This window comes from Aulonocara stuartgranti (genome assembly GCF_965226115.1).
Source record: "Aulonocara stuartgranti genome assembly, chromosome: 7".
Classification (NCBI taxonomy): Eukaryota; Metazoa; Chordata; class Actinopteri; order Cichliformes; family Cichlidae; genus Aulonocara; species Aulonocara stuartgranti.
The window spans coordinates 33,394,074-33,638,533 of record NC_138945.1 but is presented as its reverse complement, the minus strand read 5'-3'; the positions used below and the strand labels follow the sequence as shown (position 1 = coordinate 33,638,533).

The following is a 244,460-nucleotide window of genomic DNA, read 5'->3' as shown; positions in this document are numbered from 1 at the left end:
CATAAAGCTTCACTTATGTTGCCTCTAAGGCATCTTTTGTATTCTGAAAGGGATGCGCTTTCTGCTGCCAGGCTGGTCTTCAAAACAAACAAACAGAACAATAGAGCAACAGATCTCTCTTCTCAGTTCAGACGTCATATTTCTGTTGTGGTGATCTCTGTCTGCCTCACTTTCACTGTTAAAACAAAATGAAAAGAACCATCGGAAATACACCAAGACAGGTACAACACTGCCTTTTCCTTGCATGTGTTTTTCCCTTTCCTCCTTTCCGGGAAGTTCTCTGCGAGTTAAATCATTTATATTGGACACACACTGCTCTTTCTTTGGTTTGTTGCTCTGTATTTATTTCATTGTCAGTATCTCAGATTGCTTCCCACAGCCCTGCGCAGCTGTGGTGTTTTGCACTCGGTATACGCCAATATCCAAACAGACTGATGTGTCCATCCAGACACACCAGCACGTGGCTGACTCTGATGTGCGCCGTGTCTGCCTGCATGTCGACGTGTCAACTCTAATTCAAGCTTCTCTGTTTTCCCTCTCATCTGTCTGCTCCAGATGTTGCGCTGGGTGTCAAAACGGATCTCTGCTCTGGAAAAAAAAAAAGGTGGAAAGCAACATATTTCTCTGTTTGTAGAAACTGAGAGATAGACTTTGAAATTCATTTCAGGCTTGCAGGAGGAGATGAGCCCAATTCAGCAAGAGTACGCCTTGATGCCACTGCTTGTTATCTGCCCTGAGACTTCTGACGTGATTGCCAGGAGAAAAAAAAACATACAATGCTTAATGGTTAATTCACTTCTTTCATTGTCTTCCCTGTATTTGAAAATAGCACATTAATTATCCTTTTCTGTACCATGTAATTGGCCCTTCTTTGTAGTCCCCAACAGACAGCTAATGCCTTCTTTATATTTTGTAGGCTGTGCAAATACCCTGCCACCAGGAGGCGCTGAAAAGAGCGAGACCCCTGTGTGTTGATTTATTTATCTGTGTCTGGATTAAAGCCTGTATACCTGATAAAGGGGATGTCAGAGGAGCTTTGACAGCCACAGAGGCAGCAGAGTGTGTGCGATTTGGTCGCTGCGTCGGCAGAAACAAGGAGTGTCGATGGCATCTTTGAAGTCTTGACAGACGAGAGCCTCTGAACATCCCCTTAATCTTGCCTTCCCCTCAGAAAGGCGTGCGAGCAGGCAGGTTCTGAGCACACTCGGCTCCCTGTTTGCCTTATTCTCTTAATGACACAAACCATTCAGCCACCACGCATGATAGCATTTCATCTGGCATAATGTGTGGTGGCTGCTTACTTCAAACGCTTCAGCGCCTCTCCGCATTAAGCTGGCTGGAGACGGCAAGAGCCAGGACATGAACACACAAGGCTTTTCCTCGTGGCTTGATGGGATGCCTGTGTATAGTGTATGCTGTTTGATTGTGGTGATTGTTTTTCGTGAGCCCACCGAAAGCAAATACAAGGAATCTGCCGTGTATGATTGTCTGGAAATCTGATCAATGGAAAGAGATATGTTTCGCACCTGAACACTCTGTGTGTCTAGAGTAATTCACGGAGCTTATGATGACCCTTGAACCTTGAACTGTTCCCATTACTGTTTCTTCGCACAGTACTTTGCGGTGTTGCTTCGTCACGTAAAGACAGATCACTGCAAAGACAATGTCAGAGAAGGGTGGCTTTGCATTACTCTTTGCTCAGTTTGCAGCTTATTCGCCATCAGTGCCAGTTTGATGTTTTTCCATCAATTCCCATCTTCCACTATATCCCATTCAGAACAATGACAGACCAGGAATGCAACTGGAGTGGAATATGAGGGGAGTGTACGTGGTGGAGGACTGGAGCTTCTGGGCAGAAGAGGGCGGCAGGGTTAATTACTCCATTACTGGGTGGCTCAGCCAGGAGCTGTTTAAACAGGCCCCAGTCAGCAGGGGATTAGGCCTCATTACTCCAGCTAAAGTTACGCCCACGACCCTTCCCCACTGCCGATTACTGTGGGTTTGTCTGGTATTCTAGGGAATATTCATATAGAGGGAGGATGGGGAAATATAGAAAGGGAAAAGAGTCTAAGACCAAGCGAATGGAGAAGGATAGGTGAGGGGAAGAAGAGCAAACTGCCAAGTACAACATGGCAACTCCAGTACATCACTAGCATCATCACCTGAGCTCAGCCAAGGCTACAATTATCCCCCAAAATGCTCAAGCGTAGCAAGATTAGCATCTGAGGCTTAGGTTACCCTCCCTCCCACCAAGCCGAACTCTTCTGCCATTCTCACCCACTGCCTCTGCATCGTCCTCCTCCAGGTGTCTGATGGCACTTGGTGATAATGACGGTACTCTCATTTGCAGGAAGGACATGTCTCCTGAAATTAGGTTGATGTTTGTACTCCATGAGTGGAGCACGATGGGTCGGTTTACCAGGTCTATAGGGCATGAAATACTTTGGGTTACAGTGACAGTCAAGCCACTCAGCGATGAAAGGAGTCTTTATGAAATTGATGATGAGGTGTTACAGCAATGAAATGCATTGCACTGGAACACTATAATGTGGCTAGAAGAATAGATGATTTATTGACTTTGATGATTTTTCCTTATCATGAGCAGAATTACCTGCAGGGTTTTACCAAACATGCAAACATGCCTTACTGCTATGCCAGTGGCACCATGGGGCTGTATGTAGGCCCACTGGTGAATCAACCTATTGAGTTTATGCTTACACAGAACACATGCCCATGCTAAGCAGGTGCAGTATTAACCTGAACTCAAGTATTTGCTCATTAGCATAAATTGTTAGTCACTAAAACAAAAATCCAGAGATGTGTTGTGATCCAAGTTTAAAGATAGACCTGACCAGAGCAGAGCTGCTTGGAGCTATTCATCCTGAGGTTCAGTTCAATTCAGTTTTATTTATATAGCACCAAATCACAACAGTTGGCTCAAGGCGCTCTATATTAAGGAAAATTAAGGTAAAGAACCAGATGATCCTCTATGAGCAAGCACTTTATATGTTACTGTTTTTCCTTGTTCTGCTTTCGATTATACTAAAATACACTCCAAAGATTTGGCAATGTTCATGCTTTTCCAAGGTAGACCAAATCAATGCCACACTAATCTGGTCATTTCAGCATATTTTGACCACAAGAATTCCTTTAACTGATTTTAGTTGAACTGGAATATAAATCACCTTCCCCTATCGGTAGATCCTTGTATGTATTAACATGATTCTTGGACGGGACTGACCTTTACAAAGGTGTTTGAGTTTAATAGTCTTTGTCTGTGAAACAGCAGTAAGTGTCTTGTTCTGTTTTCACTCACTCCTGCATTCTCCTGTCAATATTGACATGCCTGGGAGGATAGAGAATTTACGGATGTATGCCAGCAAAGTTGCCGATGGATCAAATGGCTAAAAAAGTGGATGTCTTCCAATTAGAAGAGTCAGCTGTGTACTGGGAGAACTAATCCAGGGGCTTTTCAAAACAGATTTCTGAGAGCTTGAGTTGTGGCCTGCTGAACTGCACACTCAAAGTTTTGTGTCAGTGCCTCCTTGTCTTTAGTTCAATCACCTGGAACACTTAAAAAAAGCAGACATACACTTTTGTGCCGCACATTCACACTGTAGCCACGCAAATGCCTCCAGAGGGGCTGCCAAATGCAGTCAATAAAATTCCCATTTCATATGAGTGAAAATGCCTTTTTTTATGAAAGAGAGACACACTCGCTCACCAAACTATGTGATTTAAGTTTAAATCCAGAACAGAGCTTCTATTATATAATTGAGGACAAAAAAAAAAGAAAGAATAAAATCAATAGAAGCAGCTGGATGTGGCCACGGCAGGCGCGGATCACATCCATATTGAGAGTGTACCCTCTTCGATCTGTGTCTGGGCCGGGCTCAGCTTCACTAACCTAATCACATACGGAGCAGGTCGATTGGAGGACTTAGCCAGTGGCGCTCTCTGATAGCATATGTTAACACGATGCTCCCTCTTGTTCACCGTTAAGAAAAAAAAGCTGCACCTGAGATCCTTGGTCATTCAGAGCTCAAAAACCAAGGATTATTTTAAACATAGCCTGAGGTGAGAGCGAGATTCTCCGCTCCAGTAACCAGAGCAAGCTGGAGGTGGGCAGCTAAGGACAAGAGGGGCAAACAGGATATTTATCCTATTGATTTTCTAAAGTTGAAACAAGAAGATTTAGGGGGGCTTGACTCTTAAAATTCCCAAGGAGCCGCTCACTGCTCAGCCCCATGGCCATAAACACACACGCACACACACACAAACACACACACACACGCAAACACAAAACATCTTGCTAGTGAGAGGTGTGAGGGAGGTTTAGGGGCCTTGAGCTGCAAAGCTGTGCTGTGCTGTGGAATGATGTGCCCCAATGTGTGTCAGAGGAATCATTATAGCTAGTGCTAGAGTTGAAGCCCGCCTATGGTGTTAGTGTGTGTGTGTGTGTGTGTGTGTGTGTGTGTGTGTGTGTGTGTGTGTGTGTGTGTGTGTGTGTGTGTGTGTTTGAGAGAGAGAGTCATGTAGCAAAGTGGAGGTGTGAGCAGACAACAGATGGGAAGGGCCTCGGTATTGCAGAGATGTGGCTTTTGTCTCTCCCGCTGAAGAGAGAAAAAACCTGCAAATCAATAACAAACCTGCTGTGAAAGAAAATGTGTGGGAATGTGACTGAGCTCACAGAAAGTGTCCTGGAAATTTACACATTTTGGTGGCAGGTTCGCAGTCTGAGGGATAAGAAAGTTTGGCTGTTGTTTGCTGTATTCATAATCTTGTACTTAATCTTAATTTTTTTTTAAAAAATATTTGATAAATTAAGTCTCATGGCACCTTAAAATGGTGAATTGCAGTCATTTTAAGGGTACAAAATTCTGGAGGTAAAGGCTGTTACACATGGGCGTTGAGTGACTGACAGCTGAAACACCAGTACTTAACGAGGAAAAGAAACCCTCCTCCTCTGTTGCTTAAGTGCAGAAAATGAGCAAATATCTGACTTTTTGCCCAAAAAACATACATAAAATTAGGCTTGAAATTCAGATACATGTGCTGACAACAACAGATGAAACATTTATTGGGTCCAATCCTTTTGATCAGGGTTGTCAAGCTTATTTCACATCATGGGCCACGTACAGCCCACTTTGCCCTTAAGTGGACTCTTTCAGAGGAAAGAAGGTTAACTACACTATTATTATTTTCTAAATAATGGAACAATTGTGGTCTATTGAATGAAATAAATCTGTCAGTATGACTCTTTGTGCTTAAATCGTGGCTCAAGAGTTGGGAGTTCGCCTTGTAATCGGAAGGTTGCCGGTTCGAGCCCCGGCTTGGACAGTCTTGGTCGTTGTGTCCTTGGGCAAGACACTTCACCCGTTGCCTACTGGTGGTGGTCAGAGGGCCCGGTGGCGCCAGTGTCCGGCAGCCTCGCCTCTGTCAGTGCGCCCCAGGGTGGCTGTGGCTACATTGTAGCTTGCCATCACCAGTGTGTGAATGTGTGTGTGAATGGGTGGATGACAGGTTGTGTAAAGCGCTTTGGGGTCCTTAGGGACTAGAAAAGCGCTATACAAATACAGGCCATTTACCATTTACCATTTAAACTATAAGGAATAAATGTGTAAAATTACAGAAAGACAATTCTGCTGGCTAGGTTTTTGTTAACTCACAGAAAAAAAAAACTTTTCACTGTGGACCCACTATAAATGAAATTTCTATATATTTCTATAGAATTTCTATAGTAAATTATGAAAACCAGTGAATGTTTATCCATTATTTAGTTACTTTAGTGCACTATGAATGACAGGAAAAGCTGGAAAAAGGCAATGAAAATGGAAATGGAGTTAGAAGTTCAGAATGAATGCCTCTGAGCCTTAAGTTTGAACCCCTGCTATAAATCCATCCACTTCACCAAGATTACTGATTTTTAATCAGGTGGGCAAAATTGAGTCTCCACCTAAACAAAAATTGGTTGGCATCCCATTCCAGCTGCTCCATTTCCATCTAGACATTTCTGTCTGATGTCAAGCAAAGCAGAACGTCAGTGCTGTATTTTATAGAAAATAAAGAAACAATCTGCAGCTGTTGGATTCTTGGTCAATTGTGCATAAATTCAATAGGGCGTAGTTTTGTTGCTTGCTGAATTGAAGAGGAAACGATAAACAATGAGGAAAAAACAGGGACCGTTCCAAAGCAGAAAAGATTTATGAATATATTTATTTGTGAATTAATTGAAGTCTGAAGAAAACTTGAATTCCACCAGTCAAAAATTAATCAAATAGCGCTGCAGGGCTGTCTCCAAACTTTTTTCACCTTCAACAACTCGAACGGTAACTTTTATTGTCAATCTCCCACCTGAAATGTATTCAGATGCTCAATTTTGGTGCAAAGTTTTGAAGGAGTTTGACAATGTTTCCAGAACAACAACCAAAGTGAGTAGTACAAATAATAGTCCCTGCATTCTTTGCCATGTCACCGCTATCCTGAAAAACAGACCCCCTCCTCCCTCTCTGACCTTCACCACAACTACGATTTTCTGCCAGCACCAGCCTCCTGTCTCCACCCCCCTCCAGAACCAGTGTCAAAGCACTACCACCTCTACCCCATCACCCCTATTCAAAACCCCTTGCATTTTACATCCAGCCCCTCAGTAATCTCTTTACAATTTGCAGACTTTGAGGTCAAAATGTAACTAGACGTAATTAAACATTAGCCAAATTTATTTTAAAAGACAGCAATTAATTTACTACACAATTTAGACATCTAAAACATATTTCAAACAATTGTTGTTCAGTTTTAACCCAAACATTTTCAACCCTAGTCCCAAAAAAAGTTGGGATATTGTATAAAATGTAAATAAAAACAGAATGCAATGATCTCGAATCTCATAAAGCCCAGTTTTATTCACAGTAGAAGATAGAATACCTATTTAGTGTTTCAACTGGGAAAATGTAACATTTTGGGAAAATTATCAGCTCATTCTGAAGCAACATGTTTCAGAACAGAGCATGTTTACCTTTTTTTTTTTCCGTTTCACAGCAGTTTGGAAATGAAAACTTTGGAGACCAGTTGCTGGACATTTGGAAAAGAAATACCCACTTTGCCTTAGTTTACAATGAGCTTTGGCCCATGAATCACGTGGCTTCTTCTTTGTATGATAGAGTTTAAACCAGCATGGTGAACTGTGTTCACAGTGATTTTTGGAAGTGTTCCTGAACACATGCAGTGATTTCCATGACAGAATCATGCCTGTTTTTAATGCATTGCCACCTGAGGACCCAACGATCACAGGCACAGCCTCAGTTTCTACCTGTATCTATTCTTAAAGTGTAATTGCTTTGGCCACAATATTTTCCTCTTTAGTGCTCTTTGTCCTGGAGTTTAACTTTGTTGCCAGTTAAGCGTTAACCCTTAAACACTCAAAGAAAAAACTTCATGTCTTCCTTCTTAGGTTGATATTGTTAAACTGGTAAATGGCGTTAAAGTAATGTAACAACTTGTATAACAAGATATTTTCTTCGGGGACTAATAAGCATAATAATATCTCATGTTTTGCTTTTGTTTTTGTAATAATAGTAACAATTCCAACACTGATGTTTACTGATAATATATGACAAATGCCAACATGTCTGACTTGGCATTGTGACATCATCTTGTAGTAACTACAGCATCATTCGCTCACTTGTTCATGTTTATATGTCCCCTTATTAAACCACGTGGGATCCTTGATGTAGTCCATTCTTTGGCACTTGCTTGCTGATGCGTTTAGAAAAGCAGTGCTTCATTCAAGAAATAAATGAGCATATATATGAGTTGCAACACTTAAATGAATTACTAGCTACAGCACTGATTCTTATTCCTTTACATTGTTTCTAAACAGACTCAGTGGGAAAATGAAAAGATAGCACTTTGACATTTTAACACATTAACTTATGACTCTTGAATTGAGCGATATTTCACACAGCCAGGTTTAGTTAATCCTCATCACGAGATATTAACTATTTAGACTTTTTAAACGCCTAGCTAAAGATGTGCTATAAATAAATTGTGCTATTAAAAGACTGAAGGGTGTAGAATGACAATTAGACTTTTTTTTTTATTCAGACACAGCACTGAAGCACGATGAAGAGACATGATCCTCTACCAATGCAGTAGAGACTCAAATCCCAAAAGTACTTTTATAAGGTCAATACCTTAATTTAAAAAGAGGCAACAGAGTGGCAGTGAGATCAGAGAGTGTCATAAGCCACAGAAACACAATGTGGTTGAAAATTGACTTAGTTCTAACTAGTTCTTGTTAGTTTAACCATATTCTGACTAGCCACACCCCCCACTTCTCTCCCCTGCAGACAGATGAGCTCAATTACTGATACGTCTTTGTTTAGACACACATGCACACACGGTATGACACAGATTTTATTAGACAGCAAAAAAAACCTAAGCATAAAAGTTTGTTTTTAGTTTCAATCATTTACTGTTATAAAAACAAATATATCTCTGTGTGATTTCAGCACTTTATGCTAATTACAGCTCATCAGTCACAGGCCTGCAGTGCTGGCTGCAACTCTCATTTCTGCATTCTCCACCTGCTCCTGTTGGACCTCCTGGGTCAGTCTGCAGCCACGACTCCACGCTCGGCGGTCACAACTCGTGACTCCTCAGTCATGCTCGCAGATTATTGCTAATCTCATAGGTGGTGAAGAGGTGCTACGTTAATTGTTCTTTGGAGTGCCCCAATTATGCCATTAACGGCCCCTCAGTGATGAGGCTAATGGCGAGAGACCTCGTTTGCATAGCATTATCTTAATTGAGCCCGAGGCCTGGCATGAAAACAACCTCGAGATTATGTTACTGATGGATGGTGGCAATGGTCCGGCGGCAACCATTTACCCGACAGCTATATTAATTAACAGCTATCCAGTTACATGGGCTTTAACAGGGATGAATAAGTTAACATGGTGACTGTGATGGTGGTGGTGACAGCACTCCTGTGCCTATGTGTGGGCTTTTAATCGACGAGACACACTAATACAGGGTGTGTGTGTGTGTGTGTGTGTGTGTGTGTGTGTGTGTGTGTGTGTGTGTGTGTGTGTGTAGAGGGATGCAAAAAGAAGGCCTGGCATCGGCTCTTATTACCCATTTCCTAAAGGAGGAAACGGAGCCAGCATTAGTACCAGCCTTTAAATAAATCACCACACAAAGCCTGCACTAATACTTTTAATCGTGAATTAATTACACGCTCATTGCAGGGAGAAGACCCATAAATGTTCCAATATGCTCAAGCCTGAAATCGTTGTTGCACAATATCTCAGGAAAAGAACAACTCCAGAGTGTTTCGCCTTATGTAACGTAAAGCCAGGACTTATTGTGGATCACCCTTGGACCAGAACTTGGACTCACGCATGCAGACACGCAGAGCATCTCTGGACCAGGGTGGAGTTTTCAGTGAACTGGGCCAGCCAGGTAACTCTTTTGTTATGTAAAGATCTGCTATGTGATCCGTTAGGATAAAAGAGGAGAGAAAAAGAAGCCGTTCAGATAAGCTTCCCCTCATCAGATAATTAAGGATGCCTTTGCTCCAGTTTCCCCTTCTTAGCATAAGTGTCTGATCAACTTTCAATAAGCTCATCAGTCAGAGTTGGTCCTCGAAGCGCCGCTGCAGGGGTTGCTGCAGGTTCCTCCAGGATGCAAGTCAAGTGCATTACCAGGAGTCTTGGCCTCTGGCGTGCCCAGTAGGGTGCAAATAAATTTAAAATTGTAAAAAAAAATCAACAAATTACTCTGCTAGATGCAACCAACAGTGAACAGACAGCTCAAGGATCAGTCATAGCTGTTGTTTTGCAGTATATTTACAGCCTGTTGTTTTAATATTTCCATGTGGATTAGATATCATTAATCCAGCCTGCCGAGACTTTAACATTTGAGCTGTGCCTTTTCTTCATTTTTCCTTCACTAATCGTTTAATCAACTAATCAATTTGTTCAACCACCATATTTGTAAATTTGTTTTTTTGATTTTAGCCTCCAGTCTCCAGCTGCCTGTGCAATCTGATGTTTTGGGGGGGGGTTGGTCCCATGTTCTCTCTTTAGATGTCACTGCTTTGACAAACTGTGCAAATGAGCCACAATTTGAAATAATTTTTTAATAACATGCAGAGGAAGTCAACAAGTCGCGCTTGCCTTCGGGCTACAATAAGTGAAATTACTTACTGTTTGTGCTGCCGTCTAATTGCAGCCTCTCAACAAACGGTTTAGACTTTTTTTCCCCCCCTGTTAGATTTTCCCACCTCAACAGCCCTTTGCTTCTTGTCAAAACTCTTCCTCCACCTGTCACAGTGTGCGAGTTTTGTGCACGGTCGCGCACCCCCCCCCACTTCTTTTCCATCGCCCCCCTGTCTCTGCCTCCCCTGCTGCCAGTTTTTAACTACACTCCACTCTGGCCTCTGCTCTACTTGTTACAGCCCCAACACGAGTGCAAACAATCAAAGTCTTTGGGAACGCTAAAATATGCATGGCTATCCGTGACAGACAGATAAAGCAGGGCAATTAGCCACGTAATCCTAGAGCATCGTACGGAATAGTCCGCCTCAGCTGTCCTCCCTCCCCTCCTTCCCTTTACTCTCTTGGTCTCCATTAGTTAAATGTACTCTGTGTGTCGGCTCCCCATCAAATCAAGTAACACTTCCCCTAATTGGCTTATAAATAATACAGCAGGGCCTACATTATAATTTCATCAGTGGTAAACATTGCGGGGGCAGTTGGTAAAGAACCTATCCCTCATTAATTTCGTAATTTGGGTAGATGGAACGAAGGGGAAGTGAGGGAATGAAAGGTGGAGAAGGAGAGGGAGCTGCGGGGATCGGATGAACGGAGGGACTCGTATCACCTCAGGTAGAGGGAAGGAGAAAGAGGGAGAGATAGACGAGGGGGAAAAAAGAAAAAACAAGAGGGAAGATGCTGCTGCCGCTTGTGTTAAGAGATGTCAGATATTCAATCCGGGGGTTTTGTCAGTACTCCTGTGCAATAGGTGATGAGGGCCCTGCTGCCCCCATTTTACACACAAATACACACAAGTTAATACAATCTCCCTCCCCATTCTCACTTGCTGTTCTTTTTTGGTATCAACTTAATGAATATTTCATAACAAGCTGCATAAATATTCATTCTAATGGTTTTGCACATAGTTATTACCGGTATTTTCTTAAAAAAAAAAAACACACACAAAAAACAAAAATACTTACTTAAAATTCAGTATAACCAGGCGCTGAAATCATTTCCCACTCCCATGCAGGCACACAGAAATTATCTAGATCAACTAGTCAAATAGTATTTCAACTGCAAGTCACTGGAGCTATTACAAAAATCCTCCCCAAAAGCTTGTTGAAAACACATATTTGTCTTTGGGAAAGGCATAAAGTTCATGTCTAATTTGTGTCATCAGCTGCAATCGCAAGACAAACCAGAGAAATTCCCAAAAGATTGGCTGTGTGATGAAATTCTTTTTGTAAAAGGCAATAGGTCTGTAACTAGCCTTCCTCCCCTCGGCAGCTAAATGTCACCCAAACCTGCTATTATATTGCATAATGCACTTTTAAGGGAATTTTACATAGCCTGTGATAGATGCTAGGAAATATGAGGTGTACGAATATGACACCCTCTGATCTCTGAAAGACAGATATTAAAGCAAACTCTCAAATGAGCCATCCCCCCCCCCACCCCCTCACATTCTTTTCCCGCTGAAATCTGAGAAAGGAAAGGCGCCGAGAGCCCTTCAGCCATCAAAAGGAAAGTTAAGTGCTTCACATTCTTGGTGAGATTTTGAAAATGAAGCCACCTGAAGGCAATCTGTATCTGCTGGAACCTGACTTGTCACCGTTACAGAGAGCTGTCACTTCACGGTGCCAGCGCTGATGGAGACAGACACCCGTCATCCGTTGCAGTGATGAACACTACGTGATGTCTTGCAGGCCTGCTGAACAGGATGTTTCACTTATGATCTGCAGAAACATGCTCGTGCGGAGCCAGGAGAGCTTTTTGTTCACTTATCGCTGTGATCTGAAACTAAGTAAGAAAATACAGCATTTTAAGGCAAGAAAGGAAGAAAGAAAAAGAAGCAACTACCCATCAATCACACCAAAAGCCATATCACATGGATCTCATTAAACTGGAATGTACTCAGATCCTTTGTGTAAATATAGCAATCAGTTCTGAATTAGAATTGTATAGCATGTATAATTTATAGCTGAAAAATCCATTCAAGTATCAAAGGAACCCAGTCTTCAGCGCTGCAAATTACTGGTAGATGATAAGACATCCATAGTCAAAATCTATAAAACAAAGAAACCAGTCATTCCTGAAAGAAACGGTGTCTTCTGGCCCCTCACAACTGGCTGCAGGTGCCTACTGGTTGAGATATTTTAAAATCTTTTCTTTCCTTTTATTTTATTTTAGCAAATTTTAAAGAGGTTAATTATTCATACATTCACAAGAAGCACAAAAAGCTAAAAAAAACAAAAACAAACCCCAAAACAAAACACTGAAAAAGGCAAAATAAATAAATAAATTAACTATTTTTTATATAACAGCAAAACCAGCATTAACTGGCATCACAAACTTGTATTAGTATACATAATATTAGACATAATAGCTGAAATCTTATGTCCTCAGCTTTGTATAGCTTTGTATAGCTTATTGATGTAGCGTATGCAAAACCCAGAGTTGTGTGTGAATTGACACTCCCTAAATTATTACTGAGTGAAGCCACACCAAGGTTTGGATTACAAACTGCACAGGCAAAGCAGAATACATGGGCCAGACTCCCGAGACCACCAAAGACCACCAAAGACTTTTTTTTTTACTGTTCAGCAATCAGTTTTTAGGGATATCATCTTGTAGCTGGGCTCTAAATTTAAGTCTAAATTTTAGGAGAACAGTATTTCATCATCTGGTACAATTTAAAACCCAAGCTAAGAAATTCCATTTCATTACGACATAGTCATTTAATGTTTATAGTAATTATGATGGGTGGGTAGGCAAAATACTGGACTATTTTGCTTACATGGGAACGTATTAAGAAATTCGAGGTTTTTATACCAGTCAAAGAATAGCAAAATAAATACAAAAGTGTCCTTTAAATGATAATTTAATTTATTAAGGGAAAACAGCTAGCTCAGGGGTGGGCAGTCTCAGTCCACGAGGGCCGGTGTCCCTGCAGGTTTTAGATCTCACCTTGGGTCAACACACCTGAATCACATGATTAGTTCGTTACCAGGCCTCTGGAGAACTTCAGGACATGTGGAAGAGCTAATTTAGCCATTTAAATCAGCTGTGTTGGTTCGAGGACACATCTAAAACCTGCAGGGACACTGGCCCTCGTGGACTGAGATTGCCCACCCCTGAGCTAGCCAAACCTAACTGGCCCTATGTATGTTTCACTAGCCACACCCAGGCCTGATTACTGCCAGACCTGCTGAATCAAGAAATCACTTAAAGAGAATCTGTCTGAAAAAGTAAAGTAGGCACAAGAAAAGCAATGTGTTAAGTCACAATCTGAAGAAACTCAAGAACAACTGAGAAAAATGGTAAATGGCCTGCATTTGTATAGCGCTTTTCTAGTCCCTAAGGACCCCAAAGCGCTTCACACTACATTCAGTCATTCACCCATTCACACACACATTCACACACTGGCGATGGCAAGCTACATTGTAGCCACAGCTGCCCTGGGGCGCACTGACAGAGGCGAGGCTGCCGGACACTGGCGCCACCGGGCCCTCTGCCCACCACCAGTAGGCAAACACGGGGTTAGTATCTTGCCCAAGGATATTTGGCATGCAGCCAGGAGGCAGCCTGGGATCGAACCACCGACCTTCTGATTAGTGGCTGACCTGCTCTGCCACCTAAGCTACAGCCACCCCAAAGTCATTGACATGTATCACTCTGGAAAGGGTTACAAAGCCATTTCTAAGAGTTACTTCAGTGAAAGTCATTTTCCACAAATAGAGAAGACTTGGTAAACCTTCCCAGGAGTGCCCAGTCTACCATGAAAGACAAAGACTCATCCAGGAGGTCACAAAACCCCAGATCAAACCCGAACTGCAGCCCTCTCTTGCCTCGGCTAAAGTCAGTGTTCATGATTTAACAATAAGGAAGAGACTGGTCAAAAATGGCTTCCATGGGAGAGTTCATAGGTGAAAACCACTGCTGACCAAAAAGATTAAAAGGCTCCTCTCATGTTTACCAAGAAACGTCTTGATGATTCCTGAAAGTTTAGGGAAAATATTCTGCGGACCTACGAGAGCAAAGCTGAATTTTTTGGAAGATCGTGTTAAGTGTTTGACAAATTACATAAGTTATTGTTCAGACTCGCCAAAACCCCTCGGAGTGCGACTGTTCTCCTATCTATGCTAAGCAAGCAAAACCCGATTTACAAAATCAAGTCATGGGCAAATTCAGAGACAATATTAATATATCACTTAGTTCTGAACATGAAATAGTCAAGGTAAAAAAAAAAAAAAAGCACAGCTCTTTAGATCAAATGTAATGTTCCAGTCACTTCTGACCTCTGAAGGCGGGAGATGTTGCGCTAACCGTCAGAAAAGGTTAAACCAACCACACACTCAATGCAGCCCCTCCACTTAATTACCGCAGAACAAGAGGAGATGGGGAACATGTTGAGAATGAGCTTAATTAATGTAGCAGTAAAAAGTGGCCCTCCCTCTCCGTGTCCGTTCTGCTGTTCAGTATTAGTTCCACTTCGGTGCTCTCAAAGCCTCGAACAAATAGTGACTCTAATGATGGACATGCAACCTCCCCCCTCTATCCTCCTCACACAGCCTCACGGCTGGTCTCGGGTCACTGCCCTCCCTGCTTGCGTTCTCCCCCCCTCCAGCTTCCCCAGGGAGTGCGTGGGGGGTAGTTAGACAGCCGTGTTCACTCCATCAGCTCGGAGAAAGCAGAAGACAACCTTGCATACTGACTTCATTAGCACTGACAAGTTTGGGGGGGATGCGGCTCAGTTTATAAGACTTTAGAAACAGAAGAGAGGAGAGCCTCATGGGGGTGTAAGGGAGTCAGATGCAGCTCTGGATTGTTGCTGTGCCAAAGTGTTTATTGTGATGTATTTCTGGGCCCAAACTCTATAGACAGCCATGTTTATTTCACAGCTCAGGGACTATCTGCTTCCTGTCTGAATGATATGTAAATAAAGTAAATATAGAAGAAAAGAGAAGGAAGATTTGTCAGATGGGGCTGGCCAATCAAAGGAGTGAATTCAATTATGAATATTTGAAGTTTGATTCACTGTCATACATGGAGAAAGAGGGATTATGAGAATAGGACCTACACAAACCCTAGGCATACTTGGCATGCAGTAGTGTTGGGTAATCTGTTCCATAGTTCAATTGTCCTGTTGTCTCCCTCTGTGATCACCAATAAAATCAGCACTGGGATGGGGCTGGGGGAGTAATTAAAATGCATCCATTAAGGTAGCGTTATCCATGCGACATAATGCACAACGTGTGGCTCAAAACAGCTTTCTCACTAGAGCTGGTGACAGTGGAGCACACAAATGGACACCAAGAGAAAGAACACACCTGCAGGAAAGCTTTGTTCACCTAGAATGATGCATAATTTAGCCTACCATAATTAATGAATGTAAGCGGGTAGATATCAGCTGAACAGATCAAACAGTATTAAGTCACACTTGCCTTCCTTTTTATTTTTTAGCTTTATAGTTTTGCTTGTTGTTCAGCTTGTTTTTATGTATAAAGTGGCTTAATTGTCTTTACTTCACTCTTCATAGTGCCCTTCTATAAGCTGGCAGGAGAAGTGGTAGAGGAAGTACATTTGGTTTGCAGTGATTACCAGGCAAACACAGCAGCTCATGCTGGATTTGAATAAAAAACAAAAACACACACAGAGAAAAACTATACCAAAAAAAAATGTAACAAACTGTTCAAAAGAACATAAAGAGACTTAGTCAAATGAAAAAAAAATGTTTCTAGGCCTGTGGCATTTGGGCAGTTGGCTCCCTCAAAAATATATTTTAGAGGTTTTGCAGACATGTTACCACTAATATTAACTTGTTTGACAATTCAGGGTTAATAATCACAGAGGCATAGAAATCCATCCATGACTATCTGGCTTCCATCAGTCAATAAGGAAAAAGACACTGCCAGTACTTAGAAAGTGTTTGTAGACAAGTCGGTGTCTTCCATGCAAACTACAGGTCATGGGCTACAATTGTTATATCACTGCATTAATGTATTACTGGGAAGATTTTGCCCCGGAAGTTGTCCCCAGTCACTCTGATCATCATCGATCTCGATTAGTACAACCCTGCTAGGGAGCTCACCAACCAAAGAGCCAACAGTACACTGCCTGATGCTGTTAATACGATGTGTGGAATCAAGAACAAGAACTACAATGTACAGACAATGGCTACAGGGAACAGTTTTCATTGTTTTTAACACTTGTTTTTTCTTCACAAGAAATAGGTTTTCTGTCTTCCATTTGAAGTGGGAAGTTGGAAATCCCAAGTTCTAAGATGGAATTTTCAGATGAAATACTTTCCTCCAGAGTTGTTCTTTCCATTCAGAATGTTACACCAACCACCATCCCTGACTTCTTAATCCAAGATGGCAGCAGTGAGCGTAAATTGTAGTAAAACTTCCAAGTCTTCCTGCAGTGTCTGTGAACACTGACCAGGCTCCATCAGTGAATGTGGTGCAGAGGTGTTTTAAAGAGCAAAAAAACCCAAGATAAATAGCTCTGCCTTCTTAGTCAGCAAAACAAAACCTGTTTTTGTTACTTGTACTACTGGAATGCGGTCAAGTGGGACATCACTTACTGGTCCGACATTTGAGGTAAGCATAAGCTAACAGGCCAAAATAAATAAAACAATAAGAGTAACCAACATTATAACTTGTTCCACATTTTTGGCCCTGGCCCCAGTGCAGTACACAGCTACAACAAAGCTCTACATATCACCGAAGAACCACCAAAGCATGCTGATGCGGACTAAACCAAAATAGACAAAATCAATGTTACAATGTACTTGCAATATACAGCAAATGAAGAAAGATGTTGTTTTTTTTCTTGCACTATTCTGATGTTGGACATCAAGGTGCTTCCTCGCATTACAATAATGCAGTCTTGGATTAATACTACAGAAAAATCGACACTTTAATACTACCCAACCCTATCATCAACTCCTCCTGAAAAAATGTTAAAAAAATCATCAACAGACACAGTGTTGTGATCCCAACAGGCGATGCAATCACATGTCTAAGGCAGTAAAGTAGCTGCCATGTTCTGCGGTTTAAATTGGAGAATTCTGAAGCAACAAAACAAATCGATACTCTCTCGAGAATACACTGGGACTCATGTTGGAAATCTATTCTAAACAAAACAAAAGGAATATCACATGAAATTAAGGTGTGAAAAGGTGCCATGAATGTTTTATGCCTTCCAGCCACTGACATAAAGGATATAAATATTGTATGCAAAGAGAAAAATCCCCTGTTTGAAGTCTTGAGAGCAAAGACACTGGGAGAGAAAGGGAGGGGAAGCAGGTAATTACTAGTGGAGATGCTCTTTGACGGATTATTATATTAAAGCAGGAGGAGGATCAACCAAACACAGCTAACCTCTAACAGCGCTGGTCTCCACCTATCAGTGACAGGAACATTACAACCTGAGGAGCCACTTGCACTTGACAAACACGACAACGAGCAACAAATCCCCAGGCTGATAAAAAGAAACCTGACTGCCAAGAAGGCACCCCATACTGCAAACCTACCACAGTCGGATCTAATGAAAAGCTAAATACGAGGCTTTGAGTTACTTTAACTTAGGCTACAGTCACACCAGGGGAAAACACTACAGACTGCAGTACAACCAAAATCATTGCAAGTTTGCAATCAGCTTGAAAATTCTTACCTCTAAAATCATCACTTTAACAACAGGAAACAGGTCTGCAACCTCTTGCAGTCAATTGCGGTCTTTAAACCAACTTGATGCGTCAATATAGCGATAAGACAGAGTCAGTCTGCTAACTGTTTTTGATAAACCTAATATCTATTAACGTAAACCTTAACAACGCATGTTTCTTTTTTTCTTTATTTGATGGAGACAGCAAAAAAAAAAAAAAAAAAAAAGTAATGCAATCACTATCCAACCACTGTTTTTCCTGGTCAGTTGGAGGTTGCCATCCTATTCTTACTGCAGTGTGAAAAGAGACACTAGAAAGGACAGCAGCTGCGCAAATATAGCAGCAAATTTTTGTCCTCTGCTCCAAATTTTTACACCAGCTTTGGATTATACAAAATTCAAAAGTACCTTTGAATACACCTTACATTGAGCCTTGGCACAGCCCCTCAGTTGATCAACTATGAAAACCACAGCTTATATAGAAGACTATAAAACTAGCCACTGTGACGCCACCTAATGGTAAATGAAGCCTCCTGAAACCTTGAGCTGAATGTTCTCACGGCACCATCTTTGCTGTTTCAAACCAGACTGTGAATCCAAGCATGCTGCAAGCTCACTGGCTAACTTAATTAAAGAGTCATTAGCCTGTGATCGCACCCTGGATAACCATATTCCTAAGAGGTGGGTGGGGCTTAAGTGTTGTATCTGAAATATCTGAATATTCCCTCTCACTGACATCACAGTGGGGCAAGAGGAGAAAGATCAGCTTGAAACTGAGCATACAGAGCAGTCTGAAGTCTGGGCTTTTGGCTCATAATTCCTTGACTCTTCAGAAAATGTTTAATATAACAACAAATGTGGAAAAGCACAAAGCTCCACTTGGAATGAATAATATAACTTTTTCTTTCACGTGTTTTTTTTTTACATGTTGCTTAAAAGTTGGAAAGTGCGCTCATCAGTTCCACCGGGGAATGCCGTATCACGCTGAGTGGTGCAACCCGCATCATACCTTACATCAAAAAAAGTGTAAAAACACGCAAACGGTGTGTCTTTTATGTGTGTCTGACATTTAAAAAACAAACAAATCACAAAGGACATCACAGGGAAATAAACAATGGTTTGAAACAAACTGATGAAGAAGAGAAGATGTAGATAAAAGGGCCAGAAAAAGACTAATAAATGGACTTGTTTAAAATCAGTCAAAACTGAGCAATCCTTATTGAGAGTTTTGTCATTTTTGGTTATAAAATAAATAAAAATGATCTGCATCCACATGGTCTGCAGGATTTCTTTCAAATTTCAGAAGAAAACTTCACAGTGTCATTACATTTATATATTTTCTCAGTAGTCATTTGTGCACGTTTTGCACTCTGTTGTAGTCTGCAGACACGTTCGTTTAATCAATTTAGAAACTTTTAAGACTGTTCTTATAATTTTTTGGGACAGAGCAGAGGCGAGGGAAGGAAATCTGTGGGTAAAAGCACGGGAATAACATTTAACCCTTTGTGGACCTCAGGAGGAGTACTGTAGAAGCCACATCAGAAGTTAAAGAGAGTTCTAGTTGTGTTCTTTATTAGCCTTGGCACTGTTCATTTAAAAAAAGGACTGCCTTATGCAGCTTAAAAGCAAACTAATCATACAATAGTCCAGGGCATCTCCTGCAGCACTGCACAGGATAATGTGATAAGCGATTCAATTTCAAGCAAAACGGGAGACACTCCTTTTTTCTACCGATGCGCTGAGTCTTCTGAGTCTTGGGCCAATAAATGCCACCACTGAACTGAGAAATGTGGGCTTAGGAAAATAAAGTAAAAAGCTTCCCTTTCATGAGCTCCCGAGAGTTTGGAGCAGAGCTGCCTCCTCTCTCCTTGCCCGGGGGCAGGCTATCATCTCTGGTGACACCAGAGGAAGGGCAGCCCCAACCCCGCCCCTGTCGGACCTGGAGATGTAAGGCCGCAGTGGAGAAGAGGCTCTGCTGCCGGCCTGGTCTCTCAGCTCCGGCTTCCTCTTTGATCACCAGCAGCCGACCTCCATGTCTCCACAACAAGGAGGAGGGCCAGATAACACGCTGCTGAGCCTGTAACCCCACCCTGCAGCCCTTGTTCTCTCCAAATATGAAAAAAGGGTTAATTGTATTTAACAATATGCTCTCTATCCTAACACCCCCCGTCTCCATCACCTCCACCCTCCCGTCCTTGATTAGAATTAGAATCACATCTGGCGCCATGTTCTGTCCCTCATTACTGCTGAATCTCATTACAACGGGCTCCCGTGGGAGGGACACGCTGGGTTTTTAAGCACACTTTTTGCTTTCTTTCTGCCTCTTGCTCATCTCATCTGCCTCGCCGCTTCTTCTCTTCTACGTTTACATTAGCGGAAGTCCTCATCTGAGAGAATGACTGAGCACCACCACCCTCCATCTCCTCCTCCCAGAGCTTGGAAATTGTTTTACAGTGCCAATTAAAGTAGGTATGTTGAGTTTCTTCCAGAGTATGTATTATTCAGAGTGTATTATTTGTTGCACTCAAAAAAAAAAAAAAAAAAAAGAGGAGAAGAAGAAAAAACCCACTAAAATAGGACTTGCAGAGTAAGTTCCACTTACTTGCAATAAAAACTACACCAAAGGTTTGGAAATAGAGTCAACATGAGGAAAATGAGGGAGCTTATTTATGGCGCCCTGAAGTCCTACTGAATAATAAAAACCTCCACATATAACCACATTTTAAACTTTGTTTCTGAGCATCTCTGTCCAAAAACTGCTCTGAGTGGGAATTCGCTTTAGATGAGGGGTGGAAAATAAAGAAATGTGTAAAGTTTGACTCCAAAATGTTTTACCTCCGTAAAATATTAATTTAAAAGTTTAGAGGCAGGAAGCACGCACTGCACACTTTGTAACTGGAGTGAAATAAGAGTTTCAACAAATATTCAAAGCGTTTTATTTGCTCTTTTAACATACCAATATAAAGTAATAAAAACATGAACAAAACATATAAAATTAAGAAAGAAAAAAGCAGTGATGTCTGACAAGATTGGACCCGGTGTCAGAGCGGCGAGCTCTGAAGGTCGCGGGGAAGCCCTGAGGTTTTAATGATCGTTTAGCTCTAGATCATCGGCGAGTCGCAGAGCGTGCAGGGTGCCTGCAGTATCTTCTTTATCCACTCTGGATCTGTGGGGAAACAAAACAACTTCTGTTTGTGCTCAAGATTACGAACAACAAATTCATTTAATGTGGTTATGTATATATTAATATCAGAGACTTTGAAGGGTGACAGGAGTACAATTTAAGACCCCCCCCCAAAAAAAAATGGCCTCATTAAGCACTACGAGTATACAATTGAGCACAAAATAAGGGCATGTGCAAACTTACCACTGGATTCATTAAGTGTGCACACTGGCCAATTTGTTCTCACTGCCATGCATATGTTACATCCTCGTTCTACAAACACAGTCGTACTCTCGTTATTTGCAATCTGCGTAGTGCCACACCCCTTTTCTCTATATAAGAAACACAAAAATCGATAATGTTCTTGTCCACTAAAGCAATAAAAGTGGGACAATCAATAGTGCACACCATTCCTAAGAAAAGGATGTGGCTAAATAATAAACATTTTTAGTAAGTAAGTATACAAGTGAAGTTTGAGCTGGAACAGCCGAGGTAATGTGTTGTGCCCTCGAGACACGAACTGTAGTTCAGACAAAGAAAGAAAGGGTTTGATATCAAAAGATGGGGAGAAGTAGGTGATGAGATACAATAAAAATGGACTGCAATGGAACGCAAACATATTTAATAATTGTGTAATAACCATTTTTATATGCTGAGCATTCAAAACTGGGGTATGATCACTATTGTTTGTGAACTCTACATTTTTATTTGTGTTTTGTTGAGTCTTCATTAGTGGTACTGGGAGGCCGGCCTATTCTAATACGTTATATAAAAGTACGCATACATTAAGCTGAAGCTTTATCCTGCACATTCACAGTTGTTATTCAGTGTCATTTACATTAATTAAAATACATTACAATTCATTGTTAGTGTGCATGCATAGTCTAATACTAAAGCACCAAAAAGAAAAATTCAGGTGAGAAAATATGGATGAAAAATTAACAAACTTAGCCCTAAACTTTTCACGACACACCACAATTAAGTGAGCCGCCCCTTGCACACACTGGTCTGACAAACTAAGCGCTTCCTGTAATGAGAGCATGCTTCTCTCCTGCTGCTTTCTACACGCAAGACAGGACAAGTGTAAGCGATGGTCAGTCTGCATTGTCTTCCAACATTTGTTAGAAGTAATGCGAAGGAAACGGCTTACTTTTCTAAAACATCTATAACATTTGTCAGAGTTTCTGACCACTGGTTAAACAAAAACATCTATGCTTGAGTAAATTAACCCGCAATGAATAAAACGGGTTAAAAATTGTATTTATCCCACTGTACAATACTGAAAAAACTAATTTTAACCTCATGTTTGCTATTGACGTAGAAGTATAGAACAGGGCTTTCTAATGAAGTATGTGAGAGATAAGAAATGACTAAATTAGGAAGTTTACTGTGAAAGTGCATTATCTCACACTCATCAGTGAGGCAGGACTTAGGGGAAAAGAAAATTCTTCTTTGTGATCCCAAAACACCCACGACTAAAGTTAGATCTCACAGACATGATGTGCAGTGGCTCAGCGGGGGAAACGGCCTCCTGTCTGCTGCACAGACTGTAGTGTCTCGGGCATATTCAAGATGGCAACATGGCTGGTTTGTTTATCTCTAATTATTTAATGCCATATATTTAATATTAATGTAGGTTTTTTTGTCTTTTGCTGTCAGACATAGAGCTTCTAAATTGTTTTTAAGAATTTCATGTATAAAAGGGTTTTTATTCCAAACAGAAACTGCTGTGATAATAATAAAAATAGTGAAATAGGAACTATAAAGAAGGCAAACATCCTAAAGATGTTTTTAGACAAGTGGGGGGTGATGCTGATTTTGACAGATGCCACAACTGCACAGACCTGTCACTCATTAGCTCAGATAGGCTGGGATGACCAGCAGAGCTGCCCCTCAGGCAGGTTTGATAAAGACCTGAGATCATTTTTCCCCCTGCAGGACCACAGAGCCTGCTCTTTTCCCACTTCTGTGTTTATGTAGAATAATATATTTTTCTCTCATTTGTATCATTATTGAGCTTACCTCCACCCATTTATAGGCTATTATGATGATGTGTACATTACATGTCATAGAGACATGTACTGTAAAACCAATGCAGAGCAAAGATCTCTAACTTACAAATATATCCGAACATAAATATGTAAGAGGGTTTCCTACATTTAATGTGAAGCAAATCATACTTTCCCCAAATCCAATTAAAGAAACTGAAATACTGGATACAATGACCACAGACAGAAATCTTCTTAATCAGTTTGAGTAAATAGTAAACGTCTGATAATCAGATTACTTAGATGCAATAAACGTTCCACAGACTCACCGAGGCTTTCTGCGTTTCAGGCTTTTTAAGACCATTAAAAGAATGCAAATTATTACTGTAATGGTCAAAATATAAAGAAGGCATGAGGAACGTATGGTATGAGGAAAACAATTATAAAGATAACAATTATTTGTTAGCATACAGTACAATTCCCCTATGTTTAAGCAGTATATTTAAATCCTAAATTCTAATGTTACAATTGTGTACTGTAATGACTCCTTATCAGAATCGATGTAGAGCTCGTACCTAATGAGTGAGCAGCAGTCAGCAATGTCACTGTGGTCGGGACACCCCCAGACTGATACAGAAACCTTTGCTGGCTTGCCTGCACAGTCGACTGCGGGCTCGAGACAATACTTAAGGCTTTTGTAAACTTAATTCTTTCCTTTAGGACTTTTATGAGGAAACAGAATGCAATCATTATTTCAGATATAAAGGCAATCAGAAAACATGTTTACATGCATTATATAGTAATGATGTATGTAATGCATTCATCTCCTCTTTCATCCCGCAGCTCTGCTGTCACACCTGTGTTTCTGTTTACAGTCTGTTGTGAACAGGCTGATTAGAAATCCATCTAACTGTACACATGGCAGTGGAAATCAGCTTTCCACTGCCAACAAGTTTTTCTAATCCAGGTTATCGTTTACTTAAGAAATCAGGACTAACGTGTCTCCTCCTCACTGGAACCTCGGATAGTTTTGTTTTTTTCTCCCCTGAGTATCAAAGTATTAACCCCTTCAGTAATTCACAAGCACAAGCAAAAAGAAAAAAAGTAGTCACCCGTTCTGTTAATTGCATTGTTGCACGTGCATGTCAGTGCACATTTCTACCCTCCTACTGAGCTGACCGACCTTAAAGAAGTCATGCAAAGATCACTTACTCCCGCTCCAGCATTCAGAATTCCCCAGCTACACATTTCAAGTCCTAGCCGAGAAAGTGACAAGACTGAGCTTTGTGACCAGTAACTCAACTCTTGCCTTATAAGAAAATACAAAAGCACACTGGCTAGAAAGAAAGAAAAGACGCTGTGCTAATTTCTGCAATCAGTCACAGTTAATAAGTATTATGTTTGTGTGGCTCAGTCATCCAACATGTCGAGCATTGATCCGAGCGGCAGAGGCTGAGGTTGAAGGTGACAGGAGGAGACGGCTGATCGAGAGCGCGACTGTGAAATGGAGGTGGAGGGAGATGGAAAGTGGCGCTTACCCTCAGGCTCTGGCAGTCTGGCGATGCTATCCAGCAGGAGGCACCGTCTGAACGTCAGCGTCTGGCAGGCCTGGTATGACAACGCACACCTGGAGGAGACCGAAAGAAATACATTAGAGAGCTGGCTGCCAGGGACAGTCACACACACACACACACACACACACACACACACACACACACACACACACACACACACACACGCATTATAAAAGTAGAGCAGAAACAGTGCTGAGGTGCAGCTGACGGGCACAGATTTCCCCTCAGTGCCCACCAGAGGCACCACGTTCAAGCTAGAGAGTAGGCAGGAGAAATGTTTGACAGACGATATTTATGAGACGATGAGAGTGCTGCATGGGTAAATATCAGAAGGAAGGAGCCTTGATTACTGCTCCGAGAAGATAAATAAACCGTCAAAGAAGGCGTTCGGCATTGAGATTCAATTCATGTCCCAACGCTCAGGCTCAGCTGTGGCATCTGAACCAACGGTGCACCTACTCATCCTGTCAGGCTAAAGCTAAGAAAAACAACCATCCTTAGACGTTTTAAGTTTCTAAAGTTGTTCAAGAATTTTGTGCGTACCTGAGCCACATGTGTCCATTTTTACACATGGTTTGTTTGTGGTCTGTGAAGGGCAGCACATCCTGACACAGGCTGCAGCGCTCCGAGAACGTCTGCTTGTTCATCTTATTCTTGATGTGGCCAATCAGGACCTGAAGGACAAAGCATGCAGGACCAAAGGGTCTGAATTAAAGCAACCAATGCAAGCATTCCCAACTTGTATAGCGGAGGCAAAGAAGTCAAAGAAGTTTCTTCCACTGCAGCCTTACATCTAACAAGTATCCCCCTCCTACATATTTGCCAGACTTGCATGTTTCAGATAAACAAAACCTGAGTAAATACAAAAGTTAGAAAATTTCCAAACCCTCTTGGAAAAAGTAGCCCCCTAAACTTACCTGGTTGCGCCACCCTTGCAACCATTGTAACTGCAATCAAACATTTGCAATAACTGGTAATGGGCTGGTTTCAGTCATTATGCAAATGTACAGTTTATAAAATTGAGGAAACCTGCAGTCAGCTGAGGCTACATCCACACTAGCCCGGATAGATTTGAAAACGGCGTTTTTGTCTGAAAACGCTCCGCGTCCACACTAGCGTTTTCAGTCGTTTTCACAGAGTTGCGCGTCCACATTGAAACGGCCGAAAACGCTTACGTTCCAGTACTGCGCATGCGTGAAACACAAGACGATTCGGCCTGCCTCATTTCTGTCTGCCGTTTATTTACTTTCCGGCTCTTTCAAACGTCGCGGCAAAACGTCGAGGAAACGCACAGAGTTTTTTTAAATGGACTAACAATGAGGTGGAGTTGTTGCTGCATCAATCTTTGGAAATTTACTTACCTGGATGATTGAGAATGCATCACGACGAAAACTGGTAATGAGTTTAGTGAATTCTTAGCCAACTATTCTTTGTAATCAACCCGCACTGAAGGGTTTTCAAGCTAGGGTGGCCTGTTTATGGGCGTGCCAAAGCACCTCAATTGGATTTAGGTGCTTGGATTGGATTTTCTGGGTCATGAAGCAACAACAGAAGTAATTGGGGTCTGCAGTTCTTTAGATGCTGTTCTAGGTTCTTTTGTGACTTCCTGGATGAGTCTTTGATGAAATGTTTTAGTAGGCCGGCCACTCCTGGGAAGGTTTACTACTGTTCCAAATTTTCCTCATTTGTGGATCATTGCTCTCACCGTGGTTCACTGGAGTCCCCAAAGCCTAAGAAATGGTTTTGTAACACTGTCCAGAGTGATAGATGTCATTGAATTTGTTTCTATAATCTACAGGTTCTTTTTAAATGATCACGTAAAAACTCTGTCCTTTGACTACTACTAACATTTTTTAAATGATCTGAAACATTTAAGCTTTTCAAATACTTTTTACAGCGCTGTATTCAGGAAAACCAAACCAAAAGAACGTGCAGTGGTGTCTTAAGTAGAAAAAAATAACACGCGAGTCATTACCTCTGATGCTCTGTCGTTGGTGTCTTTAGAGAGATACTCCACCAGGCCACAGGTGGGTATGCTAATGTTCTCTGCTAGCCAGGTATTGAGGTACACCACCCCTAACACCTTCTTCATGTTTTCTCTCATCAAGTGAGTCTCTACGGTGTTCATCCAAGCCTGTACCTCTGCCCTTTGCTCCTCCTGATTTTCCTCCTTCTCCAGTTTTTCTCCTCCGGGCTCACCTTCCTCTTTCACAGCACCTTCTTTGTCTTCTCCATCCTCCTCTTCCGCATCTCTTATGAACACCTTGCTTCCCTCTTTTGCAGGTTTCCAGTTGTTTTCTGTGTTAGGTGACTGCAGTGACTGGTGAAGTATTCGCACCAAAAAGAGCTTGAACCGCCACAAGTAAGGAGAGTCCGCTTCCCGGATCTTTTGATCGAGCTCGTCCTGCAGTGATGCAGGGATGGACTTGTTTTTCAAAATCTGCCACCTCACCAGGTCGAGCAGGTCGGCCATTTTATACAAGTTCTGCGTAGGAGACCTGAGCAACAACGCTGCTGCGGCTTCTGGAGTTTTTAAGGTCACAAAGTGAACCTGGTAAGTCCTGTTAACTGGATGATAGCCATCAACCATACCTTGCGTGCTGACAAGTGCAATATATGCTCCGTTGCGGCTCACTGCAATCCCGTGTATCCTCCTCCCCGTGAGGTTCTCTGGTCGCATCATTTCCTCCTGCTTAAATATTAAAGTGCTCTCTGTAAAAGTTGGCGTCAGCTTTTTAATCCACCCGTCTGTGGAACAAGTGTACACCGCGACACCTTGTTGACTGACCGCCAGGGAGACTACAGGAAGGGAGTGCAGCCCAGCCACGTGAGAGTTGTGTACATTTAGTCCAGCTGGGGAAATCACAAGTAAACACCAAAAGACGTAGCAGCCACGTGATGCGACGATGAGGCTGCAGCTGGATTTATGTATCGGGTGGATCATCGGGACACATTTGAGGTTTTCAACAGCGATTTCATCGCACTCCTTCCACAGGATGACGGGGTGTCGGAGGGTGAAGTACCCCTTTACTCCCGACAGGCTGACTGGCATGATCTTGACGGGTCCCACCTCACTGCCGACGATCAGGCCGCTCATGCGACGATCTGCGTTTTCATACTCCCACCACGCTAAGTCACTTGGTCTGGTCACGCCTGATTCGATGGTGTCATAAAACGTGACATCTGCCCCGTCTGTAAAAGGCAACACAAACTTCCACAAGACGAGGTCACCGTTTTCCATCAAGACAGCGAGGAGGACCATCTCTAAGTCTACGCCCGTGTTGTCCGGCTGAACCTGTTTAATCGTGTAAATACTCGACCACTCCATTCTCAGTGGCGTCTGCATACGGAAACGCCGCTGCAGCTCGTCAAAGTCCTGTAAGTTAGTCTGCGGCAGCTTGTCATCCTTTCTGGCATAATTCCGCTCTTTTAGCCTCTCGCTGTACTTTTTAGTAAGATCAACTAGCGTGTTCCACTCAAGACGCTTGTGGCTGTTATGAATGGTAAGTCTGTGGTCAAGCGTTAGGCAAGCGAGCAAGCAGCGTCCACTCGAGTCACAACCCAACGGAGACCAGCTGGCGTACTTTATTCCTTTGTGCACGCCTACTGATGGGTTGATCACGCTGTCAGCCAAAAATGCTTGCCTTACTGTGGGATCTGGATGTGTAGCGAACTTCACCATTGCTTCAGACAGCTCTACTGATGGCCCCACCTTAAAAGGCAAAAACAACATATATTTAAGGATTATAAAGTCAAGTTTGTTCTTAATTTCATGTGCAGAAATGTTTTATTTGATAAACCACCAACACTTCATCTGAAAAGCTGTGTGTTTACACTACTGCCATTTTTGGTGCTTTGACCAAATGTGAGGACTGAGGGTGGATCAGCAGAGTGGACATCCAATGAGCATACCCTGGATAATCCCGCTGACTCCAAAAATGTCGATAATTGCCTAAATTAATTTGATGTTTTAATCCCCATGACTTGACCCATGAAATCAAACAGCAAAGTATTAACTTGGGTCAGAAAAGTAAGGCACAAGAGGGCTGATTTCCCCATAGATTCCCATACAAATATTATACACACGTGTTGCCCCTGCTGGCCATTGAAAATAAGGCCGGTTTAAAGCACTTTTGTATTGGCTTTACTATGATATTTTATATCATCAAGCCAACATGCCCCAGCCCTTCCTGTTTTGTTTTCTTACAGGTTGTCTCAGCTTGGGGGGGCCACTGTAACAACACCCTGCTACAGGCAGAAAACTGGTTCTTTATGCCAGACTTGCTCAGGCTACAAGGAACGTGCCATATCATAGCATCTGCTATAACGCAGATATAAAATTTTCACGTGATATAAAAGCATTATATCTTGGTGTCAGTGACATAGGGATGGCACATGTTTACATTCCTATGCACCTACAACAACAGCACAAGAGCCACATCATCAGCCTCTGATGATGATAAGATAAGATAAGATAAGATAAGATAAGATAAGATAAGATAACCTTTATTAGTCCCACACGTGGGAAATTTGTTTTGTCACAGCAGGAAGTGGACAGTGCAAAAGTTATGAGGCAAAAATTAGAATACAGATTAAATACAGAAAAAAAGGAGCAACTTCAACAACATCCAAAAGAGCTGAATACTTTGCAAAATATGCAAGAAAACTATGCAAAGTGAGAGCAGAACAGAAGTAACGTCATCAGCTACAACTCAAGACCTACCACAAAGTCCTTAGAAATGTTGCAATATTGCAAAGATTTACAGAGAAGCACCATATAAACAGTATTTTTGAAAACTATTCAAAAAGTGTGCATTTATCTCACATATAAATGCACTTATATATATATCATTTTTCTATGTGCACATCTGAATGTCAGTATGCACTGCTAGATGTTAAAAAAGCATTAGAAGCACTACATATAATTAGCTGTAATGATCTCTTTTTAGCAATCATTTATTTCTTCTGTTAAGCAACAAAATCATCATCAGGTTTTAGCTTAATAAGTGGTATTTCCACAGAAAAGGCTAAAACTGTTACCAAAGCACTGATGATCCATTTTCTGTGAATCATCTAATGAAATAACCACCTAATTATTGCTGCTCTACAGCGAGTAGAGCTGGGCAATATGAGATTTTTTCATATCACGATTAGGGCTGCCACAAACGATTATTTTGATAGTCGACTAGTCACCGATTATTTATGCGATTAGTCGACTAATCAGATCATCATCCACTGGACGTAAAACTACAGCTTATTGCACCAGCAGCATCTGCTCTTATATAACTATCATTAGCTTACAGCTTTAAGCTTTTAAGGTGCTAACTAAAAATAAAGACAAGATGATAGTTTATTTAATTTTAATGAAATTTGCAGATTGTTTTGGTAAAGTTTAATAAACTCCTTGCTATCTAAAATATAACAGGACACCGGAGTATATTCTCCAGCATCTCACACTTCTGATAATCAGCTGTCTGCTTGACGTTTATTCAGCTGTGTAAAAACTATAACTTTAATCTCAGCCAAACCGATTTACTCAGGAACAAATAAAATACTAAAAAAAAAAAAAAAAAAAAAAAGCCAAACAACAACATTTTTAATTTATCTAAGTGACTCATATATATTTAACCTGAGTCGCGAAAGACGGCGGTGGGTTTGAAAACAATTTGCCGGGAGTCCGGTGTTCTCACGGCGCTAGTGACCTAGCCCCCGGCTAGCTATCGAGCTAGTGGGTAACAGACGTCTCCGAAAACGTCAGAGCGCTTTTGAAAATATGTGGTGTCCTGATAAACTGAGCCGATATTTGAGGTTTACACAGCTACATTCTCGCCTGAAAATATGTTAAACGTTTATTTTGTGACCCAGAAAGAATAATAAGAGTAATATTAAAACTAACTAGCTACCGCCATTGTTGGAAACTAAGCTGGGCCGCGCTATGAATTCTGGGACACAGCTGCTTCTTCTTCTTCGGGGTTTAACGGCAGCTGGCATCCTTGTACATGCAGTGCTGCCATCTTCTGTTTCAGTCCGTTATTACACTCTTAAATCCTGCTATTATTCCTGCGTCTTTTGCGATCTTACAAAGCTTCAAACGACACGTCGACTATTAAATCAGTCGTCGACGATTTTGATAGTCGACGTAATCGTGACTAGTCGACAAATCGTGGCAGCCCTAATCACGATATGTTTTTTTCATTTCAGGCGATAACGATATCTATCACGATATAAGTCAAATAACTATATTTGTAAGATTTAAATGTGCCGTTGCTCACAAGTAAAATGTGAAATAATCAGCAGCTTGTTTTAATTTAAATATTTATTTCCCATAATAAGTTCAACAGGGTAGATGTACTTAAGGAACATGAGACTTTTTCAGATAAATAAAGGCAAATATTGCAAACTACACAAAAGGCAGCCGCTAAAGCGTTTAAGTTTCAAAATAGAACAAACGAAACAGACTAAATTGTCAATTCCACTTAGAAACAAAATATTAATTCTAAAAATAAATCTCAGTTTGTTTTACAGAAGAACAGACAAAACTGACTAACTTTTGTCAATATCAAATAAACTGAGAACTAAAAGGAAATTCTCAATCTCTCCTTGTTGTATAGCTTAGCTTTTCAAACAGTTTTAACAGTTACTTTAGTCTGACAAAAACCGAATGACGAATTAGCGCTTCCAGTCAGAGACTGAGGCTACGTCCACACGTACACGGGTATTTTTGAAAACGGAGATTTTCCGTTTTCGTTTTAAAAATAATCCCGTCCACACATAAAGGGAGAAATGAAAGAAAACGCTGCTATGAACATGCCAAAGCAGCAGGTGGCGCTAGATTCCTAACCGTGCAGAAATGTTGCCCAATCAGAAGTCTAGAAGCCTCGGTGGGAAAAAGTAAACAAAGCTGGGGCATAGAAGCAGAACCGAGTCGTATGTGTGGACGGACAGTAACTGTGTGTATATGTAAGCATTTAAACACTGCAGAGAGTAGAATTAACAGTAACAGTATTGTAGAAATTCATTTCACCGAAACAATAACGTGGCGCACAGTGTGACGCATGCACCAGTTTATTGTATTTCCAGACTTGCTTTCGGCACAATTTACAGTGCACGCTACTCTGTTTTTTTGTCAGACTTGAAATAGCCGAAATACCTTCACACTACGGAACTTCTATGGCTCTTCTGTTCGACAATCTCTCCGGCATTGGAACCATCATCTGTTTTCTCTTCGGTCACGCTCGGTAGATTTTTCTAGTCGGCACACTCATTTCCTCCATTACGCGCTGGCTCCATTACCCGCTGGCTGCTTCCCAAACAAACACATGTGCGGCTTGGCACTTGTGCTGTATGTAACAAGTCACACGACGTGACGCTGTGGCTGTGATTGGTTCGGCTCTGCGCTACTTAATTTGGATTGGCTGACCTTTTTTTTTTTTCTTTTTTCTTTTTTTTAAGAGGACAAGAGCGGCGAGGTCTATCGCGATAGTTTAATTTCTCTATCGAGTAAAAGTTATATCGCGATACATATCGTTATCGTTCTATCGCCCAGCTCTAACAGCGAGTAAAACCTAGAAAAAGTTTTATGTCAACAAACTGGACAAACAGGATAGACGCAGTATAACCAAACAGACTGCAATGAATAAATTAGAGATATCTAAGTTTTGTTATCTCATTTTTTAATGCAGGATCATTTTAGGTAAATGGTGAACATCATGGCCCAGCTTCACCACAGAAAACAGCCTCCTGGGTGGCTGTACTATTATACAGACAATATCATGGCCTCTAAAAAAAACCAAGCCATGCTTTGTGAGCCACAGTCTACAGCTCCCAGCTCAGTACCTCCCATTAAAAAGCAGTTATTCATATCAGCCATTGACAGCTGGAAACTTTGCCTGTCTGCCACCGTGCCTAGTGGATTATAAAATTCAGCTAGGTCCAACAATGTATCTGCCAAGTGGATTTTTGGACTGGAGACGAAACCTAAAAGCACTCATGTTTATACACAAGAGCAGCTGCGAAGAGACAAATTTACCACAACAAAATTGTTTCTCTCGTTTTTTTGTTTGTTTAAAATCAGCATTTGTATTCTATTACTTTGATTATCTTCCCTGCGCTTTAGTAAATAATGAAAATACAGAAACATTCACCACTGCCAAACTAATAGCACAAAAGTGATTGGCTCCCTTTCTGAGACATGTGTACACAATTTGTTTAATGAGAAAACAAACATCAACACCGTTACAGGAGTAACACATATCAGTTTGTGATCACCTATTTATATGTTATTTATTTACTGAAGCAATGACTTTAATAATTTGTGAGCAGTGATCATGCTCTGAAAGGTCTTGCACAAAGCTAATGGGTCAATAAGTTGAACACACAATGCAAACAATTGGGAATGTGTTACAAGCCATTTTTGTGCTTCAGGCCTGTAATGTGACGAAAGTGCATACTTCATACACCATCATTTAAAGGGGTTTCACAAAAATACTGCATCAACTGTTTAGAGTACAGCCATTTTTAAGCACTGTTGCCCAAATCGCAGTTTCATGTCACTGGCAAGCAGTTTCATGGCCAGGGGAGACCTGTTCCTTTGTTATTTCATAACAAATTAAGCAAATCGAGGATATGGAGTTCTGCTGTTCAGAGGTGCCCATGCAAGTTAAAGAAAGCATTACTAGGTTGAAAAACAAAACAAACGTAGCAGAGACACACACACAAAAAAAAAAACTTCAGCAGTGGCCAAATCCAAATCAGTAACCTGGTGCATTCTTAAAAAGAAAAAATGCACTGCCCAACTCAGAAACAAAAAGACCAAAGATGACATCATGAAGTTCAAGACGACAAAATTAATTCCAAGGTCTAGAAAAACCAGCACTTAGCTGAGTCAAGAACATTCGCTTGCCATTGTGAAAGTCTAAAATCAAGAGACGCCTTCATGAATGCAAACACAAAGGGTTTAATACAGGGTGCAAACCACAAAAACCTATGGGCCCAACTGTATGTAAAGCTCTGATCACAAGAGGAGACATGAGGGAGACTGAGGGAAGAACCTAAGAGTTTATTTATTTCCCACATTCATTTATGAATATGAAGCAATGTTTGAAAATCTCGTTTAGAAACAACATTAAACAGCTGATTTAGTCTACCTTGATTAGTAGACATAAGTGGACAGATGTGAGCTAGTTAGCTGTACCCTACATGACAGGAAGAGTACCGTAGTTACATGGTGGAAAAGCAGGGCCTTAAACAGCTGGTTAAAAGGCTCAACCGAAGATAAAACATCCCAGCAAGAAAACATTTTTTTTCTGTTTTATGATGTGACAATATTGCAAAACTCCTGAAGAGTTTCAAGGCTAGTTGCTCTTAAGGTCAACTGTTTAGCAGTTATACTCTTTCTTTTGTTCCTCGGTTAATGAATGACTGTCTTGCAGTGTATTTAGTATAGCTATAAGAGTAGCTATTAACCTTGGTTAACATGGTTTGAGGCAGTTATAGTTAACTCTTCCTGTTTTCCTTTATATCCATATATACAGTGGCTTGCAAAAGTATTCGGCCCCCTTGAACTTTCCCACATTTTGTCACATTACAGCCACAAACATGAATCAATTTTATTGGAATTCCACGTGAAAGACCAACACAAAGTGGTGTACACGTGAGAAATGGAACGAAATTCATGCATGATTCCAAACATGTTTTACAAATAAATAACTGCAAAGTGGGGTGTGCGTAATTATTCAGCCCCTTTGGTCTGAGTGCAGTCAGTTGCCCATAGACATTGCCTGATGAGTGCTAATGACTAAATAGAGTGCACCTGTGTGTAATCTAGTGTCAGTACAAATACAGCTGCTCTGTGACGGCCTCAGAGGTTGTCCAAGAGAATATTGGGAGCAGCAACACCATGAAGTCCAAAGAACACACCAGACAGGTCAGGGATAAAATTATTGAGAAATTTAAAGCAGGCTTAGGCTACAAAAAGATTTCCCAAGCCTTGAACATCCCACGGAGGACTGTTCAAGCCATCATTCAGAAATGGAAGGAGTATGGCACAACTGTAAACCTACCAAGACAAGGCCGTCCACCTAAACTCACAGGCCGAACAAGGAGAGCGCTGATCAGAAATGCAGCCAAGAGGCCCATGGTGACTCGGGACGAGCTGCAGAGATCTACAGCTCAGGTGGGGGAATCTGTCCATAGGACAACTACTAGTCGTGCACTGCATAAAGTTGGCCTTTATGGAAGAGTGGCAAGAAGAAAGCCATTGTTAACAGAAAACCATGAGAAGTCCCGTTTGCAGTTTGCAACAAGCCATGTGGGGGACACAGCAAACATGTGGAAGAAGGTGCTCTGGTCAGATGAGACCAAAATGGAACTTTTTGGCCAAAATGCAAAACGCTATGTGTGGCGGAAAACTAACACTGCACATCACTCTGAACACACCATCCCCACTGTCAAATATGGTGGTGGCAGCATCATGCTCTGGGGGTGCTTCTCTTCAGCAGGGACAGGGAAGCTGGTCAGAGTTTATGGGAAGATGGATGGAGCCAAATACAGGGCAATCTTGGAAGAAAACCTCTTGGAGTCTGCAAAAGATTTGAGAGGTTCAGCTTCCAGCAGGACAACGACCCTAAACATAAAGCCAGGGCAACAATGGAATGGTTTACAAAAAAAAAAAAAAAAAGTCTGGAATCATGTATGAATTTCGTTCCACTTCTCACGTGTACACCACTTTGTATCGGTCTTTCACGTGGAATTCCAATAAAATTGATTCATGTTTGTGGTTGTAATGTGACAAAATGTGGAAAAGTTCAAGGGGGCCGAATACTTTTGCAAGCCACTGTATCTATCCCCTGCACATGCCTAAACCTTTCAGTATGACTTTGCTAAGCTACGAACCGCACAGTTTGATGGATTGTCGGAGCATTACGGCTAACGTAGGCAGGAGCCTCGCGGAGTGATCTGTACTGCGCTTCGATATAATATTACCGTGTTGTGCGTGTATGACGTCTTTTTAAGTTTTGTGGATATAAGGTTATGCTGAGGATATGTCGGCCAATTTCCACTAGGTTTGGTTAAACTGTCAGCAAGGAATTTGCATTTCCACTGTTAATTTTTATATAAATTTAATGCACATAAAAAAAAAAAACCAGCTGCTTGTTTAAGTGAAAATACATTGATGGGTTTTGTTTTTTTGCACTAATAAAGTTGTGGAGTTGTAAAGTATTTTGTCTAGTGTCAATTATATCGTCAATTATATTGTTATCGCAAATTTTCAAATGTATATCGTGATAAATATTTTTGGTCATATTGCCCTGCTCTACACCAGTCTCCCTCTCACTCACACATGTATTATGTCTTTCCTCTTTGCTCCACAGTATACCTCCACCTCTCCAGGCTCTCTTCCACCTGCTCTTTACTCTCGCAATGTCATTGCAAACATCACAGTCCACGGAGATTCCTGACTGACATTATCAATCTGTCCATCACCGCTGCAAACAAGAAGGGGCTCTGAGCAGATCCCTCGTGCATGTCCTGCACCACCCCCACATACTTCTCTGCTACTCCGGACTTCCTCATGCAGCACCACAGTTCCCCACTCTGTACTCCTACGTTTTCAAACAAAAACTAAACTAGCCCAAACTAAACTGAAATTTAAAAAATAAATAAGTAAAATAAAGGTGAGCTTCCCGCAGAAGAAGTTATTGTTTCCCAATCAAAACAGTGGAGCACGTGACTTGTAAACACCACATCAGCTCAGTAAGCTAAAGCTACAGAGCTGCATGGGTTCTGATATTTCCCTCTTATAACGTGTTGGTGTTAGCAGGTAACAGGCGACTGTATGCGGTCGCTTACCCGCAGTTTGTATTCCTCGGCTGGGACGGGGATTGAAGTCCTGTGCAGCGTTAGGTCCTGTTTGTTGTTGTGGACGTCGCACACCAGCTCCATCACCGCCAGGGAACTGGAGGTGCACACAGCCAGACGGTGGTCCTGCGACCACGAGAGAGGCTGGAGTCCGCTGACCGGGGCAATGAGAGGAACGACGGGCTCCCGCTTGACCGACACATCCTCCGCTTCTGGTTCAGTCTTAATGACTACGTTTTTGGGCAGGGTGTGCACCGAATCACAGGTACTGGCAGCCGCCATGTTTTCTGGGCGGCGGAAGTGACGTCAGACAAGCGCGGGAGGAGAAAAGTGAGGAGCTTCCTCCGCCGATTATAAAATTGACTTTTATCAAGTCATTTAGCACACATAATAATAATGAAATAAATAATAAAATAATAAGAATAAAAAAATATTAAAAATAAAAATTCAGCAACATTAACATCAAGTGACAAAATAACCGAAACACTACATTTCACTGTAAAGAAAAGGTATGGATTGTCTAAGAAACATACCTTTCCATAATGCTTTAAAACACTGCTAATAAATTAAAGCATCAAAAATGCTTTTATATGATTTTTATATGCATGCTTTTTATTATTTGCAATTCACAAGAAAATGTTCATTAATCCCTTTCATATTTTGCCACATTGTGCTTAATTATAAATAAAAGTCAACTGTCTGGCTTGTACAGTTAGTAATATTTTTTTAAGCTCAAGTGAAAATGTAATTGCTTAAAAAGGGAGTAAAAGGGACTCTTGCTGCAAAGTAAAGACATGTTATTGGGTGCAAGCTGTGACCTATCATGTTATACCAGATCAATACATGTTATTAAACTTACACAGGGAGCTTTCTTTGACCATGATACACTTAATCTCTGCTAAGGCTGTAAGAATCTTTGACTTGAAGGCATTAAGAGGGCTCAAGAATTGCAAAATTGTCTCTTACTTGTCCAATACACATTCACTGGCCACTTTCTTAGGTATATCTGTTCAACTGCTTGTGAACACAAAAATCAGTACATTTAAGCACGTAGACACGGTCAAGATGACCTGGAAGTTCAAACTGACATCAAAATTTTTAAAAAGTTCATTTACTTTGAGTGAGGCATGGTTGTTGGTGCCTGAAAAGCTAGTCTGAGTATTTCAGAAACTGCTGATCTGTTGGGATTTTTCTATACAAACATTTTGGAGAATGCTCAAAATAAAAAGAGAGACTATCCAGTGAGCTGAAGTTCTCTGGGTGAAAATGTATTATTGATGTCAGAGGTCAGAAAGGACAGACAGCTTTGAGCTGACAGGAAACAGTAAAGCAACTCAAAACCCATCTAAATATCTTCAGTCATATTTAGACAATACACAGACTTACATTAAGATGATGTATGCTAAACAGGCTGAGCTTCTTATTACAGTATCAAGCAACAAAAAATAAATAAAAATGTTGCCTCAGAGCAGATACAGCTTCATCTAAAACAGATGTGAAACCGCAGCAAAACTATATGTAAAAGATTGCAAATTTTGATTTTTAACCTTGTCAAAACTAAATAAATAAATAATAGCAGTGTAGTGATAGCTGGCATGCTGTCACCACATCTTCAGTACCACTGTAACAACGCTTTATAAGGAATATTTAAATTTCTAATCTGGATATATTTTTGTCTGTTCTGTGTAGATTCGCTGTTGCCTCGCAGCCTTGGGCAGTTTGTCAGGACTTGAACTAATTCGATTAGATTAGATGAAACTTTAATGATCTCCATGGGGAAATTTTGTCATGTGTGTGACACATTCATTCAAAAAGGGTATGTTGAAATAGCGCTGGCACTCCACAGTGACATATTCATTCAGCTAGCCCGAGCACTGACAGGCACGGCATTAGTCACTTCATTTGTCTGCGTGTGGTGATTTGTCACCAGGAGAGATCATTAATGGCCATTAATTAATAAAAATATGAAACCTGTCCCTTTCTTGGTTGATGGCTCAGGTATGTATCAGCACGCCGTGTGTGATGAGTCCCTGGCCACTCCTGGACCAGTCAAAGGTCAAGCTGCTGCAATCGGATGCAGAGCTGGATAGTCCCAGACAGACAGACAGTAATTTGTTACAGCCCCTCACATGAAAGCTTCTCTCGCAGTAGCTGCCTGACTCTCAGCAAGATGACAGCAGGATTTCAACAGACAGAGTTATTTGTCACAAAACAAATCGTTACAAATCTGTGAGACAAATACAGAATAGCGCGCCCACCATGTTTTAATCTCTCATTTTTCTGTCTTTTGTTTCGATAATCGAAATGAATAAATGAACGGGGACCATGATATGTTTCATTCTTAATGAAGTGTGTAGTGAATGAATATTTTACACACCTGCTGTGTGTCTTTGGTGGGTTTTGACTGGGGACCCAGTCCCAGCCCTCGATGTATGAATGTTGGATTAAACATTCATCAAATGCTGTCACAAAAACTTTATCCGCTCCTGTCAACCACATATAAGGATGGAAACATTGCCAAGCACAGGCCAAAGAAGCCCAGCCATGATTTGAACCTAAGCCTCTGCTTCACTCGTTGTGTGGTGGTGGAATTATTTAGGCTGCTCTGGACCCATGTCTTAAGGTATATAGGTTAGGTAGTGTGGGTTTAAGGATATGGATGGGTCAGCTCAGGTCAATCCTCTGCATCTCTAATATCCACCTGCTGTCTTGTTATTGCCTGCAGGTTTCTCCCCGGCCTTTCAACCCTCAGTAGATCACATCCTCTGCTGTTTGCTGGATCAGAGTGTCAGTGGAGCTGCTTACATGTATCTTGCGAAGAGGCCCGCAGGGACATTTTGATGCATGGTTCATCATACATGTTTTAATCATTCAGTCTTTCAGACACCTCCCTGGAGGAGGCTGCTGCAGCACGTTACCAAGCACACACAATTAGTGATATAATCATGATGATGATAATGAAATGTATTTAGAGCATGTCAGCGTGGTTCATTCTGTTCGGGGAGACATTAGCAGGATTGTAGCCCCAGAAAAGCCTCAACGCTGGGGCTCCTGGCGCTCTCTCTCTCTCTCTCTCTCTCGAGACTGGCAGAGCCCGGCAGGTTGCCACGTCACAGATTAGCAGTCATAGCGGTCGACCTGGCACTCTTTCTGCGCTGTCAACTGCGAAAGCCTCACCTGACAGGTGTTGTTCCCAATCAGTGCTCCTCTGCTGCCCTCCTTACTGTCCTTGGGGCAAGAAGGGATGAGGAAGTCTCTTTTCGACACTTTATGCACCCTGACAGCCTCTTTTTAGCAATGTGGGCCTTCATATACCAAAAAAAGCAAGAGCAAATCCCCCCCTTACTGAAAAACCATTGATATCATATCAGTGGCATCAGTAGAAAACACAGTGGTGCCCTTTTATTTAGCTCCCCTCAGGGATGCTCAGTCTTTTGTTAAAGGTCAAGGCGATAGGATTTCAGCATCAGAGGTTTCAGTGCATGAGCAATTGTACAGGCTGTGAACTGTTTTAACCAACCCCGAACAAAACAGTGATGATAGTAATAATAATACCAGATGGCCAAATTCTTTCTTCTTTAAAGTAAAGAAATGATATGTAGGTCTCTGGCAAACCAAACATATAAAGGTTGTGAATGCATGAAATAAGAATTTGGTGTCTTTTGAATCTCTTACTTAGTCCAGTTTAAAATGATGCCTGTAGGGGTGTAATTCAAGTGGTTTTTTTTACTTAAAAGTATTCTTAATTAATTTCATTATTTTTAAGATTATCATTTTCAAAGCAGAGATACGTAAAGGAGCTTATGATAAGTATCACTGTTTAGCTTGCAGTGTAACTGTAGAAGAGGCCCTAACTGCTGATGCAGAAAAGACACCCCAAACCACGACTCTGCCTCCTCCAAATGGACTTCTCATACTTTGGACACATTTCTCTAATTTTCTTAACATATATAATATAATAAAAATCAAATTAACACAAGGCGGCTGCATGCATGACACTGGATGCTAGGTGGCTCCTGGCTAAATATTGAGAGGACTGTAATTTTAAAATTTGAATCGTTTAAGAACTGGAAAAACTACACTCTCTTACAATTGCTTCAAGGGTCATTCTGTCAGTCTTTACCTTTAAAACAACCACGAGCTCGCCATCTTTCAAAGTGATTGATATTAGTTTTAGGGCAAAAAGGAAATTACGACCAAGTGCAAGGCTTCCATCTGTGAAGTGTCCCAAAGAGTTCATTTAAAAGCTTCTAATTTGAGGGTTAAAAAAATAATTGTGATGTGCAATATTTGCAGTTTTGATATTCCCCTCAGCTTGACCCCCCAGTTGATGTTAGGATAATTTTAAATTATCCTAACATCAAATTAAGATCAAATTCAGGATAATGTAAGTTGTTGTCTAATTTTGAGTAATTTTGAATTGTAGTTTTCACTAGTTTTTAATCTATTAACTGATATTAGAGAGAAACCCAAGCTATTTAAAAGAAAAAACGTTGCAGTTATACTTTGAACTAACATTTTATTTGCTGGTGAACATATAAAATGCTGCACACATATGTATATAAAGTACTGCAGGTTTTGTAGTATGCCTTCTGTGCATTGCTGCACGCTGTGTAAATGATGCATGGCTCAGACTTTCCTGACTAAATTATGAGAGGACGTATTGATCCAAGCACTACCTTAAAGCAGTACCTAGCAAGAGTTGCCATCATTTCAGTAAGAAGAAATGAGATGTGGGCCAAATTTGCAGGTTAGATTTGAGAATCATCGGTTAATGTCTTGTGATAGCCTCTGACATTGCTAAGCCATTTGTTCTGAAAAAACCTCCCTGAGAAGTCCTCATATAAGAATTATTAGGTTATATAGGGGGAGGTTTGGTCTGAAGTCACTTTTGTCAGTTAAACCACATTTTAATATTTATTTGGTTCTAAAGTTTTTCTTTTCTTTGACTTCATACTTGATTGGATTGGATTGAAATGTACTTATTTACTTATTATGTAGCATTCCCACAATAAGTAAAATGCTTTGGACAGTCAGTAGACGATGCACTTTTTCGACTGGCTGAAAGCATTTAGAAAAAATAATGCATATGCAGGTTTTTGTTACCTAGGTATTCTACATGCTGTCTTCTAGCCAAAGGTTTGAAGAAGAAGGGGTAAAGCTAAAGGCTATGGCTCAACTCGGTGGGTAAGTAGCTACCTAGCTAGCTTAATTGCTGCCTATGCTAAGCATCTGATCAGACTTGCTTTTTCTTGAACTTTTTTTTTCTGAAGAAAAATTACACGTGTCAATATTACAAACTCCATGATAGCTGATTTAATTCTGAGGCTTTGGCCTTAGGCTTTCATCTTATTATACTGTGAAGACTCTATTGAACACATGCAGAACAATGCCTTCTGTGTTTTCTATTAAACCCAAACAATGTTTTATTGGCTTTATATTGTCCACAGATATATCTTTATTGGCATGTTTTGACTTTGTGCAGAGGAGGAAAGCAAGGAGTAATTTAGAAATGATCACTTACAGTAATGTGAAAAACATTGAAACAGTCCTGTAAAAAACATCTAAACACAACCCATGATTCAACAGCTTGTAGAACCAACTTTAACAGAAATAACACGGACCGACTGTTTTCTTTATGACTTCTCTCACATCATCACAGAGGAATTTTAGCTCACTTTACTTTACAACATTGCCTCAGTTCTTTGAGATCTGTGGGTATTCATTTATGCACAGCTCATTTAAGGTCCCAACACATGATTTCTGGACTTGCCAGACTGAGCCATTGCAACACCTAGACTCTTTTAGTTTTTTTAGTCAGTCTGATGTAGATTTGATTAAGACAGACAGGCTCACATTCGACTTTCAAATGACTTGGTATACAGAGGAGTTCATGTTTGACTCAAAGTGACAAGGTCCTGTGGCTGTAAAACAAGCCTAGTCTCTGTGGACTGTGATGTTTGCAGATGGCATTGTGATCTGTAGTGAGACTAGGTGGAGTGGAAGAGACCCTGAAGAGGTGGAGGTATGCTATAGAGAGAAGAGGAATGAAAGTCAGCAGAAGAAAGACAGACTACGTGTGTGTGTGTGTGTGTGTGTGTGTGTGTGTGTGTGTGTGTGTGTGTGTGTGTGTGTGTGTGAGAGAGAGAGAGAGAGAGAGGTGTAACAGTGAAGCTGCAAGGAGCAGAGGTGGTGGATAACTTTAATTAAATAGGGTTAACCATCCAGAGCAACAGCAGTGCACAAGAGATATGAAGAAGAGAGTGCAGACAGGGTGGAGTGGGTGGAGATGATTTTCAGGGGTGATTTGCAAGAGAAAGATAGCAGCAAGAGTGAAAGGGAAGGTCTATAAGATGGTAGTGAGACCTGCTTTGATATATAGTTTGGAGATGGTGGCACTAACAAAAAGATAGGATACGGAGCTGAAGATGCTAAGTTTTTCATTGTGGCCAGAACTGACAAGATTAGAAATGAGTATATCATACTGACTGCTCCAGTTTGTAAAAAAGATAGACAGCTGCAAGGCTGAGATGGTTTTGGCATGTTCAGAGGAGCGATAGTGGACAGAAGATGGAGCTGCCATACAAGAGGAAAAGAAGAAGGCCTCAGAGGAGGTGCATGGATGTAGTGAAGGAGGACATGCAGAGGCTTCATGTGACAAAAGAGGAAGCTAGCAATAGGCTGAGATGGAGGCAGATAATCCCCTGTTGCAACCCCTGAAGGGAGCAGCTGAAGAAGGAAGAAGAAGAAGAAAATAATGCTTGACTGTGAGTGTTGTTAGTTTTGTAAGCTCACTGTGATTGTATTTTCAGTAACTGCAGAAAAATACAGCCTTTATATTTTAACACCACCGCACATGGAAAATGAACTTCATTTCCCATTTTGCATCAACAGGAAACACTGACCACACACAGTGATGAGCATTGATTCCTTTCCAATGCAATGTTCTTGTGGGAACCACTGTGCCCTGCAGTTTGCTGACACACACCACCCATCTAAAAGCCACTGTAGGCCTTGTAGACACCCCCCAGGGCAAAGCACCCTGCTACTGGAACTGCCTGTGCCAGCAGTGAAAGCGCACACCACCACACAACAAAATCTGTTCAGAACAATGTGAGGATTACGATAATAAGCCTAAGGCATTGGATAGGACCTCTAAAATTCCCAGATCTCAATCCAGTCAAATAGGGCAAGGGTTGTAAACGACGACACTCAATCCAAGATGGGGCAACCTCTGGAGAGGCCTGAGCTGTTTAGAGGGTTTTAATGTTAGCTGATCATGTGCATCTTTTCATAGGACGAGACCTAGAGCTAGCAGGACATCGCATGCTTTGTTTTGTAGGCGGGACGTAATATAGCACTTAAAACTAAAATCCTATCAAAGTGTGTTTCCACTGACCAGTTTCACATTATTTGCATTGTAGTGTAGAAGTAAATTACCTTTTATCGACAAGACTGCAATGTCTAAGAACACACTTTCTTAAACTGCTGAATATCACGACGTATTTCAGTCTCTATTAGTTATAGGGTGTATTAACCTGGGACCAAGCCCTAACTATAGGCTATTAAGGAAAAGATGATAACAGAATGGATGGAACTCAAGAGGAAAACCAGCCTTACTATTTATTCCCAGTGATAATGGCTAAATTATTCATCCTGTATGATGATTAATTAAAAAAAGGCCCCGGGTCCTGTGGCAGGTACAGGCTGCTGAGGCACACACTGACATTCCCATGTGATGCACTGGATGTCGCACCCTCCATCTGCCCTCCTTCCTGCTTTCCTTCGCACGTCTACACAGAAGAACCTCTCATGCCTCTTACGTCTGTGCACCCAACATTTTAACCAATTTCACAAATACATGAGGTGAAAGTGCCTGGTAATCATGTAAAAGTACAGAGAGGGTCAAGTAACCATTTTCATGGCTTTCATTACAGTTCATTAGATTTCAAATTTGTAACTTGTGCAGATGAAGTAAAATACACTGATTGTAAATTTCTCAGCCAATGTGACACCAGTGTTTGGAATTGCAATTTGACCATTAGCTGATTCTAAATTTATTTTGTTTTTGTTATTTATCCCCAGGCCCCACAGTGTGGAGGACAGGCTTTGATGACCTTTGCTCCACATTGATGCATCGTGTGACTCGGCCAGCAGCTGGCTTCTGCCAGACTCAGGTAGGCAGTGGCTGTTGCATTCTCTGACCTATTGTGGGCAGCTGGCAGTGGGATGACATGCCCTGTGGCAGTGCCAGGGGAAGGCCAGTAAGGCTGGGGTCCAGGCCTGCTCTTGCCTCTGCTTGGGCCCCGCTAATGGAACAAGGCTGGGGCGCCCATATGGCACTTGTGAGGAGAACTGGGGGCTCTGGAGGTTGGCACGCGTAGTCACCAGGCAGTCTGCCGTTAGATATTAAACAGGACAGGGCCAGACCTGTGTGATCAGTGCACAACCATCAAGGATTATGGATGTGTTAGCTGATGGGGATGGAGTCACAACTGCTTCAGAGGGCTGAGGCATTCATTTGAAAAAAAGAATACTTGCAAGGGAAGAGCACATACATGTGGGCACAGGCTTATATTTATACAGCTTTCAGCCAGACTTTCTGCTTTCTAACTACTTTGAGAAGTCCTCATGATTTTGCTGAAGAGATGATCAACAAAACATTTCCAGTTAACAAGCCAGACTCTTGGAGAATGTCCTCTAGTTGGAGGTCAAGGAAAAATTGGTTTGCCAGGATATGCACAGTGCTAGCTCTGCGATCAGGAGCTGGCCAGATAGGGCTGTGTGTAGGCAATGAGGTAGACAGGGGGAGAGCAATGTAGTCCACCAGCCCTCTCTGGCACTGGACTGACCTGGCTCCTCTCTGAACTGCATGGGACCAGGGGAAGGAGAGCCACGTGGGATGGGAGGTTGGAGGAAAGTGAGTCGGACTGGACTGCAGTGCTGCACTTTCTACAAAAGTGTTCACAACAAGATGTTCTGAGATAATGCTTACCCTCTGGAACAGCTCTGTGCTCCTTGCTGACTGTACCTCACAAACTGATGCAAACTGAACTAAAATTACCTCTTCAGGGTGACACTGGCAATTTGTACTGCAGACCTAAAAAGAGAGAAATAGCTGGGGTAATTACAGTCAGCAGAAAAATGCAGCTTGACGTTGCCCTGGCCTGGTTTTCCTGCTAATACTCCATTAAAAAGTAAGGCCTGACTTTTAAAACGGGTCAGTTTTGCTAACACTCCCTCCCAACTCCATTTTCTTCCCCTCCTACACCCCTTCTTCATCCTCCTTCTTCTCCTTCCACCTCCCACCTCTCTGGATCTGGAACAAAAGCCACCTCCGCTGCCGCCGCCTCCCCTCCCCTCCCCATCTCCTCCTTTTCCATTTTATTGGTGACAGCTGCTGCGAAACAGACTCTCGGAGCGAGAGAAATGATGTGTCAGTGGAAGGTCCTTTAGCCCGCGCTGCTAATCTGTCACACGGCGTTTGTTGTTTACTGTTTCTTCCTGCTCGCCGACTGGCCGGCTGCGTGCACCACGCAGTAATGGCGACAGATGCTGACCCACAGAAGTGTGAATCTTGGCGATTTCTCCCTGCTGTCAACCTGTAAATTACAGCTATCGGGAGTAATTAGACCCGATAAAACCCTTCCAAGCCTCAACCCCCCCTTGACACACACACACACACACACACACACACACACACACACACACACACACACACACACACACAGCACTGGCCTGTCAGTGACCTAAGTGTGTCATCTGAAGATATAAAGGTTCAGGTCTTAACTGCTGTGTTATTGTTTTGCTTTTGTAACTTCTAAAGTTTTATCGTCACTATTATTCTTTTAAAATTCTATTATGGCCCTAAATTCTTCACCACTCTTTCCTGGTTTAAGGGTGTTATCTCTCTTTTGGGTCAAAGTCTGACATCCTTCCCCCAGTATACTTCATGACTTTGAGGACTCTAAGATCGATGTTGGCAGCAACCCTGAAGTTGCAGAGGTGAGCCCGTCGACAGTGAACTATCTTGGATGGATCTGCAGGCATTGCCATTCGTCCTCTACTTATCCTCGCTGAGGTGTTTCAGGGACAGCAGGGTCTTGGGCACAACCAGAGAAGTCAGCATCAGGGCCACCTCTTCTTGCCCTGGCATCCGTGTTCGGCCCGCAACCACCACGGCGGCCACCACTGCCAAGCATGCTCTTAAAAGCAGGGCCTCTGCCCCTTTAGATAACTCGTGCGATACGAAAGGTCGCGCAGCCAGGTCTTGTCATCCTCTTCCTTAACGCTCTGCACTCCTTCTACACCTCCTTCTCTAGTCCTCGGTGCCCACTTCCTGACCATCAGAGCCAATCACTTTCCACCCCACTCCTTTTTCGCCACCGATGCCGAGCGGCAATCTGTCACCCGGGCACTAGGAGATGCCACCCTGCCGTCCACCTTCCGTACACTGCGGTAATGGCTTCTGGCAGCTCCAGAAAGATAAGTAACGGGCAAAATGGCAGGAGATAGGGGTGAGGCGGGGCAGGGTCTAGGACCCTTCCTCATATTCAAGCTGCCCTCATCTTGCCACTGTTCGACCCTCCTCTCCCCCTTTCGCCTCACCCTGCTTTGGCCCGGTCGCTTTGCACGATACTTCAGTGAATAAATGAGTCGTTTTAATCCGACTGACAAGCTGGCATTGCCCAGCCCTGCCCTCCATCTGTACTGGCGGCCAGCGCAGCAGCAGGCCCCAGGCAGCCCAATGTGCCAATCCAACACACAGCTTATCCTGGCTGTAGCTTCAGGGACAGAAGGGTTAGAGCTCTATGCGGCAGCTACCCTCTCCACCAAAAGAGCTATTTATATAAGAAAGGGATTAGCTGGTAGAGGCTTTGATGAAGTGAAAAAAAGGATGAATTTGCTCCCATATTGCTGTAGTACGTGTTTGAAGTCTTTTTTTTTTTTTTAGATGAACGCTACAGCGTGCGTTTTGCTTTTGCACGTGATAAAATAAACCATTCTCAAAGAGGCTATTTCTGTTTTAGGGTGGCCATTGGTTGTTTGCAGAAGCAATCACAAGATCAAATCCACGCATCCCTGCAACACATTCAATTTAAGAAGACTGCAAAACTGAATGTAAAACTCTCTGAATTTCTATCCTGTCCCCACCACTGAGGGGTTAATTTTGCTCTGTCATCTTTGGCACAGCGAGAGGCCAAATGCACTATCAGTCCCGCAGTCCGCCATCCTGAGCAAAAAACCCAAAGGGAGAGAAAAAATACTTGGCGGCGGGAGGTGCTAAACCCTCTGCTCCATTTCCTCTCTCCACAAGCTCCGCTCCACTCCTACTCTTGGCCATGTGTCACCTCCAAGTCGTTTGGGAAGGGACCTGATAACATTTGAGTGCCCAATTAAGCGCAGGGGCTCAGTCCGCACCCCCCTCCGGGTTCCGTTCAGGCACGTCACCGATGAGCACGCTGCCATATTCCCTGTGAACCCCACACACACTCGCATATAAACACACTCCTCCCACCCTCTCGTTCTTTTTCATGCTCACTTCCCCCGTCTGTTCTGCCTCTTTTTCACACAAACACACTCTCCTCTCTGGTTAAAGATCCCCCACAGATCTGATTGCAGCTTATCTTTGGAACAGGAGGTTATGACTGTTTGATCCATGGCCGCCGAACCCGTTGCCAGTTATACACCGGGGCCTGGATGCTGCTTATTAACCGGAGGGGTCCTCCCGCTGCGGCGCTGAAGCCCAGTGTTTTGCTGCTTTTGGTGAAAGATTAAGCACTGTTTTCTTAAATTAGCCTGGAAAACATGAAGCATAGAGATAAAAGAAGATATTCTTTATCCACAAGGTCAAATAGGCGCTCATTATCACCCAGATTGAATAATTACTGAACTTAAGAAGTGCAGAAAAAAATAAAACAACAACTCAGAGTTAGCACAGTCAGGCCTTTTGAAGTGTTAAAGGACTGCTTATTCCCTTAACTGGAGTGAAAGAGCATCACTGTATAATTTAGGTTACAGGCTCGGCGGTGACAGCTGGGCAGCATTGAAAGCCAACCAAATCGACATAAATCACTGACTTTTTTTTAATAAGTAGGTTAATATCTCAGAATGGTGTTTAATGTTTTATTCAGCGCTGAGGCAGAGACAGTGTAAAGGGAAGGCAAGTGTTTTTGAATGCAGATGGGAGGTGGAAGGCTGGGCAGGGTTTGGCAACTCTCCGCGGTCGCCTCAGAGCATGCCGGCCCTGTAAAAGAAGCGCAGGAGCTATCCTCGCCCCTCTCGGGCCCTCTCCATACTAAACAAGTGCTTTGTAAGTGTGCCGTCATTACTATTCATCGGAAATAAATACTTAAGCAGTGACAGCTTAGCACCCTGCTGCTTTACAGTTATCCATTATTTCTGTCACCTGGTTGTCCTTCTTCTGTCTCCTCCTCTCTTTGCCTCTCATTCCCTTTTGTGACTGGATGTTCCGGTGCCCTTCAACTCTGTAGTGTGCTGGGAGGGAGCTGGTGGCTAGTGCCCATGTGCCAAGCCTCCCTGCTTGGTGTCCCATATTCTCTGCCCTCACCTGAGGCCTTGCCCCAACAGGACAGCAGGGCCAGAGGCTGTATTGTATGCTGCACTTCCCAAGATGATGCCTTTGTCTGTTTACAGCACTTTTCCCCTCCATGCTCTATTTCTTGTGTTGCTGCATAAACACAACAGCACACCCACACAAACACATCTCAAGTTCAAACACTGCACCAAGTCCACTCCAGTTTCAGACACGGGGGCAAAAGTCCACTGCACCCCGTCCTCTACGGTGGGTTTTTGGAAGGTGATCCGATCCTTTTTCCTCTGCCATGGTGCTTAGTGGGCTGGCTGGCTCTGATGCAACGCGGCGTGTGCTGGCGTGGAGGCTTCGGGCTGGGCCAGTGTGCTCAGAAACTGATGAATTGCAGGCGAGATGCGGAGCGGCAGCCGAAGAGGAGCTCCGGCAAGCGGCCGTCACGCGCTATCACCGTCTGCTTATGTGATGGGGGAAATCAGAGAGACAGCGCTGACAACTTAATTTAACACCAGATCTGGAGGAAGCCAGAGTGCCACTGCGCTCTGGATAATTGATAACTCTGCCACCCCTCCACACCTTGCTTCACCTCGCAGGTCGTCAATGATCCAAATCACTAGTGGACAGATTACTATAGAGCTTAAAAGCTTCTTCTGTTTTGATAAAGACACGCACTTATATTACAAAAGCATGGTCGCAAACTGAAAAATGTGTCTGCAATGCAACCTTATTTCCGAGCTTCGTTTGGGACTGAGTATAATTAGAAATAGCAATATAGAGCAAAAACACAAATTCTGTCCTGACTTTTTTAACCTTAGCATAATAATCTGAATGTTTTTGCTTTTTTTAAAAATATGCCTTTTCTTTTTAACAAAAGAACACAGTAACATCAACACAGAAGAAGCAACGTTTTGATTTCCAGATCAAAGAAAATATTGCTATTCAACTATTACAGTTTTCAATAACTGGCGCTATAGTAAACAGACCACAGTAAGCACTGAGGTTAAAAACCCGGCTTCAGCTTGAAGGCTGTTTAGGCTTCGTGCTACATTCTTCCGTCTGCAGTCAGACTTAAGAGCGACTACACTGTTAAAATTTCTCCTTGGGCCATGAAGCCGTGGCGCTGCAGGGGGATTGCGCTGCCTGGATCTTCTTCACAGGCTGCCGAGCAGGAGCCCGGTTGACTGGTAATGCCTATTAATTACTAATACAAACTGCTAATTAGCAGACCAAACACTGGCATCTGTACAGTTTGTTTTTCCCTGCAGCGGTGATATTGAGTTCTAACACAAAGAGGCAGTAAACCTGAGCTGCCGGATGCACATCAGAATCAAAGGGGGACTTTCTGCTAAGCATACTTAATGCCAGGATCAGGCACCAGAGTGGTCAAATAAAGGACAAAGCCAAATTTCATAACAGTGAGATGATTCATGACTTGTAAGATCAGCTAAGTTCATAGTTGCGAGGTAACAAAATATTTAAATAGAGTGAACGACTGAATGCAATTTTCTCACACTATGTTTTCTGTTTGGTTTCTCTGTAATACTGTTACCTCACTGTTCAAAGTGCCCTTTTTATTTGATTATTAATAAATAGGGGTAAGATTTTTTTTATAGCTTTTACTTAATTTCCCATGCCAGTAGTTAGGCTTTAGCTGCTTTCTATAACATATTTGTTATATTTAAATCCCGGGACAGTTTTGATGATGTCTGGGAGGATTCTGAAATAAAAAGATGCTCCTAAAATGATCAATAACTCTTTTGCTGTTAATTGTTTAACTCAAGTAACATTTTTATTAACAGTGCTTTGCTGGAGCTACTTTCACTTAACTGATGATTGGAGTCACAGTAACAGAAATGCATTTCCCTTAACACTCAATCTATTATCAATTCTTTTTAGATTTTTTAAAAATATTTTTCACGTATTCTTTGAAGACATGGCATCAGCCTTTTCATTGTTTTTCTTCTGTAACTGATGCTTATTGTTTTGTTTTGTTAGGCAGTGAAAATTTGATTCCAAAACTCTGGGATATTTTTGGGAATAGTATAGAAAATCTGAAAATGCCCAACTGCTCTACCCTGATAAAGGATGCTGAAGTCAGTGCATTTGTAAATTATAACACTTGGCTAGCAGCGTTACCTTTGAGTATCCCATCCCCAGGCCCCACCCAGCTCTTCCCAGCCAAGTCAAGACTCAACCCCACCCCGCGCTTCTCACACACAAAAAATAAATGAGTAATCGGCCACAAAGTGTCAGCCAGCCCTAATCCCCTTTTAATTTCCTTGTGGGGCCTGCGCCAGGGCTCTGGCTGCAGAGCGAAGCTGGCCGCCGATGTCAGGATGGCCGCAGTGACAGGCAGGCAGCGCAGGCCTGGGGGTCTTTACTGGGATCCAAGCAAAGAAAATACAATAACCACGCACTGCCACCACTGTTTGCCTTTCACTTGAGCAGGATTTAGGCTTCCCCAGCACACTGCCGAGAGTGTGTGCGAGCACACGCGCCCGAACACTCAATCGTCATGCAACCAGATTGCTCTATGGACATATGCATGCTCTTTTTCTCTTTGCTTTCCTCATGTTGTTGCAGACGCACACAAACACACACCTACATGCATATATTAAGCATGTGCTTGAACACTCAAGCACACCCATGGTAATACTGCACTAGATGAGGCTATTTATATCCTAATTTATACAGGATGGTCTCAGCATAGGGGTGCCTGCCACACAGCTGCCCATTCCTCTGCAATCCCACAATGCCAAGAGTTTTATCTCCTTTTGAACAGCAATTTATTCTCTTCACTGTTATTTAAAAGTAAAGGTCCCGTCATTAAAATGTATGCTTTCTCAGTGCACTGGCACCAGAAAAGGGCAGCCGGTGAACAGTATTCACCTCCCCGTTCACATAATGAAAGGCGTAACGGAAGAACGAGCTGCAGGCAACGGAGACGCCTCGCATCTTTGTAACACATTTGCCTGTGAGGTGGGTTCAGTGGAACAAAATGATGAAGGTTATTCTGGCAGATGAAGGAATTTTTCATGACATTTACACATAGCAGGGATTTTCTCCGTGGGTGCACCCTCATAACACTCTGTACGCAGCATATGAGCTGTGGCATATGCATTAAGTGTACAAAATATTAAAAGTGCCTCCGTGTTCCAGACGGAGCCCGTTTTCAGATGAAACTATAAACACTTTTTAATGTGCTACTTTGTGCCAATTATACTGTAGAGATGTTTGTAGGAAATAGTTAACATATTCAGACTTGCATACAAGTTGGCAATCAGTAAAGGCGCTCAGATAGCACACCCCAGCCAAGGCCAGTGCTCTATTTTGCAACATAATGAAAGAGATTCAGATGTGCACCAAATTTAATAATTTCTGCCTTTTTCCATGCACCACCTCTCTGCCGAGGTTAGAGAAATTTGGTTAGGCAAATTTGCAACTTTGTAGTTTGGAAACGGTGGTGCCATTACAACGCCTGACCCTCAGAGAGGAGGGACAGGTTTATTTTTCAACTGATAAGTGCACAAAATGTACACAAAAATATCCACATGGATATTTTCTACATCATTGGCTAATGATGTTGCAAACAATCATGCTTAAGCATGGTTTTGATTACCTTGGAGTCATGTCTGAATGTTATTTGGGGTGCCAGTAAAGCAAGTAAAGACAGAAACTAATATAATTGTGGGGCGGTTTTCCCTTCCTAGATTCACATGCTTTGATTGTTTGCTTTTTTTCAGCGGTAAATGTATGTGTCCTTCAACTTCTTCCATGATATGCCTTCACTAACATCGATTCTGGTAGCTTCAACAATTTCTATGTGACTCCTCATGTGGAAGCTATGATTATTATTCTTTATTTTGAGGCAATGATTGTTATTCTCCCTCTGATATGTTCAAAAACATTGGTGATAGAGTTACTGGAAATGCATAAGAGGAATCAGTAATACTAAATGAGCCAATAAGCGGTGCTGATGTCATGTGCAGTTACATTTCCAGACAGGTGCATGTTGGATCATGGTGTAGGGTTTTAGAGGAGTAGATTTAACATAGAAGTCTAAATCACCTGTCAGTTCTGGAGATAATAACTAGCAATATCTGCTTCTTTTGCTTAAAACCAAATGCTCTTTTGCTTTGTTTGTTCACAATGTCCCCCCAAAAAATATGTTTAAAAAAAGCTTTTCATGCATTTGGACCCAAAATATCCACAAACCTCTAGTGATATGAATTGTTTTACTTCTGCTAAATAGCTGTGCAAAAGAAAGCAGCTGCACACTTTCTTTGAGGCTTGTGCTCATGCTAGCATAACAGGATGTAAAGATTAATGGCCTCATTCCTGGGCTGAGCTAGTAATGTTGGCTAGCTACACAACTTCTTTTGACGGGTGGTTAGACAGTAGAAAGAAAACATGAAACTGCAAAGTTTTTTCTTGTTGCAAAACAAGATGAGAGCCATCAATTTCCATAATATTTAGCAAACTGCAAACATCTCTACAGCTGATATCTCCAAAACTGGGCGATCCTTACCGAAAATGTACTTTTTCCTGCACTATTCATTACGTATGTCACAATAAGTAAATATTTAGGATTCATTTTAATTATGCAACATGAGGCAGATGTAGTTGCCAATGCAGATCTATCCATCTTCTATGCTATTAACCAAAATATAGATGAAAATAAAATGTTTCAATAATTTAGTCATAGAAAACTATTAGCTGTGAATGTTAGGAAATAAATGTGTTAGTCTCATAGCCCGAGGAACAAAACTGTCCTAGGAAGCTTTGATTACCCGCTACAGAGCTGTTTTGGTGTTTGTGATGTTTCCAGTTAGGATGTGTTCCATCGCTCTAGTGCACAATAAGGATTCTTTATCATTGTTTATATTTAACAATAAACAGCTGATGTACCAGCCTGTTTCAGTTCCCAGGGTGTTGAATACTGCCGTTTTGTCAAAGCTGCTGTCGTCTCACAGATTCGCAAAAGTTGTCCTTTGGTGTCCCGCTCCCTACTCAGCACATATGGAGGCTTAAAGGACGTCTTGGAAGCTCACTTAAGCTCAGAGATAAGTGTAATTTTTATAGAATGCAGGGTTAACTTTGTGAAGAAGTGGATTTTAGCACAAACCACAATTTTATTCTAAAGCCAAACAGGTAGCCATAACCAGCGAGTGAGACAAAGCAATAGCTCCCAAATTTGTGACAGAAATATAATGAACATAACTTTCACTGACAAATGAAAACATGGTTACGTCCCCGTATAGAGAAAATGCAAAACATTTACTTGTTTTTAAGATGCCAGCTTGGCCTTCGGGAGTTTGCTACGCATTTTTAGAAGGTTACAAACATTTACTCGGTTGATTAGAAAAATGATGATGAACTTTATTTGGATTTTTCATTGTTAGTTTAGCTGAAAGGAAGGGAAAAGAAAGAATGACACCACCTTGGGTTCTGAAAAGTTGTGATGGCAAATTTTCACCATTTTCTGACGTTTTATAAATTAAATGATTTATCAGTTTCTACTCTACCCGCCACTTAAATTTATATTTCAGCATCTGCTGTGTTTGATTATAAATAAAGCCCAGTAAGTGGAAAAGAGAATTTTCAATCATCATCTACTTTCCGTCTATAAAGGTTTTTCTAAGCGCCGGTTTTCACAGCAAAGGTCTTTATGGCAACATAAGGGGTTAGCCTAGATTTCCAGTCCAGTCTCATTTAAGGCTAATTCCTGTGTGGGTCTGGATGTTTGATCCCATTGCCCATCTGAAGTAATTAAAGGGTTATTAGTAAACAGATATTCACGCTCGCTCACTCTTGCCAACTGTTTCATGCCATCTGCTGCCGGCGCACGTGCTTTGACATTGGAAATATGCTGCTGAACTGACACGGATGTTACAACGCATAGGGAATGAACCGAGCTTTCATCAAGTCTAAACACAGTCAAACAGTGTCATTTTTGCTGTGTGTGTGTGTGTGTGTGTGTGTGTGTGTGTGTGTGTGTGTGTGTGTGTGTGTGTGTGTGTGTGTGTGTGTGTGTGTGTGTGAGGGCGTGTCAGAGAATAATAGAGAATATAGCCCTCTTGTTAATTTCAATCCCTTTTAACGGGCTCTACTTTGGATAGCAGACGACCACTATTCATATCATCTGTTCCTCCTCTTCTTCTTCTTCTTCGTCTCTCACCGCCTCTCTCGCTCTTCTCTCTCTCTCTCTCTCCTCCGGCACCAGCTCTGCCCTCCTGTCTGTTTTTATCCTTTTTTTATTTTCAGTAATATAGAAGGGATTAACCCTGCTGCCCCCTTGGTGGTTACTGTTTCATTTTATTCTTATTAAAATCTTAAGAACCTGCTTTATTATTCCTGTTTGATACTACCTCAATAATCCTCTGCCTGTCTGTGCGTGCGTGTGTGCGTGCGTGTGTGTGTGGGAGTGTGTGTGGGTGAGTGTGGCATGCAGCCACAGACCCATAGGTGTGCTGCGTGATGGATGTGTGTGCTTGTGTTTGGGCTGGCAGGAAGTCCAGGACACAAATTTGAATCATGGATTCGCAACATATAGATGGAAATACACAATTTTATACAAGGACTTACATCCAGGATCCCCCCCCCCCCCCCCCCCCCCCACACACACACACATACACTCACACTAGGACACAGACACACACACATTTAAGACCTTAATAATGGAGAGAAGCCTTGTAATATGACATGTTGTACATCTCAACTCATTGTCTCGTGTGTTTTCTGTAATTCACCGCTTCTGACAGATGTATTTTTTCTCTCCGTTACGTGTCGAGATGGCTATTACCGCTGATGGGTCTCTAGTGTTTGCTGTGATCTTTCTTACAGTGCGCTGCATTGATTTTGTGAAACCTCTGATAAATCTCAGACAGAAACTAGACAGGAGTTGTTGTCACAGCAAAGCTTCCCTGGATCATCCAGTGATTTCTCCTGCAGTTCCACTGACCCAGGAAGGTTTATTTAGAGAATCGGTGCAGAGTGGCACTGTAAGGTGCTATCTGGTAGTGTTTTATTGAATCCGCTGCTAAATATTTTAAATCTGCTGAACATAAATGGTAAGATGGTAGGGGGTATCGATTGATCTCATTTCTTTCGCTGAATCTTCATGCGTGTTTTGCAACAGTTAAGGTAAATGGCAGCCATGCAGTTGCTCTTGATTTTTATGAGCAGTCACACGGGAGGGGGATAAATTAAGATTTGCTTTCATCCTGGGTGAGGAATAGCTGATGTGACGTTAACCTATCATTTAGTATGCTTTTGGAGAGCATCTGTCTGAGTCCAGATGTAAGCTTTTCAACCCGGAGGCTGATCAGCTCTTCATTAAAAAGTGTGATACTGTTCAAGCGTCTCCGCAGGCAGCACAGAAAGCACAGAGGATTACTCTATTGATTTAGCAAAAGGTCAACGCTATTTGATTTTCTTAAAGGTTACTATTTATACCCATTTATCGACTGCCATCTTCCTGTAACATGTTTGAGCGCTACGCGAGAACGTCACGCATAACTCGTTTCCCTCTCTTTTGTCCTCTTGTTTGAGAGTCGTCAGCAAAAGTGTGTGCATCCTAACTTCTCATTTACGATGTATTAAATTCAGATGAGGGGAGGATTGGTGGGGACAAAGCTGATCGTGCTGCGTGAGATGAATCAGGAACTGAACCAAAGTGTTTCATTAAGAGCTGCTGGCTGGCTGCTAGGACAACATGGGAGGGCACATCCTTCCTTCCCTCTATCCTTCTTTTCTTTTCCACCTTTTCTTCCCGCTCTCCATCCTTTTTCATCACTCTCTCTCACGTCCTCTGCAGGAACTCATTTTGTCATTTCAACCCTTGCTTCGTAAAAAAAACACCGCAACCCTCTTGTACTTTCCTTCCTCACCGCGTGCTCCTCTTTCCATTTCCCCTACCTCCTTTTCCTCTGTTTCATCAAGACCTGTGAGAGCACCTCCTCCTTGCAAACAGAGACATAACCAAATTCTTCTCTCCACCCATCCCGCCGACACCCCCTACCGCCCCACCTCCTCCCCCATTCGCCTGTGCACCGGGGTCACACCGTCAAAATGACTCTTTTTATTACAGTTCATAAACAGCGGCTCCCCGGTGGCCCCGGGAAATTTCACATAAACTTTGATCAAACAGACGTTAGCCTCCCTGGTCCTCAACCACCTCTCTCCACGCGTGAAAATAGCTTCGCTCAATCACAGGCAGAGAAAACACACCGAAAACAGTGCAAATAGCAAGGTAGTCACTGATATATCAAGTCATTATTGACCAGAACACCAGGGGAATAGATCTCATATAAAAACAATAAGTTACTCTTTGCCTTTTCTTTTTTCCTTTCCTCTACCCTCTCCTCTTTTAGCGGAGGCAGAAATGTGAGGCCAGGCACTGGCAGTAAACTTTGTGGCTTAGAATTAATAGCTTTGAGGGGAGCTCAGGTGAGCAATCCAAAGTGATAAAAGCATCCAAAATAAAAGCCAGCAGTTGATTTAACTGTGTGTACGCAGACACTAGGACCCGCACAGTTCGTGGCTTTCCCTCTTCTTGTCATCCCTTCCATCTCATTTAGTAGAGCTGTCAAAACGTTTTTTCTCAGCGTCGAGGGCTCGCAGCGCTCCCCTGTTAGTAATTGTGGTTGAGGCCCGCTGTAATGGAGATGAGCAGCAGCAAAGCAACACACAGTTTTGTTGTTTAGCCTGGTTTTTAAGACGCCATTTCACAGCATTTCACCCCGTAGCTCCAGATCTAAAGTAACATCAGTTCTTTGTCTTTTTTCTCGGGTCATGCTTCAATAGCCTCCAGCACTGGTTTTCGCTGTAAATGTTCAAAGGGACAGTTGACACCAATGTCAAAACACACATTGGCTTTAGTTTGAGTTGCCCAGTTTTGGAGATATCGGCTCAAGAGTCCACAGTAAGCAATCAGAATGCCAAAAAATCTGTTGGAAAAATTCACCCCTATCCAGAAATCATGACCTCGTGTTTATTAAGTGTATTGAAAACTCCAAGTAGTTTGGTATCATTACATCCAAGAGAAATGTCATATCTTCAAAACTAGGGAATCATATTTGCCTGCTCCAGCAAATGTGATGCAAATCAAAACTTATATATGCATATTATAATTTAACTGATTCGTTTTTAACTTCATCAGAAGACTCACTAAACACTCAATTAATTTTTTTAAATTAGAATTTTCTGGCAATTACTTCATGGTTCAGGCTTTAAAGGGCTCAAATTCTCTCATATACATATATATTTTTCAAATTGATAAAAATTCAAGACTGCAGATTCAGAGCTGAAATCAAGATCATTAATAAACAAAGAAATCAAGATTTCTGTATCCTTGGATACTGTGCATCTGGAAAATATTTAAGGCCTGGATTGCAAATCCAGATCAGATTTCTGTTTGGTTTTCTTTGATAGTTTTTGTTAACCAAAGAGCTTAGAAGTGCCAGAATCACTCTCTTTTCACAAGGTCACTTCTTAAGAAAATTCCTAATTTTTGAGAACAGGTGCATCTAACATGCATCTCACTTTCCCATAGGAGCCTCAGCAGGTTGGTGTAGGTAAGCTATAGTTACTCCTCTGTGGTGTTTGTGTATCGGCCTCCTTGCCACACTGTGCTGGCTTTGCCTGGGTCTTCATATCAGCGGGTCTATCTTTCCCACCCCCTGCTGACTCCTCGCCTTTCCTTCGCCGCATCTTATAACTCAACCTCCCCTTTCTTTAATACTCCGTTAGCTGCGCCAATTACTCTATCTGCGCGAGCCATCTCCCCACTCCTTGCCTCCCCTGGCTGCTAATCCTCTCTCCGTCCTAACTGAAGGGGACAGCAGTTCTTTGAGGTCACACGCCAATGTGGTGTTAAAACAGAGAGCCTGGTTACAGAGTGACACATCTCTTCATCACGATCAGCTTCTCCTATGTATATATATATATATGTGTGTGTGTGTGTGTGTATATACGCTCTGTTGCTATTATTGTCTGAGCCTCTTCCCCGTTTCTGCCTCGTCTCCTCTTTCTGCTCCTGGGGGTCAGGAAGCAACCTGGAGCCAGAAGCAGTCTACAAATTGTCAGAGAAGCCCAGAAGAAGAAATGGAGGCTCGATGCCCCTAGTTCATTATGACTCAGGATGTGAGTTAGGCAGCAGTATGTGTTGACATTGTCATAGTTATCACTGGAACATCTGTGTACGGCCTGTCAGAGGTGTGTGTGCGTGTGTGGTGGCATGCATACACATATTGCAGACATGTGTGCTCTCTGTGCATTTTTTCCTGGTTTTTTTTTTTTTGTGAGTCCATGTGGAGAATGATAGCTCCAGGTTTGGATGGCGGCGTCTTGGCACCCTCGGGTCTGCTGAAACCTGCCTCTGCGCAGGATCAAGGGGTGCAGGGGCTGCTGCCGCACCCAGCCAGCCTGACTGCACGCCAGCTGCAATCCCCAACGCCTCCGCCACATCCTTGGCAGGCTGCTCCCCTGCCCTTTTTCCTCCCCGCTCTGGCAACCTCCGAGCTTCTTGTGAATTTATTTTATTCCTGCTTCCTCGTCTTCACACCTCAGGATAGGTGACATACATTGAGGCTATTAGATGAGGGGGCTTGATCAGCGGGCAGTTGATAATTGCTCAACCTTTAAATGTGCTTAAATCACATATTTCTGAGTAGTTTCACTGTAAATAGTCCCATCATCTATTAAAAAAATCTCCAACAAGCACGATGGAGCACGGGTATAAATTATGCTGCAGAGCTGTGGAGAAAAATGTTTGATGTGATGGATTTTTATGGGGAGCCTGTTTATCTTTGTACTCATGTCAGTGTTTACAAATATGTTGGAATTATTTTGTATGGCTCACAGTATTTGTCCTTTACTGCGTGTAAGAGGATGCTGATATTCTTAGGTTAAAAAAAAAGTGTTATGAGAGCTGTCAGGAAAAGTTGATTCCCATAAACAGGCTAACTTGAGACATCTGTTGTGAGAAGCACTTGAATCACTATTTACTGTTTTGCAAATTTCCGCTGCACATCATAACTTGTTGGGGTGTTTTTTATATTGTTTATTCTCAGCCAAGTGGGAGAATTTGTTGTGTTTTCTTGGGATGTTATTATGGTTGAGTTCGGGGACTGTCAAAGGGACACGGCGCTGCGCAGTTAAACTGGGACTCTCAGTACCCATCAGGCCCCTGTGAGTCTTTCTGAAGACGACACCACAGAAGGCGCCTTCCAGTGAAAGCGTCACATCCAGTTAGCAGACACCCAGCTTGCTAAAGAGGTTAAACTGCTGCGCCTGGCACAGCCAATTGTATTGATAACCGTTTGAAGCTAGTTTTCTCTCCTACCTGGCATCACGCTTCACATGCTTTATTCAGCTTGCCACTCCAGACAAACTTCAAAATAGGAGAGTGTGTTTTCCCCCCACTCAGGTGTATACAGGTGTGGGTGTCTGTGGGTGTCTGTGTTTATGAGTGTGTGTGCAGAGCTAGGGGCCTTTGCTGTTGTTTGTTTGTGCTGCCTCCGTGCTCTAAACCGGGCCTCTGATCTCCCAGGCAAGATGCCTCCAAATTCCTCTGCTGTTCCTTCTCCATGTAAATATATCGGTGTCAGTTTGTCTGATGATGAAATGCGCATTACGATCGTGAGCAAGGCAGGGAAACCACGGCGCTTCTTTTGCGATTAAAGCCATCCTCTCGGCAGTGTGAGATCTCCGGCTTCTGCGTGATTCAGAGAATAAAGTTTCTGCAGCAGAAAAGTGTCTCCTCTTGACTTCTCGGCCTATTCCTACTTTTGCTTTACTCCTCTCGGCTGTCTTTCTCGACTCTCTATCTCTCACTCCACCACTCTTGCCTTATTGGCTTGTTAGCCCGAGGTCCTCGCTGTGGCCTGGAGTTATGGCTCTGTCGGGCAGGTGCTTGGCCAGCCCTAGGGGTCCTCAGAGGCAAATGGCATGTCAAGAAGTGGTCACTGAGGTAGATTGTCTTCCCCGTCATCAACATCAGCGCCACCGGTCTCACTTGTCCAATTAGGGGCTTTTTGGCTCCCCTTTAAGTCCCTGACCCGTCCACTCTTGACTGATTCTCCAACATCAGTGACCCCAAGACGGACACACCTGACACCCTCCATGAGTGTGTGAGATACACATAAATTCTGTGTGTGTGCAGACAAGTGGAAACAAACACAGTAAAATATTGACCTCTTGTTTTTATGTGTGTGTGGGTACATATACACACGAATATGTTGTTTATGGACAGCTGACATTACGCATACATAAATACTACTAAATTAACCCAAGAAAAATAGCATGTGGGTTTCAAATCCTCACTGATTCCAACTACTTAGAAAGTCATTTTATGTCATTGCTGCGTAAAAACAGAATGCAGTGATTTGCAAATCTCATAAACCCAGAATTTTTCACAATAGAAGACAGAAAACACATCAAATGTTTAAACTGACACATATTAGTATTTCATGGATAATATTAGCTTGTATTCAATTTATTGGCAGAAGCACGCTGCTGGGACGGGAGGAACAAAAGGCTGGAAAAGTAAGTACTACAATGAAACAATTAGACAAAGATTTAGCAACTAATTAAGTTCATTGGCAACAGATCAATAACATGATTGGCTATAAAAAGAGCATTTTAGGCATTTGTGGTACAGTTTAAAATTGCGAAAACTTTAATATCTCATAATCGACACTACATAATAGCATCAAAGAGTCCAAGAATCTGAAGAAATCTCTGTGCGCAAAGAACAAGGATCCCTGTGACCCAAGGGCCTTTAGTCAGCACTGCATTGTTCCTGTGACATCCACAAATGCAGGTTGAAGCTCGATCATACAAAGACGAAGACATATGTGAATATGATCAAGAAAGGCTACCGTGTTCTCTGTGCCAAAGCTCATTTAAAACAGACAATCAAGAAAACTGTTCTGTGGTCAGACAAATCAAAATGTGAATATCTTTTTGGAAAACATGAGCACTGGATTCTCTGGACTAAAAAATGAGAGAGACAATCCAGGTTGATCAGCGCTTATTCAAAAAACCTGCATCTCTGATGGCATGCGGGTACAGTAGTGCCTATGAAACTGGCACCTTGCACATCTGGAAAGGCACAAACATTGCTGAAAGGTGCATAGAGGCTATTTTATCCAGCTGGAGTCTTTTACAGGGAAGGATTTGCATATTTCAGCAAGACAATGCTAGACTGCATCTATTACCATGTATACAATGTTAAACACGGATGGTCCCAACTTTACTGCCATCAAATTCAATATTATTTTTCTTAAAATGATACATTTGGTATGTTTTCTGTGTTCTTTTGTTCAGTGTTCTTTTTAAACAGCATCCGGGTATTTTCAAGTTTATTGAACTCTGATATAAAATGGATGTTAATTTGTTTACTCTCAGTTGAATAGAGCTGAACACTAATGGGACAGTGCTGGTAGTCTTGTATTAGTAGCCTAACAGCTGCCTGCCTTTTGATAATGACAATAAATCAGTGGGATCTTTTTACATGCAAATCAAACTAAGGCTGTGCTAGTAGCCTTGCCTGCCATCGCTGATCGAATCGATTGTTGTGTGCTCGCTCGCTCGCTCACTCCCCTGTAGGCTGCAAGCGACATCAATTACTTCCATTCCTGACTGAAACCACGCCGTTGCTCCCTTGACGCATCTGCAACTTTCCCATAATTTATCCACAGCCACGACTCGAGTCAATCTGACTAAATCCTAAGAAGAAAAATCAGCTGATCTATACCAGCCTGTAAACCGTCATGCTTGGCATATTTAGTTCTCTTAGATGTAGATTTCATTTTGTTGCTTTTCTCTGTTTTAGCTTTAGGCGCACATCATCATTATATATATTTGGATGGTCGAACAGTATCAGATCAGTGATTTTTATAATGCATCTTTAAAGACTTAATGACAGAAACCCTGTAGGTGAGACACTTGATCATGATGACTGAATTTCTCCTATTTACCCTGTTTCCAAACTCTCTCATTTCACTAATGAAGCAATCAGCCCGCTGGCAAAGGTGGGTACCTGTTATCCAGCGACATACTACTTTTTGGAGGGGCTTTTTTTTGCCTCCACCCTTCACTTACCCACTTCTTTGTCCTCACCTCGACACGCAGACAGGGAGTGAGAAAGGCCTAATTCAAAAAAAAAAAAAAATGCGTGGTCTTGCTCTGCTCTCTGCCCTCCACCAGGAGACAGAATGTGAGAGAACTGCCAGACATCACACAGAAGCAGCACTGAAAAATACATGTATACCACTCCTCATCTCTTATTGATGGCCTCTCCTCCCTTTATGTTTATGAGGTGAGAGGCCTCCCTGTGGCCCTGACAGTGACCCAGAGGATCCACTGGGGTGTGCAAGAAACTGCCTGTTCCCTCTGATTGAGCCCTCTTTCAAATCAAACCACAGTGTGCACATTCTTCCACATGTATAAGTACATTTATGCTGTGCTGAAGAGGGGAAAAAAAGGCTGCTTTTCCAGAATTTGAAGGACCAGCTTTATTATGAGATTGCTGACCTTGGTTGTTAGATAGAGGAAAAAAATATATTTTTAAAGGTCTGACCTGTTGTGATTAAATTTTTGCCACCTAATCAGGACCGTGAAACTTCCCAGTTTACAAATATGAAAATGGCAAATGTCTCCTGTTGTCTGGCAAGTGAATTTCTTATTTGTCTGCATCCGTTTTCTTTAATTTTGCGTTTTCCTGCTGACGTGTAACATGTCAAGGCTGAAAAATAGAAAGACCACCAATAATTTGTTTTGATTTATTTTTGATTTATTTATTTATTTCCCATTTTCTCAAATGTCTTTGTCTAGACTGAACAGTGTAAGATTTACTCACTGTTGGTCCCAGAGGCATTTGTAGCACTTGCTGACCGTTGGGGGTCAGGGCCTCGGGCTGTTTTTTTTTTCTCCTTTTGCCATGTTGTTTGACCGGAGTGGTTGCAGAGAGGGCAGTGTGGCAGGTGAAAAAGCCTGACATAACAAGGTATTGATTGGATAATCGGCGTCATCTGATAGTAGTGTGGCTTACACCAACCCCTGCTGAGAACAACACGGCTTTAAACACTGTATGGGAAAAGTGGAAATATATTCTAAAACTTGACTGGCCCTGGTTTCAGGACAGTTTGTTAAACATTAAAAAATAAAATAAAACAAAAAACTGTCATTTAAGAAATGTCTCACACTGATAGAATACAAAAACCCTGCTTTTTTTTGGGGGGGGGGGGGGGGGGGGTGTAATCTACATCATATTAAACTGAAACATAATTGGCATCAGGAGTTTACAAACATTTTCCCGCATTTATCAGAATAAATAAATAAATAAATAATAATAACAGCTAGCTCTATAAAGTTAATGCTAGCTATTATTATTATTGGGGTGTGTCATGAACTAATGAATCTGTCTTTTAAGAGGACAACAGGCTTAACATATTTCGAAACTAGTTTGCATTGATTATTTGTGTACAATTAAAAACAAAAGATTCAGATTCAGGTGTCGACTCAGACAAAGCTCTGTATGGTGAAAACTGTTCAGAGTTGAAGATATGGGAGAAATTTCCTGTAATATTTTCAATTGGCAGACGTTGACAAGAAGAAATAAATAGAACGCAACATTACCGTTAATTCATTTAATCCTGCTTATTTAAAAGCTGCTAGAAAGAGTTGACTCCATGCCCGGGCTTGCCTTTGTCCCGCTAGCCTTTGTTACCCAGTGAGCTCTGATTTAGCGCTTCTTTCATTGGTCTTTGTGAATGAAACAGTCGCATTATTGTGGGTGTTTCCATAATCTAAAAAAGAAAAGACGACTTTTCAAAAACTATTTGAAAGCTTTTACGAGTTACATAAACTTTAGCTAAAATTACTTTGTGAACACAAAAAAACTACAGCGTCCATCAAACTGCCACCATGCCATTGTTAATTTGTCTTGTGTACATTTTTTTCTTGTTTCTTGTTGAGTCAGGATGTTTAACACAAGAACATCCAGAGGTTGTGGGAAGTTGTCCTGAAAAGGCTAAAGAACATTTTTTTTGGTTCTTTTTCGAAAAAAGCTCTTTAGTTATGAGCTTACCGTAGTTGAAAATATCAGGATTGTGATTTTTTTTTGTACATCACACGAAACCATTTTTTGTGTGTTAGCGACCTTTTTGTTTTGTTTTTGTTTGTTTTGCTGACTAACCAGTGAAGGATATGTAACACTATCAAATAATGGTAATTTAGCTATTATAATAATGCTGGAAACAAGGCAATTTATTGATCTCTTACCAGCAGTACTTTAGTAAAACATTAGCTTGCGTTTTGATTACCATACTTTAGGACTAATAGCTGGCTAGCAAGCTAGGTAGCCTTCACCAGACTAATTAATAAGAAACTTTTGCTGACCTAACTCAAATAACACGATCCAAAATGTTTGCATTACTGTTGCTTTAACGACTGAAATCTTTGGCTGATACCAATGACGATGTTTAAAATGACAATTTAGCTGATACCTAATGTGGATACAGCTTTGTTGCTATTTATCTCTTTTTTTTTTGACAACGAAACAAGGACGTCTAAAAAGTCTCTCCCCCTTTTTTCATACTAGATTTGGAAGACAAGATTTGGAGTTCCTGGTGTATAGTGATTGCGAAATTGATGCTTCGCAACATTAAACATCATCCTGTATGCTAACTGGCTGATATTAGCCTATTGCTGGATCAATAAATTTCTGTATCTTTAACTTATTTTCTAAGCTTCATCCAATTTTAGTGAAAAAAAAATAGAGAAGGAAGGTTTTTTAAATACACTTTCAGTCAGTTTTTATCAGTGGTACTGAAGTTCTTGGTGGTTTTAACAATGCCAGAATGTATCGTCCTAAAACTACAACATATGCCAGTTTCAGTCAACATATTGGCATGTGTGAGATATTCTTTCTCCTCTGCAGTCCAGTGGAAGAAAATACAGAAATTAGATGTTTCAACTGTAGACTGTGTGTGCGTCTTCACTGAGTCGATCCCCCAGTTCTCCTCTCCTGTCTTCCTCCCTAACCCTCCTTGTGATCCGAGAGGAAAGCTTTCATTATTTGCTGAGATTGAGATGTCAATCCCCGCGCCCCTGACCCAAGTTTGTAGTTCTCCGCAGTCATATTGGGGAAATGATTAGTGGGGTTATCTCCCCTCCACTCCACGAGGCTTTCATTCCTCCTCACGGCCCTCTGTACGTCCAGGCAAGGAGCGGATCTCTAACTGGGAGGCTGCTGCTCTCCTTTTACTCTTTCTCACTCCCTCTTTACACTTACTGATACTTCATCATGTTCTTCATCTTTTTAAGCGTCTCTGTTCATTGCTGTGTCAGATTATTTTAAAGATAACCTCTCCTTTCTCTTCAGCTATTGGGCCAAAGGAAATTTTAGTGGAGTGAATGAAGTCGTGGGTGACTCTGCATGGAAGCGAGGACTAGCTCAGGCTAAAGTGTGCCTCGTTTTGCTTGCTTTTTATACTGAAGCAACACACATAAAAGATCCCTGCCTCAAGCTTTGGTTCATTTATATTTTTGCTGTGAAGACTAAAGCATTATGAGTCTTTTATATTTTTATATAATAGACTAGTTTGCCATGTTTTTGGAGAGATACAAATATATATTTTTAGATTTCTAATTTCTCTTTTATGTTCCAAAGAACAGGTTTAAAACACCACCCTTTGTGGAAAAACTGGCAGAAAAATCTTTAACATTCTTTGTTTTTAACAACCAAAGTCAAACACTGTGTTTGGATTATTACACACATGAGGATCTGTGTGTAATAAAGCGATTTTGCTTTGTTTTGAAACACTTGTGTGCTATGATGGCTTCAAACGTTATTCCAAAATGACCCAAATGCACATAGCATGTGGGATGGAGACTTTAGGGATGTGGGGATAAATTGATATAATTTCTTATCTGACTGAGCGCAGATATAATGGCCCAAATGAAAGCACATTTCGCTTGTGCGCACGAAACTGTAAAATTAGAGCTTTTCTTTTATGGCTATTGTTCGAGGGGGGAAACACGGCAAATTAGGCCATGCGTTTCTTGAACATTTTAATTGATCTATTTTTCATCTTCCCTCGCGGATTTTTTTTTCTTTTTTAAAAAAACAAAACGCTGGCAGTGCATCGCAACAGTCTTACTGCAAGCTGCACATGTGCCTCATTGGTCCACTGAAAGAAATAAAAGGAAATATAAAAGCTTTCACATTACGAGCATAATGCAAATTACGCTTTGATTGTCTCTTAATTTCATCAAAAGGTTGATGGTTTCTTTTGTTTACTTTTTTTTCTTTTGAATTAATATTATTAGTGGGGTCCGTGGGATTAGGCAGAGTCACTGATCTTTTGGGTTTAAGCCTTTTTTTTTTTTTTTTTTTTTTTTTAATGTCAGTCGGGAGCTCAACGAGACTCCATCCGCACTTCATTAACCCTGAGCCCGGGACAATCCACGGTAAGAGCCGGGGGATTTACCACCAGCCTTTCACATGCAAAGAATAGAACAAAAAATCTCCGAGTCATCCAACAAGACACACGGGGGCTTTTGCTTATATAATCAGCTGTGCACTTTGCAAGTATACCCCCCCCCCCCCCCCCCCCCACCTTTTTTTCCCTCCCCCCCAAAAATGTCTCGTTGTTAACTGAATCGGTCACGGATCCTTGTGATGGGACTATAATGATCTTTTGGCAAGTTGGGAGGTGATTTTTTTCTCCTTCTCTTCACTGTCCTAGTCGTCAAAACCCGCCGGGCCGGCTAACTGTATTTTTAATGCAATTTTACGCATCATGAAAGCGCACGTTATCGGGCCGTCAGTCTGATATTTCACGGCATGGTCAGCCACTAAGTGGAGCCCCCAGATAACAGGTGCCTTGCGTGGAGGACAGCAGGGGGAGCTGGCTATCAAACCCATTATCGACTTTCAATTAAAACCTATTAAAGTCTTTTGTCTAATCGTTAACATCCTACATGCCAAGTCGTGTCCGTCAGCCTGAACTCCTTTAACCCCCAAAGCGCCATGGCCGAATAACTTGGGTCCACACAGACTTGGAGGATGAGAGTGGGGTTGGTGCATGGGTGGCTGATTGAAATTTGTAAGGATGAAGGGAGGGGTTGTGGTGGTAGTTGTGGTGGAGCCGCTGACCAGCTGTCCCCACGCTGATCCCCGGTCTGCAGTCAGCTCCAGCCCGGTCACCAGCTGTTGGAGCCGTTTGGCAGAGGAGCGCGCATCCAGCACCCTCAAGGAAAAAAGAAGGATGGAAACAATCAATTTCCAAATGGGGATCATTTAAGGCACTTAAACAATTGCGCACATGACATTAATATTTCATCTCCTGCATTGTTTATGGAAAACGAATTGGAGTCGCTGCTGTTAATTTAGAAAAGTGGGAATGAGAGAGAGAAAGCGAGAGGGAGGAAGGGAGGGAGGATGGCAGGAGACAGGGGCTCCATTTTGGACAGAATACCCTTCTGCTTTGTTGGCCCTCCTTTAAAGACATTAGCTGGAATTGATCTTTGATTGCACTTTTGAATGTGTGTGTGTGTGTGTGTGTGTGTGTATGTGTGTGCACTGTCCGCGTGCGCTTTTGTTCCTTTTGTTTAATTATCTGTAAAGCCCTTTGCTGTCAAAAAAGGAAACGAAACACCCGATGAGCGCAACTAATAATAATATTAAGTGGAAAAAACCGCACTAACATTTCCAGAGACGTCTGCTTTTTTTTTTTTTTAAAGATTAGAAAAAGTGACAACTGTCCACCTTTCCATTAATTAAAATCAACACCACCAAACCAAACAGAGGAGGGATAGACAGTTTTTTCCTATAACTTCTTCATGTAAAGTGATTTAAAGCAGCAGGATGCATCTCCCCAACTTTTGCTCAATAACACTGACATTCCTTAAAATGTCTTTTTAATAAATCCCACTGACGTTTCGCTAAACATCAAACAGGACTCTGCTCATACCTTCATACTGCTCATACAAAATTCTTCTTCTTCTATGATTATTTTAATTTGCTAATATCCAGATTTCTATTTTCGTTTTTTTAAAAATGCCAAATTAAAAAAAATAGTCAAAATAATTTTTTTGCTGTTTAAATAAGCTGTATTTGTTTAAAGATACTTTTTGCTATGTAAGCGGGTAATACGTTTTTTTTAAAAAACAAACAAACAAAAAAACGGCGCATGTGTACACAGCGCAATCCGAAATAAAGAGTACCCCCCCCCCCCCCCCAAAAAAAAAAGAAGCTAATTCAGCACAACACGATCCCCCAAAAAATCAGAGCTTCATGGCTGCATCAGACTGCACCAAGTGTTGCTGCTGTTTTTGTCCACCTCGTGTAGCTTCTTCTGCGTGATGCCCCGCGTCCACGTGTTGATTCCACCTGAAAAGCCCTCCCGTCACACACTCAAGCAGCCACTTGATTAAATGAAAGACTTTTATTTCCACATTTATAAAAGTAATTCTCTTTTACATCAAATCCCCCCTTTTTTTCTGTCCAACTTTTGCTGTGAATTTCACCAGAAAAAAGAAAAAGAAGAAAAAACAGAACTTCACGAAATTGGGGAGATAATTTGGGGGAAAGCTAGAGGAACGAAATTTTTATTATTATTATTAATAATAATAATAATAATAATAATAATAATAATAATAATAATAATAATAATTAAAAAATATATAATTAAAAACGATCCAGGAGATATACGAGAACCACTCCACAAGTTTGATATCTGCAATATACATTTTTTTCACCAAAGGAGAGTATTAACAATTAAGGGTTATCACGGGTTTCATATGAAGTAACATAAGTAATCCACAATGTTCAAATACATCTATAGCAAATCAACAGGCGGTTACACCTGTATGCGGACCCGAGTCCAATCATTTATCGAAAAAAATACAAAATGAATAATCACTGAGGTGATTGCCTTCCCCTCTGCGGGGATCAAACAGCTTTTAAATAAATTACTTGACAACTTTACTCAGCTAAAAACTTCAACTAAGAACAAGAAAAAGACTTTTATAGATTTCTTTCTTTTCTTTCCATATCTCTCCTGTATATGTGCCTACACGTGGGTCCGGGCAGGTAGTCCATCCTTTCTCAGACAATATGTGTTTTTGTTTTTTTTGTGTGTTTTTTTTTCTGTATAATTTCTGATGGCTAATCTAGCCGATTATGTTATACTGGATCACCGTGGTCTGAAAGAGACGCAGTAACAGATCAAACAAACGGGAAAAGTTTTCTTTTAAAATCAGTCTTTTTAGGTTAAAATGCAAAATATTCTTATTTACAGGTTCATGACGGCTTCACGTGTAAAGAAAAATCAATGACAACCTAGAAAATCAACGAAAATAGAAAGAAAATCCCTTCATTGTTCCGTTAGCTCTTCAAATAAGCTATTATTCAGATTACAGGGGTGGTTGTTCGTTTCCACCTTTTTAATAATAATAATAATAATAATAATAATAATAATAATAATAAAGGTCTAATTAGCATTGGAATGAAGGTCAAAGTGCCACCGACAAATGCAGTGTATCTGTTTTTTGAGAAAAACACTGAATACTGTAATTGGGTTCAAATAAATACATAACTTAGATGCTTTGATTCATATTGAAAAATAAATAAGTTATAAATAAAGTTCCTGCCCCCAAAGACACAAAGAAAAAGAAAAAAAACTTCCATACAGGCAGCGGGGGTCTCAGTCACAAAGGTCCGTCCGTCTGGGTTCATCGTGGATCAGTTTTCACCATTTAAAGGCCGAACAGTTTGTTTTAGTCTTAGTTTTCTTCGGGGTTTGTTTTTTTAAAACTCTTTCTGTCTTTGTTTCGTTTATTCTAACGAGTCCCAAGCTGCCAGGATCGGCGAAGGAAAAACCAAAAAAAAAATAATAATAATAAAAATAAGGAAAAATAATATCTGCAGGGGCCCGCTCACCGCTGCTGAGCTGGCCGGGGAAGCACGCCGCTCATAGGAGGCAGGGGAGGCGGAGGAGGTGGCGGCTCGCTGGCCCCCTGCAGGCCGTGGAGCAGGATCCGAGGAACCAGGGGTCTCTGCAGGGCCGGCGGGGGCGCCGATGGGCCTCTGTACAGATAGAGGGCAGCTCCGGGGTCCAGGTTGGACACCAGGCTCTGCGGGTAGAAGTACGGGGACGGGAACATCCTCTGCAGGGCGGAGTAGTTTCCAGCTTCGGCCAGAAGCTCGAGTCCTACCGCCGTCTGCCTCTTCCACTTTGTCCTGGAAGAGATAAAAGATGTTTTTAGGTTTTAGCTTCTTTTTTTTTAAGTGTGGAGCATATGTATATCTGAATACGTGTCTCGTGTTTGACACACCAAAATATCTCCCATCTGTTTACCTGGAATCCAATTAACATTCAAGTGAGGTTTTTTTTCTTTCTAAAATCACTAAAATCTCCAACCTGCCACATGTATTCACACCCAGCGATGTCTGTTAGGTTGCCAGTGTGCACTCCATGCAGGTGAATAATTCATACTAAAGATAATTGAGTAGATATAGTAGTTTGTTTGAATTATTAATATGCACACATGCAATGATACATTATTCATAGTCCAAAGTGTTGTTTTTATATTTATGTCATTTAGCTGCCTCAGAGACAGACTGCAGATAAATAAAGTTATCTGAACCCAAAAGTATTTTTATTTATTTTACATTTGTTTCCTGTGCAGCTTTGCTAATGTATTTGAAAAGCTGATATAGAAAATATATATTTTTGAGGTCAAGTGACACGTCTCCATTATGTGATGCCCTTTTAATTGTTTCTTAAGAGTATATAAAATACAAATATCCAGCACTAATCCACAGAAGTGCTGCCAGTCAGTAAGTGCTCCCGTAGATGTATACAAGTTAGAGCTGAAATTTTTATCTAATAAGAAGAAGAACAACAACAAAAAAATAAAAAAAATAATAAAGCAATTTGTCCCTCTACTTCAAACGTGAATGCTGTTTTTATGATTTGGGATCAGATGTCAGATATATTTAGTTATTCTAACATTTTATGGACCACACAATAAATCAATTAATAGAAAAAGGCAGGCTGATCACTAATCGAAGTTAATGGTTCGTTGTCGTCCCGCATTCACTCAGATATGAGGTGAAATCTTGCCACCTTCAGTTGGAAAACATGGCGTCCCGGGTCATGAGTCGGCCGTGAGAAACGAGATTAACCCCCACCCCCCTCCCTTTTAGAAAACAGCAGCGTCTTTACCTCCGGTTCTGGTACCAGGTCTTGACCTGCGTGTCGGTGAGGTTGAGGGAGGCCGCCAGCTCCATGCGGTCCTGGACGCTCAGGTACTTCTGCCGCTCGAAACTGCGCTCCAGTTGGGCCAGCTGGTGGTCTGTGAAGGCTGTCCGGGCCTTCCTGGGCTTCTTCAGCCGGACCTGAGGGCTGTCTCTGCTGCTTGAGATCTCTCTGTCTCCCTCCTCTTTCACTGGTTGACAGAAACAGAGTGAAACCAGAGTTAAGGCCTCTCCCACGGCACACAGTAGAAATTTTTTGCGTGCAGCCTCCACAAGAAGAGGGGGCTAATAAATCTGTGCACGACTGTCCTACAGGGCAAACAACTATCAGTAAACACAAACAGAATAAATGGTTTGCCCTGTTACGTTGCGCTTACCTAATGTAGGATTTGAAGACGAAAACCACAAAAATACAGAAAAATTAATTTGACTTTAAGGATTTGTCAACATTTTTCTGTTTTTTGTGTGTAAAAGAAGCAAAAACTTATTTTGGAAAATTTTGATTGGAAATAAAATACATATCTATATCTATACAGATATATACATATATACATATATGTTTGTGTGTGTGTGTGTGTGTGTGTGTGTGTGTGTGTGTGTGTATTAAGCCGAACTTTTGACCAGAAGGCCTTGTTTTGTTTTTAAAGTTTCATTTTTAAATGAACACAACACAAAATCACTTTCTGCGGGCTCCAAAGTGCACCGTTTAATCTGCAGATATAAAAAAATCAATTTTAAAAACATTTCTAATGTGAAAATATTTTATAATTTATTTTTTAACCAGCGATGAGTTGTATCTACGTTTTAGAAGAGCTGTCATTTTCGAGTGAAATCGCGCCACTGGAAACTGCGCCTATAGGCTTATAGAGCTGTTTGATTTGGCCTTAAATTGTTATGAAAAGCTATTCCAATATTCACCCTTCCAATTTGATATTTTCCTGTTAGCAGATCCACAGCCTTTGTTCTTTGTACACGTGGTGTCGTGTCAGGACGAGCATTGATATGTAGTCCTTATAGTTAATTCTCTGATAGTTAAAAAAATATAAAATAAAATAGAAGAAGAAGAGAAAGAAGAAGAAAACAATAGAAGCGAGTAAGGCGAGAGATCTTGGTACTTGAATAGTTGAGTCGTCTCAAGAAGCACAATAATCCGCCTAATTGAGCCACAAGGGAAAGGACGAGCTTTCAACCGCGACCGGAGAAACTTCACAGCACCGTGGACATGAGTGGAAATCAAGAGCTGGGCGGCCGGGCGCGGTTACAAATCTGATTAGCGCCGGGGACAAATTGCATCAAATCCCTGATATATTACAGAAGGCGGATTCGTGGAAATCAAAGTTACCGTGGCGGGAGCCGCGCGTGGGACCCGCGGCTTCTTCAATCAATCAGCGCGTCGCATCCACTCTGTGATGCACGTGAGCGCACGGGCGGAAAATGTTGAAGAAATCAGTGACTTTACGTTTAAATGAATAGCTTGCGAGAAAACATAATAATAATAATAATAATAATAATAATAATAATAATAATAATAATAATAATAATAATAATAATAATAATAATAATAGTTTGTAGGTGTATTAAGTGTGATTTTGTTTGTATTTCCTGTTGTAGCCCACAGCGGTGGAGTTCTTTCCAGGCACTGCTTCATTAAACTGTCAGTGGAGGTGGCACGTCTGTTATGGCTGACATGATTGGAAACAGAGAGGCCCTTGATGGCATTTATCTGGAGGCGACCCTGTCATCTCTACCATTCGTGCCTCACTGACATCAACAGATGCTTTACGGATATTCTGCTTAACGCAGAGCTTGAAGCGGACCCCGCGTGTTTGCGTGTACAGGCAGGCAGCCGTTTTTGTTTTGTCTTGTTTTTTATTTATAATAACTTGATAAAAGGCTCTGGTCTGTCACCATCCAGAGGTAACCAATCGCGACTCATTTCCACGTCGATATTTTGCTTATCGTTGGTCATCGTTCCGGTGACCTGCTACTAATCACATAAGAGCAGTATGTTTGTATGATCACCTGTGTCTGCATATTTTATTAGAAAATAGATGCCTCGATTTTTGTTTTTATAGTAAAAAGATTGATTATCATGAAATAATTTAAGACGTTAAAAACGGAACTTTTATTTTATTTTTAATCACCAGTCAACACTCCAAAATATCCAAATTAGCCTTTATTTTGAAAAGCTGATCTGTTGTTGTTCCAACTTTATGCTCTATATTCTTCCACATTACACTAGCTTACACATTTTGTGCCAGACCTTTACATGACCCTTTTACTTTATTTATGACTATCGTATGCGAAATAAAAAGCGAAGAACAATAAATCAAACATAAACATCAATCAAGATAAATAACTGAATAAAGAAATAAGTAAAGGTTTTAAAGTGTTAAAATATAGATTTGAAAAACTCATTCAGTGGAATTTTTAACTACCAAAAGTTTTTTTTTTGTTTTGTTTTTTTTGATGTTGTCTTGTTTGTGTGTCTGTTTGTGTGTTTGTTTGTTTGTTTGTTTGTTTTGAGCCAAATATGTATTATGACGTACAGCAGGCTTGCCTCCATTCTCCTCTGTAGAGTAGGCAGTCAGTGTGGCACCCTTACCTTTATATTCACTGTCTGACGATGAGTTGCTGTGGATTTTCTCCATAAAGTCGTCCGCGATCTTCGAGGCCAGCCTCCCCGCCTCCTGAGTCGGCTGTCCATTGCTGGAGTAAGGAGCGCAGGCAGCCAGAGGCTTACAGTCCGCGAGAATATCTCTGATGAGAAACGACGAGGTCACGGTCCTCTGCTGCGACCCAGCAGATATCTGCGCGTGTTGCAGGTGCGGTGGTAGGCCGACGCCGTGACCTTGCCTCTGGGCTACCTCATCCACGCACTCCCTCCTCGGCGACGGAGGCGACGAACAGCCGCTCTCCACGTCTGATCTGGGGCTGAACTCCAGAGGGGAGCGGCACTCTCCCACCAGACTGTCCCCTTTGGACACCGGACTCCCAGGCCTGTGGGACAGCAGAGAGTCGATGCCAAAACTGGACCCATTGGCGGACGCCTCCATTGTCTTGATGAGACCTCCTCAAACTGACATTTGGTATTCAGGACAAGTTTTTATTTTAGGGCAGAAGGGGTTGTTTTAGTCTCAGCTGATCCAGAATAGAAGTGACCCCTTTCCGGCATCAACACAAATATTTTTGGATATGCTACAAATGAAGATAATTCACCCGCTACTTCCAGTCCCCCCGCCCCCAGCCGGCTTGTCGTTATTTTTAGGCCAGATATTTCCACGCTAAGATGAGTTACACGAATGGTCCATGATTCCAATGTTCGTCTTTCGGAAAAGTCTAAAAAAATAAAAGAGAAAGAGAGCGCGTGAGAGTCGAAGGAGTCTCTCTGAAATCAACCGTAGGAGTCACAATCGATTCGTTTGGCTTCCTTCGGGATCAACTCCTTCTGTTTTGAGTTCAGAAGCCTCTCCGGGTAGATGAAGCGATCATTGCTGACATCTCACCTGCAGTACCCGAAAATACCCAGAAATACGGAGGATTTGTGGAGCAGCAGCCGCAGCTCAACGGCGTCTTCGGGAAAAAGCTGTTCAGCACCATGGACAGGGACAGCGTCAACCCCGAGATGGGACCGGGGGACAGTTTTCAGGGCAGCTGGTCATGAGGCTTTGCGGAAGACAGAGGCAAACTGCTCGCATTCCTTCAAGGGGGTCGGGCAAACCTTTAATAAATAAACAAATCTTTTAAAAAAGAAACCCAGTAGAGTGTGAGAGAGAAGCGTCCGAGAGCTGCTGCAGGAAAAGAGAGCAGCAAAAGAGGAAGAAGCGGAGGACGCAGGACGATGAGATGCGCAACGCAAAAGCAAAAATAAAAAAAAGCTACGATAAACTGGGTTAAACAGTCACATCTGGCAAGTAAATTGACGAGATGTGGTTGGGGTGGGAGGGAATCCCAAAAAATTGAACTTGAGGAAAAGTCAGGAGCTAGGTTTTAAGAGCGCCTCGTCCACGTGAGTCCCCTGTGACAAGCCTTCATTGGTTGAGGGGAGCTGGAAGTGGACCTCCCCACACGCCCACTCTCTCTCGCTCCCCCCCCCCCCCCCCCCCCCCTCTCTCTCTCTGCCTCCCACCCTGACTCCCCCATCCTGGCTCATCCTCACTTTGATAAAAGAGACACTGAATTCATCAGGAGACTCAGATCCAACTGTTTACAGGCAATTTTCACACTGTTTGCTTTCATTACATCATTGATGAGGCTTATAATGGGGTTATTATGTGGGGCGGCTCGCTGTTTTTCTTCTCGACTCCTTTTCTTTGACTGGATTTGTTTCCCACCTCCACAGATTCCATTTATACAGTTTTCTTCCCTTCAACGATTTAGTTTTTTTTTACTCTCACTAATTTTACTTTTAGTTAGTTTTTTTTATTTGTAGGATTTTCAGGTTTAACCTCGATTACAACGATTGGTGGGTTTTGACATTGCACTATTAGTCTAGAGCAATGCCAACATTATTATTATTATTATTATTATTATTATTATTATTATTATTATTATTATTAAGTTATTATTATAGTTATTAAAATTATTGTTTGCATTTTTATAAACACAGCCCTATTTATTTATTTATTCAATTCAATTCAAATCAATTGAAGTGGGCCTTTTTGTGTTTTTAAAATCTTATTTTATTTTATTTTTTTCATTTACCTTAAGTTGCAACTTTACAATCATCATATATATATATATATATATATATATATATATATATATATATATATATATATATATATATATATATATATATATATATAAACATACTAAAAGTTGCTTTTCTTTTCTTGGTCTCGCGGGTGAACAGTCATCATTTAGAGCATAATAATGATCTCATTGTCGCTGGTAATTATGCACAATATTCCGAGCAGCGTGACGCCAAAACTTCAAGTCGCCTCAAGTGCCATTGTGCGCACTTTTCACCTTAACACGCGTGAAATGCCATTGTGTGCGCGCCTTGAGCTCCATCCTGCACAACAGTTTGCCCCGTGCGACGGCCTCGACAGCCCCTAATAATCTAACTAACCCCCCTCCCATCATCACCGACACCCCACACCCCCCCTCCCCCCTCATCTTCCACCCCATGTGACCACCAGATTGGAGGCGCGCGTCGGTCTCAGACACCGGCAGGTTAGTGAATCCGCTCCCCGCTCCCATGGGGTCCCATCACGGCTGCAAGCTGTCACATATGAGGCGGGGACAACACAGATATAAGGCAACACACCCACCCTGACTTAGCTGTTTCTTTCTCCTCTGCTTGTGCATGAAAGGAGCAGTGGTTTGGTGCTTTCTCGATTTTTTTTTTTAACTTCCCCTCTTTATTCTTACCGTGCCATGCATCCACAGGCTCCAGCGATGTTGTTGTGAATTAATCATAAGGTGATTAAACCGACTTCTTCCTGCTTGGGATCATCATGTGGCCTTTAAAACTTAAAGAAGCTTTAATTATTCCTGTTTGTTTCTTTAAAAAACCCCAAAGTCCTCTTATGTTTAATTTAATTTGAGTTGCTCATTATTGTGTTTTTATTTTTTGGCCCATAATGTCGGGAAAAACACAATAATTACTTTTAAAATTAATATTTAGAAATGGAACCAAAGCTCCTTTAAAAAAAACAACAATAAATTTGTAGGTAATCAATGAATCAACAATTTAATTAATTAGTTAAAATAATAATGATAATAATAAAAACTGGGGGTAAAAAAATCAGTCCATATGTGTAAAAAATAATATGTATGTATATGTATGTATATATGTATGTATGAGTATATATATATATATATATATATATATATATATATATATATATATATATATATATATATAACCCGTTTGTAATTCTTAATTGTTTTAAATGTGACTTTAAAAATAATCATTAAAAAAATTACAAGTTTGCCAAAATTTTATGTTTGAGTGTCTTAATTAATTTAGATCAGTATAAAACTGGAAAAACACTGGAAACAGAAGATATTTTATGTCTCTTTTTTCCCCTCATTAAATCATTTTTGGATCAAACAAACCACTAATATCGACTACATGAGCATCTTGGTTTTAAAATTAAATGTGTTTTTGAGTTTAAATTTAACATTTTAGGCTGTTGGTTAAGTTTCTAAATCCTGGAGTATGTGTTTTTTGGCAGAAGACAGTGGAGATAGACTGTAACTGTAAGTGTGTGTGTGCTTGTGTGTGTAGTGTAGTGAAATGATTTGGCTCATGCTTCTGCTGGTTTTGAGCAAGTGTCCCTGTGGTCAAGTAGAGGGTTTTTTTTCCCTTCAGGAAGTGGTCAGAACTTGAGGGCCAGTGCAACTGTTAACCTGGTGTTGATACACAAACACACACACACACACACTTTCCCTTTTTCACGATCTTTTTCTGACACACGCACGCGCGCGCATACACGCACACACACACACACACACGCACACACACGCACACACACATACACTGACTTTGTAGGAGGATGTTATTGATCCATGTTAAAGGAAGGAAACGGGGATGTTTTCAGGAAATGGACACTGAATGATCAGTTGCTGCCTGTCTCCGCAGCACTCACCTGGTTTAATAATACTTTATAATTGACCCACATTAAACAGCCTTCCACTTAGAAAACAAAATTGGCACCCTTGGGCTATTTTTTGAAGTGTAGACTGTTTTTTCTCTGGCTGGAATGACAGCTGTACAGTTCAATTTAATTCAGATTATTCAAGGCCAGTATGGATGTAAATATTTTATGCTGATCAGTCTTTTGTGCAGAAGCTTCAGTGGGTTTACATAGAGCCTGAGACATGATAAACTGACACCAAGTGCAGTTTCATCATAATAGTCCATACTGACTTGTCAGTGTTAATAATCTATCTGCAGATATGTGCTTTATTTTAACCCCCCACCCCCATTGTGCATTACTAGATTCCTGTCCATAAGCTTTACTACTAATAATGCCTGCTGGGCCTTCTCAGCTTTCCATGCTTTTGCAAGGAGGAGGAAAAAGAGGAAACATTGTGCTACATTTTATTTACTCGCTCAATTGAGCAGACGTGTTAAATATGTATCTAGATATGTTTTGTAAAAACGTGTGTCGCCTTTGAATAAACTTTGGCATCTCTATCGTTTCGGAACATCGAGTAAAGCGCGTCTTTCGAGGAGGATGTATGTAAAAAGATGACTCCTTTAAACAAACAAACAGTGTTTAAAAAAAGAGGGGAGGAGGGAAAAAAGGAAACAAAAAAAAGCTTGCTCCGGTGCTGGTGCTGCACCTCGGACCAGTCAGGGATGCAAATGATGCACCTTAACGGCATCAGGTACTGGAGTTGACAGAAAATAATGAGAACCCGCTGAATCTTTTATAAGGTTAACACTCACATTTCCCAGTCAGCTGTCACACAAGAAAGAATTTAGCACATGCATGCGGGCAAAATAAACCTTCATCGTCTCATTAATGCTGACAGGGCCCTGGACCGGCAGCTCCCAGCGCCTGCACCGCCACCACCTTCGTTTTGTGTCTGTAATTTGCAGCGGAGACAGACCTCCTTCTCCTGGAGAGAAAGAGAAAGGTAGGAGGAGGGAGATATTACGGAGGAGAGTGAGAGGGAAAGAGGGGAATGGTAGGGGATCGAGTGCAGAAGAAAAGAGGGAGGGAAGGTGGGCCGGGGGGGGGGGGGGGGGGGGGTGAGAGGAAAGATGGCTAGCGCGCCAGGAGTCTGATTCTCCCCTAATTGGAAGCATTGGGCATTGTCAACGGAGGATTTTCAGCTGCTCACTGACAGGTAGAGCCGTCAGAATGATAGCCCACTTGTCAGCGCAAAAGACCAATAAAAACAAACCACTTTTGATTTAATTGGAGGCCTAACCATGGTGTGTGTGTGTGTGTGTGTGTGTGTGTGTGTGTGTGTGTGTGTGTGTGGTATAGTGCATGTGTGCATGTGTTGCCTGCAGGGCTGGGGCCATGGGGAGGTGGGTGGAGTTGAAAGGATGAGTGGGGGCATTTGTGTGTGAAGGAAATCATCACTCTAGCCATCAATGTGCTGCTCGCCCTTCCTCCATCTTTGCCACCTCTCCTCGTCCTCCCTCTCATCCTGACTCACTCTCTGGGGGCAAGTGGTCACCGGGTGCCTGTGGTGAGAGGGTATCAGAAGAGGAAGGGTTTTGATTCTGTCCCAGGAGGGCTTCCTGAGCAGCAAAATCAGAGCCACAAAAAAAAAAAAAAAACAGTTTCTCCTCCTCCTTCATCCTTCTCAGTTTCTCTTCATCTTCTTCGTCCATCAATAGACTTGAGTTCAATACAGGATGAGCAGTGTTTGACATTTCTTCTGCTATACTCTGTCGAATGAGACTCACACAACTAGAGGAAACCATCATAAACTTTCCTTCTCCCGTGAAAGCAAATGTCACAGACATCCGTGACAGCTTAATGTCCACGATGCTGACGTGGCATGTTCAGCAAACACCAGGTCACGCGTCTACTTGTTTGCACAATTTTAGCCATTTTTCTTTTTTTCTTCAAGCAAAGTAATGACCTTAATTTGTTGGTAATCATCAAATTTTGCTAATTCATTATCAAAGTGGCTAAGTGAAGCACTCCTTTCTTGGCAGTTTTGAGTGGAGAAGTTTGTTTAGCAGAGAAATGTGGTAAAAAAAAGGAGATGTTGTCTTCGTGGTATGTTTAAGTTAAAGTACATCCAAATGTGATTACATGACCATTTAATACAATTTCAGTATGTTGTGTTTCTCATTAGCATCACACCATTGCACTATTGATCGTTATAATAATTAGGATGCCTCATTTGGATCTATTAGCTTTCATCATTGCATGTTCATGCATCTGACTATGCAGCTTACCCTCCCGTCCTGCTCCGTAGGCTCGGTGTGCATGCCTCTTGCAGCCAGTGTTTTATTATTCCTGACAGAGTTCAATGAACACATCTGGTCAGAGGATAAGAGGCGATGGAGGGATGTTGCCAAGAGGCAGAGAGGTGAGTGAGGAGCCAATGAAGAGGGGTTTGGGGAGGTGGAGGACGAGGGCCTACGACCATTCATCATAGCTGTCCCTCATGAGCAATGCCAGCTCTTTCAGGCAAGGGCCAACTTTCCCCAGCCTTTGACCCAGAGAGAGGACCTAAACCATGACGCATAAGTTTAAGGAGCTCTGTCCTTTAGTGCTTTTGTTGATATTTTGTTTTAATCACCGCTTTAGTTGGTTGTTAATCCTCCCAGGTGTTTGTGTTTGATAGCGATGAGTCATAAATAACAGGGCAGACAGATTTCTAAGCGTCAACAACAGCAAAAGCAGAATTATGAGGATGTTGTTACAGAACCATAAAATGTTACTGGGAGGAGGAGATGCAGGCAGATGGTTGGGTCATCAAAGTGTATCTGAACACACTTTGTTTCACGTTATCTTTTAACAGTAAGTTTCAGATTCTCTAAATTTCTTTCAACCACAATCCTGCATTCTTGTAAGTGATAACTGTAACTCATAAAAAAAGATTTTCCACTAAGCCAGACTAGGTATTTTTTGTGCAAAAGCAGTAATCTGATTACTTCTTTTCAATAATTTGTGGCGTAAATGATGAGAATGTGTAGAAGGAGTTGGCTTTTTGATGATACACAACATGACAGTAGCAAACCAAATACAGTGCAGGCAATGACTTTGTATTAAGCAATCTTATTGGATGTAAAATCTTGTCAAAACAAATCTTTTTAGACCAAAATGTCCAATATGCCAGAGAAAAAGAAACAAAGATAATCAACTTAATGAGCATGGGCTGAAAAATACACCCAACACTGATGTGTCAAAAACTGTAGTTCTTCAAGTGGCTGGCTCCAATAGCATGTTAAAATGCCTAACTTTATGTTTATTAAGATTTTTGATATAAGGGAGAAAAAACAATCAGACAACACAACAGCAAGGGCAAAAACACACAAATAAGGTAAAAGGTTACACAGCAGCAACAAAAACACTACTTCAACACTGGCAATAAACAGAAGTAGAACACTAGGGTGGTAGACTGAGTTATTTGTGATTGATCAAAGAGAACTTTGTTTTAATACATGATCTAAAAAAGGTTGCCACACATTACTAACTTACTAAGTTTGTCCTCTAATGTACACCTAATCCTCTCCATGTGCAGTAGAGGAGTCAGTTCTGTTTGCCACATTTTGAATTGAGGTACAGTGTCAGACTTCCAGAGAGTCAAGATCATTTTCTTAGCAATACCATTCCGAACAAAACTGTAGTTTGTGCAGCAGGGCTGAGGTGTAAAAGGGAAGAGGAAGATCCAAACAATGCAGTTATTGGGTCCAGCTCTAATGTGCAATTGTACATATCAGAAAAACATTTAAAGATGTCCAGCTAATAGTTGTACAATTTGGGGCATGTCCAAAATAAGAAGAAAAGGCATAACTTTATAGCAGAAATAAGCATGTTTACAGCCTGATATTTTTTTTTAAAAAGTCTTAATATTCTTACAAATTCTGAAGCTATATTAAGGCTTATTGTTATGCAATACTCAGGAGTTAGTGAGGGTGAAAATGTTATGCGAATTTCAGGCACCAAACTGGAATTTTCAACTTTGTGTTGTTAGTAAACTGCAAAAAAAATTAAAATAAACCTTTCTAAGAAATCTGTGCTCCAATTTTAGTCATTAGAGTCTCTCTTGCGCTCTCTCTTTTAAAAATAAAATAAAATTCTATGTTACTTACCCAGACCATCTGCCCCTTGCTAACCAAGCTTGCTAACATCTGCGTTAGCACTACACCTACTTGCTTAAAATGGTCATTTCTTGTAATTCACTTCATGGTGCTCATTTATACACAAACTTTGGATCTAATGTTATCTCTATTTCATGTTGTTCCTTATTAGCCGACATGCAGCCAGTTCTGCCTACATTTGATTTGTAAGCCTCCGTAGCTGTTTTTAAACAGCAAATACCGTCTAAGTGTAGACACAGCCGGTCTACACTTTTTGTTCCTGTGCTTGGCAGAAAAAAATCAAGTCACTCAAAGTAGAGATTAGTAACAAATCTAATGTATTATTTAATGTACATCCTAAAACAATTAATTGAAAATAGGTTTTCACTAAGCAATGACAAATATTATTTAAACACCTTTCTTTTCTATTTTGACAGAATCACCTGTAACACTTCCCAAACTAGTGCAATAATAATTATCCCCCCTATTTTTTGCCCATTAAGTGCAAAGCTCAAGAAGTTCCATACAAAGTTTTAAAAATGCTCATGTAAATTTGCCGGAGCCTGAGGCGATGTCTTCAAATAGCTTGTTTTGTTCAAAAAGTGCACATTTACATTGATCTAACGCAGAGAAAAGCAGGAAAGTTTCACTTCTGTGCAAGTGGAACCAGGGATTAGTGCATTCCAGCAGCCAAACATGTGCCAGTAGTAGTCAGAGAGGCTGGTTTTCCACATGTATTTGTGTCATAGTTCAATGTTAATCTGTCGTGTAGTCTCCTTCTGAGTGATGGTATATTGGTGGGTTCACATTGGGCAGGGGGTCTCCTGCAGCTGCCACAGGGAGACACACACAAGCTGGTGGAGAGCCGGTGGAGACATTCGGCTCCAGCTACTGCACCTTCAGGAGAGGCAGAAGGTCCAGGTTCACACCCCTACCCCCTGTCCCGCCAGGGAACACACAGGCGGGTCGGGCCCTTGGCCTTTTCCCTCCGTGTGGGGAAATGGGGGCGCTGAAGAGGCCGTGCTTCATCCATGAATCACATCATGATTGTCACTCAGGACAAGCCCCTCCACAGAGAGACACACACAAATGAGCATATGCACAAGTAATTAAAACCCAGTGCTTGACAAGATGCTGTAGAAACCTGTTAAAGTACCTGATGTGCTTCACCAGGAGATGGATTACGTTGGGTCCTGCAAACTATTTTAGTTATTTCATCATTATCTTGTAATGTCAGAGAAGTTCGAACATTCCTATTATGGCTTTCCAGAGACCTACGTAATCATTTTGTCCCAACAACGGTCCTAACCACCAAAAAGTATTCTTATTCTGTCTTATTAGATGTTGTTGTTTTTGGCCTTACATTGTTTTATATTTATTAGTAGTTTTAGGACATCTTTGGTAAGTTAATTAACATGTCTTGTAGATGGTCTGAGGAGCACTTTGATGTGGTCATATAGCTTTAAATTGGAAGACGAATTGTATACTCTAAAGAAACTGTGTTATCTTCTATTGCTCAGTCTTTAATCAACAAGCTGTTTCCAGTATGTTAAATAAACATTATTTAATACATAATGAGAAAACATATAAGTATTTTAGAAGATTTTCCAAGAGAAAAACCCTCAGAAGTACAGAAGAACTTCTCAGTTTTTCCAACTTAAAATTAGTTTTATGAAAAATGATGAAAAATTCACTTTTAACTTTGCTGGCAAATTAATTACCGTACACTTACAAAATTTGCGCGCATCTCTAACTGTGCAAATTCAACCAGATAGCTGTTCCCACTGGAATATTAACATTATGTCAATACTTCATTTTTTGAATATCACAGTTGTCATCAATGCTCTTATACCATGACAGCACATCTAATTAGCCTAGCTTACATTTTAATTCCATGACTACAAACTCAAACTCAAATACTTTTTTCATACTAACTAACCAGAAGTTACTAAAAAAATGTCAGACTCTCTTCTACTTTTGCACACACACACACACACACACACACACACACACACACACACACACACACACACACACACACACACACACACACACAAGGTGGATCACTGTGGGGGGTCTCCAGCTCTCTGTCCTGTCCTTAAACTCCCTGCTTCCTAATTTGGCCAATATGCAGGTAATATGTGGGGTCGCAACATCTCAATTATCACACCTCCTGTCAGCGACTCCCAATTCTCCACTCGCCACTACCTTCCCCTCCAACATGCCTCCAACCCCCACCCTCACCCCTCCCGCCGTCACTTTTATTGCTTCATTAGTATGCTCCACATGCTCCGCCGCACACCCACACTCCGCGAGCCTTCAAACCCTAACAACTTTTGGCACATCAGCACGTGATGAGGGGATGATGAGGGACTCTTTCTACTAAAAGCCCACCTGCCTGGCGCAGTGGACCATTTTTTATTTTTTCTGAGCGCGCGGCCAACCTGGGGATGCAGAAAGTAAGGGAAACAGTTGTGCAAATGAGTGTGAGGCTATTTCCAGGCATCACATCTGAAAAGTCATAGCAGATGAAATGATTGGACTAGAGGTATGGGCTTTATTTTAAGTTTTTTCAGTACTTGTGGCAATATAATGACTAAGTTTTAGTGCCACAGACTGAGAACATTTTTTTAAATTTGAATATTTAATTCTGTGTCATCATATAGCATCTATTCGACCAAACAAATGAAAGTCAGTGTGGAATCAGATGGTTTTTTTTATAATCTTAGAGCTACTAATAAAATTAAAAGAACAGTGATAAGGAAGGTGGATGATGTCTTTGCGCAGTCATCTATTGAAGACCTTTACCTGAGTAAAACAAGTAAAAGGAGTAAACAAGAATGAGACCAATCATCCAGTGTCCTCTTCCTATACTTGACAGGTTTGATGGCTGATGCTACAGACGTATTGGGAAAAAATACTGAAGTTGGATGCACCTGCCACAGTTCACACCATACATGGATCACTCATCCCTTCCCCGCTCCCATGTGCACCTGCCCTCCTGCAGGGATGCCTGATTTCTGCGTAAAATACCTGTTGGGATGCATGCAAGCATGCTATATTTCCTGTCACAAACATCCATCCCACAGCTAAGCAGGTTTGTCCAAGGTGTGCTTAGAAAGCATGCGCGCACATCCAGGTCGGGCGAATGTGTGTGCGTGCGTGAGTTGGGGGCCGCTCGGTGCTGAGAATAAGACCCCAGAAAATGCTCATTAGAGTTGACCTTGGCACTTGGAGCGAGTGTTTGATGGATCGGGTACAGGGCCAAACAAGCCCCTAGGGAGCCATGATCTTATCTCTTATTGTACACACACACCTCCCCCTCTGCTGACCCTACTCCACCCCTTCCCTGCTCACTCACACTCCTCTACTCTACACGCATCACAAGCAGAATAAATCTGTGTCTGACACTACAGGAAAAAAGAGAGAGAGAAAAAGAGGGAGGAGGGGATGGGGGGGCAAGAGGCCTTGCGGGAGTAAAGGAGAGAAAGAGAGGGAAGGCAATGCTTGAAGAAAGGTGGGGGGAGGGAGGGTGACAGGAGGAAAGAAAAAACACACAGAAGGCCGAGGAAAAACCAATAGCTCACTGAGGTGTCATTACCTACATAAGTCAGGTCTGTATGTGTGCTTTTAAAAAAATGAAAAAAAAAATGTCTGAAGCTCATGGCCTGTTAAAGGGAAACTGAAGAAATTGGCTGAGTGGGGGAGGAAGGAGGGAGAAAGGGGTGAGGATCAGTAGATGATGAGTCTGGGATGAAAGACGAGCCTCTCAGGTGTCTCTGTCTTCATGGTTTCTTCTCTTCCTCTTACTTGTCCTTCTTTTCAATAACACACACACACACACACACACACACACACACAGACACATGCTCACACAGACAGGTAGACAAACACACACATTCACAGTCTTGCCACCGCAGCCCTCATGTCTACCCACTACGCTCCCAACCGGGGGGACACACCAAACACACAAAGAGACATGAGGCAACATCCACCTCCAGGATAGCAAAGTTTCTCCCCCACCACCCAGCATCCCCATATTCACAGGGGTGGCATCACAGGCTTGTGGGCTCTTTGTGTTCTCTTCTTCTGCTGCAGCGCTACGGGGAGAAAGTGACACTCTGAAGTCTTAATTGAGGTTTACCTGCTGTTTTTTTCCTCAGTGTTGTTGTGCGTTAAAGTGTGGTTAAACTTTATAATCAAGCCTACAGGGTTTACGGTGTGAAGCGCTGAAAGCGAGGAGCGTGTGATGACATTACAAACACAGTTGTTTACTGGGCTGCTAGCAGCTGCTGCAGCTAGCTCGCTCACCTGCACCTACAACAACAACAAAACTCTGCCACACTCTCACTGTCAGTCAACATCCCTCTAAACAAACCGCTGAGTGTTCCCAGAAAAGGAATTCGAGTAGAATGCAACTATTTACTGAATCTTTGGGAATGCTTGAATGGCTCCCTCTCTTTTCACTTTGCACTTGGTCCCCCCAATTGCTGTCTGTCAGTCTGTCTTTGCAAGATCTGGAAGGGACTGAGAGACTGATGTCTCAGCTCCTCCAGGATCCCACCAGGAACGCCTTTTGACAGTTGCAGGAGCAGCAGGATACAGCGCAAAGATGTTGCTGTAATTGCACCTGGTTGCGTCATGAAAAAGTAATAATTTGCTGTCAAGGACGTCAAGGTGTCAGCGTTCGGCAGGCGTTGATAAGGTATTGACTGCCTCCAGAGTGCTCACTCACTCACTCACTCTCAGTCACACTCCTTTATAAAGTTGACTCCCAGAGAAAGAGGGAGACAGCCGAGGTTGGGGAACAGAGGAGAAAGAGAGAAGGAAGTAAAAGAGAAGGAGTGGGGTTAAAAGCAACAAAGAAGTGAAATGAGCAAAGCAAAAATAGGCTAAAGACAGTCAATGTGCACACTCCGAGCTCCGAGGCATTAATTGCACTCTGTTTGCCACTTCACAAACCCCGTTCATTCATAATGCATGCACAGATTGCGTTAAATTATACATAAGCGATCAACAGGCTAAAGCGGCGTGGCATGCTCTCCTGGTAAGTTGAATAATACACAATTACCACCTGGCTCACTCTTCCATTCACTTTGATTACCGTCACACGGGTCATAACTCACTGCTGAGTGACACTCACAGCCTAAAAAAGACAAAAAGAAGAAGAAGAAAAGAAAAAAGGGAGACTTCTTGTTGTGAAAATGACCCTACTGTTCTCTTGAACCTCAATCTTGAGAGAGAACACAAAACCTTGCAGGAAGTTTCCACCTCCACTAAAAGCAAATACACCCTTGTGTGGTGCCGAGCTGGGGTTGAGAGCAATGTGATAATGGCTCCAATGGTATTTAGAGAGACTTGTGAATATGAAGTTTGGATGAAAAAAATATTTAAATATTTAAAAAAATATGATGCTTTTGTTTTATAATAAAATGATATGCAGAAACTTTATTCCTTTAAGAATATTCAAAAAAGCATTTGAATCTTTGAGTGACCTAGAAAATGAACTTTTCGACATGTGGTTAAGATTCAAGATTAATTTTATTGTCATTCAGCACTACCTCAAGGATGCAATGCAGAATGAAATGATGTTGCACAAGCATGAGCATAAAAACATATAAAAGAAATCTCAGTACAAAGATTAAAAAGAGGCATGTGGAATATATAAATAAATACAGACGCAATGGTACAAATTTAAAAACACAAATAAAAAAAGATTTAATTGTTGCACATAAGAAATGCTGATTGCACTGAAATTTTTGTTGACTGATTTGTGATGTGTAATAACCTACAGAATAGGATCTGTTTCTGTGCTGTTCAACAGTCTGATGGTGATTGGAAAGAAGTTTCCACGGATCCGCACCGATCTGCACCTCTCGCTACAGTAACGTCAGCCGGTTCCGGTTATGCTCTAAATTGATGTATTTTAATCTAAACCATCATCTTTCTCAAATTCTATCCAAGTAGCTTTGCTACCTAACCAAACTATGAGTGAAAACAGAAGTAAACACTGAGTAAAATAAAATTTGAGACCCAAACTCCAATCTCACCACTGCCACCACCACAACATGGATTTTTCATGGAAACCCTTCCGTGCAAATTTAGGAAAGCTCTCTGTTTAGATGATAATGAACAACCATAATAATCACTTAGTTTGAAGACTAATATGCATATTTTATTGGTACATTTACTGGGTGCTGCAACACATGTGGTTTATTACCAGCTCACTAGCAGGCACCATTGACTCAAACATGATTATATAACAATTATAGGTAGAGGGAACAGGAGAAGCAACTATTCATATGTTGGTTCTGATAAATGATCTTTAAAAAAACAAACAAAAAAAAGATACCCAAACCAGGTTATTGAATAGCTAGAAGATATTTTTGGGCAGCACTTAAGCCATTGAAAACCAAGTTGTCCATGGGGTACAGCCAAACTGACACATTTGGTTTTTAATCATGTAACTTTTACTATTTTTACACCTCACTACTCTGCCACTTTTAGAAGCCCAGAAACTGTGATTGCTGGAAATGTTATTGACCACGTTTTGTTTAAAAAAAAGCTGCAGGTTTGTTTGAGTCTGGACGGCCAAAAATGCAATCTGCTGGAAACAGTGATATAGAATCACTGATTTACTAAAGTTCAGTTGAAACATTTCAGGTAGACTTACACACCTTTTGCATTGTTACTCTTCTAATTACCACAGCTTCCTCTGGTGATGGATAATGCTTCTGTCTCTGCTGTAATATGTTGCTATATTTGCTTTGCAATGACTCACACGATTTCCAGTGCCATGACCATGGGCACTGGTCAGTTAGTTTCAGTAATAATTCGACCTCATGGTTGGCCCAAGCATGAAAACATGTGAGTGTGGATATACCCTTAAACAGCTATTCCCAAAAAAGACAAATTGATGAATTTGCTCTTCTCTTCTGCACTTAAAGCTGCTGGATACATCAAACATCTAAACCAGGGGTGGGCAACTCCAGGCCTCAAGGGCCCTGCAGGTTTTAGATGTGTCCTTGAACCACCCCAGCTGATTTAAATGGCTAAATTAGCTCCTCAACATGTCCTGAAGTTCTCCAGAGGCCTGGTAACAAACTAATCATGTGATTCAGGTGTGTTGACCCAAGGTGAGATCTAAAACCTGCAGGACACTGGCCCTCGAGGCCTGGAATTGCCCACCCCTGGTCTAAAGATTGGAAAGAGAAGAAAAAAAACACTGAGCTTTTCTCTGATTAAAAAATCTTGTCATAAATTTGAATTACAAATTGCAGAACATCTGCATTTGGGGGGAAAAAAGTTGCCACTGGCACAGGTTTTTCTCAACTTTACTTGGTGATGGAAAACTGTGGTTTTCAGCAGAGGCAGAAAAGGGGAAAAACTGAACAGCAAGGAGGAAATCGCTTAATTGATAAGCTGAACCGCTAATACGAACACTCTCGCACTGAATGTCTAGACACTGGCATCCTGTGCTGCAGTATTTCAAGACAAATCACTTGTCATCACTAGCCACCCACTGGAAGTGAGAGTAATTTTCACCATGAGAAAGACAGAGGATTTTACTGTTGTTAGAGCTATAAAAAAATATAGCTACCTTGTGCTTTTCTCTTTTTTTGTGGTTCAGAAATTAGCCAATTACACTTCTTTAATGGTAGGCTGAAATAAGTATGACTCTCATATTCAGTGATCTCTAAATATATATTTACTGTTGTGCAGTTTAGCTACAAATGGTAATCAGTCAGTGAGGCTGATGACCAGAGTCAGCCACAAAAACTACAGATGCTTGACAACAGTAGGCAAGCGACTGTTGGCTCAGCATGTCAGAGACACTCCAAAAGCATTCATTAACAGGTGCTGGCATGCTGGCTACTACGGGGATCAAACCTGCAGGCTTCATTTACAGGACTGTCTATTTCTCTTCCACCCAGCTGCTCTCTGATCTATGACCTACTGCTCCATCTTTGATCAGGGACAGGCCTTCTGAAGTGGGATGATGCCCTGGGCTCGAGGTTTAATATCGAACTTCCCTCCATTTCTCTCCTCTTTGTATAGTCCCAGTCATTTCATCGTCATAGGTAGATGAAAGACAGATTGCTCATGTATGTTTGACAGCTAAAGCATCCACATGTGTGAGGAGAATAACATCTGCTTCAGTCTCTGCTGCTTGCTTTTTCGAATGAGGCTTAGCGTTAAGGAGGAATGCCCTCTCCTTCAAAGCTGGGCTGACGTAAGATAAAAGCTCTCACTAAGAGTAAAGAGAATCAATGCAGCAATGAAGTAGTTATCTGTCCTCATTGTCACTTAATGAACCGTCAATGGAGCAGCTTGGACCAGCTTATAGACTTCTCATTGTTGCACAGGGGCTCCCAGGGTTGATAGATTCAACGTTAAGGGTCAGGATTTGTGGAGTTGGAGGCACAATCCTTCGGCTATTTCCCAGAGATCTAAAAGCTGGTTAATCAGCTCCCCCCTTCATGATCTCCCTGGCTGTTCATCTTCCCATGGACGAATTCTATCATTCTTTTTACCGCTAGCCTCTGCGTGGTTTCTGTGCTTTTCTTCTGCTGTGTTTGTGTTTGGGATTTGCCCAAGTGGCCCCCAGATCAGTTGACCTGACCCCTGCTTGGCGGAGAATGGTTCAGGTCTTAGCCGAAGCCTCTCTTACATTTTAATCAGAGCCCTCTGGTTTTTCCACTGCCACACACGCAGAAACATAGAGAACTTTTTTTTTCTTTTTTTTTACTCAGTTAAATTATCAGCATGATAGTTGCTGTGCTCCTTCTCTTTAACCTGTACTTTTAAACTGTGGTGATGATGAACTAATCTCTCGCAGTACCTCCTGTAATTAAGCTTGCTGTCTTTATTTCTCTTGGATCACCTTGCATAAAAAATTTCCCCCTGGATATCAAGTCCCCCCCCCCCCCCCCCCCCGTCCCCTCCCTCCTCCCCGTCTCTCTAGCATCTCCCCCCTTCCTGTGCTGTTTGTCAGCTGAAGTGATTGCCTCCCTCTTCCACCCCCTCAGTGGCATTTAGCTATTCTCATTTGCATGTACATGCCCTCGCTGTGCGGCCCATGGGCTGGCGAGATTGATCAACAATGCCACACCGTGTTTTATTACACGTCAGTCGGAAAGATGGGTACCGTGCGTCGCGTGAGAGCATGCAAACGTGCATCTTGGTGGGTAAGCATGTTGTGTCGGTCGTGATGCTTGCAAATAAAAACACGCACATAGCTCGTATGTCACTTCAAGATTGTGACAAACGTATGCATACGCACACGAGGCACACTTGAGACCTGGTTAAAAGGTATTGAAAACACACACATCATCTTGGACCCTGTGGGAGTTGATGCAACTGAACATGTATATTCTTGCTCGGTGAAGCCTGTGTTTACGGCTGTACTTTAGCGTAGCCTAAGCTTTCATCTCCTCATATTGCATACTGAGCTGACAGATATTAATATGCAAAATAGGAGGATGCTGAACAAAATGCTGATAATTAAGCGAAGATGTTCTGGGTAGAATCGCGCTTAAGAGTGTGCATGTGGGACCCAGCACATGGTAAGCCATATGCCTCTGCGCAGTTAGCGCTATCCTTTGGGGTAGAGGGGGTTGGGGCCTGTTTCCACAAAGGCACAGTACAAACGGCGCATGGGAGACATGAACTGTATCCTTATCGTGCTTTTATAGAGTCATCACAGACGAAAGATGCTCATCTAGGAATACAATGATGCTTTATGTGAGACCGGCACAAAGGTCAAAGGTCACTAGGATCTCCTCACTCTGACATCACTGGTGTGACCTTATGAAAACCGGTGCCTGCGTTTTATCTCATAAAGGCGCATCTCTCCTATCTCAGGTTGGCTTCCTTACCCAGCAGCTCCTACTTCCTTCCCATCCCCTGGCTGATCTTGCCTTCCCTCCCCAGAGGGAGTGAGGGAAGTAGGGAGGATTTTCGTGCTGCCGGGGGCGACAGGCTCTCTGTGCCATCCACTTACACAAACGGCAGGATCAGCGCTCCACACAAGAATAATTAGAAGATAATGGGTAGTAATGCAGCCCGATCTGTCCCGATTATCTCCTGGCACCAACCGGCACAGCGCCATCTGGTGCCAGATCTCGGGGCAGCGGCTGCTCTGCCACATGAAAAGAAGGTGGGCTTAGGCTTAATCTCACACCCCATTCTGTTATTGACTGTCTGTGTGGTGTTGTATTCAAAAGTGAGCGTGTGTGAGAGTGTGTGCGCATGTGTGCGCATGTGTGCCAGTCTCTGTCTGCTCCTCTGAGCTGGTTGATATATATCACAGAGAAAAAGTGAGGTTGCATTTATATTACATGCATAGGTGACAGGCGGTGTTGCTGAGTGTCTTGGTGATCGACAGTAAAGCAGAGTGTTGTTGAGAGCCCGGTGTGAGTTTCTGCAGTGCTGTTACATGGACAAGTGTCTGTCACACTGGGCTCTCTTTCTCAGCTTAACTCCCACCCTGCGTCTTCTTAACCAGCCTCTCTCCCACAGCTCTGGGCCAATTCAATATGACAGTCCATTGTATGGCCAGTGTGGCCTGAGATTTAGCACGTTAAGGCGTCTTTGTGCTTTCTGTTTACAGACGCTTTATGTGCCCGGCAGAATTCAAAAGCCCCTCGCACACCCCGCACCTTTACACAAACCAAACGGTCTAATTCCCATAATACCCCTGCTATTATCTGTTAGCCTGAGCAGAGGCACGTTGCTTTATCAAATCATCCTATCACGTATGTCCAAGCCAGCCGGTGCCATTTAGGAGAAGTTCTGGTTTTGCACTTTAAGGGAGGGAAAGTCCTAAAAGTGTCTCATTGTGTTACTCACCTGAGAGCAGTCATTTTTTATTATTATTTGAAAAAAATGCCAAACACTCACTCATTTCTGCCTGTGAGAAGTGGCTTTTGCTTCTCCCAGTGTGACATCACTGTAAATTTAAAGACAGTTGGCAAAATAAAATCAGCATTTTATGTAATTTTCTCACACTGTATGGAGTATTTGCAGTCTAGAAATGTACACTTGATTTTGTGCTCATATTATTTTATTTGAAAAGTACATTAATTTAATGGCTACATCACGTTTTTTGCCCGAGGTTATTTCCTGTTATAAGAGAGGTTTTCCTTCTCTCTGTCTCCAAGTGCTTGATCATAGGGAGTAATCTGATTGTTGGGGTTTTCTCTGCATTACTGTAAAGTCTTCATGTTAGAATAAAACAGGCAAGTGTCCATCTGATTAGGCGCTATATAAAGAAAATTGAATTGAATCACACTAAATAAATTGGGTACAGTCCATTTAATATTTCACAATACATAAGAAAAATAAATTATTATTTTAGGAATTAGCTCTTGGTTGAATGTTCTTACCAGTATCCAGTGGCAATGATTAAATGGTTGCATAACTCACTCTTGCAGCCGGCGGTTCCCCTTACAGCTGCTTTTCTTATATTATTTGTTTATTGCCCTCGTCCTCTATCAGACAAACAATATCTGAACGGAGAGACCATGATGTTTAAATTAAGTAAAGGTCCTGGGAACTGAACCTGGAACCAGTTGGTATGCACTCTAACCACTTGGCTTTCATCATCTATACAAAATACACTCCCCCCAAAAGTTGCAAGCTCTGGCAGATTTCTGGCAGAAAGCAAAAACACATCTGTTTTTTGCGTTCTGACTAATATACATAGACTCTGCATAAAAGAGAGACATAGCCACGGCAATGACACCCACTGATTGAAGTCCAGTCTTGGGTCATTTTCTCCAAGAAATTTATTATAGTAGTACAGGCCCATACTCAGTCCCTGCTCTGCTATATGAATATCACTTTATTCTGTTACTAATCAATAGGATGAGATCATAATATCAAATAAAGATAATAACATAATATTACAATTTTTGGGACATAAATTGCATTGCTGTCGTTAAAATGAAATGATTGTCTTATAAAGTGTTACAGGTGTATAAACATTACAAATGAGTCATTTTAACCTGTTGGTAGGTGGTTGCTAGGCAAGATGATGATGTCATAGCATGTGCCCCTGCTGTTTATTAGAAAGATTGCAGCTTTAAGCCTTCATTGGCTTCACTAATATATAAGTATTATTTTAATAATTTGTGTGATTAAACATGAACTTGTCAAAATGTAAACATTAAGAATTATGTCATTTATCTTTAGGTGTATTATCACCATAGATACACACATTTAGTGCTGCATGGTGTGCATATTTGGGGACAGATCTACTCCTATAATGTAACATCAATAAAACAGTTGTCTTGATCCACACTAGGAATGCATAGAGACTATACTGGAGTCTGTCATTTTTCTAAGTCAGTATCTTTGACCAGCAGGTCACTGTGCAACCCCTAAAAGACAGAATGAAGAGGTTGCATGTCAGGAGCTACCATGTCACCCTTTAAATTGCCTTGATAGACCACAGTCACATGCAATTTGGTACAGTTCGGTAGATCATAGTTTAACCCCACCTGGTGCCAGTTCATATGACTTTCTTTTCCTTCCTCCATCCCACTAATTTGCTCTCCATACACAATCTTTGCTTTTTATTGAGATGCTAACTCTCTTTATGAGCACGTAATCCCGGGGCAGGGAGGATAATTTATGAAGCATTTACATGAAGAAGCCCAGCTAATTGGAAGCATGTGTCTGCGTAAGCCTCACCACTGAAGAGGCACACTGCAGATGAGCAGGCTAGGATTCTCATCGCCTGAAACATAAAATAGTAATGATCGCTACACCTCAAAATAAAGAAATTCTCCATGACTCTACAAGCCAGTGAAGTGCACACTTAGTGGTGCCATATGTCAAGGAGGCCAAGCTATTGCTAGACAGTCCGGGAAGCTGTCTTTTGTTTGCCTGGACATGAACGGAGGCAGTGTTCTTCTCAGGCTAACTGCCCCATCAACAGAGAAATGAGCCGTCGGAGAGGTACTCAACGCTTCTCTTAAGGCTTGACCCACAGTCTGCCAAGTCCAGGTTGAGGTCAAAGGTCAGGTAGGTCAGTCTTTGCCAGCCAGCCAAGAGGGTACTGGCAATTTTGATGTCAGATGACACCCTCCACTCTTCATTTGCTGCACCCCAGCTTCCGTGGCCCTATTCTCTCCAAACCGAGCCTCCCTCGGAACACCCCCATCCTCATTTACATCAGGTCGTTTGTTATGACTTTATGATTATATATGGGGCTTTGTCTGGCTGTGCATGTACCTTCACCACTCCCAGCTGGTCCCCATTAATAACAGGGCCCCGGTGTAGACAGAGCCGGAGAGACGGAGGAGCTTGTTAGCGTCATAACCGAGCGCAGAGGCTCAGCATGTGAGAGTGGAAGGGCCGACAGGACAGGAGGGAGATGTACAGTACACACATATACACACAAACACACACACAGAGTCACCTGGAGTATCTTTTTACACTCCAACAACAAATTTGAAGTACATGACATGATGTCCGGCATTTGTCCTAGCAATTGCACAAAGCCATCACGACGTATTTCTGTGGAGCTATATGTGTAAATGTGTCAGTCTGCTTGTGTCTGTGTTTGTGTGTGTTTGTGGGCAACTGGGCATGTGTTGGGGTGAAATCATAATGAGGCTCACTGGACGAAGTGGGCTGCCATGCAGACGGGCTCCATTGTGGGTCCCAAACGGCGGCAGAAGCCCCTAAAATCTGCGTCCCTGATCTACGCTCCAGGAGTCGGTGGGGAATAAAGGCGTGGAAATAGGATTTATTTAGCACGCCTCATCAAAACGGAATTAGCAGGGTTTGGGGAGGGAAGACGGGGCTCTGTTTAGAGCTAGGATGAATGGCAGGATCATCTCTGTAATCCTGGCCACCCCCCCACTCCTCCTCCTCTCCTCATGCACCCAGGAAAAAGAAGAGAATCACCCACATCGGCTCTGAAACTGCCTTCTGTACCCTCATTCTGAACCTCAAACCAGCGATCCAAAAAGAAAAAACTGTTTGTAAGATCTTGGCAGGTAAGGTTAAACCACAACACCTGGATCCTTTCTTCCTTTTTTTCCCACCCATCCCTATTTTCTAATTCCTCCTCTCCCTTCAAAACATGGCCGCGAAGCTGTCAGACGTGATGATAGCGAGGCTGACGGCACAGAGCTGGCGCACCAACATGCAACAAACAACGAGTGAGCATGTAAACTAAAGCAAACAAAGCCCCTCTCCGCTCCTCCAAAGGCAGGATCCCTCCCACCTGCCACCCTGCGCCGCTGATGAAACATACAGTAACAGAGAACAGCCATTAAATGGGCGAGCAGTAAAATCGGGTTGTACAATTTGAGGGGGGCTTGTTGTGGCACATCCCGCTCCCAGTCACTCGCACACACATGCACACACAATCTTGTTCATTATTATCCCTGCTCGTGTTTGTGTTTTCCGACTCCTCTTCTGCCTGAGACAAGGCGGCATGAGGGGGATTTGATACCTGGGAAAAGGTGACAGGCTAAAGGGTGCTTGACTGGCAAATCTCTGTCAATGAGGCAATAAACTCAAGTTTTGCTCAAGTTCCAGACAAATCTCATCGACATTCCTCTCAGTGTTTATATAATCAGATTTGCAGGTGGGGGTATCAATAATTGACAGGGAGCTCAGTTTCCTGCAGTTGGGCAAAATAAGGTGTAACCATCCATTTTTAAAATGTCACAGAACAAAAAAAAAAGAAAGTGTTGTTTTTATTTCTGATGAGCTGCAAATGCCTCCTGGTCAATGTCTTAATTTCTCCCTTTAAAAAACTACTAAGCCACCAAAGCTTAAATGAGGCTAAAGTCCACACATTTAGACAAATGAAGTTTTAATTGTGCTAAAATATGCAACAGTATTAATCTACATTTTCTGCTCCCAAGGGCTCATCTCAATCCCTTGCCGCGTCTACCTCCTCCACCTCCTCTTCGTCTCACCAGCGGGGCTGATATAATGGGCTTGGCCAGAATAAGCAATGCTACTGTGCCCATATATATCTCATCGCCTGGGTAATTCCAGCTCAGTTTATGTGTTCTTGAAGCTGCGACGGAGCCCCGGCAGACCCATAGTTCCTTTATGTAACACCCAGGAGAATCTGCCCCCTGCACAGGTACAGGCCTGTGAGAAACAAACACCATCAGTAACCTGTCTGCTGTACACAAGGCTGCTGGGCCCACCTACACCCCTCTTCCTCCTCCTCCTCCAATCCATCCGTCCTCTCTTTTCGCTTCTCCCTCCATCTCCGCACTCCACAACCTAATCATCGCCGGCCCCCATTCCCATGATTTATCGCTCGGCACGCTGCTGAGAACCAATAGATCAGGCTTGCAGCAGGGAGCCCTGGAGGCAGAGAGGGACAAGGGATGGGGATGGTTGGTGGCAGGGGGGCCGGATGGAAGTGGAGGGGACCTGGAGAAAAACCCACCTAAGATGAAGTGCTCTGTGACGCCGAGGAACATCACAGCTCACAGTTGCCGTCCTTTGGTTCCTATGAGCACATTTCTCTTTCTTTCCTTCACTCCATCTCTGCGCAGCCCTCTCTCCACTGTCCTCCTCTGTGTCGGTGTTATTCTCATTTTTTTTCTTTATGGATAGCCCCCCTTCCTTGTTAGAGCCCTCACTGTTACTCCATAAGGAGCACATGGATAATTTCCACAATTAGCTTGGATCAGCGGCCTGTGCTCAGTGATCACTGATATGGAATAGGGCCATGGCCAAGACTGTAGTGCAAATGTTCTCCCCGAGCCCAGCCCGCCTGTGAAATAGCCAAAGAAAACCCCTGAAGTTATCAGAAAAGACATGACCTCAGTGTTCACAATGGCAGCCGTTTAACATGAAACCACACAATTGTGGTGTGTGACCGCTGAATATGACACAAGCTCACCAAAGATCTACAAGACGCCTATGTGTTCATCCTTTCCTAATCCTGTCATGCACTTGTTTTCGGTAGGCCATATGTCATTTTACTTGTGTAGTAACAGAAATGAATTTTATCTAGAATGTTCTAGATAAAATGAATCTAGAATATTTATTCAAAATTTAGATAGCAGCGTGGAAATGGTCCTAGTGGAAGAGAATGGATGGATGCACAATCTTTGTGATATTTGATCACATTTTTATTAGCTGTAAATCCTTCTCATTTCACCAAAGTGAAAAATATATTATAACTGATGAAAAATGTGAAAATGTATGGTTGTATGTTTGACATCGTTGGTGTAAAATTTATGTAAAGTAGTGCTCATCACAGACTCTTAAATTGTTTCAATTTTATTTGATCAAAAATCCAATTTTTTTTTTTGTCAAACTAAAGCGAGAGCATTAACAAAAGCTAATTTTTTCAGTGATTACAGCTGGTATAAAAGTTAAATATATGACTATAATCATTATTTTTCTTGATCAGTGAGTTTTATGAGTTTTTGATTATCCCAAGTAAAAAGTAAAATACATCAAATTTATTGTTTACTATCCGTTTATCTAGTTACAAAGTTTTGTGGTTTACATCCATTAGTGTTTTTTCAAAGGTGTAAACCAAACTCCTTCATCCTCAGGAAGCAGAAGAAATCCTCACTTTTAAAAGTCACGCAGGTACATGAAACACTTGACCTACTGGCCACCTGGTGTCTGCGTCCACAGCAGACGCATGGTGTTGGTCCTTAGAGAGCACACTTTATTACAAACATGGATTGGATTATGTCTTCCAAAACAGACTGACCGTGTCCAATCACTCTACTGCGTCTTTGAAAGAAGAATATTCACCTTATGTCTGGACTGGTGGATCGGGAACGCTGACACGCACACACATGCTCAGAGACCGGCCCTCCTGGGGACTGCTACATGGGGCTGATGGTGGAACAGCGGGGCATGAAAAGAAGCAAAGGTGTGTGTGTGGGTGGGGGGGGGGTGCGAGAAAGAAAGAGAAATGTCTTTTAAATGACATTACCATTGTGAGCTGGAGCAGGACGATGGCACTTTGCAAAACTGCTAACAATGAGCGTGGTAGAAATCCCTTATCCTACAGGGGCCTGGCAGCATGCTCACCATTACCATAGTCATTTAAATACAGTAATCTCATTTTCTGCCTCAGCCGAGAGGGCATGCTAAATTTCCCAGTGTGAAAGGAGGAGGGAGGGGAATGCACAGTGTTCAGGGCCAGCAGGATTAGTGACTTTTCCCAATTTGTGTGTGTGTGTGTGTGTCTGAGTTTATGAGCTTGTAGCAGAAACACACTGCAAAAAAACAAAAAAAACACAGTGTTTTCTAACCCTTAAACTCTGATTCTCCTGTATTTGAACTTAGACCACCGTTTTGTGGTTGAGTCAAAAAGTCAGGCTTCAACTACTTGAAATACTCTGTTTTAACAGGTTTCTTTAATCTGGGCTCCCTGTGATCTCAAAGAGAGTGGACATCTCTAACGAACACAGAAGCCCCACCCATCTGTTTGCAGGGGGAAAGCAAAACACAGAATTTGGTATAAAAATGTGTAAGTATAAAAAAAGTATAAATGGAAGTATAAAAAATAAGAAAAGAGTTCCCCAGTTCCCAACAGATGAACTTGAAGACTGCACGAAGACCCAGTATACCATTAATAAAGACTGTCTGTCCAGTAATGCCAATGGATCCAAGTTCTGTGTGATGCCAGTGAGTTGACTGAAAAAAAAATTGCACTATTTGACACCACAAAAATGAGACTGTATTGAATGACTTAATCAAAAAAGATGTTACACAGGTCAAGAAACACATGAAGTCGGATTTTCTTCTATTAGTGGCGGACAAATTAATGAGAATGAGATTCAGTTTGTCCAAATTATCTTTTAAAACATGTTTTTGTTTCAAGAATAAAAAAAAACAAAACTAAACCAGCAATTTGTTTGATTAATTCCTAGTCTAATAAAGTGCAAAGATTTATGATTAGATCCCTGACTAAAATTTAAAAGTCCAAAAATATTTAATTTACACTATAAGAAAATTTGCTTCTTTTTCCCCCCAATTAAAGGGTCATTTAATCAATTCAGAATTAAACATCTAAACAGGTGCATTGTTTTAACTTTGAGCACCTCATATGATGCCGTCTCAGATAAAGTTGCATACACCATTAATTATCAATCCATCAATCAGTTTCCAACTATGGTTGTGTGGGTTTGGGTTTAGAGCTAACCCCCGCTGACAGTCCTAACCCAGAGGGAAAAATCATCTGCACCTGTGGTCAAATTCAATTCACCAGATAACTTAATGCGAATGAGATAATAGAACTAACGGCATCTTGTCTTTGAAAAATGTCAGTCAGATTTTTAAGTATCTAGTCTTTAATTCCAAAGAAAAAGAATACATCTAAGGCTAGAAAGAGCCTTCATGAGACATAATACGAATCTGAAATAATGAAAATCAAGTATCTTTTTAACTTTTAAGACTCACTGACGGTAAGTATGCATGTAACAAGCCCGGACATCTTTTGCAGTGCAAAGCGTGCCTTTCAGGAGTAGAGGTGAAGTGTGTGTTTTTGTGTGTAGGGGTGGGGGTGGTGGTAGGGGCTGCTGCAGCAGCTTTGGGGATATCATATCAGATCGAACAACAAAAGAGGAGCTAGGGAGAGAAAGCTGTTTCCACACAACCTGTTTTCATTCTTCTCTGCTTCCGGTCCAGTGGAACAGTTGATGAAGTTTAAATGAAGCAGAATTAGGAGATCAAGCAGACACAGGAACCAGTGTCGATGGTATCTGCGAGCTCCACCTGCCTTCCCTGCACCCAGGAGAATCGAGCCACGGACAACTGACCTGGATGAAATTGAGAGAAAGAGAGCCGCGGTGGAAGGAAAAAGAAGGGCGAGGAGGAGCAGGAGGGGTGGGGGGAGTCGAGCGGGGCGGAGCAGAGAGAGATAAGGGGATGAAGTATCTCCTAAATGTGATAATCTCCAATCACCTCTAACATCAGTTCTGTCAAGGCCCGGGTTAATGAGCTCATACCCGATCAAGCGTTATGCACCACCGCCCCCACCATCCCCTGATTCTCCCTTTCTCTCCCTCGCAGTTGCTCTCATCATCATTGTTGTTCTTTTGATTTAATCCCTCTTACTTCAGCTGATTTGAGCAAGAGGAGAAAGAGGGATGGAGGGAAGGGAAAAGCCTATTACCCAAGCTCCTCTGCTCTCAACTATCTAAATGCTAACGATGTGAGGGGGCGAGAGAGAGGAGGGAGGGAGTGTAGGAAAATGATGATAGGAGGAAGACACCGAGGGGAAATGGAAACGAGAGTGCGGACGTGTTGGCAGGAGAGGACAAGACGCAGCAGAGGGGGGCTAATCTGCTGTAGTACTGGGTCTCCGGGATCAGTTTGGTTATTTTGAAAGCAGGTTAGCTGAGGAGAGAGACCAGTGTCCTGTGTCCTGACCTTTCATCTCTGGGGTCAAACCACCTGTTCTCGGCTGTTTACTTTCACTCGAGCAGTTTTGACACAGCAACACTAAGAATCTCCCGCCGTGTCTGTGCTCATTTTTACCTGCTTTCACTTTTCTATTGATTAAAACACCGGGGGAGCACGTGTGCGTGCCGCACTGAATCACATCTTATATGTGTCTGATTCGCTTTGGCTGGTGTAGTTGGTTGGAAAACACTGGGGTAAAAGCTGCGGGTCACCTTGAACTGAGTAATGTCTGTTTCGATCTGGTTCTCTGTAGCGCACCGAGGGACCAGAGTCATTTTCAGATTATGTCGTTATGAGTTTCCACTCCTTGCTCCCTGCCTCCTGGACAATTGTTTTCTTAGTTAGGCTTCTTGATACAGTACCCAGAGGCCCCTAAAAACAACTGAGTCAATATTTGGCAATAGCTTGAAATGATGATTATGGTTTGGCACGACCACACCGATGCAGTGTTTGTGCGCTGAGCTTTAATTGGACTACAAATTCTCCAAAGAGTGTGCGTGCAATTCCAGTGTTCCCCGTCTATAATTTCACTTTTAGTGAACTTTGCAATCATGCAGCGGTAGGTAGCGAATCACCTGCGTGTCACAAATTAATTGCCATACAAGTTCACACGGCAGCTCAGCTAATTTACAAGATGACATGAGGAAGAGAAACACGGTGCCACGTGCCACTCTTTCAACTCGAACAATCATTTTGATTTGTTTTCACTGTCTGGCACTCAGCATTTCAATTCATCTGGAATACACAAGAACAATGGGAGGAATTTGCTCGAAAACACACGCACCCGTTTCACATCTCCCCGAGAAGCACTTATTCTGTGCATAACAACTCTACCCCTCAGATACTCCTCTTTCAAAAAAATAATAAAAAAATCCCATTTGATTTCACATTGTCCAATGAAACAGTGGAGGGTGAGAGGCAAGTGAACAATCAATCTTTGTAATGTGATCCATGGATTGAGCGTGGTGAGTAAATGTTTGCACAGGCATCCATCCAAGCCTGCAGTCAAACGAATTTTGCAGAAAAGGAATCTATCCAGGGCAGGCCTCTCTCTTTATCTCTCTCCTGCCCGACAGCAGCAGGGTATCAAGCACATTATATTCCAGCGCTCTGTGCATTTTTCATATAGGCTCGCCTTTTATGTTTTATGTACGCCAGCTCAGGGGAGAACAGCTGTGTGGGCGCCACATCCTCTGTAAGTTTAGAGGGAGAGAGAGAGAACTCATTTCAGTGGGAGAAGTGGAGCAGAATGCCAAACGCAGCAAGCGCAGTACCTGCGAACAAACAGGAGCTGCAGACCAAGGCCTGCCTCAACTATTACATTACCATAATACACGGAAACAACACCTCGCATGCTGTTACTGCAGTAATTTGAAAACAGATTGACAGGATTTACAAGTTCTCAGCTTATCTTCACCGTGACCTCTGTGACCTCCATCTTCGCTGTCAACTTTTGGAGTAAACTCGTGTGTTCGAGGCTTATTTGCAGACTTTTCCAGGATAATCTGGTATTACATATACAAAAGTAAATAGATTTTTCTTTTTTATCATATTGCATTTGATTCTTTGAAACTATATACAGACCCCTTCCCCCCGTCCCCCCAAAAAAGAAGAGGAAAAAACATATACGGTAGTGTGATTTTATAATTGACCCTACTTGCTCTTCCATGCAGACTTGATAAATCCCCTCCGGCTCAGAGAATAATGCACTGCTTATATGGAAGAGCTCACTACAAGTCTTTGAGAGATTAAGCTGCATTGGAAATTAGTTTCTGTGCTGTCTGTACAAAATGTTAACATTTTTGTTTGCCGCTAATGCCAATCTGCTCCCAGTAAACAAAAGAAAAAATAAAATGAGACAAACATTGTATGTAAATAAGTCTGAAATGCAGAAGTTTTGAGGTTTCTAATATTATTTAGATTAAAAGATTGATTAAACAGTACAGTGGAGTATATTTGTATATCGATTATGTGTTGCCCAGCCCTGAGTACGGCATATCGATTATAATATGTCACAAAAATCTCTATTTTTTTAACAGTATTTTGAAGGTGAGGAAAACTAATTAATAGAGACTCGGACCCTGTGGTAAGGTCTTTTGTGGAATATTTTTGCCTCAGTTAAGCTTCAGAGTGGTCAAACCTCAGTGCCTCTCACAGACTGAGCTCCTCTGCTGGAGGCAGGAGGTGAAATCTTTCCTGTTTAGAGGTACACACTGCCACCCAGTGTTATCGGGTCTAAGGCAGGAAGAGCTGAAGTCCACTGAAGTTTGTCCAGTGTGCTACTCGTTGCTTCGGCTTGAGCCATCTCTGCTTTTATGTTCCCATTTAGCCCACCAACACTGACTGTGTGATGCTTATGTAGAGTGCATTTAAAAAGCTTCTAAATTAAACATCATACTTTGTTAGTTTTCTTAACGGATGTATTAACTCATTGTCAAAAATGTTCATCACACATGAAGCGGCCTGCCAAGTCATGACAAGAATATATGACTCCATCATGGTTTAATCTTATAATGGGAATGTTGCAAGGTTGCTTCACATCATTTCATCAGTCTTTGCTTTCTTTTGGATAAAAGAAACAAGGTGACCTTTAGGAAGCAGTCATGAGTTTAGACAGTATAAGGAAAAATGTGGCTTAGCAGTTGCTGAAGCATTTAATTACCTCCATCTAATATTGTTTGGCAATTTGATTGTTATTAGGTGCTGATTGTTTTTGTTGGAAAACTAAAATATATGTGGATGTATGGATTATAGTGATATTAGAGGAGTACAGAATTAAAAGTAGGTCAGAAAAATGAAGAATAGTAAGTAATTATTTTTCAACCACATGATTTTGATTTTTCTTTGTTTTGGCTTCTCCTACATATAACTCAAGTCTACCCTGCTGACACAGGGCTTGTGGCAGGTTCGTCCATCACAGGATAAGATATTTAAATTTCAGTGTGCACAGTATCGCAGAGGTTGTTGATCAGTTTTTAAAATGCGCGTTCCATTTTATTTTCTGGATTTTTCTATGAGTGAATTATCAGCTCAATGCCTGGTCCTCATTTCATTCCATGTTACGGCCCTGGGCCTTGGAGAGAGTGAGACTACCCTTTTGTGTTTATGCAAATCTAAGTGTGCTAGGACTCGTGGATGACTGGCTGCTGGGAGTCCTGTGCCAGCCTTCTTTTATGCAGATCACAGTGTGCCAGACCTTGCGGACGATTGGCTGCCTGGAGATCCCATGACACTCCGAGACCAATTGACTGGCTGATTGTCTGCACCTGGGAGTATAAAAAGGCTGAAGATTCTTCACACTGTGGGGGATTGTTGTGCTGATGTGAACATGCAGTGGCCTTCTTGTCTGCCTAATAGTTGAACTGTGTTTGTAACCTGATATACAGCTAACCTTAGTTTTATTAGACTCTTGTGTTTGCTGCCCACTTTAGTTAACCCTTAGCTTTTACTCTTGCCTGTTCTTTTCTTTGTGTATTAATTGTTTCCCCGGTGGTCTGTTGAACAGCCCCGTCGGTTTTCAGTTTGTTTGTAATAAAACCCCTTATTTACTCTGATTTTGTGAGAGGGCTTGTGTATGTTTATCCCCTCCTGTCGCCTAGCAGAGGGGGTCGTAACATTCCAACTGATTAAAGTCGTTATTTACGTATTTATGTTCAGTCATGACGTTTCTGGCAATTCTGAGTTGATGTTGTAACTGTCTATCACTGTTGCATTCAAACATAAAACAACTGATGCCCCAATGGGTATATAAATAGCTGGAAACAAGTTGAAATACTTTATTCTGACTGGATCAGACAGTGAAATTATTCTTTATGGAAAAATATAATGACTGCTGTCTAGTCATGTTATTAATCCAAAGCCGTTTTCATTTGCTCATCAGTGTTATTCCTGAGATATATTGGCATAAACTACATAAATATCCATATATCAATAAGAGGATCCTCTGTACAGTGAGGTCTATAGCAATTCTCCTGTGCAGTGCGTCAGACAAACTATGCTCTGCTTTCAGTTTTTTTCTGTTTGTGCTGCACCAGCCTATGTTTGACGCCTCAGTTTGTATTGTAACAACTTGTCAGCTGTTTTTGTAGTCATATATCTGCCCATTCACTTCTACATCCAGCACATTTTTTTGTCATAACAGTTCACTCACTGCTCTGTGTGGCTGCCTGCTAATAGTGACACAGTGGATGAGGAACCACCTCAATGACCCCTAGTGGTCAATTATTAAATCGCTTACCAAACGTCTCTAGTCTTATACTTTTGCCTTATACTTTTGTTTATTTTTATTTGAAGAAAACAGTGCTACTAGGATCAAATGTAACATTTCCAGACAAGTTTTAAAAAAAACCATTTATTTACACCTGCTACTTTTCATTTTGGATAAAGTCTGCAGGATGCTGATGTGGCTCTCTGTAATTTATAATTGATCACATTTATTTGTACTGTGATACATCAAACTAGCTAATGTTAGCCCTATCTAGACACTTCAAGTACTTGTGTGGACTATTTGGATCCTAATTGATTCTTTTGTTCACCTTAATCCCCATCGGCATGAAGCTGAACCTCCATTATTGGCTAAGAAAAGGAGAGACTGAGAAATGGGCAGATAGAGCATGAAGAGAGATAGTTAGGGATGAGGAAAGATAACGAGGAGGACAAAGTACCCTGTAGGATTAGCAAAAAGGGTGGATAATAGGGAGCAAGTCTGGCTGCAGATAGAATAGCCTATCAAGTGAGAGTGAAAATGGGGGAAGGATTGGAAATGAGCGAATCATATGCTGTAACTTATCCTCCCAGTTCACCAGAGACCAAAGACACTTTGGTTTCAGCTGCAGGAAGCCCGAAGCCCAGGTAGCCTCGGGGAGATGGAGGGGTATTTTTTCACACATGAGAGGGTCTTAGCTGTACCTAACTGGCCACATTGGCCACCAGTCTTGTACACTGGTCCCAGCTTGGTGCTTTGTCAATGTGCTGTGACTAATCCAGGAGGGGTTCCACATTTTCTCTCACTCTAATTAAAAGAGGATTAGGTGAGGTGGAGCTCTAGACCACTGCAACATGCACAGCCACCATCCCTTAGTTTTCCCCAGGATAATTGCACTTTGCCTGGGTTTTCTGTGCATGCCACCACCTGAACTCAACAACCAGCTCTGTCACTAAAATGATTGGTGTTAATACTGAAGGAGCTTACAAATAAGGATTGATCCAAAAGAAAAAAAATACACTAGCACTTCGTCAACTGGTGTCTACATATGGTCTATACGCTCTAAATCTGCTCCAATTTTGTATTTCATTACTGACTGTAAAATTTAATCCTGATGGCTTTATCTTCATTTGTGCATGTTCTGTAGGGATCTGTAAAGGGATTTAAAATACCGTGGCCTATTAATTTTTCCTCAAAATACCGTTTTCTTTGATAATTATTAATTCTGATTTAGAGCAAAAGAAAAGAAAAAAATCCCAGTTTTGATGCATTCACATCCTTCAACATTTCATTATTGAACTCGTAGGTGTAGCAGTGTTAAAATGAATATAAAGATAATAAAATAAAGTAAGCAAACTTCAGTGCCAAATTCAGGATTAACTGCATAAAGATAATGATTCTTTCAGCCACAGATTATATCAGAAGTGTTCTGTGGATAAAACCTTTTCCAATTATTTGGTGGCTTGTGCAGTCTAGTCTTTTTTTTTATTTGTTTGTGTTTTGGTTTTTTTAGGATTTATTTTTGCCTTTTAATATTATTATAACATAAAAATAGAGCTTACAGGAAAGGACTCAAACCTGGGCCCCTGCAATAGTCTTTTGGTACATAGGTAGTCTTCCAGCCTACAGAGACTGACCAACTCTCATGTTTAGTATTCAACAGGTTTTTATGGTTGCTTTTTTTTTTAACCTGTAAATCAATCTCATGTCATTTTGAAGCATGTCTTACTTTCTAAAATGCCTCTGGAGGCAACAGTAACAAGTAGAGAGGAGGCTTACTGGAGAAGCTGTAATCAGGTATTTACAGATGTGCCCTTGGCAGAAATGTTCTCCATTGATGAAAGAACAATGCCAAAACACTGGAACACTTGAACCACGTCAGGTGGAGGACTCTAAATAGCTAAATAGCTAAACAGGTGTGCCTTTATCAGGTACACCTGTTTAGCTGCTTGATAACTGCTGCTTGGGCTTACAGAGAATGATCCAAACAATAGAAGATTGAAAAAACACTGCCTGGTTTGATGACTGTCGATTTTTACTGCAACAGTTGGGTGTTGGATCAGAACTTGGTGTAAACAGCATACAAGTATGGATCCATCCTGTCTTGTATCAACAATTCAGGCTGCTGGTGGTTTAAATGGTATGGCAGACTTTGGGCCACTTTTTATCAATTGAGCATTATTTAGACACCACAGCCTGCCTAAGTATTGGTGTTGACCACGTCAGTTCCTTTCAAACCACAGTGTACACATTTTCTGATGGTTGTTCCCAGAAGGATAACACAAAGCTACTGCAGTTAAATAGCAGATCTTAACCCAATAGAGCATCTTTGGGATTTTATGGAACAGGAGATTCACATGCACAGCCAACAAATCTGCCGCAACTGTGTGACGCTATCATGTCAACGTGGAATGAAATCTCTGACTGCTGTCGCATAAATTCACTGAAAATATTTCATTGCCTGGGTTATTAATGGAAGCTACTTTCAGTTGTTAGCATTACCCTCGACAGTAGCCTGTAAATAGCAGGTTAATTTAAATAGGCTCCAGCTGCCACACTGAGTAGACCAGGGGTGTCAAACTCAAATACACAGTGGGCCAAAATTTAAAACTGGAACAAAGTCGCGAGCTAACGTTAATATTTATTGAAAAAAAAATCTTCCTCCAGATTTAAGAATGAATCTTTTCTTATGGACTCAAATAAGTTTTGCTGGAAAACTGAATATGGAACAAGCAAAGCTTAATACTAAACAATATATATATTAGCTGTATAATACCAGTAGGCCAGCTCTAACAGTAATTTGGTATGGCTTCGCGGGCCAAATGTAATTAGGCTGCGGGCCAAATTTGGCCCACGGGCCAGAGTTTGACACCTATGGAGTAGACTGTTACTTCCACTACATTTTTTGTATGTGAGGAAGCCATAAGAAAGTCAACCTTGCTGATCTTTCTTTAACCTCATGAGGCGGTGCAGACTACATAATGTTTTTAAGCTCATTTGCAGTTGAATTGTCTGACAAGGTCTATTGGTGTATCAGACCATCTTAAATAAAAAATGTGAGCTCCAAGCACTGAGCTCAATGTCTCACTTAAAGGTTCTGCCATTTTTTTTAAATATTCAACTCATCTCATCTCAGCTTCAGATGCCAACACCTACATGCACATTTTTAAGTCAAGCACATATTTGTGACATCATTAATGCTATATATTAGGCTTCAAAATGTAAGCAAACAGTATAATATTGGAAATACAGTATAAATATTGGGTCAAATATGCTTTGGACTCAAAAGTTAAGTATTAGCTTTTGGTGGTCACAGGATACTTTGATCTGTGTGAAAGTCTAGAATATGAGAAATTTTTTTGTTTCAAACCAGAGGCGATGCTCATACATCTAGTATAAATATCTCCCCATCGAACTGAACACATTCAGTTTGACTTGACATGTTTTGTTTCTTTTAATGAGACTTCAGTAGGGATAAGAATGACAAAGTCAGGACAGATCAATCAAATTAGTTTTACAAGTCTTGAGCCACTCCTCACATCTTTATATTTTGCTTCCAAGGACCTATAATTTGTTGTAATTTTTTTCTTATTTATTCCTATTAATTTTTAAGCAATGTTTTTTCAGACTCTAAAATGTTTATTTTGAAATTAAACCAGTAGAAAACAAAAGAAAAAGTGTCGGGCATAAAATACTTTCTACAGCAGATAAACACAATCTGAAGGTCTTACAGAAGGGCATTAGGGAAAAGATTGTATCGGTATGCCAAATTGCACAAGAACTCGACCAAATATTAGCAGGTCTTATTGAGTGATGAATCCAAACTTGACATTTTTGGTTCAGATCATTGTTGACATGTACATAAGAGGTCAGGAAAGAGGTGCAATAGTGAGCGTCTACATCAATCTGTAAAACGCAAAGAGGTCCTGTGATGTAATTCATTTAAAGCCTATGGTGTTTGGGGACCTTGATAAAATTGATAGTATTGAATGCAGAAAAGTACTCTTAGATTTTGATCCACTATGCAATGCCTTCATTTTTTTCAGTGCGACAGTCCCAAACACATTGTCAGTGCAGTGAAAGCATACCTGGATAGAAGAAACTCACAATGGAAGTCGATGATGGATTGGCCTCCCCAGAGCGCGGAACTCAACATTACTGGCATCATCTTGACAGAAAAATTTAAAAAAGGAAGTCAACATCCAAAGGAGAGCTCTGAATGTCCAAGAAACTAGGAGAACTATTCCTGAAGACCACTTAGAGAAAATACTGGAAAGCTTTCCTGAGAAAGTTCAGACTGTGAAGAATGACTGTGGTCACACCAAATATTGACTTTCAAGGTAATTAGAACAAACTGTGTTCACCTTATACTCTGTTTGTTTTGCCGCATATATTTAAACATTTCTTAGCAAAACATTAAGAAATGAGAAGTGACTCCAGACGTTTGTATAGCATGAACAATAGTGAACTGAATATGAAACTTCCTCGTTCTCTTCTCCGGGTGGTTTTTCCAATGTTTTCTACAGTTATGGGGTCTTCCAGGACGTGGGATGGAGCTGGTCTCAGCCACGCCCCCTTGCGTCAGATTACTGCAAGTAAAAACTTGGGTAAACGTCACCTCGCACTAACTGGCTGTCGCCCATAGTGAATCAATATATCGCTATCATTTCCTGCTGTCACTGTTAGTTATTTATTATTTGGCCGGGACTATGGCTGACGACAACGAAGATGCTGAAATGAAACGAGCCCGAAGTCGCGAACGGCAGTTAGGTAACGGCTGCTTAATTTTCTACGCCTTTTACTGATAGCTGGACAGAGATGGCTTCATAAAGTCAGTGAACTTTGGCCCAGCCGAGTTATTTGGCTTTTTCTTTAAGTCGGCACTTAGCTGAAAGTTTTACTTTTAGATTAGCGTGAAATTTCTAATTAAATGTTGGTAGAAGTACATATTTTTTTTAGTGATCATTACTTAAAAAACGAGCTAGCTAGCTCTGACCGTTAATAAGCCGTTAATAAGTTCCACTCACACCTTAACCGTCCAGTAATGTTTTACAAGACAGTAGCGTTCAAGAAACAGTATTAAACCACGTAACATACATGTTAATTACTGTAAAAAAAACACAAAAAAAAATTATTGTAAGTTAAGTATAAGCCGTTCATGGCATTCTGACTTCTAATTTTGTCTGTTGAATGGATTGACAGAAGTAGAGAGCTGATTTCTTAATTTGTTTGCGTTACATGTTTCAGGTTATCAACAAATTTTCAGATTAGATAAAGAAAACCACAGCAAACGCAAAATGCACTTTCCATTTATGTATTAAGGGGGGAAAGCCATCCAAACCCTACCTGTCCTATGTAAAAAAGGAATTGCCACCTAAACCTAGTAACTGATTGTGCCACTCTTAGAATCAAGAACTGCAGTCAGGTGTTTGGATGACTGGCCACATGTGTTTCACACAAAAAAAGCCTTTTTGTTCAGCATTGTGTTTTTTCCTTGGCACTCTTGCTGATATCCTTCTTATTGTTGATTCATGAATACTGTTCGTTAGATGTTGTTTTATATTCTGTTGTGACCTCGTAGATGAATCGTTGATGTGCTCTTCCAGTAAATTTGATAGGCAGCCTCTTCCTGGGAAGATTTATTAACATTACAAGTTCTCTCCATTCATTGATAGCGTCTTTCAAAATGGTTTGCTGGAGTACCAAAGCTTTAGAAATGGAGCACTTTCCAGAGTGATAGATTGTCAATCACTTTGTTTCTTTAGATTGTGGCATGTTGCATTGTTTTTTTGGTTTTTTTTAGATCTTTTAGCTTACCTGCTTTGTCAGACAGGTTCTATTTAAGGGATTTCTTGATTCAACTATTTGAAAGGCTGAAAGGGGGCAATTACTTTTTCACATAGGGCCAAATAGATTAGGATTTTTCCCTTCCATTTTACCTTTGAAAAATAAAATAAATAAAAATAAAATCTAAAATATAATTTCTTAGCATCTAGAAGAATATACATGCAGATATGTCCAAATATACAAGATTCACTATGCATTAATATATTCTCATAGTTGGTACAAACCAGTTGAAATCATGCTGTCTGTCTTCTTTCCCCAGCTTTGGAGAACCCAAACACTGACATTGGCTTTTGTGGCAGGATTCTGGTTGGGCTCTCCCTCATTTTCCTGCTGATTACTCTGCCCATCTCCATATGGATGTGTATTGTGGTCAGCTACTTAAATTACAGTGCTATTTGTTTTATTTTAGAAACACCTTTTAAAAGCTGGTGACGCATGGTTGTTTACCATTCACCCAGATAAAATGCATCTTTACTTTACAGGAAAACTCATTTCTTTTTAAAAGTAGCATGCATAAGAATACCTCCATATCTAGCTGCAAGAAAAAGAAATTACTCATACTTACTTACATATTATATATGACCTTGGGGTTGTTTTTCTCTGTATACAGATTGTGAAGGAGTACCAGCGAGCTATTATTTTTCGCCTGGGGCGCCTTTTGTCAGGAGGAGCCAAAGGACCAGGTAAGAAGTCATGTTTTATTTCTTTTTCTCTTTTTATTACACCATCGTGTTTTTTTTTAAATAGTCATCTAAATATACAGTTCCTTTATTGAAATGTTAGTAGTCTTTAACTCATAGATAATATATTTTTCATGCTCAGCTGTGGTTGCATGGATCATCATTCAAATGTCCTGACATTTCTTTGCAAATGTCAGTTGTTGGACATTTGTTTAAGTGTTTCAGTGGCTCACTTTTAGCTACCGTAATACAGAGCTGCTTCAAATGGGCGGGAGGAGAACAAGCACTAGTCAGTGTCCTGTTACCAGCGATTTAGATTGTCCGTTATTTTAGATGCAGTCAATAAATTTAATATTGATTACTGCTTTTATTGGCAGACTTAATGACATCAGTTGCTATCAGCTGAGCTTTAAATTGGAGGGTTTTTTTCTTGCATTAAATTCAGACAAACAGTGTAGGAAACTTACCCATCGTCACACAGCTGACCACAGTCACTGGACTGATTGACCTAAACATAATTTTTTCATATATGATGTGTATTGTTGAGTTACATTTTTTTCCACCCTTTGTTTTGTAGAGCACACCAGTTGTTTGGTTGCGGTTACTTTACTACAAAAACCTCTAATTCTATCAGTCTGCAAGGGAGCGCAAAAAGTTACATAATGTATATCCAAGTGTCATTACAGTGTGGTTGTTAAAATGCCGACGTGAAGAAAGTACTGATTAGATGTATGATCCGTTTTGTTCATATAGCAAAGTATTGGGCAAATTATGCACCCTGATGATGGCACCAGATGACAAAAAGAGTCATGAAATCACAGAAGCAATTGCTGTTGATTCTCGGGGCATATTAATGCGTGTACCAAATTTCATGGAAATCCACTTAATGTTTTTTTAAACAACTCGACTCAAAGTCGCAGAAGCCAACTTCATTTTGGGGGATCACAGAAACATTACCATGCATCATCTGGTAACCAAATGTAGTGCCAATTCCTCCAGTAAATCCTGAGGATTTCTCATTTTGGGGGGGGGGGGGGCACGTAATGTGTGTTACTTACTATTTTGTGACAGTCCATAGTGTAGTTTTTGAGACACTGATTGACAGTCCAATATTTGTGTTGTTAAAACCATGAAAAAAAAAAACCATAGGAAGAATCAAAGAGAAGCATGGGGGCAGTGGGTCCTGTTGTGTTGTGTTTACAAGAGCGTTTTCTTCCTGCTGTTGGGCAGAATGACACAAGGCATGTCATAGCTAAAAATTAAAATGTGATTTTTTTGGTAGGCTTTATAGCAACAAGACCACAGACAAAGTGGGCATGGGTGCAGGTTCACTCAGGCCCCACACAGGGGCCCGAGGGAACCTGCACCCACAGAGCTGTTCAAGCGCTACAGCATATTTTTCTGAATGCCTTATCCATGCGATCAGTTATGTAACTTGTGTTTTGAATGGCAGCAGATTTGTTAGAAGCATAGAAGTAAAAAATACAGACTCCCACGAGGTACAATTTGCATACACCTCACAACTCACTGTCTCTTTATCTTTGATTTCTTGTTGTACTAGATCTAAAAACCAAGCAGTGTCCTCTCAAAATGCTGAAACGTGGCTCCTCAGAGAGCCCCGGGCTTGAGTTTATGACAACATGGGGTTAATAATAGCACCTGCAACCTGCAACTCTTGGCTTCTCTATCTACGGGCTCACAAAGAAAGTGTCACGGAAAAGAGGGACCCAGGCGCGGTTCTTGCTCACAGAAACACAGTGCGTTTATTTACAGTGAAACAGATAAGTCCAACAATCCATTCAAAAGTGCAATTTTCCAATCGTGCTCGTCCCTTGCTCCCAGTGCGTTCCGTGTAGTAACTCCCTTAGTGTGTGTGCTCCCCAACTCGCTTCTCCGCTCGCCCCTCCTGGAGGAAGAAGGAAAATCCAGCGTTAGCCACACGCTAGCCGAATAACACACTCACACTGCTCGCACAGACTATACCAGTTCGGAGTAATAATCCCACGTCGACTGTCGCCGCGAGTCCAGGTTAAATACCCCTTTCTAGCCTGGAGGAATGATTACCAACCACTGGTCAGGTAATCAGCTGCAGGTGGGCCGGCAACAGCGAAGAGGGACTCCCAATGACGACAGTCGCCAGGACACGCCTCTCCCACGGCGCGCACTTCCGTAAACAACCCCGAGGGCCAGGGAGGGAGAAGCAAACATATATACAGAAAACATAAACACAAGCAGGGTCGTCCGGAAAGGGCCGTCCGACCGTGACAGAAAGTTTACTGTAAAATCTTTCATTCTGCCTGAAACTGAGATTTTTATCGATAAACATGCTTATGTGCATCACAAGATGTTTTTCAGACTGTATTAGACCAACTGGGACCTTTTTACTTGTCTGACTGAGAGTGCTTCAGATTTCATGGTGGAAGTGGCACAGGGAGACTGTTGTTATCATCATTGCCCCTCCTGAACAGATGTCTGTGATCTCACCATTTAAATTTACAATATCTTGACAGGAATGGCATCCAACCACTCTCTATCCGGTGTGGTGTTAATGTTTGCTAAATGATTGCACACCTAGCACATGTCTATTTCACTAGTATTGTTTGATGCACTAATTCAATCATAGTGACTTGAAACAGGCTAATGAAAGCTGCAAATATCCACGGCTTTGCCTTGCTGTCAGTACAGCTGCAGTCTCATAAAGCGAGAGCTTGACTTGGCCTCCTGCCAGGATCTCATTCATCCTGGTCTTTTCAAACATTTGTGAGGAAGCTTCCTCATTATTGTGTTTACTGTAGCGTTAGTCTTTGTTGAAACTATTTGCATTCTTGTGATTTCACAGGCTTGTTCTTCGTCTTGCCGTGCACTGACAGTTTTATTAATGTGGACATGCGCACCGTCACCTTTAACATCCCACCACAAGAGGTACGACATGCACCCTTCCAGTTACATTAAGCAGATCACTTTCACTGGAATTCAGCTCATGTAATAATAACTGTGCGTAGTTATTTTATTTGTAGTTTTTTAGCTTATTACACAGTATTGTGTAAACACTGTTCTTCTCTCAGGTTTTGACCAGAGACTCTGTGGCAGTGTGTGTTGATGCCCTGGTCTACTACCGGGTCCAGAATCCTACTCTGGCCGTGGCTAATGTCAGTAATGCAGATGCTGCTACGCAGCTTTTGGCCCAAACCACCCTGAGGAATGTTCTGAGTAACAAGAACCTGGCAGAGATTCTGTCTGACTGTGAACACATTGCACATTTTATGCAGGTAAACTCCTTCAGCTTTTCTCTTAGCTGTAACTGTGACCCCAAAACATGCAAGAAATAATTATATACTTCCAAAATTTACTTCTTTTTTTTTTTTTTACATCGTTTACATTGTCCAATAAGCCTTTGAGCTGTCACTCTAAGGGTGTGTCCAAGGGTATGACCTTACACATTTGTTATATGTGGTATATCCAAAAGGTATTCCCTCATCTCTGTGAAGTCCTTCTGTCTCTATTGGCTCATTGTTAAGGCATTTTGAGATGCCATCTTGCTCTGAGCCTTGTTTACCAGGTGCATAATGCAGCTGTCACCCGAACTGTGTGTTACTGTTAAACTAACAAACTGCTGTAAACTGAGTGAAGCTTAGCTAATCCCATGTTTCTATGACGAGTCCAGCTTTTAGTTTGCTTTAGAATTTAATTATTTATTTTTTCCATTAAACTTTTACTTCCAGTTTATGCTGAGCTGCTGTAAATGATTAAATATTTATTTCTAATTCAGAGTCACAGAGACAGTGATCAGGAGGTACTTCAGGAAGTGGACAAATGTCTGTGACCACACCTCTTACTCGCTGAATTCAGCAATGCCGTTGGATTGTTTAGCTGGGTTTGGCCTGCGCCTCTTACGTCCACTTAAGGGAAATCTCACTGCTTCAGCTTAACAAGACATTTTGGACAATTCTATGCTTCCAACTTTGTAGGAATAGCCTGGGGAAAGACCTTTTTTGTTACATACTGTGCCCTAGTATACAAAGCAAAGTCCACAAAGGCATGGTTGGATGAATTTTGTGTTGAAGAAGCTGACTGAAAGTCCACTGAATACCACTGGGATGAACTAGAATGGAGTTTGTGAGCCAGGCCCCTTTGTCTAACACTGGTGTCTGACCTTACAAATGCTCTTCTGGATGAATGGGCAAAAATTCCCACTGGTAAATCTTTGTAGCAGTAACAGCTTCCACTCTCAGAAGAGTTGTATAATCATAGTATGATCAACAATGACCAATAGACACTTTTTCATGAATTCTTTTGCTCATAAAATGTAAAAATAGACATGCAGTGTGTGACAGTGTGTAGATGTAAAATGTGTGTCTGTTTCTCTGCTTTGTGAGAGAAACGTGTCACCACTGTCAGCTCCATCTGCTGGACAGTTCTGAAAAATGTAAAACTTTGAAAGATGAGGGACATCCTTCTCATTCATTTAAAAACTTTGCGATAAAATCTATTGTTGTTGAGGGTTTTTTAAACATACGTTCTATTTTTACAGATGTGGTACTACAAACGGTATATTGCATGGCTGTCTCCTCAGGTCACTCTGGACAATGCCACAGATGACTGGGGAATCAAAGTGGAGCGGGTGGAGATCAAAGATGTGAAACTGCCCCCTCAGCTACTGAGAGCCATGGCATCTGAGGCTGAGGCCACCCGTGAGGCCCGAGCCAAGGTAAGGCGGTTCTACATCTCCATATCACTGTCTAAACACAAGTCTTTTAAGGGAAATGTCTTCGAGGACCATCTGAGAGACGAAATGCTGCAAATTAGCAGCAACTGAATTTCAAAATAAGATCAAGTGGATTGTCTGGCCATTCATTTCCTAATGTGTGGGAAACACTGACCTATTTTGAAAGTATTCAAATAGCACTCAGCTTTTTGCCTTCCAGTTTCCTGTGTCCTTCTTTTGCATTTATCGATTGTTGTTATTTTTCTACACTTCAATTTCATAAAAAGGAGAAAAAAGTAACATTGGGAGATTTATGTAGTTTGTAAGGTTACATACTGGTCTAATCCTTTTAAACAATAGGTTATTGGAGATTTTAAAAATTGGTTTAAAGGAGATTTACAAATAAAACAAGAAATCTATCGCAACCCAGAAAAAAGGAATTCTGCAAGATTTTGTAATAAGAATAGTCGTAACTGTGGGTGTAGAGGCTTCTTCCACTGGGCTGTGAGATCAAGGCGCTCTTTTCATTTTCTTCCCTCCTGTTTCTCCTCTTAAGGTGATCGCAGCAGAGGGGGAGATGAGCGCATCGCGGGCGTTGAAGGAGGCGTCCCTGGTGATTGCAGAGTCTCCGTCAGCCCTGCAGCTGCGCTACCTTCAGACCCTGAACACCATCGCTGAAGAGAAGAACTCCACCATCATTTTGGCACTTCCACTGGAGATTTTGCCGAAATTCGTCAATACATGAGAAAGTGTCTAAAAAAAAGAAAAGAAATGCACATACTCCCAGCATGCATCACTGAGCACATATACATGTGTAATCAACTTCATTGCCTCACCGTCATTACATCTGACAGCAGCCAGCTTATTTTCACATAGGTTTAATTTATAACTTCTTTTTATTTTTTTCCAACTTTATAATCAAAGAAAAAAAGTGACACAATCTAGGGTATCATCTCCTAGCCCACAGGCCTTCTTTGAGAATTTACCCTTTATTACAAACCTGTGAAATTTAGCATATTCTCTGTTTGTCAGAGCTGGAGTTGAATATTTGCTTTGCCTCAGGTGCTCTGGCAGCTGAGCGGGTAGCTTGAGCCAGCAGTGGCAATGCCCCGCAGTCATCTTGGTGTGTTTGCCAATAAATGACCACTGATTCAATATATTATATAACATATATATAATAATATGTAGTATGAGTTTTTAGTCTTAGCATAACCTTTAACTTGAAGTTTTATTTATTTAATTGAGTTTTCTTTAGTTTTTGTTTTAAGTTGTTTATTTATTTATTTATTTGCAAGTTTGTTCATTTAAAGCTTCAGAAAGTGTCCAAGTATCAGGAAGCTGAAAAAATGAGTTATAATTGATCATATTCTTTCTTTCAGCGTGTAAATATTTAAACATGTTTGAATTTATATATTGTGAAAATGACACGTTCTGTTTTAATCTGTTGTTCTGCTTTCCTACTTTTAACATAAGTGTTTGGACTGTTTGACCAAGAAGTGATTTTTGCCTACAGCCACATGTTGTTGTTGCCACACAGAAGATTTCTTTGTTAGGAAAGGGAAAGGTTGTTCGATTTTACTTTAGTAAGTCGTATAGGTTTCTGTTGTGGTAACAATAGTGACATTTAGGGAATTTTGATACATATGGAAACACAACCAGTGGACAACACTGTGCTGCTGTGTTCTCTAAAGACTGTTTGATTGATTGTTGTCCAGTTTACCAGTTTTCATTGTAATTTAAATGAATTTGTTTCTGTAAAAAAAAACCTCAGACACATGAATAACTTTTTGAAGTTTCGTTCAGGATTAATGCCTGTGTTTGCTTTGTTGTTGTTTGTAGCACACATTCTTTGTGCAGTATGATTTGATATGATTTTATTTTGAGTTAAGTGTATATGACTAAATAAATCTGAAAGCATGTTTGTGTTGATTTTTTTCTTTCAGGTCAGTGTGAGAAGTTAAGTGTTTGTAAAAGCAGAGGCAGAAAACAGCTGGTATATTTTAATTTGGTTTATTGAATTGATTACAGGAAACCTTAGAAATTGCCACAGAAAGTGGAGCTAATAAAGAAGCAAAGCAGTGGTTTTCCACTAAAAGACACCGCAGCAGAACACAAGCTTCCTGGGTTAGAATCTGTGGCATTATTTTAAAATAAATATAACATCTAAAGGTACAAAAACATCAATAAAGACAGTACCCTTTAAAAAACAAGCTTACTGTAAGCTCAAGGAAATCATTCTAAGGCATTGGTTGTATTGCTTTTTATAAGCTGTTTTCTTGGCAGTAGCTTTTGTAATATTGCAGGAAAACCAAACTTTAAACTGTCTTCTTTTATGTTTGTTATATTTTGCTAGTAAACAGGTTTTTATTGTCAAACATGGGAAAATCGCCTTGAATGAGAGTCGTAGTTTGAGGCTATATGTAGTGCAAATCCTAAAGGAAAGCCTGTGTATCTGTTGAAGTTCTATTTGTACTGGATGATTTCACTGGTTTCAAGGCACAACAGTAGCATTTGAGACAAAGTGAGAAAAAAAAACAGTGATTCGTTAAAAAAAGAAAAGGGCACGTGTAGCTTAAAAAAAAAAGATCTTGCTACACGGTGACAGGTCGGGGCAGAGAGGTGGGAACAAGGGAATGTTCAGATGTCCAGTTCAGCCATAGCGCGCTCCAGAGGGTCGGTGGTCCAGTAGTCGTAGTCCCAGCCCAGGAACCAGCCAGTGAACGTGGGCGGCTCGAAGCCCTGCTTGATTTTGACAATGGGCGTCCTCGGGTCTCTCTTGGCCGGATCTGTCTCGATGTAACGGACCGCTGAGGAAGACGAGTTTGAATTAGTACAAGGATTAAAAGGGTAGCAGAAGATGCTTTATGCTTTGACTCTTGGTGACACTGCTGCTCTAGTTATGGGGCACTTTGCTGTTAATGCATGTATCAGTAATTATGATGTCTTTTAAATAAATACATTCTGTTTTTTGACTAAGTTTTAATTTTTTTTATCTAATGATTGATGTTGTGTTAGATAATTTGCAATGCCAGCTGTATTTCTCGTCTCCTATTCCACATGGCATTGTTCTTTCTCCTCATATTTGCTCACCAGATGCCATAGCTTCAGTCTTCTCCTCCTCTTGGGCCTCATTTCCAATCCAGACAAACACCTAAGAATAAAAAAAAACCCAAATAAATAAAGGTTTATTGTGGAGTTTATTCTTTTTGTGGGCACTGATTCTGCTCTGAATGCATATAGTACAGCAAAGGCAGTCAGCTTGTTTTTTACCTGCTCCCAGGTGTCCAAGATCATGACATCATCAGTGGCAAGGTCATCTTGGGTCATCTCACCTGGTACCTCCTCAATCTAAGAAGAAGAAGACGGATTTAAGGGGGCTTTATTTTTATGTACACGTAACGACAAATAAAGACACAGTGCACTGTTTTCAGCAGGTACTTTGAAATATTCTTGACATCCTGCACATGCTCGTGCAATACCAAAGACTTGAAAACTCGAGTCAGAATAGGACAAAACCAATCCAGCAGGAGAAGAAAACGTACTATAAAGTTTCCAGTCTTATTGGAACAAGCAAAGAGACGGGGTGGATGAGCATCCATCTTGTCCTTGAGTCTAGTGGAGGTGCGATACTCCGTCTTTCCACCCAGAGCCTCCCAGAACTGATCTGTAAAACGACAGAAACACTTCAAGCTATTACAACCATCAGAATTTGTAAGAGGGCAAAGCAATAGTTTGACATTTGGGTAACTCTGTTCCTTTTTTGTTGGTACAAAGCCAAATCAGGTTTTTAGTTTAGCATAAAACCTGGAAGTAAGCCTGGTTCTGTCTAATGGGGAAGAAAACAAAATGCTTGGTTTACATTATCAGGTTATCACTATTTTTAACTGAGGTAACTGCTAGAAGTATCTGTTAGTGGACAGATGTTCCAGTGATTTCACTGTCATCACACACAAATTCCTCTATTTGCACTGGGAGGCAGTGGGATAAGAGATGTGCATGTGGGAAAATGTGTTCTGAAAATTTCAGGTCAGCCAGTCTGACACTTAAATCCCATTTCTCCCCAATCCTGGCTCTCGCTTCAAATTCCAACACATCATCTTGACCATGCTTTCATGCCTATATGCACTGAGTTGCTGCCGTGTGATTGGTTGATTAAATATCTGCATTAACAACCAGTTGAATAGGTGTACCTAATAAAGTGTCTGGTAAGTGCAATTGCAGTGTTTCCCCACACATAGACTTTAGTTGGGCAACCTTATTTTGCTATTTATTCATTTTATTTTGCCCATGTGGAAACTGGTGGTTTTCGTCAAGTGAGCAGTGGTTTACAGGTGAGATAAGAGCACTGAAAATGTCAGTGCTGTTACATCACCTGCCATAGACCAAAAAAAAAAATACCTGTAAACATATATAAAGAATGAAACAAACCAGGAGCTAAAAGCTTAATGGACCTGCTGAGGTGTTTGCAATATTGTGTAGTTTTTGTTACAATTATTCTTGCCCTTCCAGCTATACAGCTATTTAATCAATTTTTAATATACAAAATTATTGTTAGAGCACCTTTAAGGGTAAAATAAAGCAAAATAAAACAAAGTGTAAATGTAAATTTGCAACCAGCATCTGTGAAACAGCAGGTACCTGCACAGTACAGCATCAATTTTGAATAGAAAATCTTTTCAACCATCAGAAATAAAATGGTGAATTTCTCGTTTGTCTTTTGCGAGGCCCCAGCCGAGGCCAGTCCTCAAAAGCAGGGTGTTTATGAAAAATTGAATCTGTTATGTTGTAGCCTGAGGTGTTTTTATATGTGAACCTGTTAGCAGGGAGTTTCTTCTTCTTGAGCTTGGAAAGCAAATAGCAAGACTTCTGACAACATCAGAAGGGGTGATGCAATCAAGTCTGCTTTGTTTCAATATGGATGAACATAAGCGCTTAGCCGAAATACAAAAAGGGAGCTATTTAGCCTCGCATTAAAGCGCTATTTTAACAGCCAGACCACACTTTGTAGCTGACACAGATACAGTTCTGAGTATGTTAACAGCTGTTGGGTTTCAGCTTGACTTAAATGCAGCAAAAAAATTAAATAAAGGAGAGAAAATGATAGTGGAGGTAACTGTGTTTATCCTGTTTCCTCACCGCTCTCTCCTCCCTCGGACAGCTCGGAGACAGACACGCCCAGGATGTCACACAGCTGCTGAGCTCCCTGCTTCTCTGTGTCGCTGGCACCCACTCCCACCCACAGGAAGGAGTTGCCGGGGGTCACCAGAATAAAAGCATCATTGGAGTTTAGGTTTGATGCCTGCACGTCAAGCTGCATAGAAACAGAGATATTGCAAGTTATCATGAGGAGCTGTTGTACGTTGACCTTCTTAAGTGTTGGTGGTTTTTCATTTTTACCAATATTCATGCTAGCATAATGCTTTATTTGACATTTTATGCCCTCTAACACCAATTCGAGAGGATATTTTAAAGGAAAGGACATCGGTGTTTTCCATTCTTACTATGCATTTTTCCCTTTTCCTCTTAAATACCCTTCAACCATTTACTGAATACTTAAAAAAAACTTCAAGTATGAAGTGCTTCTGCTTTCCTTTAAAACCTCTAATTGTTACTTCATTGTTAATGGACAGTGCTTATTAGATTAGAAAACAAATATTTCAGAAATCTGTTAGAAACTGTTTTGCAAAAGAGAGAAGAAAAAAATTAAATAATCGAGGAATGATTAAATTCAGGTAATGAATGAGACGTTTCCTCTCACCTCCACAGCTCGTGTGTGTCCTGCAGAGTTGGAGCGCACCTGGAAGAGTCGAGTCTCAGCTGGAGCGGACTGACCTCCTTCTCTGGACGTTCCTCCCTTGTACACAATCATGGGCTTTCCTCCAAACAGACTCATCAAATGGGCCGGCTCTTTCCCCTGCACCACCCTCACCTGATACACAAATACCGAATTTAAATCTCTGCATCTAATGAAGTTGTTGTCACAGCAATTCATATCGAAAAATACCTCATGCATTTTGATGTTACAAGCGGTGCTACCAAATCACTGCAGACACATCCTCCCTAATTGTGTCCTGTGAAATATGCATCAACAAGGTGTGGAAAAAAAGTCCGCAGCAGTTCCCACCACTGACGCAAGATGGCAGCACAGAGCCAAATCATGCCATACCCTGAGGTGAGAGTGAGATCTGTGATATTAGTAACCACGGTGAAGATAAGGTATGTCGAAAACAGTCTGCGGTTTTTTGTAATAAACAGTCATAACTCTGAGGTGTTGCAGTCAGTGGTTCCTCTAATTCAGTAAGCACTGCACATTACACTAATCCTGAGCTTGCTGGGGCAAACAGAGAAGAGATAAATATTTACTGAGGAGTTTACAGGGAGAAACTATTTGTATTACATGAAGTTTAACATAGAAAGCCAACATGCTTTTTTATGTTCTGCTGTTCCTTCAAATATTTGACATTTGATGCTTTTGGCTTGCTGCAGTTGCTGATAGATTAAAGTTGAGTTCATAGACTGTATATACAAGTGTGAAAATTCCTTAATGCTTATAAATGCATTCTATTTAATGGTCAGAAGGGGGCAACTTCTCTTAGTGAAAAAAGCCTCTAAAATCTATGAGAAACCAGCACTGCTCCTCAATTTGGATCCACTGGGACTTTGCTATGACCTGAGTAGAAACTTTCCTGACAAGGTTTTGGACAGCGTAGCAAGTCTTACTTAACATAACATAATGCTCATTATCATTATTAATGTAGCATATGCATCTCGTGATTGACAAGTCCCTGCAATGGGAGCGATTTCTCAAATGAGACAGAGGTGAAAGAAAAGCTCAAACTCTGGCTTCAGGCCAGAACTTGACCAACAGGTGACATCACGCTTGCTATGCTCATCCTTAAGTACAGCCTGTGATTCAGTTTAGTTTGACAGATGAGCAAATGCAAAAAGTGTTTGGTAATTGCAAGATGAGGAATCAGGAACATGAGGACAAATAACTGGGACTGCTGCTGATTCCTACACACAAATTCAAACACATACAGAGTCGTGCCACAACACACGGACAATAAGAAGGCCGTACATGCACACGCGAGGAGTGAGCAGTGAATGACCAAAGACTCGTATGAGTTCAGAGCCACTCATGAATATTTAGGCCTCACAGACAGGCTAAGGCATCATAATGTTGGTGTGACATCAGTTCAGGACAAAGGAAAAAAGTAGTGTGGCTTATTTATGCTAGCAGACCGAGCTGGCGACAGAGAAGGAGGGAGCCTCCCATGAAACTCCACAGTGGAATGTCCTGTTTGTGTTTCAACGAGTCGTTTTCATTTGAAATTCACTTTAGCTCATTATTACAGTCACTAAACCTGAAAGGACTTCTCAAAAATGAATAACACAATACCCTCCAGTAATTATAAAGAATGGGAGAATCGAGAGAATATGTCCTTGTTGCTTCTATTTTTGCTGTGGCTCTGGACACGAAACACATGAGTCCCTTAGTGAAGATGAGGAGCAGGGAAGGAATGAAGGAAAAATACCTGAGTGGTTATAGGAGCGCCAACAACCTGAGGAGATAGAAAAGGCCAGAAACCAAGCAAGTGAGGAAATGAGCAGCAGCACGGAAACCATGAGGAAGAGGGAACACAGTGAAAGGATGTAAAAGTCAGACAGGACGTGCTAAGGAAGCCAGACGTGAGCAGAGTCGTTGATGACAGGGAAGATCAAATAATATATAAGCATATGGAAAAAAAAACCAGAAGCACGCTAAAAGAACAATATGTTGTACCTGCACAGGACCGCCGCCGAGTTCTTCATCCAGCTGTGCGCCGAGGATCGCAGAAGCCCCAATTTCATCCTGACTGGAGTCCGCTCCCTGCCTGGAAAACAAGATGAGTTTATCAGCTCAGCATTCAAACATAACAAGAGGAACTGACTTGGACACAGCATATGCTTACAGCCCAACCAATAAGATTTATGACTGTGATTAATCTAATATATATCAACTTTGTGTCTCTCGCTGAACTTTCTGAACTTCACACCTTCTCAATCTTTCCTCCGCGTACTTTTCACAGTGAAACAAAAGTGCAAAACTGAACTATGATTTGTTTATTTCCAGTGACTATTACATTAAATTCAGTGCTACCAAAAAGAAAATATATCCCCCTTTTTATAGTATTGAATGACTGATACTTAAATTTGTGGCAACAAGTTTAAGCTCCAGTGACTGAACTAGCTCTGAAAGGGGGATGCGATGAGTGCAAAATAACAACTTCATAATGTATAAATTTCTGTGTGAAATCCCTTTGTGCTTTACAAATGTAATGTACCTACAAATTTATTTCTGACTCCTCAGCCTCGATGTTTGCTTATGAATCAGTAAATCTGATCAGACCCTGCTAATTATCTAAAAATAATAATACTCCAGCTCCACGCCGGCTGCTTATATTTTAGTGCTATAGTCTGATGACAGGTAACTTCACGATACAGACTCTAATTATGGTTCCACAGTCTTGACAAATTTATGTCTCACCACATGTAGATGATGTGTCCCTGGCGCCCTCCATGAGAGTAGTTGTAAAGGATGATGTAGCTGTCTCCTCCATAGAACTGTCCATAAGTGGATGGATCCACTGGGACTTTGTCAGATCCCTCTATACGCCAGATCTAAGAGGGGGGAAAAGAATAACATGGAAAACGTAAAATTAAAAAAAATCACATTTAGTAGGCTGTAGATTTCAAGGTGCACCTGCTCCCCCTACTGGAATGGAAAGTAATGACACACACAGGCAGCACTGAAAGCAAATCTGACACATAATCACAAGCTGAATGACAAACCCCCACCTGTTTCTCTCCGCTGCCATCGTCCACCATGCCATGCTGGGCGGCCATGGCGGAGGATTCATGTAGGGTGGCGGCATCGAAAGGCACCTTCTCAATCTTTGCGATGCTGTTAGCGATGTAGGCCACACCCAGGCCCACAGTCTCATCTTTATCGCGCCAGTCTTTGAAGAACTGCTTGAAGAGCGGCGTCTCGCCCATCTCAGGCAGGATCTGGACCTGTGTGTGTTTGGGGTAACCCATCTTCTTGATGAATTCGTCTGCTGCCTTCATCGCTGCTTTCCGCTCTTCCATGTTGGCGTCTTTGCCTGAAGAGAAAAGACATTAAATACTGGAGAACGAAATGGAGAAATGTTACTGAAAATCAAAAAAGGAGGCCAGAAATTATTTCTAAACCTGGGTGAGAAAGGTCATTTGGTGCATTGACTTCAGCACTAATATAAATATTACAAAAGAGTTCTGAAAGTTGAAGAGTTGGTAACGAGAAGGTAAATAGTTTAACTTTTGTGAAATGCACGTATTTGCGCTTTTGCTAAGAACGATATGAGACAGCTGTGTTGTCTGCAAGAGTGGAAAAAAGCAGCTCAGCCAAGAGCCATTTCTTGAGTCCGCTGCACCACCCTGCACTGACCTTTCCAGAGAAAGATCTTTCCATCAGAGCCGTGGTCCAGGATAAAGCAGTCACCAGACTCCAGGGTGCTCTGAGCGAAAGGGTTCTCTGCTGCCACGAGAGTAATCGACATGGCTCCGGTAGCATTGGACACCTGCAGGGGAGGATGGGAAGGAGGATGAAGGAGCTGCCAAGCAGGGAAAAGTACCGCTTTTCAGGAGATTGAAAGGCTGCTGTAGACGCTGCTTCCTCTTGATCTTTTAAGCCAGGCAAATATGAGCAAGGGTTTTATAAAAGATACGTCTCTTAATTGATGTCAGCTGGCAATTTTACTCTATGAATCTTAGAAATATGACGCTCAGTACTTTATATTTTAACTGATGAATGATCACAAAAAAGGGGCTGCAGTAGGAAACATTTTGGGGGTTAGTTTAGAAAAATTTTATATTTTTCTAAAATAACCCACAAAATGTTTCCTACTCTCTAACACATTATAGTTTTACCTTAATTATTACCTAAATGTGTATTCCTGATAGGGAGTTTGTATTTTTGGACTATATCGATTTACACTTACTAGTCACTTTATTAGGTACACTTTCCTTTTACTGGTTTGGACACTCTTTCAGCAAGGTACTGGAAACATTCCTCAGAGATTTATTGGCAGATAGATTGGTATTACAGCATCCCATGATGGTGACTGTGGAGGTACAGTGAGGCCTGCCCAAGAAACCACTTTGAGATGATTTGAGCTTTCTGACATGGGATGTTACCTTACTTGAAGCTGTCATCAGTTGATGTGTACACTAGTAATAAAGAATTGTCAGCAATATATCTCAGGTATACTGTGGCTTTGTGGTGTGACCTTCTGCTGCTCTAGCCCACCTGCTTCAAGATTTGACATATTGTCTCTTCAGAGATGCTCTTTTGCATACTTTGTTGTGCTTATTTGAGTAACTGTTGCCTTTCTCTCAGCACAAACATTATCCCTTATTCAGACCACTCTCTGTAAACTATAGAGATGGTTGAGTGGAAAAATCACCCCAGATCAGCAGTTTCTGAAATACTCGTACAAACCCGCCATATTTAAAGTTTAAAGTCACTTAAATCTTTTTTCTTTCTCATTCTGATGCTTCAGCAGGTCGTCTTAATCATGTCTACCTGCCTAGATGCATGCAGCTGCTGTCTGGATTGCCTGATTACTTGTGTTAATAAGCAGTTGAATAGGTGTACCTAATAAAGTGTGAGTGTATATATGTGCAAAATTAACAAAACATTTACTACATTTTTTTTAATCTACTTTATTTTTAGTACTTTGGGTGCATCGTTCTGGAACTAAACTAAAACGTTTGTGGTCACTTGTAAATTGTTGTTGTTCACAATGAATCATGAATATATTAATTCATCATAAATAACTTTATTATCCTTTTATAATGAGGTTTCTGTATTGGTGTTTAGAGGTCCATTTCTAGCAACCAACATTTTTTATGTTGAAGAAGCCACATAATCAGCCTGTGCACAAACACAGGAACAAAAACTTTCCTTGCTCATGTGCCAGGCACGTTTCTAAGTGAGTGAACGCCATGTTTGTTTCTGTGTTGTTGCTTTTTTCTTAACAAATCCATGCTCTGACCTTGTAGAGTTTAGCCCTCATCCTGTTTGAAGCATCAGCTTTGATGTCATCCGAGTCTCCAGCTGGTAGATCTGGTTTGGGACCTAACACCTGAGGACAGAGGCAGAGATTTTAATAAAAAAGCGACGCCTGAAGACCTAAATTTGATCTCATAATGCACTGATCGCACCTCTATCATCTTCTCTCTCTCCACCCCCTCATCACAGACATAAACTCGAGACCTCCCACTGCGCTCATTATCACGGATCCCCTTGGCAACCTGAGTAGCCTTCAGCTTCTCAAAGCGGTTGCTCTGGGAGCCACACCACTGGTAAATCTCCTGTGGGGTGAAAGGAAAGACAGTGGATTGAATGAAGAAGAGCTTTTACAAGTCATTTTTTAAGATAAGATCTATGTATAAGATTTACATCTCCCAGGTCCAGGATGAAACAGTCTCCCGTGTTGAAGCTGTCCCAGCTGACCGGCACCTCCGTTGCCCTGACCACGCGGCGTCCTTTAATCTGGAGCACTCGCTGCACCGACACCTCATTGGTGACAACGTGCTTGAAACCAGATGCCACGCCTCCTTTCTGCAATATGAGCGTCGCATTTAAAAGTGAAATAAAATAAATAAATGAAAGTAAAGTCACTCCAACTGTAAATAATAAAATGTTTTTTTGAGCCCTGTTCTCTCTGCAAATTTACTGCCCTCTTGACACATCTGTGGCAAAAACGTACATACACATAGAAACTGTATAGAAAAATCCTCATATATCAATATTTCACTTACACAGCTTGAACCCTTATCAAAATGATCAAATCTTCTATTTTTGCACCTTACAGTATACTATGGAGCCAACTACGGGGATTTGTTTCTATGCATGTGAATCATCTAAATTTACAGCAGATGTTTCATGTAACAGTGAACGAATAAAGGAACTGAGATTCTGTTTCAAAATATGTGATAAATATAAAGTATTTCTTTACATGAGCCTGGTTTTAAAAGCATCAAAAACATAAAGGAAACACACCCCTCTAATCATTTATCATATTCCTCTTAGGTAAATTCAAATGTTTCTGCTAGTTCAACAGTGACATCTTACCATGTATTTGATTCCAGACTTGAAGTAGCCCAGAAAGGTTTTGGACTCGTGTCCCTGCACCTCACGGTACTGGATGGGTTTCCCCCCGAGGAAATCGTCCATTTGGACCGTAAAGATGGCTGCTGAGCCGCTCTCATCCTGGGTGCAGAAATCACCTGTGCGAGAGAAACCAAAGAAGGGATCCATCTTAAATCCAGCCCTCACAGTTCTGCTGAAAAATAACCCAGTTAGCCATATTTTGTGTCTGACCAGTTCTCCCAGTGAGGACTTCAGTCAGTTAGGAGATCAATATGTAAGAGTAGCAGCGGGTCACATTAATACATGTAACATTGTTTTATTTATGGGCACACAGTGTAGTCCATCAGCATGTGGGTGGATTACATCACATCCTGCTTATTGGTAAACTGTCTGTGCCAAGATCAATCAAGCTTACGAAAACAAAATAAAATTAATAATCTGACTCAGCAGTGTAAATAATGCGTTACCTAGTAATACCCATTTCCCATTATTAATACCAACACACACAGCACAGATACAAACAGTGACAACTAACTGGGATTTGAAATTGGAAATGAAAATGTTTGGTGATTAAGATGATTATCTTACCAGAACATCAATGTTGGTTTGGACACATCCAATACACAATTATAACTTTTGCCCTGTCTCCCTCATGTGCAATGTGCACACAGACAGGGCAATTTTCCCCATTTTCCCTATTTAACAAAGTATTTTATTCTATTAGTACAGTATTGTTTTCTATTTGTATAGTACTTATTCTATTGTATATAGTATTCTTTCTATTTTGTATAGTATGTTATTCTGTTTATCTTATTCTATTCTATTGTTTTTCTCTTTTTCTCTTAATTTTTTACTGCTCTTGTATTTTCTGCCGTGACCAAAAATTTCCCACGTGTGGGACTACTAAAGGTTTATCTTATCTTATCTTATCTTATCTTATCTCCCAATTTTAATCAAATAAAGAAGTATATAGTATATAATTAATTTAGTTTTCTCTGTAAAGCTCCTAGTGCTTTAAAATTTTCCCTTGACATAAAGTTTTTTTTATTTTAAACCGTCATAAATAGTTATACATTAAACTGTATTGGGTAAGTCGTTGGTGAAATAATCTACAAACTTTTGCATGCACGGTTTAAATTTTCAGCACTTCAATGTAAGACATTATGTTGCATTACTGGCAGCACTTCCTCCTCTTTCCTCTGCTTTTTTCCCCCTTTCCTCCCTCTCGGTTTTGGGTTTGCATGTGTGAGTGTTATTGTGCATCTGGGAATGACACCGACTGGTCATCTCTCCAAAACACCCGCTGGCTTTTCACTTCACACTCAGCCAAACAGATCGGCATCCTAAATGATAGTGCGCAATAGTAAATGGTTATACCAAACTCCTGTAAAAATACAAGAGTTTGCACAGCAAATTCTTTGTGAATACTGGTAAAGGTGTGTTTTTTACAATATGATCTGTGATTGATTTTTATTGCTGTGGATGGAGATGTAGAGCTTTATCGTAAAATCATAAAATCTCTATGAATATTATGTATAATAGGAGCTAATTGTGTTAGAAAAGGGAAACCTGTAATCTATACAGCAAAGTCTTCTTTCGTTATGTAAATGTTATATTACCTAGTGGCAGATAACAGCTGACACAACCAGCTGCCAGTACAGTGCTGTACTGTAATTTAACAGGCAAATTCTCATAGCATGCAGTCAGGCTACGTTTTAGTTCTCACTTCCAGGTATTTCAATTTCCAGGAATTTATTTTCCTTTGCACCTGTGCACCAGGTCTTCACGTGGTATTCAAAACCAATTATCTGCAGGGCGGCTCCACCTGTCACATTCTTCTTTGGCTGACCTGCCTCTCACCTTATTTGCTCTTCCTACTTCAGCTCTCCACTCTGGCCAAGATTGCCTGGACTCCTGTGCTCACCTTCTCACTAACATCAGGCTGACCTCCTCTACAAAAACCACGAATCATTTTAAATATGCAATAAAGTAAAATAATTTTCATAATAATCCTGTTTATGAGTTCAAACTCATGTTCACTAATACTTTAGCTTAAAAGGTCATCTTTTACACTAATCAGCTTTTTTAGGGATCTCCATACTTCATTTGTCACTGAGAATATCTACATTTAGTCCTTATTAGGTTTTAAATGCATGAAAAAAACATCTACTATTAAACACCAACCCTCATTCGTTTCACAATCTGATAGAAATGATACAGCTTATTATCTGATAAAACTGTTTGCCAATGAGCCATGTGGCTTTCTGTTGCTTTATGGCACATGACTCACTGTCCTGACTAGTTTCAGCCTCTCCACTGCAGCAGCAACAACGGGCAAAATTATTTTCCAGGGCCTTCATCCTCGTACTGTTCCTCATCTGCTTTGCAAGTCAAAGAAGATCACACTGGAAAACTGAGATCATCTTTATTTTTTGCCACATCACAATGGAAACAAATACAAAAAGGCATGTCTCCCATGTGCTACTAGGGGTTTTGTGCTCAGCCTCAGTGTGACCTGTGATATTCGTGGTTTACTTTCACATTTGAATAATCCAAAAGAAAGAACAGCACTGTATGGTATCCCTTCCAGTTATAATGGTCGACTCTGAGTAATAACCCAGAGATCATTTCCCTTTCACGGCACTCACCCAACCAGAAGTGGAGGTCGTACTGCAGGCTCCCGGAGCGCTGTTTGATAGTATTGAGGATGAGGTAAGCATCTCCGGTGTAAAATCCCCCGCGCAGGTTCTCAGGGACAGGCACCAGGTCAAAGTTCTCCACCCTCCACACCTGGAGGCCTGGCTGCTGTCCAGCTCGCTTAAATTCTGGGTGGTGCGCTGCCATCCTGCATTCAGGGAAGTCACAGACCTTAAGTTAAGGGCTTTTGCTACTGCACAGGCCAAAAACAAATGCAGGTCAATGAGCTAAACAATAAACTTAGTTGGTCAAAAGGCTACTGCACCAATAAAACTTGCAGAGGTTGTAATAACTTTACAAAGTGAAGCAGACACTGCCCACATGAGAGCTATAAAAGCCACTCCCCTTAAAGCTCAGTGGTTGCCATGAATATAAAGATAAAGCTTTGTTCTAGTTAAGTATTAATACAGAGCAGAGTGATTCATCCACTGTGCTCAGGGTATTTCCTCTAGAGAGCAGCAAGAGGAAGCCATGGCAGTTATGACTCATTGTTATCATCATAAACTGTTAGTGATGGTTGGCAATAGAAACACTTCTGTGTTTCTGTATAACTGTCTATTTGTATATCCTGCAACCAGGGGTTTAAAAAAGCCTTTAAATGTGTCTTTAGATAACTACATAGTGGACAAATCTGCTCAGAGACATCTGTCCAATCATAAACACACACACAGACACACACATAGACCCATTCATTCATGTCTGACATAATGCCACCCACAAACAGTTTCAAGTAGGTGCCTGTGCTACACTAGATTACTGCCTACTGCCTTCTGGAACGCCTGAGCGGATGTCTCAGATGCTAAAATGAGAGCGGGGCATCCTGTTTAAAAAAAGAAAAGTGGTTAAAATTTGAATAGTTTTTCACTTTTTGCAGCTGTTATGTTGTTTGGGTAAAAAATTCTAATGCCAACAACACAATTCATACCACGACGAGGCAATAATTTAAACAAAATTATGCTACAAATTCTGCAGTAAAGATCAACAGCCCACACAGTCACAGCATCCTATACCAGCTGCTTGTTACGACATAAACACTACAGAGGTAACATTTTTTCTGCAGTGGAGTGGAGTAGTGCTCTAACCCAAACTACAATATCAAGTTTAGATGTTATAAAACTGTATAAACTAGAGTTCATGCAGTTCAAAACAAACACAGAACCTAGTTTTCCACAGGAATGCTGCTCGTGTACTGCCTTTCAATTTGCATGCACACTGAAGCAAGAATCGGCCATTCTTCTAGGCAGGCGCCTGCCCACAAACATGGCAGGAATCTGTTATTGACCCGGGAAGAGGAAAGTGGCTCCGAATTCATGCAACCAAGCCAACAAACGTGGGGCTTCTTTCCCCCCCATCTGTGCTCTCTTCTTATGTCAAACTCAGTGCACATTACTTTGTAGCTAAGGAATGGTTTGAGATGGAAAAGCAGGCGGATAATTTCACAGTGAAACACATGCAGTCAAAACAGAAGCTTCCTGGAGTCATACGAGGCCAGGCACCACCTGACCTTCCATAACTACACACAGGTTTGGCTGGACGGGAAAGATCTGAAGCCATGAGGCGATGCCATCACAGCATTATACACAGTCCTTGTAGATTTCCCCTTGTGAGAAGCTTGACGGTCACAAAAACCATAAATGATGCTTCTTTAGCCACATAAGAAGAATTAACTAACGATACCAATGTTGAATAGCCAGTTTCTGAAAGCTTCAACACACATTAGTGGCTTGGGTCATAAAGTTCTCATATGTTTTATTTGATAAAAAACAGTGTAGAGAGTTTTCATAACAATTTCACAACAAAAGTGACCCAGAAACTATTTCTAATTTGGATTTTATCTGTCTTGGATCACCACATGGGCTAACCTCAGTCTTTCTACTTAAGCTGTCAAACACGAGCCAGCCAAATTTCCTACTGAATTCCTGTTTAGATCTATTGCTGTGGTCTGGAACATCAAAATGACACAGTTCAGCCTTTACATAACCAAACTTTTGAGTTCAGTAGTTTCTGTAATGCTGTTGTTCAGGCTATATAGTGAGAGTGTATATCATCAGTACCTTTTGAATTCGTTCTTGCTTTCTTTCCATAAATATCATAGGAAAAGCTGAAGGTTTGCAACTTTTTTGGAGAGCTAGATGAGAGTTTCAGAGAGCTACCACTTCCATGTAGCATGTTGTATCCTGGCCTAGCATGATAATTTAAAGCAATGGAAGAAGCTAGCGTAGCTCTGACGAAATTAAAAATGCAGGGCGTTGTAACTTCCTGATGTCTTATTCCCACACTGAGGTTTTCCTGTACCCCCAGAGGCTGTAACACCCCCTCTAAGACCTCAAATTTCTCTTTTAACACTTTCCCAGTGTTTCATAAACTTATTATAGCACAAAGCCAAGCGTGTCTCTTTTCTTTATGCTAAGCAGCTAATCATCACCTTGCTGCCAGTTCATCTAAAGGTTGAAAAAGAAGAAAAAAAGTGATATTTCCCTCCCCAAAAAAAGTTTGGTTATTTCTTAGAGCTATTTTTATTATATCAGTGAGCCCAGATAGCATCCTCAAAACACACCTGATGATTCATATTTTTCAATTATGTATTTTCAAAAGTCATCTAAGTGCAGAAGCAAGCACATCCTCCCAAGATGGCTACTTCCTGGCAACTAGCAAAACACTGTAGTGACATACAATAACACTGTGCTCTCATGCAGCTGGTAATAAATCTGGTGCAATGCTACAGCATTTCTTTAATGAAACCAACATACCCAGAAATCTGCAAACAGCTTCACTTTAATTTGAAATCAAGCGGTAAAGGGAATATTTTTACCCCAAGCTGGCCATTACACAATCATTTAATATTCTCATGTAGAGGGTGCAAGTTTTATGAGCGGTTACCTCCTAAATCACATTCTCAAAAACGTACCTGAAAACAAAGCTAGGTTTCCTTAACAACTGAAGGGTTTTCATTTAGTAGCTGCTGAGTAGGCTAACTTCCCTCTTAAACATACCACTTGTGGAAAAGACAGTATCACTTCTGTGCAGCTTCATATTCTGAAGATGATCATCTCTGTGGCACTAAATAAACATGACTGGCTGTGACTGTGATCTTCTCCTCTGATGGAGAAAAATGTTCTGTCTTGTCTCCTGCACATCAGAGCTCTTTCATCCTAGAGTTAGGTACGATCCCTGACTTAATAAAGCAAACATCAGAGGGGATACACTCAGCATCTGAGCAACCTTTGAAGAATCAAAGCCAGTAATGGTGAAAAAAAGAAGACGAAAACTTACACGGGGAAAAGGTTAGGGAATGAAGTTTAAGGCACAATAAGACTCTTACAAATACAAATGTTTTTGCTTGTATGAGGGGCAGCAGCTGACTAAAACAGTCATTTACTATTCAGGGTTGCTTCACACTGGATAAAGTGACTCAAGGAACGGTGGTTTGTTGACTCAACACAGCCTAAATAGAACCGGTCACATGACCTGTGGTCAGTCACGGGCATGCTGAAGAAGGGAGGCGTCTGCCACCAGCCGCACACTGGCATCCAGTCAGTTTGTACCCCCTCATCTGTGGACCCACCCACCACCCCTTCGCCTCCTAACAAACAGGGAATGAGAGCTCATTCCAGCTCCAGTTATCTGATCCCCTCCCCCAATCCTCACCAACCTCTCTTTTGTGTCTGCCTTCGCTCGAGGCCCGAGTGAAAACTCGAAACTTGTGCAGGTCACAGCATTGGATTCATATGACAAGAAATAAACTGTTACATAAGCCCTTGTGATTTGTCTGCTGGTGTCCATTCTTCAAAAACAAACTCAAAATAGCGTTATCTGGAAAATCTTGATTCTTGGGGGCCATGGCAGCATATCATTCCTGAGTTTCTCCCAAATAAAACAATATTCCTCCTTCAGGAATGGTGTGTGTGCGTGTGTGTGGGGAGGGGGGGGGGGGGGGGGTATTTCTGGTGACTCATTTCCTCCATGCATGCCACTTTCAGCCTCTTCAGGGCTGCTGAGCTGCCATGTAGCTTGTTCAGGACACATCAGATAATGCTCTGTACAGACTCTGTAATAGCCACTCTGCTTCCCTACCATCTGTTGACACTGTGTAAGACAAGGAGAATCAAAATGGCTGTTTATGACTTTGTAAATAATCTCCCTGATTTATGGATGGCTGTCAAATGATATGAGAAACTTATTTCAGGAACAATCAATATGTGAGTAGCCATAGCTGAAAAACTCTGTAACCACTTCTCTTCTCATGTAATGTGCAGAAAGTTTTAAAGATGGGATTTCACTCTGTATGTGCGCATATGAAGTGAGTTCTCCAGTGAGTAATTAAGTAACAAGTAATGTGTTACACATTACTTTCTTTTTCAATTATGGCCCCAAACAATGCAATTTTACACTTTTAAACAGGAACATTCCTGATATTGTGTGGTCAATTTCACAGTAACAAAACTACAGTAAAATGTTTGCTTTATGTATCAGTTATAGAGAAGTCATTATGATTGTGGTTGCACTGCTGCCTCAGGAACTTGGCAGTTTGCAATCATTCGTTCATCTGTGCACTTAAAGTACCCAAAGACAACATGAGGCAGAAAGCTGAAGTTAAAAAGTAAGCTGACCGTTATATTGATGATCCTACAAACATAATTACATCCACCATGAAATCATTCAAAGCTAATAATTGGAGAGTTAGAGGAAGAACTACGAGAACTTTGCATGTTTAAAAAAATCAGAAGCCATTGTGAGCTACACATAAGACTTACAAGAAGTCAATGCTGCTTAATGGGACAAGACTGGCTTCTGGGGCTTGAGGTGTATTCACATATATTCATATACAATGATGATCACTTTCACAAGTCTAATTTAAATGGCATTTAAAATAAAATATTTTATAAAATTACCTAGATCTAAACTTAACTTTAACTTGTGGTTGAAGGCAGCCTAGATATCCCTAGTCGTGTTTGATTCATTTGACAGTCAAATCATAAAATAAAATTTTGCGGTGACTGAATGCCAAACATCCATCCATAGCCACCATAGCAATGCTTTACAACATTGACACACAATCTCAACTTTGTAAAGAATGGGACAATAGTCAATACTAGACTGCATGACCACAAGAGGCAGCTGGTCAGGAAATGGATATTTAAAAAACACAAGACATGCTCTCATTTTTCATGCAGAGTCAATCTGCCAGGTTGTCTGAACTTAGCAGCTTACAGCTCTCTTGGCCTTTTCTGACATAAAAGGTTGTCTTTTTCTATTGGTTTTGAGCCTCAACAATGCAGACTGAGTGCCAAATTATAATAATAAAACTGCTATTGAAATTATTTTACTTTAATCCTACTGAATGGGGCTGCCCGGAATGTGTAATTTCTATTAAATCTCACAGGACCTTTATTTTACACAGGTAAAATATCCACTCCTGCTTATCTTAACAGTGTTATTAATTGTTAATTGAGTTCATGTTTGCAATGAGTTATAAGTATCAGACACTTTCAGTGGTTGGGGCACTCTTACTTTGACGGGCGCTGCAGATTTAGCATACAAAAATGCTCTTCTATAAAGACACACAGTACTCTCATTAAAGTAAGATTCTGTTAAAAGTTTGATATACAATATAAAATTTCTAGTGCTGTCAACGTTAACGGGCTCGCTCCATGCGAGGGCTGCATGGCATCAGCTCGTTAATGCGTTAGCGCCGTGTAGCAACTCGCATGGGGCGATCTGCGTTAACTCGCTAACGGAGATTTGCCGCGTTAATGCGGTTATGGCGTTAACGTCATTTTAGCGAGATTAAGGCTGACAACACTAATAATTTCACAATGAAATGATTTCTGAGTACAAATAAAATGTTTATGATCTATTGCACAAAATAAGACTGTACAAAGATTAACATTAGCCTGTTTTATCCATTCCAAAACCAGTTTTCATGTGTGTTTGGGAGCAATTGTCCTGTTGGAACATCCAACTGTGACCACGTTTCAATTGTCTAGCTGTTGATTTGAGGTGAAGTTGAAGAATTTAGAGGTAATCTTCTTTCTTCATCATTCCTTCCATTTCCTGCAATGTACCAACACCACTGACAGCAAAACAGCCCCACTGGTGATGCTACCACCACCATGCTTGACAACTGGTACCGTGTTCTTGAAATCCTCACTTTTACTCTTCCAACCATACCTCTTGTCATTGTGGCCAGATAGCTCAAAATTTCTCTTATCTGAACATAAAACTTTTTTACAGAAGGCATGTGGCTCGTCCATGTGGGCAGCTGCAAGTTTCAATGGAGCTTGAAGCTGTCGATTTTGGAGCAGGGGCTTCTTTCTTGGTTGGCCCCTGGTCAGTCCATGGCGATGTAAAACTCGTCTCACAGTGGACAGTAATGGTGGTGTACCAGCAGTTTCCAGTTCATGGCAGGCTTGAACCTGCCATGAACTGGTGAGTCCTGAGTTATTCGTGAACATCTGAACTAATTTCCTTTCATCTGACGGTGACAGTTTGGGTCTTCTTCCAGACATCAGCAAAGTGGTGACACATCCGAGTAACTTGTACTTACATACAATTGTTTGAACTGATGATCTTGGAATTTGTAGTTCTTTAGAAATAACTCCAAGAGACTTTCCCAACTTGTGTAAATCTACAATGCTCTGTTTTAGATCTTCACTGAGTTCCTTGGACTTTCCCATTGTTCTGAGTATTGGTCAATCCAGCCAGAATTTTTGCCAGAAGCTTGTTGATGGCTACCAAAAACATCTGGTCAAGGTGGAACTCACTAAGGGACATTTAGCCAAATATAGTGAGCGTAAATACATATTTGAACCTGTATATATATACTTTTGACTCTGTGTGCAGTAAAGAAATCCAAAATAAATTCCAACTTGTGCACCCAATTCTTGTTTTTGAATGGTATTAAAGATGTATGCTGTACAATCATTCCACCCTGGAAAAAGAACAGTTCAAAGACATCATTGAAAGCCCAATATTACCATAACATTCATGCCCGGGATAAGTGTATGTAAACTTCTGACCACAACTTGGTATGCACTCATTCTTGTTGTTCCCCAGATGAGCCCTAAAGAAAGCATGCACACTGTTGTTTAAGGCGTATAAATTTGAAGTAGGGTGTAGTTCAGACACCACTTAATCTCTGGAGTGAGGAGCTGACTCAGTTCTTTCTAACTTCTGCACACATCATACAGTCTGATGAACTCAGTATATGCTCGCTACAACTGTCACGAAGAGGATGTTGTGACGGATCTGCTCATAACTGTTTCGTCATTTCTGTGGCAACCACAGCACAGTAACTAGTGTTTAGGACAGACGGGTACACTCAGTTTAGTCCACGGGTGATACATAACCCATTTTAATCTAAGACCAGTAAAACTTTTTGTATAATACTGCGTTTGTGTGTAGTGATATTAGCTACACCACACCATGAATAACGGTGCACTTTATTAATAAAACTCAAATTGTTAAATGATTTCTGTAATTTTCATGCTTTGCAACAACCAACCTTTGGTCATATGTTCGACACTCCAGCTTTAGGATACAAAACTGCTAGGTAGAATCTCATAGTTTCTACCATAGATCCTGAAAAACAGCATGTTTCTATAGTAACATGTTGTTTGGGTTTTTGCATCACATCATGAAAGTCACTCTAAATACAGTCAGACAGAGTGTGACGTCAGTTTTCATCCACACTGCATTTTCAGGAAACATTTCAGGTTTCCGTCGACTTGTCCTTATATGGCAACACTGCCTTGCATTATAGCTAATTAAAAGCTAAGTTTAGCACTTTTTCTATTTATTAGATAAGAAGAATATTGGTTAAAGTATAACAAAAACCGTAATTTCACCCTGTAGGTTAGTCTCTCTCTGTTAAACCTATAATCTAGACAGAACTAACGGGCGTTAAATAACGCATCAAATTACCATCCTGCAATCTGTGCGTCAGGCTACATATTTTCTTCGAATAACGTGGGTTAATAACACAAACCTTACCTGAACGCGGAGGTTGTGATCTGGGTCTATAACGGACGGACGGGTGTGGACCTGAGCTGCAGCAGGAGCACAGAGTCGGTAGTTCAGCAGAGCGCAAAGCAGCTTTTTATGGTCTGGCCCGGGACTCACTATATGACACACCCTCTCCGCCTGTCTGCTGCACCGCCTGCTGCATATCTGTCTGTCTATGTATAATGTAGCTGGGACAAGATGCACAGAATAACCGGTACAAGTAATAGCTGCTACATATTTAGGGGTTCAGTACTGGCTTGGCTATTTTAATATTTTAATTTATTTTAATATTATTTATGAAAGAAAAAGAAAAAAACAACAACAACAGCTTACAAAGGTGTTTTTGTTTGGTTGATTGGTTTTGTGTGCCTGTATGTGAGACAGTTTATTTTTATTGTATTTTTATTTATCTTTTGCTACGGGTATTATAATAGAATCTCTGCCACAACTGTAACTTCCGGCCACGACTCACTCTTCGTTCAGGAGAGGGCTTCTTAAACAACACTGCCCCTGTCTGGTACTACTATACTACCATACTATTACCTATTCTACTAATAAAAGCTCATCAATGGCCCTCTTGTGGCCTAAAAAGCAAAGAGCAGGCTAGTTTTTAGTCCCCTAACTGGCATACTCAGACAAAGGTTGTTTGAGTGACTGAGCAAGAAAGGTGGTTGGCTGGGCAGTTAGTTTAACTTTTGAGTGATGTTTAACAATAACAAACAGACCTTAGAAATTTCCCTTACTATTGTTAATATTATTATTCTTATTGTTATTATTTACTATTCTAGGGGATATTTAGACACAGTTTATGTTGAATAAATGTTGTGATAATGAGTGCCTGTAAATAAAGCATGATTGCTTCTCGTTCACACTATCTAATATGATGAACATAGTTTAGCATCAAGGCAGCATAAAAATGTGCATCAGCCAAAAAGTGTACGTGTGTTTTTGAGACTTCTACAACATTAGTGTGGTTATTTTTTCAGGAAAAAAAAAGAATAAAATGCACAATACATTTTTAGTCAATAAACTGCAAATAACTAACAAACTAACTAAATGAATAGATAAATGAATAAAATGCCCGATGTAGCAAAAAAAAATGTTACAAATGAAAATTCAAATATGAAAATTGATATTAGATTGCTTTTGTTTTTGATTTGTCAGGTGTTCAAGAAGTTCTCCAGTTAAAAGACAAACAAACAAACAAAACAAAGTATTTAATTATTCCAGGTTAACATGGTTAATAAAATATTTATGAAAAGAACAAATTGCTTTGAAGATATACTGTATTGTAAATTGCTTTTAATAATGTGCATTTCCTTCTTCTTGCTAATATTTGGAGCTGGACGATTTACAAACAGAGGAGCGTCCAGTCATGGATGAAAACATCCCAACAAGAAAGTCTTGTTTTCGTGCCATGCTTTTTCAGAGTGACATATGCTGCCCTCAGCCTGGCATGCAGGAAATCTGGTAGCTGTATGTTCTTTTGCATGTTTTTATTTTTAGTGATATCTCTTGGCAGCTGCTTACAAAGCTCAGAGGATGACTGCTAATGACTCTGGCAACATCCTGATCAGCAGGTCGGCGTTTTCCATTTTCCTCATGAAATACTTTGGTGCTCCTTCAGTTGACCGGCACGCTAATCTGTACAGGCATGCATTGCTTAGGAGGACAAATCCTAATAATTTGGGTGACCCCAGGCTTCCCTTGTACTTGAATGTCACCATTCATATTTTTAAACTCCCATTTCCACCAAGTGATGGTGCTGTTGACCTCTTAGTTCTTCAGCTATCATTGCTTTGCTAAAGTTTTCATTTATTATTCTTTTGCTTTATGATTAAATATAAAATTGAAGCCTCAGCTGTACTTTGTGTTTAATGCTAAATATTATGAAAAGCTTTAGCGTGGTGGCATTATCATCGACTAAAATTCCTGCTAAGACATGATCCCAAGACAGTGATGGAAAGAGTTGTTTTTAGAGAATACTAAATATATAATCCCAGTGGAAACAGCTAGCTGCAGGGTTTGTGGATGATTCTTAAAAATAGACTTACATGAAACTTTGGCTGCCAGCTGGTCCGTGCAAAATCAGAGGCATTCACAAGGGGTGTCCATTACTCCCATCTGCTGTCCTTAACCTCCCCAGTTAAACTTTCTTTGTCTCCTGCTTTCTGATGAGAAGGTCAAGCAAACAGATGCACTTTCGCTGATAATAACTGAGATGGGGTTTTAACTGGAAATGTCTAATACCGGGCTTGAAAACACTGACAGGTAAAGTGGGTCAGAAAGAATTGTCTTGCAAAGAACTGACAGCTTCACTAAGTCTAAGATATTATATTTGGCAGTAGTGTCTCTCTCCAGCTGAACAAGCATTTAGAAACAAAATATTCATTTCAATCTCTTTCTTCTTCAGGCTTGTCTTTTGATGGTATTTCTTGCGTTCCTGAATTAGCACAGATAACGGAATGGTGCATTTCTATTTTCTTCGGTAGGCATACTTCCCCTGAAGAAGATAAAGGATCTCAAGGATCCATGTAGGTGGTGAAACGATCTCTTTGCCATCTGAAGGCCTGTGTGTTTGCAGTGCTAACAGACACTGGTTCCTTTACAGTACGCATAACTTACTGAAAAAATAAAGGAAGAGGCAAAGAGAAAGAGCTTGTTTTGAAATTTTGACTGCAGTAAAATTTGCTGTGAAAAAGAAATTTTGAAATACATTAGTCAAGACACATAAAAAAAACATTTATAAAAGTAGAAGCAGGGTACTGTCAATATATCAATGTCCAACACCTCTGCACCTCTGCATCTAAATAATTACATTTACTGGTTCCTCATGCTTCCATGCATCCATCCATCCTCTTCCACAAAAGCAGTGATTAATTAGTTGCTAATCCGAAGGTCACCTTTCACCTGACTGTTTCTCTGTCTGATCTGGCCTGCGGTAACCGGGTTTCCTACTTTAGGTGGGACTGTAAAGCAGTCTGCCACATTAACTGCATGTCCTCGTTCACTACATCTTCTGAGGCACTCCTATTTTCCTGTATATCCACTTTTCTTCTTCTGTATATGTCCAGAACATCTCAACCATATCTCGCTAACCTCATCTCCAAACCTGCATTCCCTCTGAACCACTCATTTCTAATCCTGTCCATTCCAATAACTTCCAGTAAAAATCTTAGCATCTTTAAAATCTGCCTCATACCTTTTTGCAAACATCACACATGGACAGCTCTTGCTACCATCTTTCTTTCCTTTCTCTACCTCCCCTTTCATTCTTGCTCAGGTCTTATGTCTAAACTGTGATTCCCTCACTGAGACTGTAAGTCATATTTTCAGGAAATGTACATATATATTGACACAAGTTGTGGCAACACACATTCAGAGTAATCGTATTGGGAAGTGATTTATTATTATTATTTTCATAAGATTCAACCTGCATGCTGATTTGATTCAGATTTGGTCATCCTTGTAACGGAGTACAAGGAACTACAAGAACTATTAATACTTCCTTAAGGTTTGTATCGAGTTGCAGTATTAATGCAGAATACGTTTATACCCTCTTCATCCAGATGTGAGTACGCGCGTGCCCGTGCATCTACTTTGCTGTGTGCGCGCGCATTATAAAGACCTTTTAGTTCACGTGCGGAAGAGACTGTGGTGCGGGGTGGGGAAGAAATGACTTGTGGGATGCGAAGTAGCCGGCGGCAAGAGAGGCAGAGGAGGTTGATTGACACACAGAGAAACGTCAGGGAGCGTAGCGGGAAATAAAATAAGGAGAGTTATAAAACATCCAGCTTTACGGTTAATTTAAAGCCTCGCAGACATTTCGATCTGCGCACACAAACAGCGGATACCGAGCGGAAGAAAAAAAAAAGTTCAGATCCCACGAATCAGCGCGTGGGAGTGGGAAGCAGGATCGTGACTGACTGAGGCAAGCTCCACTGTCTGTCTCGTTATGGCAGGTAATTGACTTTAACCGTTACACATAAAATAATATGGACGGGCTTGAGTCTTTACAGCGAGACCCCGCTCCTAGGAGCTCTTAGCTGCGGTAACTGCGAGATTTCGCAGTCGAGTATCGGTTTAGCTAACGGTAGCTAGCTAGTGCTAGCGTTAGCTAGCCAGCTAACTCAAGTGTCATCCTCCATCTGGCCTGCCCTTACCGGCTAATGCTAGCTAGCTAGCTAGCTGGCTGTTTACCGGCCCGGGACCATTTTCGTAAGCTAACTGTGCACGCCGTATATGCTAGCTATCCCCAAAACCTCAGTGCTCAGATTTTTAGTCTAAGGTTGATTTTTTTTTTTTATTTCGAGAAGATTAAACAAATGCCCAGAAGGGCAAATTTTGCCTAGCATGCCGTAATTGGCTTCGCTCAAACTTTGACATTACCCACATGCAGGCTAGCCCTCCAGGCCCTGCTGCAGACTGAACAGTTTTTGCGTAAAATGAGTTAAAAGTCATCAGGCTTGTTTTTTTTAACACGCGCATGCTCGAGCGGAAAAACGAAGAAAAAAAAAAAAACAACCTCAAAGCGAAAGAAATAAAAGCACTATGATCTAAACCATGACTCTGGCAGAAATGGGTTTATTTAGCGCAGTGTTGATTTTCAGTTCATTCATCAGCTCAGTAGTTGTTTGAAATCGTGTTGGCCTTTAGCTCCCCCCGTAGCCAGACGGGACTGATACTTGTAAAGGAAATATCTAGTGACATATTTGGTACATGCATTTGATTCATTAGGGTGGAGAAATTAATGACACTGCATGTTATCCTGCTTCTAAAACAGATTTTTGAGTTCATTTTGAACGCCTTTTTCTTTTCTGGGATCTTTGTCTTGCAGAAAGTGCAGGCACTGTGAAGCTATTACATTTTGTCCAGATCAGTACTTTTATGATTCAGTCCAGAATGTGTGTGTGTGTGTGTGTGTGTGTGATGAATCCGTGGTGACTCATAGATGTCCTTCATTTTTCTTCAAAGCGCGTGTGTTTCAATGTTGTTAAAGACAAATCGGACCAGTTTCCACTTAACCAATAAGAGAAACGATCATCTGTGGAAAATATGCCAAACATTTTTGTTGTGCAATGAGCTATGCTGATGGAGAACCTGTTGAGGCAAGTGATTAGAAGTTATTATTGAATCAGACAGCAAGTTTTGTCTTGTTGATATAGATTTTAAAAATAAGAGACGGCATTAGGAGACCATCTGCCTCCTCAATTGACCAGGCCTAAAATAAAGAATGTGTAATTACTTTCACATCCAGACCATTTGCAGTTTAGTTGGTATTTGTGAGATTTGAACCAGACTCTGTATCTCAAAGTGAGAAACCACTACCAACTAATCATGGCTTAGATCTAGCATGTTTATATTTATTTAAAAATCGCCGGTTTCTACTTGTTGCTTAATGTGCCTGTGACCCAACAGTAATATCTTTATGTTAATGTTAGTTTGGAGAAAAAATTACATTTTTATCTGTTTTCTTTGAGGCTAGAATTGCAGTAGTTGTGAGAGGATATGTGCACATCTGTGACCACACGCATTTTGCAAGAACCCTGTCTCTTTTAATTTCTAACATCTTATCAATTATCCCTTGCTGTCACAGGCAGCAGGGGACACTCAAATGATAAGTTTTCTTAGGAACTTGTTTACATTGTCCAGAATGTGAAATGTTATGTAATAAACCTGCCACCACCCAGAACTAAATATTTATAATTGTATTTCTGTAGGTCCTGGAGGTGACATGCAGTGGTGCTTCTCTCAGGTGAAAGGAGCAATCGATGATGACGTAGCTGAGGGTAAGTGATTTGATTAATTCAGACTAATGGATATTGCACAATTTAGCCATAGTGGGGTATGCCTTGGTGAAAATTCAGACATTTTTTTCTGTTTCCTGTTGGCAGCATTATGCAAAATCTACCAGAGAGTGAGTCTGAGGCTAAGGCAGAATCGACAAAATATTGGTGCTGATGCAAATCCCGGTTTTTCTTTTCATAATTCAGTCATACTAGAAGCTTGTGAACAGACATTCCAAGCAGCTGTGGCCCCAGGCTTTTAGGAGACCACCAGGAGCTGACAAACTTTCCTCCTTTAACCAATCAATCTAGGGATGTGCAATGATATTTCTGTAAGAAACCTCCCCAAAGGGGCCCCACATGGGGGTGGGGGGTGCAGAGTACACCAGCTGTTTCAGAAACCGTTACATTGAACTGATCTAATGTTGCTCCTTTCCTGCTCAGACATGTGTGATGTAGTGATTATAAAGTCTGATCGGACTGTTTGCCATGGTAAAGGACTGTGCTTTTTAAGTGCCCTTCTAGTTTCCACTGAAGAGATGCAACCCAAACACTTGATGCTGCTCCTGCTTTACATTAAAGGCTTTCCATTGGTGAGTCACTGGAAAGCTCTTTTTGAAAAAGGCAATGCAGACATTTAGGTTGCTGCTGGAAACTTGCTACTGGGTCCTTCTGTACCTTCTGTACATGGATCAGCCACTAGATTTGGAGGTTTTAGCATTTTCAAGAGGAATGCTTAAAAAAAAAAAAGGAGCTGAGTCAGGCGTTTGGATAATTACCTGCTGATAATGCAGGGCCACTTGTGCTGTTCCATGCACTCTGTTCTTGGTTGCTCATTGTGGGAGTATCGTACTTTTCAGGAAAATTGGAAAACGGGACCTCCAGATGGCTGATGGACAAAAGCTCAGAGGCTGAAAGGATAAATCAATAGCTGTGAACCACTATCAGATGCTGTAGAGTGGTTTGCACCTCTGTTAGATGGGATTTTTGGTTAATTATATCATATTATAATCTTAATTTTTGTTAAATAATTTTGGTGATGTAGTTATATGGAAGGTGAGCATCAATATTTGTATTTAATTAACTGGTAAGTGAGTGAGCATTTAAAAATATATATTTAAGTCCGTCTTTCTTTATTGCCCCCAGTATTTTGCGAGAGCGCTGTAGTGTTACATATTGTTGAGCTTGTGGGTAACTTTTGTATCTAAAGAGTTCGTGGATTGTTGCAGTCTTTAAACTGTGTGGTAAGACTCAACAGCAATGGACTCCTATAAACAAGTCATTGATGTCAGCAAAGTAGGGGAAGGCCATAAAAAGATATGAAAACACTTCAGCTCATATTTACAGCTTTTAAAAAAAAAAATTATTTGAAGGAGGAAATTATGGGCAAATGTGGAAGTCAAAACAAGATTGAAGAGCAACATGACTGCATGTTTCCTTTTCCAAATGGAAATATTATTGCACAGGCAGGAGTTGCAGGAAGGTTTAGCTGAGAGATGGGTGGACTGTACAGCACTGGTGATATGAACTATGGGCCATCATATAGAAATACAAGAAGAGTTTTCTAGCACAAACTCTAAAGGCACGTTCGAAGGAAAAAAGGAGCAGGATTTGATTAAAAGAGCACTTAGTCAGATGTTAGGCATGTGGATGGAAATATTCTGTTTTGAGGTGGGAGGTCAGTCTGAGCTTGTTTTGCAGGCAATGGTGGAGGAAACAACTAAATAATAAGCTTATTGTGGAAATAACCTGTAACGTGACATGGCTATCACAGATATGAAAATGATGGATAATGAAAGTCAATATATATCCACACTGTATGCAGTGAAGTGAGAAATGTACTGTCTTTACTGACAGAACATGTGAAAGGATTGGGAGCTGTCAGACTGCTACAGAGTTCCACGTGAAGCATGTTGCCATTCTCTAGATGCCAGGTACATGACCATGCCTGGAGTTTTGCAATAAAAAACATACAGAGAATACCATAGTACTGATATAGTTATTTCACTGCTTTACAAGTAGCAGCATGCCCAAGCTTTTCAGGTCATTTCAAGCCACATTCTAACCTTATTTTAGGATTTGGCATTTGTATTTTTGATGTCTTTACTTTAAAAATTAACCAAATACTGTCAGAATGATTTGCTTGGATATATTAATCCTTACTCTAGGCCTCAGGGACTGTGTCGTTAACAATGACCACTCGCTGCAATTTCTTGGAGCATTGTCTTTCTGCTCCAGTGGGCAACAAAGGGTTAAACAACTGTCTATGTGTGAGTGAGCTTCAGTGTATAAAGCAGCATACTGCTGCTGGGGGGGAAAGTGTAATTCTGTCAGAGTAAGAGGGAAAGAAAAGATGAAAACTAGGTTAGCAATCGTTTTCATTCTGCCCGACGTGCTGTGACATCCTCCTGCATCTTCAGGGCCACTTGCCTGTCTCCTCTCTGATTCTCACAAAGATAAATCCAGGGTTAGTTGAGAATAACTAAGTGGTTTCCTGGTGTACTTTCTGAGTAGTAGAGGGGCACATCTGTCTTGGTACGCCACTTTCAAAATGTTAAAATTGCACATGTAATCTTATGTCCTTTTTATTTTATTTTTTTGCAGCGGACATTATATCTACAGTTGAATTTAACCACACAGGGGAGCTGCTGGCCACAGGAGACAAGGGTGGACGCGTAGTCATCTTCCAACAGGAAATCGAGGTACAGCTGCGTCGTGGTTAACTTCTGCCTAGTTTGATTCCCACACATTTTAGAAAAGGTCATCCTCTGAACTTGGTGACACAAAGTCAGAACAATTATTCTAGTTTTTGGAAGCATGTCTGTAAACAAACAATAGTGGGCTTTATTTAAAAGATGGTTTTGTCTGTTTTCATACAAAAAACCCTTTAAACAAATTTACTCATCTCTGGTTCTCAACAGAACAAAAATCAGCCTCAGTTCCGGAGCGAGTACAATGTTTACAGCACTTTTCAGAGCCACGAGCCAGAGTTTGACTACTTGAAGAGTTTGGAAATAGAAGAGAAAATCAACAAGATTCGCTGGCTTCCTCAGAAGAATGCTGCTCAGTTCCTGTTGTCAACTAATGGTAAAATTCTCTCTTTAATTAAGCTGATGATCAGATATTTAACAACAGTCTGCAGTGAGTTTAATTTTGAATACAGGCATTAAAGAGAAATGAGTGACTCATAGACCCCGTCACACTTGACTAGATATTAAAACATAATATTATAATTTCCTCCACAAGATGGTGAAATTAATGAATCTGCTTGTTAGTTAAGAGTAGTACTTTGTCTATCATAAAATTGCTACCTGACTCTTGTGAAACCACCATCGCATGTATGTAGACACCATACACTTGCATTTTATAGACGGCTCTGAGCAAAAAGTTCATTATTTATAGCACCAGGTGAAAAGGCAACTTTTTCAGAGTACAAACAGTTTAAGAAAGTCTGCTGTATATTGACTACATGAAGACCTGAATTGCTTTAAAAATCTCATAAATCTATAAGAAAATAACATTTCCATTTAGTGTGCCCGACAGTTGGTAATGTCATTTAAAATGTCTTTTTTTTTTCCACAGATAAAACGATTAAATTGTGGAAAATCAGTGAACGAGACAAGAGGCCAGAGGGCTACAATCTCAAAGAGGAGGATGGGCGCTACAAGGACCCTAACACTATCACATCTTTGCGGGTCAGTTCTCAAATCAACCACTGGCTGGTTCAAGGGTGTGGTTAGTCAGACAAACCAGTAGTTCTTTGGAAGCAAAACTTTTAAAACCTGGGTGTGTCAGAAGTTGGGAAGGGCTACTGGTTTGTCATCCTTTGCTGTTGCTGATGGTAAAAATGACTGTTATTACTAATCCGGGCTGTCTTTTTAGAACCTTGTGTAACCTGTTATTGCAAAGCTAAGACTGTGTTCTGTGTTCCTGTATAAAGATATGATGGTGCTTCTTATTTTCATCTAGCTAATAGCTTGATGTTGTTTCAAATCTGTGAAGAGCTTTGAGCCAGCTAACTCTCACTGCCTTTTCTCATCACAGGTACCAGTTTTAAAACCCATGGACCTCATGGTGGAAGCCAGTCCACGGAGGGTGTTTGCCAACGCTCACACCTACCATATCAACTCTGTCTCAGTCAACAGCGACAACGAGACCTACCTGTCTGCAGACGACCTCCGCATCAACCTCTGGCACCTCGAGATCACTGACCGCAGCTTCAGTATCCTTAGATGCATGCGGGCATGTTTGTCTGTGCACCTGACTTGTGCATTAACCTGTCTGTCATCAGCTTGACGTTTTTGTCCAACTGGGGGTGAACAGTGAACATAAAAGCATCATTATTCCTACACCTCAGCACAAACCGGCAGAAAGGTTCTGCCTCACTCACTCTACTGTGGCTGGTTTGCGTGTGTGCTCTCACCTCTGACACAGAACAGAAAAGATGGGGACTGAGATGTAACCTGGTCCATTGTTTTCTAAAGTCTTGCATGGAAAAACATAGCTGTAGCCATGTCCAGTGGCTAATATGACTGTCCTTTGTGGGTCTTCAGTGCAATGGGAAAACGGAAAAGACAAACCAAGAAATCTTGTAGTTCCATGAAAAAAACATTTCAGGACCTACATTGGGTCACACTGTCCTGCAATGGCTCTGCAGAGGTCCCAGAGGGATAGTTCCTGCAGTTCCAGCATGCACACATGCAAGGTACAGGTTGCCCTGAAATGGCCCATTAACTCTTGTGGTAGTAAACCAACTGTAATCGCCCAGTTTGAAAGTCACTTCAGCTTCTTTTGGTAGGTGTCAGAGTATGAAAGACGTTATCCCTCCTTACCCGCATGCTCCTCAGATATTGTTGACATTAAACCGGCTAACATGGAGGAACTTACAGAGGTGATCACAGCAGCAGAGTTCCACCCTCATCAATGTAACACCTTCGTTTACAGCAGCAGCAAAGGAACCATCCGACTGTGTGACATGAGGGTTTCAGCTCTATGTGACAAGCACTCAAAGTGTGAGTACCTACTCATCATACTTTTATATGTCCCTTCTTCTACCCTGACAGGCAGATTAAGTACTGGATTTGTTATGCAAAGCACTTTCATGTCACAGTAGACCTTTTGGTGAACACTGCAGTTTGACTTTTTTCATCTTTCTGTCATCCAGTGTTTGAGGAACCAGAAGATCCAAGTAATCGCTCCTTTTTCTCTGAGATCATATCATCAATCTCAGATGTTAAATTTAGCCACAACGGACGCTACATGATGACTAGAGACTACTTGTCTGTAAAGATTTGGGACCTGAATATGGAAACCAGGCCTGTGGAGACATACCAGGTGAGAATGACAAATAGAAACTAGTGTGTGGTGTCAGGTTTACTACACAGTTATGAACAGTTATGAAACGACTGGCAGTAGGTTCATACACTGATGCCCTGGTTGCCACAGAATCTTCAAATTGTGGCGATTAATTTGTTAATAACTTTGTGATTTTGCTGCTAATATTTTACTATCAAAATGATTACAGATCATTTATTGTCATTATTTTGCATAGGAAATAATAGCATATAGATTTTTTTCATTACTGGAATGTAATAATCTCAGGTGGGCGCTTACTGTTTGCTATGTCTCTCAGCTAGAAAAGGCTATAGGCATATTTTAGGAAATGTGATTGAGAGGTGATGCATGGAAAGAGGAAGGAGGATTGACATCTAATATTGTCTGATAGTGTCCACAGCCTGTTAAACTCTGGTTTTCATATTTATTCATTTGATTTTAATGTACTTTTAGTTTTTATTTTATTATATGCAGTGGTAATTCATGTCACAGTTGGACAGTGGCCATTCTTTTTTCTTTTTTTTTTTTGTCCAGTCATTCCTGGTAATGTAATATAGTGGCCACTAGGGGGAACCCAACCCTGAAAGATAGGGTTACAGATAATGACAGGCATTTTAGATGTTCTTTTTCACAGATTCAAGCACCTTCTGCTACTTTATGGGGGTGCAGGAGATTTTGAATATTGGAGGTTTGTCTTTTGGAAGTCTCATTTAAAAATTTCTTATCATCATGTTTCTGCCCCCCCCCCCCCACCCACAAAAATCATTACAGGTCCATGAGTACCTGAGAAGCAAGCTGTGCTCGCTATATGAGAATGACTGCATCTTTGACAAGTTTGAATGCTGCTGGAATGGCAATGACAGGTAAAAGGTTTGAGACACACAGGGGGTAAATGCAATAATAACACTAGGAAATTACATAATCTTTCAGGTAGCACTTTGTTTATTGCTGTCATGATTTTAAAGATTACACCCTGCAAGTTTTTTTCCCCCCACTCTTTCTTTTTGGTTGGTGCACTGCACATTTGGCCTCGATCCATCAAACCCTGTTTGTGTAGCACCTTTCATTCAGGTTCAAAGTGCTTCACAGATATCTGCCAAAGCTGATAAGACAGAACAAATATATAGTAAAACTAATAATATGCAATGATAAGCAATTAAAGATAAATTAAAAAAAAAAAATCAAAGAAATGTAATAAAAATGACTTAAGTGCATAGAGATTGCATAATTTAATATATTTGAATGAAGAAACGTGAATGGAAAGTACAGCTAGATAAAATGCAGTAAAAAGATAAAAATGATAAAAGGTAGGAAAAATAATATGCTATAATCATTGGATATAAATAAAATAAACCAACGCAATGGTACATAAAAATAAAAAGCTTTCAAAGAACAAGTGATAAAATGATTATTAACCCTTGAACACTAAGGTGCGGTTTTTGTAACACCATCACTGATGTTTTCTGTAAAAATATATTAAATATATACACAATGGATGGGATTTGTTTGTTGCTTTAAAGCTGATTGACTTTTCAGCCTCCGGTTGCCTATGTAACCCTATAACATATTTATTACCACGTCATGTGTCAGTCAGAAGTAGTCTTTATCCATTGGTAGACGATTCAGTGACTTGCCAGGTTCTGCCCACTTTGTATAGCCAGTGGTCATTTCACCCATAAGCCTGGTTGAAGTTATCCTTAACTTTCTTATGATTTCTGGCAACCACGTACCTGGGAATCACTTCTGATGTGTAAGCAGTTTTAGAGTTGTCCTCTAATTGCCCATCACTTGTAAACTAGTGGTGCACAAAGTTTAAACTTTATTTTCTAATGGACATTGTTTTTGGATAACTTGATTTGATGACTCTCACTTTTCCCACGTCTCCCCACCTACTCTGGGCAGTGTGGTGATGACCGGCTCATATAACAACTTCTTCAGGATGTTCGATCGCGGCCACAGACGGGACGTGACATTGGAGGCGTCCCGTGAAAACAGCAAGCCCATGCAGGTCCTGAAGCCCCGCAAGGTGTGCACAGGCGGCAAACGCAAAAAGGATGAAATCAGCGTGGATAGTTTGGACTTCAATAAGAAGATCCTGCACACTGCCTGGCATCCCCAGGACAACATCATTGCGGTGGCAACGACCAACAACCTCTACATATTCCAGGATAAAGTGAACTAATTGCAGGGTGAGCTTGTCACATCTGGCGCGGGTGATGTCATTTGTAACCACCCGCAGCCTCACAGCCTCATCCAGGGCCATCTGTGGTGGTAATGCCAACAACCAGCATCCCTGTCCGGCCCTACTGAGTGACCAGACTTTGCCACTAGATGTGGACAGAGGAGGACTTGCTTTTGCCCATCATCAGTCTGTCTGTGGCAGAGTGATGCCTGCCTTGTTGTTAAGTGATGTTGTGCCAATTTCTTTCTCTTCATCATCTTTTTTTTTTTTTTTTCTTTTGCCAACCCGCCTGCCCTTTACTTTTCTAATGTGGGTGAAACAAGTTTAATTTCCTTAAATTTCTGAATACAGACACACTTATTTTTATAAATACCCCTGTCCCCTAAAATGGTAGAAAATGAAAAACCCCTAGTTTGTCCCATTATTATCCTGTGCCATTGTAGTGTTTACTTTTCTAAGAAAAGTTTGACCTTTGTTTTGTGTACACTTTTTTTTTTCTCACAAATTCATCAGTTCTGCTGTCTGTTTTTGAGTGTCTTCACATTTCCTTTTTTTCATTAAACCATACATTCATCACAACTTGCTGCTCATCTTGGACACATCCAGGATTTTGAGAAGTACAGTGGTTTTTTCTTTTTTTTTTTTCTTTTTTTTTTGCTGCTTTCTGGGGGTTGTTTTTTTGTTTTGTTTTTTGTTGTCCGCTCAGATTTGGTCCAGTGAGATTTTTGTTCTGCTTGCTGTTTGTCACTGTGCCTCAAGCTCTGGTTGGCCAAACAGGCCCAAACTCAGTAAGAGCTCCTCCTTTGGTTTTTGTTTTTTTTTTTTTTTCTTGTTTTTCTCCCCCTTGGGTGTGTGTGAGTGTATCGTGATATTTTTGTGCATCGGCTCCTCTTCCTCCTGTTTTTTTTTTTCTTTTTTTTTCTTTTTTTGTTTTCTCTTGTCTTCAATAATAGTCAGGTATCAGAGAAGGCCTATTCAAAGATAATTATGATGGTCATATTTATATTAAAAAGGTTAAAGAGTCAACAGGTTTGTTCCGTCCTATTTTGTGAGATGAAGCCTAACCTCGAAACGTGACTTTTTTTTTTTTTTTTTTTTTTGAGGGGGGGATGGCTTTTTACCCCCCCAATCCTGTACCACAACATTCAGCTCAAGCTGCACTTCACAACAGGGAAGAACATCTAATTTGACACTGGACTTTGTTGCTGCACCAACTCAAGTATTTGGATGTCTGTGATGTGAGACTGCAATTTTTTTTTTTATTTTTTTTTTTAAAGAAAAGATTTGAGGCATTACAGTGTTTAAACTACTGCAGACGTAACTGATACTGTAACTGTGATGGTGCAATGAGCCTCACAGAAGATCTGCAGCACTTGGATGTCTCCACACCCTATTTAAAAAGTGGACACTTAAGAGTATATTGATGCCTCTAGTAATGTATAACTACAATTTTAATCAATGACAGTGGGGGGAGGGGAAAATAAAGGAACTACTTTTTGCATCCTTGTGAATGCTTGGTTGTTGGTGGGATCTCATCACTGCTCAACTGATGTTATGCTAGGCGTTACAGCTGGATTATCACAGAGCATTGTTGTTGACCTCATTAAACTCCTTCAGTTGGTAAGGGGACTTTTTTTTTTCTCTTTAAAGCTGTTGCCCCATCATTCACCGTGCAAGACGTACGTGCAGTTGCGATTAAGGGAATACTTGATGAACGTGATAAAATTCAGCCGCTGAAAGTTTATTGAAATCAGCTGAAAGGGTGTCCACTTGCTGAAAGCCGGTAATAAACATTCATCTGGCTCGTGGCTTGACCGCGTGTGTACGTGGGGGCATACACGTCCCGTCCTGCATGGCAAACGCAGAGCCCGTGAGCAACAAATCCCGATGCTTAAAAAAAAAAAGAGAGAGAATTAAAAAAAAAAATACTTCGGATCTTCTGTTTTCCAATTATTGATGCACGTAATATCCTGAGCTTTTGTTTTGTTTTTTTCCGCCTCGTTATGTCGACTCGCCCTCTCTTCTCGCTTATCAACGGGAGGCTGTGATGTCATCATCCAGCTTCCCGGAGAGAGGGAGGGAGCGAAGGCGTGAGCGGGCTCGCGGGGAGACTGGCTGCTTCCAGACCAGCTAACGCTCGAAAACAAGCGACAGCTGTGCTGTAGCTTAGCTAGCTGCTGTCCCCCTCAACCCCCATCTTAAAGAAAAAAAAAACAAAAGGAAAAAAAGAAGCACACGACTCGGGTCTATTCTCTTATTACAACTCTGAATGTGTGCAGCTAAAACACTGCGCCTTTTGCACTGACTCGAGCCTTTTATGCAACCCATCCTGCTCGCCAGGCACGACGATGTCCGACGCTAACACTACTTCTACAGACAACAACGGAGACTCGGGGCTAAACGGTAAGCTAAATCCTAACCAAACTGCTCAACTGTGACAGCTACCCGGTCTATATTCTTTCTAAAATAATTTCTGGATGTTTTTATAGTAGGTTTATTGCAGGGCTAACCAGTAATTTTGTATGCTTATGTATTTTTTTTCACGGCGAAGCTGCCTACAAGGGGACGGTTTACAGAACGGTATGTTCCGTGTGTTTATTGACACTGTTTGGGCCAATGGTGTTTTAGTTGTACGCGCGATTGACAGGATCCTAAGCCAATCAGCGATTGGTAGGTAGAACGTAGACGTGGGGTTTAAGCTTTGTCAACAAGGCTAGATCGAAAAAGTTCAAAGTGGCAAAAATGGGGAAATGCATTTTGGTAATTTAACCTGAATCGTTCGTGTCGTGGAAAGTAGCAAAAAGAAATTTAGAAGACTTAAGTACTGTCTTTAAGATTTTCGTTTGCTTGGATTTTTGAGGTTACTTCTGTCGTTCATGTAACTTTTTTCCCGTCGACATAAGTTTTTGTTGATAAGCGGAATTAAAACTTAATATTCTTTCCTTTTTTTCCCCTCTGGTTTTCATCTGCTTTAATTTATTCTGCCAAATAAATGTCTGTTTAAACATTTGCACTTTGTTTTTTTTTCTCTAAACTTTAGTTTCGTAGTTTATTAACTAAGTCCATTGGTATTTATAGAAAGATATGAAATAAATATTTTACTTAAGACCATTGTTTGCATTGAAATCAGAATACTTTATTAATCCCAAGGGCGAATTGTTTTGTTACAGATGTTCATTTATACAAATATGGAAAATCTCTAAATATATAAAAAAAATTCCAAAAAATACCCCAAAAAATTAAGTAAAACTAATGTTAAATTAAAATTAAATGTCCCAAAGTTAAACTAATGTTATGTACAGTATAGATGTGATATAAGTGGAAAAACACCTAGGTTTCATCAGGAGCATTTATAAAGTTTGATTTCCTGTGTTTGAATGAGTCTTTTGCTGAACTTGCCTCTATGGCTCTCCATCTTGTGCCTAACAGCTACAAGGGTGTGAAGGATTGTCCAGTATTGACCGCAACTTGGCTAGCATCCCTCTGTCTAAAACATGCCCTTAAAGGTGGTGTGATTAGAACGCTGACACTCCGGCTTACTTACTTGAGGGGGGGCTCTGCCTAGACAGCTTTTGTGATTCAAGTTTTACAACATAAATAGCATGCAATGACTTGGCATGCCATTTTTGGCCACAACGACAAGGGGACAGACCTTATACACATGACGAAAGAAATTGGTTGGGGAGGTGAGGAGTATGATACAAGAGGCAGCATGTAAGAACACAGAGGCTGCTTAATTTTAAGCCAAAGTCTGCTGGATAGGAAACAAACTTTCCAGCTGGTTTTCACACACACACATCATTTTGAACAACCAGTGGAGATTAGCTGCTTCTAAAAAAGGCTAGAAAATTGCCAGTTTTTGGTCACTGGATGGTAAATGTATTCCACCCGAGTTCATGGCAGACATTTTTAATATATATATTAGAGATGGCACGATACCACTTTTTTATGTCCGATACCGATACCATAAATTTGGATATCTGCCGATACCGATATGAATCCGATATAGTGTTTTTTAACCAACAAAACTGTTTTTTAAATTATCTTGCTGCATTTTGCAAGTCTGCAAGTTCATACTCAAGTTTAAAACAACAACTACACTAAAGCTATTCTGTTATACCTGTATACAAAAAAAATATTTCATAGTTCAGCAATACTGATCAATCTAATAAACTTAAACCTACACCATCCTCCCTATTCTGGTATTTTAAAGAGTACTTAGTGTAAATATTAAGCAACCTAACTAATAGGGTTCCAACTCCCAGCAACAACAAAAATAAATAAATAAAAAATAGGGAACCACCCCTCACGCTCCACCTCATGATGCTTAATCGACGTAATCAACCTTAATTTGATGCAGTGCGAAAAAAAATGCACAGAAATCAATTATTTTTCAAGAAATATTAAATAGATTCAACATCTTTCTTCAACAAAATTGCAGACTGCACAGATGGTACCTTCCCAAAGTAAAGAGTACTATAGCTTACTAGGGTATATATATTAGACTTAATAGTCACTATATACAGTAATTGACTTCTATTCATTTTACATCAAATTAAAACTTTGGGTGTCAGATAATTATTTATTAAAAGCTAGACATTTTAAATGAGAATAAGAAAGAAAAGTATGTCTTTGTGCCCCCTTTTCCCTGTTCATGCCCTATCGGCCCCCCTGGCTAAACTTTGCAAGATCCGCCCCTGCACAGTTACCAGCCGTCAGCTACGTAGAAAAAGATCCTCGAGTAGAAAGTAATATTAAATAAATTCTAACAACAGCTTATCAAGCTTAAACGTTCTGCTGTTGTTCAGCCGCTGGTTTCCTCTTTCTGGTGCAAAGTGGGCCAAAAACAAACAAGAGAGACGGACTCGTGACAGAAAAGCCGATCAGCTGATCATTAAGCAGTTTCATGATTGAAGTATCAGCCGGAGAGCGAGAGGCAGTCGCTCGTTAAGCTTAACGCAGGAATGCTTTACAAACATTCAGAGATGGACTTACACACTTGCTTTACTTCTCTCGGGGATAACTTTATCGGAGATGAAATGCCAGGTTGCTAGCGAAGCTCCACATGCTATCCAGACCACCGACAGGTCCCGCATGCCACAGCCGCTCTATCACGTGATGCATACTGCTCCGACGTGCTAACGTTCTGAGGTGAGTTACAGCGTGTTGCAAGTTTTGTGAGGTGCTTTCGTGATATTTAATGGATCGGATTACATTTTTTATTTTTCTCCGATATCCGATCCAGTAATTTAGGTCAGTATCGGACCGATACCGATACGTAATATCGGATCAGTCCATCTCTAATATATATGAAACAGCCTGTTGAATATCATCTGCCCAAATTAGAAGATCAAAAAGAAAAAAATGTGGATCTTAGTGCATGTACTGTTTGTGTTGTCACAGAAAAACCTGTGACACACCTATAAGGACAGCTAGCCCTTGTGCTTATCACAAGGGAGAGGCCAGCAGTGCACTTTGTAATCTGATTCTTTTTAGGTGTTTTCTCACTCACACCAGTGTCATAAATATAGTTATGTAATCCCAGGGGTCTTGAGTCCCAACATGCGACCATGGATAAGCTTTAGCCTTAACATCATGTCTCACCCCTATGAACCCCACCAACAGCTGATGGCTGGGCTGGGCCAGAATGTTCGGATGCATCAGCACCATGGTAACGTGGTTTTAGTCCACAGAGTGGAGACAATGGCCTGTCAACAGCAGCTTGGCTTGCAGTCCACCGTGTAATCTGCAGGATGAGTGTGAGTGCTGAGTCGAGGCCTGTTAAGAGGGGGGGAGGGGTGTGTGTGTGGGGGGGGGGCTGCACCCTTTGCTTTTAACTGACCTGTTGTCTATGAAATTCTATGCCACATGGTGTTTACATACTGTAATGGTAATATTTATGAGGACTTCTCCTCCTTCTTTTTTTTTTTTTTGGTGGAGTAGGAGGAGAAAGTGTTTTAAAGCTGCGTAAAGATTCCCCCCACCCCCTTCTCAAAATTCTAGACTTGGGTAATCTGCCCCCCTCTAAATTTGTAACTCATCTCTGACATGCTGTACTCTTTAGTTACCAGTTCATGTCAGACATCACGTACAAATGGGGACAGCGTCATATATCACAGCCACAGCACATACTGTACACTAGGTGCTCTTTCACCACAGGGCTGTGAAAATGACATTACTTTTTAACTTCTTCAACTGCCAGTTTTGGGCGCCCAGCTTGTCTCTTTCCAGGAAATTCCCCTCAGGAAGTGATTGTTGACATGCTCTGTCTTTGTTGTCTTGCATGTTTTTGCTTGGATTTCCTAGTAAAGGCCGCTTTACCTTAATCAGAGGGAATGCTGTGGCTTTGTCACACCCTGTACCAGCCATAAAACAAAAGGCAAATATTGTGACAGGTCGTGGCAGGATAACAACAGGTGCAATTTATCATCTGAATAACCAGTCAGATGCCAGCTGAGAGTAATGTCTTCCAAAGCTCCAGCTAAAACTTTGCCGCTTTCCCTAGTAGTTCAAGGAATCTGTCACCCTGTGGGTGGCAAAGAGACTTCTGTTGTCATAACAGACATAAATCGGTCAAATTCTGACTAATGTATGTAGACATGCAAAACTCAAAGATTAAAAAAAAAAAAAAAAAGAATAAATAATAATAATCAGTGGCTTTAAAGACTTCCCCGTGTCTATGGGGAAAGGCCTCCCAGACCTGACGTATAAGCACTTTCCTGATGACTTGATGGACTCAAATGGTCATTTCAGGTCACACTTGTTGTAAGTTTTGGTCACTCACAGCCCTGGACCTCGTTCAGACATCTCTATTTAAATTATTATATCTTTTTGATGATGGTTACTTGTTCTACACTTTTACTTAGTACATATGGGAAAAAATGTTATGTCATTATAAAACCATTCTTTGCGTATGTTACTGTGCTTTCCATATTATCATGATTGTGGAGATAAATTATGATTTGAACAGGTTCTACAGGCTTATAGAGTGGGAAATTTGAAAGCTTACAGTTGATTCACTTCCTCTTTTTAAAAATGTAGATGATGAAAAATTAAAGCCATCGATAACTCCACAGTTTCGATAACCATCGAAACTGTGGAGGAGAAGGGAAACAGTTTTCCCTTCTCCTCAGGTTAAGAGCCTTGGTGTCATCCTGGACAGTTCGCTTTCCTATAAATCTCACATCAATAATCTCACCCGTTCTGCAATTCTCTTTTGCATGGTCTCCCCCAAAAATCCCTCCATAAGCTTCAACTGGTTCAGAACTCTGCTGCTCGCATTATCACCAGAACCCCCTCCTACCAGCACATCACCCCTGTTCTTCAGGAACTTCACTGGCTCCCTGTGAAATTCCGGATAATTTTCAAACTTCTTCTGCTCACCTTCAAGGCCATTCATAACCTCGCTCCTCCTTACCTTTCTGACCTGTTAACCACCACCTGTTCTGCCCGTTCACTTCGTTCTTCTTCTTCTATCCAGCTTGCTGTACCTTCCTTCCGCCTCACCACCATGGGAAGCAGAGCTTTCAGCTGCTCTGCTCCCAGGCTGTGGAACTCTCTGCCCCCAGAAATAAGAAACACTGGTTCTCTCCCCCAGTTTAAATCCCAACTCAAAACTCATCTGTTCAAATCTGCATATTCACTGTGAATCCACTGTTTGTTAATTTTATCTTGTGCTTTTATTTTATTGTTCTTATTCTGCAATTGTTTTACTAAGTGTTTTATCCTATTGTAAAGTGTCCTTGGGTGACTTGAAAGGCACTCATAAATAAAATGTATTATTATTAGAACTGTATTTAATATGAGATTTCCTTTTAACAACTCTCATTTTTCTATATGAGGCTAATTAGGAGAGAGTTGATAGCTGTATGCTTCTATCAACACACAGTGAGTTGGTAACAAATAGTGTTTACGGTTTAGAACAAAACATAAATTTTTAATGGATAAAAAAATGTTCTGGGGCATTAGGTATACCCATATATGATATATACTTTTATGGCTTGAATGCAATTCAAGCCCACACCAGACTTCCAGGTTTTTCCTGCAACTGTAACTTGAGAGCAGGTGAACTACCCCCATCCCATTTGAACAAAACTTCAACTATCCATTGTTGTTTATCTCTCTACGAGCAAAAAAAATTTGACAGTGGTCTGCTCTTTTTTTCTCTCCTGCTCTCTATTGTGTGGTCAGACCTGCTGAGCTGTTTCCTCATGGAGAGCCTGCTTGAGGTTCCTCTTTAGCTCTGTGCAAGCCAGTAACGGGTATAAACAAGTTTACTTAGAACCAGCAACAACTCGAAACTCATTACTGGGCACGGCAGTGAGTTTCAAAGCCTAAGAATGCTTAACTTTAATCAGGATAGTTAATGACGTATCCCGCACAGCTCTAGGATCTGGCCTGTTAACTGCAACCCATCAAGGTTTAGGGTTGGGTTTTATTTCATTCACAAGCTAAAAAGGCACATTGTTGGAAATTTACATTTTAAACATGTCCTGTCATTGTGTCTGGTTCGTTTGTTTGTTTTAAAGTCTGTAATTATTTTATAAAAAGTGGTGGATGTTAACTTTTTAAAAAACAATTTGGTTAACTGTTTGATAACCTGAATACTTGTTTTCAAGTCCATGCACAGGGAAGCATGTGCACGCGTCTCCCTTTTTGAAAAGCAATGCAAAATTTAATCTAATCTTTAGCTTAACACATGTCCATAGAGTCAACTGGATTTCTAAAAATAGAAGCTGGCTCATGTTTATACAAGAAGATTTAAGATAACAATGTTTATATTGTGATAAGAGAACCAATCTTTTTGTTTGTAATTCTAATAGAAAGAAAAGATCCAAGAATATTTTACTGTTATTTTTTTGCAAATAAGTAAAAGACCAACAAATGGAAAGTAAATGGTGTTTCTTAAACTATAACTTTGGCCATTTAAACTCAAAGTTCTTGTAAATTCAGAAGCCGCTAGTTTTCTATCTGCTTGTTGCAAGAACACATTTTATGAGAGATTACAGTTAGCCTAGCAGCAAAACTCTTCTCTGTTTGAGTGAAGATGTTTTAAAATGAAGCTTTAACTCACATCAGAAAGAAACAAATACTGAATAATATTTCTGTGTTTTCTCCCTCAGGGTCCTGGGTGGAGTTGGAGATGAACAGAAATCACCAAGCCCAGTCATTGTCAACAGTTGACTCTGTTTCGGGCCTGCTGCCGCTCCCTCAGGTGGAGGAAGAGGAGGCCATAGTGGGAGGCTTGGAGCATGTCCCATCCTCTTCTTCAATCCACAACGGAGACATGGAAAAGATCCTTTTGGATGCCCAGCATGAATCAAGCCGCAGCAACTCGTCCTGTGACAGGTACTTTTATGAACAAACATCGCTCAAGCTCCTCCGTATATCTCTAACCTATTCAGTTTATTCTTAACAACAAAGTTTCATTTTTAGTGCAAATATTAAAACTTTCAGAATAAAACCAGCTTAGTTGCAAAGCTTCCTGTATTCCCAGATCTGTTTGACATTAAACACAGATTAGGACATGGGAGTTTAATCACGATCAAGAGTCAAGAAAGTCATTGGTTCATAAAGGCCTGTATTTATAGAAGATTTAGTCACATGAGGAAGTTGATTCCTCTCCAGCTTTTTCCTGTGATTTTTCTCTCAGTGTAAAGCTACATGCTTCAGAAATGCAGATTTAAAAAAATAAAAGAAAAATATTTTTTGCTAAAGCCATATGAATTGCTAAAATAAATTTATGCATATTTATGTTCTTATTACGTATTATTCTTAGAAGTTAAAAACTGGAAACAGTTAGCTTAAATTGCACAATTGAAGCCCTTTTTACACTAACCTAACAGGCAGCATGTATTAGCAAGTCAAATGCCTCTGAAGTAATACTGGGTTTTGGCTATGATGACCTTATTTTCACCTGATTCTTACCAGTGACATGCTATGACAGGGAATAGTACTCGATGAAGTGTTAGCTCACTGTGCTAACAGCCTATCAGATGTGATATCTTCAGGGCACAGTGTAAACACACCTGTCACCTGCATGATGGTGTTAAACCAGAAACTATGCTGCACTTTTTTTTTTTTCTTCTATTGTTTTTCCTGGCATATATTTATTTACAAAACCAGCTTTTATCTGTGCATTTTGGTGTGAAAACCCTACAACCCTTGAGAAAATTGCTTTTAGGCTCCATTAAGACTTTGTGCAACATAAAAACTCTTACAAGGTGTTAAATACTGGGCAGTTTGCTTCTAAAAGCTCGTTGGGAGCGGCTTCTCTGTCACAATAAATCAGATTCAATTCAGAGTTGAAAGGGTCTCAGTCGACTTGCTTCTTCTTTCCTTAGCAGACTTCACAATTTATCTGGCATGTAAGCAACAAACTGACCCTTTGCCCCACAGCCACATCGTGTGCTTGTGTGTAATGCTCAAAACTGTGATAAAAGGGACCTTATCAGTCCGCTGTCAGCAAGTCACCTGAGCACGATTTCAGATATTTGAGCTGAGAGCAGTGTATCAGCAAACCGCTCAGAAATGATCAGGGACACAAGCACTTGACATATATTTTGTCATAACACTCTCAGAGCAAGGCTGGTGTCATTTTGCTCAGAGGCAATTAGGCAAGTGTTTTCTTTACTTATCTTTCTGAGATGCTTTGCACACATTTCATCAGAGGGGTCAGAGTGAAGGAAGAGCAGCACTTTAAAGGACTTCTAACTCATAGCCAATAAATACAAGCTACAAGTTGGCATTTTAATCCTGTTATTCATATTAAGTGATTCATTTGTTTAATATTTCACAGATCCATGATGACGATGCATTTATAGTGCTTGTGGTACGGCAAGGCGGATGTGCTGTGGAATAGGCTTTAGTGGTATTTGTTTATAGATTGTGTGAAGTACACTTTAATATTGCAATACCACCCAAACCTGGGGGCTTTTTTCTACCCCAAGGTTAAAATAATATAGGGAGCCTTCATTTTTGGATTTTGTTGTCTTGGGTCATACGATCCAGTCCAGCCTAGTGTTGCAATGTAAACTAATGCATAAAGACTGTGTATTGCTGTGTGTCAGATCAATTTGATAAGGATCCGCCAGCTGGTACTGGTACAATAAATGCTGATATTAAAGTAATATTTTTTCTGTATGTAGAACACATTACCACAGCATATATGCGCTTTTGTACTGCTTTGATAACTGGTGACGCAAAAACATGTACATCACTTGTTCACTTTAAAGTTACATGAGGGAATTGTCAAATTGTTGTTGTTGTTGTTGTTGTTGTTATTATTATTATTATTATTATTATTATTATTATTATTATTATTATATATTTTTTTTAAAACCACAGCCCCCCACGACCTCACTCTCCCCAGGATGAGGGTCAGATCATCTTTGACGCGGAAAGAAGAGACAGCCAGGTAAGACGTAAGCATATGTATGCCTATCATATGCTTCATCAGTCTGTTGCCATGGCAGCTTCAACCACTGGCCCTGGAGGGGGATGACAGCCGTTGCCTGCCTTTAGTTTCCATGGAGATGGCTGCCACACCCAGTGTGTATTTCTGTATCGTCTGCACAGCCTGTCATCAGCATTATAGTTTTACTTATGTGTTTTCCTGGTGTCAGACATCTGAAAACATGGCGTGCACATGCTCAAATATTCCAAACAAGTCTCGTTTGTCCTGACAGACAGGTTGTGAGGGTCCTAAAGGCTGCAGGCTTTTATTGCTAAACTACATGTTTTTATGCCTTTAGTCTGAAGAGGATGTCTTGGACAAGGAGAAGGACATGGACATCTTGATGAAGGACGCAGATTGGGTTGCAGACTGGTCTAGTCGACCGGAAAACATTCCCCCCAAGTAAGTCTGAACTCTGTAAACATCAGCCTTCTGCGTGCAAATGATCATGCTCAGCTGCTTGTTTGTGCAGAGAAAGGAAATGATCATTATGGTAATAAAGTCACTCTAAAGAACAAATACGAAGCCAGCTGCTATAAGGTGTCAGCTCTGATGCTGGAATAAAAACTATATATTACTTAAACCCTTGAAAACCTAAAGGTTTCTGTAATGTATCTCAGATAAATGTGCACGACATCTGTGATACAACCTAAGATCTCATGCATACATGACACATCTCTTTTAATTGGTACCAGCTTCGAAAATGCTGTGGGATTAAAACTAGTTGATTAATCACTTAGTTTTCTTCACATCACAGTGTTTTTCAAATTGCTACTTTTCTCCAACACGCGAGGTGTTTTAAGGTGTGCAGGTATAAAACAAAGAAAAGGTGCAAACTCTTACCCAGAAAGAGCTTGCTTGCTTCATATGTGACTGAAAGTTATGTTTACAGCTATATTTACCTTTTATTGAGAGGCATTAGGTTATGAAGCAACTGTTCTGCATCTATAATGCGTGTGTTTTTAAACAGGGAATTTCATTTCCGGCACCCCCGACGCTCAGTAACGCTCAGTATGAGGAAGACTGGGGCCATGAAGAAAGGAGGCATTTTCTCTGCTGAGTTCCTCAAAGTCTTCATCCCCTCGCTGCTGCTATCACACATCCTCGCTCTGGGGCTGGGGTAAGAATCAAACACCACAGATCACCTGTGCAGCGTGTGTTATGTCTAAAGCAAGACTGACAGTAGTTAGTGAAATTTGCTCAACTGATTTATTGATTTATTTTTTTAAATGTATGTCAAAAAAGGATAAAATCTTTAAAAAAAAAAAAAACATGTTGTTGTACATAACCCCAGCAGGGGGAGCTGTATAACCACAGACGAACATCAGCTGCAACCACTCTTTTGTATGTTGGCAGAACAGCTGCAGACTAAAAGGCTGCACACCTGCTGCTTCATAGTGACACTCCCAGGGGTTCCATGTGATAACACATGGTACAATAATCTTGGCTCCCCAGTCAGACACAATCATTACACAGCATTAATACTTCAGACATCATTTGCTGAACATGATGTGGTATTCAGTGGGAGATATTAACGAACCAATCATATTGGGGGGGGGGGGAATATGTCTGCTGGGCATTTGCATTCAAACTAAAGGGTTGGTTTTAGAGCGAAATGTATCCAATGCAAAACAGTATTTAGCATTAAATCTGCAGATTAAGCAGTCATTGTGGCTTGGCAGTCTCCAGGAGTTGCTTTGGGAAGTTGTTTAAAGCAGTAACTAAGTAACGTTATTATAATGGGACCCTTGAAAGCTATAGTTCTAGCACTGTCATCTACCTTCCCCATAGAGTTCAATTCAGTTTGACTTATGTAACACCAGTAGTTTTCAGTCTCGTGTGCAGCTGCTTGTTTCATATAAACTGGCTCTCCCAAGTTTGGAACCACTGGTTTAATGTCCACTTACTTTCAATGGATTCATTGAAAGGTGACAGAGTAATTGAGGTACCCCTACCTCAGATCAGGCTTTAGGCACCTTGCCTAGCTCATTGATTAAACCACCACACCCAGTCGTGTTTAACGTCATTTACCTTCTTTTCAGGGTCTACATTGGCAAGAGGCTGACCATGCCACCCACCAGCTCTTTATGAGAATGAACATGAAGAAAAGTGCCTCAGAAGTGGGCAAGCGTCAGAGGAAGTTTTTCTGTCGTGAGAAGAATGCTTGTCTCTCCTTCCTGTCCTGCTTGCCCCTATTACCCCTCCTAAACCCTGAGATATGACATGTTCTCAGGCAAAGTGCATCCTCTTCCTCCTCAGCCTCCCCTCCTTCCTGCCTCTTGTTTTGTTTTTGTTTTTTTTCTTGATCTACTGTTCTTACTGTCTGTTGATACTCCCCCTACTCTTGACCTCCCCAATATCTTTCACTAATTTGCATAAACTTTTCAGAAATGAAGGTCATATTTCCTTTTCCTCATCAGTTGGAATGTTTATAATGCATGGGTTTCCAGGGAGGGTTGCAGCATCAAACCAAACTCTTCTTCTACACATGCTGTTTTAGTCCCCTTTTGACTAACTGACAAGGAGGGAGGACTGTTATAGAACTGACCAGAGATTGTGCCACCTGCAGGTGTAGCCCAGTACTCGACCTTGGAAGCAAATTCAGACTTGGCTACGCAGACTAAAAATGTGACCATGCCTTTTTCAGAGTAGCCATTTTATTTAGATTATTATTATTTTTTTTTTAAATAATTTATTTTGTAATGATGGTGGTTTACTGAGAAGTTTTAAATAATGAAAGGCGTTTCCACAGTGGCCAACCCATACCGCAAGCTCTCATGAAATTCACTGGAGGAGTCTGGCTCTGTCTGCCGTTAGATTTATGTGACAATATGCAGTTATGTGCATACGATTGCATATTTTGCTTGGTGACAGGAACTGGAATACAGGTTGTAGATGGAAAGGCAGGCAGCGCGTCCCATTCGGTGTGTACACGAACAGTATTTTACATACACCAATATGGTTGGGTAACAGTGGTGTATGTTTCAGGAAAGGTTCATCTGTCTGTCCAAACTGTGAGCGTCCAAGTTGTCCTTTCAGTGAGCCTCCTGGTTTCTGCGGAGCATAACTGATCATTTCCTGCATGTGTGGTGTTTTTTTTTTTTTTAAACTCTAGACTGGGCTGGACTTTACGCGATTATAGTTTCAAATTAGTGCACGCGTTGTATTGTTCAAAGGTTCGATACCAAAAGGCCTAAAAGTGAGATTTTGATTTGAGATTAAAAAAGAAGTTAGATATTTTCTTTGAGAACATTTTTGAGTGTTTAGAGGATATCTCATGAAACAAGTTACTTTTATACATGGAAATTTACTTCCAAAGATTTTAGAGCCATTAAGGAAAATGATACAGCCAGCCGTGCTTCCTGACACTCCAACAGGTTTGCCAAAACAAAAAACGAGGAGAATTAACTTGACGCTGCAGATGAAGGGATCAATTTGGATAGGCAGAAGGTACCCAGTGGTTCTCAATCTATCTCTCTTTCGTGATGCTGCAGCAGCTTCTGACTGACTGGAGGAAAGTTTGTGTAAACACAGGCTCTAATGTTAGGACGGCTGTAGCATGCATGGAAAACTTTATCTCTGAAGCTGATCAGTTTGTCTGAGCCAACCTGGGTCCAGATGACTTGAAGTCAGTTAGCGTTTCTGCAGAGTTGATTTGGAGTCGATATGCACTCCACCTGCAGTAAATGTTTTTTATTTTGTAATTATTTTTAGTCATCGAGGAGTAAGCTGAGTGCTTTTAAGTTTTCTTCCCCTTATCCACTTGCTCCGAGTCTACTCTGTTGATGTTCGCGTATCAGCATATAGCACCACAATGAGTTCCTGTAAGTCGCCACACAACACGTTTGCTTTAGCTTGACCGTTTCTTCCCGTTTATGACACAAAGTCAAGCATAAATGCAAAATGTTAACAAGGACTTGTTCCCTTTTCAAAAATGAATTTCATTGTGAAATTTTACGGTACAAAAGAATAACATACAAAATCTTAAAGGATACGGGGACAGTAAAATTTGACTCCTCATCATGCATACAAGCTGATTCAAAGACTGGCTAAGAACCACTTGCGGGGTGTGGATGTTCTCGTTTCAGCCACAGAGATACTAATGTTTTTCTTTCTGCCTATGTTTGTATGTGCAGCATTTGAAAGTGGTAATCCTTCTCTCCTGTGTAGTTTGTTTTTGAAATGTTTTTGTTTTTTTTCTCCTCTCTTGGTGTTGGACAAAGATTGTGAACGCACAGGAGTCATGTTGGACCTGGATCATGATTTAAAGTGTGAAAACAAAAGACCTCCATTGTTGATGGCAGGGCCTAATGTGAATAGAAATGGAAGGAGCTGAAAGACTCGTGGTATGAAAGTGTTTATTGTAATGCTACATTTGCTTTAATCTCTTTTTTCCCCACTACATTGGAGAAGATAATGGACATTTTCGTCATTAAAGATTACCTGAATGAAGCAATATGATTGTACTTCCTTTTTCTTTATCTTGAAAGTTGACAACCTGAAGTTTAAATTTTATTTTCGGAAAGAGGAACCACCTTGCAGTTCTTACAAACCTCAATTGAATATTCAGATAATTTTCAACTGCTTTGTTTTGATGTTGGCTTTGCAATATTTAAATTAATCTTTTGAAGCTGTTTAAAGTAGTCTAATCACCCAGTCACATGGCAGCAACCTACTGCATTTAGCCTGTACATATGATCAGGACCTGCTGAAGTATAAACTGAGGATCAGACTGGGGAAGACAGGCGATTTAAGTAACTTAAACCAGATGGGCTGGTCACAGTATCTCCGAAACTACTGAGCTATTGAACAGTTTTTACAACCAAGGCAGGTAGAAGGGCATATCTGAATGCACAATGTATTGAACCTTGAAGTGGATAGACTACAAAAAATCTATACCAGAAGTTTGGAAAAATGTTGGCTGGTTTGAGTCTTGATCTCTGCTGTGATGTTTGGATGGAAGGGTCAAAATATAGCGTAAACAACATGAAAACGTGGACCTGCCTTGAAGTTTCAGGTGTAATGGTGTGATGCTATAATACCAGCCTTGGTATTTGGTGAGCATCATGTAAATGTCACGTCTTACCTGAGTATTGTTGCCGACCATTTCCATCCCTTTATGACCACAGTTTTCCCATCTTTTGATGGCTGCTTTTAGAAGGATAACGCAACAAAACTCACGTAATCTCAAGTTGTTGAACATGACTATGAGCTCACTTTACCCAAATGGCCTCCGCAGCCATCAGATCTCAATCCAATTGCGCTGCGGGACTGTTTTGATCACGCGGACTGGGAAATGTTTCACGTGGCCGCCAGAGACATTGATGAATACACAGACTCAGTCTGTGGATTTATCAGGAAATGCGTGGAAGATGTCGTCCCATCCAGAACAGTCAAATCCTTCCCAAATCAAAAACCCTGGATTAACGGAGATGTTCGCGCGGCACGGAACACCGCCTTTGCCTCCGCGAACACATCGGACTACAAACACGCACATTACCAACTCCGGAAGACGATCAAAGCAGCCAAACGTGAGTACAGGGACAGGGTGGAGCAACAGTTTGACAACCCTCGGAGTATGTGGCAGGGACTAAACACGATCACAGACTTTAGAGGGAAAACCAGCACACCGCAGACCACGGCCTCTCTGTGTGAGGATCTAAACGTATTCTACGCTAGATTCGACACAGCGAACACCATGAGACCGGACAGTGTGCGCACCGCGGATGACGTCAGTGCGCACACTGTGTCTGAGGAGGATGTGCGGAAGTGCTTCAGGAAGGTGAACGCACGCAAAGCTACTGGTCCGGACGGGATTCCCGGCCGCGTCCTCAAGTCATGCGCGGCTCAGCTGGCTGGAGTCTTCAACCTTTCCCTCTCTCTGTCTGTAGTCCCAGCCTGCTTCAAAATGGCCACCATCGTCCCTGTACCCAAATCCTCCACCATCTCCTCACTGAACGACTGGCGACCTGTAGCCCTGACCCCCATCGTAAGCAAATGCTTCGAGAAGCTGGTCAGGGACTTCATCTGCTCTGCACTACCCGACTCACTGGACCCTCTACAGTTTGCATACCGCCACAACAGGTCCACTGATGATGCCATAGCCCTGACACTACATACTGCCCTGTCACACCTGGAGAAGAGAGACACGTATGTGAGGATGCTGTTTGTAGATTACAGCTCAGCATTCAATACCATCGTTCCCTCGAAGCTGGATAGGAAACTGCAGGATCTAGGACTGAGCAGCTCCCTCTGCAGCTGGATCCTTAGCTTCCTGTCTGACAGACGCCAGGTGGTCAGACTGGGCAGCATCACCTCATCCCCCATCACACTGAACACTGGTGCTCCACAGGGGTGTGTACTGAGCCCTCTCCTGTACTCACTCTACACCTACGACTGCACAGCCACTAACAGCTCCAACATCATTGTGAAGTTTGCGGACGACACTACAGTGGTGGGTCTTATCACCAACGGTGATGAGACGGCTTACAGGGAGGAGGTCAGCGCCCTGACCCACTGGTGTCAAGACAACCATCTCACCCTCAACGTCGCAAAGACAAAGGAGTTGATAGTGGACTTCCGGAGGTGCAGAGAAGTACACACCCCCATCACCATCAACGGCGCTGCTGTGGAGAGAGTGAGCAGCTTCCGGTTCCTTGGTGTACATCTGGCTGAGGATCTTACGTGGTCAGTACACACAAACAAAACAGTGAAGAAGGCGCAGCAGCGCCTCTTCTTTCTCAGGAGACTGAAAAGATTCGGCATGAGCCCCCGCATCCTCAGGACCTTCTATCACTGTGCCATTGAGAGCATCCTCACTGGATGCATCACCACCTGGTATGGCAACAGCACCGCCTACAACTGCAAAGCTCTCCAGCGAGTAGTGCGGTGCTCTGAACGGATAATTGGAGGTGAGCTTCCCTCCCTCCAAGACATCTACAGGAAGCGCTGCCTGAGGAAAGCGGGGAGGATCATCAAGGACTCCAGTCACCCCAGCCATAAACTGTTCAGACTACTTCCATCAGGAAGGAGGTTCTGCAGCATCCGGTCCCGTACCAGCAGACTGAGAGACAGCTTCTTCCACCAGGCCATCAGACTGCTGAACACGTCATAGACACCTCAGCTTCACTACTGGAACTTCAACATTATGCACTCCACACTGTATATAAATGCCACTGTTTTGCACATATTCAACTCTGTATATTTTATATATTTTATTATTATTATTATTATTTTATTTTATTTTTTTACTATTTAATTTGTAAAAATGTGTATACACACACACACACACACACACACACACACACACACACACACACACACACACACACACACACGTAGGAAAATATTTAGTATACACTATTATATATTGTACATATATTTATTAGTTTCAGGTTGGCCATTCTTGTATCTTGCTCGTTTGTGTTGTTGTGTTTGCACATCTCTGTTGCTTGTGGGGCTCGCACACAAGAATTTCACTCGCATGTGCTGTGCCAGTGTGCCTGCACATGTGATGTGACAATAAAAAGTGATTTGATTTGATTTGATTTGATGGAATGGGAGTTTCCCACCTTTGATGTGCAGCTCACAAATCTAAAGCAACTGTGTGATGCCATCATGAGGAATGTTTCATTGCCTTGTTGAACCTGTGCCAGGAATTAGGGTAGTTGTGAATTCAAAAGGGTGTCCAACCTGGTATTAGGTCTACCTAATGAATTGGCTGTGAGTGTATATTTTTAACTTCAGAGGACTCAACTTTGCTTGTCTTATTTGTAAGAATAAATTCTAGCTAGAGTTTGATTTTCCTCTGACTTACTGTACTTCCATAGACAGCTACTATGAAAAGTCCACAGCTATTACTTTGCAATCCAGTCCAAAAACTGTGCTTTCCTGATGAGTTAGCACACGTAACTAAGACCTGGGGCATCAAGCTTCTCTGGAAATTCCTTTGAGCTCTTGACCATTACAGTGTTAATATTCTCAGAGCAGAGAAAGAAATGTGGCTGAGGTTGCCTTTTAAGAGATAATGAAATGCCCCAAACTCAAATTTCAGTTAACATTTTGGTAAATTATACATTTAAATGCTTTTGGAATGTCTCTCCTTGTTTTTAAATGTGCATACCTGTCTATTAAAAGTCTTACCAATCAGAAGATATTATTTCTTTTATTTTTCTTCTTTGGAACATCATCTGGATATTTTAGCTGCACAAAGCAGAAGCAGGAAGACCTTCCGGTTTGATTTTAGTGATTAGAAACAGTCCCATAGGACCCCTGAAGAACACAACTATAAAAGCTTGAAGCTCTGCTCTCAAGTGGGAGGTATTCTGCAACAGTTTCAACAATCTTTTCCTCAGTAGTTTAGATAATACCACAGTCAGGGTACATGAACCTCATAATCTTATCCATCTGTTTGTTTAAACTGCTTCAGTGATGTCAGATGACCAGCAGTGAATATCATCAGCCATCACGAGGTTTAAATGTAAGAGATCAGTTTTAGTTCTAAAAATAATCAATCAAAATTCAGAGTTTGAATGCGCTAGTCAGTTGCGGCCTTTCTCTGCAGAGTATGTTTTCTCTTCTCACAGTTCAAAGCCAGTTAGCTTAATGAGTGATTCTAAACCGACCTTGGGCATGAGCCTGCGTGGCTGTCTTGCCCAGTGGCAGCTGGGATATGTTCCAGGCCGACATGACTTTCAAGGATAAAGTAGGTTTAGCTAATGGATGGCTGCATTTCTTTGATCAGGGCACTTAGTTACTGTAATGAGCTTCTGAATGACTTAGAATAACCTAATTGACATAAAGTAACTTAAGTAGTAAACATACAGAAGTGCACTTAGCCCACTTAATCAGTTTAACATCTGGGAAATTTACTAGTTGTATTTACTGGTTGTAAAGGGAAGCTGCTATTCTGCAAAATTCCTACTGATCTGTGATGCAAAGACATTTGATTCTCCAGACTCTGGTTCATGATTAGCTGATTGAGAGTCAGGATCTGGTTTCAAACTCCAGCAAGAAGATGCTTACACACAGACTGTGTATGGCATCTCCTGTAATGAAGCAAAAGTGTCAAAAGTAACACAAGAGAAGATCATCTCATCCTGCACACTTTATGAAACACAAAACGGGATGATGTGGCACTCTACAGGTTTCTAAGGGATATTTTGGTCAACCTGTAGAAATACCAGAAGTTTGGATAATCCAAAGTAGCAGAAAACCCCCCACACAGAATAATCACAGACAATAAAATAATTGATCTGAAGGCAGCCTCATCCACCTCAACCAAATAATGCTTCCACCGGTCCTCCTCCATCTTCCCTATATGGAACCTCAGCACACCTGTTCCTAGCCAATCCGGACACAGTGTGACACATAGCCCCTCCCACTGCAGCTGATGGCGTTACCATGGGTTACAGGGTGGTGGCCAGCTCCATCTCTCCCTCTTGTAAGGAGACTTTCTTCCCCTTCTTCTCAGGATTCAGCAGAATACACTGCAGCAGCACACAAAGATACTGAAACAGAACAAAACACAGCCCAACAGGTTTGATCAGGGTGCCTGTTCCTGCTTGTTTCCATCAGTAACTCATTTCCACTCATTTCCCACTTCCAACTGAAATTACCTTTTGTACTTATTGTAAGCATTTTTATTTTCTTATTTTGAAAAGGAAAAAGGTCTTCAGTAAGCAGAAGGCTCCTTTAAGTATCTGAATTGTCTGATCTTATTTATGTTCATATACTGATACGAAGGGGATTTCCTTCGAGTGGTGGGGTCCCCTCCTGATCCCACCCACTGATATTGGTCTAGAGTATTGTTAGGCTTACAATGCCCCAAACTCCCAAATAAAAACACAGACAGAATCAGAGGTGGAATGTAACTTATTAAAGTACGTTACTAAAGTAAAGTTTTAATGTACTTGTGTTTTATTGAAGTATTTCCTTGTTAAAACTTATCATTTTATTTAAATAGGATTACGAGATTAACGTCTCAGAGACATCAATGGGTTGTTGCGTATGATTCTGCTGATAAGCAAAGAATAAGCAAAGAATAACGTTCAGTGACCGAAAAGCACAATTTTGCTTACTTCAATCTACAATTCATTAAAAAACAACAACAAAAGACCTCTATTACATCAGTGTCTGTGCCTCTTCAGTGTAAGATATCAACCTGGCTGCTAGGCTAACATTTTAATGGTATTTGTACAGTAGATGAAAATTTTTAAAAAATGAATTCTCTTCACATAACCCTTGTAACTTCCTTCTACTGGAATAATATTTTCCACTGGAATAATATTTTCCTGTGTAAGTTGCAGAAGTTCTGTTGTAGCAGAAAAACAATGAGTGTTGAACTTTATGGAGACATTTTGAATGATTCCATAGACACAGAGTCAACCAGTCCCCCCAGACCTTCCAGCTTCTCTGATTTCATTTGGACTTTTCTAAACCTACTTCATTACACTGATGCTGGAAACCATGTCATTTGTAGAGAAAACTATGCAAAATCAGGCAGCAGATTCTTCGCCTGTGCTTTTCTTTTTATGATAAATTAGCACCAGCTCAGTGATGACCCATGCTCAGTGATTTGGGTTTCCTGAAAAGTCTAGGTTTCCATTCCTCCCCCATAGTATCAAACTGGCTGCCCTCAAAACTGACAAAGTGCTGTGTAAAGTGAACTGAACAGGGCTAATAATCTAATCCAATAAGTATGTTTTGGTTGGAGCAGCCGATTCCAGAATCCACTCGTACTGCTGATCTCCCTGCTTGTCCTACATTTGTTACTGGATGCCAGAGCCGTGCCCTTCCTGTCCAGAGACCAGACTCTCCCTGTGCCTCTTCCAACTGTTTATCGGGCACCCCGCCAACTTTCCCTTCTAATTATCTAACGCTGCCCCCCCACCCCCCGCCCCTTGCTCTGCTCTCAGCAGGGGACTTTTTTTTTTTAGTGTAAAGACAGTTCAGGATAAAGGCAGGAGGTGTACAGGTGTCAGGGCACACTCTTGGCCTTCAGGTGTGGCTGTACCCCAGGCATGTTCACCTTTCAGAAGCCACTGCTGGCATTCAGAAATCAGACTTTGCCATCTTCCTGCAGGAATGACCACCCGCCCACACACACACACACACACACTGCAGCCCTCTGGGAGAGGGAATAGTAGCAGGAAAGCCATTTGCTGCCCACCACGTTGTTATGGAAACTGCGCGGACACGGACTCTTGTGCAGGAGAGCTTTTGTCTGTCATGCTTGAAGTCAGGAATCAACAATATTAGAATCAGCTGTTACAGCCTGGTCTTATTGATCACCATGCAACACTGATTTATTTATACCTCAAACACATCTGTTCTCTGTAAGGCTCATCTGCAAATGTTCTTTATAACCCTTCACTTAACCTCTAGCAACACATATAAAGGTCATATATATAAATCTGCACAGGCTACCTGACTGTTTTTCATGTGACTTCACTTGGTGAGTTAAGTATGATATTTTTAAACCACACAATGTCCCGGTGTTGAGCTAAGCCACACTTTATAAACCACACTTTAGTCATGCGCTTGCGTTATCTATAATTACATTTATGACTCTTTGTAGTGTTAAAGCGTTTGTTGCTGTGTTGGTCGGGAGAAAGAAAGGTCTTTATGAAAGAAAAGTTATTACTTTTATGTATTGTTTTCCAATGTCCACAAACAGCATTACAAGGCTACTTATAGGTAAGTAATTACTGTACATACTGACATCTAATATTTAACCATGGGAGTTCTACGTATGGCAAGTACCCTATGCTAACCCCCACCCTGTGTTTTGGAAGAAAATACTAAATAACTTTTTTTTTGGAAGAAATTTAAACTGCTTGTTGTCATCACCAAAAACCTCAGAAAACAATTTTCAAGACAGCACAGCGTTAGGGGATTAAACCTCAGAGGATTAACCCCTTAAGTGCTGATTTGGAATTGGACTACCCAATGTGAGGCAAAGGACATTGGGCACAAGAATCCTGCATTCATTTTAGTCATTGTAGTGGTAGGTGGCCCCCGACAAATACCCAGAACAATGGGCTTTCAGGAGAACCAGGTTACATACTAATACATACTGACGATGATTTAAACCAAAGGTTTTACATTTGATTTCACTCCTTAGACCTGTTGATACTGACAGCTGCTACTTTTTCAGTACAGAGATATGCTGAGTTTTGAGCTAATAGCTCTTTGGGAATCACCTTGTTGGTGCAGAACTTTTTGTGCCAGTGTTTTCTTTGGCATTTTTCCTACATTCAGATGAAGAAATAGGAACAAAGTAGGTTTTTTTTATGACAAGTTGTTAGTAACAAAGTATTTAAAAATGCAATTTAAACTTGGTTCTTTGCTGAGTTGTCTGTGATGTGTAGACACTGGTTCATCTATTAAGAATGATTCAATATTTTTCAGTGCTTCAGTGATTCAGAAGTCTGAAAATGGTCAAGTACGAGGACTGGACTGAAAAGGAGTGGAAAAATAGACAATGTCTAAAGAAGTACTTTGGAAGAACTTCAGAAATCATGGCTCTATCTATCTATCTATCTATCTATCTATCTATCTATCTATCTATCTATCTATCTATCTATCTATCTATCTATCTATCTATCTATCTATCTATCTATCTATCTATCTGTCCGTCCGTCCGTCCGTCCGTCTATCTATCAGTATTAAGCTTTTAGTACAGTGTAGCTGCAGATTGATCATAAAAAAATGCAGTAAGCGAACCAGGCTGTCAGTCTCATGCATCAAATGAATGTGGTAAAAGACAATCTGAAAACATGCTGAGTATGGAAAGTTTAACACAAAGTTTTGCACTGCAGATTTTGCAGGGGTAATAATCGATATAATAATATTGGGGTTATTGTAGGTGCAGCATTTTCTTACAAATGTGACCGTGTCTCTGGCATTGGGTTTGATACCAAAACATGCCAACTGGAAGAAAATCATGTTATGATCATTTCCAGGCAGAGTGGTGCGAAGAGTAAAACTTAAATCCAAGCGGAAAAGACAGCAGGAACTGTTATTTTGATTTCCTCTAGTTTAAGTTCCTTCAACACAGGACACTGATGATACCTTAAGACACCTTTTGCAAAACTATGCACAATACTTCAACTATGGTTCTCTACAACTCTGCATCGTATTTATCTGTTTAGCTGTTGGGATATTTGAGCTTCCAACAGAGAATTAGCTATGTGCAGTTTGAATAAAACATTACAGGCCAGTTTTATAGAACAATAATATCATCCCTTTCTAACAGATTCACCTTAGTGAAGGATGTGTAACTTATATCTAATGGCTTAATATAGGTTTGATAAAGTATTTTCTTTTTTTCATCACATTATGAAATTTCAACCAACAGCTGAATCACAAGGCTGAAGTTGTGGCAGAGCTGAGAAAGCCATCATTACCCTTGCGTTAAAGGTGAGAAATTGGTAGTTTCGAAACAAAACGTGGAATTCTATCTTTTCTTAATTGAAATTGTATTCCTCTATATGGTTCTGGTTAGTTTTGAAGGGGTGGGTCTTACATGGAAAATATGATGTCACACACTCTACGTACATTACGTTGCTTGGGGCTGCCATATGTCCTGTAGGAAGTGGTAAAAGTAAAAGAAACAGATAAAAGACAAACTAAATAAATAATAACAGCTCAAATCATTTAAGTAACTTGTAATACAAGGGAGAGAGCGTCCACATGTCCCCACTTCCTTTCCCCTTAAGTGGCTGAACTTTATGATTTGACTACAAATCAAATGGAAGCTGGAGTTGAAACTTGAGCAAGTGCTGGACACACCTGAGGGGTGTGTGTGTGTGTGTGTGTGTGTGTGTGTGTGTGTGTTGGAGCCCGGGGTGTGGTGCTGAAGGGACAGCTATCCTCATTGTTGGACTGGGTGTGACTTTGAGGAACTCTCCATGGTGCTGGGCCACTCTTGACCTCAAACATCCGACAGAGACGCCCTGCAGAGACATTTAAAGACTGCACGCCACGCTTTAATTATTACATTACACAGCTCTCTGGCGGGCAGGACAGCTGCGAGGACACTGTCTCCGGGTTAAATAGAGCTACAGCGAACAAGTCTTCAGTTTGGACAAGTGAGAGCGCAATATTTCCGGACATTCAGCTGTGATGCGCTCCCGATAGTGCCAGTCTGGACGGTTTCATTCGGGCTACAGGTAATCCCTCATTGGGAAACATCCTCCTCCTCCACCCTATAGGATCTCTTTGTGACAAAGCCAGACTTTAGGTCTCTCCCTCATATGCTGATTTATAACTCAAACAGCTGTGGGCAAGGAGCTAATTTAGACTCATGAGTAAGCAAATCAGAATTGTTGCTGATCTGTGGCGGAATCACTGACAAGCAATATAGCAGAAGGCTGTCTCACATCTTTCCCTAATATCAGATATTACGTGGATTCATTTTGCACTTCTCTCTCCACCGTGAGAGTGTGTGTGTATCTTTTTTTTCTCGAGCAGCATTAGCTTTACTGATTTTTTCCAGCTTTGGTCACAGTGCGACCACCTGCGATTGAAAACCGGCAAAGGCGGTGGCTGTCCAAGCGCACAGCGCTGAGGGAAGGGGAAAAAACCGGACAACACAACAAGCTGAGACTCCGAGCATCTGTGCAGCTACACACCGCTAAACCCAATCACAACCAACCGCCTGGAAGGGATGTCGACCGCCGGGGAAATGCCAGCTTTCTTTCAGAGGATGGGCTCCGAGAGCCCGGCCAGGCCCAGGCAGAAATTCTGTGGCGTGTTCTGTCCAGTGGAAGGTTCCTCGGACAGCAAGACGCTGGACTTTGATGCACTCTCGGCGTGCAGGGGCAGGAGTGACGGGCGAGTCATTGACCGACAGACCGACATCTCCCAGCCGAGGAAGGTAGAGATAAGGGAGAGCACAGGGAAAGAGGCTCTGCAGAATCTCGATGATAAACGGGTAATTTTCTCCGATTTTGCATGCCGATTGTGTATATTTTACACCTCTCCTTCCCAGTCTTCCTCCTTTTGTCTTTCTTTCTCTACATTTATCATTCCAGCTCTCATTTATTTCATCCAACATTCAGCTTTTTGCACACACCCGCGCCATTTTTCATCTACAATCGCATCAGTCACAGAGCCTTTGCCACTCAGCAGAGTTTGTTTAAGCATACACATCCAGTTTATGCCAGACAACTTGCCATGACTACATTTCCCAGAAAGCACTATGATGTAACAGAGTCGCTGGCCCTCAGTTAGAGGGCCCACCATGCAGAAATGCCAGAGGGAGTGGCTCTGTTAGTCAGAGTCCTTAACAGCACAGTGCAGCTGGCTGTTGGTGAAGGAAACACTGTTAACAGGTCTGCACGAGAAAGAAAAAATAAACATATGTGTCATCTACCATGGCATGATTTAAATAGGAGGCACACCTTTGTGAACACATCAGCCTGGTTGCTTTTGCAAGGTGATGCAGGGTTGGACCATTGCAGCATTACTGCCCTTGAGATCTCTCGTTCTTTTAACAGCAGAACTGAGTTGATGGACAGGCTCAACCTGACCTGCATGACTTGCAGGAAAATCTATCACGTCTTTTACTGCTGCTTCAAGCAGTTATTCAGGTTTTAGTGATTGGTGGTCAACCCACATCTGTACTTCCTTTACTTAATACTCAAGCACTCAGAATGCTGTTAAAAGCTTTGGGCGTTGGTGTTGAGCCCTTTTATCATGTTACATATTGATCGGAAGCATTCGCCGCACAACCCACTCCCTACTCTCTTCCATCTCTTCAAGTCATATATGATTAGTTAGTTGCTCTTCACTTTTCTGATGTGAGAGCTTACTTCACAAACACAGACTTCACAGACTTAATTGATGTGATCTTCAATATCAGTGATGTCATTATTACAGGAGATGCATTTCAGCGTTGCGTTCTTCAAAAGCAAGCTGACATTTTAGGACTGTGGTGGATAAAATGCGACACAACAGCGCTGCAGTGCATGTTTACTCAGCTATTGTGTGTAAATGTGGGTTCGCTGCACTCGCAATTTCTAGTTTTACTTCTGCTCCACTCAATTTCAGAGGCACACACTGCACTTTGTAACCCACACCATTTATTGTACACTTATTGTAAAGTAAGCTTTACAGACTTAATTAATAACACGTTAAGATAAAACTCTATTGAATTCATGTAAATGTACATGATTTTTTAGCACTGATTTCCAGCTCCATGTTTGAATCCATGGACTCTACTAGAGTAGGTTTGCACAAGTCACAATTTAGAATAATCCTTCTCTATCTCATATTAAACCTTTGTGCAGATCCTCTGTCTGAAACAAGGCATGTAACTCCCTTTAGCCTCCTTTTAAACCAGCATTCCTCTGATTGGCGATCAGTGGTAAACAGAAGGTTTGAAAAGCAGGTAGGTGGAGCTGTTTGCCTAAGATCACCATATTTTGGATAACAACTCTCTATGATGTCATACGGAGCCAAGAGCATAAAAAACTGTCTGAAACATGTTGTTAGAGCAGTCTGAAGCCTGAGCTTTTGTCTCATGGGGATTACATGTACTTACATAACATGTAAACTCATTATGTTAAACTCTGGCCCTCTTTAATATGGCTATTCAAATTAAGAAAATAAGAAAAACTGAGTTTGTGACTGAATTGACAACTTTTACTGTGGTTTTACAGACATTTATATAACAAATGAACTTTAGATAGCAATTTCTTGCCTTAAGGACTTTGTTTGCAGTTGTTTTTTAATGCACCTTGGGCAATCTGATTACATGCGGATGGCTAAGAGGCATCACTGTTTACAACTGTTTATCACATGTCTCCAAGGCTTCTGTACATATTTCACAACCGGCTTCGTCACTTCCACTGGAAGGTTAAAGGACACTGTCCCTTTTCTCTCCCTTGCACATTAAGAAAACAAAGTAATGGTTATAGCAGCTGTTGAGACTGGCAGGAAAATGTCATCCGTGTCCATGGCATTAAAAAAAAGAAACACCACATGCTGCACTAATGACATATTTTCCTGTTACATCCTTGTCAGGGACACATCAAGACAAAAGCATTACAGACTACTTTGGTAAGTCCTGTGGCTGATCAGCTGCACATCATGATGTGAATCTACTGTTCCACAAAGAATCCTTATGCCTAGCGGAAGACCGTGGAGGCCATGCTTTAAGCGTATACACCAAATTTGGACCCTAACATTTGGATGTCACAGCAGAAGTCGAGGCTTATCAGTCAAGGCAACATTTTTTAATCTTCCATTGTTTAATTTTAGTAAGCCAAACTGTAGCTTTACCTTCCAGTTCTTAGCTGGCAGAAGCAGCGTGGTCTTCTGCTTTAAAGTTTGATGCGTTCTTCTCAGATCTCTGATTTTTTTTCTGTTTTTGGACTATTCTCTGTAAACCCTGGAGATGGGTTTGTGGGAGTGAGCAGTTTTCTTAATGCCGATACCATCCTGTCTGGCACCAACAATCAAAGTCACAAAGTCACTTAAATCACCTTTCTTTCTCATCCTGATGCTCGGTTTGAACTTCAGCAGGTCATCTTGACCATGTCAACATGCCTCAGTGGGTTGACTTGCTGCCATGTAATCAGCTGATTATATATTTGAGTGAACAAGCAACCGAACAGGTTTACCTAATAAAGTGTCTAATGAGTGTATATTTGCTGCTGTCTACTAATAATCTTATTTCCCAGAATGCATTTTAAAATCAGGTGTAAACACAGACATAAAAACTACAAACGGTTTTCAAACTTTGGTCTTAAAGGAACTGTGTCAGTTCAAATACATATTTTTTCTATTTATAAATAAGCACAAAACAAAATTTAGCGGAGAGCCTCTGAGTACAAAATATATCTGGTTAAGCTCAATTGACTACTTTTGGTAATCTTACACTGCTTTAACCTGTTATAGATAAATAATAAAGTTAACTGTGTACTGAGGAAGAACATTTTAAAAATGAAAGCAGAGTTTATCACATTTCTTTTACTATGAAGTGAAGTCTTCTCGATCGGTCTTTGATTAAAAATAAAAATGCAAACACTAAGTAAATCTCGAACAATGTCGGACTATTTTGTCTGTCAGCATTTGCCAAACACACAAAAGGCCAAATTTCCATTCCCGTGATTCCAGGTTTACCCATTTCTCAAATAGTGCTGTAATCCCAACTTGTATTGAGAACCATTCAAGTTGATCAGATCTGGAAACAGGTGAAATCACGTCACCCTGCCTGAGCCTGAGCTCTTGCTCGCTCTAATAACACCCCCACCTTCAGACACACAGCAGATAATATGAGGTAAGATGGCTGCTGGCTGTTTCTTCATTTGTTCCTTCGGTGGATGTTTGCAGGCTGCACTCCCTGCTTGCCTGCCTTCCCTAATCCGGCGAAAGCAATTGATGGCATTAGTGTGCTTCTCTGCTGTCAATGGAGCAGGGCGAGGCTCTGCGCATGCTCCGTGGGGTTCTTTTATTGGGAAGAGGCTCTCGAGCGGTCCCTCCCTCCCCTCTTGTCTGACTCCGTCTGGGAAGGAACGGTTTGGTGCATCGGCGGAGACCGGGAGGCTGCCAGGATCCGGAGTTGAGCGATAGTTTGATTCTTCACGTCTGTGGCCTCCTGCAGATCACCCGTGTCTGTGTAGTCTTCCCCCCTATTTATCTTCATCACCATCATCCTCACTACAGCCCGGCAGCCAGCGGTAATCCGTCCCGTTTGCATTTCTAGCGGTCTGCGGCGCACACGAAACACCGGTGAAGATGTCTGGCTACCAAGGCAAAAAGAACATTCCCCGCATCACAGTGAGTGCTCGGGTGTTTTCACGTTTGGAGTGGCAGTGAGTGGGTCCAGCCTGGCTGGTGTGGGCCTGCGGGGTGTGTTTGCAGGATGTCACCGGGGCGGCATGGTCCCTGCGCCGCTGCGCTCCTCGACGATCCAGGGCAATGGCGCAAGAGTTGATCTCCTAAAAGAAATTCCAAAATAAAATAAAAGCGTTTTGTAGATGGTTTTCTGTTTCGCTGTGAGATCGAAAGCACACGACGGTCGAGAAATCAGTGAGGCCAGCGATAGTATGGTGAGGCTGAAATTTTCGTGTTTTTATTTATTTATTTATTTTTTTGCAGCATCTTTGCGACAAGTGCTTATGTCCGGATAAACCCGAGCTCTCGCTTTACATTAGAGTATCCATTGTTTGTGCACATTCACGCCACCCCTGCATTTCTTCTTCCGTGCCATGCATGACAGTTGAGATTTCACGCCGGTGGTCTTTGTTAGACTGTGTCTGGTGGCCGGGTATCACTGCACACCAACTGGTGGAGCAAATGCTTCCCTGCATCCGCTCCACGGCTCAGTACCCGGCTGTTTCTTTTAACCTTAGCGTCTTTTCCTTTTTTAAAGCCATCCTTGATATATATATATATATATATATCTATACATATATCTCTCTATATTTAGAGATATATATATATAGCCGTTTAGAAGGCACAAAAGGCTTTAAGATACATTCAGTGTGTCATTGTGGAGCAGATTATTTCCCCGAATTCATAGCGAAGCTGCAGGGATGTGGTGCTTCAATGGAAAGTGGAGAATAGGGAGGGGATGGGAGGGGAGCCAGGGAAGGGAGGGGACAGTGGGTCCTATTTCCTTCCATGCCTGTCTTTCAGCTGTGTAATGAAGGGAAGATGCATATAGGCAGAGCTGATCAGGGAGGAGGTCACTGCCTTTTCATCCTGATGTCAATGAGCTGAAACAATGGTGAAGAGTGACCCAGAAGAGCCTGTTTGAAAGCCATACAGATGGATCTGCACCTTCTAATTGTGGACTTACTAAACAAAGCATTCAAGCAGCAGGATATGAAGCATCATTATCCTGTTATCTAGCAGGCCCACGCTCCCCAAAGGTTTCACCAAGCTAGGAAAACCTCTTCAGTCTGAGGAGATCATAGCACAAGCATGATTATGGTCACGGGTTGTCTCTGAGATATGTGCTGATTAGTAGATTATAAGAATTGTTTTATTCAATAAAGTTTTCTTTTGATCAGCTAATCGATTGATTGGAGCTTTCTCTGCCAGAGTTATTTCAGAGCCACGGCCTGACCCACATTATGCAGAGCTGTTAGCCTTTTGTGTCATGGTAGCCAAAGCAAACTGTAATTGGAGTGTCTAAGTGGTTGACTGTTCATGTAGCTCTCATCAACTTCAGATTTAACTGAAATAATAGTTCTTTAAAAGAGACACATGTCTCTATGTACGTACACTGAAGCAGATCCACATCATGGAAAGATTGATGCTTAATATATATTTCTAGCAATAATATGAAAAATTCTCCTCTGTGTTAATATCATGCATCACTTGGTGATAACTGGCAACCTCTCACGTGAATAATTTTCCTCAGTTCTCTCTCTTAACTGCTTGAGACACAGCAGATGGATGGTGGAAAGATCAGAGGATTAGTGGGTGTTGTAGTCAGACCTAACTGGATAGACTGTCTATTCTTAAACAGAGCATGAAAGACATAAGAAATGAGTCAGAGTCAGAGGGGATCTCTTGAAGATCTAGCAGAGGGATCAGAGGAGAATGTGAGGAAGATGTTACTGGAACTGTAAACTGTAGATGCTGGAAAGTAGCATTCTGGTTGGTTCCCGTGGACCTGAAAAGGCATTATTAGGAGGCATGGATGACCTTATTAAACCAAAAAGACACTCAAGAGGAAATGAAGGTTACACTGAATTAAAAGTAAACAGCAAATGCTGAAGTAGATGCAAATGAGCTCCTTGCCTTCCGCACCTTTCTTCATAGACCACTCAAATCAGTATGAATTACATATTTTACTGAATTTGAATATTTTCATTGAACTGGGTGGAGCACTGGGCTCCATAGAACAGTTTAGCCAGATGGACATGGGTCAGCTGCACAGACAGGGACAGACTTAGGGCGGCTCTCATCAAATATGAATGAACCTCTGCAAGTTCACCACCTGGACTTGGTGCTTCTGTGTGACTTCAGAACCAGATTCATACAACAAGATCATTGAAACTGAACAACTAGCCAAGCAGGGCTGACACTGTTTATTTTTTAAAATGTTATTAGCCATTAAATATGAATTTTGGAGTCTACAACATATCATCCACTCCTTCAATTTCTGATGGGTTTAAGCAGAGATTCTCAGACCACCTCTCCCAAGCACCGGCTCTAGCTTTACTAAAGCATTGCCAAGCCACCTGAGAGAGATGATATCTCCAGTGTGTCCTGGGTCTGCCCTGATCTGGGATCTCTTACCAGTTGGACATGCCCACAAAACCTCACCTAGGAGGCACCCAGGAGTCTTTAAGATGCCCGAACCGCCTCAAATTTAAAGACGTTCTATCACTTTCTACAACTAGTATTGTCACAGTTGACAGTTTTGGTGGTGAAACAGTTAAATATTTAGTCCGTCAACAAGTTGTGTCATTTATTAGGAATGTGATCAATTTATAAAGTTCAAATGTGCTGATTCTGCAGTCTGTTCTCTGTTTTGTGTCACTGTGGACAGACTATATTTGGCCTTTAAACTGGTGCTTGAGCAGAACCTTTAATAGATGCTTATCACTCTTCATGCTGGCATTCGAAAGATTAAACCCAGAGTCGATCCATCAGAAAACAAATGAACAGATTCAAAAAGAATCCCTGAAAAGAAAACCGGAGTAATGTTTGCACTTGAGATGCTGCAAGTGGAAAAATATTTTCTCATTTTTGCTTGATGAAAACATAACTGATTAGTAAGCAGAAAAAATGGTTCAATCAGTTACATTTCCTTTGATGCATTTATTGATTGATTGGCTCTTTCAGCTCTAGAATGAGGGTGAGTTATTTCAGTGAAGGCTATAAATACAGATAAAAGTAAATCAAGAACAAGAAGGCTGTTTAAATGCAGCTCCAGTGAATGAGGTAAAAATAGAGCGAGGCTATTATAAGACTGTCCTGGATTAAAGTCTCAGTGGCTACAATCCTCAGCAAATGAAGGATCATTAAGTAGTGTGCTACTATAACATACCTTTAGTAGAGCAGTGTCTCTGGTGACAGTGCAGTGCATGTGTAGTCACTTCAAACGTGGCTGGAGTGAGTTCACGCAGCTATCTCACCCTGCAACGCAGCCCGGAGTGCCTTCTCTTCACACATCACACTACGCTCCTAATCAGCCACCCACTGACTCAACCTTGTTTTTTTTTTTTCCTTTTCTTTTATTCCCCCCACCTCTCAGGATCATCCCGAATTCCCCCATTCATAAAGCCAGAAGTCAGGGAGACTGTACAGCATGTATCAACTCTGCTGTTATTCAGCTGCTGAGCAGAGGGGAATGCTGTTGAGCAACAGTATCGCAGCTCCTCCGGCTGCGCTATGTCACAGGAAAAAGGTCAATGAATGTATTCTTTTTCAAGTTTGAGATTAATTAAACAATTTTGTAGTCAAAGAGAAAGTTTAAATTTAGTTTTGCATTTCAATTGGGAATTTAGGCTAGTTTACTTTCTATTTCAGTGGTAGGGGTTTAAGTTATGAGTTAGTGGAAAAAAGTTTTTAAGTCAAATTTTCAGAGAAATAAAGAATGTCATATTTTCATTTCCTGTGAATGTGGGAGGATAACAGAGCAATTTAAGAGACTTTTCAAACTAAATGAGCAAGTTTTAATAGCAAAGAAGAGTGTTTTTATGGATTAAGAGGCTAAAACAATTAAAAACATGGTGATCAGTCATCATGAAAATAAAGTAAAAGTGGAATTTCTTGCATCAAAGGAAGAATCACATTCATCCAATGCATCAAGTGTGTTTTATAAATAAAACAGAAATGACTACTTAGAAAAATTTTGTATCTGTTTTTTCATGTCATTAATGTGCAGATGACTATTTCTGGGAATTACTTTATTTCCTGTTTTGCACTTTATTTTGAAGGAGCAGAGTGTTTTCCCAGTGGTTGCCTGAACATGTATGGAGATGATTTTAGCAGCGGGCTGTTTTTTGACTAATCCAGGACAAATATAAATCATAATGCTGCATGTCTGACCTGGCAGCCTTCTCCACCTGACTTAACTGTTTCCAGGATATCTTCCATTTGGACAACAACATACAATGTTGCCGGGTTACGTCTAACACTGGCAGACGTTTTCACTGCACCCAAGCTGATTTTGCCCTGATTTTATGAAAGTCAGCAGTTTGAGTACCCAGGCTTCTCTTCTCTTCCTGTGGAGGGTCTTAGTTTTCCTCCGTATGGTGCTGTGGTTTATTAATGTCAGGATTTTAATAATCGCAGCATTTGATTGATGTTGGTGATTTAACAAAACCATTACCTCTGCTTTCCATTATACCCAGTCTGTTTCTTTTTCTTAAGCACAATGTTTTACGTTATTAATAATACCTGTAAAAATTATAAGGATCTCTCATAACCTCATGAGAAGTATTATGTAAATCTACACTTCTCCTTAGCTTCGTAGAGCTTTTAATTCATTGTTTTTACGCCCCAAAGCACTGCAGAGTCCATACCCCTCTAACTAAATGAGAAAAAGGCCCATCTAGTGATCATCTGGTGAGTAAAGCATACATTTAGCAGCTAAACATAACGACAGAAACAACATTTCTGAAAAAATTTATCTTTAGACACAGGCTTTCCTGCTGTGCTGATAGTGTGACAGAGAACAAGACAGATTTTTACTAACCTGTCTGTTTTATACTTTGTTATTTTGCTGATGGCTAACCATGATATGCAGAGTTTACCAGCCTTGCTGGGACTTGTTTCTTGATCTCTTTCCATGTAAAATTCAGTTTTATTTAATCCAATGTGAATCCAGCTGATATACTTTAATGATATTTAGAAACAGAGTGTATGAGATATTCTAAAGTGATCCCTACTGGATGGAAAAACTGATCCACAATATACATCTCGGGGTTAAAGTGCTAACAACATGCCTGCAGATGGATTAAAAATGAGATATTTCTATGTTAGAGCTATTTAAAATCTAATGCCAGCAATGTGTTAACAGCATGGATATTAAAAAAAATGGACATAGTCATCAATTGTTGGTTTTCGACACTGTTAAGCTTCAACATCAGTGTTTTGTCCATCACCATGTTGGGTTTTTTTGGAACTGGAAGTTACCTTATGGATCAAAGATTGGAGTCATCAAAAGTGTAAAAGATGAAAGTAGCTGCTGCGATGTCATCTATTGCAACCTTACTGGTTAATGATTTATGATTGTCAACAAGCGTGCCGCTTTATACCATATCAATGTTGATGCATGATATGACCAATACTTACATAACAGATTTAATATGACCCAAAATACCTTTTTTTCTCTCGTATACTTCTATAGAACTGGAAGTCTTTTCTAATGGCTTTCAGATAGAATCCATCCAGCTTCTATCACTTATCTAAGTCCAGCTTGTGGGGGCAGCAGTCTAATTAGAGAAACCCAGACCTCCCTCTCCCCCAGCAACCTCCTCCCCTTCAGCTGGCTCATATTAGTGTGGAGGAGTGGCTGCGCTACTCTTTGTCTCTTGTGAATGACCAAACTCCTCACTGTATCTCTAAGGGAGGTTATTTGTATGTGCGATCTCATTCTTTTGCTCAGTCACTACCCAGAGCTCGTAGCAAAGTACACTGAGGGTACATTGGCTAATTAGCCCTAACTAGACTTTCACTCAAGAAGATAAGTACAACCCCCCCAAGAACTTCTGGTATCGTCAGTACATAATAGTGAGGGTTAATATTATTCAGGTATTACATTACAAAGGCACCAAATGCAAACACACACCCAGATAGATGATTTACAAAGAAATTCCTGCCACTCAGAGTTGTTATGAAGGAGGAAGGAATCCATAGAGGACAAAACTATATTTTGTACCCAGCTGTAAATGTGCACTTCAGTTCTCTAATATAGAAGTCTGTGGGGATTGACTTGAGCCTCAGGAGGCACAGAGACGAACTGGAGTTGTTGTTTCAGCTCTGGACGTTGCCCCTTCCAGTCACAAGCTCTTATAGCTAAGGTAAAACAAATAAACACAAACAAAACATTAGTCATAGATATCTAAATTATCCACACTTCACAGTAATTAAAGTTGTTGACAATCTCATAATACTTAAGGAAATAAATTTGTCTAAAACTGACACTTATCATTAACAAAAGACAGACAACACAGCAGGCTTCTGAGCTTCATTATCCCACAGTTTGAGTCACGTGTTCACTCCTGTTTTCTGGAGGGCTCAGTTTTAGGCTCTGTTGATACTGCGTCCCACTGCACTGCAGTTTTTTGGCATCTATCAGCAGATAGAAAAGGAGCCATGAACTGTTTGCCCCTTTGGTGTGGGTGGGACTTATTTATGCTCTGTCTCCATGCTCCGCCCACTATGCCGAAAGTATTACACTAGTCCAGGATGTTTTGTTTGAGGAAACAGAGGTGAAGGAGGTTGAGGAAAGTTACTGTATTAAACAAAATATTCAGTGATTGTTTTTATAAGTGTCCTAATTACGTTACAGATCAGGTTTTTTTTAATGCTCATTGAACTGTTTTTGCCTTGTATGCAATCTCAGTAAGGTTGTAGGTTGTAGCCTGGAATGTAAACACAGTAGTTTAGTAACAGTGGGCCCATTGAGCTTTATCCACATCCTGTTTGTGAGCTCTGAAAAAGTTCCCACGAAGGAAAGGTCACTGTCATGCTTGGCACAGATCCAGTACAATCACACGCTCTGTCACACGACCCCTGCGAGCTTTAAAACAATTGAATTATTTTAAAGCACGGTTCTGGATTCAGGGACACTAATTGTTCTGCAAATACAGCTCTATATGAAACAGCGCAATAGGTGCAATTTTGTGAGAAGGGCTACAGTGTCTTGGCAAAGTTCAGTGAGTAATGTGATAATGACAGTCATGACGGGGCGCATGATGTAACGGCATATTTCAAAGCAGTTGTTGGGAGGAAAACGGGCCAGCAGCGGGCTGGAGCGAAGCCAGTCGCTCAACCAGAGCACTCTGTTCCACACAGATCGAAGATTACCACATGATCTATCTGCATTAGTTCCATCACTGCTGTCAGAGTGTGGCCACACCTTTCAGATGACAACTGCAAGGCATTTTCCAGAAGCTGCTGCAGTCAGCTGAAGTTGTTTTACTGTGTACTTTACTCCATTCTATATTTCATCCAGAAGAATACGGGGTATTGCTAATATGTGAAACGTTAGTACACATGTGAGGAAAAAAATGCTTCAAAAGCAGTCATAAGGAAATTTGGATAGGTATATATATCTGAGATCATTGTGTGAGGACTTTGTTTTTTCCTATTCAGGGGTACTACTGTACATGGAAAAGGGTTTAAAGCTTTTGTGGCTCCTGAGGGAACTGCGGATCTGATGGACATCACTTGAGTCAGTGGCCGTCAAAGCTGAAGACTATGAAACTGAAATTATTGGGCAGCCATCTTGAGGCTGCATTTACCTCTGCTAGTAAAAAACAGCTGAGGTCCTTCACACTGGGGTCTGGTTATGAATGGCATTGTTGGTCCCAGTCAAAATTTTCCCCCTGCAACAGCACTAAAGTTATGCAAAAGAAGTGCATATTTATGGAGCGTTTCTTTGCAACATCCATCATTTTTTTTAAACCATTAATCTGTTTATATTTTTAAGACTTTCCTGTAGTAAATATTGAATGTTGGTCATTAAAACCACCAAATAGACCAACTTAGTCTGTTTACATACTAAGCTAAAAGATATTCAGTTTATTTATTTATTTTTTTAAGTGAGCTAAATAAGTTTGCGTTATTTCTACATATGTGGCTGTGTTATATAAACAACCTATTAGGTAATATTTTACAGAGCTGGCTTATGGTTTGTGCTGCCTGCAGCACAGCAGTTGTCCTCTGGGCTGAAGCTGCTGGCCTGGCAGCAGCCAGTGGCAGCGCCTCAAACAGAGCAGCCTTTGTTAGAAGGGGGAACGCTGGAGCCCTTGTGACATAGCTGCCACTCCCTTTCTTGGAGAGAGGGCCAGGGCCTCCCCGGGGTGGCTCGAAGGAGGGACTGTGGAGGTGGTAGACTCCCCCCTCCTCCCCGTCCTCTCTCCAGCATAGAGACAAGTGGCACGGCAGCAGGCATGGATGATTGATTACACGCTCAGTGGCCTGATTGGTTCTCTCTCACGTCTGTTTGTGCGATAATTCGACCACATGAAGGGGGCAGATGGGTGTGTCTGGAGGCGGGCTGCTGTCTTTATTGTCCGAGCAGTGAATGATTTCCCTAATTTTGCTTTTAAAGCAAAGATCAAGTGATCCACCAGTGAGAGGAGCGGTGATGAAAATGCACTGGGCCCTCTCTTTGCTCTCAGCACAGGGATCTAGAAGTTTGTTGTTCTTCTTAATTTGGAGATAATGCTTTGTGTACTGCAGATGTTCACTAATCCCATTTTAAAGCAGTCAGACTGTTTGAATCCAGTCCCCTCCTTAGATTAACGTCTTTTCTTTGTCCGTATTCATCTTCTTTTCACAATGTCTTTCCACCGCCAGCCTGACATAAACAGTGTCACAGTGAAAACATCCACACACAAAAAAAACTGGTGCTGGTCCAAACATCCCAGCTCTTAATACTCTTTTACCCCCTGCCCCTCCAATCAGCCACCCCCACCGGATCAGTGTGTTAGAGTATTAAGAGTGTGTACAGTGTGTTTACAGATATCTGTATGCGTGTGTGTTTGCAGAATAGGAAAGCCAGTGTCAGCTGAGAGACAATGCACAGCCATGTGTTCCTTATCAGACGGCAGCCTAAAAAGGCCAAGCAGAGCCAGTATTTATGTTTTGCTGTGATTGTTGCCAATCCACTCCTTGAAGTGACATTTCCCAAAACGTCTTTCATCAAATGCCCTTAATCCAGCATCCAGTTGAGCCAAATCGGATACTCACCCTTGTAAGCGTATTTTTATAGGCGGCTATAAATCCATGTCTTTTACAGGGTTGTTATTCCTACAGATTAACTCAAGCTGTTTTTTTAAACAAAAATGTGCAGCAATTCACCTTCTTTATTGTTTTCCAGAGCGACCGTCTCCTGATCAAAGGGGCCAAGATTGTGAATGATGACCAGTCCTTCTGTGCCGACATCTATATGGAGGATGGAGTCATCAAGTGAGTTTTCCTTTAAGCTGCCGGCAGTTTATTAAAAACCCAACTTTTACCATGTCCATGTTTGAAGCTCTCGGCTGAATCACTACAAACTAACTAAGGGCCTCCTCTGCAGCAAGTAGAGTTTACTACTCATCTCACCATAATCTCACTATGATATACAATTACCTCTAAATAGCACCACAAATAATACATTCTTCTTGCAGAGTGAAAAGTAAACTTGTCATTATTGCCATATAAAATCTTCAGTGTTTAATGTCAAAGTTACCAATAAATGAAACCAGCACTGCCATACTACAATTCTGATCACTTTTTTAGCTTGTCATTATAACTTTTCTGTAAATTCGTTAGGTTAATCGTCATGAAACTAAGCTGTTTTAGTGCCAAAAGTGACTGAGTAGGATGATTTATTTATGATGATGAGCTCTAGCAATGCAGGACAGATATTTTTTCTCAAGTCTGGCTTTTATCAGACGGCCCTGGAGAAAGCTGACAATGCAGTCAGTTTTTAGTTTTGACTGTGTTTGCTATACAAAACAGGAAAAGTTGTGAGTAAGAAGTTAATTACTTTTTTGCAGAGCGTAATGGAAACTGCCACAAAGAAAATGATGAGCATTGATACATACTCAAAAACTACTACCCTAACCCATAAGTATATGAAACCACTAATTACTAAAAAATAGTAAATGTAATTAATGAAATTAAAATGACTAATTCATTTGTAATTCTGCTTTCTAAAATTACTAAGGGTGGTGTAATCAGCAGTTTAAATGTTGCTTTTCTCTTTAACTCAGACAAATCGGGGAAAACCTCATTGTGCCCGGTGGGGTAAAAACCATCGATGCCCATGGTCGGATGCTGATGCCCGGTGGCATCGATGTGCACACTCGTTTCCAGATGCCCGATCGGGGCATGACCGCCGCTGATGACTTCTACCAGGGCTCCAAGGCGGCGCTGGCCGGAGGCACCACCATGATCAGTGAGTTGCTGAGCACAAAGCCCCTGCTGTCTGCAACAGAAGATTCAGAAATGGGTTAAAGTTGGTGTCTGAAAGCTTTGTGTGAGTGAAAGGAAGCTGAGTGTGTCTGTGGTGGGTTTTTCCCCGCAGTGATTCTTCATTTACTGATTGGCCCTAATTGAACATGTCTTAATGAGAACAGGAAGCGTGCCAGGCCTGCTCATGAGCAAGCCAAAATATGAACCCATCCATCTGGTCGGAGCACTCTGAGCCATGAGGTGCTGATTGCTGTACATACTGTGTCAGGAAGTTTCCAAAGAGACAGACAGACTCTGTAGTTTGTTTGCTATTATTTTATACACCCTGTTTATGTAATTTTGGCCTGTTGTAGTTGTAGTATTCTGAATTTCTTAATGGTGCTTGCAAAGCCCAGATTTTCTTCTCCTTGGGCTCGTTTCCCTTGCACTTCAAAGTCGTTAAGCTCAAGTTAAGAGTTTAAGCATTAGTTGAAAACTTGTCCGCAGGAATTTCTTTCTACTTCCTTTGAGTTACCATCTATCTGTAGTTTTGTTATGGCTTGGTTTGTCCTAGACATAGTTTTTAAACAGGGCATTGGAGTCAGTTTCAAGTTGTACCCAGATTTAAAAAAAAAAAAACCCAAACTCTTACCCTGTGTTTTATCAGTGATTTTTTTTTCTAACAAAATATCGTAAATATAATGTAACAGCAAATCTTGGTTCTTACATTGGTTTAATGGTAATGTTATTTTTAAATTTACATACAAATTTAAAGAGTTGACGTAATGAGCAAAGAAAACAAAGCTAAATGAAAACTTGAACTGTAAATGTCACACTGGCCCTCCCTCTGCTGACTCAACAGGAACACCATCCTCCTCCTGGCAGCAAAACATACTCACACTGCATGCCTTTTTTACCCCAAGCTAAAAGCCGATTGCTGTAGCTCCTCTTAGGGGCTTAGTCAGGTCTGGAATTGGTGTGTAACATCCTGCAGCCTGGTGACACTTGCCAAATAGAGATGATTTCTATAATGAAATGCTCTATTCAATGTAGTTTAGGCTTAATTAAAGGCATCTGAATCCAATCTTAACTACAGACTACATATAAAAGGTACATTTTAGCCACCTTGACACCACTCACTCACTGGTAATAGTCATGTTAGGTTGTTGGGTTTTTCTTGGAGCCAGTAGGGACAATGTTTTGGAGGGATTTGTGATGATATTAGTTAGCAGGGCTTTCACACAATAGATACCTGCTAAATCGTAAATATAATAGTATTAGAATTTCACTCACCAAAACTCAAACATAGACTTCTTATATTGACCTTGTGAGCGTTGTTAAATTTAAACGCGAGTTAAAAAAATTCTATTAATTCACTTTTATTTATATCGTGCCAAATCAGAAAAACAGTTTCCTCAAGGGGCCTTATATTATATGGTAAAGACTATAATAATACAGAGAAAATCCCAACAATCAAACAACCCCCATCAGTAAACACTTGGCGACAGTGGGAAGGAAAAACTCCCTTATAACAGGAAGAAACCTGCGGCAGGACTAGGCTCAAGGAGGGTCAGCCATCTGCTGTGACCATTTGGGGATGAGAGGAGGAACACAGGACCTTACAAAGACATTCAGTCTACATACATATGTATCAAAGAGGAAAAATAGCAAATGTAAAGTTGGGCATTTTAGCATTGAACTCTATTAAGAATGTGTTTTGGGGAAAGCCTAAAGTGGCCACTTCAGGAACTGCAGTTTCTGCATTCACTGTTTGGCCCTGGAGTTTGCATCTTGCTCTAGATATGAAAGGTTTCTAATCAGACACGTTTCATACAGTTTCAGGTCTGACTCTGGTGTGTAAATATGATCATTTTTAAAAATCAGTTTGTTCCACATGTTCATACAGCCAGGCGTGAAATACATCATTGTCCATTAGGCCTGGATACAACATAACATAAAAGATAGATAAAATACAAGACAGCAGAGTTCCTGTATTTGTGTAGCTGTTTAACCGTGTGTGTGTGTGTGTGTGTGTGTGTGTGTGTGTGTGTGTGTGTGCGTGTGCGTGTGCGTCTAGTTGACCATGTGCTACCTGAGCCTGGCACCAGCCTTATGTCAGCCTTCGAGCAGTGGCGTGAATGGGCCGACAGCAAGTCCTGCTGCGATTACTCTCTGCATATCGACATTACCGAGTGGCACAAGGGAATCCAGGAAGAGATGGAGACGCTCGTGAAGGATCACGGTACGTCTCACGTAACCACAGTCATGTTTGATTATCTTGAATTAAAGATTTGCGCGTTGGGAACGTGATTGGAAAAATTAATATTTAGATCTGTTCGATGCAAAAAGATTAACATCAGTCAGTATCAGTCCTGTAACCTGAGTGCAGCAGCCTGCACGTGATGCATTTAATGCAACTTTTTAGAATGAAAGCATCAGAAAGAGATGTTCTACTCACTTTTTAGCAAGACACACGCAAAAACCCACAATAAAGGGTCTTATTTTACACAATAGTTTTCTTGCATTCAAATGATCCAAACTTAGGGTTCATCATCTACCAAGGAACTTCGTATTTAAGTTGGTTAATGATTAGTATTTTTTTCTGCTTTAAACCTTTCAGGTGTTAACTCTTTCCTGGTCTACCTGGCTTATAAGGATATTTTCCAGCTTACTGATGCTCAGGTAGGTTGTCACTGAATTTTTCAGCATATTCTGTATTGTGCTACAATAAATTGAATTATGCTACAGCCCTTCTGTACAAACTCTTTTAGCTTAAAGGCTGCTTATACTTACAGCGGTGATATTAGATATACTGTTGTCCGATCGCCAGGGCAACAAACAGGCATTAAGTATTGACCTAAAGAGGAAGAGAAAGAGATTGAAAGCCTACAGTAAATCTGACCTAATACTATCATAAAAGTCATATCCTACTCTTGATTTTGGCTCACGCGCTCACTCTACAGCGTGACTTACTGTGCGAGTCTGTTTGTCTTGGCTAGGCTTCCCCTCGTGCTGATTTTCCTGTGTGTTTCTCTTGGGAGAGCGACAGGATAATGAAAGCCACAAACTCTCTTTCTGACTGAAAATGAATTAATCCCACCTGAAAGCAGTTTTGAAACAGATCTGTGATGATCTTTGCACCTGTGTGAGGAATGCTGGCAGTTGGGTGCAGCCAGAGTTTATCATTTTCTCTTCCGTGTCAAACTCTGACGGCTTTTTATTGTTGCATGTTTAGCAGTCCTGGTTGGGGGGATGATGACTCGTTCATCACCACAGTTTTTCTTCTGTCTGTGAACTCGCTGTGTTTCCTAAACTTCAGACTGTGGGAGACTCGCTAATAAAGATTACTACACAATCAGTTACCCACAACTGATAGTGGAAAAAAGAGCTTATGTTTGCTAAAATTATTCAATTATAGACTTTAAATCCATCTTTTAAACCAAATAAATACTAGGGTAGACCAAATGTTAGCCCTTTTTCCAATTAGTCACATTCATTCAGACAAAGACATTGTCTGAATGACCCACTGACTTAAAAAGAAAAGATTTTTCCAATATATCACTGCTGGAAATCAAAAAAGCAAAAAAAACCCCCATGCTGTGAGTTCCTCTTCATCTAAAACAATTGATACAACTAGACTTTAGGTCTGTGCTGGAGTTCAAAATTTTACTGTCTTTGTCTTTGCTGCAGGTGTATGAGGTTTTCAGTGTGATCCGCGATCTGGGAGCCATCGCCCAGGTTCACGCTGAGAATGGTGACATCGTAGCTGAGGTATGACTCTTCATACCATAACAAGATGCCATCTGGAGATGAACAGACATGATTTTTCTGCAGGATTTTTGCATTAAATGGAATCTTAACGCCCTAAGCTTTGAGGGTTATGAGATACCGCTTGAAAGCTGGACTTTGAGCTCAAAGACTGTGACACATCAGTTTCTTCTCAGTTGTGACGAAATGTTCAGTGCTAAGCTGTTAATAGCCAACAGATGAGGATAGATATTCTCAGAGCTGCTTAGTTTTCACTGCCAAAGCCAGTCATGACAAACATTCGTCCACCTGCACATGACTCAACATCTCGTATTTCCCAATGCGCTTTGTGTGTGCTCATGTGCGTGTGTTTAGGAGCAGCGCAGGATGCTGGAGCAGGGGATCACTGGGCCTGAAGGACACGTGCTGAGCCGCCCTGAGGAGGTGAGTCACAGCTACAACTCTGTGAAATGTTGCTTGGACTTTGAGGAAAGCGTATCGGTTCATCTCCAAGTTGTTGGGGTTTTTTCGCAGTAGGGGATGTGACCTTTACGGGCTTCAGCGTTGCTGCATCTGAATCGTTGAAAGTTTTACCTTGAGGCTCTGGATTTTTCACTTCTTTATAATCTTTGTAACTTTCTCCTTTTCCCATGATGAATGTAGATAATCACGCCCTAAAGCCACTTTAATTGAGTACATCCTCCCTGCATAAATCAATGTTATTTTAAAATCAGTTCCTCAGTTTTTCTTCTTAAGGTTTTCTGTATTTTTCTAATTATCATCTGATGAAGGCAGTGATTTCTTAGGGGCCTTAGGGGAAAAAGCACAAGTTAAATTGTCATGGCAGTGCTGCTCCTGCTCAGGTTAATCAAATCTTGACCATTTTCCATGGTCATACATGGAAAAAGAGACATAAAAATAATGAAAAATACCTTGAAATGTTGCAATAAATTGACCTAGAAAATTTTAAATTCCATATTGCTTTTCACCTCGGAACATTTTCTCTGTCATTTAATCTGTCAGAAAATGTCTCCCTTCAGTGTTTAACCTTGTTGTACCTGCGTTGCTATGCAAGGAGAATATGAGTTAAATATGAAGCTACAGCTCGCTGCTGAATACTTAGATATTTCCTTAATATTTAGCTTAAATTGATTCACCTCATTTATTCATTTTATATACTATATATAAGTTATTTACCTTTATAAATACATGTGATATCTAAAACACCAGGGCATTGACATACTGTTGTGCACACATTAAAATGACGAAGACTGAAATGAAGAAGAGAGGAATAAGAAAGGTCATCACCTCCATCTATTAAAGTGAACTCTTCTGTATTCCAGGTGGAGGCGGAGGCCGTTAACCGCTCTGTGACTGTAGCCAACCAGACCAACTGCCCGCTGTATGTCACCAAGGTGATGAGCAAGAGCGCTTCTGATGTCATCGCTCAGGCCAGGAAGAAGGGTGAGAACTAAGATAAAGATACTGCCCATCGTCAGAGAGGAAAAAGACAATATTAGTGGATTTTCACAATAATATGAAACTAAATTAAATTTAAGCCCAATTTTATGTTATGATTAAGATTAATTATAGAGTAGACTTCACAGAAAACGGTAAAATAAACACAGATAAGTACAAATAGATGCAATGAAGCTTTTGCATGAGTTCGCATGACATGCACGTGAGGAACATAGGATCTTATGCTATGATGGGACTTGTCTTTATAGGCACTGTTGTCTATGGAGAGCCAATCACTGCAAGTCTGGGAACAGACGGTTCACACTATTGGAGCAAGAATTGGGCCAAAGCGGCTGCTTACGTCACCTCTCCTCCACTGAGCCCTGACCCGACCACACCAGACTATCTCAACTCCCTGCTCTCCTGGTAATTGGATGCAAACACGTTATAGGCAAAGTTAAAAAGAAAATGTCAGCAGTGCTTTTTCTCTGAGCATGACACAGTCCTGTCTGTCTTTTTTGTACTAAACTTATTACATAGTGGAGACCTTCAGGTGACAGGAAGTGCACATTGTCCCTTTAACACTGCCCAGCGTGCTGTGGGCAAAGATGACTTCAGCTTGATTCCTGAGGGTGTGAATGGCACTGAGGAGAGGATGTCTATCATTTGGGACAAGTGTGTGGTGAGTAAATTTTGCTTTTGGGTGGAGTTCACAAGACCCTGTGCAGTCCTGTGAAAACTCCCCATGATTCAGTAGCTTGTAGAACCACCTTTAGCAGCAATAACTTGAGGTAATCATTTTCTGTATGACTTCAGTCTCTCACATCATTATAGAAGTCTTTAGGCCAAGTTTGCTTCAGTTCATTGAGGTTTGCAGAAATTTCTTTATGACGATGGTGGCATTGTGTTAACACTCACCTGAAAGCTCCAGACCAGCAAACTGCCAAAACTTCTGCTTTTATAGAGGTGCTCACACTTTCTGATGCTCAGTTAATCAGGCGCATTTGATTAACAGCACCTGGCTGCTACTTACCCCCTTAATTCCCATGGAAGCGGTAAGGGTGGACTTATTCTTTCACAGGACTGTGTCTCACAATACACTAAAGGCGTTTTCACTCTTGGCTCCATTCTTCCCTCAAAGCAGCTCAGAGCAGTTAGTCAGCTCTTTTCACGTTTATGTTAACACTGTAAATGATGTCAGACCTCTTTTAGGCAAACTGAACTGGGACTCATTTGAGAAGTGTTCGGTTCACTTCAAGTCCACACTGCGGTCTGTTTAACCTGTGCATTGTAAACAGAAACTCACTGCCGGTGTATTATAGGTCTCTCGGCGTCTCTAGGCATGCTGTTGACAATAAGCATGCAACTGCTTAAAAACCAAATTGACATATGGAGTGAAGTAAAGCTTTACTCCAATTTACATCCAGCTAAAAGGGAACGGCTTTATTGGGAATACATCACCGAGCTGTAGGAGTTGTGCCAACCCTAAAAATGTAATTAAAGGGGAATGAGGTGATTTTATAAAAGTAATCTGATACCATCCTTTAAATGTACTCTGTTACAAGTAAAAATGCTAGATTTTGTATCATATTAGATTAAAACTAACAGTACTAAATGAAAAAAAAATTCGCCCCTTACTGTCATTCTGTTAAAAATCTGTCAAAACAATTAGCTTGTTTTTTATTTTTTGTTTTTTGGTACAATAACTTCTTCCAGGATTATTTTCCATGTTGCAGGTCCCCAAAATACATATAAATGGCTCAACATTTTCCAATTTTTAAATTATTACTATTTTTCCCAGTAATTCTAAGCTGTGATAAGGTCAAAGTCACACCCCAGCCATTTCAGTTTGCATAAATACAACAAATCGATTTCAAACCCACTCTAATGCTAAACCTTGTTTCTCTTCAGTGTTTCTGCTTTATCAAACCACATTTGAGCACCAAAATCACAAACTATATCATGAACTATATCATAATAGTAGTATTATGATAGTAGTACTACTATTAGTGGTATAATAGTAGTATAATATATCATAATAATAGTAGGAAAACACCAGTTTAATGCCTGTGACATTAAACTGGTGACATTAAACTATTTAAAAAGTACACTTTGGATAAACTTCCAAGGGTCATAGCTCCAAAAATTCCACCCACTCCTATGTACTTTGAAGGCCAAAAACAGTGCTTTGTCCTCTATCAGATCTACAAAAAACAGAACAAAAACAAGCTAAATTTCTTGGTGCAAGAAGAGGATTTAGGAGGGTTGATCTTGATTAATTCAAAAAAGGGCCGTATGTGAATACACGTGAAACGGACAAAACACAAAAGAGGTCACAAGCTTTGGTAGCTTTCTCACTCTCAGCTCTGACTTATTTCAGGTAACGGGTAAGATGGATGAAAACCAGTTTGTGGCCGTGACCAGCACAAACGCTGCCAAGATCTTCAACCTGTACCCCCGCAAGGGCCGCATTGCTGTGGGCTCAGATGCTGATCTGGTGCTGTGGGACCCTGACGTCACAAAGATCATCTCCGCCAAGAGCCACCAGTCGGTATGGTCCTCAATTATTTCTACATAACTAGCTATTAATACTGACACAGAGGTCTCTTTTCTTCGCTAATGAAAGCCTACCATATACTGACTTTAATTATATACGCTGCATGTGCCAAAAGTTTGCGGGCATTCCAAGCTGCTAAGGAACTGTTTCCTGTTTCTTTCAAACAATACATCGTCATAGCAACAGCGTTAGATGAAAACCAAAAAGCTTGAAGGTCTGAAAAATGGAGCTGTCCAAATTTTGAGTGGTTCTGGTTAATCAGCTAAGAGTAGTTTATAAAAATATAGGACAGCGAACTTCCTGTAAGTCTATTGTGTTGTGACTGTGGATCGGTTTGGGCATGTTTATATTTTAAGAACAGGACTTTTTAACAAAAACTGGAGTCCAGTAACAAAAGTATATATTATCATATTAAACCACTGATGCAATTTAAAGCAGCAGTGTTAAATAAAAACCCACAGGCTTCAAAATATGAAGATAAGATCGTGAAAATACAACCTCTGGACTTCTGGTTGCCTGTAGGTGGCGCTATGACAAAGACTCAGTATTGGAATGCAGATATACTCCTACTTGTAAAAGGCTAGCCTTGAAACTAGCCATTTTGGTAACTCCTTATGAATGAGGAGAGAGCAGTAACTTTAATGACCACTTCCATGACCACAAGAGCCTCAAAACTACATGTATAAATTAAAATCTCATTGTCTCATTCATTTCAAACTGGTGTCAGAGTTCAGGATCCACAGAGAATAGATTATTTAGATTTGGATAAAATTCAGGTAATTTCATCAAGTGATTAATACTGTTTGATAAGCTTTTAATTTGCCCTTGTTAAATTGCTAAAACAAAATATCCTGCATTCTAAAATGTGGACCTTCCTACTTTAACTCTTTCTGAAAGAGTAAATGTAAAAGCTGGTGTGTGACTACTGAATCACTCAAGAGGTTCTTACAGACTGCTCACGGTCTTAAAATGAACAGATCCCACGGGTCAGTTCTTTTCCTGGCCATGTGCATTTTACTAAGCACATGGATCATAGAGGAGAGCTGCTGTTAATGGGTGTGGCTGACGAATTGCACTTGCAGAGGATAGCGGGGCTGACATCCGGAGGTCTGGCAGTTAGGTCCAGGCGTGTCTCTCCATTCCTGATTCCCAATCCAGTTCCTGCATTACCTGTTGGGGAACACGTATATAACATTTGCTTACATATTTACTATGATAACCAGTAGATTTTTTTTTCTACAACCGCAAAGTAGAAACTGTTGCAACGCTATTTTGGGGGGCTTTCTGGCACTGAACAATTACTGTCTTTATGTCTTTGGGATTCTTCTGTGGATTTCTGTTTAGTGTTCTTTAATTGGCAGGTCTCTTCTATTAAATTTCAGAAATGCAATAACATGTTTTGTTAGGAATCTGCACCACAGAGAACCTTAGATGTGACTGCTCTGCTTAACTAGCATGGAGGAGTTTGTGAACGAGCTACTGCTGCTGTGCAGAAATGCCACAGTGAATGACTTTGGGATGTGGGGGTGTGGCTTTGTTGTGGACATGATGCACTTGCCCACCAAAGTTAATATATGCATTTGAAAGCTAATGTGGGGGATTCAACTTTGAAGTCTCTCAGGGGGTGCTATCAATCCGTATTGCCCCATCACTGCCCATCAATGTTTAATGACCTTTCAGTCACACTGAGGCCCTCAAACACACTATTCATTCTTCTAATGCTAATGACACTAATTGTTATGCATGTAACTGATGACATTCAAAATAAGTGGTTGATAACTCTTTTGTTGTGATCAAGGACTCTTGTTTTATGGCAGCCTGACTGCTGAAGAGGGTGTGGGCCTCACACAGCGTCGAGGGGGTGATGTCATCATTAAAATCTGCCAGAGAGCTGGAACACATCATTTCTGATTGTTAGCAGGCCGGTCACTGTGCATCTGTATCCGTGTGTGTATGCATGGAAGACAGAGTGAGCTGTACACGCTCATGGAATCTGTCTTCTTAATCCCGTCATGTTCTTCGGTTTCCTTTTTGTTCCGCTTGGTCAGAAAATAACGGACCAGTGTTCAGGGGAGAAATTGCTCATTTGGAGTGTGTATGCATGCATGTGTGTGGGTGTCATAGGATAACCCAATATACCAGTGATCTCATTTTAGGCTCTGTCAGATTGCCATGACCTCAGCTTTAGCTCAATAAGCTTTTTGGGAGAGGAGTCGTAGGGCTTTCAAACTGGTCACACGGTAACCTCCACACCCTCCATGTCCACACACAAGCACTAAAACAACACCTTCTTCTTCTCTCAGCCTGAAGACTAATGCCTCTGTACTCTGCATTAGTAGGCCCGAGGAAACACTTTTATGTGAGTTAAATCAGTTAAGCTCCTATGAAATTATAGAAATTTTACACAGTGAGTCCTACAATATAACTCTGGCAGCTTTTCAAATAAACATTCAGTGCGAGCTTCATAAGTCTGTGAACTAAAATGGCATGCAGAATGTGCAACAGGAGGTTACGTCAGCCTTATGATAGCGGAAAATAAGCGGGGGGAAGTTGAATGACTGCATCTCCGCTTTGAAGGTATTTCTGTTATGATTTAAAGTGTCGGCATGGCGTTAGGAGGAACAAGCAGCTGCCATAAAACATCACAGGAACACAGCTGTCGGGTGTCAGACAAGAACTTAAAACCTGTTTCAAATCTAAAAGCACCAACAAAAAGGCTTATCTTTAAAATGTCGTACGTACAGTGCAATACAGTTAACAATGTGGGAAAATGTTCAAATATGTAAATACACTCAGATCCTTCAGTCCTTATGTTTGGAATTATATGCTATAATAAAGTAGTGATGTTTTATATTGTATGTTACTTTTGACACTACTGCTGTCCTTCTCCCCACAGACTGTGGAGTACAACATCTTTGAAGGCACAGAGGTGCGCGGCGGGCCTCTGGTCGTGATCAGCCAGGGCAAGATTGTTTTGGAGGACGGGAACCTCCACGTCACAGAGGGCTCAGGACGTTACGTGGTCCGTAAACCTTTCCCTGACTACGTCTACAAGAGGATAAAAGCTCGCAGCAGGGTACAACACTCCTCTTTGTCTGCTAGGGTTTGTGTTTAACCGTTTAATCAGATGGTAACATACTGGAAGTCATTTTGACATTAAAGTTGCTTCCCACACCCAGCAATTTCTTTTACGATTGGTAATTTGTGGAAAATTGGAGGGATGTTACATCTTGTTAGGAATTGGTCAAACTGTCCACACATCCAGCTCCACAGTGTGAATCTTTCCTTGCTAGTTTCCAGTGCTGTGACTGGCCTGTGTCTCATTTCCAACAATGCAGCTGGCTGAGCTGAGAGGCGTACCCAGGGGACTGTATGATGGTCCAGTCTGTGAGGTGTCAGTCACTCCTAAAACCATGACTCCAGCCTCCTCTGCCAAGACTTCACCTGCCAAACAGCCTGGCCAACCCGTCCGCAACCTGCACCAATCTGGCTTCAGCCTATCCGGTCAGTTGTGTTACCATCAGTTCTGGAGTCATTTTTGGGATGTTGAAGCACTGAATCCATTTTGGGGAGAGATTTAAAACCATTTACCTTCTTTTTGTATATCAGAGACTCAACATTGATGAGTCAAATTTTGCACTAAATTTAATCTGCATGAAAAGCCTAAACTAAGGGATTCTTTCATGACATACGGAGTTAAACACTGCATGCATAGCCCCATATTGCTCTCAAATAAGCCATGCATTCATTCAAGTGTAAGGGGCAGACTTTACACTGAAATTGGGTCCTTCTGTTGGACCGTGGCTACCTATCAAAAATAAAATAAAAGAGGCAGTTGGATACTATGCACCAGAAAAATCTTTACATTTGTCTTTCAGAGCTAATAATAATAATACTTGGTAAATTTGTGTGAATATTCATTTCCCATTTATTTTGTTATTGCTGTAGTTTTATATTTATTTCTGTGCATGATTGACAGCTTAAAAAACCTTGCTACAGTATCTCAATCTATCCACTGTCTGAGCCGAGCTGTTTTAGCTACTCTCCCTTGAAGGCCATTTCACTTCTCTTATTGGCTGAGGGACATGTGGTATCTGGCTCCACTGACACCATAAATACCCAAGAGTGGAAAAAGGGTCTGGTACCTGAGCAGTCACTGACGTCATGAATTAAAAGTTTGGCCGCATTAAAAATGAGCAGCCACCATATACTATAATCAGTATATAACACGTCCACTTGAAGTGTGTTGTGTTATGTTTTGTTTGTCTTTTAGTTTGTTAAGATTTTGCATCTTAATTTTGTGTATTAATTACACTCAGACCTCAACATCGCCCACTTTTTAAAGGACAAAATATTTAAAAAGTAGATTTTATTATGCTGGCTGAAGTTTTTCAGCCAGCTATGAGGTAAATAGTAACTGTAAAAATAAGATTTGATTTTGATGAAAAAAATAAAGGAAAATGGGGGAAAGAAAAGGCAAAGCTGCATATTTTACGTTTCAGTGTTGAGGAACTACTCATCCCACGATGCATTGCAAATTTCAGCTTCCATAACAAATGGCTTCCAGCCTTCTCAAATTGAATCGTTTTTTGTTTACATGTGTGTGGCAAAGTGTGGCCTTGTTATCAATACATTACGGTGCTTCATTCTGGACTGCAGTCACCAATTGATGTTTTGTGCTCACATTTACATGGTAACAGCGACCTCCAGCAGCAACCTCCAACAATGTCTCCAATTGGAGACATTGCTGTTTTGGATTGTGGGTAGAGTAGTTTTTCTGCAGTGTCACAAATAAAATGTGTTAGTGTTAAAACAAGGTTGATATCATGCAGACAGGAGCACAGACCATTGTTTCACAGTGTCGTAGCTCGTAGTAGGTTTACTATGGATGGCTATGGCTTGTAATTAAAATCACTGTGGACAATGTGAAGGGGAATTTATGTTTCCTCCTGTGGTTGACTTCCCAAAGGAATTTTTCCTGCCACTTTCTAGTATTACAAAGACCAAAATTCATAAAACTAATCCTTTCCATTCAATCACACAGGAGCTCAGGTTGATGACAACGTTCCTCGCCGGAATACCCAGCGCATCGTGGCGCCCCCAGGCGGCAGGGCAAACATCACCAGCCTGGGTTAGAGCCCCATCCTCAGGCGCTGAGGAGGAAATGAGGATTTGTGGATGTATGGCCAGCAGGAGCTGAAGTGGTGGGGGGTGAAGAAGCTACAGCATTACACCAAGATTCAAACTCTTCACAACACCTCATCAGGCCACCTGTTAGCCTCCAGCCTTCATGTCCTCCTTTGCTGCTTTTTTCCCCACTTCTCCCCCAAAAACCTGTTCCTAGAGGACAGAGTTAGGAAAAAACACACAAACAAAAAAGAAGGTCTGCCTCATATGATGAAAAAATTGACAAAAAAATTGATAACACTCCTTATTTGAGCACTTTTGACTGCATCATTTCATTTTTATACTGTAATTTCTCCCTCCCATGCATCCCTGTGATATTTGCTTTGCTGTTGTTTTCATTGAGGGGTTGAGTAAGACTAACGTGATGTTATGCAGACGATGATGTTGGAGCAGGATGTCTGTTCTTTTTCCATGTTTTTTTTTGCATTTTGTGAGGAGTTAGAATGAAGCATGGATATAAAAACACACTAATTTCCTTTTATTCTTTCTCGAATAGGCCAAACAGTAAGTTGCTTGAAATTGACCAATTTTGCATTTCATTCAGCCAAAAAGAATCTAATACTTCCTTCCAGCTGTTAGAAGTCTGTGATTTGTATTATATCACATTTCAGTCTCTTCATTTTCCAGTCCATTGCTGTCTCTCATACAGTGCCACAATTGATATTTAATTGACTATTCGCCACGAAGACGGCCTTAACATTTGAAAAATTGAACATGGTAATGCTGTACTATGGGTACAGTCTGTTGGGAGTCAGCTGGAGAGTCCTGTGGAGCAGAAGGAGCTTTTGGCACGTAGTAAATAGAGCTTTATTCTTCATCTCTGTGTGTAAGGTCATTGTTAAGTGGGATTGATTTACAGGGGGAAAGAGAAAGTTGTACTTAATGTTACTTCCGACTCGGCCTTTCCTTGCCTTACTTTCTCTTTAGCGCCGTCCTTTTAGAGAACTTTTAGGAGTGTGGGGAAGGTGCCGTTCCCAACGCAGCTACATGTTTTCCCATTTGTTTACATTCCCAGGAATCACAAAGGTCCAAATTCTTCATTGACAGCAGTAGAAACATCTGACAACCGTCCGTCACCAAGCAGTGCATTTACATACAGAATGTCTCTCCTTCCAAATGTGACTGTTTTATACTCCCCCCTCCCCTCCACACACACACCTCATTTTCTTTCTACTCTTTATGTGCCTGAACCCACAGAAGTTGTATTGATAGTCAGATTTTAGCTTCTTGTTTTGTTATTGTTTTTGAGGTAAGTGAAGGATGTAAGATAAAAAGATGTAAAATAGCCAGGATTAACCGATTCAAAGGTGCCAGATTTTGCGCTTTCATTGGGCCTATTCTGAAGATAGAGCCCTGTAAAGATGAACAGTGCTTGATATGTTGAAATGTTCTGTTGTTTTATAGTTTTGAACTTGTTGTCAAACTGCTTTTTAGTGTCATTCTGTAACTAGGTGCCTAAGGGCTGAGCACTATTGATTTATGCTTGAAAGTAGACATGAGCTAATGTACTTCTGACTAGTGTGCAGTGTTGATGTGTGAGGAATGGGACACGCACAGCAGGCTCCTGTACAGCTCTCAGTATGGCTGTGGAGTTAACATTGCTTCAGGCTGTACTGCAGCTGTATGCATTGTTCTTCTCCCTTTTCTTTTCTTTTTTTTAACAGCACAGTCTGGTTTTATTAAGTGAAGCAACTGATTTTCACCAGTAACCATCTTTCTGCCTGTGACTAAACGCTGAATAAACTTGACATGAACATAACCAGGGGCACTTATATAAACTGGGCTTAGATTCTTTAAATGCGCCTGTCTAGTTAACATAGTGACAGCAACTTAGGGGAAACCAAAGGTGAAACACATACATATTCCCTACCACTAAAAGGGTTAGGGATCACTTTGAAATACAGTACAAAATAGTCATCAATGTAATATTATACTGGTGGAAAATTGGGTCAAATAACCTTGTCTTTCATTATAAACCACTGATATATATATATTTTTTTAGTGGAGATAATTTATTTGAATTTCAGGGATAGGACTACACCTCAAACGCACCACCCTTCCGGTTCTATATTTCTGAGCGCTGTGCCTCCACTACCATGCCAGGGAGCCGTTACCGATCCACACTGTGGCCTTTCCTAAACTGCAGTCACAGGTCCAGGTCCTTGCTCTCTCCAAACGCACTTCTTTCAGTAAACCTAATCATATTTGAGGTGTGATCCCTGCTATTGAAATGAGATATCCTAAGACAGCATGGAGAAGCTCAATTCCACCAACCATGTCTCCCGTGGTCAGTGGGCACACTGTTAAAAAAAAAGGATGTTTTCATGTAACGGTGCGTACTGCTCCCTTCACACACTGGTGCAAAACTGGCTCTGAAAAGTGGTGGACCTGGATGCTCGATTGAGTGAGAGGACATAGTCTCTTGTTTGAGAAATAGGCATCTAATAGAACTACATATGGCAGCTTTGTTAAATAGTAGCCCTCAGAGCTTCATTGTGCTGGTTTTTGAAAAGACTAGTACACACTGTTGCATGAAAACTCTTTGTGGGGCATTTTGAGAGTGTAAACTAACACAACTGCCCTACCTGCTTGTCTAGCCAAATTTATGGCTTCTTTAGTCACCACATTGCAGGAGGTAGCACTGTGTCACTCAAGCACAGTCTGCTGAATGTATGCCTAGATGGATGCTACATGAAAAATCAGTGATTAATGGCTTCTCATTAGAACAAATGCGCAAAAAGGACATTCCCAAGTAACCCCAAATTTCTGAGTGGTTTTGTGCATAATGTAGATATTAAAAGTTACACTTTCAGCCTTAGTGTTCCAGGTTTTCTCCCCTCTGAAAAAACAGGAAGTCTGTAGAAGGCAGACTCTTTCAGCATTACAAATGCTTTATGTATTTAAAGAATCCAAGGCAGACGGGAATGTAATAAATGCACGTCTCTGAAGCATTCAAATATGTGACGAGATAGGAATGTCTTCAAGGCAACTTAAACCTCTGCAAGTCAGAAGTGGAGAATTTTACTGTTTCACAGTTTCTTAATTCTTTTGATACTTTTCAAAAACTTCTTCAACATCCATGTTAGCATTCTGCTGCAGCTTGTAGTAAATCCAGTTACCGCTTTTTCAACGTTGGTTAAAAGTGTAGGTGTGGGTGAGGCCCACAACACCAGCACAGTCTGGCTGCATCTGCTCCTTTCGCTCTCCCTTTTCCTTCTTTCTCTTCCTCCCTTCTTGGCTCTTTGGTTGTTTCTGGCTGTTGCCATAGAGACAGACCCCTCCACTCTCATGGGGTTCTTGCTTTTTTTGTTTGTCATGGCAACGCTTTGTCAAATTTGAGGTTGCCATCAGCAACCCGTCCTGACCTGGAGCTATTAGTACAGGTTTTTGCGGACACACACACACACACACACACACACACACACACACACACACACACACACATTTTTTTCATTATTCACTTAGAGTGCTGAAACATTACTACATAATCCTGTGCTGGGTTATGTGGAATTCAGAATGCTACCATAGTTCACAGTGCACTGCAGACTATTGAGGAAACACACACACACACACACACACACACACACACACACACACACACACACACAGACTCTTAGCACACTAAAGAGCAAGGAGCCGTTGCTGCATTGCAGCGCCTGTGCCTGAAAAAAATCACTCGGATATTAAATACTAGCTGTCATTATTGGCATCCTCTTCGTGTCCCATGCCTCCTCAGTTTACACGCATACACACACTTATACTCCTTTAATGCTCTGTCAGCTTGGATGCTTTTTCTATGCCATATTATTGCTAATGATATACGAGTGATATGTATGTAAGCAACATGCTGCAGATTGAGAGGAGCTTCTTTCCATTCTGAGGTTGTTGATGCTGTCAAACATCTCCTTTGCCACCTGCAGCCCCTCCGTCGCCCTCTGTAAGCCTTTAACCTTTGTGAAAGTGAAACTCTGTGATGGTATTTGTCTTGGTGGCTGTGGGGTTTCTGGGATGCTTGCTCACTATGTCAAATCCCACGGATGGTGATGTAAAAAAAAAAAAAAAGGAAAAAAGAAAGAAAAAGAAAAGAAAGTAACAGCGAGGACTTCAATGAATTAAAAAAAATGAGAAAAAATGAATTAAGTCTGTGTGTTTTTCATTACCTATTATGCGTTGTGTTAAGCAACATGTTTTCCACACAGTGCACCACACTGACTTTGATGTAGTAAAGGAAGGGATAACTATTAGACAGGTGAATTAAAGGCCCTAAGGCTTTAAAATCCATAAGAAAATAAAAAGTCATTTGGTCCCTAAATAAAATAAACACACTTATCAATAAATATATATTTCACCAAATCATTATTTATATAGCAGTATCCTTCCTGTTATCTTGGAGAACCACCTTTAACAGCAATAATGTGAAGTTTTTTGTGTGATTTTATCAGTCTCTCACATCATTATGGAGGAATTTTGGCCCACTCTTCTTCACAACATTGCCTCAGTTCATTAAGGGCATTCTTTTATGCACGGCTCTAAGTTTTCCCACCACAGCATCTTAATCGAGTTGAGGTCTGTGCTTTGACTGGACCACTGCAGCGCCTTCATTTTTTTGTTTTTTAGCCATTCTGGCACAGATTTGCTGCTTTGCTTGATATCACTGTCCTGCTGCATTTCAGCTAAGTTTTAGCTGTCATCTAGGAAAAGAGGCTTTCTCCTGGTAACCCTTCCAGACAAGCCATGCTTGTTCAGTAGAAACTTTGTGCAGTTTCTCTGAGCATTGCACAGTCTGACCGTGACGTGAATTTGCTGGGAAATCCACTCCTGGGAAGACTGGCAACTGTTTTGAATGTTTTCCACATGTGAATTATCTTTTTCACTACAGAATGATGAACTTCAGATTGTTTGGAAATGACTTTTCCCAGATTGATGGGCAGTAACAGTTGCTAACAGTTGTTAACACACACACGCACGCACGCACGCACGCACACACACACACACACGCACTTGAATGCTCCAGACCAGCAAAATGCCCAATTTTGTAGGAAAAAATAAAAACACAGTCTAATATGTGTAATATGCCCTTTTGTTGTTCATCTGAAGTTATATTTAAAAAATTTTAGAACTTGATGAGGGAAGGAAAATCCTCCCCCTCTCCCCTTATGTATAAAACTTTCGACTTGAAAGAAGCTGTACTTTGTTTTTATATTACGGTATTTATGAATAACTGTTTTAGGAAACTGTGTTTCATTTAGCCCAATCCGATCAGTTAAGATAGATACCTCTCATTGCACCTCTGGCATGATCTGTAACCAGTCCTTAATCACAGCAGAAGTTTTAGTTTACATGATTTGAGCGCCCTCTGTTGGCATTAAGTAGGTGTGATCGGGTAGTGTTTACAATTTTTTGCACTAGAGAGACACGGCCAAGGAAAAGGCCATACTATTTCACAGCACATTTAAAAAGCAAAAAAAAGCTAATAAATAAAATAAAATAAAATAAAATAAAATTTAAAAAAAAAATACACATTCTCCACATTTGTGTATTACAGGCTTTTCATAGACCATTGAAGGTTAGAGAGCTACAAATAAAGGTAAGACATGATGCACAGTTTTCTTTAAAGAAATAGAAACAAATGTAAACGCTTAGAGGTTTTTGTCATTTAAAGGTGTAAAAAAATCACCACTCAAGTAAAGTCTTTGTAAAATCAAGTGGTGGATGTTTTTGCACTAAATCTTATGTTGCCTTTTATCGTTCGTCATCCTTTTAGAAAGTGAATGATTTAAGGTCCCAGCATGCTTTAAAGGGAAAAACATTAAGGACTGTTCTGAGGCCTTGGCGTAGAAATAACATCAACTTCGATACAATTATCTTTTCCAAAAATGTAATCAACAATGCGATACCATATTTAAACTTTTTCACTATCACTTGGCATTTCCCTCTGTTAGGGATACAAACCCTCTATTAAACTGCACAGACTGCAGTGCTAACCTGATGGATGGCAGCATCACTCTTTGCTCTCTTTATTCAATGCAAATGCCAGCACCTATTTTTGGAACAGCCCTTGTTAAAGAAATTACTGATGTCACCCTTGGCTGAACATGCGATGGGTAACAAAAGTGAGTGTGTGAAGAATGAACCCATGACTCATCTGACTGTGCAAAGCACTTTGCTGTCAGAGAAATGCTGTCAGTGTAGTTCAGACAGACAAATGAAGGTGCAGTACTGCACTGCCAGAGACTGACTGAATGAATTTTTGGATTCAGCTAAATGTTATGAATTCATTTCCAAACTCTTGTAGAGCACTCGAGTGGAAAGGTCCTGTCTCCAACCCTGGTTGAACACCTGAGACCTGTCTGTTTGCAGTCTGCATGTTTCCTCCTACAGTCAAGATGTGCACATTAGATGACCTGCAAAAATTAATGCATGCTTCTTGCTGAGAATCTACTGGCCTTTCCATCTGCTGGAGGTAAACCATGGTGCACCACACCTTCTGCTCATTGCATTGGGGAACAGTCTCCAGCAGTCTGCAACACTGAATATAGAAATCAGTCATACAAAGTTTATGCAGCCTATTATAGTTCTACCTTGAAGCAAAGACACATTAAATTCATGCATCCTCTGTTTCTTCACACTCTTGCGGAATGAAACTCACGAGGGTAATTTTATGTGTAGAAAATAAAACAATTACCTGATGCTATGACTGTTAAAAAACTGGGGTGTTTGTGATGTGCTTCTTTTTTGCCGTTTGAAGTGAAGACATGCAAGAGGAAGTTTGAGAACTGCTGCACTACAAAGTGAATGCAGTAAATCTTCACCAGGAAGCATGCATCAAAACTCTTTTACACTAGGTGGCAATGCTGTCATCCTGTTCACCTTGCTCTCTCTGCTATGGAGTGTTTGTGGGATTTCCTTTTTCCAACTGGTGAATGAAAAAAAAAATCTGTTGCTCTCCTTGCAAATCTCTCATGTTGGTGTACAAACTGCTTGAAAGAAAAATCACTTAGATTGGCACAACATTAGTGATACAATCAAAATGTGGTGGTAATCAGCAATTACTACAACTACCTGCAGGGCCTGTTCTCAAGAGCGTTAAAGTCAAAAGCCATCATTTCCTGTAACATAAAAGGCTTCAGAGGTGCTTTTATATGCTCTCCTCAGAGGCACATGAAAAAAATGTGGGGAAAGATCTCAAAAAATATAAACTGAGTAAAGAACGGATTGAAATTTAAATTCTGCAAGGATTTCCTCTTCAGGTACAAGCCCTGCTCGCATCCTCTCAAGGAAAGTGGGAAATGTTTGTTGCATTATGGTATATAATAAAATGCAAAGGAGTGCCATGTTATGTCACACAGAGCCCCCTGGTGGCCACTTCATTAAAAGACTTTGTATGTCTATCATAAGGCTGACACATACAGACAGTCCAGAGTTCCCAGACAGTGGAAAGTCATTTAAGGTAAGTGTCATATCTTTGGGCTGTAGGAGGAACCTGTATCACCTGTAGGAAAGCAACAAAGATTGAGATTGAGGGTGCACATTTTTGACAAATGTTCCAGTTAACCACATCCTCTGAATTTAATTCATATACAGATTCAGTGGGCACTTTGTAAGGTACACCCAAGTATTACTTGGACCCCCTTTTACCTTCGCAGCTGGTAAAATTCTTCATGGCATAGAGTCAGATGGGTACATGTTGGATATGGTCATCAGCGATATTCAGATAGCCTGGTGTTGAAAACTATTCTCAGCTAAGGAGCCCAGAGTGTTCCAAGAAAATATCCCCCACACCATTACACCACCACCAACCTGAATTGTTGATACAATGCAGGATGGATCCATGCTTTCATGTTGTTTACACCAAACTCTGATTCTGCCTTTCAAATGTTGCAGCAGAAATCAAGACTCATTAGATGAGGCAACATTTTTCCAATCTTTTGCTGTGCAGTTTTGATGATCCCATGCAAACTGTGGCCTTTATTGTTCTTAGCTGACAGGAGTGATACCCAGTGTGGACTTCTGTTGCATTTGGAAATGCTCTTCCGCATACTGATATTGATGTCTTTTTGTTCTCTTCTTATGTTAGAGGGAAAGATGGGACATTTTTCAGTTTAAATAGACTGCCGAATTGGAAAGGGTGTGTTTGGAATATAGATATTGCCAGCTTAGAGTTCTGATTATTATAACAGATTTGCACAAGGCTTTCTGTTGACTATATTACGATGGATATAGGCACTATGACCGATTGGTTATTGAAGTCCACGCTTGAAACCTGGATGTGAGCGTTTTGTTCGAGACCCTCTTGGTGTTTTGAAATGGGACGTGACTACTGAGGCAGATCTGACCGAGAAACAGAGGACACTGCAAGTATGACTCCAGCTCGTTTTCAAAATGAAGATCTTGTACTCAGTAAGACGTGAAACAAGCAAGACTGTAAGCCCATCAGGAAAGTTTTTAATGAGGTCATAGATCAATTAGTATTGTTTTCCTATAGAATTTTGTACAACTGGATGAGTCACCCGTGCTGTCCATGAAAAAAAAAATCTAGAATAAATGCACTTCTACAGGCTTCAGTGTTCAGGCTTTTCGGCTACTGCTGTCTTTTATATACAGTATATGGAGCTGGCATTTTTTGTTTTGTTTTTTTCTTTGATTCTTTTGTGGTTTTTCTCTCCTTTTCTTCCCGTCTTTGTCGGGTTCTGGCTGCTGTCATTCTTTGATTGTTTCCACCTGTCCTCTCCTACCTCAGTGTATTTAGCTGCGTGTCTCGCCAGCTGTCATGTGTTAGTCAGTCACTTGCTGTTCGGAAGCTTCCACCAGTGTTGAAGCTCTATCAGCAAACTGTACTGGTGTATCAAAAGTAGAAGTGTGTAGAAACATGTCCAAAATGTTCATTTAGATTAACAGTGATTCACAAACTCATGATACCTTACACAGTTTAATTTTGAAGTGACAGACAAAGGGTCAAGCCCCCGCCCCTAAAGAAAATGTCATAAGAGACACGATGAACATTATTTGAAATGCAAACAGAATTATCAGATAGCAACAGTACCAAACAGCTGAATGCAAGCCTCAAACAGTTTCCTTCATATCTGTGTTTTGAGCTGATTTTTAACAACGGCTTGATTTTTGTAAAGCAGTCAGGCTGAAGAGTTTTCTTCTCTTTCTTCTCATTTTTTAAGAAATGAAAAGATCCACATGAAGTCCTAATTAGCTTCAAAGTGTCAAGGTTGACATAAATTATATTCACAAACTTGCTACATTTCCTAAGCTCCCAGCCTTTATTAAGTGGCAAACTGGGACGCTACCACTGCTGACAGAAGTGTATTGACCTTTAGATGAATCCACTAACCTTTTAAAGATTGCTATTTGGTGGCTGAAGTCAAACTGTGGTTACACCACAGATCACTGCATTGTGTTTTTTAGAAGCCATAAACCATCTTTTTATGACACTAACATCACTTTCCTTCCTTCTGAATAGGAAGAAGACCTTCAAATGCATCTCTCCATTCAGTTACTGTGAAAAATTGCTCTTTAATTTTTAAAGCTTACAGTAAAGAGATTTTATGTCCATTCCCACTAGACTTTTGGATAAAGGCAAAAGCAATTTCAGTGAACTAGAAAGGATCAATGTGCCAGATGTCAGCTGCCTGCTTTTAAAAACTAGTGTTCAGTGACGCGAGTATTAAATGCATCTTACATGGTATCAGCACCTTTTCGTGTGCAGGGGCTTTAAGTCCTCTCTTGTTAATTTTCATTCATGACTGCCAGCATTCAAACCAGTTATTTTAAGTCCACAAACACAGGCACAATAGTTCCAAATGCCAGCACTGAAAAGGTGTTAGGAAGAGATAAATTATTTGAATAATTCATGGAGTGAATATGGGGAGTCATTCAAATGTTTTTGGATTTTTAGATTGCTTTTATAGAGTGTTTTAATTTGCTCAGATGTAATATAAAAATGCGGAAGCAACAGCTTAATTTTCTCGAGCACCAAAAAAACCCACCGGTATGTCACTGCAGACCTTAACTACAGTATATTGATCTGGCAGCTTGTTTGTATTCCTTCACAGACTGTGTTCAGTTCTGGCACCGTGCCGGCAGATGCAGTGCCTGCTTCACTAATAGTAGAGCAGCTGCAGGCTTTGTTGTTCTTTATAGATTTTCAAGTTCCTTCACTACCACAAAGGTCTGCTAGTTATTCTGGCTGATTTAGGCTTCTGGAGAGGTTGAAGTTTAAGAAGCTGCAGAGCTCTGAAAAACGTGAGGGTACAAAACTCAAAGTGAATAATAAAGATGCATATAAAGATGACAGTCAAGCTCTGTCACGGTGCCAAAAGAGAGGTTAAGTCAGGGAAATATGTAAGAGCACCTGTGTTGGTGCGTGGTGTGTGGATGTGAGATAGCTTTCATCTGTGCTTACTTGTAGCTTGTCAATGAAAACGCATGTTAAGAAGGAATACTCACTAACACAAATATAACACCAGCCAATTACATGGAGGCAAGCTAATGCATCCAGCCATATAGACATTGTCAAGGCAACCTGTTGAAGTTCAAACCGAGCATTAGAACAGAGGGAGAAAAGGGTGTTTGAAGATGGTATGGTTGTTAGTGCCTGATGAGCTGGTCTGAGTATTTCAGAAACTGTGGATCCACTGTAAGTTTTCATGTCTCTTAGGTTTACAGAGAATGGTTCAAAAACGATAAAATATCCAGTGAACAAAGGTCAGAAGAGGCAAATGGCCAGACCTCTTCCAGCACAAACAAATTCAAAGCTTGGGTCCATCCCGCCTTGTATGAGCAGTTCAGTCTGCAGAACTAATGGTGTGTTTTCTTGGCATACTTTGGGGCCTTTACTACCAACTGAGTATACTTTAAACATCACTTTAAACATCACAGCCTACATGAGTATCGTTGCTGACCATGTCCATCCTTTTATAACCACAGTGGACCCATCTTCTGATAACCGCAGCCAGCAGGATAACATGCCATGTCACAAAGCTCGAATCATCTCAGCCTGGTTTCTTGAACATGACAGTGAGTTTACAATACTTGAATGGCCTTCATAGTCATCAGACCTCAGTCCAGGAGAGCACCTTTGGGATGTGGCGCAATAGAAAAAAAGTGTAGCAACTGTGTGATAGTAACAATAAAATATGGATTGTGTTTCCTGCACATTGTTGAATCTATACCACAAAAATACACATAAGGTGTAACTTGTGAAGTGGACAGGTGACTGCATATATTCTAATAACCACTAGTTTATGTTGTCTATTACCAGTTCTGTGCTGTTTTGATACACATGTTTGCCCCAGTGTAGCCAAATTTAACACTGCAAACTGTCTGAAAGAAATGTCAATTGTTGTGTGTGTTTCCATCTGCTTCTGTTATCCAGATATTCTTAGGAAGGTGAAATGTAGCAGTCTGGCTGATTGCGTGCTGGGTGGACTTGAATCAATAAAAAATGAAGAAGACAAAATAATTTAAAAAAGCAGCATTAAGTGGTGCTTGTCCCAGATATTTGTTTGTGGAACACCATGTGCTTTTTTTGGCTTGTTTTCACGTCTTTATCACATACCATATTGTTTTTTTAAATATATTTGCCAACTTTTTCTACCTTAGCCAAGTGTTAATAACTTACACTATTTATTTCTTTGTTCTTTTTTCTTTTACATTTTTTTCCCGACATTCCAAACTCAGTTTTCTGTGCAAAATTGAAAATGCATATTTACATAATTGTGTGTGTATGTGTGTGTTTTATTGTTTCTGTAAGTAAAAAAACAGGGCAATCGACCGTTCATATTGGAATGGAGGAGTAATAGATTGCGGAGAGGTTTTACCTCAGTTCAGGTGAGACAGAGCTGAGCTAAGACTGGTTTGGAGAGAGGTGCCAACTGGAGTAACTGGTATACCAGTTGTGCATCTACTAATTAGCTTTTCATTCAGTGGTGGGCTGCAAGCTAGGAGACACGTAGAGAAGCACTCAGCTGCTGGTCCCTGCCAGTCTGCACAGGGAGCCTGGGATATTGTTTAGAGAGAGCTGTGCATGTTCAGTGGGCATTTATTTCATGTTACCTAAAGTGTGTGTCTTGGAAAATATAAAGTATGTGTACTGCCAAAGTTATGAACATCTGTAGAACTGTTCTACCGATATTTCAGGAAACCTCTATGGGTTTTGAGTTGGGACACAACAATGTCCATCTCTGATGTACTGAGGCAGACAGCAACTATGTCCCAGAGCTATTGCTGACCTTAGTTTGTCGCAGCGTTTAAGGCCACCACCTCAAGCCTGCAAATCGAATCACATGAGTAGACCAAAAAGTAACGGCATAATCCATTTGAAAAGCGCAAGCACAGGATTTAGAAAAAAATACAGCATAGGTAGAAAACATAACAACAGAACGAGAGAGCCTCAGTAGTCTGAAATGCAGGCTCCACGTGTCTCCAGGGAGGCACTAAAAACTGATGCATACTGATATTGGCAAAGTGAATTGTTCGGTTCCTAACATCAAGCATAAATCAGTAGTTCTGGAGAATGAGCCTGCAGCCAGATGACATATTAAAGGAAAAACCTAAACAATTACGGGAAAAAGCACAACAAATCCGGTCGCTTTATCATCAGGCGCACCGAGCTGCACAGCGAGGCAGTCAACATCCAACATGCTATGTGGCATTTATTAAAATTCTGAGCACGCCCAGCTGTTTCTGTGTCAAAATGGCAAGAGGGAAACGATCTAAGTGACTCTGAAAGTGAGTTCATTGTTGGGGCATGGATGATTGCTCAACTGACAGATGCAAGGAACAGTGACTAAAGTGACATCTGTGGTTATCGCTAACTGAAAAAGATCAGTGGCGGGGCTTGGAAATTGTGGTTGACAGCCCTTATTTGAGGGCTGTGATGCTTGTGCATTAGTGTGATAGGTAAGAAACGAGTCGTCCTCAGGTGCCTGAGAATGTCAGAGCAGGACGTGATGTGACTGTCAGTAAGAGCAGTCCACTGGTGAATACCTAGAGTGGGATATTATACTAGGGTTGCAGTGCATGAACCTGTTACAGGGATGAAAGCAGGGTGGAAGCTATAAATACTAATCTAGAGATAAAAAGGACATATATCAATATCAAAAGACCAGAAGAAAGGCTTAAGACTTGAACCCTACAGTGAGGGGCTCAGTGGACACATCTTTACCAATAAATGTGCAATATTTACCACAACAGCGTATCTTAAGTAAAATTAATAAATAGCTGTGTGCTGAAAATATCTCGATCTCAAAGTCTCCACTTTTTAGTTTACCTCTCCTAACCATCAACTGCATTACTTGACATGCAGCCAGAGCAGCAATCCTCTTTCTGACATATTGACATCCACTTGCTGTCATAAAATTCTTATGATGGATATGCATTTTCTGAACGCGCTGGGTGGTATGTGCTATCCACATGAGCCAGTGTGATTTGAGATGTCCCCACATGATTCCACATGCACCTCTGAAACATTTTGTGTGCTTTCAGCTGAGATTTGGATGTGATTTCTGTAAACAAGTCCTCCTTCTCCCATCTCCACCTGACCCGCCACTTAATGGGTCATAGTGCCTCTCCAAAGAAATGGAAATTACGACATGCACCAGTGTTTCTGCTGCTGGTACGAAAACCCAAAGGAAGCACATTACTCAACAGACAGTTTAATGAAAAGATGATTTTGAAGTGAACTCTACAGAGGGGCTGGTGTTTGGCATTAAACTTTACTTACTGTGCATGGGAAATAAGGGTGTCTGGCAGCTCATACCAACTCCTTTCACCAGCAAAAGAGAGGAAAATAGGTTAAATTATACATCATTAGCCTTCAATGAATATACAAAGAATCAAAATTACCAGTATTAGAAGAATAAAGAGAGAACAAGGAGTTTTCTGTACCACATTCTCATCATTTAGAGAAATATTTCAGCTGCCATTTGCTGCTCCCTTCTGGCTTCACAGAAACAGAAAGTTAATTTACGTATGAACCCCCAGCCCGAAAAAAAAAAAAATATATGGTTGTTCTTCACTGTAGGATTATCTTTTCATGCAACTCCTGATTGCTCCTTTCACTACTTGCACTTGCACATCTGTATCAAGCTCTAAACTCCTCCAGTGAGTCAAAAAAGGGAACCTTGGACCCTTATTTTCATTTTGAAGGTGAGGACTGAGTCACTGAGAGCTAAATGTAGCAAGCAGAGCATGCGGAAAGTGAATATTTTACTTGGTGTGACCAAAAATGTGTGCTGTGAGCAACTAAACAAGAGAACAATGGCAATGCTTCAATGCTTTGGCATCTTTTCTTTTTCTGCCAATTTATGGTGCATGTTTGAATGTCAGCAAATGATGAGCATGCACTTGGACACACTCCTGACTTTATGGACGATTTTCAGGCTTGTGTACTGTGGTGGTGATCCTTGACATGTGGCTTGGATCAGTTTAACACAGAAGTTCATGTTTGTTCCTACTTTGGCACAACAAAATTAGTTAAAATCAGTTAAAAAGAAGTCATGCATGAAGATTAGATGTGTTTCTGTTTGGATTAAGTTTGAAGGTTGGTGCGAGCACAGACAAGTTGAAATACTTCTTTTATGTTTAAAAGGAGAGGTCAGGGTCATGAAGATTTTTAATATACCTATAATAACCCTTAAGCTACCTTTGTTTACTCTAAAAGAAAGAGAGTGAGAGACCACCTCAATTATCTGGCCAGCTGCTATGCAATCCTCCAACTCCAAGAAAAACATTAGCATCTGCTACAGGAAGAAACTTTAGCATAAGATTTGACTTTTGGCCAAAACCTAATAACATATAATTCAGGGAGCCATAAAATAAAACAACTTTGTCCAATTTAATATACCTTTAATAACCCTTACGCTACCTTTCTTTACTCTAAAAGAAAGAGAGTGCGAGACCACCTCACATACAGGCAACTTAAAACTTGATATTTCATTTGCTTCAGCATGAGTTTACATCCCATTAAATCACATTTTCTTTACATTTCAGCAAAATGGATCAGATGGCTGCTTGTTAAGGAATGCAAAGAGCACACAGACTGACAGACAGACGGGAGAATACATACAGAGATTCCATTATTATGATTATTATGATTGTGATGATGATTGTGATTATTATATGTTTCTGTAACTTTAAAAATCAAGAGATTAAATGATGTTACACAATATTCAGCAGGTGTTAGGTCCTTCATGCGCAGGTTGTCTGTAGAGCTTACAGTAAATCACACATTTGATGTAAAACTTTCTTCAGATCAACAATATTTATGTGGATTTTCAGCTATGTGTTGCTTGTTGATGTTCTCTCTGCATATACGTTAGTAACACTGTTAATAGGGTTAGGGTCACTCTGATGTGCTCACTTCTAATCAGTCCCTGTGAAAATCTTATCATCAGCTCTGCCTGCTGTGTTTTTGCCACCGCCAACATATCCAAAACATACATAGCAGGTCTAATTCCTATCTTTTAAACCTTCCCTTTCACTCTTGCTGCTATCCTTCTGTCACAAATCACCCCTGACACTCATCTCCACCTGCTCCACCCTCTTGTTCCCTGTCTGTTGGTTTTGATTGCTGACTTCAGATATTTAAACTCATCCACTTTCATTACGTCTCCTTCTTTCTTCACTGCTACACATGTCTCCCTCTCATTCATACACATGTATTCCATCTTGCTTCCACTGACTTTTTTTCCTCCCCAGAGCATACCTCCATCTCTCCCGGCTCTCTTCCACCTGCTCCCTACTCTCACTACAGATCACACTGTCATCTTGCAAACATATACTAGCAGAAAGTCCATGGAGACTTGTGACTGATCTCATTTGTGTACCACTGCAAACAAGAAGGGGCTCAGAGTCAGTCCCTGATGTAATCCCACATCCACTCTGAATCCATCTGCCCTTCCTATCATCCTTATACATGTCCCGCTCCACCCTCAAACACATACACATACACTCCTGACTTCCTCATGCAGTACCACAATAATATACTTTCTCTAGATCCACAAAGACACAATGCAGCGTCATCTGAACTTCTTTGTACTTCTACATCAACACCCTCAAAGCAAACATTGCATCTGCAGTGCTCTTTCTCAGCAGGAAGCCATGCTGCTGCTCACTGATCGTCACCTCTCTTCTAACCTAGCTTCAACAGTTCTTTCCCAGAGCTTCATGGTATGGCTCATCTGCTTTATTCCTCCGTAGTTGCTATAGCTCTGGACATCAATGTCCTTCCTGATGCAACCCTCCCCATTTATCTGGGCTTGGGACCAATCATAGTTGTGATTTTGCTTTTGACAACAGGGGTGGCAATATATGTGCTAATGGTCAACTGGCTCTCAGGGCCTGTTCCTTTTGCAGTGTGTGCAAGTTTCCACTTCTACTGCAATGCTAGATAAATGATGAAAACACTCACTGACACATCTAGTTACTTTTTACACTGCAATTATTGAGTTTGGACTAATAGAGAAACTCCAAAACAAACTCACTGATGCATGGAAACAATGAGATATTAGCATTTATTTGGAGTTGCGCATGTGTTTACCTGATGAATGTATAATGTACAGCTGGTGACATCGTCTGGGCTCATGTGTCAAGTTTCCCTCACATCCACTTTGATTAATATTTTTCATGCTCTTAATTTTAATACTTGAACTAGAAAAAGTCTCTCGAAAATTGGATAGGATGGAAGGACATTACATTCCTTATGGCACAACAAATGAAGCTGCAGAGCAGTTCTCGTTCAATTATCTGGCCAGCTGCTATGCAATCCTCCAACTCCAAGAAAAACATTAGCATCTGCTACAGGAAGAAACTTTAGCATACGATTTGACTTTTGGCCAAAACCTAATAACATATAATTCAGGGAGCCATAAAATAAAACAACTCTGTCCAATTTAATTTCTGCTGGCAGGCAGAATTCGTCACCTCTCGTGTTGCAGAGTATCATCTAAGCATTCAATGAGACAGAAAATGATTCAACTAAACAACTCTGGCAACTATAACAGCAAAACTTGTGCCAGTTATTGCATTTTTCAAGTAAGCTACTCATTTCCGCCCGCTTGCAGAGATATCAGTCTTGCACCTGAGTATATTTTGAATATGAGAGTTTCCATTTACTTGGATTTGGAGTTGTGCAAACTTTTCGCTCATGCTTTATAAGCTATGTATTCCATGGGAATGCTTTTGATAGTCTAATGAAAATTACACATTTATGCTTGGTGACTTGGTGGAACCCCAGCTCGTGAACAGTTGCCTTTCAGAAGAAGTTTTTGCGAAGTCTTCTAACACAAACGACACTTTCCTCATTGAATTGAGGCTTCTTTGACTTCTCGAAGTTACAATTCTTGTCACCTGCTGTGCTTCACCGCTCAACATTATTAATCATGATCACACGGTGTAATGAAACATCACTTTGCTAAGTCAACTGATTAGGTTAAAGCTTGTCTTTTCCCCAATGGAAGCCTGGATCCATTTATCACAACACTGTTTGCTTAAATATGACAGCTGCTGCAACACTCTTTGAATCCTTTGCTCCTTTTTTGAAAACGAGAGGTGAATGCTTAATAGGAATCTGATGCATTTATTTCCATAAATAACATTGGAACCGATGGAAGCAGACGCAACACCACTCAGCTGCTCCTCGCACACACACACACACACACACACACACACACACACACACACACACACACACACACACACACACACGCACATAAAAAACTGGTAGACACACACATGGATGGGCACAAATCACTTGGGCGTGGATGTGCGTTCACCCAGAAAGGAGCTGTGTGATGATTCTCCCTCTCCATGTACCCTGTCTTGCAGTGATATTGTGTTATGAGTCATTAGTTTTCGAGGCTGTGCCCGCAGTCCAAAGATGTGAATTTAAACAAAACAGAGAAATGTGAGGACGGACTCTGTAGTTTGATTTCACAATGAAACATGAGTGAAGCCATGGAGATAAGAATACGTGTTCTATATTTATGCTGCTATTGAAAATTAGAGCTACTGGACAATAAACAAGAGACGTTACAGCAGAAATCCTTGAGAGCAAAGCAGGATGAAAGAAACTCCTCTTACAGACCTTAGGTTATTGTTAAATGACAAATCGCTTGTTTTCTGGGAATTCTTTCTACAGTCTGCGTTTTGCAGATAAGCTCATCTCAGGTATTCATCACTGCTACGATGTCTGTAGGGTAGAAGAACGCTTTTTAATCCGAATGCTGTGAAGAAAAACAACTTATAACTCAAGGAAGCAAAGGATTTATAGTTTAAAAAAAGACAAAAAAACATAACAACTTTTTAGAGAAGATAAGACACCCAAAGCACATTTTAAAGGTATGAATCAATGCTCACAACATGTTCTTTTTTGTTTTGTTTTTTTGAATGAAGAATTCAGCTTATCTTGACACAGGAATGTATTTTGTTTGTTTATAAACTGGTTTTTAGTTAATGAACAGATTTAAACTCAATTTCAATATAGACACAGAATGCTCATTTCAGAGCATTCATTTTTTTAGACTGTTATTTATTTCTGTATTTGTTTTCTGCTGCTTTTTACTTTCATGCAATGTAATTTAATTAAACTGCAGTACCGCTGTAAAGTTTTCAGTTATTGATGTGATACAAAAGAATTCATTAACAGTTTCAAGTACTGATGACAGGATAATGTTGGCATTTCATAAACTTACAACATTAAAAAAGCATTTAATTGCAGAAGTGATTAAAGTAAACACTAGAGATGCACCGATCATTTGGCCAGGGTCACCCAATCACTTAAATCACCTTCACTGAGCTGAACTTAAAATGGACAGTCTGAAAAAGCCGAGAGAGGCAAAGTGGAAAAAGTTAAAGCCATACAGTCCCCAGAGCCAGCCACAAACCAAAAGCCTCAGTATGAGCAAAGGATCAAAGCTGTTACAAGAGAAATGAAAGAGAGGAAAAGGGTTGATGTCCTGTTAGCTGCTGAATTTACAGTTGTGGTCAGAGGTTTAGATACACATGTCATAGACATCAATGCCATGATATTTCTATTTGTAATCATTTCTGAACTGTTCTCTTTTGACAGCACTCAGTAGATTTATCAATAATCAGAACAAGTATGAGTTATTTTGTTGTGTCACCACTTATCTGAGGGCTGGAAGATGACCTAAACTGTCACTCTTAGAACCAACCCAGGAAGCACCAAGGCTCAGGAACCCCATCAGTTTAAATACACTCTACCAACTCTGCCAAGAAGATCAAATATCCAGCACAAATTATCCCAGACATTTGTTGATAGCTACCAAATGTGTCTGGCAGAGGTGCAACTTGCTAAGGGACAATTAACTAAACATTAGCAGGCATGGATGCATAATTTTGAGCCTGTGTGGATTAGAGAAAATCCACAACCGATTTTTGAAAGTCTTTAAAGATGTGTGCTGTACCATCATTTTACCCTGGAAAGAGAACAGCTTAAAGAAAGAGTTAAAAACAACTCAAATTACCATGGTACTCATCATGGTATTCATGCCCATGATGAGTATATTTAAACCTCTGATCACAATAAATAAGCCAGACAATTATATACGTACCTGACATTTGTTTTGTCATATAAATATAATGGTCATGTTTCTATTTCTTAAGGTAAAATGTGCCATACAACAGGGGCACAATTAATGATGCATACATTTTAAAAAGAGAAAATCATGAAACTTACTGTTCGATAAGCTACAACATTGGAATGCTCCAGGAGAATTTCAATCGGTGCATCTCTAGTAAAGGCCATGGGGGGTCATTCCAGGTAAACTGAATATTGACAGTCCTGAGTCAAACAAATGGAAATTCAGTGATAAGATTTTTCTGTCACAGGGTATTTTTAGGGGTGGGGTTAATTCACATAGAGATCTGGTATCCTGTCCTCTGACATTACCAGTTTAGAATTTTGTAAGTCGATTAATTAAAATGTGAAACCATTATGGCAGTGTCACTGGCAAACAGTGCATCTATAAGAGGGTCATTTTGGATTTAATGATAACAGCTTTCCTCCACTGCTGGAGATATAACATAGGTAATTTGATCAGTAAATAGCACATTCATTTGATTTGATTAGATTTTTTTTTACACAAGGAGTAAACTCTCCAATGTGTCCAAATGATTCCAGGCACATTGTTAAAGCACACTTCACAGCTGTGTTCTCCCACACACTTTTTCTTTGTATTTTCATACTCTGTCACACAGCTAACTTAATCACGACTGGTAACGTAACTGCCACTTATGTCTCAAATTACATCTGAGTTGAAGAAAATTGATTTCACTTAATTGTTGCACTAGGAACTGGAATGTAATTGGCTCACAAAGATTCAGTCTTCTTTTGGCTCATTGTTTTTGTTCTGGCCCTGCACCAAAGGCCAGGCTGATGGTATCTATTAAACAGGCATTTTAATTAGGATTTGTTAGACAGCAAAACGCAGCTAAAATGAGAGTTACTGTTAGACTTTCACTCATCAGGTGGACAGTAAAACACATTGTTAGAGGATGGTAAGGTTGCTCTGCTGGATGTGTAAGCAGAGAAATGCCTCTTATGTTAGCCATAGCTTCTTTTTAATGCACATCAAGCCTGAGTTTTTGTCAGCTCATTTTAGAGTCCTTCTGCACAAAAAACCTTATGGATGCATCTTACAGATGAGAAGAACCATTGCAGTTTTGAATGCGCGTGCATCAGTTTTAAATAACCAGAATAAAGCACAAGTCGTACACCAGCAGGAAGCCAGTATTCACACAAGCAATGCTGTAAAACACTGAAAGCTGATTTTTAACACAATTTCCAAAGAACCCAAACAAACAGCAAAGCAAAACTCTTCCACTTTAAATCTGTAAACTGTGCTGTGCTGTAAAAATGTCCTTTTTTTTTACCCAGTACTCACCAAGGAATGCAATTTTCAACTTTTTCTTTTAGGAAATTGTTTCATCTCTTTAAAGCAAAGGTCACACATGCAACACACACCCTCCTCTATCTTACGCTTTCTCAAAGCTTTCGCTGAATACTAATTATTTCCATGACTTTTGAGTATCTCACCCTTAAGGGTTTTTGTGCAATCTGAAGAAATACCACTAATATTCAAAAAATATCATGTCTCCAGAGTTCTCTTACAATAGCGTTTCTATAAGTTTCTGTTATCTCGTTTATTCCTTGGCATTCAGGGATGGTTATACTTTCTATCCTAGACACTTGCCAAAAGGGCTTTTAACTTGCATTCTCAAACCAAAAGAGCTTTGCATCTGTTCCAAAATTCACTTGCTGGACAGTCACAGGCTCCTACTTGCTGGCAGCTGAAAAGCTCCTCTCGAAAATTTTGACATTTAATGCCCCGTTCAAGTGAAGCTCAGTAGTGGCTGTTGTGAGAATACAAGTATTACTTACTAGCTCTCCAAATGACGTGTCATGCGACGAGGCACCATCAAAAGCTCAAGCCATTATTGGCTAGACCTGCACTCTAATGTCTCTGTGAAATATAATTATATGTAAAAGTTTTACATAGATGTCGAAGTGAAAGCTGTCAAACAGCCTCTCCTGTAATGCCGAGGGAAAGGTGTAAGACCTTAGCAGATCTGTTGGAGGCCTTCTCTGGCACTGGAGTTTGACTTGCTGAGAAACACCATGCCTTCAGAAGACTCTTACTCTGGCCTTGTGCACTCTGAGATTGGTCTACACCATCAGCAGATGAGGATGAGGTCGACAGCACTCTACAGCAAGTCAGTGAAGAAAGGGTGACAGGTTCTTGCACTGGGCCTGGGTCGGAGGAGTGGGTGGTGATGTGTCCTAGGGTTTGAGAAGTAGTCGGCACAGCAGTTCTCAGGCACTGGCCACGCAGCACGCTGTGGAAGGCTTTCTTGAACTCCTGGCTAAAGCACGGGTAGATAATGGGGTTAATGCAGCTGTTGAGGTAACCCAGCCAGAAGGTTATTTTAAAGATGGTTTCAGGAGGCTTACAGGATGGGAAGATGGATCCTAGCAAAGATGCAGAAAGAACCTCAAATCAGAAAATGAATAAAAAAGCACACCAATGAGAGCAATAATACCTCAAGGTCCTAGATAAAGGCAGATATCGAAAGCCCATGGATCTGACAAGATTAAACCATTCTCTAATTTCACGTGGTTTCAATTTATTCATGTTTTTGTATAATTACAACTTTCTGGAAACAGATATTTTTATTTGTCAGCATGACAACGTCCCCGCACATTTCCAGCTTTATAAATAAAACATTTCCCAAGTGGATGATCTTGACTCGTCCCTTAACAAAAAAACAAAAAACAAATAATGAATAATTTAAAATGGCATCTTGGAAGAAAAAGGGCAAGTGTAATAACTGTACTGGCACTAAAAAGGCAGTAAATCTGTGAAATGGTTAGGCTTTTTCCCCTATTAATTTATTCTGGCATTTGCCAACATCGGGTGACTGAAAAAATTAGCATGCATGAGGGGAGCATACATTACAGCGGTGTAATCCTGCAGAGTAGATTCATTCTTTACCTGCTCCTTTAAGGCTTACATTTATTATACCATTTATTTATATTATTTTAAGTTGCTTTTTAGTTTCATTTTGTTGTGTGGTGCTATGTTTTTCTCTCAGTTATATTTAGGCCAAGTTCTGGAGCTCAAAAATGAAGCCAATGCCAATTTACCAAAATTTGCAGTGGCCACTTGAGGCTGGCTCCAAGAGCAAATCAATCCCCACAGAATCCCATTTTAAAAACATCAAACTTCAGAGCACATTACTCTATTATTGGATTTTGTTAATACCTTAATTTAGGAGCGTGGATGTTAGGCCTTACCTCGATGTAGCTGAATCATTAAACCTTGACCCTATTTGTACTCTGCTGGTGCCTTTTGGAGCATTTTTTAAACGAACTTATCTGACAAATACTGCGGTTTGCTGTGTGGTACACCCTGTCCACAAAGCTTTTGCTTGAGTTTTGTTGTGTTAAATTCCAGTTATTAACTTAGCAGTAACGAGGCATCTGTGATTTGTGTGCTTTGGGTCCACAGTTTCTTTTTTATAGATGTAGCTTTGAAACCAAGTGTTCTAGAAACTTCTGGCCAAAGAGTCTAGAGAGTAAATATTTATGCCCAGAACACTGACTTTGAGCATTTCAATTACATGTTAATTTACCATGTGTTTTTATTAGAGAAATACAGTTTAAATGGTTACATTTCATGGAATGTGGCCAAATCAAATTTACTTGACATCGACATAACTTTTGGTTGCAATCAGGCATCATTCAGGTTTAGAAACCAAAACTAATCTGTTAAGTTTTGGGAAACATCTTGGTTTCTCTCACAGTGTTCATGTAATTTTTCAGCTTTAATTGTAAAAATTCTAATGTACCTGTTACACAGACTGGGCTGGAAAAGGAAAGCAGCTGTCATAATGTGAATGTGCAAGTTTATATTTGATGTTGCCCCTCTGGTGTTGTATCACTCTGACCTTTGTGTTTGTATGATGTATGTTTGTATTACAAAAAATCCGACTATTGGCCTTAGCAAAGGTGAATGCTCCCCGAGTGCCCTTATAGTTGCTATTGAAGCAGCTGCTGTGAAAGGCTGGTGACCAAATGGTTTAGAAAAAAAAAACCAAGCATTTGATCTGAGGGGCTCAGGACAATTCAAAATAAATAAAAAATATACTTGTGGTTTTTCAAACCCTCAGTCTGTGAATCTCAGAGCTTGAATGAACACTGTGCCGTGAGCCGTGACGGACCGTCTCAGTTGAAATGCATAACTATCCTCCTGTGACTGGCTGCCTCAGGTGGGTACAGGGTGACTGAGGATGCCTCCTGGCATTACAGCCCATTAAGCCTCATGCTAGTTATTATCTATAATAGCTTTCATTGGGGAGGGAGTAGTAGTTTGCTTCTTTCCATTTCAGCTCACAGCTGAAGCCTTTTCTGCTCCAATATGGTGCTTTATTTGGTCTGTGTTGTTGCTTATAATTGAATTTCTTGATGTTCCTTTAAAGAAACTTGGCCAGTAGAATCAAGGCAGAGTAGAGAAGGAGAAAGAGCTTGCTTGATGTTGTTTTCATAGACCAAAACACCAACCAATTTTATGCAAACTATGGGTACTTTTACATTTTTTCACGTTGTATTTAGCAGTGACTCGAACAAAATTCAAACCTGGATACAAATTTTATGGACCGTGTACAATAAACGTGACACAAACGTAAATATAAAACATAACATGAAATGAACATAATATATATGAAAATTAAAAGAGCTGTAACAAATGTTTTTGAAAAACATGCAGTATAGATATTAATAATCGCTGTATGTTTGATGATGTGCAAAGTTTTGTTAAGATTAGCACACCGTTCAAGGATGCGATAAATATGCATGTGATCTTTATAATATGATGATTCAGCTGCTTTTTATGCAGACTTAATTATTGCATTGGAGTGGGACTGTGATGCACAGATTGCCGTTCCCAAAAGACTGTTGCTATTGTATCTAAAGGTAATATATTGGCAAATGTGAAAGAGCCACCATGAAAATTCCTACTGTCCCCCTGAAAATGACTGTCATAACTTCAGTGGACCTGAATTGACACCTTGCAGGGTTACCACACTACCACACAGACAAACTCCAAAGAGATTTTAACACCTGCCAAAGTATTTGTGGTAGTTCCCACTGCAGCAAGTGTCATGGGGATCACATTTTGCCATGTTGGCATGCATGCATGCACTTACACAAGATAAAAACAACATCAGTTGCAGCTGTTAAAGCTGCCCATCACAGTTTTATGGTCTTTTTTTGTTTGTTTAATCCAATAGTGCAGAGCCCTTTAATGTTACGTTCCCCCTATTATAAGCAGATGGGCAATAGCACTGTGCAAAAATCTGTCACAGTTTATTAGCTTTGAGAAACAAATGACTCATTAATAGCTGTTATTTCCTAACAGACATTTAACATAACAGGCAGTCACTGCAGGAGCACACGTGTTCGTACTAACATTAATAGCTCTATTTTCGAACACCAGTAAGCCATAATAGCAAGTGCCTGAAAAGAAAACAGGTGAATGGAACTCAGCCATCATTATTTATTATTAATCATTTGCTTTTGTGAGAAAAGGCCTACTGACTAAATGTTTCAACATTAATGTTACAGGGCCCTAGAGTGCGGCACTCTAAAAATAAATATTTGGTCGCACCTGTGCGACCAGATGATCCGGTAACAAAAAAAAAATCTCTGCAACTCTCCGTGTGGTCAACAACAGACACACATTATGCCCCTATCGTGGACTAAACCAATCAGAGGTAGTCAGGGGCGGGACCTCTCTGATTGGCCGTGGTCCAGTTGAAAGTGCAGGTGGAAGAGAGAGGTGAGTAGCTTGAATAAAGCGATATCAATTCATTAACGGATTCCACACAAAGACCTAAACACAGAGCGGACCCAACACATCAGAATCAGCTTTGTCTTTCTCGGCTTTCTCACCCGACGGCCCGAACACGGACACGCTGTCGGAGCTTAGCGATTCTGATGTGTCGGGTCCGCTCTGTGTTTACGTCTTTTTGCGCTGATTCTGAGCTGCAGGTTTTGTCTCTCTCCAACCAAAATTCGCCGAGCCAGCAGCAAAAGAAGCAGCAAACTGCGCTTCACATTTGATCAATGTCGTCATGAATTCCCTCTGACTTTTGCTGTTTTGCTTCCACCACGATAAAAATCACACTTCCTGCACAGCTCTCTTTCTCTCTGTACTTCAGGAACAGTTTCCCGTCTCAAATCTGTTTTCTGCATTATTCATTCGCTTATTACCCACCAGTCTACCATTGTTTACAGCGCTTTTTCTTTTTTCACTTAAATGACCTCGGACAAGAAAGCCTAATTTCTGCTGTTCAATACTGAAGAAATTTAAACTTCTTAAAATTATGCAAAATTGCAGAATATTGCAGAATATTTTTAAGGTTATCTGCTATAAAAAGCCAGACCAGGAAAATCTCCTTCATGTTTTCCTGTGTTTTATTCTCAGTTACTTTCACACAAAGGCATCTGCTGTGATGTTCACAATTCTGATGAAGTCAGTACTGATAAATGATCAGAATTATAATATTTCTGACTGTCTGAGGCTAAATTGAATCAAATCAGGACTTTGAGAACCGGAATCGAATGGATTATAGAAATCAGTGATGATACCCAGCCCTAGTGAGCAGCCTAGGCCTGAGAGAAGTGGATGTAGCTGTGGGTAATAAGAAAAGATGAAAAGAACTATTGACAACTTTTTTGTTAAGGCCTGATCTGTCTGAAATTCATAGCCAGTGCTCTGACACGGTGTCATCAACCTTTGAATGCTGAAAAAGCACAGTGTATCCAGAAAACACATTATATGCTGCAGTAAATGCACTGCCCAAGTGTCCCCTCTCCCCACGGCCTTTCAGCAGCAGACAGCAGCAAACAGGTCGTCAGAGGAGGCCAAGATGATGATTAAGTTTAACATTTTCTACAATATTGACAAAGCACTTTAAGCACAAGTTTGTTAGTTAATAATTTAGAAATTAATATTGTCTGTATGGACTCCCCCCCCAAAGAAAGTGCACATGTAAAACTGCGGTGTTAAGCGATGCGGTTGAAAAATTTGAGTGCGCCTAACTTTTGTGCCGGTACGCCCAAGTTTTTAAAGTTAGGCGTACCGGTGCGCCCATGTCAAAAAGTTAGTCTAGAGCCCTGTGTTAAACAACAATGGCATAGAAATGATCATAAAAGTTGGAAAATAAGGGCAGTGAAAATAGTAAATCTTTGATATCATCTCTATCAACATGGAAAAACTAACTACGGTAGTTGACCTTGGCTTGGTATTGTTTTGTCATATTATGATAACTGGGGTACAGTTATTGTGATGTGTTAATCCCAGTATATAAAGACTTGATTGTTGACTAAACCGAGACATGAACATCTAGTCTTTAGAATAAAAGGCCTTTTGTTTGCACTTGGATTATACCTTGTGTCTGTTATATGGATAGTTATGAAAGTACACACTGCAAAGAAAAAACTGAAAACGATAACACGTATATTATTTGTCCAGATGATGTGTTTCATCCACGTCTCCTACGTCTCTTATCGTAGCTGGGTTCCGCCTTCAATAAGATTAGTATTTATGTAACCAAATAGATTTTTCAGCGTGAATCTCACCATCTGTGACCTGGGAGGTAAATACTGACTGACTGGTATTCTTAAAAACATGCCGGTCCACTCCAACGATCACTTATCTCAGTCAAGCTGTAAGAGTTATTTCAGAAGCAATTAAGATTTCTAGATAGAGCCTCACAACGGTTGGTCTCTGTCCTCTCTTACATCTGTGATAGCATCACTGCTGTCACCATCATTGACGAGAATGTAGGAAAGATTTCTTACACATAAAGCTGAGGATATCTGACTGAATGGACATTCACCTTTTATTGAGCTTCTTCACATTATCCTCAGCCCATATCTACAGATGGACACCAGCAGAATAATTCATGCTTGACAGATCTTTTCCATTCAATGGGGCTTCTGTGAAAATGCTAAAATTACAGTTATAGTCTTCTAAAAGGAAAAAAAAAAATCAACATTGTTTGAATCACATTAAGTCTCCTGCTTGGAAATGTCAAGTTTTTCATTATCTTTGCAATCAAAATATTCCAAGAAACCTGCCAATCAAACAAAAAAAAAAAAAGTAATGCACTTACTGTCAGACTAAGGGAACTGAGGTGTAACTCTATTACAAGCAAATTAATTCCAAAAATAATTAATGATAAGCAGACTTTAGATTCTCCAAAACAAGTTATACTATATTTTTCCTCTTCTTTAAACCTGCCTTAAACCAACGTTACAAGTGTGGCATATAGGAGTAGGTTTCATTCTATTGCTACATTTACTAGTCTATTCTAGGGTTAACTATCTTCTGGGTAATAGGTGGATACTGCTAAAGTGTTATTTATTGAAGTGGGAGGGGTTATGAAGCCGCATGCTGCAGTGGCTGTACCCAAATACTAAATGGTGTGCATCCCCATTTAGCATAACCACTGCTGTAATGAAGTTTTCTCCAGTTCGATTATTTTATCTTTAGTCTGATTTCTTTTTTCTTTGTTGTACTAAAACCTTTAGCAGCAAAGAAAAAGAACACAGACTGTTGAACATTTTCAAGGCTCTTTCTTTGTGTTTTCACCACCCAGCCATCTGACACAGGTACATCCATACAAAACTTGTTTTACAAAGACAATTTCAACTCATCTGCATTTTTAACCTTCAGTGAGGTTGAAAATGCCGTGATAATATTATATAAATATTTGTGTATTTTTTTCATTTCAAAATACCATGTTTTCTCTTGTGTATATATTGATAAATAACTATTTTCTGCTCTCCAACTTTTTGATGCTATATGGAACATTTTTAGTAGCTAAAACAGCAGTAAATGTCCTTCAGTATACAACAAAAGATGAATTTCTCTTTGAGAATAGCAGATGCTTAGGTGTGTGCCTTGAACCTAAAGAAGAACACGAGTGTTACAAAGTGAGGCTTTGTCAGCTTCAGTGCAGAGGAGGTAAGAAGGTACCTACCGATGGGCAAAACCAGGAAAAAAGGCAGCCAGCACATAATAAAGCATCCAACGACAATGCCAAGAGTCTTGGCTGCTTTTTCTTCTCTTGAGAACTTCAGCAGCCTTGGTAGGGAAAAGGAGGAGCGTTTATGCATTGCGGTCCCCTCGTCACCCTCCTGCTTCCCTATCTGAGCAGCGTTCCCTCTGTGTATCCTCAGCATCACCCCCTCCATCTCTACCCCCTTTCCTTTCCTCCCTTTCCTCAGGGTTTTGGTCTCTCTCTTCGCCACGGTATATACACGACAGTACATGGCCAGGATGATGACCAGTGGTATATAGAAAGATCCTAAGGCTGAGAACAAGGCGTAGCCAGGCTCCTCTGTAATTCGGCACACTGTCTCGTCCTCTGGGTCGGGCTCTTTCCAGCCGAATAGAGGGCCAACAGATATAGCTGCTGAGAGTCCCCAGAGAGCAGCCACCGCGGTCAAGCCTCGCCGTCCGGTAGCTATAGCGGGGTAACGCAGGGGGTAGCTGACAGCCAGGTAGCGGTCAATAGAAATCACACACAGGCTGAGGATAGAGGCAGTGCAGCAGAGGACATCCAGGGCGGCCCATACGCTGCAGAAGGACCGGCCAAACACCCACCTGCCGAGAGCCTCTGAGGTGGCGGAGAAGGGCAGGACAGCAGAGCTGAGCAGCAGGTCTGCTGCTGCCAGGTTGGCAATGAAGTAATGTGTCACAGAGCGCCAGTGGTGGTGGAACAGCACAGACAGGATGACCAAGATGTTTCCGAGGACCCCAAACACTACAAAGACCACCAGCACCATCCCCAGGACGACTGCCTTGGCTACATCCACCTCTGGGTGGGCGGAGGAGCTGCAGTTTGGACAAAGACCTGCTGCAGAATAAACACTCATGTTCTCTGCAGGAAACATTGTAATCTGCTGGTTGCATTAAGATGTAAAGTGTCTTGCAAATTGATGACACTCATGCCACATCTGTTCTTTAATTACTTCAGCTCCAACCCTCTGCCGTCTTCCGCTCCTCCCAGTGCAGAGGATAAAAGCTTTTACAGCTGCATAAACTGCTCTTCCAGTTAATTTGTAGGTACAGTGGCTCTTGCCAGCACTCCAGTGATCATGTGGCCAGGGTTGCTTGGCAGAACGTCTTATGCTGGAAGAGTAACACTGCCACAGTTTGCCATATTTAGTCTGGAAAAGCTTAATAAAAATGACAAATGCTCAAGTGGCAGTCACAGATGGATTTGGGGTGTCATGTCTTGCCATAACGAAAAGGCTTTACCTGTTAAAACAAGAAAAGAGATAAAGGAAATTTATCAACACATTCATAATCCTAGACTTTTATAAATACCCAAAACGAGCTCATTACTGCTTTAAGTGCTATTCTTTCTCTGACAGCGTAGGAGCAAATCAAAACAGAGGATGCAAGACAGAGCACATTAAATGTAAAATTGTAAAGTATAATCACCCGGCCATGATTAAAGGGTAAAAACATCATTTAATGGCCTCTTTCAGCCTCTTTGTGTGCAAATTCTTCTCCCTTTATTACAGCTGCAGTAGAGAAAAGAGAGCATGCTCCTGAGCCCAGCATTCCCAGTTTTCTTTTTCATTCAAAAAAACCAAAACAAAAATCCCCCCCCAGTGCGGTTTTCTTGTTTTGTTGGCTCTGCAAGAAAATACTGGTAAGATTAAAACATCCCATTATTTATACCTGATATTTGTTTAACCTTCATTTAAGCTGTCAGACTGATTAAAGCTAAACATGTCTTTACACAGGCGGTGTTCTTGAAAAGTAACTGTGGTAAGGATTATAATAGAAAAGAAAATATAAAGAAACAAGATATCATCCATTAAGAAAGAGGCAAACACAAGGACAACACAGCAGGAATATTATCCTTGGGGGGTGGGAATCATTTGTGGCATCATGAGAAATCCAGCCAAACATTCAGAGAGCTTAAAGATAAATTAAGACAGAGATCATTTTTTAAAGTCCCTCCCTCAGAGGTCTTGTGTCATTAATCAGGGTTTTAACTCATCTACCAGATGACAAGCCAAGAATTGAACCTTGAGGAGGGCACTATATTACCCCAGTGAAGGCTTCAGCCGTCGATAGTCCCGCTCAGTACCACTCGCAGTGAGCGTGTTTTAGATCAGGGATGTCACTGAGCGCGATAAGCACCAGCGAAGCATAGAATAAAAGAAAGTGGCCGTGATAAAGCCTTCAGAGAGAAGAGTCATGCTTGTCACATGTTCGTGCGGGATCAAAGGATTTCACTCGCCGCACGTCCCACTGCCAGGCGGAACGAAATTCACCCAAATAAACACTTGATGCTGGGATTTCCACATCAGTGGCCGGAGGGGGAATTGATAGGTGGTGAAAACATATCTTGGTCATATCTTAACATTTTTGGTTGTAATAAGATTTCTCAGTGTGGTGTCGCGCCTGCACGGAGAGATTGCTTTTTTTTGTTTTGTTTTCCTCAGCCCACCAGTGTTCGAGGACCACTGTTACTATGGAAGGATGTCAAACATATTTACATTGACCTGAGGCAGCAGTTGCAATTCTACATAGGTGAAACAAGATTACCAATATCTACAATGTGATGCAGTACTCCTACAACCACGCACAATGTTTTGTGTGCCTCAAGGCCACACAGTTGTCTTGATGTTAGCTGATAATGTAAAGCATGTATCAATAATAATAACAACGAGAAAAAGAATACTTTAATCATTGTTTTGGGAGCATTCATATTCATTTGATTATATCTAGTAAAAGGACTTTCTGCATCTCTCAATTTTATATTATTGCCAGTCGAATATCCTTTTTCCATTTAATAAACCACGAAAATATTGTAGAGATTAATAGACAGCGATAACCACAGCCTCAGCTCCCAAGGGCATTTTCCTTCAGTTGTCCAGCAGCAAGAAAAAACAAAGACTGAGACTGCACACGTCCATCATTCTCTGCAGATAAGATTTGATTAAAAGCTATCAGTGAACATCATTACAATCTAATTTACATCTGAATCCAAAGATGGCTCACTCAGGTTATTGCATTAGCAGAGCTCCTGGAAAGATTGTATGTTGTCCTTGAAGAAACTTTTTTGTTCCCCCTCCAGCTGGGCGGCCTTTGCCGAATGGAAACAAGTCAGCCAATTAAACCTAGAATTGGAATTATAATTAGGGTTTTGTTTTTTAAACAGATAGGATATTAGTGAGCATATTAACTGACTTAATGTAGCCTGACCATGGGTATATTAAATCAGAACAGCAGTTCCTAGCATGGGATGGTCTCATTATCACAAGGGTAACACAGACAATATCAACTTACTATTAACTGTCCTGATATTGTTTTGTGAATGCAGCAGATGAAGTCCCGTGAAAGCAATTGAGTTTGCTACACTTTGTAAAGTGCAAACATCTCTGCATCATGTCAAACACATTCCTACAGACTTATTAGATTTTGTTAGGCACTAATCATCAAGGATGCACTTTTTTCAACCTGCTTGCCTGTAACTAATTTATTGCTTTTTGGTGCATGATTTGCAGACTGATGAGAGTGTATTCAATGAACTTAATTTGGAAAATTTGTTACCACAAGCTCCCACAAGGACACATGAAAAAAATCACTTATGATGAAGTGAGAAAATGCTCACATTTGCACAAAGATCTAATTACTTTAGATCTGTTCTATGTCCAACAAACAAAGAAATGTAATATTTCTCCAGAACATCAGCTCTGAGAAAAGGGAGAAAAGAAAAATCAAGGATGTTAAATGCTTATCTTGAACATGTTTCCTCCAGGTCACCATATCACATAAAAGAAAAATGGAATTTATGACTGATTCAGATGCCTGTGAATGCCTCGGTAGAGTTCATATATCATTTCTGCAAACACTGTAACATAACTGCTTGTGTCAGGTCTCTGAAGGAGAGAGCACTACCGTGATGAATCACTGCACATTTGAAGTCAGTTTCTAAATTGCTATTTATTCTCTTGGGGGGGGGTTTCATAATTCAGTCCCTGATCATTACATTCCACTAGTCTTGAACATACACAGCCTTTCAGGGCGGATAATGTGAGTGCATCTCCTTTTCATCCACCTGAAGAAGTGATTTTTGTTAGTGTTTGTCATCATTTAATGGAAGATACATCCCTGAGGACCAAAGCTTTGAATTTTCCTAAGCTTTAAAGCACGTTCCTTATGCAGCTACAACCATTCATCATTTTCTTTGCATTATTAATATTCACTTCAATATTCCACATATTCTGAATGAATATGGCCTGTGCATGCCTTTTATTTGCGTTCATTTCTAATAATAAACCTTCGTTACATATTTTAAATGCACAGAAAACATAAACTCTCTAAAAGGTTGCCTGGATTATCATTACTAAACGGAAATAAAGCAGTTTTCTCAGTGTGCTTATATGTGGCCTGCCAGACAATAACCGCCTCCTTCACATGGTTAAAAATAATCACAAACAAGCACAATGATCCATTCTGATGACTGGAAGCCACTCAGTTTGTGAAGTACAGTAAGCAGGAGTATGGACAAGAAAAAAGAAGGGAGGGGGTGAAAGTCTTACCTTCATCCATGTGCGCAGATCTCACCGGAATTCAGCTAATTTTCTCTGAAAGCATGTCATTTGTCACAGTGTCAGCCGCAGACAGCACGGAAAGCAAAGTCAAGTGCTTCTCTCCCTCCTGCTGTCCTCCTGCTCTCTCTGGTGAAAAATAAAGTCACAGTGGACTACCCCACCTGATCCTCCCAGACCCCGCCCCCTCACCGAGCGGCTCACACCTTTTAATTGCCGTTCAATTTAAATTTAACGCTTATTCAGGTAACCGCGTTCACGTGCGTGTGGCCCGGTAAAAGCGAGCTAACTGAGCTGTGAAACTAATTACACGTCGTTTCAAAAGGTTCATTAGGCTTCAGAAAGCAAGATTTATAACTCTGTTATTTTTTACTGCATTTTTCTACTGTTAACAAGTAAAGTGATCCTAACAAAGACTATTTTGATATGTCTTATTCCGCTGTGCTTATAGCTATGCTGCTGTACAAACGCTACAGTACTGTGCAAAAGTCTTGAGCTTTTTAAATATTTATTTCACTGGATCTAAGAAAAATGCTAAAGAAAAGAGAGTTCAACAGACATAAGATAGCCTTGCTCTGGTGATTACCAGAGAGCCAAAACTTGCATTTTATATTTTATATCCCAGGATATAAAACAGGGAGAAAAGGACTTGTGTAACCAAGTTACACAAGGGCTGCACTGAACATCAGTGGCAACAGGTTTCATGAAGTGACGAGTCCACATTTGAATTTTTGTTTGTTTAAATCGGCATTAATTTATACGAGAGGCGAAGCGGACCCCCCCCCGGGCCAAAAGCTTACAAAAGTTTGATAAAGGTGTCTGCATACTTTGTTTTTCTTATAGCTGCCTGAAACATTTGTGAAGGACTTTTGCCAGTGAGAAGATGATGGATTTCTGGTTCTCCAGAGACTGAAGGGACCGGCTTGATCCTGGTGGTGCTTGTCTTTTGCTTTGCAGAGATATACTAGATGTAGTGAGGCAGAATCCTTAGTGGGGGCAGGAGAGGTCCAGTGCATCAATAATACCTCAAGGATGACAAATAGGCTATTTCTTCTCTCAGATTATTGTTTCGGGTTGAGTTATTTATGGATTCTCCAATGGCTGAGCAGCTTGACCGCAGGTGTCTCAGATGTTGTTGAGGGCATAGGCAGCTCTGTTCACTTAGAGATTTTTTTTTCACAATCCTGTCCTGAATGCTGGGATGATGCATTCATCTTCACATGACAGAGTTGTCTCATATCCTGCTGTGACAAAACAAATTTCCCACGTGTGGGACTAATAAAGGTTATCTTATCTTATCTTATCTTATCTTATCTTATGTCTGTTGCCACTGTGTGTATTGATCTAGTGTATGGATCTTTCTTGCGTATGGGCTCGTTGCAGCTTTCAGCACACATTTGTTTTTGTTTTTTTTACACTGTCCTTAGACTGACCTCCATGGCTTGTTCCCTGCTCAATGACAACAAGTGATTTGTTGTTTGGAATTAGTGGGGTCTGTGCTGATTGAGCTCATCCAAAAACAACAGCAGTTGAAAGCCTTAAAAATGAGAACTTCTTCTTTTATTAGTCATTTAGTGTTATCCAAATTAAAAACAGAGAGTGTGGTTTTAGCAGCTACAATGTGTTGAGCTCCAGAGATTTAACTGTTCTTTGGCTCTGCAGTTATTTACACTATTTGTCCAAGTAAAAGATTGAAAATCTCTTTTTCAAAGGACACCTCAACATTTACATCGTAACCTGGTCTCATGCCGTAAGTGCTGGTCAATTAGTCCCACAAATTCAGTCTCTTTTATTGTGTACACAAAGTTGACCATCATTCTACAGGAGAAATTGGGAGAATACTTCATGATCCTGTTACTGTATATTTTTGAGTGCTCACCGAGTGCAGACCCAGCTAACCAAGAAAACAGAGCCTTGAACAAAGTGAAACCCACTTTACTTCAGTCTGATTAGTTTAGGTGCCTAAATATAACCGAGCATCAAATTAAAATGAAGAAAATGGACTTGAAACAAAACTTAAGTGAAAAAGTAACGGTTCTGCTGTAGGGCTTAAACAATGACTTTGGCCTCTGCCATTCCTTCAGCATCCAAACATGGACTTTTTCCATCCTCAAAACCTCTGTGTTGAAGGACACAATGCAACAGATCAGCAGAGGCCATGCTGATAAATAACTCATATTCCTGTAAAAAAAAAAGAAAAGAAAAAGTTAGGGGTTGTATCGAGGGAAATGAATAATAGATTCAATTTTGTGAGCATTTCACGTACTGCTGTGAGATTGTGTTGCATGTGGAACCTAACAATCAGTAGATGAATATTGCAACCTGCTGTTAAAAAACTTTGATTGACCATAAAGCTATTTAATGGTTGTGTGATGACAAACTTCGTTTTACTAAATCAGGGCTCTGCACAGGCTTAAAATGAGCTTCAAATTTGCTGAGCACAGCACAACATGTTTTAATAATGAAACTAGGCTTGCAGTTGTTTCAGATCTTCTCAAAAAATTAGTTTCACTCAGCAGAGGTGTTGATGCCATCTGTGGGTTTAATATATAAATGTTAAAAGAGTGTCTTTAGGAATACAAAACCCATCTAAAGTATTAAAGATAGATAGACGTGGTTAGAGGCAGATTTTCCTGTGCAAACGTTATGGAAAAATGTGACTAGAAGTGAATTTTCCTTCCTAAACAACACTGAAAATGGAAAGGTTTTTTCACCTACACAAACCCAGATGAAATGCATGGACACTGAGTCCAGCTATAAAGCCTCTTCTGGTACAAGCATCTCTCAGTATAATACAAAACAGTTCAATGTCAAGATTTTGCTGTAGTACACAAAATGCAGGACACAGTCGAAAAGTAGTTTTCATAAACAGAATCTTCATGAAAACAGAGCAGACCATTATTAAGTATTAAAATGTTATTTTACAAAAGAATGACAACAATAAAAGAATGTAAACAAACATTTTTCATAAACAATGATAATCATATCTCATTTGAACTATTAAGGAACAATATAGGATCCATAAGCTTAATGCATGATTATAAATGAAATTTAGATATGTTTATTTTATATAATATTGCAAGAGCTTTGGGCATTTTATTTTTACATTGCTTATGCAGCAGTGGACATCACAGGCAGGTAACAGAAATTTTGATCAGGCAAGTATCTTTGGATTAGTCTCTTATTTCATTCACAGGCAGGAGCCGTACTAGGAAAGGCAACTTGAGCAGTCCGAACAGCTTGTCTCTGTCTCTGGGGCAGGGGGCTATATTCAGATAACTTTATTTGGGAGGAGAAACAGAGCTTCTCCTCTTTTTCTGCCAGTCTGAGCACCAATGAGCAGGCAAGTAGTTATTGTGGGCAGGATGAGAGTGGGTCAGGGAGGTTAGAAAGAAAGTATTTTCTGCAGGCTCTTCAACAGGTTTCCTTGGCGGAGACAGACATGTAAGTACAAAGCAAATGTAGACTGAGTATAAATACTGCCTTGATTTGAGATGGAAGACAAGTGTGCCTGCCCTGGGTTAGACAGCACCCACCACTGAAAGAGTCTGATAAGTTTTCATTGACACATACATTCACACAGTCAGGGGAGAGATGAAGAGAAAGGCTGATGTCATCAGGACCTTCAATATCACTTTACCTCATTCTCTGTGTAGAAACTGTTGAATTAAACTGAAGTATTTGCT

At 40.9% G+C, this 244,460-nt stretch overlaps 8 protein-coding genes across 16 annotated transcripts; 4 read left to right on the top strand and 4 right to left on the bottom strand.

The window, feature by feature from the left end:
• Window positions 1-20,846: 20,846 nt before the first annotated feature.
• Window positions 20,847-36,817, bottom strand: gtf3c4 (general transcription factor IIIC, polypeptide 4). 3 transcript variants are annotated; one of them, XM_082542769.1, is made up of 5 exons: window positions 36,503-36,817; window positions 26,628-28,364; window positions 25,196-25,326; window positions 24,617-24,705; window positions 20,847-21,093 (listed from the first exon to the last, which is right to left on the bottom strand). In XM_082542769.1, exons 1-5 carry the CDS (start codon window positions 36,791-36,793, stop codon window positions 21,029-21,031), a joined length of 2,313 nt encoding a protein of 770 aa, XP_082398895.1. In that variant the 5' UTR covers window positions 36,794-36,817; the 3' UTR covers window positions 20,847-21,028. The 3 variants fall into 3 exon arrangements, with proteins under 3 accessions (XP_082398895.1, XP_082398896.1, XP_082398897.1); XM_082542770.1 differs by lacking the exon at window positions 36,503-36,817 and adding an exon at window positions 31,803-32,159; XM_082542771.1 differs by lacking the exon at window positions 36,503-36,817 and adding an exon at window positions 30,282-30,845.
• A 33,699-nt stretch (window positions 36,818-70,516) lies between these two features.
• On the bottom strand, window positions 70,517-111,179 carry barhl1b (BarH-like homeobox 1b). 3 transcript variants are annotated; one of them, XM_082542851.1, is made up of 5 exons: window positions 111,059-111,179; window positions 110,783-110,862; window positions 74,942-75,336; window positions 72,305-72,527; window positions 70,517-71,316 (listed from the first exon to the last, which is right to left on the bottom strand). In XM_082542851.1, the coding sequence occupies exons 2-5, from the start codon at window positions 110,860-110,862 to the stop codon at window positions 71,013-71,015; spliced, it is 1,002 nt and encodes a 333-aa protein (XP_082398977.1). In that variant the 5' UTR covers window positions 111,059-111,179; the 3' UTR covers window positions 70,517-71,012. The 3 variants fall into 3 exon arrangements, with proteins under 3 accessions (XP_082398977.1, XP_082398978.1, XP_082398979.1); XM_082542852.1 differs by lacking the exon at window positions 111,059-111,179 and having other exon boundaries at window positions 110,783-110,902; XM_082542853.1 differs by lacking the exons at window positions 110,783-110,862; window positions 111,059-111,179 and having other exon boundaries at window positions 74,942-76,073.
• An 88-nt stretch (window positions 111,180-111,267) lies between these two features.
• Window positions 111,268-119,847, top strand: LOC309710621 (stomatin-like). Its single transcript, XM_082540236.1, has 7 exons — window positions 111,268-111,464; window positions 112,801-112,910; window positions 113,152-113,224; window positions 116,061-116,143; window positions 116,287-116,490; window positions 117,795-117,929; window positions 118,483-119,847. The coding sequence occupies exons 1-7, from the start codon at window positions 111,404-111,406 to the stop codon at window positions 118,669-118,671; spliced, it is 855 nt and encodes a 284-aa protein (XP_082396362.1). The 5' UTR covers window positions 111,268-111,403; the 3' UTR covers window positions 118,672-119,847.
• Window positions 119,848-119,920: 73 nt separating this feature from the next.
• gsna (gelsolin a) lies at window positions 119,921-140,941 on the bottom strand. Its single transcript, XM_082539187.1, has 16 exons — window positions 140,791-140,941; window positions 132,750-132,946; window positions 130,084-130,238; window positions 129,409-129,570; window positions 129,171-129,320; window positions 129,002-129,091; window positions 127,393-127,525; window positions 126,765-127,069; window positions 126,454-126,587; window positions 125,710-125,800; window positions 123,685-123,855; window positions 123,063-123,237; window positions 121,469-121,590; window positions 121,197-121,274; window positions 121,017-121,077; window positions 119,921-120,733 (listed from the first exon to the last, which is right to left on the bottom strand). Exons 2-16 carry the CDS (start codon window positions 132,943-132,945, stop codon window positions 120,564-120,566), a joined length of 2,193 nt encoding a protein of 730 aa, XP_082395313.1. The 5' UTR covers window position 132,946; window positions 140,791-140,941; the 3' UTR covers window positions 119,921-120,563.
• Window positions 140,942-144,424: 3,483 nt separating this feature from the next.
• On the top strand, window positions 144,425-155,603 carry ppp2r2ab (protein phosphatase 2, regulatory subunit B, alpha b). 2 transcript variants are annotated; one of them, XM_082539189.1, is made up of 11 exons: window positions 144,425-144,764; window positions 145,777-145,910; window positions 146,523-146,591; window positions 149,193-149,290; window positions 149,510-149,675; window positions 150,171-150,283; window positions 150,633-150,810; window positions 151,436-151,600; window positions 151,753-151,922; window positions 152,694-152,785; window positions 153,825-155,603. In XM_082539189.1, exons 3-11 carry the CDS (start codon window positions 146,537-146,539, stop codon window positions 154,102-154,104), a joined length of 1,317 nt encoding a protein of 438 aa, XP_082395315.1. In that variant the 5' UTR covers window positions 144,425-144,764; window positions 145,777-145,910; window positions 146,523-146,536; the 3' UTR covers window positions 154,105-155,603. The 2 variants fall into 2 exon arrangements, with proteins under 2 accessions (XP_082395315.1, XP_082395314.1); XM_082539188.1 differs by lacking the exon at window positions 145,777-145,910 and having other exon boundaries at window positions 144,426-144,764.
• Window positions 155,604-155,785: 182 nt separating this feature from the next.
• On the top strand, window positions 155,786-168,242 carry bnip3lb (BCL2 interacting protein 3 like b). Its single transcript, XM_082539190.1, has 6 exons — window positions 155,786-156,507; window positions 163,227-163,452; window positions 165,451-165,520; window positions 165,858-165,961; window positions 166,530-166,679; window positions 167,602-168,242. The coding sequence occupies exons 1-6, from the start codon at window positions 156,453-156,455 to the stop codon at window positions 167,648-167,650; spliced, it is 654 nt and encodes a 217-aa protein (XP_082395316.1). The 5' UTR covers window positions 155,786-156,452; the 3' UTR covers window positions 167,651-168,242.
• Window positions 168,243-180,219: 11,977 nt separating this feature from the next.
• dpysl2b (dihydropyrimidinase like 2b) lies at window positions 180,220-211,732 on the top strand. Of its 2 annotated transcripts, none has more exons than XM_082539747.1 (14): window positions 180,220-180,497; window positions 193,587-193,675; window positions 194,467-194,651; window positions 196,725-196,889; window positions 197,268-197,329; window positions 198,338-198,418; window positions 198,770-198,838; window positions 199,738-199,858; window positions 200,122-200,278; window positions 200,393-200,534; window positions 202,233-202,403; window positions 205,306-205,485; window positions 205,748-205,913; window positions 207,454-211,732. In XM_082539747.1, the coding sequence occupies exons 1-14, from the start codon at window positions 180,231-180,233 to the stop codon at window positions 207,543-207,545; spliced, it is 1,947 nt and encodes a 648-aa protein (XP_082395873.1). In that variant the 5' UTR covers window positions 180,220-180,230; the 3' UTR covers window positions 207,546-211,732. The 2 variants fall into 2 exon arrangements, with proteins under 2 accessions (XP_082395873.1, XP_082395874.1); XM_082539748.1 differs by lacking the exon at window positions 180,220-180,497 and adding an exon at window positions 183,993-184,348.
• Window positions 211,733-229,147: 17,415 nt separating this feature from the next.
• Window positions 229,148-240,946, bottom strand: adra1ab (adrenoceptor alpha 1Ab; the record flags this gene model as incomplete). Of its 3 annotated transcripts, XM_082542850.1 has the most annotated exons (4): window positions 240,766-240,946; window positions 236,178-237,460; window positions 229,582-229,599; window positions 229,405-229,493 (listed from the first exon to the last, which is right to left on the bottom strand). In XM_082542850.1, the coding sequence occupies exons 2-4, from the start codon at window positions 237,091-237,093 to the stop codon at window positions 229,444-229,446; spliced, it is 984 nt and encodes a 327-aa protein (XP_082398976.1). In that variant the 5' UTR covers window positions 237,094-237,460; window positions 240,766-240,946. The 3 variants fall into 3 exon arrangements, with proteins under 3 accessions (XP_082398974.1, XP_082398975.1, XP_082398976.1); XM_082542848.1 differs by having other exon boundaries at window positions 229,148-229,599; XM_082542849.1 differs by having other exon boundaries at window positions 229,148-229,599; window positions 236,178-237,378.
• Between the last annotated feature and the right edge of the window lie 3,514 nt (window positions 240,947-244,460).

Coding starts and splice junctions, on each gene's coding strand:
- bnip3lb (XM_082539190.1), top strand. CDS start 156,453: ATGTCCGACGCTAACACTACTTCTACAGACAACAACGGAGACTCGGGG. Junction 165,521..165,857: donor CGGAAAGAAGAGACAGCCAG/GTAAGACGTAAG, acceptor TTATGCCTTTAG/TCTGAAGAGGATGTCTTGGA. Junction 165,962..166,529: donor CCGGAAAACATTCCCCCCAA/GTAAGTCTGAAC, acceptor GTTTTTAAACAG/GGAATTTCATTTCCGGCACC.
- barhl1b (XM_082542851.1), bottom strand. CDS start 110,862: ATGATGCCAGTAATGTTGAGTTCCGCGCTCTGGGGAGGCCAATCCATC. Junction 75,337..110,782: donor TGTGAGTTTCTTCTATCCAG/GTATGCTTTCAC, acceptor GCTGTCCCACAG/GCCTGGGAGTCCGGTGTCCA. Junction 71,317..72,304: donor ACCTGGTACCAGAACCGGAG/GTAAAGACGCTG, acceptor TATCTCTTCCAG/GACAAAGTGGAAGAGGCAGA.
- ppp2r2ab (XM_082539188.1), top strand. Junction 149,291..149,509: donor TCTTCCAACAGGAAATCGAG/GTACAGCTGCGT, acceptor GGTTCTCAACAG/AACAAAAATCAGCCTCAGTT. Junction 152,786..153,824: donor TGCTGGAATGGCAATGACAG/GTAAAAGGTTTG, acceptor TACTCTGGGCAG/TGTGGTGATGACCGGCTCAT.
- gtf3c4 (XM_082542769.1), bottom strand. CDS start 36,793: ATGGCGGCTGCCAGTACCTGTGATTCGGTGCACACCCTGCCCAAAAAC. Junction 28,365..36,502: donor CCGAGGAATACAAACTGCGG/GTAAGCGACCGC, acceptor TTGCCTTTTAAG/GTGGGGCCATCAGTAGAGCT. Junction 25,327..26,627: donor CCAACGACAGAGCATCAGAG/GTAATGACTCGC, acceptor TTTGTCCTTCAG/GTCCTGATTGGCCACATCAA.
- gsna (XM_082539187.1), bottom strand. CDS start 132,945: ATGGCAGCGCACCACCCAGAATTTAAGCGAGCTGGACAGCAGCCAGGC. Junction 127,526..129,001: donor TGAGGGCTAAACTCTACAAG/GTCAGAGCATGG, acceptor CCTCCCCTGCAG/GTGTCCAATGCTACCGGAGC. Junction 127,070..127,392: donor AAAGATCTTTCTCTGGAAAG/GTCAGTGCAGGG, acceptor TTTTCTCTTCAG/GCAAAGACGCCAACATGGAA.
- dpysl2b (XM_082539747.1), top strand. CDS start 180,231: ATGTCGACCGCCGGGGAAATGCCAGCTTTCTTTCAGAGGATGGGCTCC. Junction 198,419..198,769: donor ATGGTGACATCGTAGCTGAG/GTATGACTCTTC, acceptor GCGTGTGTTTAG/GAGCAGCGCAGGATGCTGGA. Junction 205,486..205,747: donor GGATAAAAGCTCGCAGCAGG/GTACAACACTCC, acceptor CCAACAATGCAG/CTGGCTGAGCTGAGAGGCGT.
- LOC309710621 (XM_082540236.1), top strand. CDS start 111,404: ATGGCTGACGACAACGAAGATGCTGAAATGAAACGAGCCCGAAGTCGC. Junction 112,911..113,151: donor CCATATGGATGTGTATTGTG/GTCAGCTACTTA, acceptor CTCTGTATACAG/ATTGTGAAGGAGTACCAGCG. Junction 116,144..116,286: donor TTAACATCCCACCACAAGAG/GTACGACATGCA, acceptor TTCTTCTCTCAG/GTTTTGACCAGAGACTCTGT.